The following is a 288,358-nucleotide window of genomic DNA, read 5'->3' on the forward strand; positions in this document are numbered from 1 at the left end:
AAATGTTCTGGAGCATTCCTTTGAACTGACCGAAGGATGGCAGGGAGCTCAGTTTTAAGTAATTTTGAAGTTCGTTCCACGAGGTTGGGCCATTGACAGAAAAATCTGTCTTGCCCAACTCTGTCTGAGCGTGAGGAACCTTGAGCCTTAAAAAATCACGTGATACGTGCTATTGTTCAATTCCAACATGGAACAGAGATACTGTAGTCAGGGAGCATCCCAGCAATGGCTTTATATAAAAATAGGTGCCAATGCTTATCTCGCCTCTCTGTCAGAGAGGATAAACCTGAGTTCTCATAAAGTGCACAGTGGTGGGTACCATAACTATCTCCAGTAGTCCACTGCAAGGCAGAGTGGTAGACAGTGTCTAGCCGCTTTAAAAGTGAAGGAGCAGCAGACCTATAAATAATGTCCCTGTAGTCCAGGACCGAGAGGAAAGTGGACTCAATAATAGCTTTTTTACTGGAATTTGGAAAATTATTACTATACAGAAAACCTAGTTTTTGTCTAAGTTTGGAGACAAGATCAACAATATGAAATTTAAAAGAAAGTTTATCGTCAAGCCAGATGCCAAGATATTTATATTCAGAGACCCTCTCAATCGTGGAGCCATCTGAAGAAGTTCTAATCCAAGTCAATATTCATAGCCCTAGAAAACAGCATACATTTTGTTTTACTCAGGGCATCCTGGAGAGTATTAATATTAATATAATGACACATGCAAGTATATGCAATATACAAAGTCACAATACCAACTTTGATGAGGCAGTATTGCTTTGTTTCAAATATAAGGTTTTCTTCAATTTCTGAAAAATGTAAAAATTGTTTTTCCATTTCCTGAAAAATGAAGATTTTGGAGTTAAGAGGTTTCCTCCCGACAGCAGAGATATATTCAAAGATTTTCCGCAACATTTTCAGGATTTTTCAAAAATAGCAGATCTACAAGCTCGTAGCGTAGCTTGTAGATCTGCTATTTTTCAACAGCAATCCGTACTAAATGGGTTAAAGAAATAACAACATTTGAAGTCTATGAGTTTATTGTCTTCAAATAGAAAACATAATTTATGAGCAGCAAAGTGAAAGCGTTACGTTATACTTGATGTGAATTGCCAGTTTGTCAGGGTTGAAATCCCTCAAAGTTCAAAAAGGGTGGAAGCTCAGGTGCAGAACTAATTAGTGAAACACAAAAATGCTAAAATCCAAAGACAAACAAAAACAAACCACCATTTTTTTCCTGTTTAAAAGTTTTAAAAGGGTTGAAGCTCAAACACTGATAAACACTAGTGAACCTTCATTCAGCATGAACTCAATGACTGAAAACAGTTTGTGCTGAAATGACCCTGAAACAAAACTCAGGTGTGGTGGTTATCAAGGGGGTGTGGTAGGTAGGTAACAAGGAGGTGGGGAACACAAAACACAAATGCAAAGCCAAAAACATTGTCCAAAATGGCCACCAGAAAGTTACCAAAAAGTCACCAAAATTATTGCAAAGTCCTCAAAACATCACACAGTTATCTGGATGACATCCTGAAGGTGTACAATAATGGCCATGTCACATAAACTTGATCAGTGCAGGGTCACATGTCTCTCCTCCCTGTGTATATATCGAGCTCCCTCTGACAAGGTACTGTATGAGTCAGGAGCAGAGGTGACATGAACTGAAGTGCTCTTCAAGCTGTTAACTGGGGTCTGAGTCGTGAAGGTGACATTTTCGTTGTGGTGCTGCAGCTGACCTGACACATGTCAACTTCACAGCTAGTCAGTCATTGGGGCGACTCAGTAGAGGGACAGAGAGAGAGAGAGAGAGAGAGAGAGAGAGAGGGCTTGGCAGATGACCAAAGCCTGGCCCTCTCAACAAAACAGTCGATACATGCCAGCTTTTAGCCAAAATAATGTGTTTGTTTACACTGTATGGGGAATGTCTCTTGGCACGCTCGTAACAACAGCCACGCTGTGAGTGAATATGAGATAACAACACATTATGCATTGCATTGTTTGTGAAAGTTGTTTGGTTGTCCACACAGGGTCTGCTGGTGGCCATCCTGTACTGTTTTGTCAACAAAGAGGTGAGTCTCCTCATCGATCTGTGTCAGTCACACCTCAATCTGTCTTTTTACATTCCTCTCAACTTCCTTCCACTTATTGGAATCTTCACTTTTTCCGCAACCTGTTATTATTCAACCTCTCTCTCTCTCTCTCTCTCTCTCTCTCTCTCAACCTCCACTCTCGTCTCCTTGTCGCCCTGCAGGTGCAGTCGGAGGTTCTGAAGAAGTGGAAGCGCTGGAAGCTGGGGAGGAACATCGAGGAGGAGTACCGCCACACGTACAGCCACCCCCCTGGCGGCAAGAGCGGCAGCCTGCTACACAACGCCCCCGGGCTGCCTCGCACCCCGGCCTCGGCTACCTGTCGCGACCTGCTCTGTAACCACCCGGAGGAGAAGCACACACTCATGGCCAGCTGCCGCAACTGCCGGAAGGGGGCGGTCAGCAGCTGCACGCTGGTCGAGGACATCTCTCTGACGGACAAGGTGCAGTGCTACGAGGCTCCTCCCAGGGAGAACACCAACAGGGAGAGCCACCTCTGAAAGTGCAACGAACAAGACATCTTTGAAGAAACCCCAAGGAGGGCCTTTTCCCCTCTTGTTTCGGCTCCAGTGAGGCGCTACAGGCCCACGCAGCGAGGCGAGGGGCTGGCAGTGATGAGCTGGGCTTGGTCCGGTCGTTTATTCGGGAACAGTCTTGGTGTTGGTGGGACAGTGCAGCGCTCAGCCACAGCCAGAGAATGGAGAATCGTGCGGCAAAAAGGCCATGTTGAACTGTGGGATGTGTGCTGACTGCTGAGAGCCATGTGGATGGATTTGTGTGGAGGCTCGTGAGACACACGAGACACACGCATGTTGCACGCAACATCAACACAAGCAACTCACAGCAACATGTGCCATGTAAAATAATAAGAAACAAAATAACTGAGACCTCAGCTACTTCAATAATGCATAAAAAACAGGGTCTTTGCTTTGGCTTCTGAATCGTGCTGTGGATCAAATGTGTGTGTTTTTTGTGTGGTACTGGAGACAAAAGAGTTATTGTTGAATACACACAAAACAAACACATAAACGATGGCTGGACTTGCTGGACCTAACTGAGGACAATTCAATCAAGACATTTGTATGTGTTTCCCTTACCATTAATTCCACATGAATGGAAACAGAAAGAGACTAACTTTAACTTTGGCATCCCTGTTCTGGGGCTAACATTCGATGAAAATAGCAACCGACCTCCAAGCTCACAACAACGTTGCATTGCGATACGTTGTTGTGAGCTTGTAGATCGGCTACTTTCAGCAAAGATATATAGGGTATAGAGTGACAACACGATACATAATACCCTAGTATAGAGCCCTTGGGAATCCGGTCAACTAGGGTATAGGGTTTAAGTGGCTATAAGCGTCTCTAAACATGTCTATATTTCGTATCATAAGGTGTTCTCATAGTTCACATCCCATGAGAACTTGGCAGCTGCCTCCTCACCAGGGCATTCCTGGCTTATCAAAAGGCTTATACCTACCTACAGACATTCAAGCATTTCATGAGGCTTATTATATACCTACCTACAGACATTCAATTTAATGAGGTTAGCACTTGAAAAATTATCCATAAGCTATTGTTATGACGCTAATCAGAAGATGTATCAGGAAACACTTTGGAGTGGTTTTGTTTTATGAAATTGGACAAAACCTTGAATATTGCTGTTACTGTCACAACAATGTGTAAACATGCAGTAAGTACAATTAGGTCAATGGTTCGCCAAGAGTGGGTCACCCATTTTGAATGTAGATATCCCTTTTTTTGTTCCATACAATTACGGCATTAAGATTTTCCAAAAAAAAAAAAAAATACAAAAAAATAAAAAGATTTTTTTTACAAAAGAATATCAATGAATTTCAACAAAATCTAAGTAATTTTAAAAAAAGCAGGGAAAAAAATCACTACTTTGGGTCCCAGCCCAGGGAGACATCACATTTATTTTTAGCTCTCAAGCAAAACGTTTGGAAGTATGTTCAGGTCAGGAGGACGTTGTGTGCCATCAGACATTATTTGACACATTCCAGGTGTTGTGTATGGTACATTGCATTCCTTTGCATACTGTACGGACATCACAGCATGCCATGGAAGTGACAAAACTGATACGTTGTAGCTTAGCTGTACACTCACATTGATTATCACAAACATGGGTGATAGAAAACTCTTGGCAGATAAACGTATACCCCAAGGGCATAATGTGCATAAAGTATGAATCAAACACTGTGACTCAAAAATATCAAGTCACTGCTTGCACAAGAGTATAGCTCTTTTATTCAAGGAAATGTGTTCTTCTTGTCACGTTGAAAATGGCCTTTCTGTCATGCATGCAGTTGTGCAGACTTAATACGCTTAAGTGGTGTGACTCACTGGCCTGCAATGCGAGCCCTAGAGAGCCATTATGTCACACATTATGTTCTGACATGCACTGTATACCGTTATGTATCCTCTCTGTGCCAAGTCCACAAGTGTGAGACTGACCCTGAACAGACTGCATGGGTCTTCAAGTCAGTGTTACGTCATTGAGCTGTATAGAGCAGCAAAGTCTGGCGTAATTTACGCATTCCTGTCCTGGGTTCACATTCTGAATTCCCATACGTGTTTAATATCCCGGATTCACGGCATATAAGAACTGTGTTAGGCAGTATGAATTAGGCAGGTTGACTCATACTGTGGATATGAAGTATCAACTGATGCCAATGTTACCGCCACCAAATTAATTAAATTCTCGCCAGAAACAGACTGCATTAAATATGAGTGACTGACTGACTATTGTAAACGATACAGAGCCACCCCTCACAATATCGCTGGGATAATTCTTATATTGAGACGATTCTAAGATGACTAATGTTATTTATTTTCCATAGAGAAAATACGTCCATGACCCAGGGGATGAGCGAGTGGCGTCAGGACTTCGGCACTCTGTTAGTCCTTTCACATCACTGAGGATGTGACTAACAATGAGATGATTTAATTTGGGTGTCACTGTCTCATCTGCACTCTGCACTCACCTTATGTTCATCCTGTGTGTGGAGGTCCAGAACCAAACCGTCAAACAAAATAGAATCTTTCCATTAAACATGGTAAACATGGTTCCATGTCAGCGTAATGCGTAAACATTAATAGTGGTACTTCTTTTACTACTGCTGAGTACAATTGATTAGATTAAAATATGATTTTGTAAAGAAGGGAACGCTCAAGCAGAACTTAAAATTATATTTTGTGTTGCTAAAAGACTTTTGTATGTAAGACTATTTGCACAATGCTAATTTATGATGGGTAAATACTGTATGTATACTGTATGTGCTTGTGATTCATTTGATTGCTTTAAATGTCTGCTTTTCAGGTTTGATTAAGTGGTGGCGTGTGTGTCCGCGTGTGTGTAAGTGTGTGTGTGTCCGTGTGTGTTTGTCCGTGTGTGTCCGTGTGTGTGTGTGTGCGTGCGTGGGTGCGTGCGTGCGTGCATGTGTGTGTGTGTGTGCATCTGTGTGTGCATCTGTGTGTACGTGCGCGCATGCGTGCGTGCGTGTGCGTGCGAATGCAGGTGTGTGTGGGTGTGTAGTGTACAAATGTATATATATCTTTTCTGTGTGTATGGGGGGATATAGCATGCACTGGCAGTATTGCAAACCATCCAGAAAATTGGAACTTTGGTATAAGTTGGTATATAATTTAGCAGGATGACACTTTTCTGCTGTGCGTCAAAGCGAGGCCCCGTTGAGCCGCCTCGGCACCGCAGCATCTCTCTCGATTAGTTCCAGCTGGACGAGCCGGCGGAGCTGATAGGAACCGGGGTTTCACTCAGAGCTCCGCAGGGGTCAAAGGTGCTTCCCAGTCAGTTGTCACCATGTAGTAATCATCACACCACGGGACATTCCAACAACACATACATACCCATATAAGGCAAGGGGAAAGGCAGCTGATCTGCACGTTAATTCTGCTGAAGTCTCATTCTCCGCACAAATACAAATCATACTGTACAGTTGAATGGGAGCAGGACGCCGGCCTCATTGAGAAAATGCAATGGGTCGCTTCTTTAACCAACTGAACCCTAGCGTCCCTGACCCTATCGTGAAAATGGAGGACCCTCACATTTCCGTGATATTTTCATGATATTTTTGTGATGTTTAGATATTTAGTGTAGAGCACAAACATGAGATGGGCCTAGTATACAGTAAACAAAATTCAGCTCGCAAGTAGGTCGGGAGTGGCTTATTGTCGGTATCAGCCAAGTCCCCGCTACAATGCGCTAGACCCCTGGGAGATGGATGCTGAGGTGGAGCGCCACACCTACCATCAGCTCCCAGTACTTATACCACACGACTGCACTCAAGCCGTGCTACTCATACGCTGAGTTGGCGGTGCCCACGATCAAACCTATGAACTTGTGGTCCAAAGGCGAGAGCTGTACCTACTGAGCTACCCAGACACAACAAGATAGGCTGGATGTGTGAGATTAGCCGAACACGCTAGGCCTCTCTTGTGCTGTTGTACAATAGAACTTGCTGGGCACAGTTCCTAACTTCCTATTCATGTATCTTAACTGTGAGATCGTACAAATGGAACCGAATGGACCCGTAAGCATACAGGTCCAGTTGGTTCCATTTGTTCACTCTCAGAGTTAACACTGTGTATTTTTAGGCTTAACGGTAGCGTGTTGGTGGATCACATCAGATAATGGCTGCTGTTTTCCTGTCCTCTTCAGATGTAACCATCAGGCAGGTGAGGTGCCATATTAAATCAGATTACTACTTCTTGTGAGCACAGCACACACCCCGAGGACTGAAATAGAGCAGGAGATGGGAATACATACGAGTTGAGATAGAACCCGAGGCACAGTTGTTGCTCTGTGGTGAATTTACTGTGTTTTTCTTGTTTTTCCACTGCAGGGGTGATGTTTTGATACCCATGAAAACAAAATAATCAAGGAATGTTGTGCACCTTGCCAGTAAGAGTATAGATATACACTTGGTGTCATTGAAATACAATTTATGTAAAGTACATTTCTAATATTGTTTAGTCCACTACATTTATTATCACAATTTCAGCCCAGCCAGACCCATTGCAGTGTATTTTTGTTAGGAGACAGCAATTTTGGCCACTCTCTTTTCTGGACCAAAGCGGTTCTGTCCGAATGTATTCTTTTCAAGTCCCAAATAAGAATATATCCTTTAACTTGCTCTTCAAGGTGCTCATTGTGTATTTGATGTGATCAACCGAAAAGTGGACAAAAACTGACCGTGTTCAACTGTATACAGTTCATAATTTCTTGTGTTCTTTTGCCAAGCAAATGGTGAATGATTAAATTACTATGTATGTGAAAGACGATTTATTTGTTCTCCGGCTTTTATTCCACAAGTGTCCAGAAATTGTTCACAATGAAAGAACAATCTCAAATATAGATTTCAGATGGTTGGTGCCATCCACTGTGACATTTACCCTACCGAGGGGCTGCAGTCTCAATGGCTTTTTATGCCTGATATATTGTTAACCGTGTGCTGTTGTTGTGCACCCAAATAGCAGGCACGTTGTGAACTTGTATATCGGCTATTTTCAGTGCACGAAAGCCTCGCTAGACTAAGTATAACTCGGGCTAAAGACTAAAGAGAGATGAGTATTGATCGTACCCTGGGGTCAGGTGCTGTTAAATAGAACATCGTGTTCCTGGTCATTAAGGTCAGCTCATCATACTGTATACTAGAAGAACTCAGTTACACGAAAACAGCTACTCTAGAGTGGCTATCTTTAGCAGGGAATTTGCAGTGGCAGAGTACATGTTAAGAGTACATCATGTACAGTAGTTAACCATTGAAAGCGGGAAAGCATCATTTTAGATTTTATGTTGGATATATAGCCTTCACAGCGCTCCACTTCGTGCCACCTGCGAGCTTGTGCCTTATACAGTTGGGTGCCACCGATATTGTCCCTTATCATTTGACCCATTTAGGCCTGACCTCAAAATTTTAAAAAATCCTTCTAAATCCTCCAGTTTTCTGAAATAAATATTTTCACGATTTTTCAAAAATAGCAGACCTACAAGCTCGTAGCGCGCCACTCGGTGGCGCGCTATGAGCTTGTAGATCTGCCATTTTTCAATAGCTAAATTATAACGATGTTTAAAACACCAAAAAGGGTTCCCGCCCAGAATGGGTTAACTGTCCTTTTGCGCAGATCACGCAAACCTCAGCAAAAAGAAAAGGACAATATCGATGGCCTCCAACTATACATCTGTTATTTAACATTTTTGAAACATCTTGAAAGTGTGAGAACTACTGATTTACTGCTGAAGGTATTTGTAGAATCAGCCTCAGGTGTTAACCACTTTCAGAATTCTTAGAACATTTCACACATTTTCAAAACGTTTAGCGAAGATATACAAGCTAATAACAATGTGAAGCATCTATTTTAGCAATTTTAGTGTGACACTACTAGTATGACAATTATATATTATTATAGTAAGTATAAAATAGGGCATAACCACTTAACCCCTGCATATTCCATCAGGGGTCAATGCTGATCTATAAGTTCACATTAGCTTGTAGATCGGCTATTTCGCCCAGAAATGTTCTACCCCCAGAATAGGGACTGTAGGATTCATATGGTGTTAAAGGGGCATTCCACTCATTTTCAACATTTTACTATGTCATTAATATACCTTAGAGCTGTGGAAATAATAAAAAGTCCCCCCGATTCTGTGTTTCTTAGAACTAGAGGTCTGAAAAAAATCATTAACATGGTGAAACACATCTTGATGATGTCATCAAGATGCGTTTCACCATGTTAATGATTTTTTTTAATACTTACAGTTCTAGGAAACACAGAATGGGGGGGACTTTTTTATTATTTCCACACAACAGCTCTAAGGTATATTAATGACATAGTAAAATGTTGAAAATGGGTGGTTTTCCCCTTTAAGTGGTTAAACTTTGTATAGGGGATGGGGTGAGAGAAGAAGGAAACTCAACAACTGTCGCCCTTTTGGCATCAAGCGTCCTTAAGGAGGATGTGAAGAGAAAACACAAACCAATATATCACTACTGTGCAGTCAAATGTATATATTCCACCAGGAGCAAATGTATTGGGAAAACTTAAAGATTCACAGACTGAGTGACTGTGTTTGCTCCCTTTTAAGGCCTCAGACTGGAGACAGGCTGGTGTCTTCTACATGTGGACAATGGGAATCTGTGCAATTGGACCATTAAGCAACAGAACCCCCCCCTCCCAGGCCTTGAGGGGCACTGCCTCCCATGCCCCTGCGTCCTCTCATGTTCCCAGGATCCATGTCACAGCTGCATGACGAGGCAAGGAGCACGGAAAACAGATGTGCAGATTTGCACCCTGCTACTGTGAATAAATATTCAACATTCACATAACTCCAGGCACCAGGCATCTTTAAATCAATGTGTCTAAATGCTTCCTGTAACTAGTCTCCACTAAATGACTTCACGCTGTGAGCGGGTTATGGGACAAGAAAAGGGCCCCTGAGCCATCTGTGGGTAATTAAACAAACAAAGTTTGTATCTCTATATTTCATCTTGTGTTTTTTCTCACATCAATTAATTTCCTATTATGACATGCAAAAGTACAGAAACTGATTGTTGTTAGTCCCACATAGCCTGGCCCAAGCACCATGAAGATACTGATTGTTGTTAGTCCCACATAGCCTGGCCCAAGCACCATGAAGATACTGATTGTTGTTAGTCCCACATAGCCTGGCCCAAGCACCATGAAGATACTGATTGTTGTTAGTCCCACATAGCCTGGCCCAAGCACCATGAAGAGTCCCACATAGCCTGGCCCAAGCACCATGAAGAGTCCCACATAGCCTGGCCCAAGCACCATGAAGATTGAGGAGTTTGGAGAGGAGGGGGCGGGACATGTAACAGAGGTCCTCTGTTACTTATGTTTGCACAGTCATGTATTTTGTAACCCTTATTTAATTGATTCATTTCACATCGTTTTATCACTTTAGCACAAAGCAATTTGGACAGTCATATCTTTGTATTGTCATAGGAGCTCATTGCTCCTATAGTGAGTATAGGATGGGTAAATGCAGAGGACAAATCTCACGTATGTGCATAAACACGAATGGGGACCAATATTATTATTATTATTATTATTATTATAAATGCTGGAGTTGCAGTTGACATCAGACTGAGCTACACATGAAGAGCTGGGCAGGCACCACCATGTCCTGGGGGTTGGAGCTCCAGTCATTTCTAACACGATCTAGCCTACAAGAAACAAATCGCTGCCTAATGTCGTGAGTGTCTGGATCTGTTCTTTATTTATTTTTTTTACATTTTGTAATATGCCCAAAATAGGGACGCAGAGTTGTAAGTTGTTGTCTGTGGGGTTTATAATTATTGAACCAATGAAAAGTATAAATAAGTATAAACACAGTTTTTGACTAATTGATAACTAGCCTACATATAATCCTGTGGAACATGTATTAACCCATTAAAACTGGGAAATCTGTATCATTTTAGATTTTATTTGTGAAAAAAATTTAGAATCGGCCTCAAGGTCTTAATGGGTTAACTGAAACGTTGTTTTTTGTTTGTTTTTGTTTTTCAGATTTCAGCCTGATAGTGACTTGTATGCGTCAGGGTCAGGGTAGTTTCCACAATCTCCAAATGCTATATACTGTAGATGGAAGCGTTTGAAGATTGCGAGAGGCAACAGTCTGGCAACGCGAGACTAGGTACAACACTACAGCTTTTATTCATCACCTAATCCTGGTGAGATTTGTGGTAAAACATCAATGTGTGACATGAAAGTGGTATGAGTTAGTGAATGTAATGTTAGGTCTGCCATATTTAATTTCCCTGAAATTAAAGGGTAAAAATATTGGCAAATTCTATTAATGAAAATAAGGGGACTGCCTGCTGGCATTTAATTAGTTCAAAGATGAGATTGGGTTACTTTGCAATTGCAATTATGACCATCAATGGAAAAAAAATATGTTAAATAGAAAAAGGATATGTTGCAACTACAAGCCCCAGGAAATTCAATTCAAGATTATACATAAATTACAAACTACACCATATCAAAGGAGCAAATATGATAAAGACTGCTCTGGTAAATGTCTAAAATGTAAGGAAAACGTGGGTACATATGTGCATCTAATGTGGCTCTGTCCAGCAATCCAAACATTTTGGGTGGAAGTTAAGAACCACATTTCTATTATAACAGGGCTAAGTATCGAACTAGATCCCTTACAATGTATCCTGGGTTTACACCCAACGACACCTGAATTAAATAGATTTAAGAGAATCCTGAGTGTGTGTACAGTATGGTACTGTGCTAGATTGTCAATACTACAATGTTGGATTGAGGATGTTGTTCCATCTGTATCAAGTTGGCTCCACAATGTTCTACAACTGCTCTGAACGGCTCACACATGTTCTTCATGGAGACATGGATGGATTTTTCTTAGTTTGGGGCCCAGTTGTGGAATACATGGGAGGAGAATACGCAGAAATATTATCAAGGGTTTTTGCAAATTAAGGAACCATTCCTGTTAAGTACAAAGGTTTTATGATTTCGAAGACTATATGTATACATATATAAGTAGTAAGAATAAGATGATGTATGGACGTATGCATGTATAATGTATGTAGGTATGTCTGTGTTAGTCTATCCATGTATATGTGAGTCATGTATCAGTTTGTGCAAAAATGAAGAAAAGAAATGATTGAAAGAAAGAGATTGTGTTACAGTGAATTAGTGCAGTAGCCTATACTACTGTATTCGGTCTGTGAAAATAATGAATGGTAGACTCTATAATGTAATGGCATTATGTGCCCTGGAGCATAAACGCACAAGAAAAAAGAAAATGTCTCAGGAAACTGAATGCCTGTGGCAACTTGAATCTTATGATAGGGTACTCTGCCAGTCTGCCTATACATTATGTGTAATTATCTCTCTCTCTCTCTCTCTCTCTCTCTCTCTCTCTCTCTCTCTCTCTCTCTCTCTCTCTGGGCCATGGGTAAATATCCCCCCTTATTTTAACTAGTTTGTGGGGCGGGCAAACATCTCATTTCTCTTTGGTGTCTTGAGCTAAAGGGTTTTGGAACCACGTGGTCTACATTATGTGTCACGCGGAGAGCACTGAATATTTTTTACATAACCTGAAATACTGTACCTCTGAGCTGGGGTTTGCTAGCTCAGTTTAATGCTGCTCATCAACAACATAAACACTAGTATGGGGTCATTGGACCGTTTATTGTCTAACTGCAGCCAGACATTCATCACACAAGAGCAGGGGTCAGTGCCAGCTGGGGCAGATTTATGCTCATACTTACAGTGGTAGTGAGGCCCCAGAACATATCTGGAGAAAATGTATAGATATTAAATAATGTTCCCATGGGCACTTAGTTGGAGGGGTCCACAGCTCTGTGCTGTGCTGTCTGAATGTGTGCGTGTGTGCGTGCGTGCGTGCGTGCGTGCATGTGTGTGGTGTGGATCCTTAACTATGCGATTGTAAAAGCTGCATACAAATCATTGGCTGTAGGGTGCAGACGTGCCCGCTTTGTGACGGAAGGTTGCGGGTTCGATCTCCTGAGCGGGAAGCTGAAATAATTAAAACAAATGAAAAATGGAAATTGCAAGAACATCTTCATCCTTTTTATGTTTCTGCAGTGGGAGGAATGGGCTTTAGGGTTAGGGTTAGGGTTATATGCATATTATTATGGTTATATGCATGTAACCTTATTTCCAGTAGATTATGCTGTTCATCTTATGTTATTGTCTCCACCAGGCCGAAGGCATGGGGAGAGAGTATGTTTTGCACTACGTCCGTCCGTCCGTGTGTCCGTCCGTCTGTCCGTGTGTCCGTGAACAGCTAATCTCTGGCACCGTTGGCTTGATCGCAGCCATACTCTGCACACACACTCCCTGAATGCCAGAGCTGAACCTCTGCCCCAAAGTTTTCACATTGGCATGTTATAGCGCCACTAGGAGGCCGCTTTGTGCAAAACAAAGGTTTTGACAGTACACCTACCATATTTTGTCCAAACATCACGCAAATTGGTACACAGTCTCTCTAGAGCCATTCAACGAAACATGTCTTTCAGATTTTTCAGACTCCATCCTGATTGGCTTCCAAAGTTTGCAGGAGTGCTCCCAAACAAAATGCTGCAAATCATGAACACATCGTGTGATTTCTGTGAGATTTTGCATGCACAATACCACTAGGCCGAGGAAGAAATGCCACTTGAATATTTTCAACTCAGTCTCATGGTGATGCTATAACTGGCCGATTTGTATTTTTACCTATAACTGCACGGATCTGTAAAACCTTGGTATGCACAAATTGCACACTCCCTAGAGGCCAAGGAAAAACCTTTTTTTCACATCTGCTCTTTATAGCGCCACCAGGAGGCCGACATATGTAAAACACATTTTCTAATATTACTCCTTCAGATTTTATCAAAATTTCACGCAAATCGGTACACATGCTCTCCATAGTCATGTGATCATGTGATTTGTTTGATTTCTCATAATTATCCATCCTGATTGGCTAAGACTGGCTTCTAAAGTTTTCAGGAGTAGCCTGTTTTGTACCCGTTTTGTACAAATCGCCACAACTACTCAATGCAGCGACCGATTGCGGTGAAACTGACGTGTTAGCGTGTTCCTTCCACACGCTACGTCCAACCAGGGAAACTCCCCCCTGTCAGGTGTAAAGGAGCAACTTGGACACTCAGGCATGAAGGAAGCATGAGTTCAAGTCCGTTGCTCTCCCCATGTCCCCCATATATGGGGACTAGGTTGGCGGAGGGTGTGTAGTGCCCAGGATCACATTAGATATTGACACGGGTGAAAAATGGGTTACAAAATCGTGGGATAAAAATTATATAAAAAGGAAAAAGAAAATCACTACTGATGATGTCACCAGTGGTAATTGTCAAGGTATTATTATACTGGCTCAGTTACAGACGTTGCAGCCAGCCAATAGTAATGTTCGCACAACCGGATGGGATGTCATTGAGGAGAGCCCGTATTGTCACTAGTCAAGTGTAATTGACAGCAGCACATCGGGCATGTTATGGTTAGTTCATTCATTCTGCTATCCTGTTCAGTGTTCCAATTATAAACCGGTACTCCTGTGGAGTTCTGATAAACGTGTCTATCGAGTTTATTTGATGGTAATTGGTATTGTAACTGTCCACAGCCCAGGCTCTGAGACACAGGGCGTAGACGGAAATGACACAGCACCATTTAATGAGCATTAGTGAGGACCAAATATATGACAAGGATGGTCATTAGCGCACACTGACTGAATTTACTGTAGCATTCTGTCCGCCACAAATTGTGTCCATTTTCCGAAGTGATGCTGGGGTAGAATGGTGAGAGCTGGCAAAGAGGTGGTTGGTTGGCAGGAGAAACCGGCAGTGTTTTTCAGAGAGACCAATATGTAAATCCCCTCAGATTGGCTCTCCAGTCCAGTAGCATAATTACAATTGGCCAAAGACATACTGGCAAGTAATTTGGACCTCTATAGAGCGTCGCAGTCCCGCCCCCTCGAGAGACCCGGAAAATAAATCCCTGTTCATTTTCCTCATAGACTTTTCAGAAAGTATTTATTTAAAGACGTTTACGCCGCGGACAAAGCCAACTCTTGTCGTGACAAATCATGACAATAAACACAATGTTTTGGGCCAAACAAAGAATTAGAAAGTAGAAAGATTATTTGTTTGGTCCAAAATATTGTGTTTGTTGTCATGATTTGTCACGACTCGAGTTGGCTTCGTATGACGCTTAAAAGGTCTTTAAATAAATAGGCTACTTTATGAAATGTCTATGGGAAAAATGCATTGGGATTCATTTCCTGGGCCTGGCATCGTCATGAAAGGGGGCGGGACTGCGACGCTCTATACAAAACAAATTTACAGAGAAAGGTGACCTTTGTTTCAAAGCCCACAATAAATCCCTGTGTTGTGTGCATCTACTATTTCTTAAACATTTTGTAACATTTTTGCCTGTAATGACATTGTATTGCAACTGTCCACAGCTCACCTCTGAGTCACAAAGTAGACGGAAATGGTATAGCACCACCATCTTATAATGAGCATTAGTGAGGACCACCTGATATATGACAAGGTTGAAAATGGGTGAAGTGAAGTCTTCCTTTAAGCTTGACCGTGGCCCAATTGATAGGCCTGTGTGGTTTACATTGAATTACACCATGTTTTGCAATTTGCACATAGAGGACAAATTAACATAATATTCCCTCACTTCTCAGTCAGTCTTCCTCCCAATGGACTCTAGTAAAGAGGATGTAAATGGCAAGTCATTTAGACTAATACAAAACCAATTTACAGAGACACAAGGTGACTTTTTGTTTCAAATTAAGTCTAGAATTCTCATATCGAATTTATGAAAAATAATGTTGGTATACATTTCAGAATTAAATAATAATAATTTGGGGGAGGGAGTGCAATAAGTAAATTGAAAATAATTGCATGCAAGCCCATGCTGTCAATTGGCGCAGCCCCATTCTATCCACTTTTTGCTTCAAAATTCCCCAGGCTTTCTTCAAACCATGCCTGCAGGTATCCAAGGTGAGGCAGAGCACACACAGCTAGGTTTTGGCCCATTGGTCTATGACTGCTTAATGCACGCAGAGTCATTATATCACTCATGGTTCTTGGAACTCATTAGCTTTGATTGAGAACCCACGTTATCGTCGCTCACAAGCCAAGTCCTTTGGTTACACACACGTATGCACGCACACCACCGGGTCAAACTAATCCAATTGAGTCTGTTCCAGTATTATCAGGGCTTCTCAGCTTACCCGCACACACACACACACACACACACACACACACACACACACACACACACACACACACACACACACACACACACACACACACACACACACACACACACACTGCGTCATAGTCTCCTCAGAGATCCCCCTCTCCTAATAGTCTGTCAACACCCTGCTGGGCTGGTTGCAAACATGGCAAATTAAATAAACCGAGCGCGTAATCAGATTGCAGCCAACAGTGTAAATTGAATAAATCCAATATTTCAGACAATGTGGCAATAACCGTATTCACAGACAGTGGAATCGTTGAAGTAGAGTTATTGAAATGATGTTGAGTAAAGTCAATGGACCGGATGGTAACCCAATACTCCCATTTTAGAGGGACATTGAGGAAGTAAGAACTTCCTGTCCAAGATGCCATGTCATTACGGTGGACTATGTTCAGACACTTGGCTCAGAACAGCCAACTGGAATAGTGTGTGGAACTCAGAGCTAAGCTGCAGCTTCTTTCATTGGAAGCATGTCTGGCCGCTACATTTGTTAACTTGAGGAATACTGAAAGCATTTTAATACCCATTTTAATAAATGCTTTGCCCACCCAGGCGGGTTTTTATTCACAAACACGGGGGGTGAAAGAGTGCAGGGATCCGTAGGCTGCTCCACAGAGCTATAGGGTCCCGGAAACACTGGAGAGGAGAAGAGAAGGTTGAGTCAATGGCAGGTTCACAGAGGAGAGAAAATAGCACAGTAACGGCGTGACGTTTAACTGTCTAACTCTAAACACTGAGGGCCTAAGTCTGGCTGTCTAACATTACCAACCGTAGACTGGAGAAGAACTGGCACAGAGCTCCGGGCGTTAAAAGTCGTTCAATGGTAGAGAATAAGACTGGCATTTTTCTAATAATGCCAGAGAAATATGCCTGCCTTGCCAGACGCAAGGCTTTGTTATAGGCGACTGTTGACTTTTTAAGAATCTCTAGGTGGATAGTGAGTTTGGTTTTTCTCCAAGCTCGCTCAGCTCTACGACTTCTTGCTTCAGTGAACGTGTATGCTCATTTATCCAGGGTGTTACTCTGGAGTTCTGTTTCTTTTTTGTTTTCATAGGAGCCACTATGTCAAGAGCTGACTCACTGAGGGAGTACATTCAGTGTTGTTTTTCTCTATTCATATTACAACACAGCAAATAGTGGTCTGATAGCTCAGGCCTTTCAATAGTCCTTTCCACAGTGATGTTCAGACCTCTAGAAATCACCAGGTACAGAGTGTGCCCATGTTTATGTGTATAGCCCAACAACATGTTGGATAAACTCAAAGGAGTATAATAACTCTAAGAAACCCATAGCCACAGCATCTGAAGCATCGTCCAAGTGAAGATTAAGATCACCTGAGATTGATTGATTGAGTGATTGATTGATTGATATGTTTATCGACAATGTTTACATGTACAGAAAAATGCACATAGTTATACATCACTATCAAAAGGATAAATGCAAGAAAGCCAAAGGCTTATTTCCATTTCAGTCCCTTAGTTGAAAAAGTGTTATTAGGAATGTGGTATATAATAATTATTATGTTATTATTATTATTATTTGTGTGTGTGTGTGTGTGTGTGTGTTTTTCGTGTGAGTGCGTATGTGTGCGTGTGCCTATATGTACAGTATGTGTACACAAGAGACAATGGGTACATAACACACATCAGGGGGATATGCAATAGTAAAAGGATACAGCATTCAATGTACAATAATTTCAAGTAATAGTAGAGATAAAACAAAAACAAAAAGACATTTACAAATTAGATGGACTGTGGCACCTGAAACCGAAGATAGGTTAGGATGTATCCTGCTTAGCCATGCACTGAAGTTTAGCTTAAGTTTAAGTTAGGTCCAGCTGTTAGTTGTCTCCACCAGGCCGAAGGCATGGGGAGAGAGTATGTTTTGCACTCCGTCCGTGTGTGTGTGTGTCCGTCCTTCCTTCCTTCCTTCCTTCCGTCTTTCCGTCCGTCCGTTATCAGCTAATCTCCGGCACCGTTGGCCCGATCCATGCCAAACTTTGCACACACACTCCCTGGATGCCAACAACGAACCTCTGCCCCAAATATTCTTCAATGGCCTGTTATAGCGCCACCATGAGGCCGATTTAGGCAAAACACATTTCTGTACATTACTCGTACACATTTTATCCATACATCACACAATTCGGTATACACTATCTTCATAGTCATGTGATCAACACGGATCTGCACCATTTCCCATCTTCCATCCTGATTGGCTAAGATTGGCTTCCAAACTCACATGATTGGTCCGTTTCGAACAAAATGTCGCAAATCACAAACACAGTGTGCAATTTCCGTGAAATTATACACGCACATTTCCACTAGGCCGAGGACGACATGCCACTCTTTCTTTTCCAAATCAGCCTCATGGTGGCGCTATAACAGGCCAATTCCTGTTTTTAGCTATAACTGCATCGATCTGTATACAACTTATGTATGCGCACTCCCTAGAGGCCATGGAAAAACATTGTCTCTGCATCCCTCCACATCTACCGGTTATAGCGCCACCATGAGGCCGATTTCTGCAAAACACATTGCTTATGTTAGTCGCACAGATTTCATCCAAATCTCACGCAAATCGGTACACATGATCTCTGTAGTCATGTGAACAAGACAGTCTGTTGGATTTCTCAGATTCTACACTGATTGGCTAACATTGCCTTCCAAAGTTTTCAGGAGTGGCCCGTTTTGTTCAAAATGCTGCACATGTCCTGCTCATCCAGAATTCTATCCTCAGAGATGCTATGAGTGATATGGCTCTGCATTTCCTCAACAAAAGAACATTGTTGCAAAAAACAAACAAACAAACAAACAAACAAACATGTTTATATTACTCCTAAACATTTTGCCAAACATCTCACACAGTCCTATCCTCCTGGTGGAGACCTGTGCCCAGAAGGGCACTTTTTCTAGTTAGCCATATCTTCAGGGAGGACTTAAAAGTGATAATGGAGCTGGTAGTTTTAAGCTTTTTGGGCATCTCATTCCACCTTACAGCTACCGAGTGTAAAATGAGTTTTTCCCCATACAGCTGCTGAAGTTTACAGTATAAGGTCTGTGGTACTATATGTCTTGTGAAATGATTGTGAACGTTACTAACCTTAGAAAAATAGTTATGAAGGTATGTCGGGGTGTCCTTGCTTTGTATCCTGTGGACCATACACAGTTTTATTAATGAAACTCTTTCGTCTACCCTGAGCCAATTGAGGCTATCAAAATGAGTAGGGAGAAGATGTGTTCTGGGATGGAGTTTTAGGATAACCCTAACTAATTTATTGTGTGAGGTTTGGAGTTTATTTTTCAAAGCTGCACATACCTATGTGTACCATGAAGAACTTGCATAATCAAAATGACATTGGACCAGAGCCCCTGCTAATATTTCCAGAGCATTTCTATTTAAGAATGAATTTCACTCTTTGGTTAACCAAATGGTAATGCCATACTCTCTCCAGATAGGTTGTTGTCCAATATACATCCAAGGTTCGCTTCCTTGGCCGAAACTGTAGTTTGCGCCTTTGCGGGACAGCGCTAGGAGAACAGCTCCATCCGAGCCAAGCCATGTCTCTGTTAAAAAGATTATATCTAGCTTCTCTTTACAGATTATATCATTTACAGAGGAGGACTTATTTGTTAGTGACCTGATGTTAAACAGGGCAAGGTTTAGCTTTTTATCTAATTTTTGGGGGCTGTGATGCCTGTGAGGTACAGTAACCAAACAGCATTCTCTCTTCAAAACACTCCTTGTCTTGGACACTCTATTTGAAATAACAGTAGAAATGTTGTGAACCTCAACCTGTACAGTGATTGAAACACCAGGCTTTCTAGAAGCATGGGGTCCATACTGTACATGTTTGTTGCTACGCATATTGGACCCTGTTCATATCAGTTATCAAATGTATTTTCTAGGCTATTTGGAGCTGGGCTTGACATATGGGAGGCCACCAGTCGATGGCGTCATGGGGGCACGATGGGTGGACTGCATAGCATTTTTGGGGGCTGTGGGGCTGGCCGTCTGGTAAGGGGGGTCAACTTGACTCCGACGTTTATACAAGTAGTTTCATATTATGGGATTGATTGCCCACATACAGCATATTAATCGTGGCCCCCATATAGCCAGAATCTGCCAGATTCAATCCAACAGCTTTAAAGTGGCAATGTTATAACCTGTTTCAGTCTGAAATTGGTATTATATAAATAGTGAATTTTTCTTTCTTTCTTTTCTTACTGAGAATCATGCAAAGTGTCTCTAGCAGTGATGGAAAGTAACTAAGTACATTTTCCAAGTACTGCACTATATTTTTTTAAACTTTAGTGGAGTATTTCCGGAGTATTTCCAATACTTTTATTTTTTACTTCATTACATCTCTGAGGAAAATATTGTGCTTTTATGCCACTTCAATTATTTGATTTTTTTTGTTAATTACGCTTTAGATTTAGATTGTAATTACTAAACATACACTAACCACTTAAGCTCTATATTTTGGATAAATGGCAGATCTACAAGCACCGCGTTGTGAGCTGGTAGATCTGCTTATTTTTGAGTGGTGCAACCACTCCTATACAGAGCTTTGTGAGTGGCTGTGTCCCTGTGTCCCTAACACACACACACGCACGCACGCACGCACGCACACGCACGCACATATTAACTGTATATTTGATGATTTTGGGTGTGGCAGTACAGTACAGTACAGTACAGTACAGTACAGTACAGTACAGTACAGTACAGTACAGTACAGTACAGTACAGTACAGTACAGTACAGTACAGTGACCCCCTGGGGACGCCCACACGGTAACTCGTCCGAACCGTTTCGGACGTGGGGTGGGGCTCCCCGGAACCGGGGCGGCACACTGGGCATGTTCCTGTGGGTGACAGTGGTTCTGGAAGTTCCGGGACCCCCACACGGAGTTGCACCACTCACTTCACACGGGTGTGATTTTAAATATAAAACTTATTTAAAGTTTGACCAAATCATTCTGCATAATGAGTAAGCTACTATTCATTTTGGTATATTTTGATGTCAATACCTTTGTACTTTTACTTTTACTAAGTAAATTCTGAATACCAGACTTTTACTTGTAACAGAGTATTTCTACATTGTGGTATTAGTACTTTTACTCAAATAAAAAATGTGGGTACTTCTTCCAATACTGGTCTCTAGTAGAGTCCACTGTCCAAGAATAATAATAATTAAACATAAATGCTGGAAATTAGCATAATAGCCCCCCTTTAATATCTGCAAAGACAAAGTGGCAAAAAGGACCTGTCAGTTTTCATACATGGAACTGTGAAATGCAATTTCCTGCATTACAGATTTCACCCATTTTGTAAGGGCTGTAACAAATGACCTAAAAATAACAGGTGAATAGAGAAAGGCAATTGTACATGATTGTGCAATAAATGTTCCCATCGCTATATGACTGAGTTAAAATGATCTCCATCACCCCTAGTGTGAAGGTGCTAAACCGGTGCACTTAAGACGACAGCTACAACACAGTGTTTTGTCAGGGACTCAGGGCAGTGCTGTGAGCTAAAACGGTCGCCGTGGCTGTGGCAGTCCTGGTGTGGGTGTGCAATGTTCCGCTGTCAATGTTTGAGTAATGACAGCCATTATCTAGCTAGCCAGCAAAAAAATGATGACATCCTTTTCCCCCTTTATTCTGAGAAGCACAGACTGGATTATAGATGCACGTACTGACCGGCAATGTGTTCCTGTGGTGGGCTAGCACTGCATGAGGCCACTTAGTTTGGGTAGCGCCAGCTGGGCTGCCTGGTACCACTGCTGTCTGTCAAACTTACAAACTCATCAATTGCACTGCTGATAAACATGAATGTTTCTGCCTCAAAATACCATTTCATGAACACTTTTATCACAATGTGTTGCAATGCCATGGCTTAGTGTGAGCTTCAAGATCTGCTATTATAGCAGAATGTTCACCTCGGAATAGGGATGCTAGTATTCAAAATAATGACCCACTTGTCCCAAAGCGAAACATGGCAGAAAACTGCTTGAGTGGAAATGGTGACATTCAACAACACAGACCAGTTATTCCATTTTAGCCACATTGGCTGGGGCCTGGTGGACACACGCACACATGCATGCACACCGTTTCTCCTCTTTGATATGGTGACTAGCGTTATGTTCGAACTGACCAAAACAACACCTGATGACAGTGAGGGTGTTAATTGCTGAAAAGCACACATCTATAAGGGTGCAGGCACACTTTCGCGTCAAGAAAACGCCTATCCCTACACTGGATGATTGGTACAAGGAGGTAATGACTGTGGTTCCTCTGGAGAAACTGACTTATCTCCTCCGTGATAACATGGAAGGGTTCACAAAGGTATGGGAACCAGTCTTAGATACAGTGGACCCTTCTAGACTGTGCTTCAATGTACCTTATTGAACGGTAGTGAATAACAAAGACTCTGGTGACCTGTAATGTAATCATGTCAAGACTGTGGTGTACTCGTTTTGTCTTTTTTTTTGTGTTTGTTTGTTTTTTGTCTGTGCATTGTAATGTCCGTATTGTGGTTCTTGTTGTTTTCCTATGTTATGTTGAAAAAAGAAAAATGTGTGGTTCTATATACATTGAATTGTGATTGAACAGTTGTGAAATCTCAGAGCCTCAATAAAAATACATAAAAAAAAAAAAACGCCTATCCTAGGTGTCTCTTCCGGGTTTTTAAACAGATGGTGGATGGAAATTACGCTAGTGCGCGGCTTCAACTTGTAGCGTGGGCAAAGCGTTTCCGGTTTTGTGCCCAAGTTAGAAGTACCGCCCCCGTTGAGAAACAATGGGCCCCAGACATTGTGCCCCCTTGTTGTGCGCACCCTAAATGGCATTTATTTCTTTGCAAATGAACCCTTTCACCTTTCCTTTCACCTCTATGTTGTTCCATCTGAAATTTGTTGCAGCGAAAAGAGAGCTTCATCCATGCTGAGCTGCTAATCTCCTAAAAGTGCTTTGATGGCAATGGAAGGGAAACTGACTTGAGTGTGGCTTAAAGTTTGGACCGTACATTTCCATATAATAATAATCCCATTATCCCGAACAGGATCAACACTAAACAGTACCACGATTGCCAGAAAATCCTCCTAGGCTCTCATTCATCAATTTACACACACTACAAATGTATATTTGCACGAAGAAACTTTGCTTCAAAACCTCATACTGCATGTTGTTGAGCGGTGTCCCTCAGGGCTCTATACTAATGTATTTTTTGTTTTAGCTCATTCGCTGACGTCTTGTGCTAACGTTTTCCCCTGAATACGGATGCTGTAGTGGTTAAATGCTGCAGGATTTGTTACTAATAATGACTTTATGCATGGCCCAATAACTGTGCAAGCAGCACAAGGATGCGCGAGCAAAGACCCCTTTGGCAGTGTCTGTGAGGTTTTGGTTAGGAACCTACAAGTAAGTACTGTATACGCACATTCCTCTGAAGTATGGTTCATGGCTAATTTCTGTTAGTATGAAAGGTTGATAAATGAGGGAGGGCCCTGGATATGCTCAGGGTCACCTTTTCCATCTTACGCTCAGTCGCTGTACATAATGTAGCAGCTGCACATCTGACATCATAAAATATGAAGACAGACCCTCAGGAAATCACATTTCCACTTAAGATTTCCTGATTAATCCTCCCCCTCACAACCTTCGAATGGAACGAAATAATTGGGGTGTTTTTTTTGTCACTGTATATGCGTGCATAATAGTGAAATTTCTCATCTGCATTTACCCATCCTATAATCACTAGGAGCAGTGAACATCCATTGTGCTGCACTCAGGGAGCAATTAGGGCTTAAGAGTCTTGCTCAGGGACACACATCGACATGTTGAATCGTACCAGACTCATTAACCACTCAGCTAAGTACCACTGGTACTTACTTTTTTGTACTTCACATACAAATTTTGGAAGAAAGGTTGAATTGCAGCTTTCCTCATATCTTGCTTTTTTGTTTATTATTATTATTATTGACAAATCTGTACTGGTCTTCTGCTAATTTCAAAACAACACAAATTCTCATGAGTGGAGGAAGTCAAAACTTTAGTCTTTATGCCACAGCAAGGATTGGGTCTCAGATGCATGTTCTCTATTTTGTAACGCTGAGATATGCTAAAAAAGATTATAATAATAGGCTGATGTCATATGCCCGAGTATAGCAAAAAGCAGGATGGGGTGTTAAGATATTTAGAGTGATTTACATGAAGAGTCATTTAAATTTCCCTGGGCTGGTGAGTTCAGCAGGCTTATGGTTAGACATTGTAGCACATTAATGAGTTCAGCAGGCTTATGGTTAGACATTGTAGCACATTAATGGACAACAGAAAATAAAAGGCCTCATTCTGCAGGCATGAAAACAGATGCACAATGATGGCATTCTGTTATCGACACATTTGTTTTCACTTCCCACAGGCCTGAAACATAAATGGCCATTCAAGCATGAAGTAGACCTTATTCATTCCTAGGATTGTGGTAATGCTGGGTCTACATTATGCGGCGATAGCCATTTATGGCATATTGTATTACACAATGTATTAGATCAGTGGTTCCTTGAGGTGGGTTCCAAATGGAACCATTACAGGTCTGTGTGTGTACAAATGGACCGTTATGGGTCAATTTGGTTCCATTTGTACACTCCGAGTTATGGGGGTCCTTGAAATTAAAGAGTTTGAGAACCATTCTATTAGATGCTCCATTTTATGTTGCTGTAGAGTTGTTGGTTCATGGCATGGCAGTTTCTGTACAATGTTCTAATCTATATAGTACATATATTGCAGGATAATTCTGAAGAGAAATTATTGTAACTCATGCATCTCCTTTTAATCTGTCTCCGGTCCAATTTTCTGCTTCTTCGGTAGATATTAATTATGCTGTTTAAAAAGGCAATTATATTGTCTTTTGGAGCTGCTCCTACAGTGCTGCATTAGTGGTTTAACAGCTACGTGGATATGACTGTTTGACAGAAGAGTCATTTCACAGCAGAGATTTCAGGCCCTAATGTCATACTTAATGACAAGAATGAATCGGGTGAGATATGTGGAACAGAACTACTAATTGAATTTTAATTCCCTCACCTACATTTTTGAACAAAGAAACGGCCATTACTGTAGCTTCCTGTAGCTACATTACTTGGTCAGTTTGCTATGGCCTCATGTCTTAAAGTGAAGAAATTGCTCTGCTTGCTTGTGTAGTAGGGCTATATTATGAAGAGAGCACTTCAATTCCATAACCACCTAAAAGCTGGTCCAGGGACTACATGCACAAACGCAAGCACAACCACCAGACAGAAAACCCATTGGACTTAACCAGATTATAAGAAAACAAGCTACTGCAGGACATACTGGAAAGAGAATACCCAAAACCAAAGCAAAATGGAATGCTATCTACAGTATCACTTAAAAGAGAACATTGGCTGACCTATAAGCACACAGTAAAGGACCCAAAACTTAGGAAAGCATTGACTATAGGTACAGACTCAGTGAACACAGCCTTGCAATAGAGAAAGGCCGTTTACAGTCAGACCCCGCTCCCAAGAGAAGACAGAATATGCACCCACTGCACACAAAATGTGGTGGAAACAGAGCTATACACTTCCTAACCACATGCCCACTATACCGAGACATCAGAGACACATACAATACTTCCCACAGATTACACACAAAAAGCTCCCATACCTACTGGGAGAAATACAACAATGTGCAAGATTTGTGAACTGTTGTGACGAAGGACGGTTAGCCAATGGAGTACAACCACCTTAAGGCTTAAGTATAGTCCTTAAGCCTTAAGGTGGTTGTACTCCATTGGCTAACCGTTTTGTAAACAGAGCTATGTCACATTGCATTGTTATAGTACAGATAGTAGTCTACTATCTGTACTATAACAATGCAATGTGACATAGCTCTGTTTACAAAATGATGTACTCCCTCCAACTGTATACAGTACTCCCCATTTTCAACAGTTTTAATTGTATTTTTTTATACTTGCTTTGGCAATGTAAACGTATGTTTTCTCATGCCAATAAAGCATTCCAGGAAAGGACCTGGAGGCTCTGGAAATACAGAGCCTAAATTAGGCTAACAGTTGACCAACATTGTCCCCATGTAAAAAATCCTTTCCCCTAGCCTTGGCCTTTACTGACTCCGGCAGCGTCCCAGCTCCAAAACATCACACCTGCCGAACTCTGTAAATGGAATATAAAATGTCACCAATTAAAATATATCCAGATTTAATCAAAATGTATTAACAAAGCATCAACATTTGTTTCAGGTTTTATTACTAGGCTGTACACCTCATGCCTCCAGGTCCCCAACTCCAAGCACACACACTCAAATCAGGCTTCTGGACAAACATGAGGCCTCTTCTTCATTCTTCTTCTTCATGTGATTTCCGGCAGACTATACATGCCTTTCCAGTAAACTAAAGCGTAAACTGAGGTGGTACGGACACATCACCAGATCCTCAGGCCTTGCAAAGACCATCCTGCAAGGCACCGTACGAGGGGGCAGGAGAAGAGGGACACAAAGATGGGAAGATAACATCGGAGAATGGACACACTTGAAACTCAGTGAGGCAATGAGAGCTGCCGAGGACAGAGAGGGATGGCGAGAGCTGGTCAACAGATCGTCTGTGGTGCCCCAACGACCCTCCGGGGTTACGGGATAGGTGAGGTGAGGATTATAGTTTTTTATTGGGGACAGTTAAGCAGCACATCTGACAAGAAAATCTTTGCACATAGTCACCAATTTTTTTTCATCACAAAGCATCACAGAGACACAAACATAAAAAAGACAACGCACCCCCCCCCCCCCCCCCCCCCCCCCCCCAACAAAACAAGGACAAACGGGACAAAAGTAAATAAAAATTAAAAATATATAAAAATAAAAGTAAAAGCACAGGTCACATCAGGGGTCACAGTCAGAGTATTGTACACTTGTGAGAGAGGCACTGTCTGTTAATTCTGAAATCCACCGTCCGCTATATTTGGGTCACACTGAACAGTCTAATCCAGGGAGGTACGAATATTGAAGTATTCTATAAAGGGTCTCCGCATGCCTTAGTGAAGCCTTCGGAGGTTCCTCTGAGAGAGAATTTTATTTTTTCTAAGCTTAAGAAGTACATCACATCGTTGAGCCAGATTGAGTGAGAGGGTGGATTTGGCGACTTCCAAGATAATATTCTTCTTCTAGCTAACAGTGTTGCAAATACCTGCATTTGTGTCCATTATTCCTTCCTACAGTATATTGGCAGTCCTGTATAGTTCCCATGAATTCACTGCTTTTACAGTCTTTGCCTGGTTTTCCGTGGGATTAAGGAGTAGGAGACTCTTGTGTAATATTGCTTGTGGGACGGGGTTCACTTGCCAGTGCCACTGCTGCGTATACATCCTCTCTTTGTTTCTTCTGAATACCAGAAGAGGGTGTCTTATGCCGAATAGGAATTCAGTCAGACCAGCAGATGTATTTATTTATTTTAATAGTAGAAATAGCAGATCTATCATGCGTTGTGAGCTTGTAAAGCTATTTCGCCATCTGTCATACAAAAAGGAATATAGGTGGTTATATAGTGGTTAACTTGATTACACCACTGGAAGACCTCATCAGAAATCGTCACACTGACTCCAATGGATTTCCTGCCTACAGTGATCTCATTCTCAGCATGCCTTCTACGTATGTGCACTGTGCAGGAAGGAGCTCAGTGGACAGCTTGACACACAGAGTGACCCTGTTAATGAACAACTGTGACCACACAGTGACCCTCCTCTTATTACATGTCACATCCATGGAAGCAGCTTTGCCTGAAGGACTGACTGTACCACTGTAACTCTCTATATACTGGTGTCCTGGTCACTTATGAAACTCTGGAGAGTGGGAGAAAGGGGGGGTGGGAGAGAGAGAGAGAGAGAGAGAGAGAGAGAGAGAGATGTTCCCCCCTCATAAAATGCCAACACTTTCTCATCTATTGGAATAATGGGATACACTCACTAAAACATGCCACCATATTGCCAAAATGTATTAGAAAAACATTAACATTGGTTCACATAATTATGTTTCCTTAACTCTGGCCACCCCTTTTATGCACTGCCCTTAAAGGGGTAGTGCTACAAACAACGAAGCATCATACCATTTAAAGAAATGTATTCACAGCTAAAAGTGGCACAGATAATTTAAAAGAATCACACTTGTGTGAAGTGAGGGGTGCTCTTATCATCATCTGTTATTTTCAAAATTGGACAATCATCACAGGTGTAACACCAACGAGACACATGAGGGGAGAGTGACATCTGCTGGACAGGTATGAGCAGAACAGCCATAGCTCAAATAAAGTAAAAAAGAACAACCTCAAACTTGTAGTTACTTGAGCTGCCACATGACATCATGTCTGAAAGCCAGACGTTGGAGGGGCGCTCAGCTCACTAATCTTACATTTCATGTGAAGAACCCCCAAATTGATACGTATCTGAAAATGATTTGTGCCCGCCTGCCAGGAACCACATGAAACAAAATAAAAATAAAAATAAAGATGTACAAGCTTGCAGCATGGCACCAAGTGACACACTGTGAGCCTGTAGATCTGCTTTTTGACAATGGATAAAGCGGTTAAAAAGATTGTGATGCTATATTAACTATACTTTTGCTGGGGACCCCCTGGAACCCCCACAAGGACCCCTGGGGTCCCCAGACGGTCCCCACTTTGAGAACCACAGTATGCTAAATGATGTAGGCCTATGCCATTACCCATTAGTCTGTTGTACCAGAGCAACAAGCATGAAAGAATTACCCTTCTTCTCGTCCGTCCGTCCGTCCGTCCGTCCGTCTGTTACCAGCTAATCTCCGGCACCGTTAGCCCGGTCTATGCCAAACTTTGCACACACACTCCCTGGATGCCAACGATGAACCTCTGCCCCAAATGTTCCAGTAAGGCCTGTTATAGCGCCACCATGAGGCAGCTTTTCACCTTTTTTACCTATAACTGTACAGATCTGCGTGAAACGTTGCATGCACACTCCCTAGAGGCCAAGGACAAACTTTTGACCTGCATTCTCTGCTTTTTGTAGTGCCACCAGGAGGCCGACTTTGGTAAAACACATTTTTTTATATTACTCCTCCAGATTCTGTCCAAAAATCCCGCAAATCTGTACACAGTATCTCTATAGTCATCTGCTCAATACGGATCTGTCCGATATTTCATATTCCATCCTAATTGGCTAACATTGGATTTCAATTAAAGTTTGCAGGATTGGCCCGTTTTGAACAAAAAGTCTCAAATCATGAACGCAGCGTGCAATTTATGTGAAATCTTTCACACACTTTCCTACTAAGCTGAGGAATATATCCCACCCTTTCACATTGGCCTGTTATAGTGCCACCAACAGGGGGATTTTAGCAAAACACATTTTTGGAAGAAAATGCCACAAATCATCCAATTGCCATCAAAGGCGTAAGAAGAAATGCCACCCTTTTCACATTGGCCTATTATAGCGCCACCAGGAGGCCACAACCTGACCTGGCCTGGTGGAGACCTTTCTTTTTTAAGCATGGCCATTATGGACCAGTAACAGACGACTATGAAGGCTAGTCCAATAGAGCTGAATTTTTTCTGTCCTGAATTTCCCCCAGGTGAGAGAATATATTTTCTTACAAAATCATATTAGGTTATTGGAGAAGAAGGGTAACAGTGTCGATTCACAATAAATCAAGAGACTGTCTCCAAATCAAATGTGACATACACTATGTTCAGCCAACTTGTAAACGGCCGGTCGTGGCTTGAGAGCACATGAAGAGGCCTTGCGTCCACTCCACACCTCCCACATATATAAGTACCTTGTTGATTACAACCATCCGTTTCAAGCTTCGGCCAATTGAATGCGTGCCCTTTATCTCGCTCTGCCGGAGCTTTCCGAGGAGCCATTGTGATGACTTTGTGAAAGAGGTCATCAATCTTTAGACAGGCAATCACAAAGCATTGTGGTGGTCGAAAGACTGGAGCACACTTTATCGCCACGCTGACACCGGCCCATTTGTCACTTCCCACCATACCATTAGAAGACCATACATCAGCAGACGTGCATTTACTGCAGCGTTACGCAGTACAATAGAGAACCTCAACTCCCACGGTATAAGCATTTCCACTGTTCTAATATAGTGGAAATATCTAATTTATCTGCAATTGTCTGTACATTTCTGTTTGACATTTCGAGGACTGATGGATCTTACATGACAGGCAACTATTTATTAAAAAGTATGTTATAGAGACACTATCCTACATGTGAAAAGGTGTATCAAATAAAGTGATTCACTGTCGAACCCATTTAGAAAAGAGTCCATTTGCCCACCACCACATCATTTTATAGGTTTGAATCCACCATGGTGCATCCGGCTTTGTCGGGCATCTATGCGAACACAATTGGCCCGTGTTCGGGGTAGGGACGCTGGTCGGAGAGGAGGGTGATATTGGTCATTGCACGTACTCCTATGGTTTTGGGCTGGGGTCGCAGGTACCTGTCATCAGGGATTGTTGGCCCTCACGATGGAGGCTCCGCACTGGAAGGTGAGTCAGTAGGATGCAACAGCAGTGACAACACAAAATGTGTGGCGAGGAATTGGCATAACGAATTTATTGGCTACTCTAACCCTATAAAATAAAAAAGAAAAGAAAGAAAAGAGTCCATTTAGCAAGTGACTATAGAATAGTGACATCCAATGCAGGGTCCTGTTGATGTGTGTGCATTACTGTATGATACTTTACTCTCTGGTAACTACATGTTTTGCTAGCTTGCACAAAATGTCACTTGTAGAGAGCGGCAAATAAAGTCGCAATTCATATATCTCAGAACTGTATGGGTTTTTTCCTCACACAATAGTGAGACAGTCAATTGACTTTGAAAGAGAAAATCACACCTGTGTGAAGTGAGCGGCACTCTTACTATCATACGCCATCATACATCATCTCATTCTGGCCAATGGCGCATCTCCCACCCAGTCACACCGGCCAATCACAATTTGCGTCCTCACTTTTGTCTTCAATGTTTGTGTGAGTGGGACATACAGTAGGAGGGGCCCCTCAAAATTGTGTGAAGTGAGGGGGCCCACTGTGGCTGCCACATGATGTCACGGGGGCATGCATGTCCTGATGAAGATCTAATAACTAAGATCTAAACATTGACGAGCCCCAATAAACTTCAGAGGAGCTTTTTCAGCATCACCATGAGAGTGCAGACTCTATTCTTCTTTCTGTCTCAAGAATACAGACATAATATGTTATAATAATAATAGAACTATAAAAAATCAAGATGCTACAAATAACCCAATCAACGTCAATCAGATGTAAAACATCTGATTGACGTTGATTGACTAATTAAATGTTCATTAACTGCTGTTGCTCTTAGTAAGTAGTAGTGCTCCTCGCTTTGCTACAGCCACAGGTTTACAACTATAGCCTACTGACAATCTAGAAGCCTTGGGAACCAGCGCTCTCCAATGGAAAGGCCTGGATAGGATCCACTCAGCCCACTTGACTGCATCAGACAGAATCTGGGCAAAGTTTATGTTGCGGTTCACATGGTTATCCTTGTGTAGGCTACGCTACATTCCCTCTAAAGGAGGCACGGCATTAATGCTTTGTGCTGGGGTTAAGTGTTTCCAACCTCCTCTGCTGCTTAAAGCCACACGGCTAGCAGGCACGCAGGCACGCAGGCACGCAGGCACGCAGGCACGCACGCACGCACGCACGCGCACATGAACAGAGAGGACCCAAGGGCGTGAATCCCCATATGGACTTGATGCTGATGTCATCAATATGGCATCATACACTGGCCTATAGACTCCATATGTGGGGCTTTTGGGCATGCCTGACATACAGTAGAACTCCATAAACGGGACACAGACCAACATGTACAGTGAGGTCAAATAGTACCTGCATTGTGTCTTTGGGGCTGTTGGGAGTTGGCATATAGTCATTTTCATGAATGTACCACTCTGGTCTGAGAAGGGGGTGTGGGACATTTCCAAATGTTCCTTTAACTTCTGTTTTCACAATCAGTAGGGTCAAGCTTTACTGTAGCTAGTGTTCTTTTTCGCTCTGTATCCTATGTTGAATCTCTGTACGGCAACATGGTTGGACAACTGAAAATATTAGAGATGAGAAGAGAAACAGAAGCTGAAGTTAGACAAAAGTAAGGGTTTTTCAACAAAGTGCTTCTAATTTGACTTTAAAATGGCATTGATATTAATCTGGCATTAATATACCCTGCATAATTACAATTATGGCTTAACATCCAAATACCACCATCCCAGCTGCTTAGTCAATGGAAACCATCACAAATCCCATTTTCTTTAATACCATTATTACATTTTAATTTGCTAGGAATGACTTAAACACCATTACAAAAAAGCCAAAGAAACGAAAGTCACAATTGCAATCCAAGAAAATGTCAAGCTAAATTAAGCAGCTGCAGCACTCAGACAAAATGATGAGATCAACGGTGTTCATAATCAAAATGAATGTTGCTTTGAATCTTACTTTGCCAGAACCTTCTCATACATGGAAGATTATTCTCAAAGTGTATTTGTTGAATCCAAAGGTTAAATAAATGCTAGCGCGTCGGCGTCACATCGTGCTATTATTATAGCTCATCATATCTATGGTTTCAGAAAGACTGAAAGCCTCTTTTCCGGAATTACCTCGACATCTGCCCTCGTTCGTCTGCTTTTGTTGCTCTTGGTCTCTGGCTTTATGTTTTATGGAGTCATTAACGTTTAACAAAGCGTATCAGTCTACTACTTAAAACAGATGATAGTCTTCCAGTTGTAGTTAGGAGTGTTATAGGCCCCTAGAGCAATTTATCTTTTGAATTTATTTAGCTTGTGATATCGCACACAAGAATATACAAATGTCAGATAACAGAGCTTAGGAGTGTTATCGTACTAAACCCGATTTATAGTTGCGTGCTGGTGTTCCTCACCCAAAAATAACGATCTGCTATTTTTGGTGTCTGTGTGCGACGTCACCACGTGCATTGAAGTAATCAAGCCCTTAAACAGAAGGGGAAAGAAACACATGCATGCTGCTTTGAATCTGGATTACTTTTTAGGGGGTGAGCAGTCATCACCCCTGATATTTCTGTGAACGCTCAGTAATGCTTACAGCTGGCTCAGGATTCAGTGCTCTGTTCTGCCCCCCCATTCTCTCACGTTTCTTTTCTTTTTTTCTTACTTGGATTTTTTATCATTTTCTCAAGTGCACTTGCATTTGGTCAACAAAAGAATTTGCAAGACTTGATGTAAACGTGTGTTGTAAGCATTAACTCATGGTTTCTATAAAGCAGGCCAATCCCCAGATCTCAGCTTTCATGAAAACAAGTTAAACATGTTTTAGCTCATGAGTGTATACAGTAAAGTTGTAGCCTATTATTGGCATGCGACTTCATTTGTATGTCATTTGTCATGATCTTTTCCATGAACTATATAGATCTTTTTAACCACTTCTAAACCCTAGTCATGCAGGAGTCTGCCAGGGCTCTATAGGCCCTCTCCTTTTTCCCTCTACACCACCTCTTAGCTCAAAATAGCTGATCTACAAGCTCAGCCGAAGCATTTTGATGCTATTTTCCACTTTCTGGTCATTTTGTTGCGAAGACTGATGACCCTTCCCATCATTCTCCTCCTGACTCTAGAGTCTCTGTTCTTTGTCTTCTAATCCTCTCTACTCTGACTCCAAATACAAATCTTGATAAAAGAGCTGTTAATCACCAAACTGTGCGGTTACACTGACTGAACCTCAAATTGACGTTGAAACGGTATCCAGTTTCCTGACTTCTTCAAATTCCAGCTTGGTGTGCAATTGTATACATGGGCCATGGGATTGCTGTGATGATATAAGAAGCAACGGCACAGATAAACTTTACAATTTAGGCATTTAGCAGATGCTCTTGTCTTAATCCAGAGCAATTTACAGTAAGCAAGAACAACACATGGTAATACATCAAATAGGCTACATAGAAATAGTAATCAAGGATCCTAAGCAAGTTAAGAACCTGACATCCATCTAACAGTAGAATATTTGTAAAATGAAACTATGGTACAGTGCTATGTCTACATAAAATGCTATCTAAATGACAGTTTAGCCTTTGCATACGCCTGTAAGATCGTCGAAACTAGTGCAAGTGCTGCAGGCTAAAATTAAGTCTGAAGTCTGAAGAGGTGAGTTTTCAGACTACGGCGGAAGATTTGGAGTGAGTCTGCAGTTTTGATTGCAATGGATATGGGAAGTTCATTCCATAGTTTTGGAGCCAGAAGGGAGAAGAGTCGTGTGTGGAGCATTATCCCAGCTGTTTTAGTGAAGGTTCTCCCAGCCCCCCTGTGTTGGCTGATCTGAGGTAGGATAGGGTTGCATCAGACTTTGAAGATATGGGTTTTCTTTGTAGGCCAGCATCAGTGTTTTGTACTCTGTGCGGGCAGCAACCGGGAACCAATGTTAGGAGCAGAGAAGGGGGGAGACATGTGAGAATTTTGGCTGGTTGAAGGCCAAGCGTGCTGCAGCATTTTGGATCAATTTTAATCCCCTTTAAGGGGAGAGAGTTATCTCTGGTTGAAATAAATCAGGACTCATAGAAAGTGAAACCGTGTGTTTCACACCTCATTGCAGACAGAAAGGAATTTCCATATAGAGTAGTGGAATGGAGAGCAGAATGTCTCAAACTGACTCAATCTGCTGCATTCACATTGTACTATACGCACTTATTGGTACTAACATAATGTGTGTGTGTGTGTGTGTGTGTGTGTGTGTGTGTGTGTGTGTGTGTGTGTGTGTGTGTGTGTGTGTGTGTGTGTGTGTGTGTGTGAGTGTGTCATTCGATCCAATGTTTACAAGACATGTAACATTGCAGCCTAAAAACATTTCTCCACTTTCAGCAAGAGCGCATGCAGTGAAGTGAGAGAAGAAAAAAATATTGAATGCAAACGGGTGGCATTGTCCCCTGCAAAATCTAGATTTGGTGGATTTTAGTTAAACAAGTTACATTAGCAGTCACTGTTAGAAATATACACCTTGCATGAGAAAAGGGTCTACGCTACGGTTTAGCTTTTTAACCATCACCATTTAAGCCTGAATTATACAGTACTTTGTCTTACAATCTACACGCTTACAATTATGAGCTTGTAGATCAGTTTTTTGTGACACTGGCCTATAATGGCATGCCCAAAATAGGGTTAATATTAAACCAGCACAGCTTACTGCCAGTTATTATAGAACTCTTCCTAATTCATTAGGGACAGAGATGCCTTGAGGCACAGCTCAGCACTTCTTCTCAATGCCACACAGCAGTGGATGGCTGGATGCCCATTTTTGGGCAAGGGTTCTGTAAGGGTTCTGTAAACACTTATTGAATGTTACTGGATGTTACAGTCAGGCATGTTGACTTGTTCCTATACGCTTAGGAGGTGAGATTTGCTCCCCTTTCTGTTTCTGACCAACAAGTGCCATGCATGAATTGTGCTGTGCACAGCATGTTCACATCTGCCAGGCTAGGCTACTGGCAGATGTGGGCTATGCTACATGTATGTACATGTCGAGAATCCCCAGGGCAAAACTGTCTAATTAAACTGTCCTGCTAAAAGACATTTGTGATTACAGTACATCCCGTTGCCCTTGTTGCCCTTTCATGGCGTGGAATAAACACACATTGCTAGAGGCGCATGCACAATCAAAACGCTAATACTTTAGCTAGGGCAATCATTGACGTGCATGCAGGCTCGCACTGGTGCCATGCCATTATGACCCACAGAAATCGGCTATTTTCGTCCTACACAAATATTAAATTCCCATTGACAATGAATGGAGAATTTACTTCAATATGTCTCTGAGCAAATCGGTATTTTTTGTTAACCCATTTTGACCTGAGATCAGATTCTAAAAATGTCTTCTACATCCTGAAAAAGCTATGTTTCTATGTCAATCGCTTTTTCAAAAATAGCAGACCTACAAGCTCGTAGCGCGCCACTCGGTGGCACGCTATGAGCTTGTAGATCTGCTATTTTTCAATAGCTAAAGCATAACATAATGCTAACACCAAAAGGGGTTCCCGCCCAAAATGGGTATTCCCATTGTCAATGAATGGAGAATTTACATCACATGTGTCTGAGCAAATCGACATGTTACGTCATGATGATGCACGATGATAAGAGCGCTCACACGGGTGTGATTTTTTAGATGTTATTTAGCACACCCAATAGTAACATAATCCATTGAAAGTTGTATTACTTGCGCGAGCAGAACGCAAGTACTGTTTTCGGCTGCGTATGTCGGTGACTCCCTCGGCCAATCATGGATTGTGTATTTTTGGTGGCCCCCTCGGCCAATCAGGAACCACCGTTTTTACATAAACATACATAGTTACGTCATCAGCCAATCCCTGATTTGCAGAGTGACGGCACCAACATACGGAGCCAGTCCAATTTTCCAAGAGGTCACCGTCGACATACGCAGTGCTCTGATTGGCCGAGCGACGCCACCAAAAATAAGCTACACAATCCCTGATTGGCCGAGCGACGCCACCAAAAATACACAGTCCCTGATGCTGATACTGTCTGTTTCTATTTACCCATTTGCCAAAGAAGCCTGCAATTTACAATGGGAAAGAGAATATACATGGGCAAGACATCGTTGGGTGGTCTAGAAATAGAATAGACCAGGGGTGTCAAACTGGTGGCAGAAGGGGGGAGGGACGGTAAGTTGACAAGAGTCAGAGGTAAGTTGCGCGCTCTGCTTGTGCACAACTTCACAAAAATCTAAAACTTGTCACCAAGTGCACGATTTTCACGAATTCACTCCGAGCTAAGAGCTACAGTCATTGGCTTCCTTGATCGGCAGTGTGGATTGGCCAAGCTATGTGTGACATTTGTGCCACTGAACCAATATAAGCAATAACACACATATTTCTTAGAGCGAGGATTTACAAGTCCTGTGTGAGTCATTTATGGTGTGAGAAATGTTTTGCTGGACGGTAAATCTGACTAGAGCACCAAAAGAATGTAATTGTGTTGTTGCCGTTGGAGATAAAGTGTACACCTTTGACCAGGTTGGTGGTGTGCACGTTTTCAACACAGTAACTTTACGCTGGAGGAAGTTGCCCACAGTAACACGAGAAAGAGGAGAATGTCACCTTGATGGTCCCTTGGGCCACACAGTTGTGCTGGTTGAAGATGTCATCTACCTCTGGGGAGGTCTGAGGAGTAACTCATTTGAGTCCTTCAATGTGCTTTGTGCATTTGATGTGGACAGCCACAGGTGGTTTAAACCCAGGGTTTCTGGGTCTGTTCCAGATAATAGGATGAAGCACTCAGCCTGTGTCTTGGGGAAGGTAATGTTTATCCACGGAGGATGGGTCCAGTGCAGGGTTGGCCCGACTAATGACACCTACAAGTTGGACACCACCACAATGGTATGGTCTGTAATTAACACTAGAGGAACTCAGCCACCTGCTTCAAAAGGTCATTCTGCCACCATCATTGGGACAAAGATATTTGTATTTGGAGGGGAAGGGGATCAGTACTACAACACCATCAGAGTGTTTGACACAGAGACCACCAGTTGGCTGAACACACCTTCTGCACAGCTTCTTCCAGAAGGACGCGAGTATCATTCAGCCTTTGCCTACAATGGAGAGCTGTACATAATTGGTGGTAGCAAATTTATCAATTACCTGACGTTCCAGATCTTCGATGATAATATATGGAAATTCAATCCAGAGACCTTGTCCTGGAAGAAGGTTCAACCAAAGAGGAATGGACCAGGTAAATTATTCCATGTGTGGAGTTGCATCATGGTGGGGGATTGTACTATCTTCCTCTGTGGGCTTGGAGGATACCATGATAGCCTGTATGTCCTGGACTTAAGTCCTAGCCTGAAGACATTAAGTAAGCTAGCGGTCATCCAGTACGGTCTGGTTCAGTCTGAACTCCCACACAACATCAGGCGGGAACTGGCTGCCATGACTACCAACACTAGGATAGGTGAGTCGATATATGGTTTTGTAACATCTGTGCCCAGAGTCACATTGTTTCTATGTATTTTTTGTTTACTATGCTCAATTTTGATGTACTTTATTATTTTCTACTATCTGCTACTCTGTGAGATTTTCCTGAAACTTAAACTTATTTACTGATTCTTTAGTTATTCTTACTATGAACTGACCCACCACCTCCCTCATTTTTGCTATAATTGGTTCTTTAATTGTCATTGTTGCAACCGTTATAGAATTGGAGCCTGAACAGGGACTGGTCAGTTCAATAGAATATTATCACTTTTCAGTAATTAAGCAAACATGTCTGATGAGGAGAACAGAGCTGAAGTAGCAGATGAGGAGCCACCAAACCTGTCTCACTACCCTAGGTCAGGAAATGTAGCTCCGGCTCCAGATTTCAGTGCAGCCTCTTTTGTGACTAGGAGAGATGTTGCTGCGTTGTCAGAGACCCTCAAATCACTTTATGTTGAGGGTGATACAGATCCCGAGGGCAGTGACGAGGGCGTAGAGGAGCCTCCTCCACCCAACCCAGTCAACCCAGTCCAAGAACCTGCAGAGGGGGCTAGTGGAGTGACTAACACTGACTTACAGGCAGAGCTACCTTCATCACAAGACAGAGTGGGGCCATTAATAACTCAACTATACAGTCATTATGGTGACATGGACACTAGAGTCACTGCTGTTGAGCGGAGCCTTAACCTCACCAAAGCCCTCGTTGAAGGTGAATTCAGCCAAAGGTTAGTGGCAGTGGAGGCATTGCTGCAGCAACAGGGCACAGATATTGGGGCTCTGTATTCGAACGCCAAGAAAAGTGAGAAAGGAGTTCATCACCGCATTGACAAGGAGTGCTCAGCTCTTAAAGATCTTGTCTCAACCTCCATTGAGAATCTTGACTCTGCAATGGTGAAATGCTTGAAGCGGAGAGATGCTCGGATGAATGACATGATGAATTCTCGTCTGCCAGTTAGCACCTCTACCCCCATTCCGGCAGATCATGCATCTGCCAAGTCTCACTCAAAGCAGAGTTCACCCATTCCTTTTGAGGCAAAGACAATGCCAGACGACAGCCAGAGGAGTGTCATTCACCCTGCCTATCACTTGAAACCTCCAGTCAAGGTGGAGTTTCCCTGTTTTGGTGACAGGGGAAGTGACTTGGATCCAATCTCCTTTCTGGAGAAGTGTGAAGAGTTCTTGGCTGTGCGCCCCTACCTGATCTTGAGATCCTTGCAGCACTTAATTCAGTCTTGAGAGGAACGGCCAAAGACTGGTGGAAGGCCGAACGGAGCCGGGTGCAGACCTGGAAAGAGTTTAAAGATGCCTTCTTGAGGTCCTTCCTGTCTGAGGACTATGAAGCGGAGGCCGAGATGCGGATCCGTGAGAGACGACAAGAACCACATGAGAGCATTAGAGACTTTGCTTTCCAGTTACGAGCTCTCTGTCTGAGGTGGCAAGCCGATCTGCCTGAGAGAACCATACTCCAGCACATCCTTCGCAATTGCAACCCTAGGCTAGCGAGTCTAGTCAGGGGATCCGTGCAATCAGTTGATGAGTTGGTACGTGTCGGGACCCTCATTGAGAAAGACCTGTTGGCCTCTAAGACATACTGGGCACAAGCTAACAAAGCAGAGCAGCAGAAGAAGACGACTGGAGCCTCAGCACCTCCCACAGGGGGAAAGAAAACCCCTGGGAACCTGTCTGTTGTTCAGTCGGCTGAGACGCAAGGCAAGCCTAGCGAGCCAATCATGCTGCCTATGCTCCTGAAGTCATACCACTGTTGGGGTCTTCTGGATACCGGCTGTACCTATACGCTGGTGCAGGAGTCTTTGTGGAGACGTCTTAAAGGTCCCAGTGAGGGACTGAAGACTTGCCACAATGGTGCTTTCATGTTGGCTGATGGCAAGATCAACAGTGCCATCGGTCATGCAATGATTGACTGTGTCTTTCATGGTCGACAGCACACAGTCGATGTCAAGATCATGAAAGACGAGCACCTGGCTTTCCCAGTTGTAACTGGTCTGGACTTCATGTTTCTTACGGGAATCATCCTTGATTTCAAGAACTCCCGCTATGCCATTTCCAGAGGAGACCAACTTGAGTACCATCCTTTCAACCACCAGAGCTCGACACTTGACCCGTTGCATGGTGCACATCTGTACCTTGCTGTCCCAGTACCTGCTGCTGAATGTATACGCAGTAGGCAACTGGAAGATGGAAGGGAGCAGGAAGGTGATCCAGGTCTGATAGACCACCTGCAAAGACTGGTTCAAGCAGCATCTGCCAGTGAACAGGTTCAGGGCCAGCTAGAACATCTTCTCAATGACTGGTCATCTGTCTGTACAGACTCTCTTGGCCACACATCAGTGGTTACCCACAGCATCCTAACCGACGATGAGGTTCCTATCCGTCGACGTGCATACAGGATGTCACTGGAGAAACAGGAGTATGTGGCAGGAGAGATTAAGGACATGTTGGACAAGCGAATCATCAGGCCATCTGCTTCACCATGGGCTGCACCTGTGGTCTTGGTGAAGAAGAAATGTGGAAAGCTTCGGTTCTGCGTGGACTACAGAGGTGTCAACGCTAAAACCCCTTTGGACGCCTACCCCATGCCTCATATTCATGAGATCTTAGAGTCCATGCATGCTGCCACAGTATTCAGCACCCTTGACTTGAAGAGTGGATACTGGCAAGTGGGAATGGATCCTCGGAGCATCCACAAGACAGCCTTTGCCACTCCACAGGGTCTATATGAGTTCCTTGTTCTTCCTTTCGGGCTCAAGAACGCAGCGGCAACCTTCCAACGCCTCATGGAAACGGTCCTGAGAGAGCTGATAGGGAAGTTCTGCTTTGTCTACATTGACGATATTGTGATTTACTCACAAAACGATCAGCAGCACATACAGCACCTGAGGGAGGTGTTTTCCAGGCTGCAGGGTGCAGGACTCACCCTGAACTTGGAGAAGTGTAACCTCTTCCAGCGATCACTGACCTTCCTGGGTCACGAGGTGTCTGCTGAAGGAATCCACACTGAGGCGAAGAAAATTGATTCTGTCTTGTCTTTCCCGACACCGTCCTCAGTGAAGGACATAGCATTCTTGGGAATTGCCGGCTGGTATCATCGGTTCATTCACCGATTTTCTGAACGGGCCGCACCCCTTAATGCGCTAAAAAAGAAGGGCACACCGTGGGTGTGGACTTCAGAGCGCCAAGCCGCTTTTGAAGATCTGAAGCAGGCTCTCACCACAGCTCCAGTGCTGATGGCACCAAACTTCAGTTTACCTTTCAAGGTTCAGACAGACGCAAGTGGCATCGGTTTGGGGGCCGTGCTTACCCAAGAGGTGGAAGGTGTTGAGCGAGTCATTGCGTACGCATCTCGTGTCCTCAACCCTGCTGAGAGAAATTACTCTGTCTCAGAGAGAGAATGCCTTGCCGTTGTATGGGCGGTAGAGAAATGGAGAGCCTTTCTTGAAGGGCGGAAGTTCGAGGTGATTACTGACTATTCTTCCTTGGCGTGGGTTTTCAACCACCCAAAACCGAGTTCCAGACTGGCACGTTGGACAATTAGGCTACAGGAGTTCGACTTCACTGTCATTTACAGGAAGGGATGATGTAATGTTGTTCCAGATGCCCTGTCTAGAGCACCTGTCGGGGTGGAAGACGTAGCCAGTGCTGTTCACAGTCACCGATGCACCCTCCCTGTAGACTGGGCCGATATTTCTGCGGCTCAGCAGTATGATCCTGAAGTACAAGAGTTGGTAAAAGAGGTGCAAGATGGAAAAGTCAAACACGGACGCATCCACTATGCCCTCGAAAATGGATTCCTGTACAGGATTGTACCCATCAAGCAGGAAGGACAGAAATGGCAGTTGTTCATCCCAAAAGGAATGAGGTCCCAATTCCTCAACTACTTCCATGACAGTCCACTTGGAGGACATCTAGGAAGGCTAAAAACCCTACTGAGACTGTTGGATGTGGCGTACTGGCCAGATGTGAGGAAGGATGTATGGGAGTACACCAAGAACTGCATAACCTGCCAGAAGTACAAGCCCCAACTGACTAAGCTCTCAGGCCACTTACAATCGACTGCCGTGAAGGTGTTGATCTCATGGGGCCTTTTCCGAGGAGCAGGAAAGGCAACCAATACCTTATGGTGGTAGTCGATTATTGCTCCAAATGGGTTGAGCTGTTCCCCATACGAGAAGCGAAGTCCCCCAAGATAGCTTCCTTGCTGATAGAGGAGATCTTCACGAGGTGGGGTACCCCCAAGTACCTCGTGTCTGACAGAGGGGCACAATTCACCTCTCAGCTGCTGGCACAGATATGTCAACAGTGGGGCGTGGTCCAGAAGCTAACAACAGCATACCACCCTCAGACTATATATACACACAGTGTATATATATATATATATATATATATATATATATATATACTATATATATATATAGAAAAATATATACAAATGATTTTTCACTTGATTCTGGTACCTTTAGACATGCATGAAAATACAAAAAAATCTAGGTAAATACTAAACCTGCTGGAAAGGCGTATATCTAATGTGCGGCTGAGCACATGGTAACGCCCCGCCTGCCTCTGATTGGCCTACCGACACTGCCCGTTTTGACTGTCGTCTGAGATGCGACTCCGTGGTGGGAAAATAATACAAGAGAATGACAGTTTGGCACGCGCGACAGAATGCAGCCTTTTAACACCTAGAACGCCCAGGACGAAGTATCTTCGTCTTTTCTATTAGTAACGCCCGACGCCCAGGACGAAGTATTGTCCAAAAGACGAAGTTTATTGATATGAAAACGGATCGCATGGCTCCACAGCCTGGGAGCGCCTGTTGGGCAATCCTCGATGTTGCGTAAGACGTCATCGAAAATCTCACACAGGGACGGAGTGCAAAACATACTCTCTCCCCATGCCTTCGGCCTGGTGGAGACAATGAAAGACCTTCAAGAGACTGTCTGAAGCAACATTCATTGTTGACATGAGTGGGACAAATCTATTGTCAAATCTATTGCAGCTAGACCCTGCTGGTAGCTACAGTAAGGTTCTTATCACAGAATTTACATTAAACACAGCTGGTAATGTATTTGATCTCTGCATGCCAACAATGAGCATGCATCACTCCCGATCTTCCGCCGTAGTCTGAAAACCCACCTTTTCAGACTCCATCATGGCCCATAGCACTTACCCTACCCCCTTAGACAGCACTTTTTAGACTTAGATAGCATTTGAAACAGACTTATAGCATGTCATGTAGACAGCACAATAATTGCATTGTATGTAGTCATAGCACTTCATAGTATATATGTACAGCATAGTATAGCATATATGTATAGTTTATATGTATAGTGTCATTATATAGATATGTTCTAGTTTCTTGATAAATGCATTTTACATATGTGATGTATTCCCATGTTTTTGTTCTTGCTTAATGTAAGTCGCTCTGGATTAAGAGCGTCTGCTAAATGCCTAAATTGTAAATTGTAATTGCATCGATCTGTGAAGAGATTTGGTGTAGAGGGAAAAAAATGAGGCGGCCAAGAGACTCCATGGGAGACCGTATAAAGGAGTTGTGAAGAAGGAGTTGTGACTTGTGTCGCAACACAAACACGTGCATCTTTTGACATTCCATTTGGCCAAATGCAACTGTCCTGTGTGAGAGTGCATCTCAATCAGGGTAATTGATCAATTAGAGAATAGAGAGGCATGTTGTGATGTTGTGTGTTCCTGAGTGGGATTAATGGGTTGATTAACGTTGTGATGGAGAGCTATATGGGCTCACCAGAGGAGCTCTGAGAGGCTGTAGATGGTGTCTGCACACATGAGGCATCCAGGTTGAAATGTACTCCTATTTTAAGCTCCACCCTGTTGTGCTCCGTGAGTCAGGAGGAGTAATCATGCCCCGTTGTCTATATTTAATAAGCACCGGCGGCATTCTTGCTCACGGTCTCTCGTATCACGGTGGGGTGTAATTTCCCTGCTGGCTCATTTACCTGTTCCATTACCTCCACCGGGGCTGTTTGAGCCTGAGCTGTGTGCATTAAATGCAAATCACCCGACATGATGGGAACTGGTTGATGCAGAGATGCGCTTCCATTCCCCCTCTTCGAATTACTGTCATCAAAGCTCCCAACCTTGTTTTGCTCTCTGTTTATTTAATTATTTTACTGATCAGAGTTCTTTGTTTTGTTTTTGGAATTATTGTTTTCATTTTTTTAATTAATTCATTTAATTAATTATTGTTTGTGTTTACCTCCTGTCACAACTGTTCATTTATTGAAAAACAAAAGAAATAAATAAAGAGATTTTTTAAAACAAATCAAAGCTCCCACATGGGAAAATGTGCAGGCCTGACATAAAACACCCACATTCCTTCACCATTTTTGGCCACATCACAGGGGCTAGACAAACCCAAAGAGCACCTCATGAATTATCCAAATCAACCTCAGCACTGGTGCACCATTAAACCAAACTTTGCCATAAATCAGCTCAATAGCCTCATAAATATGAGGAAGCGCATATACCTGTTTCTCTATGGCTTGAATTTACACACACGCTGTGCTATTACAAATAGACAATACACAGTAAAATCCTCAGTGTCAATTCATCCATACCCTCTCAGAGTTAAATGAACACTGAGGATTTACTGTGCCTGAAAGGGTTGACAATAACTCACAGTGGTTATTGTTGTCTCATATCAGTATCAGCAGCCAGCCGTAACCATACGTTCACAGATTGTCATTCAGCACACACAGCCAGTCACACACAGCCAGGACCTTTTGACCTGTTGCAAAGGTAGAAGGAGCTGTTCTCGCTCCGCTCATGAGGTCCCACAGACATGCCGGTCTCTGCTAATGAGTGACACCCACCTCCCTCAGGACTGTTCGTCATATCAGAGGCCAAAGTGTGAGAAAAACAATATACTGCTAAATGGCCTTTTCCGCTGCCAAATAGAGGAGCTACAGTATATTTGGTTTGTAACGTCAACAAGGTTAAAGATGTCACCAACATTGCAGCTCCAGCTTGTGTACAAATTTAAGCAACGTTTGAGCCATAAGCCCTTTTATCTGAAATGTGCATTCACACTGGTAAATGTACTTCTTGTTTGAAAAATCACATTAATTTACATGAACATTGGCAAGAGGAAAGTGTGCGTGCGTGCGTGCGTGCGTGCGTGCGCGCGCGTGCGTGCGCGCGCGTGCGTGCGTGCGTGCGTGCGCGCGCGTGCGTGCGTGTGTGTGTGTGTGTGTGTGTGTGTGTGTGTGTGTGTGTGTGCGCGTGCGTGTGTGTGAATAGGCTATGTGTAGCCTATGTTAAAGGACAAAGAACATGCCCTGGGGTTCTGGATATATGCAAAACTAAAATGGAGGCAGGAGAGCGGTGGGCTGTGTTCATTCAATAACCTCAACATTGTTTGGTCTAAATGTCAGCCAGGCTGGCAACAAATAAGAGGAAAGTGAAGGGGAGCACTATGCCGTGTTTATTTTAATATGGGCTTATTCTTAGTATGGATGTCACACAAGGATATGTTGGCTACACCGCAACTCCCTGTCCCTGCATAGTCAAATGAACACTTTAATGGGAAATGTATAGAGCCAAACTCAATGCACACTATATACTACTGTATATTGTTAATAAGAGTAGAGCAGGAATTAAGATTTATTCTCATCTATTAATCTGATGATTATGTTTCTGATTGTTCAATTAATCTATGCAATTTATAGACCACACTTTAAGAAAAATAAAATAAGAAACCAAATGGACATCTACTGTATAAATAGAATTCAACTGCTTACTGTTGCCAGCATCCTCTGGGATATTTGGTCTTAAATTGCCTTCATTGAAAATGTATGAAGATATTATTAACTCCGGCCCATTTCCTAAAGCCTCCATGCTGACTGAGATGTATCAGATCTGACTAAATATTTCATCTACTGTAGATCAGATCAGTTATCAAAAAATGTAATAAAAAAAGACTACTCCATCAAAATGAATCAACAAACTATATCTATCTATCTATAAATGCACCAAGTCTCTGTACGTACGTGTGTAATCCACGTAACTCGACAACCATTAGCCCCACCGACTTCAAATTCGACACACACGTTCCACACCACCTCCGGTGGGTACAGTGCCCGGTGTCAAGTCGGTTTGGACCCACGGTTGTCCAGAACCGCCACAAAAGGCCTTTGCCTGGGCTCTTGACAGGGCCCCTGCCCAGCATCCATATATGAAGCTGGCCTGTTCTGACATCCCATTGGGATCATCCCAACACTCCATATTTGGGCATGGCTGACACAGAACTCCATAAAGACATATCTGGGTGCGTTGTGGCATTCATTTCCAACTTGCATCATTCCAAGTAGGCCAGTGCCCAACGGGCACCGCCGTAGAGGCCCCACGGGCACCACTCTAGTACTATAAAAATGGGTCAAACATTGGCCAAACTGTCAAATAATATAAGAAAGAGAAACACATGTTGAAAATAGCTGATCTACAAGCTCACAACGCCTCGCAATATTCATCTGTGGAACAGAGAAAAACTAAATGTAATGCCTCAACTACTACAATTCTAAGTGTTTGTCAGTCTGGGGGGTCTCCAGTTCATATGATTATTGTGGGGGTTCCCCAGTTCATATGATTATTGTGGGGGGTCCCCAGTTCATATGATTATTGTGGGTGGTCCCCAGTTCATATGATTATTGTGGGGTTCCCCAGTTCATATGATTATTGTGGGGGGTCCCAGTTCATATGATTATTGTGGGGGGGTCCCCAGTTCATATGATTATTGTGGGGGTTCCCCCCCAGCAAGCACGGTCAGGACCTGGACGAATTAGTATCGTCTCTATTGGGGCCAAATCAAGTCAAACCAAGACTAGTCTGATCTGGCCCAGAATATCACCTGATTTCAACGAACATAGATTCTTCCCACTAAGACGGACGTCCATGGATAAATCAGAGAGAGTCCGATCGAGGCCAGACCAATTTAAGTCATATCATAACTAGTCAGATCTATCCCAGAATAAGCTTTATTTATTTTATTTTATTTTATTTTATTTTATTTATTTATTTATTTATTTATTTATTTATTTATTTATTTATTTATTTATTTATTTATTTATTTATTTATTTATTTATTTATTTATTTATTTCTTCCTTCATCATAGTTCCCCAGTTCATATGATTATTGTGGGGGTTCCCCATATGATTATAGTGGGGGTCCCCAGAGTTCATATGATTATAGTGGGGGGTCCCCAGTTCATATGATTATTGTGGGGGTTCCCCATATGATTATAGTGGGGGTCCCCAGAGTTCATATGATTATAGTGGGGCGTCCCAAGTTCATATGATTATTGTGGGAGGGTCCCCAGTTCATATGATTATTGTGGGGGTCGTGGCCTGAAAGGGTTGAGAACCACTGGTGTAGATAACACTTAAATCACCAAAATTACAATCTCCCAACGGATCATCTGACAGCCATTCATAATTAATTAACATTAATTATGAAATCTACTTCCAGGTAACTTAAGTAACCCATTCCACATGCAGAGTATAAAAACAAATCCTTTCCCATAGACCTTTTGAATCTGCATGCGGAACAAAGTTACAATTATTATTATTTAGGAATTTACTGTAGCAGACCCTTATCCAGAGACTTACAATAAACAAGGTAAATAATCACATAAATAGAATGCAGAGAGAACAGTGTGCCTCAGGAAAATAGGACCTATCCTACAGTATATCAGTTACATACAATGAACCTATAGCATCTGTTTAGTGTCTAAACAGCATGCTATCTAAAGATTCTAAACCAGTAAGACGCCCTGAGGGCGAGAAGCGACCATGGGCAAGGTCGCGTGCACGCATCTGGCTGGGTGACGGCAGAGCGCAGACTGCTAGGCGAGCGCTGGCGCTTTGGCATGGGGGGTCAGATCAACATATGAAATGAATTCTGTACTGGCCATATATGGAGCGTGTCTTGAGTGTACAGGGTTTGATGAGGTCAGATCAGCATATGGAATGTCAGAACAGGAAGGACGGGTGGGGAATGATGTAAGTTTTCATAGTAAATGCGACCTACGGGAGAAAAACAAACCTAACAAACTAAAAACATGAAGTTCTAGAGTGACCAACATATGTCTGGCTGCTGCATATAGGCCTAGTAGCTATCGTGGCCAGTCGCTGGCATCAACCCAATGAAAATGTACAAAAGTATTGGCATCACAATATACTTTAAGTACCTAAGAAAAAGTACTCACATTTTCCAAAGATTGTCAATTATTTTTCCAAAATAACAGATCTACAAGGTCACAACGCATCACATTGTAGATCGTCTTTTCTTATTTTTTCCCCAATGTATGACAGGGGGGGGGTATGTCATGTGGTGTGGGAGGTGGAGTGGCATTAATGGAGTATGTTTGGGTGGGGTGGGAGTTGTATATAAAATGTATACATCACACAGTTTAGGTCTTTGGATTAAATCGGAGAGCCCGTGCAAACTTGGTGATATAAAAAAGATATCCGTAGTGTAAAAATTGCAGCCGCAGTGACTTTACAAAAACATGGGTCATTCCCTGTGTCTCTCCCCAGTAGCAAACCCCATTGGAAATGCATTGGGTGTTTAAAGTTAGATATCTCAAAAACTACAAATAGTTTCAAATTAAAAATAAGTGTGCATTTCCACCAGTAAGGTAGCGTCACCAGACTTTCCACCTCGGAGGAAAGCCCGGTCTGTGTTACAAAATTACCGTGTGAACCGGTCTAGAGCGGATGATATCGTTACGTCATGTTGTAGTATTGTTTTGTAGTCATCAGGCAAGAAGAATCATCCGGAACTTCCTTTTCCCTCAAACCGGAAGAATAACAATAAAAGCTCTCGTAGCCTGCAGCTTTTATTGAGAAAAATCGGTTTGAGGAAAAAGGAAGTTCCGGAAGATTGATGACTACAAAACAATACTACAACATGACGTAGCGATATCATCCGCTCCCGACCGGATCATAAACCCGTAAAGGAATGCTGCCCAGGCTACCAGTAAGGTGGATTTGTTTGTTTGTGAATCGAGTTTCTATGTGAAAGCTATGAAGATTCCTTCATAGCTTTCATAGTATAGGGAGGTTCCTAAGTTTTATCGCTTAAGTTTTAAAAGTGAAATATTAAAAAGCTATGAAACATTTTAAAGTAAAAACTACAAGCATACGTGTCCACAGTAAGCTGGATTTTTTTTTTTACAGTTTGTAGGAGTAGTTAGGTTCCAAAGTACGTTTGAGGACAATATTGTATAGAAATAGGGTAGAATATCTTCTGTGTCCTCGCTGCTCCTGCAGCGAGCCCACAATAAACTCACAGTATTCAGATGCAAGCTAAATAGCATCATCTATAACTTTTAGGTTCAACCAATCCTACTCTAAAGGTGATTCATGAAACAGCTTTGTTGCAAAGCGTTTAATGGTGTGATGATTATGTAGAAGCCGTAATTCAAATCCACCAATTAAACTTTTGATTGTATAACCCAACTCCTTATACTCCCACATGGTGGATCTGGTGCCTGAATGACTCCAGGTTTTCTGTCGGATCCCCATCCTGTTCTCTTTGACTCCAGGCTTTCTGTCGGAGGCCTGGATCCCCATCCTGTTCTCATTAGATACAGTTTGTTCTCCCAGAGCAAACACATAGAAGATCATGATATTTCATCTGTCGTGGTCAAACGTCGGTATGAGAGAGAAGCTGATAAACAGCCAAAAGACACGCACATCCCTCCCATCCCAATTCCCACACCTAATGGGTGCTGGTCTGCTGGATCAAAAACAGTAACATTATATAAGAATAAATAAATCCGCACACCACTATTGCTGCTCCCAAATGCAAGTTTACTTATGTAACGTTTGTCTGCCATGCCATTTTATCAATCATCTCTTTTCCTGGCAAAGAAGACATGCCCAGAGACATGAGATTGTGAGAGATGCAAAATACTTATTTTGGTCTGGTCGTAGGTGGTGCGTGGTGGTGAATGCAATGTATTATTCCTGGAACGGAAAGTTGTCCTCACCACAGGTAGGCTGCTACACCACAGGAGCTGCCTGGGGAGGCCGAAGCACTGAATGCAGGTAGCAGATGTCTCTGCAAGCCTCAAAATCAACCAAACAGGGTACCTGGTGACTCAAGTTCTCAACATGTGGGTCGAGACCCCAATGGGGGTCCCCACATAATTGTGGGGGTCCTCGGATGACAGTGAAGTGGCAATTTAAGGACTTTTAAGACCGTATTAATGGCTAAGGAGGGAAAGAAAGAAATATCACACCCATGTGAAATTTATGTGATCGGTTAGCCGATTTGCTCGCCTACATATGACGTACATTTTCCCTTCATTGTCAATAGAATTTAATGTTTGTGTTGCCACGAATTTACGTCATATTTGAGGTATAGCCTATGACCTATAATTTCTCCTTTCATTGTCACTGGCAAATATGAGACGTGTGGGAACAAAAGCTGTAAAAAAAAAAGATTACAGCATTAAACTAGAACTGCACTCTGGCGAGTGCCTACTTGCTTGTTGCGCAAGCAGAGCGCCCAAGTACTGGTGAAGTATATGTCGATCAGTGTTGGGTGGAAATGCCTCTATGTATATGTATATGTAATTTGTAAGTTGATTAGCGGTATACTGTGGTTACTTTGCGTATGCGTATGTATCGTAGCAGCATATGACGTCAGGGTATAACTGGTATAACTAGCTCTCAATGATGACGTAATGGACGTGGATTAAAGGACCCAATGCCAGGGTGTAATTGGTTTTCGATGGTGACGTAATGACGATATGTTTTAGTGTCGGGAGGATTAAAGGTAATGCCCCTATGTATACATGTATGTAATCTGACACCACTGCCATATCAAGCACAAGTAGTCGTACGTCATACGCTGGCGCGGCGCATACGCATCAAACATCGCCCTGGACGAAAACTATTACTTGCGTGCTCTGCTTGCGCAAGTAATAACTGGTCAAACCTTGACCAAATTGTCGAATAATATAAGAAAGAGGCATTGTGAGCTTGTAGATCAGCTATTTTCACAATATTTATCTGTGGAACCGAGTCAAATTAAATTGAATGCCTCAACTCCCAGTCCCCAGTTCAAATATGATTATTTTGGGGGGTCACAGGCTGAAAAGGTTGAGAACCACTGAGATTAGTGCACAGACCATAATTATGCTCCTTGCAAGCAACTGAGTTTGAATCAGATACCTGTCTTGTCTTGCATGCATCTCCTCTCTCTGCCCTTCTACTCTCCTACCTGAAATAAAGCATGAATTGCCAGAAATACATACATGAAAACAAACTACCCATACCCAGCGGAACTAACTGAGCCAGCTTCATCACCTCAGATAATGAGGTCACGCTTCAATCCATTAATCATGTAAATGAATCAACACCATGATTCATTTTTAATAAGGGCTGATTAAAAAGACATGTTCAAATTCAAGTGATGTTAAGTGATGTCTGACATAATGTCCTCTGTGAGAGCACTTTGTCTAGCACTCTAGCTGGTCAATGTGCATGACGGCTTTATCTATGAGGTGAAGTATAAAGCATGTTTTTACAGATTTATGAAAATATAGACTACTAGCAGCACCCATTCTTGAAAATTGGGACATATGTCCTACCAAAACTATTCAAATTATTACTTATAAACACACAACAACAAAAACATGTTGGGTGAACATTAAACTTGGACGAAGGCTGCCTGATACATTCCTTTATATACATTTTTAGTCAGACCACCCACTGGCTGTAATATGACTTTATTCCAGCTTCTTGTGGGAACCTCTGTCATCACCCAACACCACAGTAATGATCTTAACTGCATTTTTAACTGTAAATCAAAAGTTGAATGTGTATGCAATAATGTGCAGCTTTCATACTAATTGTTCCCATTACGTGTTGTGCCAGTTGTATTTTAGTATAATATAAATGTCATGTTTTAATGTATCTGGCTGGTACCTCAGGGTAGCAAGAAGAGAACACAATAAAAACAAGCCAAATTCCAGACAGAATGAGGGAAACCCCTGGTGGATTACCTCCTCTCACAGTAGCTGGATATGTGCATGAGTGAGTTTATGGCTTTGCTCATTCACTCACTTAATCATAAGTCAAATTTAGAGCAAAACAAGAGTAATCCATGTGGTAATGCATCACAGCCCTGCGGCTTACCAACCCAGCCTGGCGGAGATATGCAGGCTCAGAGGAGTGCACTTTTCCAGTTAATATTTTGCCCCACTGTTGAGTGTGGGGCTCTTAACTGATTTTGTGGTATAAATATACTCATACCCCCCAGCTACGTACATGTTTGTACCTCCGCATAATGTATACAATGGTTGAGCCCCACGGCATGAAATTGATCCGATTGCTATGGCAACGCCCCGTCATATCCAGCTATGGGACGTAAAGTCTTACCACCATCTACCTCGGTTTTTCCCTCCATAAATCGGAATTTTGGAGAGCTGTCCTTGGTGGATCTTTTGCCATCCAAAGTTTTGATCTAATTTGTGACTTTGTACCGCGTCGCTCCCGACATGCAAACATTTCTGTCGACAGGTAGGCTATACAGTGTGTGCTTGCACTAATGATAGCAGAGTATGTGTGCTGAGTGGTGAGGGGGCTGGCAAAATCCTCCTCCTAAAGACAGTGGAAGCGGCGATGGTGGCACTGGGAACTAGGATTTATGCTAACAGCTAGCGGCACAGAAAGTGTCAGTCAGTCAGTTCAAAGTCAAGTAAACTTTTGTGTAAGCAAGAGCTGGCAGAGCTTTCAGTTTTGTCACAAGTACATGATATAGGCCTACTCAGCTCGAAACAAGGATAGGGAAGTGGGTATACAGAATCATTGACTCAGTGTCCCGGGCTCCGGCTATATCGGGCTATATGCTGATAAGCAATAGGATTACCTTGGTCTGTCTGTCGACTAATGGCTTCAGTATCATTCACTGATGTTATTAAGGTATCTACTCAAACCCAAAGCTTTCAGTTAATGATTATACAGTAGTTTCACTTCTTGCTGCATATGGGCCCAAATGGACTGAAATGAAAGCAAATGACCAAAATTATTCTGACAGGGAAAATTGGCATGGAAATTATGACACATGTCTCCATTACTTTTATTGTTGTTGTTCATGTTGTGTTTGATCCGAAAGGTCTTTGTAAGGAGTCTGGCTGACTTAAAGCGGAATACCACTCATTTTCAACATTGAATTATTTATGTCATTATTAATGTTCTTGTGTGGAAATAATAAACAAGAATGATCGACTCAGTCATAATTGCCAGCTGCAGCAAGCTCTCGTTCATGAACATCTATAATCAGTTTGTGTGCCGCAGCCTCTGCAGCCGCTCACAGCTTCACGTTGCAGCGTTCAGAGTATGCAGACAAAGGGCTTCCCATTGCGGCGTTCAGAGTACGGGTTTTATGCCTTCCAGGCTATGGGTTTTATGGGTAAGTCTCCCATTGACTTAGAGGCAGCCAATGATGAAGAAGTTTCCACTAGGTCGCTACTACGGTCGCTAGTAGAAGAAGGTGAATATGTTGTGTAAAGCGACTACATGAGAAAAAGACCTTAAAGTCGCTGAGAGGCGATGGGATGTGCCAGGTTGTCAGACGCGCTCCGCTCCACAAACAAAAGGAATTCGCTGGGTCCAAAACAATGCGTTTAAGGGGTTTTATTAAAGCAATGTAACTCAAAGGGTGCTCAAACATAAAGTAAAGTAACCACAGCGATCAACGTAAATAAAAGAAAGCAAAAATAAAGCGGTCAACAAAAGGTATGGCGTCCCACACACCCCCTCTCTCTCTGTGTCCACAGCAGGTGAACAGGTGATGTTAAAGGTAACCTTGGGTCCGCCCCTATGCCCGTCAATCATCCACAACAACACCAGTGACAGCCTACTCATTCCTTGACCAATGTATAATCAACATAACCAAACCAATTCATGGCTCTTACATGTTGTCCAGACGCTTTCAAGCAGCTGGCAAAAAGTCCCCCCCTTCTGTTTAGCCTATAGAACTGGAGGTCTCTAGAACTTGGAGTCATGCATGCGAGTACAACTTCACTATGTCCCTGATCATATGACCCCAAGTTCTAAACCTCCAGTTCTAGACTAAACAGAAGGGGGGGTACTTTTTCATTATTTCCACCTTCTAAGGTATAATCATTGTTGAAAATGAGTGGTATTCCCCTTTAGCACAGCATAAGCTTTGAACACAAGAAACACAAACATTCATTGTTGTTGACATTTTGCCAATAATTGCAAGAGAGCTCCTATCAGTTAATAATGAACAGCGGTTTGTCCCTCTCACTCGATTACTCTGGATGTGTGCTGCCTGTGACATACCAGTTTTATACAGTAGACCAATTATTAGACACGAGGGTCAAAATAATTGATAAAAGAAAACTGGGACAATATCAATTAGAATTAGCAGTTTATCAACGTTACAGTAAATTAGTGGTTCCCACTTTAGGGTTCCAGACAGCATGTCGTTGCTGTCCTGGCAGAAACATTGTTTATTTTTGTAAATTAATACCTTATTTTTGAATGTCGCACAAAAGCAGTGAAAATGGCAGATCTACAAGCTCACAATGTGCCACATCACGAGATGTTGAGAAATCGGCTATTTTCCCAATTTTAGAAACGTCTTTCAACTTTAAATGGAAGTGCTTATTTGAATGAATAAAATGTGATTTTGTCCAATCTGTATGGTAGTGTCTTGTGAGTAACTAATTCTCGTACCAGTTGCAGTGCGCTCCCCCCTCCCAGTGCTTGTTAATGTGTTTGTAAAGCACTGCATTTTACTTATAACACTCGCAAAGCTGCAGGCCCTGACTGCATCCCAGGGCGGGTCTTCAAAGCATGTGCCACTCAACTAGCTGGTGTTTTCAAGGACATCTTCAATCAATCACTCCGGGAGTGCAAAGTCCCAGCATGCTTCAAAACAGCAACCATTGTTGTCAGAGAACTCACCTAACCCCTGCTCATTGATGGCTCAGGGTAAAGGATTCTGTAAAATGTTTCCACCCCATGCAGAGGGATCTAGAAACAGAGCCTACACAGGTGGATGCTAGGGTGGCGGTGGGATTTGCAAAACCTTCATGAGCAGCAGGTTAGCAGCAAGCGAGGCAGGGAGACAGCAGCAGCGAGCAGGTAGGCAGAGAAGTTTAAATAGCCTCTCTGATCAGGTAAAGAGTGCATGAGACTAGGCACCTGATCAGGTAGGCACGCTCACGAGTTGTCTGCCTGAACTAGCTACACAGGCTGCGCATCATTAAAACAATACTATAAAACAATAACTCTGAGATGTCCAGCAACAGTAAAACAATTGTACTCTGCGTATGAATTTCCACATTTGTCTGTCTTATTATTTAAGCTCACAAACAGAAGAGTCCTATCAGCAACAGACTGTTTGTCTGGACTGGTTTCAGCCTACTGATGGAAATAATTAAATTGGAGAATGTGTATATAAAAGACAAAGCCGGAGAGGTATAGTGTGTGTATATGTGGACTTTGTTCACAGTTTATTGATTTTCTTTGTTGTTAGAAAGTGTTGCCAAAACATCATGCCATGTAAACACTACTGTATATAAAATAAATTGCATCAAGGCTGCATGTGATTCTGCAGGTTATTTGTTGTTGCTCCTCTGGCTGTTATCATGCACATGGATAAATTGATATAGAATCTCATTAAATCATATACTGTAGGCTTACTAGGCTACGGTATATAAGCGGGACAAAAAATAGGCCTGACTCCATGGCCAATAAAATAGTGATTTTATTTAGATGTAAAACATGCAGAACATACTGTACTGATTTAGCAGACACGTTTTCAAACATCTGACACATGCTGAGCACGTCCTCCGACCTAAACCAACCCGGGTGGTGTTTCACAACACCGCTCTCCACAGTGGTGGAAAGTAACTAAGTACATTTACTCAAGTATTGTACTTTAGTATCATTTTGAGGTGCTTTTTTTATTTCACATTTTCAGTGGCCTTGTGGTTAGAGTGTCCACCCTGGGACTGGGAGGTCAGGGTTCGATCCCGGGTAGGTAGGGGAAAAACTGCTCATGCAAACATACAAAGACATGATTATGTAGGTTGCACAGAGATACAGGTTTATGGCAACAGACAAATGGGGTGAAACAATGGAGTGACCCCCCCCCCGTATCAGTAAAGGACAAAGGACTGAAGCTATAGTGCAGTATGTACTGTGTGTACCAGTACTACACTACAGAGACCGGGTCAAGATCAACTATTGTGCCATGAAAAGCATTCGTACAGTTTGTGTTTCCAGGGGAGAACAATGCAGAATGGAGATGAAACCATATTGAGATCTCTACAGGATTTATGCAATGCACATGGGTGGATACTGCCATTACAAGTACATGAGTAGAAAAGGCTATTTCTTTTTTCTTCTTTCCTTTTTTGAGGGCCTCCTATGCCCAGCTTTGTGTGTTTGTGTGTACCCCATAGTGATGATTTGATTGGCTGAGCAATGTGTGTACCCCATAGCAATGATTTGAATGGCTGAGCAATGTGTGTACCCCATAGCAATGATTTGATTGGCTGAGCAATGTGTGTACCCCATAGCAATGATTTGATTGGCTGAGCAATGTGTGTACCCAATAGCAATGATTTGATTGGCTGAGCAATGTGTGTACCCCATAGCAATGGTTTGATATTGGCTGAGCACGGAATGTGATGTATGATGATAAGAGCACCCCTCACCTCACACAAGTGTGATTTGATTTTTGAGTGGTGCAACCATAGGGTGCAGCCGTGCAGCACTCCTATGCCCAGCTTTGTCCGTCCCTCCCTCTGTCTATCTGTCTGTCTGTCTGTCTAGGGTACCAACAGGTGGCGCTGTTGCACCACTCACTTCAGACAGGTCTGATTTTTCTTTTTACTGTGACTTGTCACATTCCTTTTAAAACTGTATGTTTCACTTTTTATTGAGTCATTTTGGGGGCAGCAATCTACTTTAAGTGTTATGGTGTTTGCATATAGGGCGCTTTTTTCGGGACGAATATCGGAGCGAATGTCAGAGTACGGAAAAAAAGTAATTGACCTTTATAGGTAGAGTTCTAGGTTTGAGACTGGTTCACAGGATATTGAACATCACCATGGTGGATCGTTAAGAATGCATGGATAAAGTTTGTTTATGTCTTTTATTGTTCCATTGCACACACAAGCATTTGGGATTTAAGTTGGTGAGGCTTCACAAAATTTGGTTTTCGCTATGAAAGATAACCAAGTACTTTATGCACATGGTGCATTACACATAAACCCATCTATAAGCTTCAAGGCATGGCAAGGCAATAAAGTACAACACATCATGAACATCTGAACTCACTTCAGTGACACATAACCATGGCCTGCTGACACTCCAAGACAGAGGGCTCCCCGAAGGGACAAACATACAGTAACTGAAGGGACAGGCACTCAGGCTGCAGTATACGTAGCAGTGGATGTGGATCCAATCCATGGAATAGGCCAGGGGAGGGTTGCTCACTAGGACTATATATATATATATATATATACACACACACACACACACACACACACACACACACACACACACACACACACACACACACACACACACACACACACACACACACACACACACACACACACACATACATTAACCACTTCAGCCCTATGTGTATTTCAGTCATTTGAAAATAGACGATCTAGAAGCTCACTGCGACGCGCTGTGAGCTGTAGCTCGGCAAATGTTGTTTGATGATGTTTGATGTTTCGAATGTTAAAACATTTGAAAACTTGAAATGGAACTTCTAAATAATGAATACTTTTACTTTTGGTACTTTAAGTACATTTTGATGAACTTTTAGGCCTCACTCAGACCTTTACAACAGATTGCTGTATGCTTGCTGTATACAAAGGGTGTGACACAGCTTGCCCCAATGCATTTCCAATGGGAGTCACATGGTCTGACACAACACTTGTGTTGTATGAGGGGGAGGGGCACAGTCGAAACACAGCCGAAAGCCATACAACAGCTTGTAGTCCAAAATGTAGTCCTCAAACCATGTGACTTCCATTGGAAATGCATTGGGGCGGCCATGACACATTCATACAACAAGCATGCAGCAATGCTGCAAAGGTCTGAGTGAGGCCTTACTCAAAACCATTTTGAATTCCGGACTTGCAAGTATTTCTACATTGCAGTAATATTAATACTTTTAAGTAAGCAATGTGAGTACTCACCACTGCTGATAACAATTCAAAGAAAAGGTCCATGTCTGTCCTGATGAAGATCTGACGACCGAAGCATCAACTTAATAAAAAGCAACCTTTTTCCAAGTTGCGGAACCTTTTCCTTTGATTTGTTATCAGAGATCCCCTTTTGGACATTTGCACCTTTTTGGTTGTCCTATGCACCGGTCACCAGCCTTTGAGGTGTGCATGGTTGTCCTATGCACCGGTCACCAGCCTTTGGTTGTCCTATGCACCGGTCACCAGCCTTTGGTTGTCCTATGCACCGGTCACCAGCCTTTGGTTGTCCTATGCACCGGTCACCAGCCTTTGGTTGTCCTATGCACCGGTCACCAGCCTTTGAGGTGTGCATGGTTGTCCTATGCACCGGTCACCAGCCTTTGAGGTGTGCATGGTTGTCCTATGCACCGGTCACCAGCCTTTGAGGTGTGCATCAGCCTTCTTCTTAAACCTTGTAGATTTGCCATTTATACCTTGGTAACAGTTTATGTACTGTAGGCTACTCCGCATGTGCCAGACAATGAGCTGGGCAGAAGCAAACTTTAGAATTTAGAAAATCTCAAATCCAATAACTATTAACATAACATTGCAATCTACTTTCTTTCTTGCTTAGATTAATAGAATAAATATAAGGATGTGAACGACAAATTGTATTTGTTTTAAATTCCTAGCTCACAGAAGCATACAGTGCAAAATGTACTTCCTTGGCCTGCATGGCAATGTGCACAAGAGATTTGGTAGTGATGGAACGAGTGGTTTATTTATTTTGAAATGTATTTGGAGGATAAGCCCCTACCTGAGATGCATTCTCGTTTTCGAGGTGGTCCTCAGGAAGATTCAATAGAGATTAGCCAGAGATGCACCCCAGACAGACATGCAGTCAGTCAGTCAGTCAGTCAGTCAGACAGACAGATGATGGAGTGTTAATTGTTTCTGGAACCAAGACACTAAACTATCTGCAATGTCGCATGGATGACTGTATTGCACATCCCTCGTCAAACAATGTTCTCTCTTTTTCTTGGTGCTTGCATGATAGGTTTTTCTGGAAAAGTCTTCACAGACCCTCTGTTTTAAAACCATCCTATGCCAGTGGCAAATATGACTACTATAAAGCATATTTATTTGTATACACAGCTGCTGAGCTAATGTGAATGTCAAGTACCACAGTACAAAATACCATTTGTGGTCTCAGCTTTTTGGTAATGTGATCACCACTGTCCTCCCGTTTCAGTTCCAGGACCACACACCATGAAGTCAAGATACGTTTCAAGACTAGATTGTCTGGCCCATAATTTAGAGGTGGGGAGAGAAGGATGTGTACGACTGTACATGCATGCAGATGTGTGTGTGTGTGTGTGTGTGTGTGCTGATTCTGAGACTGTGAGGGTCTCTGGGGACATAACCCCCTCACCTCTGAGCAACAGTGACCTACAGTGGACACACTCACCTGTTGACACCTACGGGTGCCCGGCGGAACCTGTTGGATATGTTCCAACATCGGCAACAACATTGGCCTGGACTTAAACTCGCTTGTCTTCCCCATGCTGACCACTCTGTTTCCCATTCATTTATAAGGAACACTGCTCTCAATGAGGACATTATCACCTTTACAGTAAAAGCCAGCTGGTTACAGATCCTTCCCACCAGACTCAACCTTTCCCTCTGGTTTCCCTCCACCCATGCTCCTCATTGTTTGCAACTTTGCATCACACCACAGGGTTTGTTACAGAAACCATGTCACACATTCTGAATGGCTGCTATGCCTATAAAGGGCTTTACATAGCACGCCACGACAGAATAGTTGATCTCATAACAAAGGACATAACTAAACATGTTACACTGTCTGTGAGAATGTACAAACATTCCTGTGACCTTTGTCAAACCTTCCATGCATGTTTCAACTCTTAGCACATCTCTCTGCTAATACACCAGATGTTGTCAATGAAGGAAACAGATCAGTTGCCAGTCTTGAAGTGACCTGCACCTTTGATTCTAGCTTAGAAGCCTTTATGACCAAAGTCATTACACTACTTGTGTTTATCTTTGGCAGCCTAGGACATGTACATAGGTAGGTTGTATGAGGCTCCCAACAACTTGGTATGCCAAAAAAGCAGCTAAACGGCTTGAAGAATTCTGTGCAATCTTTTCTACTATTGGTAGCTGCCAAATATGGCAAAGACGCCGTTGTACCCCTGAAGGGTGTGTGGACTGTGGGTATTTGTCCGGGATTTGCGGACTGCATTCTGTACAGCACCTTGTAAATATGTGTGTCCTTGTATTGTATCTCTTATGTGGACATAAACAAATGATTAAAACAAAATGTGTGTGTGTGTGTGTGAAATGTGCGTGTGTGTACACTGTACACGCACAAAGAATCTTTTCCAGACTCAATCAGTGATATTGTGCCTGATAGAAACAGCAAATAAACCTGCAGTCCAAGTTAAGGTGAGGATATCAAGAGAGCTCTGGTTTAAAGGGATTGTGACATAAAACATTTTTTTTGAACATTCAGTAAATTTTCTGTGGTCTGGCTCAAACAAGTGCTCTGATTTTCCTGCTGTTTGTGATGTCACAGCCTACAAATCCCATATATGTCAATGGGATTTGCCAGCAGATGTCACTGTGTTCACTGTTTTTCCTGTTTTCATTGCAGCTCAAAAGGGAACCCCAGAGAAAACTCCAGTCCAGACCAGAAAATCCACTGAATAGTGAGCAGATTGATTGTGGAAGTGTTCACAGGTTTGTATTGTGGGCATGGCCTTGCTGGGCTGGGGATGTAGTGGGAACAGGTGTGTGACAATGACTGAGAGAAATGGAGTGGGAGACAGGGAGACCATGACAGAAACTGGCGGGGGCGAGTTCCATAACCTGGTGTTATCAAATCTCAAGCCAAGATTAAATCAATTACTGTTCATGTCTACTTCACTGTACACATACCCTTGAAAATCTTCACAATAACTCGGCAACAATAATCATTCAACAGGTTGTAATGTAACTACTGTCATTTTTCAGAAACTGAAATGACACAATATGTGCATCAGAACCACCACAGGACAGCTGACAAGCAAGAGATGACATGACTGCATGATGCATATTAACCATCAACAGCTATCAAACAGACAGGCAATGCAGCAGCCAAGTTAAATGATACGTATTTGCGGAGTTAGTTCAGTCAGATATACTCCATTATGTGCTGTGCTCAAGGGGTTAATATGCTGCATTATGTGGGTGTATTCAGTGTGTGCAAGACCCACATGTCGCTGATGTGGCAGTCAGCTGACCAATTGGGCAGGGTATTTAAGCTCACCTAACTGCATGCTTCTTCCTGCCTTCCTTCTACACTACATATTGTTTCTGGTTGTTATGTGATGTTTGCTCCCACCGCTGCCGGTGGGCTCTGTTATTTCTGTTCCCCATGGGGGGGTTGTTATTCTATATCTATCTCTCTGCTCTTAATGTTTAATGATGGTGTTTAATTGTGCCGAGCAGGGAGAAAAATGTAGCAGAGCTGAACACCAAGATAAAATAAATATTATATGATACTTGTAATTCTCATTCTATAATAAATATTGGTTAAAGTGAGTTATCTGACTGAACTCTGGGGTTATCAGGATTCTTTGAAAGCTGAGCATGATGGATCGGGCATCACAGAGAAGAAAAGCACAGCTTGCAGTAGAAAAACCACATACAGTATACACAATTTCTCAGCAAGTTTTCCGAGACTCAAAAATAATAAAATAATCCCAAAATGTCAGTGAAATGAAATGAAATCTAAGCTTGCTTTACCATGTATGTCCTACAACTCTCAAGGTTCCAGCAACTCTTGAATGACATGATGAAAGAAAATCTGGAAAACCTATGTTTAGGCTATATCTGGCTGTTCATGTCAAGAACCCCCAAATGATATGTATTTGACCACAGATCCTCAAACTATTTTGTTCCAGGGACCCCCAGAAGCAAAGATTTGAGTTAAAAATGTTCGCTTTAAATATAAATGATATATATTAGGCTATATATTCAAATAGATCGGCACAAAGTGGCACGCTTGTATATCTGCTATTTTTGAATAACCAAAGTAGCCTATGAAATAATGGTTATTGGTTAAACTCTAAAATGACACTGTATACGGTTTCAATGGGTTCATAAGATATCAGGCCCATTAGGTAAAGAGCAGGAACAACACAGCCAAACAACATTTATAAGAATAATACTCGTTATGTATTGATCACTTTTGCCTCGAAGATGTTACACTACTGCTGATTTAGACTCAAGTGAATACTTTAACAAAATCCAACAAATCTGGAAATGTGAAAATATGCATATACAGTATATAAACCTGGACAGTATTTTATAAATAATTACAAAAGCTCTCTCTGATACTAATCACATTATTCTATATCTGCACTATTACACATAGAGAGACTATTACTTACAGGCATGTACGTGACACACACAGCTGTAATTGACTGGTGTAATACTGCCCTCTACAGGGCAAAAATGACTACACAAGTTAAATTAAGATTAGTCTGGAAAATTACAGACAGATTAAGACAGTTGAAAGTAAAACAAAAAAAACAAAAAAGCAATGAAATGAAAAAAGTATTTTAAACTTCTTCATCTGTGCATTGTACAATCACTCACAATGCAATTATACTAAAGTGCTCGGTCACTGATATTCCAGATTACTAGCTTTAATGAGACAATGTGGTCAATGAGTCCATTCACAGCAGAACCCATGGACATTGAAATAGTGTACTGGGGCTTTCCAGTCGGGTCTAGTTAGATTGGGTTTTTGGGAGTGGAACGTGTCCCCTCTTTGCTGCCACTGTACACAGTAAATGTTAGTGTCGAGTCAACTCTGAAAGAGTCAAAATTGACCCTGGGTCAATTTCTGAATGAAAACTTCTGGAATTTCAATGTGTGTACTAGTTTGTCGAATGGCTAACAAAGTAATGGCCTTGGCTTGGAGTCTGACATCCGTCAAAGTGCCACAAATCCCTCTCAGGCTACAACCACGGTACCAAAGTGCCGCCTGAGCTGTTCCAGAAACATGAAGGTCAGAACTGTGTGAGGGATGAGGCGGATAGCAGCTGGAACGAGACCCTTCGTGGACACACAAATAGTGAAGTTAGAGCTTTACATTTTTCAGAGGAATATTGAAAGCAAGTAAAATGAGAACAGAACATGTGTTTAAGAATGAAAGGGATTATTTGGAACATTATAATCATCTCATTAATAGAGCACCAAAGTCTGAGATAATTTATGCATCCTACATGGGTTACGTTTTCCCCCATTCTGAATTCTCATCGTCATATAAGAACTGTGTTCCAAAAATAATTACATGAGCCTGGCGGTTTACGACGGCAAAAACATTAACCGCTGCCAAATTAATACACCTTTCACCAGAAACAAGACAGTATCAAATATGAGTGACTGACTATTGTAAACTATACAGAGCCCCCTCCTCGACAATAGTGGCAGGACAATTTGTTTATTTTTGAACCACAATTCATATATGAGACGATTCTAAGATGACCCATACTCCATAGAGAAATTACTTCCGTGACCCAGGGGATGAGTAAGTGACATCAGGACTTTGGTCTACCTTATAGAATGCCCTGGGACCCAGCTTTGCCGTTTCTGTCAGGCAGTGAAAAACACCCTGAAACCAAAATAAAGAAATAAGCAGAAGCTGGGGAATGTTCTCTAGTTAGTGCCAGCAATTAAACATTTATGCCTGAGCAAAGACGAGCTGAAACCACAGTGATCTCCTAAGAAGGAACCCAATAAATCATAAAACATGGAAGCAGATGCAGTAGACATGATAAGCTTGTTGTAACATTTCGGTAACACTTCCTATGAAGCCCATGTCTATAATGCATTATAAATGTACTTATACGACATTACAATGCATTATAACTTATCTGCTTATATTAACACAGTATAATTATAATACTTAAAGACAGGTCAGAAAACAGACTCACCCTGTATTCTTCTGCTGAATTCATCATTCTAGTTTTAACAACATCCAGTGGTTGGCACAGAATGGTTGTACAGCCCCCCTGTATAGAAAAAGGGGATAAGAAAGCTTTTGACATTGATTCTTACTGTTGAAGTGTACTGTATCAAGACCATGATGGTGGGAAGTCATTTACTCACCGCAAAGACACTGGCCAAGAAGTGTGTGAGGATGTTGTCCTCCATGTAGCCAGTGGCCAGAACCAGCTGTTTGGACTGGTCATAACAAGCCAGCTGCAAGGACACAACAATAGAACCACTGCCTTAGATCTAGAGCCTGTAGATCTAAGGAAAGTGGTTCACAACCCCCCCAAAATAAATAAAATAAATAAATAATCATATTTGGGGAATAGCAGAGCTACAAGCTCACAACACCTCGCCTTGAGAGCCGTTGTTTTGTGCCTCTTTCTTATTATTATTTGACAATTTGGCCAGTGTTTGACCAGTTTTTATAGCAGGCTTATAGTTTGTTGATTACTTTTCATGCAGTAATGGTCTTTTTCTGTCTTTCTTTTTTGGAGCGGTGCCTTCGCTCCATTACGGAGCTGAAGCTATGTACTGCATGTATTATGTACTGTATGTATGTATGTATGTATGTATGTATGTCTACGCGTCCCAGCACAGATGAGCACGGAAAGCTGCAACACGATAACTGTCATTTCTCGACCGTTTCGGATGCGGGAAGGCTCGCCGGAACAGGCTCGCTCCCCTGGCCGTGTTCCTGGGGGTCCGGATGTTCCGGGGAACCTCCGGGGACACCCACACGGTAACTGTCATTTCTCGACCATGTCCTCACCTGTCCCACAGTGACGAGAGCACCTCTACTAGAAGCCATCGTGGCTCCAGAGAACAGTTTCTTCAATCCCTCTGGAATAAAATGGTCCAGTGGTTAATGGTTATGCTATATTGTCAGAAGATCAAAATCTAAATGCCTTCTAAATCCTAATCTAAGTTTTCTGGAAAAACCTCATCTGTTCTCCTCTGTTACTTTTCAGGATTCAAATTCAAAAGCATCAAAAGTAGCAGCTATAAGTCTAGAGGCTAAATCATTGTTTTTATAGAATAATCTTTATATCAGTGTATTCATAGAACCAAAGACATACTGAGCCACTTACAACCTGGCATCCCTACTTTGTCCATGTAAAATTGCATTAGTGAAAATAGCAGATCTACAAACTCACAATAGCATCTACAATGCATCATGTTGTGAGCTTGTAGATGGTCCTGGACTATTTTTAACTGTGAATGTGAAGATACAAAGCTTCTGCCTGACAGCAACGATATTCTGTTGTTTTATGGTGACATTAGGTTAGGTGTCCTTAAATGAATCTTACCTTTGCTCCAAACTCGAAACAGTCCGTCTAGTGCATGCGCATAACTGGTGGGACAAAACTCACAATGTGCTGATTTGCATACAAATATACATTCCTTTCATGAATGGGACTGTAAAATATTTCAAACTATGCGTAATACTGTGGACTAATGTTTCCAAATACTCACTTTCTCCTGAGCTCTACTGGCAACTTGACGTCATTCTGCATGCTGGACAGAAGTCAAATGAAAAGCATTTGATGTAAAGTGTTAAATGTAGCCTAACTGTCACTGAACAAACTAATGCAAATACACTAATACTAATACACTAATTAGTGAAAGTCACAAATGAGTGACTTTCACTAAACTGTGTGATTTTGAGTGCATTTTTTTAGCATGAATTAGAAATACTTTACTAGCAGGGCTATAATACAATACAGGTAGTTTTATTGCAATCTGTTGCTGCAACAGCAGTATAAAATCATAGCCCAGTCAGACAATATTATAATACTGACAAAAAAGAAGAAGAAATCCACAAAACACTTGGACCAAATGATTCATAGTAAGGGCATTTTATCAGGTATTTGACCAATCTGGGAACTAAATCGTTACCAAGAAATTTCTTCACCAATGTGTTTCTAAAGGTGTCTAATAACATGTACTAAAAGTTTGAAATTCAACTCCCGTGGGAAAATTGAGTTATTAGCATAATATGTGACCATACCCATAACATCCTATATAAGGCAAAAAAGTCCAAATTTCATCATTCTTTAAGTAGCATGTGACATATGAAACTAGGGTGATTTCATGATTCTGAATCCATTCCAAGCATTAGTTTTGCACAAAAAACACTCCTTGGGCTAAATTAGGCCATATCCAGTTGACCAAATGAGCTGACCTCATCACGTTTGTGTGGCCTTTTTCCTCCCAAGGAGTGTTTTTTGTGCAAAACTAATGCTTGGAATGGATTCAGAATCATGAAATCACCCTAGTTTCATATGTCACATGCTACTTAAAGAATGATGAAATTTGGACTTTTTTGCCTTATATAGGATGTTATGGGTATGGTCACATATTATGCTAATAACTCAATTTTCCCACGGGAGTTGAATTTCAAACTTTTAGTACATGTTATTAGACACCTTTAGAAACACATTGGTGAAGAAATTTCTTGGTAACGATTTAGTTCCCGGATTTTCATAGATTTCTCTTACTATCATTCTATTATGCTTTTTAAATTTAGCCTTTTAATACCATTTTATGACTATGTAAAGCACTTTGAAATGCCATTGTGTATGAAATTTGCTATTACAAATTAAATTGCCATGGCCAGTTGATCATCAATCACTGATCTGTTCAATACTTCCACAGATAAGAAGAGGTTATGTACAATTTATCTCAAATCACGGTGTTACCACATCACTCACCGGACATTTATCATGTCAGCTGGCGTCCCAATGAAACCTCCGGCGAAACCTGCAGGACAAGATTACACGAATTGTCAACACAGCCATCAGACATGACAAGACCTAAAAGAACTGAAGAAGGTACCTGTAGCCTATGTAGCGTCACATACCTGCAAAGGCCCCTAGCAGGACCTTCTGATAAAAAGGCATATCACCTTTGTTCTGGCAGCTCTGCATATCCCTCACGGTCTCATAAATGGCAAACCGAGACAGAGAATATGTCATCTATCGGAAAGGAGAAGCAGCCATTTTAAACAAATTGTTGTTTCCAAGGGATAAACATTGATTGATTTATGCAACTGAAATAATATGTTTGCTAAATTGCCCATGTGCACGTGCATGTCCATTCACCTGCCGACAAAGGGACGCACTCAGACCGTTATAGAGGGCCAGGTATCCCTCTCTCCTCAAAACGCTAACCATCATCCCACTCATCCTCATCCTCACCTCCTGCTGTGTCTGTAAGTGTACCTAAAAATAACAAACCACATACAAGTGAATCCAAGCAATGATACAGAAGATAGGCCTACTCCGCAGAACGGCGGTGGCTCAAGGGTAGAGTGGCTGGATGGTAACCGCAAGGTTGCCTTTTTGATTAATTGATTGAAAAATGTATTAACAGTTTGCAGAATTACAGTACATTTCAAGCACAAACTCAATACAAAGGCTGTTAACTGTGAGTGGACGACCCAATTAAGCATTACACTTGTTTCCAATAGGGTCCACCATGTTCAAATCATCAAAAACATTTAGAGACGTACAAATAGACACTTCTATATAGACAAAGGACAGAACAGGAATTCATCATAAAGGAGGTAAAAAGGGAAAAGAAACATATACAGTGAGGGGAAAAAAGGGGTGGGCGGTGGGGGGGATTCACGTTCAGCTCCGTTAATTTGTTTGTTTTCCTTGGAGGAGCTGCGTTGGGTCCCCAAGTCGGCTCCGGCCAGTTCGAACCCGGGCTCCCCCAGAGTTAGTGTCGAAGTGTCCTTGAGCAAGACTCTGAAGTCTGAACCCCTAATTGCTCCTGATGTGCTGGTTGGTGCCTTGCATGGTTTCCGCTGCCATCGGTGTTTGAATGTGCATGTGAATGTAATTCTTTTTGGTTCTTGTTTTATTACATTTTCTCATTTTATTATTGTTGTAATGTTATCGTGTGTATGATATAGTTTGCTTTTGTTTTTTGTTGTTTGTCATTGTTCTTATTCAATTTAACACAAAGTTCTACACAAGGTCAAATAAGGACTCTCCAAACACACCTGGCCTGGGCATAACTCATAAGGCATAGGAGGACCCATGATTTGTGTAGTCATCAACACATTAGCCTACACGGATAAATATTGTAGAAATCTCAGGTAGCAATAAACTAAAACAAAACTAAAATATAGCCTATGTAAAGATTTCAAATGAGTAGCCTAATCCGCGAGGAACAGCTGGAATATGAAATTACGTAATTTATTTATTGCATAAATATAGGCCCCAGAAGGTCTTAAGAAGGTCATTGAAGTCAAAGATTAGGCAGCTAGATTGAAACATTGGAAATGGAAAACTGTTGGCGACTCCGTGGCTTCATAATCTGAAAGGTTTTGTTACTCAGTGGTAGGTGGCCTACTTTAACATTCGTTAGTTTTTACCTTGATCAAATCCAATGGGTGTGTTAGACAGGCGGCTGCGCTGGAGGCAACTCCGCCAAAATACCAGCGAGAGATGCGCTTCTCTTGCATTATGATGGAAGTTGAACTTGAAATGAACGTTCATTGAAGTTGAACAGATCCGAAGAACACGTCGCGACTCCTACTGTGTCTGTGTCCGTCCACTTCCGGCCTCGCATAGCGTTGTTGTGGTTCCACTCCAATGCTGTTGATTGCTGGCCATGTTCATCATTATATCACATACATGAATCATGATGGACAAAATGATTGAAAATAAGGGTAGCCTTAGCCTATTACTTATTGTAAAAGTGAATTTTGTTTTCTCAAGTAGCCTTCCAATGCCACATGCGTGCTGCTCCAGTGGTGGTGTGTGTGTCAGATCAACTCCAGTCTCCATGGTGCCAAGAAAGGGGTGCAGCTGGTTAGGCCCCAAGTGTACGTGACAGATACAAAAATAGTCAAGCCAGCCTTAACCCTTAAGTAGGCTATACTGCTGTAGTTTTGTGAATGTGGTATGCCACGCCAGCTGCCAAAGTCAGTAGGCTGAAACACCGTAGGCATCTCAGTAGTAGTATCATACTTCAGAATGCCTAAGTTACTGCACTATAGCCTACTCACCTCAACTGCAGGTCATAGGTCAGAGAGTTTGGGAAAATACAGAGAGAAGACAAATTTTGTGTAAGCACTGCCAATGTCCCACTCAGGATTACTATTCCAAAGTTGCTCATAACCACTTAAGCTCTATAGTGCATTGTAAACAGATTCTTGAAAATAGCATTGTTGAGCTTGCAGATCGGCTATTTTCACTGTATTTTGGACAATTTTGATAATAACATGCCCAGAATAGACAGCAAGTTGAAAGTGGTTCAGGCGTGACATCATGACTTTAAATAGGCAGTCATGTGTGAATGGGGGAGTTTGGCACAAATATGTGTGTTGACATCATAGGGTCTTGAAGCAGGGAACTGCACGACATGATAGAAACATATGATACATATAGTAACTGGATACTCACTCTGAGCAATGCCATCTGAAGGGTTGACAGTAGCTACACCGTCCAACCAGGGGTCATCAATGTGTCCATACACGGACAAATGTGTCCTTGTACGTGGCAAATTTTAGATTGTTTTTACGTAACATTATGTTCTTATTTTTATCACAAGACCCAATTATTGAATGTCAGTCTCCAGGATTTCTTCAGAATATACATTATACATGACACTGATTTACTAGGATATAACACTGTATGGCACATTAGGAGTCCACCAGTACATTGGTTCTCACCCTCATAAGTTCATAACTCTAATATACATAATGGTTCCATTTGTACACTCAGAGTTACAGACCTCTAATGGTCCATTCGGACGACCTTCAAACAATCCTCAACCCACTTTGAGCTTTGAGAACCACATGAGCACTGTCTAGTAGTATTATACATTTAGAGCTAGCTCTGTTTCTGGTCCTATTTGTATGTCCATGGCAAAAAGGTCCACCACAAGCCGGCATGGCGATGAACCCTACATCCAACACCAACACACAACACAAACATATAACACTAAACTCCTTTCTAAGCGTTTGCAACAGGTCCCCATCAATCAAGATAATTCTAAGTATGACCGTAATTGCACTTGTATTCCTAACATCAGCCTGATCAATAGTGTAAAATGTTAGGTTAATGTTATTCTTCAAAATAGGTTAATTAAATTCCTGCATTTACAATTTTATACAGTAGTTAACACACTTGACAATCTTACTGTGTACAGTAGATGCAAACCAGCGAATGTACCTACATTAGGCCAAAAACATTTTAAAGTACATGGTGAATAATATTCTACCCCATAAGTGACTGGTAGTAATGTATGTCTTTGCCTAAAAACAACCTGTGGATTATTCCTATAGTTTGCATTTGTCAATACATTTTCATTTAATCAGGGTCTTGTTTGTAGACCTGTCCAACATGTTTTTGATGACATCTAGTGGTTATCAGCAGCAGAACAGTATCCACATATGCACTGGGTAACAGTGACTTGATATTGTAAGTTTAGAAGATTGACAAAGGATCATGACTAGGGTTGTCCCGATCCAATCAAGTGATCGGAAATCAGGGCAGATCACGTCATTTTCAAATTATCGGAATAGGATCGGGAGCAACAAACGTGATCGGGACATCCCTAGTATCAATATTATATCCATATATCATGATATTAGACTGGATATTGTCTGTGATTTGGGATATTGAACTATTTTGATATGGCAGTGTTCTATGAAAATATAAATATCGCATCGGGAAAAATCTGTATTGTCATTTAGCAGATACTCAAAATCAAATGATAGGAATCGGATCAGGAACAAAAAAACGTGATCGGGACATCCATAATCTAAAAAACATACTGGTGGTGTGGCATCTTTTCAAAGCATACTGTAGTTCATCTAATTTCCGAGCATATCATTGGATTCCATTAAACTGAAAATCAACTTGAAGGAACAACAAATATCATTGCACGGTTATTTTCTGCCAAAGTTCATTTATTCTCGCATTTTAAAGTGCGGTTCAATTTGAAAAGCCTAGAAACTATTCCCTGGAAAAGAGATTGGTCTCCCCAACTAATTTCAAATGTCCATGTCAAATTCTTATCTACACAATGATGTTTAGAATAATTGATGCAGAACCATTTCAATGACTAACATTTCTAAACATTAAACAAACAAAACAATGTAACCGTTAACAGGGAAATTGACAATTTATTTACAACAGTCAAAGATGTGAACAGACTGACATGTAGGGACGGCAGTATGTTCCTTTAAGTCAACACACTTAACATTTTTTTCAATAAACTTAGATTTCTAGTTTGCATATCCAGGACTCGAAATTTAACAGATTTTATTACTTGGTAGCAGTGGCGCAATGTAAATATAGTAGTGATAATTTGATGACAACACATTACACCTGTAGGCAATGGTAGAATAAAGGACGCACTTGTGCAAACGAAGCATAGAATAACAGCCTGCCTCTGTAGAAACATTGTAAGAGAATGATGGGAGAATGAATGTCAAGCTGTCTGATGAAGATCACACAAAGCATTGGAATGTCTGTGCAGCAGCATTCTGTGACATGTGCCAATGAGCAAACCATCTCCACGCTACAGTACATGCCCCTCAGTAGGGTCGGTCGGTGTTCCAGGGGTAGAGTTGCTGGATGACGCAATGTCGCCAGTTCGAACCCAGGCTCCCCCAGAGTTAGTGTCGAAGTGTCCTTGAGCAAGACACTGAACACCTAATTGCTTCTGATGTGCTGGTTGGTGCCTTGCATTGGTTGACTTGCATGGTTTCCGCCACCATCAGTGTGTGAATGGGTGAATTGATGCACAATGTAAAGCACCTTGGATAAAGGCGCTATATAAATGCACCATTTACATGCACCATTGCACCTCCTTTCCTACATACTAGAGCCTACGGGACTACCTTTTACGCAGAGCCTCGGTTTCGATGGGCGCTGATGGGACGCTTGTTTTACAGCGCCGGCTACTAGTAGCGTACTAGTATTTTATATGGGTGCATGCTTTCCGACATACCATTGGTCCGAACGACAACGTACCTCAAACCCTAACCTAACCATAACCGCAAGCACGGAGCAGTGCATCACCAACCTTAATCCTGTCGTTTTAACGGACACCTCACCAACCATAATCCGGTCATTTTAACAGACCCTTCACAAACCTTAATCCGGTCACCTGTAAAACAAGCGCCCCCTCAGTGACCATCGACTACCAGGCTCTGCGTAAAAGGTCATCCCTAGAGCCTATTGTCAGCTGAACTCAGTTCACACGGCACATACTGAGGGAACTAGCAAATATACAGCAAAAGATGTATATGCATAGGTGACAAAACGGTTGCAATTTCGAGCCCGGATTTTTACCACTAGACCAAGTTCTAGATGAAACAACCGTAAATGAACCATGTAAGAATACATGAAGGAAAATTAATGGGTTTACTTTAATCACATAAATAATTCCCTTGAAAAACACCTGAGGTTATTTACCCTATCAGCCACAGAAAGACACAGCTCTATCTTCTCGTGTACTCATTGTTTATTTTCTCCACAGGTAATAGTACGAGTGTCCCTATAGGCAGATGTTCATAACGAGCCTCATGGCGAGTTAGATACACACAGACAAAATGACCAACGACTTACTTGGCAACCCAGGGCCAGCATTTCTGTAGCTCACAGGCTACAAACAGTATGAGACAAATAGACGAGTTGACACATGGACAAGCAGACAGCGGGCGGTCACTGTGCTCAGGCTAGCAGCCTGCAAAGTTCAGTCCGAGTTCTGTACCGCCGCACCTCTGATAAAGCAAGTGGGGAAACGTCAAAAGGCATTTGCTTCATCCCCCCCAGGTGCCTTTCTTCTTCAATGTATAAAAAAAGGACAAACTGAAATAAGGAATAAAGTGGAGAGACAGGCGGATGTGCAGATCTACTCCAGCACCACGGTGCCACCTGCCGCCTCCAGGGCTGCTTTCAGTTTCTCTGCCTCCTCTTTGTTCACATTGGCCCGGATCTCCTGCGGAAGGGCCTCCACCAGCTTCTTAGCCTGAGTGAGGAGAGACAGAACACAGAAAAATAGTGAGATCTACAACCTCAACACGTTGCACAGCTCAAAATAAAGCGTAACTTGTCCACTCTAATTTTTTTTTAAAATGTGATTTTACCATCTTCCATTCTGGAGATATGCACCTTTATGTAACACTTGCTTTTGTAGTAACGTACTCTTCTTGAACAGAAAGCCTAATTAGAAGCGGTTTTATGTCAGACGCTGTGTATCGTTCCAACTCAGATAGCCATGTTCGCCTGCTGTTTTTCCCTCCGAGGTGGAACGACTGTTGTGAGGCGGTTAGTATTACTGCCAAGCCTTTCCAATTCTCGTAACACAGCACATGTGCAATGTTCTATCTGACCGGCGTTGATCATCATGATAAAGAAATAACCGCTCGCCGAGGGACGATACAATCCGTGAGTTTTTTTTGTTTGAATATGAAGAAAAAAAGAGACAGAAATCTGACGGACAGACACTGCAGTCACACTCTGGTCAGATTACACACACAACCACTCCGTTGAAACAGAGGAGAGAGCCCTCCCCTCCCTGAAAAAAAGAGAGAAACAAGAAGAGGTGCACCCAGGGTCGGCTTGGTATGAAGTCATTCTTTTGCCCGGAGTTGCCTGAGAGTCTCCGAGCAGCCGTTACGTGACAATACGGGGGGTGCCTCCAATCCTGTTTTCAGGAAGGGAGGGGGAGAGGCACTTTTTTTCTTGGGATCACGTGATCGGAGTGTTGTGCTATCATCCAATGCTAGTTGGTAAAGTGCCCGGGTGTGTAGAAAGACGATTGAAAGTAATCAATAAAAACATGCGGTAAACGTAGAAATCCCTTTCTCGCATCGGACTGTTGGGATTTGAACCACGTAGAAATCCTTCTCCCGCACGCGGTGTTAAAGGTGAATTGGATATTTGTTATGTTGACTTGTATGTATTATGTTTTTAACTGTGCAAGCAACCTCAGTGACCTCGTATGTGATTGTGTAAAATGACGTGCAGCAGCAGCAGTACTAGAAATAACAACCTGCACAGAACACACACATGCAGAACTATACGTTTAAAGTTCAATTCCGCCCTCTGAGACTCTTGCATCAATAACTCATTAGTATCAATCCATGATGTTTAAAGGGGGTGTAAGTGATGTATTTTACGAATGAGTGTTGAATAGCTCTGTATTACGATAATAAGTGCTATAGTGTTTGTTCAGTAACAGGTCTCCCAAACTCTCCAGCTCTTTAGCAAATGGAAAGTACATTTTCAGGTCGGCCAGGGATACAGACTTTATCCAATCAGGAGGGAAAACTCATACAGGATAAACTGGTGAAATTGCAAGTTATGATAAAAAAGTAGACAAAATTGGAACACTAAAATTAAAGGTGCTAAATTATATTTATGGAGGTCTGTCTCCTGTGATCTTATATTAAAGCTGGTATGGGTAGATGGAGGTCGAACATCACAAACGTAACGTTATCTGGGGCACACATGTCACAACAGTGAGATCGTGACATCCGTGATGTAGTGCTTATGTCAGGAACGTAACATGATTGCAATCAGAGCTTCAACCTTACAAAACCTTATCACCTACCCCCTTTAATGTATTCCAGCAGTCATTTTGTGATTAAGCACTGCAATTAACTTTTTTTGGTGTAAGCATTTCCCCTCAATTACAATTACACCCTCTACATCCATTCAGTTAATTCGGTATTCGGTAAGCGCCTCCTCCAGAGCCACTTCCGGGTCCTTCAGAGCGGTGTTTGAACCGATCTGAGACTAGAACAACCACTAAAGTCTCATTTTACCGCTTTCCTTGCAACAACAAAGCTACTGTTCTCCCAAATCTGGCTGTGACAGGCTGTCTGCCCCACACTGAATACTACTATGCCATTTTATTGCATTGTGTCAACTAAATCCTCCATTAGAGATCTATTAATGCAGTACTGCACACATTCTAATATGCCCCCGAAATATTGTACTGAGCAAATGTACTGTTACCACCTTCAAAGATAATGATAATTATAGTCTATATTGTCTCCACATCATATATTTTGTCATGGACACTTGTACAGAACAAAGATTCACGGGTTTAGATATTGTATTTACAATGATAAGCGGACAGGAGCTGGTGCCACTTGGACCCGGACGTAACGTAGGACTAAACAATTACGTCAGATTTATCTACCGAATGGTTTCAAACTTTTCCCAGAATGCAGTACAACAACCTGTTCAACTATGTTGATTGATTGATGAACAGAGGTACTGTACAGTTAAAACACTTGGGCAAAAAGGATAACACCATTGTGGTCCCATGTATTGAAGAAACATTTGTGATAGACTAATATATAGCCTGGGAGAGTTAATACATTAAAAACAAACTATTCCTAATAAACTGAAATAAAAACACCTACCTGCACTAGATTCAAGCCTTGGATGCAGTTCTTCACTTCTTTTATAAGTTTGACTTTATCAACTGCTTTCAGTTCTGTCAATTTTACAGTAAAAACAGTCTTCTCTTTCTTGACTGGGACGTCGTCCTCTTCTGGGGCCTGGGAACACACAGGATAAAATGCAGTGGGATTATACATTTTATTTGGATTCCCCATTTGCTTCTGCTTGCTTAAATGAACACCTTGTGAAATACTGACCACTTGGCATGAGAGTAATTATTTAGCCATGAAATGTAAATCCAGTCTGATTTATACTTTGTCATGCAAGCGGACTGTGTTGCTCCGCTCGCCAAATATAGCTGATCTTTAAACTCAGATTATTGATGGCTATCAAGCTCAGGTTATTTCCAGCAAGCACCACAGTCACAGTTCAATGGAGTACAAATTAAGTATAATGGATGATACCCAGAACGCTCGCCCCATTTTGTTCTGCAGACAACTCACCTCTGGCGTTACTTATTCTTGTATTGATTTGACTGAGGTTAGGAATAAGTCTAGGCCGCCGTTAGGCATAGTTTAACGAGGTTACATTTAGGAATAAGGTTAGGTTTAGGCATAGTTTTACTGAGGTTAAGTTTAGGAATAAGGTTACATTTCACACATAGTCAACTGAGGGTTATGTTCAGGAATACCTGTGACCGAGGTCACAGGATTTGACCTGGGGGGAACATTCTGGTATTCTAATGAATGGGTTAAAGAATATAATTAAGTACTCCATGGTGCGATGATCATTTAACTCACCTGAGCCGCTGGTGCTGCTGCAGTCATAGCTCCCATCGGCATCATTCCAACATCTTGAATATTGAGGGTTTTCTGTGACAAAACGTATGTCAGAGCGGTGTTTATAATATCATCCATGGTGCCAATAATTATCACCGTACTTAACATGGTTTCAGGTTCAGTCCGGATATTTCACATACCTTGAGGAGCTCATTGAGGTCTGACACCTCTAATAAAGTGAGGTTGGCTATGTCATTGACCAGCTGTTGAATTTTGGCCGGGTATTGTTTGGGAGCTCCATCTAGTGGAGGGGTGGCGAGGGCAGCATCACAATAAACTGCTGGACTGGTCTTCAGTAACCTAAAAGCACACAGTGCTGGTGTCTGCCTCTGAAGGTCTTGCCTGTGGAATGAATGTATGACCCAAATGATTACATGATGATGCACGAATATGTCATCTAAGGATCTCCTCTTTTTTTGGCTTGCATCCAGCATTTACGTCCATAGAACAAAACACATTTTGAATAACGTTTGTACCAGTGTGGTCAAGAAGTAAAGAACTGATTGATTTGATTTATTCAAGTGTAAATTAAGATCAGTTTGCAAAACAGGTACATCAGTACAGAACTACAGATGTATACAAATTACAAAAGTATGCCAATTGCTATAAAGCCCCCAAAACCCAGAGCTTATTTCCATTGAGGTCGTGTCTGTGTATTCAATTAATCGAGACATTAACTTTTCAGTTCATGCAAAACTGAAGCCTTTGGTGAAGTCAGCTATAACGGTTATGCATTTAAAATCACACAACACTATAACACTACTAAGTCAAATGAGCATGACCTTGGCTGCACATCTAGATACAGGGATCGGACATGGAGAGGGAGGGAGGGATAATTTACAGTCATTTAAATCAAGTAAAAATACAAGTGCAGTTCCAACATAACTTGGCTCAGGGAACTAGTCTTAAAATAATACTTTACAGTTAGAAAAGCATCACTAATGGTTGACAGTTGAGTTAGCCACCGGACAGGCTAACTGTCAAACTGCCGGGGATTTCTTCAGTGCAGATGGTCTGCTCTGCTCGGGCACTTCAAGTTCTCTACCTATGTAAACTCAGACTATAGTGTTTATTCTACAGTGAAATGAGCTGGCGGTCTTCTGTCCTTGAACAACACAGATGTCTGAGTAGCAATGACTGGGGTCTTTTCATAGCAACAAGACCCCATACAACCCCATGCTTCTCCAGCACTGACACTGACACCTGTTTATCTTAACGTTACATACCGGTGTAGATTAGCTGAGATCCGCAGCGCGGTCCGTATACAGCGTCTCGTGCAATACATCCTAATTTATTTAGTAAAAATCCCCCAAAACCACTCTGATCGGCGCTGTTCTACGTTCAGATCCTTCTCTTCAATCTCTTCTCTCCTCAGTCAAAAGCACATGGCGTCCTCCGCTCTATTCCTGACCTACCCACAATGCAGTGCATGACGCAAACCAATCTGGCTGCGGCTCACAACTTTATTAACAGCCTAGGACATGGACAACAGTGTTAGGGCACTGGGCAACATAGATGCCATGGGGCAATGGGCATGTAATTACGGTGGTCCATACTATACTGTTATATACATTTTATAAGGTATTAAAGGTCTAGGTCAGTGCTTCTCAACCTGTGGGTCGGTCCCCACATGATTTTTTTTCCTTTCATTTTTTGTCCAATAATATAAAAACAGGCAAAAATAGAACTACAAGCTCACAATGCCATTATGCCTCAAGTTGCGAGGCGTTGTGAGCTTGTTGATCTGCTTTTTTTATAACAATATTTATCTGTGGAACCGACGAGTCAGACTATTAATGCCTCAATTCCTACAATTCCAAGTGTTTGGCAGGGTGCAGGGGGGGGGGGGGGCGTCGGCGGTCCCCAGTTCAGATATGTTCATTTTGGGGGTCACGGTCTGAAAAGTTTGAGAGCCACAGGTCTTCTATAATCTAGGTAACCATTTGTGCCATAATTATAAATATATGGGCACAGGTCTCCACCAGGAGGATAGGACTGTGTGAGATGTTTGGCAAAATGTTTAGGATTAATATAAACATGTTTTTGAAGCATTTTGTTCCAAAAATGTGTTTTGCAAAAATCAACCTGTTGGTGGCGCTATAACAGGCCAATGTGAAAAGGGTGGGATATATTCCTCAGCCTAGTAAGAAAATGTGTGAAAGATTTCACGTAAATTGCATGCTGCGTTCATGATTTGAGGCTTTTGTTCAAAACGGGGCAATCTTGCAAACTGTGAAAGCCAATTATAGCCAATTAGGATGGAATATGAAATATATCGGACAGATCCGACTTGAGCACATGACCATAGAGATACTGTGTAACGATTTGTGAGATTTTTGGACAGAATCTGGAGGAGTAATATAAAAAAACGACACACACACACACACACGGACGGACGGAGTGCAAAACATACTCTCTCCACCAGGCCGAATACTCTCTCCCCATGCCTTCGGCCTGGTGGAGACAATAACCAACCAAAAATATACTTGGTATATTAATGTATGTATTTTGTGCATGCGTGTTTTCCAGGGGGATGTGTGTGTGAAGAACTTTAGGGGTGAAGGGGCACATCATGGAGAATCAATCCTCTTAAGCATGGGTAATCTCTGGACCCATCTGCTCATGCCTCAGCCTCCACCAAGAAGTCATTTCCTCGACTTGTGGTGGTACAGCAGAGTAAGTTTTTGTCTCTCTGAGAGAGAAACAGAACACTCAATGTTTCTAATTGTTTTGCCTTTATGCTATGTAGACAGATGCCAGGTTTTGTAGAGCTGGCATCCTAGTTTGTATAGTTTCAATGTACATTATTATTTTAGCATTTTATTTTATATAGGCCTACTGTTTAGATGATTTCTTCTTGGTTTACATATGATCCTAGATTACCATTTCTATGCATTTTATGTATTACCTCGTGTTTTCCTTGCTCTGGGTTAAGAGTGTCTGCTAAATTCCTTGATTAAAAAATGTAAATTGTTTTTATGTGGTAACACAAGACATGACTATAAGTATCTTATAGTTGCATTCTTCTCCCTCATCCAGACAGCATGCTGTTGTCTCCTCTAGCGGAGAGGAACTGGGAGGATGTCTGTTCGGTGCTGGAGGAGGTCCTGGAGAACCAGTCTCACAGAGAGCTGTTTGCCTTAGAGCTGGGTTCTGGAACGGGCCAGCACGTCACACGCTTTGCACAGAAGATTCCCTTTGATGTCAAGTGGCAGCCGTCAGATATCAAAGACGAATGTCATGAGAGGTGCGTACTACTGTGTGTGTGTGTGTGTGTGTGTGTGTGTGTGTGTGTGTGTGTGTGTGTACAGTGTACACTGTAAATCTGCTCTGAGCAAAACCATTAAGACCTCATGAGGTCTATTCTACAATGTCTTCTAAATCCTAAAATGTTTCTGAAAAACCTATGTTGCTATATCAATGGTGCACAAACTTTTACATGTGAAAGACCCCCCAATTACCACGGACCCCCATCTCAAAAATATTGTTGACCCCAGAAGCACATACTATACACACAAACACACACACACACACACACACACACACACACACACACACACACACACACACACACACACACACACGCAGTACTGACCACCCCATGGCATTTCACAGATACGGTCCCGATATTTAATATTAAAGCAGTAAAGCACCATTCATTGATAGAATATAGATAACTGCTACTTTCACTCCTGTTCTGTAATATTTTACCACAAAATAACATACATTTCATGTTTTTGAGAACTTACTGTGTAAATCTTTTTTTTGTCGCTATTCACTGTAATCCTCAGACAAATTTCTTTTTTCTATGTGGAAAGCCGCACGTGGCGTGTTTACAAAGGATACCTTTTATAATGTATTATTATTTTAAAGATGACCAACGTCATCTTCTTCGGGGTTCTTCTACCCTGAAGGCATTTTGTTGAAACGTTGGTCATCTTTAAAATAAAAAGTTTGCATCGTGACTACGAGCTGTGTGACCTCTCATTCCTTTTTTCAAGTTTATCTCCCGTGGTCAGCACCTCCCCACTATTGGTGTGCGCTCCTAACTTTGTTTTTTATCATGTATTAATATGAAAATTCACATTGCTTGTTTTTAACAGCATCAAGGCGTATATTGCAGCAACCAAAGCAAAGACTGTGATGCAGCCTGTTCACCTGGACGCAAGTGAATCATGGGAGAAATGGGCAGGCATTGCCCGTAACTCCTGTGACATTATTATAGCCATCAATTTGCTGCAGTATAGCTCCTTCAAAACAGCCGAGGTATGTACAGTCATTTTAAAAAACACAGCTACATCGCTTGATTAATTAATCCTCAAACTGAATGTGGACCCGTAAAACCGCATCAATGGATTGGATATGTCAAAGTCCACGTCCTGTAAATAATTAGCCTGTGTTGTTTAATCTCATTCCCTATAGGGTGTATTCAGTGGAGCTGGTCAGATCCTCAGACAAAATGGCCTTTTGATGCTATATGGGGCATGTATCTAATAATTTCATGTGTACTGATGAGCCATACAAATCGATGCACAGTGCATATCCTCCATTAACTTTCCAATACACTTCCCAGGCATATGCTATTAATGGCATCATTACACCAAGCTCTAATGAAGATCTGGATGCAGAGCTACAAAATATGTGAGTGTGGCATATGCAGAATAAGACATGATCACTTGGTTTTTGCTGTGTGATGTATAATGTACATTTCACCCCTACAGGAATGCAGAGTGGGGCCTCCCTGATATCGATGTGCTGAGACAACTGGCCTATGGGAATGGGATGCGTATGGAGAGGATGGTGAGTAGCCGAACAGTTTGCATATTTGCTCCTAACATAGTTGACACAATATGCCTCATTTAACTTGCAACGTTCTTCCAGATCGAGATGGAAGAATACAACAAATGCCTCATCTTCAGGAAATTCTAACATGAGAAGGCAATTGGGAAGAATGGAAAATGTATGTGACGACCTCATACTGAAGTACTGCACTAATCAAGCAAACTGAACTGGTGTATTGTCTTGCCAAGGACTGCACATGGCAATAATAGTGGTACAAATGGACCCAAAAGGGTCCATCAAGATTTTACAATATGTACACAAATCAACTGTTACTGACCTTTGAGTGAGATGTAAAATATCTTTCCCTGCCTGTACCAATAACTTTCATATTTCTGCCTTTTCATTTATAACACTAGGCTAATGTCGTGTTAGTTCAAAGTCAATTTTCAACCTGTGGTATACGAAAACATTGTATTGATGAGAATTTAAAAAAAGTAACTAAACCAATATATATGCACCATTTACACATTAGAGAACAAACTGGATGAAACATGTGGACAATAAGAACAAGATATTTATTAAATATAATCTTAAAATTACTTTGAAGTCAGACAGATCAGTATAATGGAAGAAAGAACTTCACATAGATGGCATTTAAGGGTTACAGAAGTCACTGACTGGGTGTATGTTACATTACACATGCAACACATCATGTCCATCCCACCACACATGGTTTTCATATTGTTTAAGAGACCCCCAATGCACTTGAGAAAGCAGCCCCTCCGGCTGTGTTTACACTGCAGACCTCGTCCATAAACACAAGCAACAGCAGTGTTAACCAATGACAAGTGGACAGGACACCTGCAGTTTAATTTGCAATTAATTAATTGGCAATGGAAATGAACCTACACTAACAATCAGATCGAAAACATTAGCCATTGATAAAGGGATGCAGGGTCCACGGTGCCATAAGAGTTGCAGGAAGGGGAGTGGATCATGACTTTAGTACTATCTACATTGTTGCTAGTTGCCTCGTTGATCATAGTTAGTGACGATTAAAGTACCAACTGTCCGCCTTTACTCGCAGAATCTATTGCCTCGTTGATCATAGTTAGTGACGATTAAAGTACCAACTGTCCGCCTTTGTAACAAGTTAACAACCCTTCCAATATGTAATCTCCACCCTCTGTTCCGTTACAGGTCTAAAATAAAACATGTGACAAACAATATATCACGCAGGCAACTACAAATAAGTGGCAGAAATGGGTGCTCTTGCCGTGTGTGTAGGGGGAATCGAACGACTTTGGATTGTCCATTTGTGAAGCCGATGGAGGTGTAGGTTAATTCCGTTCTAGCTGTGGCGTTTGACTGTGCCGTCTGTCCTCGAACATCTCTCTTCAGTGCATGACATGTATCCACTGGTCTCAAACTGCACACACAGATGTCACGCCATTGACTATATTCACACAGCAGCCATTGCTTTTACGGGTGGGGAAGAAATTAACCCAGAGTGGCGTTATTTCGTTAACTTAATAGAAAACTGGCAGGTGAATTGCCACTAAAAGTCACAACGCTCACTCCCATTTCAGAAAAGAATGACAATTTAACACATGCACATTTTCTTTAGAAAAATATGAGACAGGATGGTTATGTCTTGTCTTTTTTCTTCTTGAATTTTTAACATTCTTTTTTTTTTTAAACTTTATATACCACTTGACAATTTTTTGAGCTTCTGCAATTTGTTTAATACGGAAATACTACATACATATTGGAGGGACCAAGATGGAAATAATTTAAGAGCGTCTGGTCTGCTCCCCCACACCCCTACCTCCCCACCATCTAAAGCCACATTCCTGTCCTGTGGTGGGGTGTGTGTGTGTGGGGGAGACCGGGCCAGAAGAACAGTTCTGTAACATCATTACAATATTTTCACATTGCCACAACATCACAGCGAGTTGAAACCATGTGTGTGTATGTGTGTGTGTGTTTCCAGAGGGGAGGGAAGATGGGGGGGGGGGGGGACAAGAGAAAGATAAGGACAGCTAGCAGGTGTAGTGTGAGTGTGCACCCTGCAGGTCGAGGCTAGAGTACTTGAGCAACGGAGGTCAGTCAAAGGAGATGAGCTGTGCCTCTGCACTGCCGGGGATGGCCTGGGGAGGGTGTTGTTGCTGTTGGTGTTGGTGTTGCTGCGGCTGCTGCTGTTGCTGTGGCTGCTGCGGTGGGCCACCAGGGGGAGCCATCTGACACAGAAATGCACAGGTTAAGAATCAACTGATTCAAGGTCATTCATTACTCATGCAAGTACACAATAGTAAAATCTTTGGTTTAGCTTCCTCAAAATAACAAGAGAAATAAAGAATAACTAAAGTAGTATGATAAAGAAACGACAAAAGTGTACAGTAATCAGCAGACTTTGACACATACGTAGAGGGGGGCAGACAGAAAGGCAACGTAGAGGATAAAGTCAGACGTACATTTGTCAGCTCAGTAAAATTGAGAGAGAATGTGACATCAAGTTCCAGTTCACAACACAGCCGTCACAATGGTGTGAGACCACTGGTATTGCATACCATCGGCCATGCAGGGACAATGTTGTTTGTTCACCATTGGTGAAGCGCTTGCTCAACAATTGCATCTACATGAACCATAGCATTAAATGTGAATGCACAATAGCTTTGAGTGGTTCAGGAGTGAATTATATTGTTTTGAAAACAGACAGTCCCTAGTCCTATAATGCGGTCATTGAGGGTATAAACACAGTGCATGGTGCTGACTTTCTCTCAGAGGCTCTTCCTATGATTACTACAAGTAAGACCATTCCAAAATAACCTCCAAAAGTGTTTCCCATTTTAACCCATTAAAACCGGAAAAGCATCTACTGTGTCTACTGGAAGCCCCCATAGGTCCCATGTTAGACACAGAAATGTTGGTTGCTGAAAGTTGCACGTTGAGCAATTTGCATAATATGTGACCATACCACATATTATGTATGACCATACCACAAACAAGGCTTTTTCCGTGTTTGGCAGTGAATGTGTTTAACAACCTATACAAGGCAAAATTAATGTGTTTTCATGATTCTGAATCCATTCTAAGCATTAGTTTTGCGCAAAAAACACTCCTGGAGCTAACAAACGGCCAAAGCCATCATGAGGTCAGCACATTTGGGCAAATGGCCACTGTTTTTATACAGTACATTCTCAGGTCTTAATAGTTAAACGGCGTTACTCTCTGCTTGCAGAAGACCACAGGCAAGGAAGTAGAAGGAAGGGTGAACAGGAGACTCACCTGCTGGTACATGGGCTGCTGGCCTGGCATGTAGGGCTGCTGCGGGGGCATGTTGGGGTCCTGTCCTGGCATCATGTTCTGCATGCCGTACGGCTGGTAGCTCATGTAGCCCATGCCATTGACAGGGGCTGCTTGGGACATGGGAGGCATACTCTGGGCTTGGGAAACCGCATTCTAAAGGACGGAACACAGGCAACAGGAATCAATCAGCAGCAGCAGTCCGTTTATCAGACGCCAAGAGGTGAGAGGAGTGTGACAGTGGGCCGCATGGCTAGCGGGTGGTCATCCTACCTGATAGCCTTGTGTCGGGGTGGGCTGGTAGTTGGAGTAGGCAGGACTGGTGGTGGGTGGAGGGGCCTGGCCCGGAGGAGCAGGCTGCCCATTGGTGCCCGCAGTCTGGTACATGTAGGCCATGTTGGGATCTGCAGGAGGAGATCCCCCATATTAAGCATCTCAAATGCATGGTGCTTTGTTTTACTCCATGTAACAGTCGTATTATCAATGGGCGCTATGCACACACGTCATTTTGGAAAGAACTTGGGCCCCTTCCCTACTTCCTTCACAGGTGGTATCGATGATACTAATAGAGCACCGAAGTCTGCCGTCAATATCGGTAGAGGGCGCGAATCCACGGGCTCATGTACTTTTTACTTGCATTGTAATCCCCATAGGGGGATTTTAAATCGCTGTTGAAAAATAAACATGTCATCCCGGCCGTTTCACTCATATGGATATGAAGAATCAACTGACAGAGAAAACACTATTGTTACTGCTACTGAATTAGATATATTTTCGCTATAAACAGACTATCATATATGAGTGTCGCAAATGATACAGCGACACCTCCCTAACAATAACGAGGAGACAGCTTGTTTATTTTTGGACCACAACGCTTATATGAAACAATTTTAAGATGACCCCATAGAGAAATTACTACCGTGAACCAGGCAGAACCAGGGGATGAGAGAGTGACGTCAGGACGTCGGCGCTCTATGAAGGCTCTGTTCCATTCTGGTCCAACAGAGTCAGGGTTGGCTCACTGGAAACACTGCTACACCAGGCTGAATACCAACCCTAACCCAAAATCTCAGCCACTCGCTCACTCACTCACACTTGATCACTCCAGCATGGTGATTTATTGCGGTTGGCTTAATAGCAGAGTTTAACCTAGTGATATTTAGGCCACGTATTTAAAGACCTCCGTGCAAGTTATGTGAAGTCCACAAGATGGTCGCATATTTCGGCAGGTCACCAATTTCACCGTAACACCACCATGCTGGAGTGACCAAGTATAAGTGAGCGAGTGGCCAAGATTTGGGGTATTGGAATATGGCTTAAGTGTCCTTGAGTGGGTTCCGTATGGGTTTGTAACTGAGAGTTATGGGGGTCCTTAAAATTAAAAGGTTTGAGAACCATTGTAATGGAACAGAGCCTTATCATCGGTAACACCTGTGGCTGTGAAGGAAGAACGGAAGCGGCCCGGAAGTATGAAGAGTTATTCTGTGTGCAAATAGAGCATTGCAGTCCTGCTCCCAACGAAGGCACCGGAACAGAATTTCAAACACGGCTCCTGACAAATCAAGACAACAAACAAAAAATATTGGGCCGAACAAATAAGAAGAAAAATAAATCAGACCCGTCTGAAGTGAGTGGTGCTGATGCCCTCATCCCTGGCCTGTGTGTGTGTGTGTGTGTGTGTGTGTGTGTGTGTGTGTCTGTTAGGCTGTGCAACAGTGACACTTGGTGATGAACAAACGCTATAACGCTATTTTCGTGCTCGGACAGACCCAGCCAGGGACAGACCCAGGGACCCACATAGCCGTCTATAGGAGTGGTTGCACCACTCAAAAAAGGGCAGGGTACAACACTTTTTTTTTTAGAGTTGTGAACAGAGTGTGAACAGATTGTTGTCCCGTGGTTGAGCTCCTGACCTGTAGGTGGCATGGCCTGGTACTGTGGGGGTGCATTCTCCTGACCTGTAGGTGGCATGGCCTGGTACTGTGGGGGTGCATTCTCCTGACCTGTAGGTGGCATGGCCTGGTACTGTGGGGGTGCATTCTCCTGACCTGTAGGTGGCATGGCCTGGTACTGCGGGGGTGCATTCTGCCCAGGCTGGTTCATGTAGACGTTGTGCATGGGGGAGCCCTCCACAGAGCCAGCAGGACTGAAGGTGCCAGGGTAGCTCGGTGGGGCACCGGGCTGGTACACCACCCCGCCCGCCACATTGGGCGGTAAAGACTGCATCTGGGCCGTGGAACAAATTGACAGCCAATGAATAATCCAGCACTGAGGACAGGACTGTTTTGTCATTCTGTGCAAGATCTCTAAAGTTACTCAAGCTCCAATAAAGTCAAAATCTCAAGGCTACACTTGTATTTATATCATGCAAAATAGTCTCTATAATGGATGTCATCACTCTGTGAACGTTTATTTTATATACCAATTATTTTATATACCAATATAACAAATAAGTTTAACCATCAATGCCCAATTTCATACTTTCACAAATAGCGAAAATAGCCCATCTCTGTGCTGTGAGTGCATGAGACAATTAAAAAGAAATAATTTCAAATATGAGGGTGTAGAATTTGCCTCTGCATTGGGAAATGAGTGCGCAAGTACTGATATAGCAAATTAAAAGATCATGCCTAAACTGTAGTGTATACTTTGATTCCAGAGGTACTATAGATGATTTTTTACATGAGTGCACGTCATGAAGCAAAACCTTATAATAATGATACTTAATGCGGCTACCTGGGCGTAGGGCAGAGAGAAGGCGGGCATCTGTGCTCTCATCTGGATGGTGTGTTTCTGCGCTTCCAGGCGCATCTGCCTCTCCTTCTCCTGTTCCTGCAGACGCTGAATAGCCAGCTGTCTTTGCATCTCCAGGTACTCCTGAAACTCAAAACATTCTCCTTGTCAAGGCACTCAGACGACACACATATACAGGTAGGTGCGGTGCAGAGATTGAGGTTGTGTGGAGTCTTCATTGTCGCTTGCCTGCTTCTTTTGCCTCATGATCTCCAGCTTCTGTGCCAGCTGGATCTGTCTCTGTCGCTCGGCCTCCTCTGCAGCGCGGCGAAGCTTTTCTCGGTGTTCGTCCCGAAGGGCGTTGAGGGCGGCCCGCGCGTCACGCACCTGAGCCAGCTTGTCCTGCAAGCCCTCGTAATACACTGCAGCACCCATGATGATGACACACAGGGGTGTAATAGGTTATACATTTTTTTTCAACTAATTTAAGGCCTAAATACATTGTTGTACAATGAATAGCGATCCACGCTATTGACATGCCCAAAATAGGGATACCAGGCTAAAAGTGCTTAACATTTACCCTGTTGAGCCGTGTCCACAAGGCCTTTTTTCCAGTGCAGCGTATGTTTTGAGTATTTTCAATGGGAGCGCCGTATATTCACGCCATGCCGGAAACACCAGCAGCGCTGAGTGTCTATTCTGCCTCTGTCTTTCAACATTTGGAAGCGTTTTCGGTGCATGCCTTGCTTTTTCAGCTGGGGAAAAATGCTTTGGTGGACACAGAACTCTAATGTAAGTATGTAACCCAAGCCTCTAGAAAAGTGAAGACCAGCTAAATGTCCTCACTTTCAGCAATTTGTCGGACAGGGGCAATGTTGTTTGTTCACCATTGGTGAAGCTCTTGCTCAATAATTGCATCTACATGAACCATAGCATTAAATGTGAATGCACAATCGCTTTGAGTGGTTCAGGAGTGAATTTGTCGTCCCACGGTCTAGCACACTCACGTCTCTTCTCGTCCAGCTGATTGAGGATGTCCAGCAGCTGTGGGTGCATGTTGTTGATGGACTGGAAGAGTGACAGCACAGCGCTGTCGTTGGTGATGCTGCGTCCGCGCATGTGGTTGCTCTTCATGCGGTTCAGGAAGGTGGTGACGGAGTTCTGCAGGGCCTTCAGGAACTGCTCGTGGTTCTCCTCTGACTCCCCATTCTGGTACTGCTGCTGGAATGGGTCGAGATTCAGGGAGGGAGCGTCATTTGCAGCATTCGATTGAGCTTGGTTTGGTGTAAACCATTAAGACCTGAGATCTACAAATGTACAAACTCGTTTTCTTTCTTTTTTAGAATTATTTTGGGCTTATTGCTAAAACAGTAGGTTGACAGGAAATGGGATGAGAGAGATGGGGAGTGACACGCAGCAAAGATCGGGAATCGAACCTGTGACGTCGAGATTGGGATTCGAACCCGCAACGTGCTGTCAGGCTACATTGAGCCTAGGTGCCCAGAACACTAGGCCAGGGGTCCAGCCCAGTTTTCTGAAAAACCTATCTTGCTATTGGAGTGGTTCTCACACATTTTCATGTCAAGGACACAAATAATTATATGTATTTCAGGGACCACCAGAAGCAAGGACTGTTTGATTTTGAAAATATATATATATTATTATTTTATTCTTCCAAAAATAGCAGATCTACAAGCTAATACTGTATATCTGCTATTTTTTAACAGCCAACCAATGTGCTATAGCTATAATCTAATACAACACAGATGCTTAACCTTTCCCGGTCTTAATGGGTCAAATAAAACACCTAAAATCTAGACAGGTTTGCCATACTTTGCATAAAAGATTCAAAATACCTCTACTATGTTGGCGGGCTGAACGGGGACGTGAGCGGGGACGTGAGCGGGGACGTGAGTGGGGACGTGAGAGGGGACGTGAGTGGCAACGTGAGTCTCCACTGGCTGTGGCTGGCTGACTGGCGCCGGTGGTGGTGGCGGTGGTGGTGGGGGCAGGGGCTCGGCTATGGGCACAGGAGCAGGGGCAGAGGGGGTGGGACTCTTGCGAGCCTCTTCTTGTTTCTTCTCCCAGTACGTTCTGTTCAGGTAGCGAGCCAGCTGGAATGTGATCACAAGCTTACATCAATATCAGTGGGTTTTATTAGAATATGTGGCTTGTAGTTAATGAATGAACTGAAGCACCCGTACCTCTGGGTCCACGTCTTCAGCTGACGGAGCAGAGGAGTTCTGGAGAGAACATGACAGTATTAAAGACAAGACACAGTCTCTATCCAACTGTGTTAACACGTAAGAGGCTAATTAATTCATACTTTGGCAGTGTCAACGCAAAGAAAATACAGAATTGATCTTAGGCAATCTTACGATAGGAGAGGAATAGAGGGTGCTGACTGGCGGGGCTGAGGAAGTTACTGGGGTCGGCTCGGCTTTAGGATACACCGAGTAGGAGTTCTTCTGCCTCTGAAAAAACAAATGCAGCCACGTGTCAGCTTCCTGATGTACACTTGACTTGCACAGTAACATGGTTGTTGTGGTTGTAGCAGTGTTGATTTCGTCGACTGAAACTATGACAAAACATTCGTCGACTACCTTTTTCCATCTACGAAAACTAAATAAAAATGAAATAAATACTAATGAAGACGAAAACTAAGACTAAATATATTGACAATTTCATCAACAAATTAAAAGCCGATATACACCAGCTTGTAGATCGGCTATTTAAAGCATGCAACCAAGTATAAATAACGCCATCAAGGGCAGCCAAAATACATAAAACGTATTTAGTTTTATGAATTTTCATTCAAAAGACTATGACAAAAACTAAATAGAAAAATGTCTGTCAAAATCAACACTGGGTGGTAGTTTATGCGAGTAACCCACCATCCTCTCCTTCTCCTCAGCCTCGCTCTGGGACAGAGCGATGGCCAGCTGGAGCTCCTCCTCCTCCTGCAGCGCCGCCTCGTCTCTCTTCGGGGGCATCTGTTGAAACACGGGGGAAGAAGGTGAGACCCGAGAGTAACAGCGAGTGGGAAAGCTTTCAAGGGACTAGCAGAGGGACAAAACATTACCATGCATGGGGTTTGCCAGGGACGGGTGAATTATGGATACAGTAGAAATACACATAAAAAAAACACACCAATCCAAATTGCACAGTATAATACCAAAAGGCTTTTTTGGTACATCTCAAGAAGATTCTGACAACATGAGGAACAAATCACAATTGTCTAACATCAAATGGAAGTTATTTAACACACCGAGCTGCATCCAAGCAAGCCTCAACCCTCAAGATCTCCATTTGAGCCACAGAATATTATAATTTTCTTTTTGACGAGGCATAATTTTGAACTTTGACGCCTCATAAAAGCTGGGCAGTAAGTTGCTACAGCTCCACTTACTGTTTCTGAGACCTCTACCTGAGACTGCTGAGAGAGCGGGCTAGTCAGGTACTCCGGGGGCAGCTCGGCAGGGCTCGAGGGCGGGGCTTTGCCCTCTGCTTTCCTAAGCGGGGGAGAGAGGGAGGGGTGGCTGGTGAGGAAAGGGGATCAGGGGGGACAAACAACCTTGTGAATCAGCTGAGGGTCAAACGCTGTTTGAAATATCAACAACCCAAAACAGCAATGCCTCTATATAATGTACTTCACTATACAATGAAAAGCTAAAATAGCCCATCTACAACGCATGGCGACGAACCACCACGATTGTGTCGCAAGCTTGTAGATAAGATATTTTAGCCATTTAAAAAAAACAAAATAAGGAGACATAAGGTGTTGTAAGCTTTAACGAAACAATACATGCAATCATTAGATATTATAGAGAAAGTACTAATAAATGCCTCAAGGTATCATGAAAATTAGAGTACAGAATGAAATCAAAGCAACCTTAGGTTCTACAATTCCAAATATATTGCTTGAACTACTGAAGAAATTAATATTTCCTTTCAGGGAACAGCTGCATTCAACATGTTGTATGCAACAAACTTTACACTCATAGAATGGAATTCTAGTTATTTCCACAAGTTCCACCCTTGGTTCTTCTAGCCACTCACTTGTTCAAAAGCTCATAGCAGGGCTCACACACACGCACTTCTTTCTCGATGCCAAACTTTGGAATGGTGGAGTATTTAGAGGAGCACTTCCCACAGAAGATCTGACCACAAGCACGGCAGTGGTGCTGGCAAAGTGAGGGACAGGAAACTAGGTCAAAAGCACGTCGTCAACATGCGCCAACGTTAAACAATGACTCCATACAAGACTGCTACTCATAAAGGAAACCATAAACAGTCCCCCTGGTGGCCTGGTTCCAGGTCGGCATACCTTTCTTGTCATAACACCAAACTGAACTCTGCACCGGTGGCACTCTTCAGCATCAACCCAGTCTGGGGCCTAGAGAGGACACAGAGCACAGTACACACGTTTGTGAAATGTCACCCGATTAATGCAGTTAAACCACAGGTGGGAAATATGAGAAAATAACTCACCCTCTCAGCTGCAAACATGGCATCGCTCTCCTTAAACTCAGGAAACACGTGGCCTGTGTAAAAAGGAAAAACATTTGGTTTTGTACAGTATATTTGTATGGTTTTGTAATAGTGTATGCCATTATTACATGTATTTCAATGTGGTTTAGAGGTATAACAGTGTACAATGATATACATGGGTATACGTTTTTTAATGTATGCTTTTAGTGAAATGTATTATACATTTCGGTAAAGGCTGTGAATTAAAAACGGTTGGTCACAAAAACAAATCGCTACACTATTATAGCAACATTTGTTTTTATGACCCAACTTTGTTACTGTTGCTAGTATTGGAATATTCAAGTCTCTTGAATTTATTGAATTTATGGAGTGAACTGAAATCTGTCTGGTGCTCAGGTTATCTCTGTGGTGGTCTTGTATCTCTGTTTTTATATGGAGTGTGAAGTGAGGGGCCCTCTTATCTTTGCTCAGTCAGACACATATGACGTGAATTCTCCATTCATTGTCAATGAGAATTTAATGTTTGTGTAAGACGAAAATAGCCGATTTGCTCGTCCACATATGACGTAAATTCTCCATTCATTGTCAATGGTAATTTAATGTTTGTGTAAGACAAAAGTCTACACTTATAGCTGCATACAGGAGGGGCTAGTGCCCCTCAAAAATCTAAAATAATTGCATCAATATGATATCACTTTAAGAACACCTTCAGAGGTTCAGGGTGGTCTAGCTTAGCGGTGCTTAACACTAGAACATTTTTTACCGTTTTGGAGGGCCCACTTTTGCCCTCTCAAATTAAATTAACATTCAGGATTTTGTAGTGTGGAGGTAAAGAATTCCACCTACCCTCCACCTTCATGATCTGGTAAGTGTCTTGGACCACTTTGTACTTGGGCTCGTTGCGGAAGGCGTGTGCCCACGCCTGGATAAGGTAAAGGATCTTATTCTTGACGTTGGGTTCAGTCTGTTTCTGCGAGAAAATGATCACAGCTCAATTTTTTGAATACCAAAAGCTTCTTATTTCTGGTTAACTATGCAAGTATTACAATATAATACAAGCTAAAGATACAATATACCTCCTCTTTGTTTAAATCTCTAACAACTAACAAGCATATCACATTTCAGAGTGAGGTTTTAGAATTGTTGTCTTGCTCTACTCTTTCCCACAGGGAAGTCCCTTGCTTTGGTATGACTCAAAACAACATGTGACCAGACGATGACATCACCAGGAAGTAAAACCAGCTGTGTGAGTCTGTGTCACATGATGAAGTCAGCATCCAATCAAATATTGCTAACTCAGCCAGCTCTGAGTGCAGGAGTAAGTAGTTATGGAGCCAAGTGCCTTAGTTAGCTATAATATAAATTCACAATAATCACCAAGACACAAACACAGTGATAAATAAATAACATATAATGGTGACCGGTATATGCAAAAGATACAAATAATTCCCAAAAATCTTGTCCACCAGTCGACTTTGAGGCTTAATCAGGAGTTGTAGTAGCCATGGGGTAATCCAAGCGGTGGACATTGCCATTGTCTTCATGTCTTTATGTATGTAATATTGTTTTGTTTTTTGTGCTACAGTATGTCAAATGTGTGTTCTGCATACATGGCTGCTGGGTCGCAAGACAAACTTCAGTGTGAACTGACAATAAAGTACTATATCATAATAATCATATATCATAGTTTGGGGGCAGTGGGGGGGATTGGATTGTTTTCAGCAGGCTGATGACAGTATGGTCCAAATGTTTTGACAAACGTGCTTCACATTCTACAACTATTGCAAGTTAACAGTGAAAGTAGACTGGTAGTAGACAGGTTTAAACAAATGTAAAAGCTAATGCAAATGTGTGGGTGGGTCTATGTAAGAACTGGACAGTGGTAGATTTGTTACAGGTAAACATTGGGTTGAGTGATGTGAATAGGTTGAGGGGATTAGGTCCAAAGTATAATGAGGGAACCTATTAACGGGACAAAGGTCACCTTGAGTAGATCCTTTAGTTCCTCCATGGTCAGTTTGCTGGCCACCTCATCATGGATGGTCTGACCACAGTTCTTCACCACAGACTCCAGGACCTAGCGGAATACAACATTAACACATAATTAAAACCGGGAAAGCATTATCTTAAGCTCTATATATAGCAACACACGTTTATTTCCCCGTAATTTAACACCCTACTTGATACAGCATCACACAAAAGCATAAAAAAGCATCAAAAGTGGCAGATCTACAAGGTCTAAACGAGGCACAAAGCGATCCGTTTTGACCCTATAGATCTGCTACTTTTGCTATTTTTTTATTTGAATCCTGAAAAGTTTGAAAAGTTGAAAAAGAGGTTTCCACCCGACAGATGATTTGTCGAATCAGCCTCAGTTCTTGGTTAAAAGATGAACAAACGACCACAAGATCCTAAATGCAGCCTCAGTGATAAGGCTGTTAGTCTAACAAGGCTCTTTTCAGAATAGAAATAAAATTATAGAACTATAAACTGATAATGAATAACAATCAGATATATCCAGTTACTAAAAGTGTCAGACAGCTGTCTTTTCCAAAGGCTGTGCAAAATGAATCACTTCAAAATACACTATGTACCCCACCTACCTCAAGGGCATAGAGGGCAACATGTGGATTTTTGTCATTCAGTTTCTTCTTGATGGCGCCGATTGCATATTTAGCTCTGTAGTAAAAAAAAAAGCACTGTTAGTTTTTAAGAGACGGGTGATGAGGCATTATTCAACATTATTAATATTTGTCTTAAAAACTCAAAAGACAAAAAGTCCTTATGCACATATACGGCGACAGGTGTGTCAGATAAATGAACTGGAAGAGTAGGAAAAAACTGGAATCCTGCACACTGTCTTCACTTACAGAATTGTATTTAAGCAGCAACGTTTCGGTCGGTCAGACCTTCATCGGTTAAGCCTTCATCTATAGCCGATGGAGGTCTGACCGACCAAAACGTTGCTGCTTAACCGTGTCAGCTGCATAATGTCTAGGGAAGTGAAACAATAACATTATCACTCACTGTGTGTCTCCTTGTCGAATTAAATCACAGATCTGCAGGATGGACTCCCAGTCTGTCTCCAGCAGAAGTTGACTGGTGGCTTTATCTGAAGCAGCATGGCAAAAACACCAAGGGGTCAACTAAAGTCTGCCAAAGATCAAATAAATACTATACCTGGCATGACAAAAACCCTCCATCTTGTGATGTTATAATAGTTGTGTACTTCGTGTGTGAACATCTTTTTTTGTTACAAGATTTCGGCAATGTATTACAGCTGTGGTTTTCAACCCTTTTCATATCATGGTCCATATGTGGAATATTTTGTTATCCAGCAATGATGTGGTACTATAGGAGAGATAATAGGCAAATATTGATCAAAATAACACATTTTCTTCATTCTCTAATTGTGTAGACTGTAAATTAAGTAATGTGGACATTTAACAATAATTTTACGCTCTCACGAGTTAAAGAACACCGAAAATATTCATGTTCTTTCACTTCTTTACAAAGAGATACATTGTGCGCCTGGCCTGTGTTCATTAGTAATACGAAATAGTATGTCATTAACTAGTTTGACAGCTAAACTACGAAGCCAAGCATTGTTTTAATGTTGACCAACAATGTTCTGGACAGTCAGTGACACATCTCTCTAAGCCACGTGAACACTAGCAATGCATTCTCTTATGCAATCGATTATCAAACAATCAAACAATATTCATAAAAGCAACTAAGGCCTCGTTGGGCGTTGGCATGGGTAATTACTAATTCATCAGGTTAATTAAACAGCAGTTACATAAAAAGCTTTTTTCATTAGCCATTTGTTACACAAACTAAAACTGACAAACACCAATTGAACCTGTGTTTGAAACCATTAATAAGCCCTTGTTTGTTAAATGTTCACAGCGCTGCTACATGGATGGCATCAGTCTCTATTAATGACTGTTATGGCATCTTCATCTGCTTGATATGAGCTGGTTCAACCATTAACCGTTTAGTTATATCACAGTAGTTGACACAATGAGCAACGTCTTGATCCATGACTAGCCTTGGATCAAGAATATCAATCATAGCTGCATTTGATCGATTGTGATATTTGCATATCACCGATTCATAGATGTATGCAAATATCAAAATCGATAGACTTGATCCGAGGCTTCGACAGTACAAAGATTGCAACGACTCGTTTTTATGTCATGTAACACAACAAGGGTGGAAACTACATCGACGATCGCTATCCAGACAATTACTTTAAATATAAATGTCGGCTACGAATAAGTTTGCAGATGAATTTTATCCAATTCGGGCCTCCAACCCTAAACAATAGCTGTGTTCGCTAGCCAGTAGCAGCTAGTATGTGGCCTGGCTGACAGTGGGAGCCCCAGCCCACTGAGCCCAGCGCCTTAGCTGCCCTGTCATAACAATACAGAGCTGAAACATCGCACTTTTTCCTCGTTCATCACCAAACTAAACAAGATACAAAGCATGTCCATAATTATATTTTACCCAGCAGTCGATCGAACGTGCCGCCGCCTTTCCCCATGATATGATCCAAGTCGCAGACAACCGCAGACGGTGGAGTGACTTTAGTCTTCAGCCAAGACTGTTGTTTTTTCACCGATAGATTAGCTTGATAGCTGTTAGCCTCCTAGCACAGCTGTAAAGTTATCCTACTTCCTGTTTCCGGCGTTGTTAGCCAATCAGTGTTTACTGAATGTGATGGGAATTTTGCTCCCTCTAGCGTTTGACGACTGTACTGATTACTTGACTAAAAAATCTCTCTTCTCTAAAAAAAAAAAAACAGTTCACGACTTCACGTACTACTTTATATTATATATATATATATATATATATATATATATATATATATATATATATATATATATATAATCTTGTATCAGTTGTATGTATTGTGAATGTATTGTGAATTTTGAGGTTTTAGGATATTTTTTAATCCCCATACCATCTTCCATCCATCCATCTTCATCCGCTTATCAGTAGTCGGGTCACGGGGGAAACAGCTCCATCAGAGAGCTCCAGACTTCCCTCTACAGAGCAACATTAGTAACTTAATTCTGTGGGATCGCAGAACATTTTGGAGTTATAATCTCTCCATCTCATCCTTGGTCTGCCCGGGGGTCTCCTTCCAGTGGGACGTGCATCGAGGACCTCCCTATAGAGCGTCGCAGTCCCGCCCCCTCGAGAGACCCGGAAAATAATTCTCCGTTCATTTTCCTCATAGACTTTTCAAAAAGTATTTATTTAAAGACGTTTACGCCGCGGACAAAGCCAACTCTCGTCGTGACAAATCATGACAATAAATACAATGTTTTGGGTCGAACAAATAATTAGAAAGAATTAAAAAACGGCAGGTTACAACACACTTTTTGTTGTTTTTCTTCTTTGTAATTATTTGTTTGGTCCAAAATATTGTGTTTGTTGTCATGATTTGTCACGACTCGAGTTGGTTTCGTACGACGCTTAAAAGGTCTTTAAATAAATACTTTTTGAAATGTCTATGGGGAAAATGCATTGGGAATTATTTCCTGGGCCTGGTGTCGTCATGAAAGGGGGCGGGACTGCGACGTTAAAATGGTAAATGGTGCATTTATATAGCGCCTTTATCCAAGGCGCTTTACATAGATTGTGCATTACATTCATCCATTCACACACACATTCATACACCGATTGCGGCGGAAGCCATGCAACCAGCACATCGGGAGCAATTTGGGGTTCAGTGTCTTGCCAGGACACTTCGACATGTAGCCAGGAGGAGCCGGGATTCGAACCGCCGACCCATGGATCATTGGACGACCTGCTCTACCTCTTTGATTGATTGATTGAAAATTTTATTAACAGTTTGCAGAATTACAGTACATTTTAAGCACAAACTCAATACAAAGGCTGTTAACTGTGAGTGGACGACCCAATTAAGCATTACACTTGTTTACAACAGGGTCCACCATGTTCAAATCATCAAAACATTTAGAGACGTACAAATAGACACTTCTATATAGACAAAGAACAGTACAGGAATTCATCATAATGGAGGTAAAAAGGGAAAAGAAACATATACAGTGAGGGAAAAAGGGGGGGGGGGGGGCGGTGGGGGGGGATTCAGATTTTACGGGGGCCAGTTTCGAATTGCAGCCATCCGTAAGTGCCCTTTGAGAGCGGTTTTGAAGGAGTCAAGGGATTCGCATGTCTTAATGACTGTTGGTAGGGCGTTCCACATTTTGGTGGCATAGGAGCGAAAATAAGTCCCTTGTTTGTGCCGAATCTGGGTTGAACATGATTCGTTGCACTCCCTCTGGTGTTGTGGGTGTGGACTTCGTTAACATTAAGGAAGTATCTACACAGGTACATGGGTATCTTGGTGGAGTATCGAATCTTGTGGACCAGACCCATTGCAAGATGCTGTACTCTGTCGCCGACCCTAAGCCATGCCAGTCTGTCAAAGTGGGCAGGGGTGAGGTGGGTTCGGGGGGTGAGGCCAAGTAGGAGCCTGACCAGTTTGTTTTGGGAGGTCTGGAGCCTAGTTTTAAGGGCCTTTGAGGTGCTGTGGTACCAGGAGGTGCATGCATAGTCAAAGAAGCCTTGTACAAGGGCTCCTGTTAAGGTCTTCAAGGTGTTTTTGTCGACCAGTGAGGAGATCCTGTAAAGGAATCTTGTTCTTTGGTTGACTTTTTTGATTGCGTTGGTGGCCATTTTATCACCGGAAAGATTAGCCTCCAGGATGGAACCTAGGTAGGTAATTTCATCTTTACGTGTGATAACATTGTCACCCACTCTAACCAAGAAGCCATTTGCCTTGCTGAGATTACTATTAGATCTTGAGCCACAGTCGCCCCAACGTTCTATAGGAAGACGCTTGAGAGGCATTTTTACCAGATGCCCGAACTATGCTGGCTCCTTTCCAAGCGAAGAAGCAGCGATTCTACTACTCTGAGTCTCTCATGTGTGACTGAACTTCTCACCCTATCTCTACGGGAGATGCCAGCCACCCGTCTGAGAAAACTAATTTCGGCCGCCCATACCATCTTGATGAACTGAATACACAGGACCAAATTGGAAACAAGCCCCTATGGCTTTTTGTGTTATCCTTAACAATCATTGTCAAATTTACCTCTGTACTTATGCAAACTCTTAATAAAGTATTCAATCAATCAATCAATCAATCAATCAATCAATCAATCAATCAACATTGTTCAGTAAATGTAATCTTGTCACTGCAACTCAAAGGATGCTGCCCTATTTCTCTTATATCTACGGGCTACGGCTACCTCTATATTTGTGTATATTCCCAACAGGAAAGTTTAGTTTAATACATTAAATTCTCCACTGGCATGTTCCTCTAGTTATAACAAATGAAAGAAATGCTAATTGTATTAAAGAAATTCACGAGAAAATCATTTGAGACATTTTGACATACCGGCATAGGCTGCTACATTTGTGTTGTGTCATGCCATGTGTCACCACCAACAATGACTAGTATAGTACTACCAATTAAGGCTCTGTTCTAATTTCTAGTGTAGCAGTTTATGTTTATTTATTTGACATGGACATCACAATCACATTGGATGAACCAGATGCATTGCTTACACTTACAGTGTATTAACACCTGTCCACAGGAGGTTGTTCTATTTCTAAAATAGAATAACACTCCTATACATTTAAGGGGTATAGGCTAAATTGTGTATAAATAATATATTTTATTGAAGAATAGAAAACATGCTGAAAACATGGCATTATATGTCCTGGAATGACTCAATGTTTAATTCAAAATTATAAGATGTTTAGAATTGTGGCTCAATCAATTTAATAATAGGTATACAATACATTAATATGTTTTCATTCAAAACAAGGTTATCGGAGGACATGCAGATTTCCCCTAAAACATTGCCTGTTTTGTGTAGTCTACTGCTATTGGTACAGAATGTACACTGACTCCATTGGAAGCTCCTGCAAGATGTTGCTCTGCTTGTTTATTGCCCATAGTGCAGTTTTCATGCTCTATCTGCACACAATGACACAAACTGCCTTACTGTATTCACAGCATTACTTTATTTCCAACATTGGTATATAGGCCTACTTAGGTCATACATGAGTCACTACCTGGTACTTGGAACACTAGTGTCCATTGTCATCGTGGTGTTGTAATGCTCAGTACAGTGACATTGTCAGTGCTCTGCCCTCAGCCGTTACAAAAGGACGGTGGCAGAAAATGAACGGGAGCCAAGTATGCTGTCACCATTATGGGCTAGCTTATTAGAGTTGATAAATCTACAGTAATACGGTAACATTTCTGATCTTGTACTTGTACAATATCATGAACCATCCAGACCTCTCAGGTCATCTGGGAAAAGCCTGCTTCCTGTCCCTGTAACCAAGAATAAGCGAAGCAGCATTTAGTTTTTATGCATTATGTTATGTACCATGTATCTGGAACAAACAAACTCCCAGAAAACTGCAGGACTGCTGACACTCTTATTTCTTTTAAAACACAAGTAAAGATCTTTCTGTCTGCCACTTTGAGTTATTGTTGTAATTGTTGTATGTTTTGCACTCCGTCCGTCCGTCCGTGTGCCCGTCCGTCCGTCCGTCCGTCCGTGTGTGTGTGTGTGTGTAAATGGTGCATTTATATAGCGCCTTTATCCAAGGCGCTTTACATAGATTGTGCATTACATTCACCCATTCACACACACATTCATACACCGATGGTGGCGGAAGCCATGCAAGGTACCAACCAGCACATCGGGAGCAATTTGGGGTTCAGTGTCTTGCCCAAGGACACTTCGACATGTAGCCAGGAGGAGCCGGGATTCGAACCGCCGACCCATGGATCATTGGACGACCTGCTCTACCTCTTGAGCCACAGTCGCCCCCTGTGTGTGTGTGTCCGTCCGTTACCAGCTAATCTCGGCACCGTTCCATGCAAAACTGCACACACATTCCCTAGATGCCAATGATGAACCTCTGCCCCAAATTTTCCAGAACAGCCTGTTATAGCACCACCAGGAGGCCGACTTTTGTAAAACACATTTTTTGCTATTACTCCTCCAGATTTTGTCCAAAAATCCCGCAAATCGTTACACAGTATCTCTATAGTCATGTGCTCAAGGCAGATCTGTCCGATATTTCATATTCCATCCTAATTGGCTAACATTGGCTTTCAAAGTTTGCAGGACTGGCCAGTTTTGAACAAAAATCCTCAAATCATGAACGCAGCGTGCAATTTACGTGAAATCTTTCACGCACTTTCCTACTAGGCTGAGGAATATATACCCACCCTTATCACATTGGCCTGTTATAGCGCCACCAACAGATGGATTTTTGCAAGACACTTTTTTGTTACAAAATGCCTCAAATCATCCAATTGCCTTCAAAGGCAAGAACAAATGGCACCCTTTTCACATTGGCCTATTATAGCGCCACCAGGCAGGAGGCTACAACCTGACCTGCCCTGGTGGAGACCTGTGCCCCGAGGGGCACTTTTTCTAGTTTTTCTTTTTTCTCTATCTGCACTGTGACTCTATCTACATTTTTACTTGTTTTATGCATCCAAATGTAATTTCATAATTTTTCAATTGTGTTTCCTTTGCTTGATGTTCTGTGTAAAACACATTGAATTGCCTTTTTTAAGATTTGTTTTTGACCTTTCTGCCTTTATTGATAATTACAAGACGGACAGGAAAGAGGGAGGGAGAGGGGAGACACCAGACATGCAGCAAAGGCCGTCATGAACACATGACTCAAACGCATGACACGCCGTCATGGGCCAGAGTGCCTATATATGTGGCATGTGCCTGGACCACTAGTATAGGCCAGCGTGCGCGCCTGGACCACTGGGCCATGGGGTGCCCCTTGAATTGCCTTGTTGTTGAAATGTGCTATACAAATAAAACTGCCGTGCTCCTTGCCTTGTCAACTAGAAAAGTACAAACCATTGAAATTTTGAAATCCAATAACCATTATATATTGCTGATGATATGTGTTAATAATGTCCTCATAATCAATAGAACAAAGTTATACGTGGTTAATATGAATTAGCTGGATTTTTTTAAATAAATAGGGATCATGAACAAATCAAAGAAATGTAGCACAAGACGCTGAGAGATCTCAACAATGTCTCATGAATAAAGATATGCTCCATAGTGAGCTAAGATCATCCCACATCACATGCTTACACAAAGACACACAGACTCACACTTTGTATTTCATTCGGTTACATTTTTCTGCATTTCAAAGGATCTTATATATATATATATATATATATATATATATATATATTATGTATATATATATATAGTATGATATTGTCTTCCATTGTCAGAAGAGTGTCATGATTGTGTGTTTGGTTTATTGGTCTGGCTCCGTCTGTAAGTCTTTGTAATCTTGGGACAACGATTAACATTATTATTTTATTATTATTATTGCTATTTCTTCATTACTGGATGTCTGGATCGTGGAGAATAATCGGGCTAAAGACAATTTACGCACATAATTTCTCTCTTTCTCTCACACGCTTTCTCTCTCTTGCCAGCACGCACACCCGCCCGCACGCCCGCACGCACGTAGGCACGCACGCAGGCACGCACGAGCACACACACACACACACACACACACACACACACACACACACACACACACACACACACACAGACACTTGTCAACAGTATGGCACCACAGACAAACGTAAACACATCCCTATTGTTCTATTGTTCTGCCCCAATCAACACAGCACTACTCATTATTGTTCACATGAATGAGAAACACATGCAATGCAACAAGCCATTCAATAAAACATGTGCTGTAGAAACTGCTTTTAAAAGAAGACCTACTGTTTATAAGACACACATAATACACACAATTTTCTCCTTCGGAGGAATTGGAAGACTGAAGACTTTATTGTATTTTACACTGACAAACAGAGCAAACAAGGTTATCGGAGGACATGCGTATGAAATAATAAAACGAGTTCAGATTTCCCCAAATAGCCTCCTGCAGCTTTCCATGGAAAATGGCAAAATGGCAACATTAAATATCAAATAATTAAAAAGAGGAATATTGAGAGAGGGAGAGAAAGGTTTTTCATTTTTCACTGGTCAGAGTGGATTTGTGGGTCTGGGGTATTCAAAAAAAATGTGCGCACTCAGACGTAACCTTTGACCTGTGAGGCAGCCCTACGTGGACTGCTGTCTCCACTGCTGAAGGTGGGAGAGCCAGGCATGCCAGGAGGACTGGATCCAGCGTAGAGCAGGGACCCCCCTATAAGGATCAAGGCAGAGGCCACCCAGCCGACGTAAAGGGCCGGGCCCAGCTCACGCTTATGTGGCGCTGCTACGTGTGGGTCATAGAAGTCCCTGATGATGGCATGGGCAGTCCAGCAAATGGGCACAAGGTACAGGAAGCCTGCGATGGCGAAGATGGCACCAGAGATGCGAGCGACACGGGCCTTTAGGCTGTTCACACCAATGCACTTGGTGCACTTGACTCCTACGACACCCAGAGCCAAAGACAGGGCACACATCAACATGGAGAGCACCGTTAGACCCCGGGCAGCTTGCATGTCACTGGGCAAGGCCAGCATGCTGTCGTACACCTTACACTGGATCTGACCTGTGCTCTGCACAATGCAAGTCATCCAAAGGCCCTCCCAGATGATCTGAGCCACCACTATGTTGTTACCAATGAAGGCAGTGACTCGCCACATGGGCATGGCACACACTAGTGCCCCACCAACCCAGCCTATGATGCACAGGATAAGGCCCATCAACTGCATGCCTGTGGTTGCCATGGCAACAGGTGTAGTCTGGATCAATTAGCTTCGTCTTGGCTATATGAAATCTGTCTCTCTCCTTGCCGCACCAAGGCCCGACTATAGTCCAGAGAAGAGTCGTGATTAGGTCAGGGCACTCTATACGGCTGGAAATGTGTGGTAGACTCTGGTCCACTGGACCCCCTGTGATAGGGTCAGAGAGCTGCTGAGGTCAGTTTGGGGCAGACGAGGGCGGGTACCTGAAACAGAAAAACGGAAAGCTGGTTAGACTCCAGCTCTTGAGTACATTTTGTCCACTACACAAGTAGTGCTGCACAGCAGTGCACACCATAGTAATAGCAACAAATATGAATGACTCTTAACAGGATTACTACTTGATACAATTAGCATAACACGAGTAAGATTTTAAAAGATCATGGAGCATATATTTATCATAAATATTTGGAAAACAAGCTGGGAGGGCCATGGTGAGTGGATTCCAGTGAAGAGCAAAGAGAATGGCTTCCTTTGACACACAGCTGTGGGTGTCAAGCTACGCCTGGCCGGGTGAGTGGATAATCTCAGAAAAACATGAGGAGATTCTGAACACAAGCAGCTTTCATGGAGACTCGTAGAGTGGGCCAGGACGACCTGTCACAGTCTTTTACCAATACTGTGAATCAACTCATCTCTTTATAGCACATCAATTCATATACTTAATTTCTGCTTGTATAGCACATTTAGCATTGGGTTAAAACTGTAAGCATATAGATTCAATGCTGGAAGAGGGAATACATATTTACATATGATGACACATTTGTGCTTTGAAATAACTAAAACAAAGTTCTACTCTGTCATTTCCCCCCCAAAGTTGACTACTAGATGTTGGTACGGTATGAGACAGCTTGAGATTTACCTCAAATTAAGCGTTCTGGAGTCAAACGCCTTCCCTTGGTGATGGTCCAGAGTTTGGTTTTAGTCTTCCAGTCCTATGGTCCAGTAAGTTCGTTGTGAGTGCCTGGAGCAGGTTGATGGTGATGGCCCTGAGAGGATCTTCGCTCAAGAGGGTCAGGTGAACTGAAGCAGAGAGGTGCTGATCGGCTTCGACACACCAGGACTGGACTGAGAGAGGGGGCTGTCCTCCGAGATGCCAGCACAAGACTGTGTGGTGCGGTGGGCAGAAGCACGCGCTTCTGTGCGCGCCCGAGTCAGTGTGTGAATGCGTGAATGTGTCCGAGTGTGTCTTCCAGTGCCTGGTGTGCGAGCACAATGCCCCGCTGTTCTGCTGTGCCCTCCATCCCCGCTCCTCTGCAACCTCTGTCCCACCCATACCCTGCACCCCACCATCCATCCAACCCAACAACCCATTCTCTCCTCTTTTTCATCTCGGGCCCTCTTGTTCCATGATGTGAGCCTTTTCTCTCTCTCTGTTTCATCTCGCCTTCTCTCTCCTGTACTGCCATTTTGTGGGTTCCACTGAAGCTTCACGTTGAAGAAAGTACATGTGCTTTATGTTGCTCCTTACCTTTGTGCTCATGTTCATGAAAGAGAGGTTGAAAATAGTTATGTAATGTTCTGGAGTGGAATGGGTCAGCGGTGGGCCATTCTTCATTGTTATTATCTTAATAAATAGCATGATTGAAGCTGAATAAAATAAAAAAATTATAAATTAATATATAAATATAATATGTAGAGTCTGAAGATTTCCTAAAAGTTCAGATGCTGCAGCAACTGGAGATAATCTTTAAGGGGGCAGTATTTTTGCCACTGTACAGGCGCCCAGGACTGAAGAAAGGATGGAGTCTGTCACTAAAGGTATCCGTGAAGGTGTGGATGTGGACCCCAGTGTCTACGCAGTAGAAGGACACGTGGCCCGCTCTGTAATCCAAAAACACGCCAATCTTCGTGGGCTTCTGTCCCAAAGCCAGCAGGGTGACGGGCAACGTGTTGGCCACGTACTGGCCTCCAGGCTTCAGGCTCACTGTCCAGTAGCCGTTGGCCGGACAAACGGTGAACTTGCCCTTCCTGTTCACAGACTGTCTGACCACGCCGAGACTCCACTCTATCTTCTCCCCCACCTCCACCTCCCAGTAATATCTCCCGCCGCTGAAGCTCTCCTTGCCCAGGGTGTTAGCCACGCGGTCGAACCTCTTGGGATTTTCGGGCACCTCCTGGAGCTTGTCTGTGTGTCTCACCTCTTTTCTGTCATCTGAGACACACAGGGCAGGGTGGGCCGTCTTAGGACTCAGGTTAATGTCCACTGAGACAGAATGAAGGACAGAAAGACATGCAGAGGGAAGTCAAGCAACTGTTATCAGGTAATACAACATAACAAAACTTTGGTTCGTGTCCCTGCACCCAATGCTTACCTGAGTATTTTTCGATTCGCTTTAGTTCTGCAAACGAAATAATTGAAATCTTAGTGAGATATAGGAACAATACAGTAGAATCTGGGTTACACAGCCAATGAGAAGCACAATAATTTATGTTAAAAGACATGAGTTGAGTGAGATATCATATATGGGCCATGCAAAAAATGTCACTAACCTGATTTGCAGAGCCTGTTCACCTCCCCCCTTATCTTATCCATTTCCTCCGAAAGGGCTCGTCTTGTGAGCCCAAGACAAGGATCAGCTTCTATTGTAACCTTGGACCAATCCTTCATATTATAGGGGCATATGTTGGAACTTGAAGTGATGCCCTGTGTTGTGTAATATACAAGCAGGATATTACTTTGAGTGTAGCAATTTACAGTGGTGGAAAAAGTACTCGCATTTTTGAGGTGTGCTAGCCCCTCCTATACACAGGTTTAATGTTTGTCTTTAGTTCAATGTTTGTTTTGTAAACGCCATTGACAATGAAGGGAAAAATGTAACTCATTACGTCATATTGTCTCTTTATTGTTAATGGCGTTTAATGTTTGTGTTGGCACCGTTTGTTTTACATCTTACATCACCTAATCAACATGAGTTAGACTTTAATATATTTTCGCCCCTCACTTCACACGGGTGTGATTTTTTACTTAAGTAAAGTATCAATACTGAAATGTAGAAGTAACTCTGTTACAAGTAAAAGTCTGGAATTCAAAATGTATTTGAGTAAAGGTATTGGTAAGGTATATACATTTACTTAAAGTATCAAAAGTAGAAAGAATTATACAGAAGGTCCAATTTCACGAGTTTTCAAATGCATAAAAAATGTGAAATGTATATGTAACTACGGTTTTCAAATAATTGTAGTGTAGAAAAAGTACAATATTTGCCTCTGAGATGTATTGAAAATTGGAAATACTAGTCCAGTAAAAGTACCTCAAAATTGAACTTAAGTACAGTACTACAGTACAGTACTACACTTTTTGTCTATCACAACCATGACTCCCCGAATGCTACTGCACAGTGCTCAACCTTTTTCTCGTCGTCTCCTTCATCGTCGTGTAGCTCAGACACAGATTCGTTGTTCTCGCTCCTCATCAGTTCCATGATCTCCTTTTCGAGCTCCTTCACAAACTTTTCTACTCTCTTCTCTTCCTCTCTCTGCCTGTCCTCGATTGCCACCACGACCGCTTTGTGGCTCTTCTCCATGGCATTCACCAGGGCAGAAAACACTCTCTGGCTCTCACGCACCTCTCGGTGACAAGAGGTCTGATTGGACAACATGGTCATCATCATTATATCATAATATTATCAATATGAAATTTAAAAAATGTAGTTGTGTTTTCATAACGTAGTTTTGAACGCACCTTTACGAGCTGTAGAGAGCATTTGATCCTTTCTATTTTCTGTAGTCTCTCTTGAATCAGTTGCTCAACATATACCTGCGTGCGTGTGTGCGTGTTTGTGTGAAGGAATAAAGCAAGACACAAATGAGCAATGACAGACATATCAGGTTAATGTATGTTATACTATTTTGATAGCTTTATGGAGGAGAAGAAATGGCAGCAAGATTCTAGTTACCATCTCCTCGACAGGTGTTTTCTCTGGTCGAGACTTCCTGAAATTGTCTGATACATCTGCCAGGATGTGGTTGACACTGAGGCCAGGCCTCTGAGTAAATACTCTCTTGCACTCGGGGCAGTAAGACTGGTGACGGGTCCAATACTGGCAGAGACAAGTCTTGCAAAAGCTGTGTCCACATGGTATGGTCACTGGGCTGATGAAAATGTCCATACACAGATGACACAAGAAGTGCTTCTCTGGGAGGAGGCCTATCGTAGACGCCATACCCTGGAAAGGACAGACAATGCCTTTTACAAACCAGCATTGACAAATAGGACAGAATGTGGCAGCGCTACATGTCTCTGCTCAGCTCCCATATCATGAGTAATTAATTATGCAATGTATTGGGAAATAATTGTATAAAAGTGAAAAGGACTATTGTGAATTATAAATACTAATATTAAACAACGTATAATAATGTAGTATGCTGTTCAAGATGACTCATCAGTGACATCTCTCTGCTCCTTCAGACAGGAAGGCACATAGAGGTTTCCCAGTTTGTTACAGAAAGTTATGAATGTCCAATAGAAATATGTCTCGCATACAGTAGCCAGATCTTTCTTCACACTTTGATTAAGCACTGATTAAAAAGATCCCACATAGTTGAAAATGTGTTATGAAGCTCAAACCAATATAAATATAGACTTGAGATGAATACACATTTAACTTGGCTTCAAAGAAAACAATCAAGCTCAAATGTATCTTGTTGAAAGCAAACCTACTGTGAATGAATGTATTTGAATACCATGTAGGAATGTATATATTAAGAAACAATAATAGTACGGTAAGTATACATTCTTGTAACAGTTTTTGAACAAATATTTGTGAAAGATTTTCTTTCAGTTTAGAATAACTGTTTATTTTTGCACTCATAAGCATTTACAGTAGAGCACTAGAGCAAAATCAATCAGATCAACAGTTTTCAGTTCAGCACAGTTGAACTTATGCCCTGGGCTGTATAGGGCAGCATTCCACCTCCTGTTACATAATGGTATTACACAAAAGGAATGACATGTACTCTATGTTCATTTTAATGGCCGTGAAGGGCACGTTTGTAAAATGTTAACCCTCTAACAATGTAGTTGCACTATGCACTATACCACAGTTCAGTGCTGTTTTATTTATCAAATATCGAAATGGATAGAATTATTTTGGTTCGTAAGAGGAAGTTGGAGAGAAAGATGACGCTGAGTGACTGACTGTTCAGGATTTAAAGTATGCGGCAGAACAGGTAGTCACAACACAAAGGATCTTTCAGGTTACTGCTAATGAATTCTTTTGAATAATTCTCACAAGACATGATACCTTTTTCTTTACTTCAAATACAATGAAAATGTGTAAATTTCAACAATAATGTGGTGAACATAAAGATTCTAAAAATATTTCTAAACAACAGTTTAATCGTTTTTTAGTTTCAGTTTCTTCATGGTTTAATCATTATCAAGACAGAACACAAGTATAGTTTTAAAAAAGAGAATTACAAACTACTGATAAAATAAGCTTGTAAGAGGATGACAAAGTTTACCTTACCTATACCAGCTGTCCACATATAGTCTCTGTTTCTGGATAATTCAGACAGTACAATGGACTATGGCAGGTGTATACTTACATGTAGGTGTGTGTTGTTTGGGAAAGGGGCAGTACTTTAAACAATGGCATCTAGGTTAAGACTCCACCCCGCAAAGCATTATGTACACAGCTAGTGACCACTGTCGGGGGAGGTCAACCAGTGCAATACAAAACTAAAGAGAGATTGAGAGATTTACAGAACTAGTAACCATTGCTAAACAATCTAGTTAAAATCTGCATGTAAACTTGAAATGATCTAAGGCTAATTAAAGTTACACATTTTCTAAATCCAGTTTTGAATCTGACCAGAACATGTAAGAAACCACAGCAACGTACCAAAAGTGCATGATATAAATTAACATGTTTTAACACTTTGTTAAAAACAGGCAGGTTGTGCAGTTTGCGCACATCCAGTCCCTTGCTGGTGCTGGACAATAGGTAATGTAAAAGAGAGAAGTCCGCACACAGCTCTGCTCCACAGTTAAATTTAATTTAAAACAAGGGCATTGATTTAACAAACACAATTTCACAAACACGGACAAGAAAACAGGGCAGTTCTCGTCGGCCACGTGACGTGACCCACGACCATATAGGGGAGGCTGTCATTGTCATTGATCTTGTCACCTGATGAAGGCCAACCATGGCCGAAACTACACCTGTGTTTTTTAAATCAATGCCAGTGTTTTAAAATAAATTAAACACTGTGGAGCAGAGCTGTGTGCGGACTTAACACTTTGTTCCCACATAAGAGATCACATGAAATGCAACACTGTTCATTGTAATCACGTTTGTTTATCCCTCTCCTGGACGAGGAGATGCAGAGAAGAAGCGATTAATGAAGATGGAGTTGAAGTTGAGCCTGGCAGGAGGTGCAACTCTGTCATCCATGTGTTTTATGGCCACCTGGGCTGCACCTCCCGCTGCACCCCCCACAGCACCACCTATTATCCCATACAGAACCATCATCCCTGCGCCGGCCACAGCCCCCACTAGGACGCCCATGCCAACCCCAGCACAAAAGCCCATTCCCAGCCCTCTGGCCCGGGAGACTCTGAGCCAGTCGTTGTCCACTTCTGCCCGGGCTCTGATCTCTTCCCCAACAGCAATGTTGTAGGCTTCTTTCTGCCTGTTCAAGCCCTCCCTGTTGTACTGTTTCTCCAGTTCGGTCCACACCTTCTCTGTCTCTAGCTCCTTCTCTTGTCTAAGTTTCTTCTCCTCTTTCTTCACACTGTCTTCCGCCGTACGGAAGCTCCTATTGGAGAAGTGGTCGCCCCCCAAAGACTTCACCATCTGCTCGAGCTTCTGCAGAAGCTCCCGGCTCCGGCTGCGATCCCTGCAGTTCTTGTTGAAGACATGGTAGCGTCCCCCAAACATCTCTATTAGTTCCATCACCTTGTCATTCAGTTTTACTTTATCCGGGTTTCCTCCGTAAGCCAAGAGGACCATGCAATGACAGATACATTTATCTCCAAAGCGTCTCATCACAAGCTTTGGGGTCCACATGTCATTTGGGGAGATCTTCTCCAGGTCAAATGCAATGAGCAGGGCGTGAGGACCAGGGATGCTCAAACACATGGACCTCTTCAATTCCATTGTCTTCTTGGCTTGGCATATGTCTTTTTCATAGATGTTCAGTCCATTGATCACAGCCACTCGTCGCCCAGCCAACTCTCCAGTGAACTTTGTTGCACATGGAATGCTGGTGGTGTCTTTAGAAAACAGATGCCTACCAAGTATTGCATTGGTACATAGAAACGGAGATGATCCAATGCTGCCGATCACCATAAGCCTCAGTTCAGGTTCTGTGAAAACTAACAAAAACAGGTGAATACATAAATAATTAATGAAATTAAAATAGTGTGTATGTCAAAATTATTCATAACTGGTACAAAGGAAACTCACCTTTCTTTCTTTTATCCATTTGGCAGGTTTGCACTGACGCTTTCATTCACTTGTTGCAAAGCTGTTGCATGCAAATGTTCAATCAATGGCTTTAAATACCTACCCTCGCCCCTCTCTTTCAACCCCTCTCTCTCTCTCTCTCTCTCTCTCCATCTCTCTCTTTCTCTGATTGGGCACCAGATTTCAAATTTGGTGGAAAATATCCTGAGGGCATGAGGCTGGCAGAGAGCACATGCTCATTTATTGATTAGTTCTTTATACAAAAGAAAAAAGATAATCAAGCACTCATTATGCAATACATGATTATATAATGTATGGAAGGTGCTATAAAATGTTAGAATTATTATACAACCAAATGTGATTGATAAAATTAGCAACTCAGCAATGGCTCTTTAGAGAGTAAATAAAAGAACATAAAGGTTTTTTTTTATTACAGTAATCATATGATTTATATAGGATAACTTCGTGCAACTATTACTAATCTAGATCTAGACAATGTTGTGCCTGTAATCAGGGAAGTCAATATCTAATTATCCTAGTCAGTTTGATCTTTGGACATATGATAATATTTTAGCTGTGTCCCCCAGTGAACTCCAGCCAGTAGTGCTCTTATAGACAATATATAGGCAACCGTCAAACAAGGTTTAGAGAGATTAGATAGCCTATAGCTCTTTGGATTTTGTCTCATCTTTATGTCTTTGTATCATGTGATTGTCTTTCCTTCATTATGATAACACAGTGATAGGGTTGGTGGAAAGCCATTGGACCTTCTCTTTACAAAAAAGTTGAATAGCTCCTGCCTTACTATGCTATTGTTTACTGTGCTTCCCTGGTATCCGAATGTACAGTTATTTGTGAGTGGTGCAACCACTCCCTTACGGAGCTATGTGTGTGGCTGGCTGGGTAGCTGGCTGGGTGCGTCTGAGCACGAAAATAGCATGGTTGTTTTTCACCCCCTGTGCGCAACCTAACACACACACAAACACACACGCACATATTAACTGTATATATGATGCTTTCGGGTGTGCCAGTACAGTACAGTACAGTACAGTACAGTACAGTACAGTACAGTACAGTACAGTACAGTACAGTACAGTACAGTACAGTACAGTACAGTACAGTACAGTACAGTACAGTACAGTACAGGATACAGTAGAGGGACACTCACACCGTAACTCAACTCAATTTCTCAACCGTTTCGGACGTGGGGCGGCGGCGCGCCGGAATCGACCTGCCCCCCTGGGCACGTTCCTGGGGGTCTGGATGTTCCCCACATGGTAACTCTCTCATTTCTCTACCGTTTCGGACGTGGGACAGCTCGCCGGAACCGGGCCGGCACCCTGGCTGTGGTCCTGTGGGTCTGGAACCTCCGGAGACCCCACGGGGACCCCCACACGGAGTTGCACCACTCCACCACTGATTTTTGTTTCTTTGTTGATTTTTTTTCCTTTTCTGTGCTGTCGTTAAAAAAAGTATGGTATTTTTGAGATGTTCATCCTCTACCAATGTTTTGTATAATGTTTCTTATTTAAAGGTAGTGTAAGTGATTTTCTTTGGTTAAAATAAGTGTTAAAAAGCTCTATATTGTAATTTGTGATAGTAGGCCTACATTGCTATAGGCTATAGAGTGTTTGTTCAGTCAGCAGTCAGGATACAGATTAAACAAGTGGAATTTTAAGTGATTAGTGACACTGATGACACAAAGAAATGACTTGAGCTGAGCAGACAAAATTGGAACTGGAAGAGTATAAAAATCACACCCGTGTGAAGTGAAGTGAGGGGCACACACTCTTATCATACATCATCATACATCACATTCTGTGACAATGCAACGACTCAAACTTAATACATGAGGTATGTTTTACGTGTAACCTCTATTAATCTAACTCTAATATATTAAAGTCTAACTCGATCATGTTGCAATGATTTAATAGCCGGTGATGTAATGGTCGTTCCCAAGTAGGCCGTGGCCCACGGCACGTACAAGTCTAGTTGAACTAAAAAACATTAAACCTGTACATAGGAGAGGCCCTCAAAAATAGCTACTCTCTCCTGTTTCGCTGTCATTTTGTCGCTTCCTGAAAATGTATTATTCTAAAGGTCCAGTATTCTATTAGAGCTGGAGAGACAGGGAAACCTCTGTTACTGAACAAACACTATAGCAATGATTATTACTATCAGAATAGTAATTTAACCTTTTAGCAAAAAAACAGAAAGTATCACTTACACTAAAGTGAACCTTTAAGGTAAAACTATGTGGTAGCATGTAAGTCCAAGAGGTCTGTAGCCTACTATAGCGTTCAACTCAAGCATGCATACATTTCAGTACTGTTACCGTACAAGAGTCGGAGAAGATAATTACTTACATCGAACAGCACCACCGCGTGGTCAAAGTGGGTAACGAACAAGCTCAAACTGGAAGACTGTTATTGTTTTCTTCCTGGTTCGCCATGTGAACGGTTCCGGGGTCCTATCCTAGGGTCCTACGAGGGCAATACTGGAAATACATTATAGAAAATAATTAAAATATGACCAAAATGGTTACACGTGCATTGCTTACAGCAGCATTTGCTCCCTCCTTACATGTAAGACGGTGCTCATCCGTGATAGAAAGAAGCGACTTAATTCAAACAGTGACAGAAGAATTCTCAGGCTCGAAATCTGTCCTGAACGAGGCTTCGCTTTATCTGCATGTGAGTTGAGTTGGCACAGTGACATTACCGCACATATCACTGTAAAAAATGGCACAACTAAACTAATATAATTTAAATGTACAATAATGTATGCGACCTCTCTCAAGCTGTCAAACTCCTAACCCTGTTCCAGTGTGCGTTAGCAGGAAAGCTGTAACAACGGGTAAAAAATTCCACTGCCATTCTGTTTTGTGCTGGTGAAAGTTTATTCTCCAGACCGGCTTCTCTGTATAATATACTTTTTTTGGGGCATAGAATAAAAATATTGTATTCAGAGCGCCCTCTACAGATCTGGTCTGTACTTGACTACTGGATCAAACTCTCTGTCACTTTCTCCTCTCTCTTGCAGTGGCCCTACTGTCTGAGAAGGTGTTCCTACTGCAATTTCAACAAGTATATTCCTAAATCTGACAATAATGCCGTAATGACGGCGTGCCTTCAGCGAGAGACTGAAACATTACTGCGACTGAGTCAGGTGTCCAGGTAGGTCTATATGGATATTTATTCAACTAGTAGTCACTACTCACTAGTCTGTCTCAAAATCATCTTATCTTACATTTCATCTTTAATGCCAATGTCAAGTCTTCTTTGATCTACTCACACCGTCACACGTCATTGATTATGATGTTTCTTTTAGCATCACATCTGTCTTCTTCGGTGGTGGGACTCCAAGTCTCGCCCATCCGTCTACCATCGCCGCTGTCCTGGAGACAGTTTCCAGACATGCTGCTCTCTCAGACGAGGCTGAGGTCACACTCGAGGTCAACCCTACGCCTGTAGGGAAGTCTAAGTTAGAGGACTATTGCCAAGCAGGCGTGAACCGTTTCTCCATTGGTGTGCAGGTGAATAATCAGTAATAATAAACTACTACTGGCTTAATTCAGGATCAAATTGCGTGATTCATCGTTTTTTTTCTTCTTTTCTTTCTTTTTTCATCACTCTAATCCTACAGTCTTTACAGGATGAGGACTTGAGAATTCTGGGGAGAGACCATAATTCCCAGCAGGCTTTACAGACCATTGCGGAGGCTCAGCGGCTGTGCCCAGGGAGGGTGTCTGTGGACGTCATGTTCGGACGGCCGGGACAGAGTCTTGACCGCTGGGAGAGCGAGCTGTCCGAGCTGCTGGTGCTGTGTGACGATCATGTGTCTCTGTACCAGCTGACCCTGGAGAGAGGTACCCAGCTGTTCAAACAGGTGCAGTGGCGTAACGTAACTGCGTACATTTACTCTGGTGCTGTACAATTTTGAGGTAGTTTTATTTATTTACTGAGTATTTCGACTTTAACTTTCTACTCCAGTACATCTCAGGGGCAGATATTGTACTTTTAATCCACTACAATTATTAGAACTTTAGTTACTAGTTACTTTGTAGATTTTGACCACTTCAACCCATACATTTTGGCCATTTGAAAATAGACGATCTAGCGGTGCCCGCTGGCCTACTGGTCCAGCCGCATATCACACATACATGTAGGCAAGTGCAATGTGCTGTGATGCGACACATTGTGACCTTGTAGATCTGCTATTTTCAAAAGATTTGTATACATTTTATACATTTGAAACATTCTGCATACTTTCTTTTTTTTCTTTCTCTTTTCTACTATTTACGTGAATACTTTTTCCACCACTGAACAGGTGCAACACGGGGAACTGACCCTTCCCAGTGACGATGTCACAGCGGCCATGTATGCATCCGCCCGGAGGATTCTTCACAAGCATGGCTTTCGGCAGTATGAGGTGTCAAACTTTGCGAGACGCGTAAGTACTCCTGTTATGCACCTTCGTCTAGGGTGAAGGAACATAACATAATTTCAGAGGAGACAGGGTTAAAAAAGAACTTTAGTTTATTGTTGTAGCTCTTTTTTTTCGTTAGCAGAGACGGAGTTTACATTTTCTTGTTCTTTGGTTCACAACTGTATAGTATTGGCTTCAAGGTGCAGGTTCTATGCTAAGAAAACGGCTCTAACTAGAAATCAAAAGTTTACCCCTAACTAGGCCCTAACAGAGAGTTAAACAAAAATACAATTCTAAATCCCTAACTAACCTAACTAACCAAAAATACAATAAATCAGGGAAAAGAAAAATACCTGGCACCCCTACATGGTGGAGTAGGAACCGGGCTTCACATATGAAGAATAGTAATTTACAGACTTAATAAGAATAACAATTATATATATATGAATGAACTAAGGCTTTTAACTTAAATAACTGGGCAACAAACCAAAACAAAAATATATCTAAGGCATAACTTACGGCAGAACAGAACAACTAATTTATAAAGAACAAAACTAAACCAACTGAACAAAAGGAAGAGAGGGGCAGGTCCAATCAGGGACCTGTCACTCACAGCCATGTCTATTCATTCACATGAGTACTGTAGCCAACAGTCTCATATTTTCATCAACTCATTCATAATCAGGGAACAAAAGAAACACAACTTGTGATATGCCATATAACACAATAGATTTCCAACTTATAATTATTATCCCAGTTTGTCAGTATAAATAATAATTATACTAAAACAAATATAATCAAATAACCAACAGGACCGTGGTCCGTAACAACTCCGCAAATGGAGTAATGGACATTGATCAATCAGTAATAGTATAGATCATGTACCGATAGTTTTCCTTCCCGATAGCGATTCCGATAACTTGCTTATTGGTCGATACTGAGTACTGATCCGATACCAGTAAGCCTATGTAATTTTAAAAAATCACACCTGTGTGAAGTGAGGGGCGCTCTTATTGATTAGATGATGTAATGATGATGCAAAACAAACATTAAATTCTCTTTATTGTTAATGGCGTTTTTAAAACAAACATTAATTTCTGTCCATTGTCAATGGCATTTTTAAAACAAACATTGAACTAAAAACAAACCTATAAACCTGTATATAGGCGCCCCTCAAATATGTGGTCCAGGGACCCTCATGGTTCCTTGAGATGGTTCCAAATGGACCCTTACTGCAACTTTGAGGATGTACAAATCAAATCAGTATACTCAGAGTTATGGGAGGTCCTTGAAATTAAAAGGTTTGAGAACCTTTTAATAAATACTGTAAATACAAACCCATTAATAATAGTTAAAGTGTAAAAGAATTTACAACAGAAATCTACATTCTCAAGAAGACCTTGTGTCTTGACTGGGAGCTTTGTGCAAAGAAAATCATCTCATCACGTGATAAATGACATGGTATCGGAATGGCATAGATTGGCATACTCGCCGATACTGATACTTGCATTTTAGGCAGTATCGGCAGCTTGTCCGATACAGGTATTGGTCAGAACAATTCTATCAGTTAATCAGTGGGGGTTTGTCTGTTGATGTGAGTAGTGGAGGCTTTAGTCAATGCAACTATTGCAACAATGAGGCTGTCGTGTGTATGTACGATGGTATGTCACTCTGTTTGCATTGACTAAATACACTGTTATTACAATTAACCTAGCCCAGGGATACCCAAAAGGTAAATCGTGATCTACCAGTAGATCACAAAGACTGTGCAGGTAGATCACACACATGCCCCTAAAATTATATATAATTAAAAAAAGTATATATATATATATATTGGTGTCTGCCACTTAAATTAAGGTGACTTGATTGATTAACATCAAAAAGGGCCTGTCAGTTCAAACCCATAATGCAATACTTTGCTTTGAGCACCGACATCAGTCGCATTATAAATATATAAACAACCCTACCAAATCCATTTCCTCCCCTCTTATTTCCCATCCCAATAAGTGCGCCACTACGTACATTTTTAAACAATTTTCAACAATGGGATAATACTTTTTTTTTGTGGGTAGATCTTGTTGAGCTGGTCATTTTTAAATTAGCTCGCAAGTAAAAAAGAATGCTTTTACCTAAAATGATATGCCCAAAATGTGTGACGAATTACATTTCTAACTCAATATCTGATGGTCAAAGTTGATCCACACTAGCCTGACACTTTCATTTTACTTCATTATTCGCCAGGAGTTTTTTTTTAATCGTAGCGATTCAGGGCTGGAGCCAGGCTAGAGCCACACAGCACAACTATGCACAACTATGCACTTGTTGAAGTGCTCTTTCAGTAATCTTCGATCAGTGATGAAGATGCCTGTGTGGTCTATTTTTATTTATTTATTTTTGCAGAATGCCATCAGTCTTCACAACATGAGATACTGGAAAGGGGGGCAGTACCTTGGTGTTGGGCCAGGTAAGTTATCAATGATTTAATCAAGACATAAGACATAATTCGTATTATCGAAATTTGATTAGATTTGAGGAGGTGTTAAGCCCTTAGTATGATGCCATTGTCTTTTCAGGAGCGCATGGACGTTTTGTTCCCCTGGGGGAGGGAGGTGTTGTTAGGGAGGCTCGTACCCAGACCCTGGAGCCTGACATCTGGATCCTAGAGGTCCAGCAGAGGGGACATGGAACACGGAGGAGGATCCCCCTCAGCCATCTTGGACTGTAAGCTGATTGCTTGTAACCGGTATTGTGCTTTTTAACTGGGGAGGCGAACATGCACAGCTCATAACATGTTGCGTCCGGGGCATGTAGATCAACTATTTTCAGCAAAGATATTTGGTGTAGATGGAAATAAGGATGCAAGCCAGTATAGAGCGTCGCAGTCCCGCCCCCTCGAGAGACCCGGAAAAGAAATCCCCGTTCATTTTCCTCATAGACTTTTCAGAAAGTATTTATTTAAAGACGTTTACGCCGTGGACAAAGCCAACTCTTGTCGTGACAAATCATGACAATAAACACAATGTTTTGGGCCAAACAAAGAATTTTGTTTGTTGTTTTTCTTCTTTGTAATTATTTGTTTGGTCCAAAATATTGTGTTTGTTGGCTTCGTACGACGCTTAAAAGGTCTTTAAATAAATACTTTTTGAAATGTCTATGGGAAAAATGCATTGGGATTCATTTCCTGGGCCTGGCGTCGTCATGAAAGGGGGCGGGACTGAGCTCTATAGACCTCCTTATATAAAGTTCTATATACAAATCTGTTTAAACTTTAAGTGGCTAATAAGTATATTTAGTAATAAAACATGGGGCAGGGGAAGTTGCCATTTTCATTTAGTTCATCACAAAAAAGAAAATACTTTATATAATATAAAATAAATAAATGTGAAATGTCAGTATGACTGTCATGGCACAGTATGAGCAGCGTGATAATGGTTGCTATTCCTCGTCCATTCATTCAGTTGTATTCTATTCTATTTTTGTCCTTTTTGAATAAATTCTTTATTGATAGATTACAGTAGTCTGACAGGAAATGGGGAGAGAGATGGGGGGTGACACGCAGCCTATTGTTGTTCTGGAGCTCTCAGTCATTCTGTCTTGTCAGTTATGTCATAGCCAGTCCACTTATTGTGATGTTCACTTATGAAGATTCTGTGTTTGGCAGATTGGAGGAAGTGTTGGTGATGGGACTTCGAATGACTGAGGGCATTACTCACCAGGTGATCCACAGTGAATGCACACAATTATCCATCCATTCATTCACATAGTGTATTCTACAGCAGTGGTTCTCATAGTAAGTAAGTAATAGTGGGGCACAGGGTGTCCTCAGCAAAATGAGGAACACTTTAATTGTCTCCATCAGGCCGAAGGCATGGGGAGAGAGTATGTTTTGCACTCCGTCCGTCCGTCCGTTTGTGTGTTTGTGTGTGTGTCCGTCCGTCCGTCTGTGGACAGCTAATCTCCGGCACCGTTGGCTTGATCGCAGCCATACTCTGCACACACACTCCCTGAATGCCACAGCTGAACCTCTGCCCCAAGGTTTTCACATTGGCCTCTTATAGCGCCACCAGGAGGCCGCTTTGTGCAAAACACTTTTTTGGACAGTACACCTACAGATTTTGTGCAAACATCACGCAAATTGGTACACAGTCTCTCTAGAGCCATTCAACGAAACTGGTCTTTCAGATTTTTCAGACTTCATCCTGATTGGCTAAGATTGGCTTCCAAAGTTCGCAGGAGTGCTCAGTTTCAAACAAAATGCCGCAAATCACGAACACATTGTGTGATTTCCGTGAAATTGTGCACGCACATTCCCACTAGGCAGAGGAAGAAATGCCACTTGAACATTTTCAACTCAGCCTCATGGTATAACTATAGCCTCTCGCTATAACTGGCCGATTGGTGTTTTTACCTCTAACTGCACGGATCTGTGTAAAACTGCTCTATATAGCGCCACCAGGAGGCCGACATATGTAAAACACATTTTCTAATATTACTCCTTCAGATTTTATCAAACTTTCACGCAAATCGGTACACATGCTCTCCATAGTCACGTGATCAAGACGGGGTTGTTTGATTTTTCATAATCCATCCTGATTGGCTACGATTCAGTATTTAAGTCCGACGTCATTTTGTAGTGCTACGTTACGTCCGGGTCCAAGTGGCACCAGCTCCCGTCCGCATCTCATTGTAAATAGAATATCTAAACGCGTGAATCTTTTTTCAGTTATTTTTCAGAAAGGAAGCCATTGAGGGTTAAAATGGGTCTTAATGCTTCCAACTCGAGTAGAATTAATGAATTATTAATGTTTTGTACAAGTGTCCATGACAAAAAAAATATATGATGTGGAGACAATAAAGACTATTATTATCATTATTATTGAAGGTGGTAACAGTCCATTTGCTCAGTAAAATATTTCAGGGGCATATTTAGAATGTTTGCAGGCTTGAGTATTTTGAATCTAGTTTGCATTAATGAGGATTTAGTTGACACAATGAAATAAAATGGCGATAGTATTCAGTGTGGGGCAGACGGCCTGTCACAGCCAGATTTGGGAGAGCAGCGCAGCTTTGTTGTTTGCGAGGAAAGAGCGTCACAGTATAACTCTATGGGGACACAAAAGCGACACAAAAGTAGGACCCGGAAGTATCTCAGGAGGAGGCGCTCACGTCACAGCTCAAATACTGAAATGGCTCCTAAACTTTTCAGGAGTAGCCCGCTTTGTACCCGTTTTGTACAAATCGCCACAACTCCTCAACACGGCGTCCGATTGCGGTGAAACTGTGCATTGCCACATTTGTAATTTTGACAACAGCATTGGTCGCCGTATACAGTTAAAGAAATATATCTGAATGCATGGCTTATCTGTTTATGAATGCAATATATCTGCTTTGCACTGGCATATTGATTGCAGCATTGGCAGCTATTCAGCTCTGACCTGGATCTTCATGAAATCTTTGGTACGTCCATGGATGTGCAAGAACTGCTCGCAAGCAGACAACTAGTTCTTGATGACAGGTACTTTATATTATATGAGCAGCATTTTATAATGGGTCATATTTGTATTGTCGATTTTCATCACAGAAGGAGAATAGTGCTGATTTCTGTTTTGAGTCTCTGACCTTTTGCTTTCTAGGGGCCTGCGCTGCTCCTGGAAGGGACTGGCCTTACTGGACAGTATGTTACCAACCCTACTGCTGGACCTGGAAACCCAGGTCACCCAGAGACAACAGAGAAACCATGTGGCCAATAGACAGAGAGGCAAAACTGCCTCGCCCAGTTGACAGATCCCTTAGGCGCAGTGTCCACAGAAAACTTGTGCCGGAGCACTACCTTTTGCCCACAAGCAGTTGCCTCACTCAGTACATGTGTAATGCTCTCTGGATATATCCAAAGCTGTCTGTGGCTCAAAAAACCCTTTATGTGGACACAGCACAGCCCTTTATGGAACTGCCTTAGGTTAGGTCCACTGTGCACAGTGGGCAGGGAAGGATAGTAATGCCCAGCAACAGGGAAGTTGCTGGAAACAGGCTGCTCTGTGACACTACTTTCTACTCTGTTTGAAATCATTGGTTGCTGGCTGCTCGTAGTATGTCATGTGTAGCTGTGCTTTTTGTAACCAAAATCAATATCCACCTTTACTGTAAGTTGTGTGCCACGATCTGTCTGATGACTGATATTGTCCTCCTAATGCGTGAGGGCCACTGAGGGGCTGTTTTATTTTATTAATATTATTTACGGGGGTAGACTTCCGTGTTCTGGCTGATACGACAATAAGCATTTCAATACATTTTGATCTTTGTTGGGTCAAAATCATTGTAAAATACTATAATGAAATGATACTACTGGAAAATGTGCAGGTCGGAAATAATGCAGGTCCCACAACATTGCTCTATGCAGACTCTGTATGTGGTGCTGGTTTCATTCATGCCCTTTCCAGGCCTATGATTTATTAATTTCCTTGTGGATTTAATTTGCTTGTTTCATCTGACATATCAGGAAGATGCATGACTGTGGAGCCTTACTGATAAAAGTGCTGTACGTTAGGTGTTATTTTCAAGTGTGTTGGCACTTTAAATTCCATCATTTCCACACATAGCTGCCTTGGCAGCCTGGGCTCCTACCCACATCTTCACCCACCACATCCAGTCTGACCATAAATGGTTATTTATTATTGGCCCTTTGAAAAACGGAACACATAGCCTACATTTGGCCTAGAAGAGACCTATTTGAAAAACCCAGCAGTACAACATGGATAAGGGCATTGTTTTATTTGTTTTAAAGCAAAACAGCAATACAATAAATACACAAATGTCTAATGCATTTGTTAGTGCAACTACAGAGTATAACTCCTTACATAATGATATATTGTAGCATACTACTACAATGGGTTTTTTATTGAGAAGCAACACAGTTCATTGAATTTGACACTTCTCGTGTTTGTTTTGTCCACCAAGGAGTTTGACCTGCTCCAGGTCGCTTTGGAAGCTCGGGCGGCGTGCCAGCGGGTACATAGTGGCCAGAGGACCGTTGAGCTGGCTCGGTCTCCATTCTCGCAGGCTACCTGCTATCAACAGTTGATACGTGTGGATGGAGATGTTTTGGTGTTCTGTCGGGCTGGTCTCGTTAGGAAGCCGTCCCTGTTTGGCGAGGGCACTAAATGCACATGGTAGTCCGGTGCCCTCCTTGGCAGAAGTTTCAAAGTATGCAACCCCTTCACCGCCGAGGATTGAGTCAATTTCGAAGCGGCTGACAACTCTCGCCATGGGGTCCAAGTCCATTTTGTTCCCACAGACCACGACTGGAACTTTTGCAGTGTTCTTCAGCTTCATCAACTTTGACTTGGCTGCATTGATCTCCTTAATCAACTCACAGACCTCCCTGAACGACTCCCTGTTGTCCACACTGAACACCAGCAGAAAGACGTCACCTGAAGAAAATACAGATTTGTTACATTGTATTCATTTCACTTCATATGCCTAACACAGTGGTTTTCAAAGTGGGACCTCTCTCTAGGCCAGGGGTCATTTGAAGCCTATAGTAATTTAATTTCACTATACCTCAATTAGTTTAAATGTAATCAATTAAAATGGTGTGAGAAACCTATTCAATAACAATATGTTTCAACATCACCACTATAAATCTATTTCGCATACAATGTATAATATTTTTGAGCTATAGGTCAGAATCATTTGAAATGGGCATGGCTTAATGAAAGTCTGAAAGTTCGAAAAGAGCTAAATCAAAAGCATAATGTGCAGTCCTTGACTCCAGTCCTTACCTGTCAATATTGACAGCCTCCGTTTAGCGGGGTAGTGTCTCTCTCCCGCAGCGTCCAGAATATCAATCTGATATTCCTGTCCTCGTATGTGGTACAGCTTGGTGTGGAAATCCTCCGTCGTTGCTTCGTAGTTTTCTTTGAACTCCTCGCCCAAGAAGCGCCGGAGGATGTTTGTTTTGCCCACTCTCGGTGCGCCAAGCGCAACTATGCGCCGACAGTTCCGTGGTTTAACCAGAGTCTGATTAAACGCCGTTTTGATAACGGTGTCTGTCAGGTGCTGGGCGCGGGCTTTGCACTGGAGACGCCGGATCGGACTGAGAGTCATTCTACGGTGGAAACGGCTGTGTTTGTTCGCCGATGGCGATGCCATGCGCGCTTGGTGATGCCCGGTAGAGCCGAAGGTTTTTTCGGGGATGTCATCAACGGACAGGTAAATATTTTCAGTTGTGTTCATCTCCTCCATGATGTTTTCAATATGTCCAGGAGGCAGGGTACGGGAACGTAATGTCTCCGCTCGGTTCCCTGAGCGACATGTCAATGTGTGTAGAGGCATTATTGTCTGTCTGCACAGAAGGAGCGCGTCGGCCGTCGAGCTATATAGGAGTACAACGTCAAGCGCAGCGTCATACACTGAACTGATTCCCCTCAGACAGAACACGCTCCTTTTATAGCACTGGCCTTCAGTGGCCTATGAAAGGCAGTATCCACTCAAAACACATCACGACACGACATCAATGATGGGTTTCAATAGCCCCATTTACACCTCATCAACGATTCCCCATCTATCTCTGGTGATGGGGCCCCATTATGGGGCCATTGAAACTATCACAGATGGGTCTTCTATGCCTAGGTTTCACTAGCCATGCAAGGTTTCACTTGCCTTCAATGTAAATGAGTCAGATATAGCCTACACAATGCCTACACAATACATCCTAAGTGCTTTTGGCCATAGCTGGATGTGCTATTTATTGTATTCTATTTTTGTGTCCTGCCCTGTGAAGCACTTTGAGCTGCATTTATGTATGAAAGGTGCTATACAAATAAAGTTTATTATTATTATTATTATTATTATTATTATTAGGCCTATGGGCTAGGGGCTATGAGACGAGACGGTGAAAACCAAGCAGAGATAGCATATTAAGAAACAAATGCCATAGGCCTATATGAACAGAATTAAATTAGCTATAGATTGTTAAAATCCACAACCAAAGCCCAAAACCTTGGTGTGGCCTGCATGTTGAATTTCAAGAACCACCTTAAGAATCATTGATTATAAAGGATTTATTTTTCAGCGGGATTTATAATAATAATAATAATGATGAGAATAATCTTTCCATGGTGGATTAACGTGTCCCAAAACCAAAATCCGCATGACTCCAATTGATTCAGAATGCTGCAGCTCCTTATACTAACAAAAAAACTAGACGGACCCCTAGAAAGCAAAAGGAAATTCATCAGCAGTGCACTAGTCTCCTTCTGCATGTGGTGAAAATCCACAATACATGATCATCCATAACGCTGCCCATATTAAGTAGGCTACCTGTCACCTATCAATGTAGAAATACCATGTTACAAGTAAAAGTCATTTATTCCACATTTACATCAAAATGTACTCAAAGTACCAAAAGCAAAAGTAGGCCTATACTCAATATGCAAAATGTCCCATATTTCAAGTTTTCTAAATGAATGAAAATCTTTTGAAAATAGATCTACAAGCTCAAGGCGTTGCCTTGCGGTGCATTGTGAGCTTGTAGATCAGCTATTTTCAAATAGCTGAATTAGATTTGGCTCAAAGTGGTTAATGTATGTTTTGTAATAATCAATCATCTACAAAGTCGCTGTGGTTCAGTCTCTATCCTTTTAATACTCTATGGGTTTCACCTGACAAAAATACTTCAAGTAGCTCAAGTACTTGACCGCATATTACTTTACATCATTGCTAGTAGTAAGCAGTTATATTTACTGGCTGCCTGTATGTCATAGCATGCATTTATTTAAAAAATATTACTGTTGGTTTAGAAAGCACTGAATGGTTTGGGTTTAGGGACGAAATCTTGTCCGATGTCATGAACCATCCAGGCCTCTCAGGTCATCTGACTGCATGGGACAGATCTGCTTTATGTCCCTAGAATCAAAACTAAACATGGAGAGGAAACTCCTGGAAAACTGCAGGTGTGCTACAACTCAATTATTTTAAATCACAGCTAAAATAACTTTTCTGTTTGTTGCTGCCTTTTATTGAGATTTTCTTTTACTTTGTTTATTGGATTTTCCACAGAAGCATCCAATATCAATTGGTACTATATGCAGACTATAGCTTCCTCCAGTCACAGTGCAATCTGTACTCTCTTATTTTTCTGTTATATTTCCCCTTTTTGTCTCCACCAGGCCGAAGGCATGGGGAGAGAGTATGTTTTGCACTCCGTCCGTCCGTCCGTCCGTCCGTCCGTGTGTCCGTCCGTGTGTCCGTCTGTGAACAGCTAATCTCCGCCACCGTTAACCCGGTCGATGCCAAATTTTGCACACACACTCCCTGGATGCCAACAATGAACCTCTGCTCCAAAATGTCCAGAACGGCCTGTTATAGCGCCACCAGGAGGCCGCTTTGTGCAAAACAAGTTTTTGGACAGTACACCTACAGATTTTGTCCAAACATCACGCAAATTGGTACACAGTCTCTCTAGAGCCATTCAACAAAACGGGTCTTTCAGATTTCTCAGACTCCATCCTGATTGGCTAAGATTGGCTTCCAAAGTTCGCAGGAGTGCTCAGTTTCAAACAAAATGCTGCAAATCATGAACACATTGTGTGATTTCCGTGAAATTGCGCACGCACATTCCCAATAGGCTGAGGAAGAAATGCCACGTGAACATTTTCAACTCAGCCTCATGGTGGCGCTATAACTGGCCGAAAAGTGCACGGATTTGTGGATAACTTTGTATGCCAACTCCCTAGAGGCCAAGGAAAAACCTTTGCCTGGAATTTTTCACATCTGCTCTTTATAGCGCCACCAGGAGGCCGACATATGTAAAACACATTTTCTAATATTACTCCTTCAGATTTTATCCAAATTTCACGCAAATCGGTACACATGCTCTCCATAGTCATGTGATCAAGACGGGTTTGTTTGATTTCTCATAATCCACCTTCATTGCCTACGATTGGCTTCTAAACTTTTCAGGAGTAGCCCGCTTTGTACCCGTTTTGTACAAATCGCCACAACTACTCAACGCAGCGTCCGATTGTGGTGAAACTGTGCATGCATATTCCCACTAGGCTTTGGAAGAAATGCCACTTGACAGTTTTCAAATCAGCCTCATGGTGGCGCTACAACAGGCCAAGCCGCGTCACACACACACACACACACACACACACACACAAACACACGTTTATATTGCTTCTAAACATTTTGCCAAACATCACACACACACTCCTATCCTCCTGGTGGAGACCTGTGCCCAGAAGGGCACTTTTTCTAGTTTCCCTTTTTATTGTATTCAAATGTCCTCCTTTTATATTGTGTGTGTGTGTGTGTGCTTTTTTTTTAGTGGTGCAACGTGTGTGGGTGGGTGGCTGGGTCTGAGCATGAAAACAGCATGGTTGTTTTTCACCACCTGTGTGCAACCTAACACACACACAAACACAAACGCACATATTAACTGTATATATGATGATTTTGGGTGTGTGGGTATAGCTCTGTGTCCTGAATAGGTAATTGCCTGTAATTGCCTTGTTGAAATAATCGTGCAAATATTTTTGCCTAGATGTTTTTGAACAAAACCTTGCTGCAGAGCCTTTGCTATTTTTGTTAAGTGTGTGGGCATGTGGGAACACCGTGTTTTCCCCTTTGGATGATTAGATGGATTGCACGTGACCTGATACTGATAATGTTCACTCTGTTGTCATGGACACTCAGGATGTGAGGTATGTGCATGATGTTCTCTTACAAGGCTGTCATTGAGACAATAGTGTGTAGCCTACTTTACATTTATTGTCTCCACCAGGCCAAAGGCATGGGGAGAGCGTATGTTTTTTTAAATGTATTATGCTGATTATGCATTCATTCAAGACCTGTCATTTATATACATCAAGTCCCAATGGCATGTTTGCCATCATTGCATTTTAGACATATTTTGTCATTCAATATTTTTAACAGTTTATAAGCCACAGTATCCACTGACATAACTGTTCACTTGGTGTTTTGTTTACATAAAGCAGGCATTACAATAAGTTATTGTTGCATGACAAACCTCTGTGTGCTCTACAGCGATCACGACTTCTTCCACACTGTTACGTGTTGCATGTGTAAAACCTGAAGAAACGCCTCATGCTCTGATTCACCAGGACATACTGATGACTCCATTTTGCACCAGGTACAATGATGACATTTACAATTTTAATGTACATCCAGAGCATAAAATCCTCTTATTGGGAGTCTTTGGGACATACCTTTTTGTGTGAAAATGTAATAGCTGGACGTTTAGAAGTCATGCAATATAAACCCAAATGCCCACTCTAAACTTAGTTGTAGTGATGGAAGTACTGACATTGTGTACTTAAGTAAAAGTATCAAATAGTCTATTAACAAGTACATGTTTGGTATTCAAAATCTACTTCAGTAAAAGTGCAAAAGTATTGACATCAAAAATTGAGTAAGTAAAAGTACTAATTATGCAGAAGGTCCCATTTCACAAGTTTTCAAATGTAGAAAAATCCTTCGGAGTAAGCTGAAACACACATCCTCTGTCATTGGTTCTGAGCCAAACCGTTAAAACAGACAAAGTAAAACAATGTGGGGGCTCGCAACTCACTTTAGGATGCTCCAAAAAATATAGATATATTATTCAGCAACATGGCAGGCAAAAATAACCGTGTGGTCTTTGTCAAGTATGTGATACAGTTGACAAAGACCACCTGGTCGAAACATATTATTTTTGCCTGCTGTGTCACTGATTCTTATTTTTAGGCTATTATTATTATTGTCTCCACCAGGCCGAAGGCATGGGGAGAGAGTATGTTTTGCACTCCGTCCGTCCGTCCGTCCGTCCGTGTGTGTGTCCGTCCGTCCTTCCGTCTGTGAACAGCTAATCTCCGGCACCGTTAACCCGGTCGATGCCAAATTTTGCACACACACTCCCTGGATGCCAACGATGAACCTCTGCCCCAATTTCCAGAACGGCCTGTTATAGCGCCACCAGGAGGCCGCTTTGTGCAAAACAAGTTTTTGGACAGTACACCTACAGATTTTGTCCAAACATCACGCAAATTGGTACACAGTCTCTCTAGAGCCATTCAACGAAACGGGTCTTTCACATTTCTCAAACTCCATCCTGATTGGCTAAGATTGGCTTCCAAAGTTCGCAGGAGTGCTCAGTTTCAAACAAAATGCTGCAAATCATGAACACATCGTGTGATTTCCGTGAAATTGTGCACGCACATTCCCACTAGGCCGAGGAAGAAATGCCACATGAACATTTTCAACTCGGCCTCATGGTGGCGCTATAACTGGCCGAAAAGTGTTTTTACCTCTAACTGCACGGATCTGTGGATAACTTTGTATGCCAACTCCCTAGAGGCCAAGGAAAAACCTTTGCCTGGAATATTTCACATCTGCTCTTTATAGCACCACCTGGAGGCAGACATATGTAAAACACATTTTCTAATATTACTCCTTCAGATTTTATCCAAATTTCACGCAAATCGGTACACATGCTCTCCATAGTCATGTGATCAAGACGGGTTTGTTTGATTTCTCATAATCCACCCTCATTGGCTACGATTGGCTTCTAAACCTTTCAGGCGGAGCCCGCTGAAGTGTTATTGGTACCCGTTTTGTACAAATCGCCACAACTACTCAACGCAGCGTCTGATTGTGGTGAAACTGTGCATCAGTGCATGCATATTCCCACTAGGCTTTGGAAGAAATGCCACTTGACAGTTTTCAAATCAGCCTCATGGTGGCGCTACAACAGGCCAAGCCGTGTCTCTCACACACACACACACACACACACACACACACACGTTTATATTGCTCCTAAACAGTTTGCCAAACATCACACACACACTCCTATCCTCCTGGTGGAGACCTGTGCCCAGAAGGGCACTTTTTCTAGTTATTATTATTATTTGGGTTTTTTTGGAGCGAGTGAGTTGCGAACCCCTGCATTGTTCTAAAATCCTTTAGAACATAGCAGATCTTTTGATGCGTTGTGAGCTTGTAGGCTATTTTCAAATAGCCAAATATACTGTATATAGGGCTGAAGTGGTTAATGTATGTTTTGTAATAATAATCCAAATCTACAAAGTAACTAGTAACTAAAGTTGTCAAATAATCGTAGTGGAGTAAAAGTATAATATTTGCCTCCGTAGTGCGGTAGAAGTAAAATTATTGAAAATGGGAAATACTCCAGTAAAATACATTTTTAAAACATCCTCAAAAGGAGAATTGTACTTAAGAACAGTTCTTGAGTAAATACACTATCCACCACTGATTAGTTGTATACAAGCCTTTCTACATATATGTAGGCCTACAGAAAACGGATCCCGGTGAAACCTGACAGAATTTTCTCACTGCTATGGAATTTGGCCTTCTTTCAAGACATGCGTGAAGCATGTGAAATGGAAGAACATTATATCCCCCATGATAGAAAATGATTAAGCCAGTCTGCTTTCTCTTGAATACCACTAGGAATTCAAGTCAACATTGGAGATATCTCCTTACTTTACAATATGTTTCAAGGTTTTTAACCGCTTGAATTCTAGCATCCCGTTATTCTAGGCATTTTCATAATAAGCATAAGAGAGAGAAAAACATGGCAAGTTACATAATGGTTGCTTACAATGCTGAATTTCAATTCAATGCCCTTTCTCTATCCAAGGACACTCACAAATAAATAGCATTGTGCTATTGGAAAGGGAAAAAACATATTGCCATGGAGACACTATTCTTGTTAGCATTGACAACTTTGACTAAGGATAGAAGCTGCACAGCTCGTAGTCACGATGCTAGAAACTTGACAACTTAAAGCTGTTGAGGATATATTTGTCATCATGTTTCATTACTCTTAATCTAGCATTTCAAGCGAGACAGGGATTTTTTCAAATAGTAGATCTACAAGCTCATAGCATGAAGTGACGCACTGTCTATGACGGGGATATTCAACTAGATTAGGCAGGGGGCCACAATTGTAAACATTACTTGACGTCGGGGGCCACCAGACAGACCGTAAATAAATGTGTAACTGGTTGGTTAATTGTGACCGAAGGTGCAAAGGTCATTTGTAGGTACGTTTATTAAAAAAAAATTACCTATTTTTGAGTTTTGAGTGTACTCCAATCACCCATAATAGCGTCCCGGCTGAATATCATGATGCCCCAACTCTATACTAATGTTCATGAAATGCATCATGAGAGCTTACAAGTGCTCTCTCTCTCTCTGTCTCTCTCTCTCTCTCTCTGTCTCTCCCCCCTTCTAAGATGAAAGAAATGGTGCAATCTTATAATGCGCATATAGTGAGGACTGAATTCCAATTATATGAAGATAGACTGAAAATTGGTGAATCTGTAGCTGCCTATTTTTGAGTTTTCACTCCAATCATTCAGCTGAATGTCATGATGCCCTAACTCTGCTTCTGCCTAACCGCGCGTCACCAGACTTTCCACCTTGGAGGTGATCCGGTCTAGACAAGATGGTAAAATCTATACAAAAAAACGATATTCCCGTTTGTGGTTTCCGGCTTTTTCTTTGTTTTTGGTCCCCCCCCGTTTGTTTTTAATCCTGCCACGAGTTGGAATAAAATATGGATATACCAAATGAACAATTTCAATACGAAGAAACGTGTCGTATTCATATGCCGCATCAAGGCTTTTAATGGGTAGGCCATACATTTACGATGCCCTTGATCATGGGGAATTTTGGATACTTAAATAAACCCGAAAAGGAATGCTTGAGACCAAGTAAAAAAATGGAATACACTGAATATCAATACGAAGCAACTGAAAAACACGTTATTTCGATGGTAGTGGATGGAGAGAAAGGATTTTTGTCCAACCAAGAAACAGCAACCAATGGAGGCAAAGAGGGGCACAACCACAGGCGGGACCTGACAAAGACACACCCGAAGAAGCCGGGTGGCCGGAGTATTCAAACTCACAATCACAACCTCTGTGGTGGTGGGCAAGGACTTTACCACCGAGCGCCATAAATTTCATTTTAATGTAGGGGCTTAGAGCTCATTATCTCACAATCACCATTACGGACAGTGTTCTATTATTCATTGTCTATGGAAGCAGCGCTGTATGACATCATTCCAGTCCTGTCTCTGCTGTTGTGTTTAGCTTAAGGATAGACTTGTTCAAATTCACAAATTAAAACTATAGCAGTACAATATTATAGAAATAACATGCTGTACAGTATGTCCAAAATGTTCCTTTTTAAATTAAAATGTCGGAAATAGCAGATTTACAACACCAATGTGACAAGTTTTGAGCTTGTAGTCACCCCATTGATCATTATTGCTTTAAGAAATTGGAACATTTTGTGTCCAGGGAACATTTTATTGAAAGAATAATGAATGTATTGTTTCTGGGTCACTTCGTTGCCTCTGGGTTGGATCATTGTTGCCCAAAATACTTTCTACTTTCTATTGTTATCTCAAGACACTGCAATACACTGACAAAGGGTAGTGCACTATTTGGAACTTTTTCTGTTTGTCTGGGGCTAATCTTGCAAAATGCTAGACAGATGAACTCCAAACTTCTTATGGATGCTGCCAGTAGTCTAAAGACACTTTTCACACATTTCATGTTTTGTATATTTTTTTATTTCATAGTGGAAGTCGATTCAATTTAATTCAAATGAGCTTTATTGGCATGAGAAAACATATGTTTACATTGCCAAAGCACGTGCCAAAATCTATCTATCTACAGTATAAATGCACCACGTCTCTGTCTATGTGTACGGTTGTAATGCACGTAACTCGAGAACCGTTCACCCCACCGACTTCAAATTCGACACATGCGTTCCACACCCCCACAGGGAGTGCAGTGCCCGGTGTTGAGTCGGTCGGACCCACGGTTGTCCAGAACCGCCACAAAAGGCCTCTACCCAGGCTCTGGACAGGGCCACTGCCCGACGTCCATATATGGAGCTGACATCATTCTGACATCTGCATAGACTTCATATTTGGGCATGCCTGGCAAAGAACTCCATATATGGGCATAAATGGGACACAGACACAATATCTAGGTGGGGCATGCATTTCCAAATTGCATCGTTCCACAGCAGTGCCCAACGGGCACCATGTAGAGGTTCCAATGGGCACCGCTCTAGTATAATAAAACAGTTGGAGTATGGAGTACAGTATACAGTTTATACAGTACAGGCAGTATACAGTTGGAGGGGGTACAGCATTGTGTAAACACTGAGCTATGTCACATTGCATTGTTATATACATGTTATATGTACAGGGTCAGGGTATGAAACGAATAGCAGCAATCTTTTGAAGTCATTTTGGGACAAAAAGCAGCATTTTTCCTCAAAACTTTAAATATTAGGCTATACAAAAGGGGGAAAACTCAAATTTAAGTGTGTGTAAAAGTAGCAGCTCTGTTTACATACAAGGACTAGAGGTCTACTCGATACAGGCAGTAGTCCTTGGGGACTCCATTCCATTGGCTAACCTTCTTTTATCGCAACAGTTCACAAATCTTGCTGCTCACACATTGCTCACACATTGTTGTATTTCTCCCAATAGGAGTTTTATGTCGTTGGTCATGTTTTCAAACTCATTTTGGATGTGTGTAATCTGTGGGAAGTATGTGTATCTGATATCTTCGTATAGTGGGCAGGTGGTTAGAAAGTGTAGCTCTGTTTCCACCACATTTTGTGTGCAGTGGGGCACAGTCTGTCTTCCCTTGGGAGTTGGGCTGAAACCTTGCCCAAGTTAAAAGGAGTCAAATGTCATACAAAAGCTGTCACGGGCCAGCCAGTGCCCTATACATTCATGTTATCATTGGTACTTCTGTGCACTGTTGAACATTGAAGAACTGCAAATATTTTGAAACATGTTCATTTATATATTGAAACTGTGAAATGTTACAGTACATTGATTGTAGGTCACCTGTGCCACCTCTGCAGCAGTGCTGTTAATTGGGAGGGGCCAATACTGTAAGGAGGAGGGGTGTTTGGTTTCATGTGTTATTTAAGGTAAATGTTGGTTTTGATTGAAGATTTGAACTGAACAACATATTGTCTCTGGCAGGATGAACTGACCAAACAAAAACACTTGAGGGCAGCAGAAACATACACTTTCAAGTATGAGAGAAGGCTTTGTTATGTGGGCAGACTGGGCGCAAACTGACATTTGACAACTCACTAAGCAAGATCCAGATCTTACACTGCTATGTATTCCAGCAACACTGAGCCAGCGTTGATTCCAGCAGGAATCACCTCCCGTCCCGTGACGTTACAGCCATGCAGTAGGCTGGTATTATTATCAGTTTTCCCCCACCCCCTTCTTTTATTTTCCTTCCAAGACCATGCCAGCATGTCCCCCTGCAATGACATCACCCAGCCTTTGTTTGGAAACAAAGAATGTCCAGGAGTCTGTTTTCAGAAGAAATAAGAGAGGAGGCGGCCCGAATGATGAGATATAAATTGATCGTTTGAATACAACTGAACCAACCTTTTAGTTTTGACCGAGAGTTTTATTAAAGATGAATAGCAGTTGCAAGTTGCAACAAGTGTACAGGCGAAACATAACGCGAACTTATTTGAACTATCCAACTAACCGTTTCTGAAATGCTGACCCCTGCTCTTTTGTATAGTGTCACCTCCGCCTCCTCCCCTTGTTGCCAGATAATGTTATGTGGTTTCTTTACTCTGCTCCATTGTCGTGTCTTTGTGGCTTCAAGGTGGAGCTGGTATTTCCGGAAATTCCTGCTTATTGAACCTGTCACAAGATCCACTGTTCCCTTTAGTCAACAAGGAATGCTTTTTCACTATGACTTACCTGTTTTATAGCCTGTTTGTATACAATCATATGTAAATTAAATGAAATGATTACTATATTTACCCAGGGTATCTGGGCTAAGCTCAGTTTCCAGCCAGGCCCTGCTCATAGAACACATTTCATCGTAGTGGTTCAATGCCTTGTTCAAGGGCACTTCAGCGGTGGTAATTTTAACGTGTCGGACAGCTGATTCGAACTGGCGACCTTCCGGTATCAAGACCGCTCCGCTATCCGTTCGGCCACCGCTGCCAGGTATGTGCACAAGATTATTCAAAATTATTGAATAAGATGTTTACATTTTATCAGTAGATTCAGTAGGCTATACACAAGAGTAAATCCACCTTGGTTTTAGTTTCTCAAAATCTTAGCAGCAATAACAAAAAGGAAAAAAAGTAACGTACAGCGCACTTTGAGTTTGAGGGGCTTGAAGGTGTTGTGCGCATGGGACCTACTTCTAAATAGTATACATTAAAGGCTACTATATTATATTAATATATTTATGTGTTAATCACATGTATACGCACATGTACATTAGGCCTATGTGTACAGTTTGCAATCTTCATTTGTAAAGTGTCAGGGAGGGGGTGGAATAAAATGCGGACCCCACAACCGATACTCTTTAGTTAGTATGTGGGCTTAAATCCTTCCCAGCGACATACAAAGTATCCAGGGCTTTGTATAATGTATAAGAATGTGACATCACAAAGTGTGCCATTAGTGTCCATGAATAAGTAAAGGGCAACACTGTAGCAGAGATTGAACAAATTGAGGCTGCTAAAATGGAAAAGAGGGAAAAGAGTGCTTTGAGGAATCCCTCTGGAATGTTTTTTCTATTCTTTTCTTTTGCTGTGGGATTTTGCGTATCTCATTTCATTTGCTATCATTATAGCAAGAGCTAACAACTCCATTGAGTTAAAAGCATCTCGTTGCACAAAATGTGAACGCACATTCATAAAATGTATAGCCTACAGAAGGCCTCCTACTGTAACCTAAACCATGCCATCTGAAGAAACACCTGATACCATATTATGCATTGTATTTTGTGTGTAAGCCTACTATCCATCTATCCACTTTCTCCAGCCAAGCCAGTCAATCAATACACAATCAAATGCTGAATCCGATCCGTATTAATTTATCCATTATCATTTGTAAGTCCGAGACTGTAAAAACGGAACCAAAATAACGGACCCGCCGTATAATGTACAGTACTGTAAATAATGAAAGCCCAACAACTGTGTACAGGCATTTACTTCAGCAATGAATGGGTTAAATCTGACTCTGCAGGCACCGAGCTGCACCCCTCCCTCTCTGACTCCCTCCTGTCGTTCCCGTTCCATTCCATTCTACTGGCTTTTTAGGGGGTTGTGCCAATGATCTGCAAGCCTGCCGGGCCGTGCTATGTTTTTGTCATATGCACACAAGCAACAAAGTTTCACGTCGGACGCCCGGTAGCAGAAAAAAGACGTCACCACGCAAAACATTTTCGGTTCATGTAGCTCTCGGACGGTAGATGCTTGTGTTTCTATGATTCGAATATTATTTTATATTAGTTTCTTTCCCCCCCTTTTCCACTCGAAACCCTCGGATTCGGAAGATGTCGACGGGCGACGTTGCTTCTTTTACCGAAACTGATCCCAAGTTGGGACCTTTTTGACGCGTAGATCAATGCCAGAGAGGTAAGGGAACGTGTAACCATACGTGGTTTATTTTTACAGTTTGTTTTAATTCAGAATTCTGATTGTTTGTAGGGTCAACTGTCTTATAAACTTAAAACATAGAAGCTATCTATAGCTGAGTCACGGCTGTGCTCTGTTTTGCCTGGGCTCACCTCAGCCGATCAGCCCATTTGACGCAATGTGAGGGATGGGGGCTCATATGCGTCCTAGTTAAAGTCATATCTCCAAAAATAAAGTTGAAAAAGGTGCCATCAGTGGCTCAGCATTATAACGCAATTAATATCGGAAAGGTCTCAATACAAATTAATGTACAAGTCTAGCAACTAGACCAATGAGTGGAACCTCACCTTATTAGCTACATGCATTTTATAAGTGGTCACAACTAAATGACAATGACAATCAGCTTATAACCAGAGGATAATGTTAATGAAAATATATATCCACAAACTGTCAAGTTAGCACTTTTACCATTCAGCCCCATATATGTCATGTCAAGGTCATGGCTCCCATTCTTTCCCAACATATTCTAATCTAAGGTGTGTAACAGTTACACAACACCAGAAGAGAGCTAATGGAGAATGCTGAAATACTGTTTAAAATGTCTGTGTGAGGTTCTTGTTGGTTTTTGAGTGGTGCAAACCACTCCAACAACCAGCTTTGTCTGTATCTATGTATGTGTGTACCTGTACGTGTGTGTACCTGTACGTGGGACCCAAAAAAAATGAGCATGGTTACTATGGTCACTGACATTACGTCAGGCCACAGCTGATCAGGCTATATAAGACCTTGCACCACTCAGTTCACACAGGTGTGATTTTTTAATATCTGAATGAAACACTGCACTCAATTAAAACTATTTAAATTAGCTTTATTGGCATGAGAAAACATACATTGTAATACAAGCCAAAGCATATTATAGTCCATGTCAAGGTGATATTTGTATCACAAAGCTGCATGTGAATCTAAACATATGTCAGTGGAAGCATCCAAGTTGGACCAGAAATCTGCCCTGAGGCAGAGATTTGTCCCACTCTTCCATCGTCCCATCATGTCAGTTTCATCATTAATAAGTAGCCTATGAATTCAACCCTGTACCTCCCCAATGAATGAACAGTAGGCTACCAGCCAGGTACAGATTATTTTTTTATAAACAATGTTTTTTATTTTTATATATATATTTATTTCCTACTTCGGCCTGAGTGGGAATTCCAGGAATCCAGGGTTTTGCTGGACTGTCTGTCTGCCACAAGGAGATACTGGGTGCTGAGTGCTGGGCAGAACTTGTTTGGTGACCACTTGAGATAGAAGCCTGCAAGTTGTCAGCCGAACCACAACACTGTCTGCCCCTTCCACTTGTCTATTTACAGTTACAGTTTGCTATCTATTATGATATCATAAGACGTATTAGCTGCCCAAGTCAATGTGGTCACCTTTTTACTGTATGTGTGGTGTGTATTATAGTGTGGTAAACTTATATATTGTGTTGAGACAATTAGGCCTACAATTGGTTGCTTTTTGACCACACTTTTGTAATATACTATGTTTAAAAACAATGTTTAAAAACTATAAGAAAGATGTTTGGTCATTTGGTTACTTAATGATCACTAGCAAACCATTTTAATGCTAATCTTTTCCCACCATTTTGGAAACACTAACTTGGGGCAACACTTTCTCCTGAACAAAGGGATTGATCCCGCATGTTCATGCATATAAATTATTTGTTAAATAGGTACCGTTGACTTGAGTGGAAAGTTTCCTGCGTTCCTGATTCCCTGGCTTGATAGGTAACAGAAAGCATTTCAAAGTCCAGGTTAATGCCCACTGCTGCATAGAATGCAACGTGGAAAGTGTAATTTAATATGATGTCAACTGGTAGTAATTTAATTATTGTTTGTGTATGCATTGCAGATATGCAATAGGTAACCACTTAAACCATGTATACTTCATTAACTGGAGTCCCCCATTGATCTATCCTTGTCCCCCTAATTTTCACCCTCCACCGAATCTCTTTGCCAAAAATAGCTGATCTACAAGGCAAGCTCACAATGCGTCGCAATGTATGTCTGCTATTTTTACCAAAGCGAGGGTTCATGTGATTAAACTGATTAGTCAAGTGGAGTTTTGCTGGTCGTCTAATGGTCTGAGGTCATACTTGATTGATACTTCTGCTCTGGTGTTGCAGTTAGGTCACTAAAGATGAGAAGGGGCTCCTCCCTTTTTGTAATATCTCTCAAAGGAAAAGTGTTGGACAGATTTTTACTCAGGGAATTTGGCTTGTAGTTATAATTTCTGCGATCACACCCATTCTCAAACTAGTAATATTTGTGTTGCCATGAAACAAGACCTGCTGTTCTGATATGGCATGGAGGAAAAAGGCCAGTGATTATTGCTTACTTTGGGAGGATTCCACCATGATCAACTCCAATAGATTTCACTGTGCCACTGCCAAGTTCACTTATGTTAAAAAAAAAAGTCCAGGTGTACTGTTTCACATTAGTGGGGAGGTGCTGAGTCGTTCCCTCCATGATCTACTCCTGAATGGACAGAATGGTGACAGTTGAGTTGTATTTACCCAAGCATGTGTTACAGATAACATGCCAAAGGTCTCCGTGGTACCTAGGAAGAGGCCCTGTAGTGTTTGTTTAGCAGGGTAACAGTTCACTTACTGTAGACCCTGGAAGGTACCTGTGTGTGTGTGTGTGTGTGTGTGTGTGTGTGTGTGTGTGTGTGTGTGTGTGTGTGTGTGTGTGTGTGTGTGTGTGTGTGTGTGTGTGTGTGTGTGTGTGTGTGTGTGTGTGTGTGTGTGTGTGTGTGTGTGTGTGTGTGTGTGTGTGTGTGTGTGTGTGTGTGTGTGTGTGTGTGTGTATACGGTCTGTGTGTACTGTGCACTGACCGGCTAAGCCACAATTCACTCTGATATCACAATATGTCTTTAGACCATATATCTTGATGTGTCATTATTGTGCTGATGACTGTTGGTGCTTTCATATTTATACAATGATATAACAAAACATCCTCAGTAGTGCCTATATAATAACTAATGTAAAAGCAAATAATAGAACAGTTAGGTACAGAAGATTACCTTACTGTAACGCAGCCTTTAAACACAGGAGAAGACAACACTAGTGCCATTATGATATTATGATATCCAAAAACCCAGATTATATCTAGCCTCAGATCATGATATCAATATAATATCGATATATTGCTCAGCCCTAGTTAATAATGATACTTCCTGTGCATCTAACTGATATGATGTTATTTTTCAGTAGCTCATGGACGTCACCGAAGTTCTCTAGAGGAGGACGACGTTGCTACTTGAATCTAGCCTGGCTAATAAGCCAGACTAATATCACACAACACTGTCGCGGTATATCAGTCTGGGCTGGCTCCACTTGGATTTCATTTCCCGGGGGGCGGGTTCAAACATTTTCTCTTTGACGCAATTGGTCAGAGCTACTGTCAGTCAAAAGTCTCAAGCATTGAACGTCACTGTACCAAAGCCCGCCCATATTGCATACTGTGTCCCGATTGGTCCGACCTGTTCTCGATTGTAGGAAAGAGGCGTGCTACTGAGCCTCGCCAGACCGAAATCCGCTGGTAGGCAACTTTTTTTTGCCAACGGCTGATTCGGTCTGGTTTATTAACCAGGCTAACTTGAATCCACTGAACTGATCGTCAAGCCTCTTCCCTTTCCAGGACAATACAGTAGGCTGGCCTGCTGTTCCAAGAACTTCTGTTAGCGGTCCTGCTCCCACTGCCACCATGCAGACCTCATCGCTACGACGGCAGGTGAAGAACATGGTCAACAACTATACGGAGGCCGAGGTCAAGGTCCGCGAGGCCACGTCCAATGACCCCTGGGGTCCGCCCAGCTCGCTCATGTCGGAGATCGCCGACCTGACTTTCAACGTGGTGGCCTTCACTGAGGTCATGGGCATGATCTGGAAGCGGCTGAACGACCACGGAAAGAACTGGCGCCACGTCTACAAGGCGCTGACCCTGTTGGACTACCTGATCAAGACGGGGTCCGAGCGTGTGGCCCAGCAGTGTCGGGAGAACATCTACACCGTCCAGACGCTGAGGGACTTCCAGTACACGGACCGGGACGGGCGTGACCAGGGCGTCAACGTGCGGGAGAAAGCGAAGCAGCTGGTGACTTTGATAAGGGACGAGGAGAGGTTGAAACAGGAGAGGACCCAGGCACTGAAGACCAAGGAGCGCATGTCGGGAGCTGGGTCAACCATGCCGCCCCCGTACCCAGGGCGTCGCACGAGCCAGCCCACAATGGCAGCCCTCTATGGGGATGAGTTCAGCCGGTCTAGAGGGTCCCCCCCATCCTCCTTCCAATGTGAGTATATATTACAACACCCGTTAAGCCTTATTTATACTTTGTTTGTTGATGCTTTACTTGGGAACATTCATACAGTACTGTATGTATGCGCTTATTGCGCATACATACATAAAAGTTATAAATCTGGCATTTCATTTCTGAGTGTCAAGTTAACTTGCAGAGTGTACAAATAAACCCATAAAGGGTCCTACTTCTAGAGTCTTGAACGTTACATTGACAGTATTGTACAGTGTAGACGGAAACTCAACACTTACCCATTGAAGGAATGACAGAAATGACCAAACACATGTCCCAAGCTTCTGTACAGTAGATACTGCAAGTGGTTAAAAAACATAAAATACCGGTTTACAAGATTAAAACATTGCCTCCCTAGCCTTCTTCAGGGAGGCTCACTTACCCATTCTTGAACATTATTGGACAAATCGTGTTTCCATTCCTCATGTGGTTCATAGAGTATCATAGACCTACCCGCTCAAAGTAAGAATGTCTATTTCAGTACACAGCCTCATCACCTGAGCGGAATGTACTTTAATCAGATTTAACAGCATTCAGGCTTTGAATTCATCACTTGTTCTTTTGGTATTTGAGAAGGTTTTATGGTGAAGACACAACATGAACTCTTTGTGATGTTCTTTTCTGACACTCGCCTCTCAAGAGCTTATGCAACCAGCAGGAATTTACTCTCATATCTGTGTGGCGTGGGCCCTGTTTGAACAACAAAGTTTACTTTTTGCCCATGTGATTTTCATAATGAAATAGAAAGTGTTTACCATGCAGCAGTAAAAAATCACACCCGTGTGAACTGAGTGGTGTAAGGTCTTATATAGACTGATCAGCTGTGGTCTGACGTAATGTCTGACGTAATGAAATCACACCCGTGTGAACTGGGTGACCATAGCAACCATTCTCATTTTTTGGTACGAACAGACAGACAGACAAACAGACAGACACGTAAACTAACAAAGCCAGTTGTAGGAGTGGTTTACACCACTCAAAAATAGCTGTATATTTCCGCTCTCCAGCATTCTGTGTGGTTTTGCGTACAGGCCGCTGCAGCTGCAGCAGCAGCAGCAGCAGAAAGTGACAAACGTCAGCCCCAGTTCCCCATTGAAGCAGGTGCTATTGTCCTTTCAGCAGCTGGACACCAGGACCTCGATAAAGTCCCCAATGATTCGTTCCTCCGTATTGTCCTTCCGGTGGTTCACACACAGAAAGTGTTTGTTAGTTGCTGTCCTGGTGGTGGTGGGACACGGAGGGCATTCCACTCATTCAAAGTGTTTGTTAGTTGCTGTCCTGGTGGTGGGAGGGACACGGAGGGCATTCCACTCATTCCCCTGCTTATCGTCCCGTCAGCTAAACTGGAATGACAATGGTGGGGAGGCCCTTTTTTCTGTCTCACACACTGCTCACATGAAAACCATGAGTGGCCATCCACCCACCACGGTCACAAGGTCACAAGTACCGTTGTGCTGCCTGCAGCTGTGGCACATAGTTCATAGGCCAGATTTATATTTACGTTTGTATATGATAATTTATACTGTACTCTGGTTGACAACAATTGTCATATAAATAATTGTCTGGCGGTTGTCAATGCTAGTTGGAAGACGTGGAACTTTTTTTTGCATGCTGTGGGAAAATGTTAAATTGTTTTATATCTCTTGGTGGTTAATTAAATAGGATTAGTTTTTCTCCTATCATCTGACAACAGCAAAGCATGGAAGTGCTTTGGGAATATAGTGGGGAAGCTGTCAGAAGCATGTTTTAAAAGTAGTGAGATCAGCGTGTATTGCGGTGCTAATGTACCATGATGCCATGATCATTTTGAATTTATGTTGGTCTGTGCAGAGGATGTAGTGTGTGTGCTCTGTTTTTAACCACTTTAACCATGGCATCCCAATGTTGGGGGAAAAATCATAAATTAACAAAGAAGAAGAAAAAAAAACATTAAAAAAATGTTTCCAAAATAGCTACAAGGTTATATTCAAAATAAATTTGAAAATGTTTGTGGTTAAATGGTTATGGTAAGTGCAAGTGGTTAAGTATTTGGGCTGTGGTTTCAGAAAAGTATCAGACAGTCACTTGTGTCACCCACATGTCATAGGCCTACGTCTGGTCTCTGTGGCCAGCTTGAGCTTCCCAGAGTTTCACGGTGGGCAGAGTTAGACGTCACGTGCGTGCCCATAGATAATATCAGACTCTCTTTCACCACTGACTCTTTTAAAATCCAATCCCAGTTCCTGTTTCGCTCCAGAGAATTTTCCACTTGATTTAAGTTCCGCACATAGCTTCCCCCTTTCCCCTAGTTCTCTGGTTCAGTGTTGCCGGTACAGCTTCACGAAAAGAGCATCTCGGAGAAACCGAAAGGAAATCTGATAGGTCCACCTGACTGGAATGCATTATAGCAAATGTTTTATGCTCACTTTGGGAGTTTGTTTTCACCAGACCAAAACATATGTGTCAAAGTCGTGTTCAGAGACTTTTCGTTTCGATGCCGGATGATAAACATTATGATTCCACTCTCTAGAATTTCAACTTGTAATTAAAATCACTTGGTCTAAATGCCAGGTTGGCAGGCTTCCAAGCAGGCTGCACAAGATGCTGTGGTTGTCCCATTGAAACAGTTGAGTCTGTGTTTGTTCCCACAAACACTCTAGTCTACCGCACCTCAATATTGACTTTTATCACAAATGTAATGTACTGTAGGTTTCAAATTACTTGAAAATTGGCATCTGTGCATTATGTGCTGTTTTGTCTGCGTGTGCGAAGTACAATAAGTTATGCTTAATATATCTAGGCACAGGGCTGTGTGTAAGTATTACATTATGCTTTAGTGCAATTTGCCAAATAACAAAAATAGCAGATCTACACAACATGTTGCAACATAGTGTATGGAACGCTGTGAGCTTCATACTTAGTTTAGACAGTACTTGGTTTAGACTAGTCATTGGTTAGACCAGTCATTAGTCGTTAATCACTTCTGACTCAAAAAGGAGAGTGGAGACAGAGTGCTACTGTGTCCATTAGAGACCTGCGGATGAGCTTTTTTGACACCCGCATCCGTGTGTGCATATTAATAATGTGCCCGTTATCCGACCGCATTAATTCATTAATCCAATTTATAAATCCGCAACCACCCGCCATCCGTTCTCTGATGAATTGAAAATGGTGGACCATCTTGAAACAAGTGTAGTGTAATGCTTTATCACTGTGTCGTCCACAGTAATAGTCTTTGTATTGAGTTGTGCTTTCATGTGAAATGAACCCATTTTGCAAACTGTTAATAAACACTTCAATCAATCAATTCAATCACGCAGGGAAGCACAGTCAGTATAATTCAGCCATTAATCAACGCGGATCGGTTATACAATATGTCACTCACCACTTTCGAGAGTCACCAATGTTATGTAGTGGTTGTATTTCCATGGTAACAAGCCGTCCACGTTCTGACGTTCACGTTCTCATATCGTGACGTATCGTCGGCAGGGTTAAGAACTTCAATCCCATGATGTCTCACGCCAAACTTATATTCCTCTCTTCTTTTTGAGTGGTGCAGCCACTCCAAGGAACAGCAATGTCCCTATGTCCATCCCTATGTCCGTCCATTCCTATGTCCGTCCATCCCTATGTCCGTCCATCCCTATGTCCCTATGTTTAGAGTACCAATAGGGGCAAAAGTGGCGCTGTTGTGCTAGAGAGAGAGATAGTGTTGCACTGTTCCCTGCTAATTACAATGTGGAGCGTGTGAGAGAGAGAGAGAGAGAGAGTGTTACAGTAACTCTCGACCATTTCGGACGTGGGGCGGCTCGCCGGAACCGCAACTCTGTCATTTCTCGACCATTTCGGACACAGGGTGGCTCGCCGGAACCGGGCCGGCACCCTGAGCGCGTTCCTGTGGGTCTGGAAGTTCCGGGGACCCACCGGGGACCCTCATACGGAGTTGCACCACTCAGTTCAGTGTGATTTATATTTAACTTTCTCTCAGACTCACTATAGCTGCCTGTAGCCTGTACCCACTGTGTTTTGGGTCCTTCCCAATGCAATGTGTATATTGGTTTTAAAAGCTATAATAAGCCTATAGATAGATGCCATTAATTTATTTCCGTTTTAAAAGCTACAATAAGCCTATAGGTATATGCCATACATTTATTTCTGGCATTATTTCACCCGCGGTTTATCCAATATTAATTTATAATATGTTTTAACGACCCATATCCACCCTAAACTGCGGTTAACTGCGGCAACCACGGCTAAATCCGCCACCCGCTGGTCTCTAGAATGCATACTGCTGGTGGCCTTGTGCGGGTTCCAGCCAGTCAGCCTGTGGCTGAAGGTTTGATGGGCTGCTGATGGACAGAGTGGGTGGAGGTCAGGAGGTTGGCAGCATCTAATCACCAGCGAGCATTCCAGTCCAGGCGGGGGACATTGAGGGGCAACGCAGTGGAAGTGATTGGGTTCAGAGACCCGGCTGTGCCAACGTGTGGCCCGCTGCACTTTTTTTTTAGCCCCATTAGCCCTGACCCACAGCCTGGCACCCAGACTGGTACCCCACCAGTTTACCCTCCCAACACAATCTAGACGTTACTTTAGTCCTCCTGGAACCCACCCAAAGGATGTGGGGGTAATAATACGGGCCCCACTCCAACCCCCTTCCCCTTTCCCTCTCTCTCTCCCTTCACCACCCCAATTCCTCACACAGGCACGCCATTGTTCAAGTTGGAGGCACAGTCAGACAGGCCGTGGTAAGCGATGCCAGCACAGGCCCTGAGACAACAGAATTAACATGCAAAACCAGTGGCAGCTCTTTCTTATGCCCTGATCTAAAAGAAACAAGTCCAAAGCAAACTGTTTACCTCCCCCCAACTTCCATCTGTCAGTGCTTCTCTCAATACGCCGCTTGAACACCGCTTTCCTGTCCTGTTCCTCTGTCATTGAGCCTCGTCTTCTTCCCCTCGTACAGCTCCGGACTTGGAGCAGGCTCGGCCCCAGACCAGCGGCGAGGAGGAACTACAACTACAGCTGGCGCTGGCCATGAGCCGTGAAGAAACCGAAAAGGTACATTTCCTCATCATAACACACATGGAGGCACGCACGCACACACATCACACACAGGCAAACACAGTGACCAGACACTAAGCACAGCAAACCTCAGTGCAAGGACCTTACAGTTTGTAAGAAGCCCTTTTAGTCCTGCTGACTGTGCAGGAATGCTGTAAACACGACCACCCGGCCCCAACCCCTCCACCCCTCCACTCAAATGCTCGGAGCCTCGGACAGTATCCCCTATGGAGGAGGTGGAGCATCCATCTGCGCTCCTCTCTCCTGTAAAAGGGGCCTCCACTTCCCAGAACCCTAAACAGAAAAGAGCACCATCATCTCCTGTCTCTCCAATGTGGTCAGTAATGGAGCTTTGGCCAATCGGTGCGAGTGATGCTGCAGGAATGAATGAGAGGCCAGGGCACATTGATCCACTGCCAGCCCTGGTGTCTGATCTAGCAAGGGCAGTCACTGTCCTCTGTGCAGCTTATTTATGTTAAAGGGAATATTGTGCATGAGAAACTTCCCGCTTTTCCATTGTAATCAAAGCAAATCATGAAGATTTATCTTTTGTCATGAAATTGAGTTTATTACTACTATAAATATAATTATAATAGATTCTCTGTTCTAATCACTTTGAACCGGCGAATGAATACATTGATTAACTGTGTTGTATGTCTTTCAAGTTATAAGATCATCTAATCAGGCGTTTAAACCCATTAAAACCGGGAAAGCATCTGTGTCATTTTAGATTTTAGCATTGGCTACCGGTATTCAAAAATAGCAGACATACAAGCTCACAGCATGTCACTTCGTGCCGCGCTGCGAGCTTGTACATCTGTTATTTTTGAATATTTTCGGAAAAACCTTGCAAGTGTGAGAACTACTGATTCAGGAGGGATTTGTATAGAATGGTCCTCAGGTCTTAATGGGTTTAGTCAAAGATGATTTTACCTTTTACCCTACTTGAACCTAGCCGCCGCCGCCTCCCCCGGTGGATATCGATGAGCAGACCCAGCTCCAGATCGCTATGAGCCTCAGCAAGGAGGAGGCCAAGAAGGTACACAGAGAGATGCCTGAGCCAGGGATGTCCCCCCTGCCTTGCACCCAGCCACTGACCTGTAGCACATTAATTTCCCTTCAGAAAAAAACTGCTGCATGTACTAAGTACTCACTCTCTCTCCCAGCAGAGTTGATCTGATCTGTGGCCTCCCCTCACCCCTGAACAGCTGAAAGTGGCACGTGTCTTTCTCGCTCTAATAATTAGAGACTAACCAATAGCACTCTCTTTACTGTATCCTGTCTTTAGACCAATCATTTGCCAAGCCTAACAACCTTAGCCTCTCTGACCTCTTCTGGTGTGATGGCCGAACCGTTCTGCCAGGGAAGGGCAAAGGGACACCCCCCCTTTGCTCTTATTGGTTGGGTGGAGAAATCTAGTGTGGCTTGCATGGAATATATATTGTATGGTTATAGCAATGCACTTTTCTTTTAAAGGGGATGTAACTTATGTGATATGTTTTTGTTACAATTTCTGTTTGTTAAAAAGTTATCTCTATATACTATATACCGGTAGTAATCATTGCCTATAGAATGTATTATTATTATTTGTATTATTACAGTATAGGGGTCCCCCCATCTCTAGCTCTTTAGCAAATAGAAAAAAGAAAAAATATCGGAAATATAGAGGAATTTAAAACGTATTTTAACACAGATATATCAATTACACCCCCTTAAGTCTAATGTTGATGGTTTGCAATGTCCTTCACTGATCAATGTCCTCACAGCCGGTGCAACGCCCCCCTGACATGGATGAGGACGTTCAGCTCCAGATGGCCCTGAGCCTCAGCAAGGAAGAACACCATCAGGTAATGTCGCCCCTGGGGTCAATGAGGCCTGATTTATACTTGATTGTGCACTTAATCCATTTAGGCCGATAAAAAAAAACACTTATAAATCCTAGCAGTTTTCTGAAAAACCTATGTTTCTGTGTCAGTGGTGCTCAACCATTTTCATGTCTAGGACCCCCAGAATTATCTATATTTGCTTGCGGACCCCCATCTGGTAAATATGTAGTTCCAGGGACCCCCCCCCCCCCAGAAGCAAAGATTTGAGTTAAAAACGTTACATAATGCTTAGAACACCAAAAGGCCAGGGCACGGTGGCACAGTCGGTAGTGCTGTCGCCTCACAGCTAGAAGGTCCTGGGTTCGATTCCCGCTCGGGACGCTGTGGATGCTGGGTGGCGTGTTCTCTCCTCCGCGTCATCAGTGCCCATACCTGAGGCGGGGTTGGCGAAAGGGCCTTTCTGTGTGGGGTTTGCATGTTCTCCCCGTGTCCCCTAGGGTAGGTACCCTCACAAAAAACATGCAGTAATCCTGGTCTCTAAACTGCCTCCCCCTGGCCAGCCGGGGCGCCTGATGGAGGCACCTGACAGGAGGGAGTTTCCCTGGTTGGACGTAGCACGTGGAAGGAACACGTTATTCCAACCAGGGAAACTCCCTCCTGTCAGGTGTAAAGGAGCGACTTGGACACTCATGCATGAAGGAAGCATGAGTTCAAGTCCGTTGCTCTCCCCAGGTTGGCGGAGGGTGTGTAGAGCCCAGGATCACATTAGATAATTGACACAGGGGTGAAAAATGGGTTACAAAATCGTGGGATAAAATATTAAAAAAGAACACCAAAACAAGGGGTTCCCGTCCAGAATGGGTTAAAATAGCTGATCATCAAGCTCACAACGTATTGCAGCGTGATGTGTTATGACCTTGTAGATCTGCTCTTTTTTGGCACTCAGCACACATTACAACTGAGTATAAATAAGCCATAAAGGTAGCTCTACAGTACCACTACAGACTACTGATTACTGCAGACTGGTAGTCGAGTGAAGTCGGGAGATCAGTCGGTTGGAAGGTGTAAAAAAAAGTTGCTGAATGCACCTGAGAGCCGATACTGACAGGCGGCTACTATGGTGCTAAAATCGCAGTTATAGTGCAGTATAAATAGTGAAGGCCTTAAATAACAAATCAAAATAAGACTTTACCAAAATATCACAAAGAAACTAATACTTGACAGCAAACTAAACTAATGAAAACAACCTAGGAACTTAAGATACGGTTTAACAGGCGACAACCTTACAAGACAAGGGCCCTGGCAGCTCTCCCCTAGGTGCTTACAGCTTGTTGCTCCAAGCCCAATTAACGGAATGCCCCTGCAGTCTCCCTCTTATAGGGAGTGGATCCTACCACATGGCATGCAATCAATTAACAGTCATTAACCCAGCTATACATTCTCATAGCCTATGATGACTAACCTCACCTTTAAAGGATGATGTACACCATAATATAAGTTACATTTCTCACTCAACATTATATTCAACAGACTACTACAGACTCTGTAGTGTGCATTCAATCTCTTGGTCTGGTGTTGGGTGGGACCAGCTTTTATGTGTGTGCCCTCTCCCTGACTCATAAATATAATGTTTATGACAACCTGCCCAAAATACTGTCATGCCCACTGGCGTCCATGTGTCTGTGTCCATTGCCAGGAGCAACAGAGTCGCCAGGGAGACGAGTCTTTGCTCCAAAAAGCTCTTGAAGAGAGCAGACGAGAGATGGAGACCAAAGGCATTGGGGTATGTTCTTTTTACTGTACCAGCAGACTCTTTCACACATTCTCTTCAGCATTTTATGGGAAATATAAACTTAAAAAAAAAACATATTCTTGTTCCTGTGGTCAGACTGCCTTCATGGACCTGGTGGATGTTTTCGCAGTACCCGCAGAAGCTCCCCGCAGTGACAACCCCTGGGACATGTCAGGGAGTGACGTCCATGTCCGGCCTCAGGCTTCTGCTCACTTGGCTGGCTCAGACCCCTGGGATTCGCTTGGTGAGCCATGAGCTAGCGTACTACAGTATGCCTGGTCCACAGCATACATATTAACCTCGCTGTACTGAATCATTGATGAAAGGCCCATATGGGGTCTCCATATGGACCTGTGATCACCAGTCATACTGTATGTCAATACATATGAATCGAGTGCACAACGCATTTTGTATTGGTTATTCATTAACACAAGTCCTACTACACACATGCATTGCAAAAGTTTGTTCATTGTTGCAATCCATACATTTGCATGCAACAACCGCCCATCTCTAGCACTGACACATACAAGGATAATGTTACAGTGCAGTACAAGATAAAACCTCAAATTAAACACCTCAACAAAAGGCAGCGGTAAAAAGATTTCTGCACCCATATTTTAGAACGGTCTTGTGGTCAAGTTCATCCTGAACTGGCCTTCTTCCATGCATTTAATAACATAACTGCAGGAGTATTGTTGTATATTCTGATAAAACTGTTGTGCATGTCACTCAGAAACAGTTTTTATCATGTGAAGTAGGCCGAAACAGCACAGCTTATCTGATCATTTTTGTTTGCTGCTTACCGTATCTAAATTAATCGTCATTCTGATTTATTTAATTAAAAATGGATGAAATTGGCTCAGGTAACTGCAGCTGACAAGACACACATTGGATTCAGACAAAGCTTTGGGTTACAGTGTTGATAATGTAAATGACTTTAATTACATAAGATCCTATTTTTTATTATAATGTTTTACTATTTTTTGGGGCTTTTCTGCCTGTATTTTGGATAGTGCCGTGTAGAATGACAGGAAACAGGGAGAGAGATGAGGAGTGACACGAAACACAGGTCGCACTCGGGAATTAAACCTGCAGCTCGCTATCAGGCTGCATTAGAGCCTATATAAGATACACACCTTAACCACTAGGGCTAGGCCATCGGCGTCTGCATTACGCGATAAATGTAAACTTTCAGATTGAATGGCCATCTAGTCTAGTTATCGATGGCCCACTCAACTTGACTCAAGTGTGTATTTATATATATTCACAACTGTTCACATTGTTGCTTTTTAACCCATGTAGACCGGGAACCCCTATACGTATACATTTAAATATGGTTGCTGCTATGTATAGTATATAGCAACATACTGTATATTGTTTGTAAGTATTGAATAAATATTTGACGTTTTTCAGAAAACTAAGCTAAATAAAAATGAAATCACTTGAAGCATGTTCATAATTAATGGCCGTCAACAAAGGCGAACTCAGTGTGGACATATATTTCCTGTGTACACTAAGGCACTCACTGGTCTTTCCCGCAGCAGACACGCTGTCAGCGTGAACAGCAGACGCATGCGAGAGTCGATACACCACGTCGATGTGATGCTTCCAGTGTGTTTCGGGTCTAAGCACGTACTCTGGTTTCGAATATGTTGATGAGATAATAACACAGCATTGTGTCTTGGCATGTCTCTGCAGCTGCTTCGGGGGTCGATCCATTCTCTGCCCCAAGAGAAAGAGCTGCACCTGTGGGTGCTGCTAGGGCACCTTCTCCCCGAGCCGGGAGCCCCTCAGGTGAATACATGTTAAACCCTGTTGTCCCTATTTTGTCATCATTATTAGACTTGCCAATATTATGACATAATCGTCGAATCGCAATTATTTGCATAATTGTTTCCATGTTGAAAAATGTTCATATATTTTTGAACGTTTTCCAAAAATAGCAGATCTACAAGCTTACAACGTGTTGTGTTACTGCTATTTTAATGGCCATCAATAGCAGAAAATCAGATGAATCGCAATTATTTCTGTGACAATTAATCGTCAACTTCAATTTGTAATCGTGACAGCACTAGTCATTATAGGTGAATATTTTCAAAAGTTTTCAAAAAACATTATTTTCCTTTCTTCCCAAAATGGGCAGAAATAGCGAAAATATCTGAACTACATGATCGTATTCTAGTTTTGCTATTAGTCGTGTGACAGAGTATACCGGGATTTTGTGGCTAATGAGGTTCGATGACTCCCACATACGTTGGACTTCTGACCTCTCTTCTCCACCTGTTAGATGGGGATCTGTTCGATGAAGCCATGGATGGAGGCCACATGAATGGGAACTGGAGGGGTGGTGGCAGCCCTGAGCTCTTCGACCTGTCACGTCTCGGGGAGAGCCTGGCCGCCCCCAGCCCTCGTTCCTGTCGGACCCCCGAGGCCTTCCTGGGGCCCACAGCAGCCAACCTCGTCAATCTGGACACACTGATCCCTGCCAACTCTCCGGCCAAGAACATGAACCCTTTTCTATCATCAGGTAGGCCCCATACGTCAAATCCCAAAACATGGTGTGGCAGCCTAAATTGGGAAAGCATCTGTGTTTGATTTTTGGCTATTATAATGGAAAATATGAATATCCAGTCAGGGTGAAGTGTTGAGAATTTATTCTGAAGCTTCAGGCAGAAGAACAGTATACAGATCATAAGGAACAGGCCTGTTCCAGCAGCCCCTCAGGACACAAGCCTTCCTCAGCCCCAAATTTAGACCATTCTTATAGTAACAGATGCTATTCTAAATGTTTATATAAGGATCTGCACTAAAGATAAGGGCAGCACACAAATAGTTACACAAATACACATTCGCTGACAGAGTGATAGTTAGTATGGAGAAGTCAGGTCAGCTGTTAGATCGACAGCTGTAGTCTAGTCTAGTCGAGTTAGTCGAGAATTAGCACATTGATGCTGTGAAAAGTGGCTCACTAGCATGAGATTGACAAATACAGAATAATACATATATTTGGCAATATATTTGGCATTCTAAAATATCTATTACACTATTCAAAAATAGCAGATATACAAGCTCACAGCACGTCATCTTGTACGTCTTCTATTGTTGAACATTTTTGAAACATGTTGAAAGTGTGAGAACTACTAATTTAGAAGGCATTGGTAGAATCGGCCTCAGGCCTTAATTAAAACTGACCTGATAATCTCTGTTTCCTTCTTCAGGCCTGAGTGCTGCTCCTTCAGCCTCAAATCCGTTCCAGACTGAACAGCCCAAACTGACTCTGAATCAGATGTCGATCGGCTCTGGTTCTCCCGTGCCGTCTCTCCCATACAGTGCGTCCCTGCCCCTGCCAGTGAGCACCCACCAGCCCGCCAGTCTCCCAATGTCCCTCACCCACCCGACGCAGCCTGGTCTGGACATGCCAGGGGCCCTCCCCCACCCGCTGCTGCCCCTCTCCTCTGCCAGCACTCTGGGATCACAGGTTGATCAGCACAGTCAAAACCCTTTCCTATGAGGAACAGGAAAACAAAACTGGAACTGGACCTTAACTCATCGCAGTGTGTATAGAGGGAGAGGGGAGGGGTGGGAGGGGGCAACAGGTTATACATACCGTACTCTTGATTTATCAGTCTAGCCTCAGACAGAACTGGAAAGTCCCAGGACTCAAAATGAAAAACCTTGTTTTTATATATTCTCTAATACTGTAACCCTTAGAGTGCTGCAAGTTGCCTCTGCTCTGTAACAGCCTGCCTGGTTCCTCATTTTTGATGGAGGTTGTGCTTTTTGTATCCTGACAAGGTTAGTGTCACGTATATGGGAACTCCTCAAGGCCCTAGCCTGATGTCAAGTGAATCTAGACATGAACCTATATGCCCGCAGTCTGATATTTTGATGCCGTACCGTACTTTGCCATAATTACCGGACACAGGTTACTGCTTTTTGACTTCACGCCACTTGCCCTACTCCGCTGCTTTATATGGCTGCCTTAGCACTGTTGCTGTTGATCTAGCAGCACTGATCATTGAATGCCAGATATGCCCGCTGCCTCAGTTAGTCCACAATGCTCTGGAGATAGGCTGTTCTCTGCTGCTTGCACCGGTCCTAGGCTCTCACACAATATGGCCCCAGGGAGGAGAGGGCTTCTGAAGATCTAACAACCAGCCCATCCACTTAAGTTTGCTTAAGTTCACTTGAAGTGAGCTACTATTGGATTGGTACGGATTGAGAAAAAGTGTATGGCTTAATTATATTGTAGTGGAATGATTTACTGGGGTTAACTGAATGAAATATTACATGTTCTTATGTGATGAATGCATCAGAATTCACTAGTGAGCAGGGTAACAGTTGAAAATGTAGTTAATAATGATTTTTCATTGCTCGTTGCTTGTGAAACACTGATTCTTATGAAATACAAGGTTAGACTTAAACACAACTGTATTTGCTATTCTTCAGTTCATTCTTTTCTTGTTTTCATTTCTTGAATTTCATGAACTGCATTCACTGAATCATTCATCAAAGAAGCACAAATTTGAAGGCGTTAAGCACCTTTCAGGTCATTTTTATGGATCTAATGCCCCCTGGTGGTCATTACTCATCAATTCATTGCAGCCACCGTTCCACACTCATCTTAGTGCCCCACTAGTGAATAAAATAAAACAGCCATTTGTATTTTAGGTAAGACTTTCTATGAGTCCCAAAGCCCCCATAAATAAGTAATGACACCATGATGTCTTGCACAGTCAGTTTAACTATAATACTTTAAAGTCACTTCATAATGTTTAATGCAAACACATTGGTTATAATTATGAGCAAATGTGATGCCTGAAGTCTTATTACAATAATTGGAAGTGGTTCAACGTAAGTTGAGTAAGACATTGAGGCATTTATGAAGGCTTATAAAAACCCTTATAATGCATTATGCATGTGTTATAATGCACGATAGATAAATGCTTAAACGTGTTAGCATATTGGTAGATGATCGCTCCATTATACCGGTACAATTGTACATTTTAATGACTTTCTAGTGAGATACTAACACTTTTCCAATACTTAAATTTCACTCTTCAGATTTCTATTTTTTTACATCTAGCTATTTATAAACTTGTAATTTGTGCAAATGACTACTGTTGTAGGAGCAATTTTAATATACGTTATACAACTGTTACTACTACTATATTCCTGCAAATCAAACATACCTTTATTGAATCTTATAATCAACTGTGATCTTTTAATCCTATTATAATCTTGACTTGTTGTTACTATTCCAATGACCAAGTTGTGACAAGCGATATTGAAATACAAAGTTACAGTGCATATTTTCACATGACTTTGTAGTGTTTAATTAAGGACAGTCTTTAACATAAATGAAACTATAATTTGATTAGCCAACAATTTTTTTTATTTTATTTCAAACTGACCGTCAAACTGACAGTATTGGTGAAATAGTATTGGTTTATATTCAGCTGGTAACAATGGAAAACAAAAAATAATAATAAAATAAAAAACTACAATAAACCTAGTGAGAGCTAATCAGGGAACTAGTAATTCAACATTGCTAGTTTCTGTTAATAAATGGTCAGTAGGATTGTACTATTTATACAAGTTCAAGATAAAATTTGCTTTGCAGTACTGGGATTCAATGTCAAACGCTCAATTCTTTAAAACTGAACATTTACTAGGAATGCAGATAGTCGATTATTACAATGGCCTGTAATGTCGTCATTCCAGTTTCCTATGATAATAAGTTACACATTAATTCATGACTTGACATTCATGACATTAATTCATCTTCAACAGTTCCAAATAAATGTTGTGCCACAAGATTATTAATTTATTTACTTTCAAGTCCATTAAGTTTTCTTTCTTTCTTCTCTACCAGAGCTCTTATACAAACATATAAAGCATGTATAATAGAAAATGGTGTGAAAATACTCTTTGTTTATATTACGATGACATCTCCTGCCAACTCGGTTTGTACAGTACATCACATCACTCAAAGTCTTGAAGTTGTGACGGACGGTGGTGTCATGCGTTGTGTGCAAGAGGAGGAGGATGGCGTGCAAGTTCACTTGGTCACGGCTGCATCAAGCCAGGCCAGTACCTCCTGAAGTCCCTGACCAGAACGCGCACTGAGTTCCAGCGTTGTGATTGGCTGCGTAGCGGATGCAACAATGTCGTCCATTCTGAACAATGACTTCACCTCTACTAAACTCATTGTGCAAGGCAGATCCCTGGGAAAAGGTGGGAAGAAAAGAAAAGGGTGTTTCCAGCTGAGAATGATAGGATGAATGCACTGTTCTCTCTGAGAGTGGGGTCCAGGGACCCTCAGGGTTCTAAATGGACGCTTAGAGGTCTGTAACTCTGAGAGTGTACAAATGGAACCAATTTGTTACCCTCTCAGGGTTATGGGGGTTCTGATCCTTGAAATTAAAAGGTTTGAGAACCACTGCTATATATTATTTCCTGTCTCTGAGATCTAAGTAAGTATACAGAGTGCATTAAATGTGTTGTGTGTTATGTCAATGTTATGTGTTATGGCAGCTTCACCTTTTGTTGAATACAACAAGAACGGAGGCAGTCTGCAGAGGCTTGGCGGCGAGAACAGACAGCAGCTGGATGCAGGAGGAAGATACCTGTGATATGTTGGCTGAGTCCACCATGAACTATGTAAAAACATACAGTACATATATTTATCGGTTAATCAGTCAAGCATCATGTCAGCACTGAAAATAACACGACTGATACCTCCTTAAACAGGCTTTCAGTTCACATGTTGATGTTATCGTGTATTTTAGGCTTAGAGTTAGCCTAAAATAATACAGAAACAGAGAGTATGCCAGTCCTGAATGCTTCAAATGATGTTGCAAGACTGTTTTATACACTTAAAGTGGTTGCACACTGGACACGTTTTTCGGAAAACCGACGGAAAAACGCAGCTAAAAATCCGAAAAACGCAGCAGTGTGCAGGGACCTTTACTGTAATATTTAAAATTATTTTTACTAACTTGTAGCTGCACTTTAACAAATTATTAATGGAATTGTGATTTATTCCTAGATCAGTGGCTCTCAAACCTTTTAATTTCAAGGACACCCATAACTCTGAGAGTGGAACCATTAAGGGTTCACACTCAGAGTTACAGACCTGTAAGGGTCCATTTGGAGCCCCTTCAAGGAACCCAGTTGGCCCCTGGGCCCCACTTTGAGAGCCATTGTCCTAGATGTTTAAATGACACACTGGTATCGGATTGGTTTCTGGTGTGGCTTAGTGTTAATTCAGAAGTGTGATTCTGAAAGAAAAACGTATGCTATAAGAAGAACGTACAATGACACAGGAGCAGTCGTTGAAGTAACTCGGCCAGATGGGGCCCATACAGCCTCCTAGCTCCCTGACGGTCACCCTCTTCTTCTTCAGTGTCACGTCTGTTAGGTTGGTGCCAACCTATTTTAGAAGAGAGATATTATCCGTTAGGTTGGTGCCAACCTATTTTAGAAGAGAGATATTATCCGTTAGGTTGGTGCCAACCTATGTTAGAAGAAAGATATTATCCATCAGGTTGGTGCCCACCTATGTTAGAAGAAAAAATAAAATGTATATGACAATCCAATCCATTTTATTTATATAGCACATTTCACAACTCAGGGTTTACAAAGTGCTGTACAGAAAGTTAAAAGCTAAATACACTGTAAAGCTGTAAACATAGAGACACCAGCAAAACCACACAGTAAAAAGAACACATAACAACAAAGCCAAACAGAAACTCAAACAGAATTAAAAGCCAAGGTGTAAAGGTGGGTCTTAAAACGAGATTTTAAAGTCTTGATGGTGGGGGCCATGGGAGGGGAGCTCATTCCACAGTTTGGGGGCTATATGACAGAAAAGGCTTGGTCACTTCTGGTCTTTAAACGTGCCTTTTTTGTAACCTTGAGATTCAACTGGCCTGCAGACCGCAATGGCCTTGAGGGAGTATAAACCTTTATAAGATCAGAGAGGTACTATGTGGTGCCAGACTATTCAGTGATTTAAAGACAAACAATAAAATCGTAAAATCAACAAGCATTGCAGTAGTCCAAACTTTTGAGTGTAAATAAAAGCATGAATAACACGTTCAAAATCGTTAAAAGAAAGCTCAGACTTGATTTTGGCAAGCAGCCTCAGGTGATAAAAGCTGAAACTGACCACAGCATTTACCTGTTTGTCTAGTTTGAGTGCATTGTCAAATTTGACGCCAATGTTGGAGACAACGGGTTTGGCATATGGCTGCAGGGGACCAAGGTTGATGGGTACAACACCAGGGCCACTATAGGCCCAACACTATGACTTCCGTTTTGCTTTCATTTACACTAAGGAAGTGTAGTATGCGCCGAGCCAGCGACGCCCAATCCAGCCTAATCCAGGCCTGGCCTAAATTAAGATGAAAATAAGAAAAGTTGAAAACAAGAAAAGTTCCTTCCATGATTCTTTCGCTGCCTGCAACACCACTTCTCTTTATTACTCACTGTAGGCAGAGTAACAGGCGGTTCTCCCAGTTCAGCTGACCCATCACCTGTGAGCTGTACATACGACCCGTGTTAAAGAAGAATGTTTATATACTTATCTTCATTCACAATTTCAGTTTAGGGTTGTACTCCCCCAACCCTACACCCACCTCCAGTTATATTACCCTGTGTTGTCGTTGTCGCATTTATGTACAAAAACCTAAGGTGTACTGTAGCCTAAATATTTACTATTGTAGGGAAATACAAGAGTTTAAACTGTGTACACTGTATCCTGTATAGCCTACCAGCATTACTAAATATATGCTAATCACCTAAATAAAAAAATAATGTATAAAAAACAATGACACACACTGTGCGGTCAATAACCGTGTAACCAGACATAATGTAGTAAATCAATAAGTTGACCACCTTGAGCTTACTGGCCCTAGAATGGCAGATCATACAGTATACACATCATACACATGTATTACACACTACAATCTTTGTAGACCACCGACACAAAGGATATTATGTAGACGCTTCAATAATAGAGTTTTCCCAACACCAGTCGCTCCAAGCAACAGACACATTTCATTGCTTTTCCAAAACATGTGCTATTATCAAACAGGAGTAGATCACACAGCTAGCAAGGACCACTAGCCAGACAGCCTGTCTGGTACCATAGAAACGGACGCTCATGTGACAGTCCACCAGAACTGTGATAGGACAAAAATAAACCAATCATCCAGTTGCTGATTGTTGATTGGTTAATACCTTGATGACACACAAAACCCGGAACCAAAACACAAGTCGCCACAATAACAAGCAGCTACTCCCATCCTCCCATGCTCGGACACAAACGGAATTCACGCCCCATCCTCATGTAAATCAATTAACTCGACTCGAGAGTCCTACTGTCAACAGTAGGAGTACAGTGTCGTGAACATTCTACACCGGTTCCTCGAGAATTTGTATCACACCATATGGATTATGGAAGCTAAGATCAAGAAGGAGCTGGGCACCTCCACGCTGAAGGCAACTGGATATTCTGGGAGTGGATGCATCAGCGAAGGGCACAGCTATAGCACTGACAATGGGACTGTGTTTGTGAAGATAAACCACAAGAGTCAGGTTGATTTAACCGTTTATGTCTTCTGATTTAATATCAGTTCGTTTGCCATTTACTTTAGTGTCCCCCTGGACTCCCCCATATGATTCTCATCACACCTACTCATTTAAATGGACACAGGATAGGTGCATGGGCACCTCGATGTAAATATTGTATTTTCTAATATTTTGGAAAGAATAGCCAATTTAACACAGAGGTGCCCACTCTTCCTTGGTGCACACCTATCCTGTTACCATTTAAATTAGTTGGCTCGATGGAATTACTGTTACACGTATTATAATATTTAAATATATATATATATTATAAACTATTCATAGATATGGAAAATCTAAATGTTGAGAGCCGACACTAATCTTTTAATGGTGCACGCACGCACACACACATACGCACACACGCACACGCACACACAACACACACCTAAACATAGGGTATATATACACTTTAATATCTTAATTGTTAACAGGTGTATCATGTTACTTCATCATGTATGTTACTAAATCTCTAATTTTACCGCTTTCTTTTACCGTATTCAGGCCAAGGAGATGTTTGATGGGGAAATGGCTAGCTTGGAGGCCATCATAAAGACAGAAACCATAAAGGTTCCTAAGCCTGTGAAGGTGATTGAGCTTGACACAGGAGGCTCTGTGTTTGTGATGGAACATGTGAACATGAAAGGCCTGACCAAGTAAGATCTCTTTCATACTATAATTGGTATAATACTGTATATATTGACATTTGTTATTAACCTGATATTACCGTACACAGGATGCAGGTACTCACTATTTCTCCTACACGTGCGTACATTTACTATGTCCTCATACAGTATTAACCAGTGAGCTTCATATGTGTCTACTGCAGTTTGTACATGTATTCTTACGTTAAGTTAACTTGTAGTATCATGTGGGGTGGATTGTTGGGAGTACTGAGGGGAATATATTTGATTTTTGTTTACCATCTTCAAACACTTCCTCAAATACAGGTATTCAAAGGTGCTTGGAGAGCAGATGGCAAATCTACATCTTCACAACAAGAGACAGATTGACAAACTAATTGAAGAGCAGCAGACCGTAGGTAATTCAACTCATATCAATAATAACTCACTTAATACCAGCCACTGTAGGTAACTGCAAAATGTAAGAGATCTTTGCCGGATACCTTACTGTACATGTTATCGTGGTTAGTCTATGTCTCCTTTACGTATAATATATAAATAAAATAATAATAACGCCTCAGATTTATGTACCGGTAGTACTAAAAATCGAAATGAGAAAGTTCCACCAGGAGGTTAGTGGCATCACTGGACTGGACCTGAGTGGACATGAGGATGTAGGAAGTCAGAGAGGTATGGAGCAGTATTTTGTAGTGGATTCTTTGTTTGATGGGTATCCAGTCGAGGTCACGGAAGAGGACTGGTGTAATGTGGTCTCGGGAGTGGGCACTGGTGAGTAGGCGGGCAGCTGAGTTCATGCTTAATTTATGCTTAATATGCACGCAGGAAAAGAAGCTGGGCAGTCTGAGGTGGCCACCATTGAAAAGTATGGCTTCCATGTACCTACATGCTGTGGATCAATACCACAGGTAAATGATGGTATCACTGAAAAGTCTGTGTACAGATCATGATGTCTGTCTATTAATACTGGTTTGTTTGTCTCCTGACAACGAATGATGGAGCTTGTACTAAAACGAAGTTCACCCTCTTCTTTAGACCTGTAAACATGTGATGAAATTAACTCTGATTCTCTGATGATTTTAAACTGATTGCTCAAGTGGAATATTGCTGGTCTTCTAATAATAAGACGTACTATTTTTACAGAATGTTTGCCTGTTATTACATGCCCTGAATAGCGACGCTAGGGTTTTAACTAAGTGATTACATTTTTTATGCTTTTCATATCTTCCCAGGAAAATGAGTGGCAGGATGACTGGGTGACATTTTACTCCAGAAATAGACTGGAGCATCAGCTTAATCTAGTGGAGAAGTCTTATGGGGACAGAGAAGCCCGGGAGTTATGGACTCTGCTCCAGGTAACCCCCTCCCTCAGTCAGAACATTTTGAATCATGTATACTGTAAGTCTTAAGTAGCAATATCGGAGTGTAAAAAATACATTTGTTACAAGTAAACGTCCTGCATTCAAAACCTACCATTAAAACCGGGAAAGCATCTGTGATTTTAGATTTTAGCATTGGCTATTCAAAATAGCATAAGCTCATAGCACGTCGCTTAGAAGGCATTTTGTCTGCCTCAGGACTTCATGTCATAGTACATTATTACAGTACCATCGACATGAAGTAGAAAAAGTAAAAGTAGACATTATGCAGAATTTCCATTTCAGAATCATAATCATGTAATTGCACTATCATTATTGTCAATAATGTATTGATCATTAATGGATTAATCACTTTTAATGTTGTCCCTAGTAGGGACAAGGTGGAGCTCATTTTAACGACTTATATACTGCTGGGTAGCGTAATCTATACAAATTTATCACCATTTATAATTTAAAAATCACACCTGTGTGAAGTAAGGGGTGCTCTTATCATCATACATCATCTCATTCCGGCCAATTACAATTTGCGTCCTCACCTTCGTCTTCAATGTTTGTGTTTACACAAACACTCAAAGCTAGCTATTCATTGTCAATGGCATTTAATGTTTGTGTTTACACAAACCGTCAAAGCTGGACATAGGAGGGCGTCCCTCAAAAAAGTACAATATTTCCCTCTGAAGTGTAGTCGAGTAGAAATATAAAGTAGCATGAAATGGTAGTATCAAGTTAAGAACCAAGCACCTCTACAAGATCTGATATTTTCACCAGTTCTAGAGCTACATTTTTTGGGAACGACTGCTGTAAAGTACATCTTATTAGTAATGGACATATAAACGTTTCTCTTCATATACTCTCCTGTCTCTTGTGTTGACCTGCTGTTTACAGCCCAAGATCCCTCAGATGTTTGCGGATGTGGAGGTGGTTCCTGCCCTTCTTCACGGAGACCTGTGGGGAGGCAACGTGGCAGAATGCTCCGAGGGCCCCGTCATCTTTGACCCGGCTTCATTCTATGGCCATTCAGAGTACGAGCTTGCCATCGCGGGGATGTTCGGCGGTTTCAACAGCTCCTTTTACTCTGCCTACCACGACAAGATTCCCAAGGCGCCGGGATTTGAGCAGAGAAATCAGCTCTACCAGCTCTTCCACTATCTGAATCACTGGAATCACTTCGGTGGAGGCTACAGAGGCTCCTCGATAAGGATTATGAAGGACCTTGTGAAATGAGTGCACACTTAACCCATTCAAAGAGGTCTAGTTTGACCTCTAATATCCAAAAGCTTTCATGACAAATTGTAACAGAAACCACTTTCTTCTACGAATATAAACATCACTGCTAAATACTTAGAGGTTGAGCATATTCTGATTTCTGTTGTGTTTTGGAGATATTCCAGCACTGAAAAAAGGTAGTCCGAAATCATTCCATTTCTCAGCACACAGACATGGCATTCCCTCTCCTAAATTCTAAAATGTATTATTTATAATTATTCATTGAAGTTAAATATTATTCTATAGGTTTATTTATTTTAGTACGATGATTGATTATGTATGTACGAAACTGAACAAGTTTATTACCTTTTAACTTGGTTATGATGTCTATAACATAGACAGCTTGCACACTATGTTTTTATTGATCTGTATTGAACAATACATTAATGAACTGTTAATTATTACCTTTGATTCCAAATAAAACGAATATCCCATGTTTCAGATCTCTCTTGGAGCATGGGATGGGGAACTAAGCTTAATATATTGCCAGGTTTATTCTGTACAAAATAACAGTGAAGATATGTATTACAATGTGAGAATGAGAAGCGCACGGATGAATTAGGTAAAACGCCATGAATACTTGGCAAATACTAGTTCATTTGCATACTATAGAGACCCGTGTGAAGTGAGGGGCACTCTTATCATCATACATCATCTCATTCCGGCTAATCGCAATTTGCGTCTTCACTTTTCTGCCCTCACTTTTTAATAAAAAGTTTATATCCTCAATACGTACTTTACTCAGCCAATCAAATCATCTCAATTCGTGCTCAGCCAATCAAATTATCGTTGTGATTCACACAAACGCACAAAACTGGGCATAGGAGGGACTAGCGCCCCTCAAAAAAAGGTGATTTCCAGGCAACGAGACTATGCCTGACTTTATTCTAGTGAAAACATTGTGTAAAGTTTTCATGACGTCATGTGGGTCAATTCATCATCATCAGGCCCGGATTAGCAATGGAACCATCAGGCCCGGATTAGCAATGGAACCATCAGGCCCGGATTAGCAATGGAATTTACTAGAGCTTACTCCCCAGGGCCTGCAGCCTGCAGGGCCCTATTTCAAATAGGTACAGTTGTTGCTTCCGTCTAAACCGTATTCATAGGTCACCGATTTCAATGTAACGCAACACAGGAACCCCAGCTAGTGTTTTTTGTCATCCAACAGTTTCTAAACCACTCAGTAGGAGGGAGGAGACTAAAAAACAGAACTGGGCACGTGAACGCAAAAACGGTTGTACTTGATTGTGTTACGCGCACATGAATCACATGCACGCATGCGAAGATGGAGCCTTTTGATTTTGTGTAGGGCTAGGGCCCTCGGAGATTCATCATACATCAGCAACCACACTTTATGTCTATCTTTCTGGTTTTGATTTAGTTTTAGTTTTTTTTTCCTTCTATTTCCGTTGTTTTCATTCCATTTTAAGTTGGGTTTATTTTGGTTTGGTTACTTAAAATGTTATTGATATTTGTTAACATATATATATTTTTATCTTTCGCCTTTATTTTATATTTTTTATAGAGGGATAGACAGTAGGCTGACAGGAAATGGGGAGAGAGATGGGGGGGTGACATGCAGTGAGGGCCATCGGGATCGGGAGTCGAACCCGCTGCCAGACTGAGCTACCAGCCAGGGTGCCTGGACCACTGAGCCATGGCCCAGGCCCATATATTGTAATAAAGTCAGGGGCAAAATTCAACAAGGTCAGAGCAACAGCAAAAATAGCAACTAACTCTTTGTGTTTATCACCACAAGGACCCGAGGAAGTGCGTTTATCACCACATGGACCCAAGGGAGTGCGACGCCCACCGTGAACTCTGTCAGAGCGGCCCAGAACCGCCGATCAGACCGATATGCCCATAGGCATAATGGAGTTGTGGTTCAGGCCCTGCGCCACGGGGGTTCCCCTCAGTTTTACGGGTTTTTTTAACATGTTTTAATGTTTTACTATACAGGTGTGCCCCCTCGCCACTTTCAACTGGCCCCGGCCCCTTGTTCATTTCATCCTGGAGCCGAGCCTGTTTGTCCAGAAACTTTTAAAACCTTTGACCTGCTTGTCATACAGACAACAGATGAGTCGCCTCACTGGACTCTGTTCAGAGTCCTTGTCCTTCATTTGTGTGATTGACAGGAGAGATGATCAGAGGAGCAGCCAATGTGAAGTGAGGGGCGATCTTATCATCATACATCATCTCACTCGGGTTTTAACAATTTGTGTCCTCACCTTCGTCATCAATGTTTGTGTTTACACAAACACTCAAAATTGTCCATGCATTGTCAATAGGAATGTAATGTTTGTGTAGGATAAAGTTTGTGCACACCAAAAGCTGGACATATGAGGCCCTCAAAAAAGCAAGAAAGAAAAAAGAAAGAAATGTATTTACTTTATAAAATAAGTAATTTGGCCTACTGTATCGTGCAGGAAAGGAAGGAGCCTAGTCCTCTCATTTGCGCTAGCCCCTCCTATATACAGGTTTAATGTTTGTTTTTAGTTCAATGTTTGTTTTAAAAATGCCATTGACAATGAAGGGAAAATGTACGTCATCTTGTCCCTAACACAAACATTAAATGCCATTAACAATAAAGAGAATTTAATGTTTGTTTTGACACCGTTTGTTTGTTTTACATCACCATTACATCACCTAATCAACATGAGTTAGACTTTAATATATTAGCGCCCCTCACTTCACACAGGTCACGTGTGATTTAAATTAAGAACTCAAAAGCAGTACAGTACATAGAAAAGTATTTAATTATAATATCAATCTGAATTTCCTCATTAGTTTGCACTGTACAGCTGTCATAATCCAATAGATCTAAATCTAATGGTATATCTGACTGCATTATAAAGCCGCAGCATAAGAAATCAAATGAGTTGACAACTCAAGCTGAACTGAACCTTCTCGCTCACTGTAGCGGGGCGGTAACCAGCGTGATGTTGTCGTGAACAGTGAGCACAGAAAACAAGTCGATACATTGTTACAACTTACATTACTGTTGTATTTTTTTGTGCGCGTACGTCTTTTTTTGTATTATTAAAGATAACTATTTTATAAATGTATGTAACTGACGACGCAGACTAAAACCTTATCCGCCTGCACCCCAGTTCGTTTTGGTATGTCGCAGTTCCTCCGCGTTAGCTATCTGTCATAGCAACAGTACCATTAGCTAGCGAGTCAGCTGGAACTGACTGGACAGTGGTCAGTGGACAGTCTACGTTCAGTCTCCTCTCCAGGTTCTCTGTGTGCGCGCTACTACACGATTTAACTAACTGAAATTAGACGTCCTTTCTTTGTTGTTAAAAACTCAAGCTACAAGCATGGCTCTGACAGAGACGGAGGAGAATGACTGCAGCGGCGAAGGTGGAGGTGAAGCGGAGGTGGTGGCCAAAGCCTGCCTCCTGGGGGAGTTCAGGGAGAGCGCCGAGGCCCGGGCTCTGCTCTGCAGCCTCCCGGAGGTGCACGGCAACACCACCACCAGAGATGTTGCAACAGAGAAGTTCCTGGGTGAGATGATGATATAAATATAAGCACTCACTGTGTCAATCCAGTAGAGTAGTTCACCAAAAATATCACTTATTACACACCCCGTGTTTGTGTTCATGGAGATTTGTATATCCCCATTATCACCAAAAACGGGTTCAATATTAGGCAGGAAAAAAGAACCGACACGGTTCAACCACGGGTGGAAAAGGGGCCAAATAGTCTCCTACTAAAATAAAGAGTCTCTTACTAGTACTGACCGACCGATGACCCGGTCATCAATTTAATAGTGTAGGATTAGGATTTAGGAATGTTACAAAAACAAAATAAACTCCATAAATTCAAGGTTTAATGGGGTTTCTGCCTTTATTGATAGTATAGTTGATTGACAGGAGTTGGGGAGTGACCGCAAAGGTTGTCAGGATTGGGATTTGAACCTGTGACACGCTGTCAGACTCACATTTAGCAGCTTAGGTGCCCGGACCGCCATGCCAGCCGTCCAGGCAGTGGCGTTTCCAGGAATTAGAAACCTTTCAGGTTTGGTGTTTGAACTCCTTTGGTCTGCCTTTACAGTAATACGCCGCTCTGCGTCCGGGCCTAAAGAGTTATTTTTGATTGATTGAATACTTTATTAACAGTTTGCAATTAGTGCAGAGGTACATTTACAATGCTGATTGTTAAAAGGATAACACAATCCCCCTAGGGGCTTGTTTCCATTGTATCAATTCATTAACTTGTTAGCTAGATACCTCACTCTAAAATGGTGCTTCTTTTGTACAGTCATCATGGATCGATACCAGGAGCAGCCGCATCTTCTGGACCCACATCTAGGTAAAACACACACTTGCACACACACGCGCGCACACGGCCACACACACACACACACACACACACACACACACACACACACACACACACACACACACACACAATTCAAAGGGCTTTATTGGCATGAGAAAACATATGTTTACATTGCCAAAGCACAATACAATCAAAACAAAAAATAATCTTCAATAAATCAATTTCTATGTACCAAGATCACTCGATGCAGATAGTGCAGGAATACACACAATGATTTGTCTTTAGGGTGGATATGTTCCATTTGATATCCTTCTCCTGTCACAGCAGCTCACAAATGCTGTGTTTGCACATTGTTGTATTTCGCCCAGCAGATATGAGTTTTTTTTGTCATTAGTCATGTTTTCAAAATCTCTGTGGGTAATTGTAATCTGTGGGAAGTATGTGTCTCTGATGTCTTGGCACGCACACACACACACACACACACACACACACACACACACACACACACACACACACACACACACACACACACACACACACATCCATCCAGTGTGGTAGGATGGTGTCTCTGTCTCTTGTCCCATGTGATTTGAGCCTATGTAAATTGTGCAGCCAATAACCAACATGTTGGTTATCATCCAGATAGGGTTAGAATAGATAGTGCAGAGTGGATGGGATTATGGGATTTGTGGTATTGTAAACCGTTCAACCGTGCCTCGCATGCAAATGGAACTTATTCTATTCACCATTCTAGACAGTCTTGGCTCCTTGGCAACGAATGTGACTCCCATTGCGAGAAACCTTGGTGTCCAATTTGACACTGAAGCAGGTAGTACAGACCTGCTTCATGCATTTAAGAAACTACAACATTAAATATTTTCTCTCTAGTCTACAGGTAATCTTAAGACTTTTGTGAATGCTCTGGTCTGGTGTATTCTCACTTAGATTACTGTAATGCTTTGTACTCTGGTTTTAGCCAAAGCCTAATACATCGCCTACAACTGGTTAAAAATGCGGGAGCTAGGCTCATCACAGGTACTAGGCGATATAAGCACATACAGCACCAGTCTTAACGTCTAGCCGCACCTAGCTATCTATGCAATATGGTTGCACTATTATGTGCCGGCACGTATCTGGTCGGCGTCTATTTGAATTTAAGGTGACTCATAAGGCTAAGTTGGTCACCAAAGGAGATCAAGCCTTTGTTGTAAAGGCCCCTATGCTCTGGAACAGCTTACCAGAGGAAGTCAGGTTAACTCAATCCTTAACAAGTGTTGTTATTGAAAGGTGCCAGATGTACAGGGAGGAGACAGGAATACAGACGGAATGAACCAGGCAAACTCCAACTGAATTAGCTTAGTAGGGTTTATAACTTTATTCGCAAGAAAGTTAAGTACAGACAGACAGACAGGATACGCTGTCAATATCGTAGAAGCAACCAGCTCATCCTAACATCTGCTCCTTTTATACTCTTATGTATCTGTTCCAATAATTCATAGACCCCTGGATTCCAATATGCCATTGTTATTGTGCAATCTTCATTTTGGCGTTATAGTGGCCTGGTGTTGGCAATAAACCCCTTGTTTGTTCCGAAGTTCTCTTCTCTGTTCTCTCCTTCGCATTATCTCAGCCAAAAGGATAGACTCTCCTCCAAGCATCTGGTAAAATGTTCACAGAGGCCAAGGCCTTGGTTTAGTGCTGAGTTTGTTATTTATTTTTCTGTTGTTATTGCATTATTGCATTATTGTTGTTTATTGCTGTTTTGATTGTTTGTAACTTTGTTTTAAAAAAGTGCTATATATAAAGTATTATTATAATGGTAGAAGAATTCAAGAAAGCCAACAGACCCACAAGATGGAAACTTATCTGGGATGGTCCATCTGCAACATTCTGTGCTGTTGTCCGCTTGGAATGGCAGGAAACGGGACTTACAAATTGCAATTAATGACCATCAATGGAAAAACATTATGCTAAATAGTAAAAAGATATGTTGCAACTACAAGCCCAAGGGAAATTCAATTCAAGATTATACATAAATTACAAACTACACCATATCAAAGGAGCAAATATGATAAAGACTGCTCTGGTACATGTCTAAAATGTAAGGAAAACATGGGCACATATGTGCATCTAATGTGGCTCTGGTACTGTGCTACGTTGTCAATACTACAATGTTGGATTGAGGATGTTGTTCCATCTGTATCAAGTTGGCTCCATAATGTTCTACAACTGCTCCCACTAGAACGGCTCACACATGGATGGATTTTTCTTAGTTTGGGGCCCAGTTGTGGAATACATGGGAGGAGAATATGCAGAAATATTATCAAGGGGTTTTGCAAATTAAGGAACCATTCCTGTTAAGTACAAAGGTTTTATGATTTCGAAGACTATGAATACATATATAAGTAGTAAGAAGAAGATGATCTATGGACGTATGTACTGTATAATGTATGTAGGTATGTCTGTGTTAGTCTGTCTATGTATATGTGAGTCATGTATCAGTTTGTGCAAAAATGAAAAATAAAATGATTGAAAGAAAGGAATCACAGCCATGACGATTATCAAAACATTTCGTCTCTGCTATCATCGCCTTCATCGCCCTTTTCGCCCATGTGGCCCAGGCCTTTTAATAGAACTTGAATGGGCCTTTTCGCCCATGTGGCCCAGGCCTTTTAATAGAACTTGAATGGGCCTTTTCGCCCATGTGGCCCAGGCCTTTAAATAGAACTTGAATGGGCTAATTATGTTTTCCGCACTGGTATATTCGTCTGGTTTCCAGGCTAGGCCAGCATAACTGCTTCTGTGCAACTCAAGAGATCCTTTTATGTTTCTGCTCGCCACCATTTGTTGGAATATCTAGCCTTTGGTCCACATGAGTTCTTCTCCTCTGCCATTGACCTCGGAATGGCAAATTGAAACCAGCTGTGTGTCACTCACACTCACTCTCTCTCTCTCTCAGCTAAGTCAAAGTGTAAACAGTCTCCAGATACTGAACACTACAGTGTGTCATTGTTGTTGTTTTGTTTTGTTTATTTAGTTTTTTCTCTGTATGTGTGATTGCCTTGTAATGTTCATTGTTGTTTTTGAGTGGTGTAAACCACTCCTACAACTGGCTTTGTTAGTGCGCAAAAAATGAGCATGGTTGTTATGTTCAGGGGTTTTTTTCTGTGCAGAAAAAATGAGCATGGTTGCTATGTTCACCCTGTTCACCCGGGTGTGATTTCATTACGTCAGACATGATTTCATTACGTCAGACAGGCTATATAAGACCTTACACCACTCAGTTCACACGGGAGTGATTTTTTGTATACTTGGATGAAAAAGGAAAAATCATCAATCATCATGTGATAAATGACGTGGCAAAAAATGTAGGCACTACAGTATCGGTAGCTTTGCCGATACTGGTTTCGAAACGAATGTGAAGTATCTGACAATTCCTTCTTACATAGCCTTTGGTTGAAGCTCTTTGTTTTTTCCCCAAATTTTCCAACAGAGTGGATGTTGAACATGTTGTTGGACTTGGTGAGAAGCGAGAAGTCTCCACCTATGCTGGTTCATCTGAGCTTCAAATGTCTCTACATTATCTCGAAGGTCAGCCAAAAGCCGTACTCTTCGACTGCCCAGGTTGCGCTCTGTGTAATATGGTTGTTGTTACAGTGGATGAAGGAATGAACCCCTCTCTAAATTAAGTCTGTTACTTTTTTTTGTTTTCTGAGCAGGTGAGGGGTTATAAAATCTTCATGCAGCTCTTACCTCATGAGGTTGCTGATGTGCAGCCAGTTCTGGACCTACTGTCCAGACAGGATCCTAAAGAAACTGAGGTAAGCTTACAATGAAAAAGCCTGATTCCTGTATATGTCTGAATAGAATAGAATACTTTAGTGTACAATGTACTGTAGGGGTGCAATAGTTAAACTAATGATAATAAATCTAGAATTTGACACGTTGTGAACTTAGATTGGCGATATATGCCTGATACTGACTGTTGTATTGTAAAGTGCATTGCGCCGTTTTCAGGCCATGTGTTACTTTTCTCATATGCAGAATATTATAACAAATCAAGCAAGTGTGGAAGTGGCTAATGGCCTGGTTCAGGTGGATGAGTGACGGTTCCGTCTGGGGGAAGATACTGTTTCTCAGTCTGGATGAATGGGGGCATGAATAGTTTTATAACACCTTGTGTATGGGCAAACAAGGGGTGGCATGGGTGAGTTTGGGCCCTTGGTGATGTTGATTGAACCCACTGAGCTGCTCTTCTTCCCAGCTGAGTCCATGCAGGAGCTAACTATTTCCATAGACAACGCCTTGGTAACTTTGGTTCCAACAGCCAAGAACCTTGGTGTTGTCCTGGACAGTCAGCTCTCATTCAAAGCACACATTACAGTGGTCACTCGATCCTGTAGGTTTACAATCTATAACTTTGGACGAATTAGACCCTTCCTCAGAGTCAGCACAGCTCCTTATCCAGACATCAGTCAGCACTTGCCCTAGCCTCGAGTCCTCGACGACCTTACAAGCGTATGCAAAGGCTCAAATTATGTAACTTAGATAGCATTTTATGTAGACATAGCACTCTATAGTGTATACGCATTACGCAATGCATAGTTTCATTATATAGATGTTCCACTGTTAGGTTTTTAGCTTACGCATGATTCTTGATTACTTGATTTTTATGCATTTGATTTATTACCATGTTTTGTTCTTGCTTACTGTAAATCGCTCTGGATGAAGTGCCAATTGCCTAAATTGTAAAGGAGCAGTTAAGTCCACACTAATTATCCATAATGTATAAATTATGGATATAGGGTCAGGACAGCTAGGCCTTTTCGGGGAGGGGTCAGAATAAATTATAGACTTAGACTGTTATTCGTCTCAACTGCTCAAGACTCTTGAAGAAGTTTCTGGTGGACCCCTTGTGGACATGTGGTCTCACGATGATATGATTTTTACTGCATACTCAAACACTCATACATACACTTACTTTGACTCAGGATTTTGCAATTATGTAATGTATCTCTCACCCCTGCCGGTTCTTCCCAGATCTGGGAAACCCGCTACATGCTGCTGCTGTGGCTCTCTATGACCTGTCTCATACCCTTTGACCTTTCCCGTCTGGACGGCCACCTCGGCTCAGAGGCTGGCCAGACCAGAGAGCCCACCATGGATCGCATCCTTTCTATTGCCAAGGTAACCTCACAATTATATGTTTTCTTTAACCCAGACCTGAGGACCCGATTCTACAAATGTCTTCTTAAATCCTATCCTATAGATAATCTAGTATGGTTCTATATCAGTGCTGCTCAAACTATGCTCAAGAACCCCTAGAATTATATGTAGGCTATTTGGCCACCGAAAATATGTTGTTCCAGGGACCCCCCAGAAGCAAAGATTTGAGAGGTGATAAAATGGTTACCAATGTAATCAAAAAAGTCAACCAAAGAACAAGATTCCTTTACAGGATCTCCTCACTGGTCAACAAAAACACCTTGAAGACCCTAACAGGAGCCCTTGTACAAGGTTTCTTCGACTATGCATGCACCTCTTGGAACCACAGCACCTCAAAGGCCCTTAAAACAAGGCTCCAGACTTCCCAAAACAAACTGGTCAGGCTCCTACTTGGCCTCACCCCCCGAACCCACCTCACCACCAAGATACCCATGTACCTGTCTAAATACTTCCTTAATGTTAACGAAGTCCACACCCACAACACCAGAGGGAGAGCAACAAATCATGTGCAACCCAGATTCGGCACAAACAAGGGACTAAATTATTTTCGCTCCTATGCCACCAAAATGTGGAACGCCCTACCAACAGTCATTAAGACATGTGAATCCCTTGATTCCTTCAAAACCGCTCTCAAAGGTTTCCTACGGATGGCTGCAATTCTAAACTGGCCCCCGTAAAATCCGCCCCCCCCACCCCTTTTTCCCCTCACTGTATATGTTTCTTTTCCCCTTTTACCTCCTTTATGATGAATTCCTGTTCTGTTCTTTGGCTATATAGAAGTGTCTATTTGTACGTCTCTAATTGTTTTGATGAATTGAACAAGGTGGACCCTCTTGTAAACAAGTGTAATGCTGTATTGGGTCGTCCACTCACAGTTAACAGTCCTTGTATTGAGTTGTGCTTGAAATGTACTGTAATTTTGCAAACTGTTAATAAATATTTCAATCAATCAATCAAAAGATAAAATCGTTCGTTGGGAAAGAATAAATATTCAACATTTTCAGGATGTTTAAAAAATAGCAGATCTACAAGCTCGTAGCGCGGCACTCGGTTCCGCGCTACGAGCTTGTAGGTCAGCTATTTTCGGCAATTAGATTTGGTGTAGAGGGCAAAAAAGAGGGAGCCAAGTATAGCCGGTCAATGAAGTATAGGGTTAAAGTGGTTTGGATATAGCTTTAATGCCTGTGGTGTGTTGTGTTGCCTGCGGCTGTGTCTTGGGAATATTTTCATTTGTGTTTGTTTTTCTAAAGAGCATGTCTGCTAATGACTGCATTTACCATGTCTTATCAATGAATAATTTATTCCACATTCACTTAAAACATCATCATCATAATGAATCTGTTGAGCACTTATCGTAGCCCAGTGCAGGCAGCATACGTCTTGGTTGGAAATTAACTTTAGATTGTTAATGTTTAACAATAATATGTGATTGCAGAGTAACATAATTTGTACCTCCAAGATTTTCTAACTAGTCGAATTCACATCAGATGACCACAATGCAAACATTGTGTGTGATTTGTCAGCAATTCATATTCATATTAATGTTGAATGTGTGTGCTGTTAACTGTTAACTAATAGAACTATGGACAAAAAAAGAATTCACCCACTTTTACTTGTAAATCTGTGATGTGACGATAAAGCTTATTCTGATTCTTATTCTAAACATTAAGCTCTCAAAGTGAAATGCTATTTCAAAACAATTTTGTCCGCAGATGCAAAGAACTTATATAGTTTCAACCAAAGTTATTTTGACTTTCTTAAAAAAAAGATAACAAAACGTATGTTGCCTGTTTTAGTCGAATTGAAGGCCTGCATCTTGACAGGAGTATTTTGGAGAAGATCATTGTTCATGACACAATTAGATGTGGCCCAGAGCCACCACATGTAATGACCTGTGATATGATGATTGTATAAAAGGGCTGGCTGATATGGACAAAATTATTAATTTCAATCAACATGTTTGACCAAATACCTGATAATATTGCAAAAATACTTTTGCCATTTTGGAAAAAACTTGAAAATATTTAAAGTATAAAATGAGACACAAGCAATTAAACCCAATAAAAGACAACACTTATGTATTATTACTACATTACCATATATCCAAAATCGAACATGACATCTAGTCTCATGATAATGATGTCAGTGTAATACCAATATACTGTATTGCCCAGCCCTATTGTACAACTACATTATGATGGTGGATTAACATGCATTTTGTTGGTTTACAGTCCTATCTAACTGTCAGTGATAAATCCAGAGATGCTGCATCTGTATTGGTATCAAAGTAAGTACACACTGGAACTGATCGTAAAGCACTTGAGGCTGAATTTATACTCCATCACACAACAGTGTCGCTTGTCCTTTGGGGGAATCCCTGTTGCCATCTTCAAGGCTTTTCCAATTCATGTAAGGGGAAGTTCATGATGTCAGCTCCTGTCAGACATTTGTTTATTTATTAGAAAGTGGGTGACATCGAGTCTGTTCCATTTCCAGACCACAACCATTTCAGGAAGTGTCCACTTGCGTGATATAGCCAAAGACAATACAATAGGAAGCAAAGACAACCATCCTCCATTTCCTGTATACATAATGTGTATCGTGGTTATGGGTTTAGGAAACCTGTGCGAGTCTCTTAATTCCAATGAAGAAGTGCAGCGACCACGCCCATTTAGGAGCCCCAGTGTGTGTACCATTACCTAGTGATGGCGTATGTTGGCAAATCTTTGACATATTTAGGTGTGCTGTGACCTGACCTCAACGATTTGCCATTGGTGCAAACAAAGGGGGGGCTATTGATGAGGGGAAAAATCGTCAGGCGACACTGGCGTACTACGGAGGTTATATACATTAGTTTTTTGGCATAGGTCCACTACTTTTAGTCCACCACTGTGACGACGTAGGGGCTACGACGTGGTCGACGACACGGTGGGGAGTTAACTGTGATTGGTCAGCTTGGGTCCCGTGACCGTCGCTAATCTCTGTGGATTTAGACTAGCAGATGCAAGTGATGCATTATTAAATAAGCAAGTGATGTATTTTTTTTTTTTTTGATTAGATTCAATTTATTGTCACTGTACAGAGTATACAAATACTTAGACAATGAAATGGAAGGTGTACAAAGAGTGCACTGAGCCGCTGCAACATGAGTCGCGCCGCCACTAACTTCTCTTTACATCAGAAAAAATAAAGAAGAGAGAAAAAGAAGGATAGTGGACAGAGAGGGAGGGGGGGGAGGAAGTGGACAGAGAGGGAGGGATGGGGGAGGGAGAATACTCTCCTTCTCTCTCTCCTTCTCCGGAACAGCAGCAGGTGGGGCTTGGGGGGGGGGGGGGGGGTGGGCGAAGTGTTCGTTAAGTTCATTGTTTATGTTTGTGTGTCCTGAGTAGCCCTCTCCGATGTGGATCTCAGGGTCGCGTTGTCTCAAAAGTCCAGATAGTGAGAGGAATAACACAGCAAGCTGTACAGACTGCGTGGCCTTGGTTCCCAGACGAGAGCACTTTCAGATGCTGTGTGTGGGGGGGAGGTGGGGGGGGTGCGCGTGATCTTCTCCACTGCATTCGCCATGAGCCGATTTTTCCAGATTATGGCGAGAAAGGGATTTTTATTTAATCATCCTCTTTCTCGAATTTTGCCCGTAGTAAAATCCCCTGTATCGCAGTTTGGCGCTCCAAGCTGATTTCCAATCTCCTCTCGAGGCCAATGAGTCTCTCAGAAAGTTTGTCAAAGTTGGAATCCTGCTTCCGATTGAGCTCAGCTATAGCCACAGAGAGGTTTCCCGTCACTCTGCACAGTTCAGTTACCACGGTGAGCAGCTTGGGCCCACTTTCGACGTTGTCGACTGCTCCCCTCGAAATTTTCCGGTAGATCAGACTGCCGCCTAGGCCTGATAGCACCCAGCCTGCCACCATGAGTCCAATTATCCATATGTCTTCTTGTCGAAAGCACTTAATGACCAGCATTTTTAGTCAGAGATTTAGACGAGAGGCAGTGTAGAGAGACACGTAGAAGCAGGGAGAGAGGTGAGAATAGACAGGGAGGGAGAGAGAAAAGTAATGCGACCGCCCACTTCAAGAGTCAAGATTCATAAATAATCTACAATCATTCACATTTAGCAAACAAGCACTGCACATTCCCACCTTTCAGTGCTTTAACAGACCATGTTCAAAAGTCTCACTGCTATTGTTGTCTTGTCTCTTCCACCGTGCTGCTTTGTGTCAGTAAATGTATGAGAGAGAATGTAAACATGATTATATGGAGGTTTTCCAGAATGAATGCATGACACTGCATTCTAGTTTTGCGATATGACGGTTAACAGATGCAAGCAGCCGCAGAACTATAAATCACTCTGCATGAGATGTCTCAACATAGAAGTATAATTCAGCCTTTAGCCTTTCAAAAAAATTAAACCATGCATGAGGAACAATGCTGTACTACGCTGCTTTTTGTCATTAGTTTTGATGTGTATAATATTTATCAAATAGCCTTTGTATGATCTAACTCTCGTCTGGTATTGTTATTATCTTTGACAATCGAACACTTCATTCACATCCAACGTCCCAGAGGAACTCACAAAGCTTGTTGCTGCTCGTCAACACTAATTAACTAAACCGGTGGTTCTCAAACCTTTTCATGTCAAGGACCTCCAAATTGATACGTATTAGGCAGCAGAGTCTCATCTGAAAGGGTTTTGTGTCAGCGACCCCCAAAAGATAAGATTTGTGTAAAGGGTTTTCAAAATTATAATCTTTTGTACCGGTAGTTTTTTTTCAAAATAGCAGATGTATACAGAGTAGGGTTAAAGCTTTTAGACTGATTTTGATGCTATATTAAGTATTTCTGCTGGAACCCCCTCAAGGACCCCTGGGGGTCCCTGGGTCCCACTTTGAGAACCACTGAACTAAACTAATTAGTGCCTTTCCATTGCATGTGTATCAATCATCTAAACAAGCTATGTTAATCACTCATAATGAACCACATGAACACTAAAACGTATTGACTCCAGCACGGGTAAATATATAGGACTCCAACAAAATCTAGGGTTTAAATGGTTAATACTATATTTATAATTACTTTAGTTATAAACCAGAAAAAGTTGCAATTCATTTACAAACCAGTGGAGGGCAACCACGTGTCTTTAAGATGACTCCCCTGATGATGTCACAGGATTGTATGACATTTCTTTACACTGATGTGTCATTATTAATGCTTGCCCGTGCAGGTTCATGACACGCCCAGATGTCAAACTGAAGCGCCTGGGAGACTTCTTGGACTGGTGTCTCACCACTATATCCCAGACAAATGACCAGTCAGTGGCTGGCATAATGGTGCTGGATGGTGCCCTCAAGTCTCTGGTAATCACCTGAGCTCACTCACTCAGCTGTGTGTGTGTGTGTGTGTGTGTGTGTGTGTGTGTGTGTGTGTGTGTGTGTGTGTGTGTGTGTGTGTGTGTGTGTGTGTGTGTGTGTGTGTGTGTGTGTGTGTGTGTGTGTGTGTGTGTGTGTGTGTGTGTGTGTGTGTGTGTGTGTGTGTGTGTGTGTGTGTGTGTGTGTGTGTGTGTGTGTGTGTGTAAACGTGGATTTTGGTTGTTTCTGTGTGCGCTGTAATTTGCAGAGGGTAGTTTACAAGAACTAACATGACTGCCTGGTATGTAATTACGGTAGCTAATGTGGTTTTGGCAGGTGTATGATGCACCTGCTGCATGCATTTTAAACCAGGTGACTTATTTTTCAACTCTAAACTGCTCCTTAGGCCTGATTTATACTTGGGCGTTTGCCACATGAATTGCGTATGAAATGGCTGATTTACTAGGTCGCAATGCCTGATGCTTTGTGAGCTTGTAGATCAGCTATCAGCTGATTACCCCTTTTCCCCCATATTTGTATGTATTTCTACAACATTATTATTGCATTACTCTGCAAATCATTCTAGTGATGAAGCCCCTTTAAATCACTTACTGCATCAATTATTTTAATTTAATTCATCCCCGAAGCAATCGCCAGCAGACATTATTGGCATTGAAAGTGGCAATGCATGTTTTGAAACCGTCCGTTTGTGCGTCACGCCTGTGAAGTCAAACTGGTGCTTGGGGCGTTCAAAACTGGCTCTGTTTGCTCACACAGCAAGCCTGCAGGGGTTATACTTGCAAACTCTGTTCTTAGGAGTTTCAAAAATGATTGAAAGGCACAAGAAAACATTGGTCTACTATAGGCGGTGAGGGTGGCCTAACATGAAGTGTGATGTTTAATTTCAACAAAGTGCTTGTTTATTCACCTCCCACAGTGTGGATGTTGGGTATTTGGGTTGTACATGGTGTCCTCCAGTGATCTGGTGTCTGTTTGTTTTCCCTAGGCTCAGCTTTTCAAACATGGAAAACGGGACGACTTCCTACAGTATGGTAAATAATCCATCAGACCTTTTTTCTGAATCAAATAAACACATGATAATAGCATAAGAGAATTGGAATATCAGTCCATTTCACTCCCAAGATGAATGAAATTAAATTCATTTATTCATTTAAGATTTCTCTGTATATAACGGTATGAATTCCTGATTCATTTAATGAAATGAACATGAAAAACCGGGAAAGCATCTGTGGCATTTTAGATTTTATCATTGGCCTGCGAGTTTGTACGTCTGCTATGACTATATTTGTGTTTATGTAGACTTATGTAGACTTTCTTTCACATTGTGTATTTTACACATGACTACATGAGTAACCCTGGGTAGGATAATTGTTGCAGTTGCAGCCTGTGTGTGTGTGTGTGTACATGCTTGGACCCGTTGTTGATATGATGTTGTTATTGTTATCATCTATCAGTGTTGTTTTTGTCGACTAAAACTAAGACGAAATTTTTTCGTTGACCACCTTTTTTCACGGACGAAAACTAAATGGAAACTAAGCTATGATGACTAAGACAATTTCGTTAACAGCTAAAAACTAGACTAAAATGCTAGGAAGGGACTAGTGGGCAAGAGATCCAGTAGTCATTTTACACTTGTTTGCATGCTGAAAATAGCAGATCTACAAGCTCACAACACACCGCGCTGCGACGCGTTGTGAGCTTGTAGATCGGCTATTTTCAGCAAGTGTAAAATCAGTCATTACGACGGCACCAAGGCCCGCCAAAATACATTTTAGTCGACTAAATCAACTGCAGATTTAGTCGACTAAAATCTTAGGACATTTAGTCGACTAAAACTAGACTAACACTAAAACCTTCCAGGTGACTAAAATGTGACTAAAACTAAATTAAAACTATTCAAGAGACTATGACTAAAATTAAAATAAAAATTTGCTGGCAAAAACAACACTGTCATCTATCTACACATTGTTGTATTTGTTCCGCAGCACCTACAGTCCTACAATGTCTGGAACGCAAGCGTCTGTCAGAGAGCAGCCAGGCCATGCTGAGGAAGTTTGGGGTTAAACTGATCCAAAGACTGGGCCTCACCTTCCTCAAGCCACGGCTGGCCAAGTGGAGGTCAGTCTTGGGGATGGGACTGGTTGAAATAATGCATACATATGAAGTCGTGTCGTGTTTTACTCCTGTCCATTATTTCTTGGGGGATTACCCAACAAACACTAATGTTAGATCACGTCAGCTGATTGGGTTAAAGTATGTCTTTCATACGGATCATTCAGTAACATATAAAGATGAATCCCTTGCTTGTCCTGTCACATCAAGACCACATAAAATCCACAAATAACCACAAAATCAAGTTAAAGAAATTCCAGTTTATAATGAAGATGTCCCGTTTCTTTCTTTTGGTCTCTGAAAAAAAGAAGTGAGTAGAAGTTTTTAACTGAGACAAAGGTTTAGTTGTAGCATGTTCCAGCATGCTGAAAGTAGACGAGTGATGGATTACTGACGTACTGTATGTTTGGCTAAGTGACATTTTGACTTTGATTTCTTCATTATAGACTCCGTCTTGTAGTGAAAATGTCAAATAAGCTGCAACACTATTTTACTGGTCCTTTTCATCAAGCCGCTCTTAATGCATTCTGAATCTGATCAGCAGCTACAGAAACCAGCCTGAAACGGCACTGTTACTATGGTATCATTGGGCATATCGCTCGGATATATATATATATATATATATATATATATATATATATATATTGCTGTATATATATTGCTGTTGGAGTGTCCGCCCTGAAACCGGGAAGTCGGGGTTCGATCCCCGGCCGGGTCATACCAAAGACTGTAAAAAATGGGACCCCATGCCTCCCTGCTTGACACTCAGCATCAATGGGTTGGATTCGGGGGTCAAATCAACTAATCAAATGATTCCCGAGCGGGGCACGGCTGCGGCTCACCACTCCAAGAGATGGGTCAAATGCGGAGAACAAATTTCACTGCGGTAACGTGTGTGACAAATCGTACGACTTTGACTTTTAAGGTACCAGAGAGGAAGTCGCTCACTTGCAGCCAACCTGGCCGTGTCCCAAGCTACTACGACTGTTGAAGCCGTGACTCCAGATGTGGAGATGCGGGATCAGGACGAGGACTATGACATTCCGGAGGAAGTGGAGAACGTCATTGGTCAGTCTCTCTGCCTCTGCTCCGCTTGCTTCATCATATAATGCAGCTTCATCACCATTTCCGATTAATTGAAAATGGAGGACCTCAATGTAAACACGTCTTAGTGCTTTTCTGGGTTTGTCCTCTTATAGCAGACATTGTATTGAACTGTGCTTACTCTACAAACTGTTAATACAACTTCCAATCAATCAACATCTCAGTTCAGACACTCACATTTTTGTGTGCATGCTATTTTCACAGAGCAACTGCTGGTGGGACTGAAAGACAAGGAAACCATTGTCCGCTGGTCTGCAGCGAAGGGGTAACATCAGTACACTGTTCACACACTACACACCATTCAGTTGTAGAATATTACAATGAATGAATGATAATTTAATTCGAAACGTTTGGTATCATCATGACATCATGTCTCGGTGGAACATGCTTTGAGAGTTGAGTTGTTCCGTTTTTTTCAACAACACCAGTTTTGTAAGACTACATGTGTGGTCTCTGTGTGTCTTCTGGTCCCCAGCGTTGGCAGGGTAACGGGCCGGCTTCCCAAGGAGCTGGCAGATGAGGTGGTTGGGTCAGTGCTGGACTGCTTCAGGTAAATAATACGTAAAACATGACAGGGAAATATCTCTTCTCTGTCCAGTGGTGGGAAAAGTAATGTCTCAAATGTTTTACTTAAGTAAAAGTATAAATACTGCAATGTAGAAGTACAAGTAAAAGTGTGGAATTCAACATTTACTTGAGTAAAAGTACAAAAGTATTGACATCAAAATGTACCTAAAGTAGCAAAAGTAAAAGTACTCATTATGCAAAATGTCCCATTTTAAGTTTTCAAATGTTTAAAAATCTTTTGTAAATAGCAGTTCTAATTGGGTTAAATCACAGTTTACTCCTGGCACACAATTGTTTAGTGTGGCACAAACTTGGACATGGTTTATACCAATCCAATTTGGCAAAACATAGAAACAAGAAAAACTGGGGGCGCCTGCTGGCCTAGTGGTCCAAGCGCATGCCACATAGGCTCTGGCCTTGACAGCGTGTCGCGTGTTCGAGTCCCGTTCATGACGACCTTTGCTGTATGTCTCTCCCCGTCTCTCGCTCCCTCTTTCCTGTCAAGCTTCACTTTAAACTATCAACAAAGGCAGAAAACATAATTATATATATACCGTATATATATATCTCTTAAAAAAAAAAAAAAAAGGTTCAGACATGTCATCACATGCTGTATGTTCTCAGCTTCCAGGAAACGGACAATGCTTGGCATGGTGGTTGCCTGGCACTGGCAGAGCTGGGTAGAAGAGGCCTGCTGCTGCCCTCCAGACTCAGAGATGGTGAGTGTCAGCATAATTGACAGTGAAGTAGCCATCATAAGACGGGCACATGTTTTCTTTATGTTTTTCTTCAGTTCCGTACGGGTGGGGATGTTTACATGTCACCACAACCCCCATAGATATACATATAGGTATACATTATCAAATAAATCATGTACATTATTTTATTCCAATATTTACATAAAATGCCTATCACCTTATCTAACCAAACAAGAGATTGAATTTGCATACAGTCAGTGCATTTAGGATTTTGTCTTGTGAGTCACCTTGTCATGACTGTACCACAGAGTAGTGAAAATGTTCAGTGCATAGAAAACATTTGATCATTGTTGTCTCATAAGTTCATATTTTTACATTGAGGCTTACACTAGCGAAGGTTAAAGTTAGTCGAGTCCACATAACCAATCATTCAAAGAGTTCAGAGTTTTTGTTCCTGTCAATATTGTTCAGGAACAGCGAGGCCTCCTCCGTAGGACCCGGCCTGAGTCTTTCACCTTAGCTTTCTTAGCTGGTGGTTTCTGGCAGTTGGGCAAAGCCTGGCCACTGCTTTCTCTTTTCACCCCCCTCGCTTTAGTGCTTTGCCCAGCCTTGGCTCTCTCTTTGTGGTACAAACTTGGAGCACAGGGATAACCTGCTGGGCTCTCGGCCTCCGTGGAGTTGCCTGAAGTACTGTCTACTGTGCTGAGGCTGCAGGGGCTACTGGCAGAGCTGGCTCTGGCCAGCTGGCACAGCGCCAGGGCTGCGGTCTGTCTCTGGTGGTCACATGGCTCCTCGTCTGACTGGCTGTGTAGTCTTTGTTGAAGACCTCCGGGTGGGCTGTGGGTAGAGTGGTGCTCTGCGTTGCTGTGATGGTCCCTGAGGCTGAGGTTCATAGGCAGATCCACCTCTGTATGTTTCCCTGTGTCGGATGAACTCATTTCCTTCTCCTGGTCCCTTGTAGAGAGGTTGAGCGGAGCTAATTCTTCTGTGGTCTCTCCATCGTCTCGCTCCGACGAAGACTCGTGGCGTTCTGCTCGGGCAGAACTAGAAACTTGGCTGCTTTTCTCTGTTGACCTGAGAAAGTGGAAATGAGGATGGTCAGCTACTGTCAATTTGTTGTACCGTCATAACTCATTTAAGTTGTTAATTATCAACATTCATCAGTAATCAATAAGTTAATGTACTCACCCTCTGTCTACATGTCTTAACTGCAGCAGGCCTTGTGCAGAGTCCTCTCTGCTTAAGTCTGCTGGGCTTTCCCTGACTGTAGCTTTGTTTCCTGGTTGGGTGATGGATTGTGTTTCACCCAGGGTGGTGTAGTGCAGACTAGCGTCCGTGTCCCTCTGAATGATGTTTGACTGGCTCGGTCTGTCAGGAGACCCTGAAGCTGAACAACCCGCCATAGGACTCTGCCTAGTGGCTTTGCCTCCAGTCTGCACCTTGTTGCTCTCCTGCTCAGTAGGTCTGCTATGGGGGTCATTGTGCGGCGGACGCAGGTGCGTATACAAGTCATATTCTTTTGTGCCGAGTGCCGGGCCATACAAATCAAAAGTAAGGTACCTGGATCCTGGCATCGGCAGGGAGAGCTCAGGTGGTCGATACAGGCCATAATGCAGAGGGGGCCCAGGGTGCAGGGAGGGACAGTATCTGTATGGATACTGGGGGAAAAGGGAGTTGTGAGCTGGGCCGATGGGCTGTGGCACTACTGGCCTCTGGAGCTCTAGAAGCTCTGGGCGGAAGGAAGGAGGGGTCAGTCCATTCACATGGTGGTTTCCTGGGAGGTAGTACGGTGCATAGAGAGGGTGGAGGCCGCGCTCTGGCAGGAGATACGGAGAGTACTCTGGAACCATGGGAGTGGGGAAAGGTTTTAGTGGCATGGATGGTGACAGTGGCCCCCATGGGAAGGTGGGGTTGTTGAATAGTGGTGGAACAATGGCTGGTGGATCCTTGGATGGCTGCGGAGGTGACGGGAGCACCTCAGAGCCCTCTCGGTTGGGTGTGACAGGTGAGAAGGCGGATGGGCGTGGCAGCGACTTGGTTTCTTTTGATTCCCCTTTCTCCCTCTCTGGACTTGGTTTTGTCACACTCTGCCCGTCCTTCCTGACAGGGCTGTCGCAACCGACGTCTACGTCCTCTGTCTCATCCCCATGCTTCTCTTCGTCGGTTTCACTCTCCCCCACACCTCCCGCTTTGTCAGTACTAACGTTCTGAACTGCTGGGCTGCCCTTTGCTGCGAACGGTGAAGGGACAGCCTTTGATGATGGCTTGGCTGGCCTGACCGCTTGCCCTCCCTTTTGTGACACCAGGGAGATGGAGTTTTTACACAAGTTGTATTTCATGTGGTTGAAAAGATGGGACTTCTCATTACAGGTGAAGGGACACTGGAAGCACTGGTACTTGTAGGGTTTGCCTGGTGGTCGGGGAATATAGTGGGGCCTTTTGGGCTTGCGTTCCTGAATGGTGTCCATCTTGCCCTTTGCACACTTTCACTGTAAAGACACAAAGGAAATGGCAAATAAAACATCGGATGTTGTGTATCGGCATTTTTCCCCCAGCTCTTTTCAGGTGCTGGGAGAATATCAGCTGGATTATGACTAAGAGAGCAACCCATTGTGAGTGCTTAACTCCGCTGTCTCACTTGGCCTAACAGAGTTGCTGGACTGGTTCAGATGGAGAGTGACTTGTATAGGCAGTTTCCTTTTTTCCATGTGTGTCCTCAGTTGCTCAGGCAGAAAAAAAAATCCCTAGCCGTATAAAACACTGCACCCTCAGGCTAACCTATTCTACCAACTGTTACTTCAACCTGTGTTGGGCAGCAAACATAGAGAAATATACAAATTAGAAAATTGATATACTACTCTATGCAAAGCACTACATGTTTGCATGGGCCTTGTGTCCTAGTGTTGTGTGTCAAGGTTCATTTGTGACAACCTACATTATACCAGCATCTCCGCTTGCCAGCTCTCTTCGGTTGGTCGAGACTGTCTGTCATCATATTCCACTCATCGATACTAATTTAATATGGATTACAGCGAGATAAACTTGAGATTGGCAGAAGCTGGTAGAGAAGGCACCCTGCAGGGCATGTAGAAACTCGCTCCCTCTCCGTACTCTACTAAACTCTGCGCTCTCAGCGTGGGAACCAGCAGCCACCTGCTTCCCATGACTACACCTGCGGGATGCACTCAGCTCCCATTCATCACCTGATGAGCTCACCCATGTTGGAGAGAGTGTGGCGCAGGCCCTCTTTACAGGGAAGCCATACATGTTGCAATGACCAGCGATGAGTGACAACAGATGCCAGACTTTTTTTTTAAATGAAATGCTGTTTAACATGCTGTTGGCATGCGAAACCCCTCAGGTTCGTCTTTCAAATGAAGCGTCTAACCTGAGGCTGTGAGTTAGGCGTTGTTGGGTTGCTGTCTGGAGGAACCTGCTTGTGATAGCGCTGTCGCAAGAAGTTGCCACTCAAGTTTCTGTCCAGGTGTATAGTAGTAGCATGCAGGACCACACCCTTCTTAAGAAAATAAATTAATTTGGGGAAGCCTTTAGCTTTAGACTTTAATGTCTGCTTAGTGCTTACTGTAAAAGTATTACATCAGCTTAGACTTTTGAATGATAGGTATATATGTGGTATAAACAAAATGAGATGGTACCTTGGCAAGTTGGCTAAATATTGAACTTTTCCCTAAGTACAGTAGGAGAAAAAAGAAAGAAAGAAAAGAAAAGTATTTTCTTGAATCTCAACAAGTGCACTCAGCAGCACTGCTTAAGCGTCTGTCTGTATCCACAGCACACCAAGTAGATCATTTCAACCCACACAGGTGACAGGTGCATGGCTTGATCCCAGCCTACACCTGTACAAAAATAACTCATGAACCAGTGACAGCCAGGCCACAGCTTTGACACAAGACCAAAAATAACTAATAACCAACCAGTCTCTTGTTTCTGTAAAGTCCGAGATTGCTCTCGGAAATTCAAATTAATTACACTTCCTCTTAACGATGGATAGAGAGTAAGGGCCGTTTAAATATGAATGCACAATAACTCTTACCTGCTCTTGTGTGTGTGAAAGTCTCGAGCGATCGGCGAACGATCTCCTCCTCACGCCTCGCCAGGCTCAACGGCGGTGTCTTAGATAGAACGCTCTGTACGACGTGCGCTACGGGTCCCGAGTGTGTGCTCGCTCCACCGGGTTGACGTTTAGTTGTGTGGTGAGTTGACTTGCTCTCTGGGAGGTGTTGGCTCTCTGGTAGGCGGGGCCTCAGCCCAACCAGCAGAGCCCTCAGGCAACATCGATGCACCTGATATTAGTCAAGCCCCAAGCCACGATTTACATGATGGGCAAAGAGCTCCCCCCCCCCCCCCCCCCCCCCCCCCCACTCCCTTGCTTTCATGTTCCATCTCTCATTGCTTTCGTGGAAATGCCCACATGCATTGTAAAATGCAGTGTTCATTTAACTCGGGAGAGTGTACAAATGTAACCAATTGCACCCTTAAGGGTCCATTTTGGTTTCATTTAATTTGGACATAAATAATACCTGATATTACTGTGTGGAAATCGGGGGGGCTGGGGTAATTTCCTTTTTGCTTTTTACTGGAAATAAGCTGTTGATTGAAAACAAATATCGTGTCACTTTTGAACAAACATTCAAACAATCTTGTGTTTCCCCCTGTTGAATGTGTTGTTGTTGAACGAGCACATTGCTGTGTGAAAATAACTTCCCTCTGTTTATGTAATGTTATACACACATTAAATGTGGATGAAATGATATGAAAAGATCATGTCATAAATTCTCATAATTATTGTGACCAAAATAATTGTTATTAATGATATCATCGCAATATTCAACCATCATTCAAGCCAAAAATAGACGATCTACACGTGTGACACGCTGTGAGCGTGTAGATCTGCTATTTTTGCTGAAGAGATAAGAGATTTGGAGTAGATGGTGGGGGAAAAAGCTGTACAGAGCCAACTTGGTACCAGTACTTGTTTTTGCCAATGGTATTCAATTCCAGCTTTCTTTTCACTTATTTTGTCAGTACCACAAAGAATTTTGGTCATTCCCTAAGTTCTTGTGATAACAATATACACCACCATAATCAAATGGATGACATAATTATGGCTTCCCATTTGTCTCTCTCTAGTGTTGACTACATCCTGTATCTTGAGACTAAACTGCTCATCCCTTTCTTCTTGTTTTCAGTCGTTCCACTCGTACTGAAGGCCCTGACCTACGATGAGAAGAGGGGTGCGTGTAGTGTTGGCTCCAATGTGCGTGACGCCGCCTGCTATGTGTGCTGGGCCTTCGCCAGGGCCTATGAACCTCCAGAGCTCATACCCTTTGTCAACCAGATTGCCAGGTAAAGTCACTGTAAAGGTCCCTGCATACAGAGCACATTTTTCGGATATTTAGCTGCGTTTCTCCATCGGTTTTCTGAAAAACGCGCCCAGTGTGCAAACACCTTTACTCACTGCTATGTGGATTGAAGTTTGCAGTCGCCACAACTTATTTCTGTCATTTGGATTCCATAGAAGCCAGCATGTCTTCAATGGAAGCATGCTGCACAGTGAAAACATTTTCAGTCATGGACTGAATACCTCTTTGTTGACAAATGTTATTAACAGCTTGCAATTGTGCATCACAAAGTCTCACTGGAGTATCAGGATACTGTGATTACTAGCGTTATTTATTTATTTTTCTTTTATTGTCATAACACCACCAGAAGCTCACTCGTATTTCACTTTAAAACACTTTTGGGTCTACTTAGTTTTTGTGCACCCAGTCCCAGACAGTTTTTAAGTTGCTTGTTTCAACATTTAGGTATTGGGTATTCTTTTTATCAGACATGAAGACACTCATTATTTGTTCTGGTGACTGATATTGTCCTTTTTTTAGGAAAAAGGTTTAATAAAATAAATGAAAAAAGTAATTGAAAAGAACCTGGCATGTGTGTTTTCTGTGAATCTAACATGGTTAAAATGGAGTTTGATGTTACAATGGGTTTGTATAGGAAGGGGGCGTGTCTGATAAAAATCAATTTCAAACATCTAAATATTGAATCAAGCAACTTAACAATACTTTATCTCTATGACTAGATGGGTCGTTAATATGTCCTCTCAGTGATTTGCATACAAGCTGTAGAGCTTGATGTATAAAGCAGTTATGTACATGTACAGCCTGAAACCAGTTTTTCTGTGCAGCGCTACATGTCCTTGCTTTACCCATATTAGCAGCAGACATGATTTATTAGTACCTACCATTGAAAGCAAGGGTTCTTAGTGCTAGTCTATGGTTTAACCACTTTAAACCTGGCATTTTCAAAAAGACCCATTGTCTCAGCTGATTTCACCGTTTTCTCTTCTGCCTCTTTCCTGTCAACATGGTTTTTAGACACCAGTGTCTTTTGCTTCTTATTAGTCCCTGGCCTATCCCATCTTCAAATGAAATCCTAGGCCTACTGCCTAGTTAAAAGCAGAACATGCCTATCTGCCCTACAGCTATTGGATCCATTTATTCTTCTCAAAACCCTGTCAAGTAACAGGCTCTATAGGATAGCTGATCATGGTAGAAATAAGTTGTATCAGCAGTTTTGTAATAAATAAATTGATTCGAATTTTAAGGTCCAAATGAAATTCACTAACTTTCATAAACTTAGCATCCTTTTTCTAGGCATGTCATAATAATAATAAAAAGGCATAAATTGGCAAGATACCGGTATACATACAAACTGAGATTTCGGTTTGTGATGCATTGTGAGCTTGGAGATCCGCTCATTTCGTCAGAGATTTGGGGCCCTATTTTCATCAGTGCCCTTATCCTCAAACGTCTTTGCCATATCCTCAAACGTCTTTGCCATATCCTCAAACGTCTTTGCCATATCCTCAAACGTCTTTGCCATATCCTCAAACGTCTTTGCCATATCCTCAAACTTCTTTGCTGCCCCCTTTCATGACGACGAGCACCCCGGAAGACGATTTCCAATTCATTACCCTGCCCTTTTTTTATTCTTTCTAATTATTTGTTCGGCCCAACAAATGTGTTGCCATGCGTTGTCACGATCCCAATTGGCTTTGGCCGAGGCTTACAGGTCTTTAAATAAATCCTTTATGAAACGTCTATGGGAAAAATGAATTGGAAATTGTCTTCCGGGCTGCTCGTCGGGGGCGGGACTGCAACGCTCTATAGACCCCTGGGGGACCCAGTCAACAAAGTATATAAGTGGTACTGAGTGTACAGCACTTTGGTTCAACACTGTTGTTTTAAATGTGCTTTATAAATAAAGTGGATTGGATTGAATTGAGTTTAAGTGGTAATGGTGCAACTGAAAGTCACCCAATGTAATTAAACATTGCTATAAAAGGATTCTTTAATTCTTCAGATATCCCATGGTACCATTTTGCAACTTTGACTTGTAGTCGAGTAATATTTGACTAGGAGTTTTGGTGTTCCTGACTGATCGGACACATGTCGGTTCCAATGTCAGTTGCTGAATGGGTGTAATCGTTTTCTTAAGAAACCTATATATATTGCCATCTCGTCTATAGGTTCTGACAACTGCTGACAGGTATTAGGTAATGGTAGGAAGAGCGCATTACTTCGGGGGGAGGGGGTACGTCAATGAGTAATTGTTTCACTTCAAGATATGTCTTGGAACATTCATTTCGGTTAGAACACAAGTTTGAAAATTACTTTGTAGAAGAATGAGAGAAAGGAGCTCATCTAGTTAGCAAAGTAAAAATTCCCAACAAGGTGCTCTTTGGTACAAATGGGTCCCAAAATTGAATTGCAAAAATGGAAGCACCAAGGCACTCCTGTGGCAAAATATAAAGCCTTTAATTGTATGGCTGATGCATGGCAAGAAATGCAACAAAAGTTCGAAATTAACTTTGTATTTGACATTTAAACTGATAAAATAATTGTATACGGGATATATAATTTGATATTGATATTGGTAAATTTCAAATATTATCAAAGTATTCTGCGTCACCCAGTTTGAAAAACCCTGCTGTAGATGTCTACTCTAAAATATTTTAAAATACAATATGAAAGATACTAGTCTAGCGATTCTGGTGTTCTGAACTTCCGATAGGGGCCTGAACAGAAACGTCCAGGGCCTTAGTGTTTAGCAGCTAGGATGTAGCAGCCAAGCCTTCAATGTAATCGGTGAAATCTTAAAATCAGTTCAAAAAGCGACAGTCAAAGAGTAGAGCGGCTACAGAATAGGGGTAACATCACAAGTACCGTGCACTGTCAAAAGCAACGGTAAACCTCCATGCTACCTTTCCCCCCCATCTGCATGTGTGGACCTGCGGCCTCTGACTGTGCAGACCAGCTCTGCAGTGTCAGTTTGAACCCCCCCCACCCCCCAGCTCCCACTCCCATTATCATTATCATCAGCCGTCCCAAATGCACCCTCCCATTCCCTTGCCTACAGCACTGCCAGGTTTCGCCTGTTGCTGTAGGTTTCGGTCGCCGTTTGCCAGTGAAGCTCAAGACAAGCTGAGTCCTGCTGCGTATCCCTCACAGCGTGATGACATCCACACCAACATTTGTAATGTGGCATTTCAAATAAAGTGCAACTTTTGTGACAGACTTTTGTGACACATTCTGACGCACGTTCTACTTGTTATTTGCTGTAGCATCCCCACGCTGGGTTCAGGATGTCCTCAGGGCGTTGTCCACAGTACAATCAAGTCTATTTTATTTATTTCCACACCTCCAGGCCTCAGACACTAAGAAATGCTCCTGTGTCCACCTCCAGGCCTAGGTTTTAATATTTGCAGACAAGGCACTCCAGGGAACAGAGCTGATAGCAAACATCTTGCAGCAGTTTGTCTCATACTATATTTAAATCGTTTGCTGGGTGTTTCTTCAACAACTAACGTTCACAGACCCATGATCGCTCCATGAAAGACTGAGAAGCAATACATTAAATAAGGCTTTTGGGCCATGGCATAATCAACTGCCCACTTTCAGTGCCGCCGGTGGATTCATACTTAATCATCAAGTGCCTGTGTCAGCTTATTACTGGCAGTCGACCAACTTGACATGCTGTTCTGGGAACGTGGCACACAAGGCCAGTTCCAATGATTCAGTCCTGAAATATGAGCAAATTATATATGCTTAGTGTGTACTGTGTCAGCTACACATTAACTGTCATAGTCAGTCACAGTCGAGTGTACTATGAATCACAGACTGAGACGTGAACTTAACCAGAACCCCAACATCCCTGTTCTGGGGGGAACGTTCACCAAAAATAGCAGATCTAGACCAGTAGTTCTCAACCTTTTCATGCCGTGAGTCCGTGACCTCACCTTGACCTTTTGACAAGCACTTGAAATGAAGGAGTTGAGGCATTCAATTTTGTTCGACTCGTTTCCACAGATAAATATTGTGAAAAGAGCCGATCTACAAGTGAGGCGCTGTGAGCTTGTAGATCAGCTCTTTCTTACAGTATATCATTTGACAATTTGGCCAATGTTGAGAACCACTGATCTAAACGTATAAAACTACAGTTGCAGCTACTCGAGTAGTGGGTTTAAGTGGCATTTAATAATCAGGGGCAATGCTAGACAGACGTTTACCACACCAATTATGGACAGTATATTCCATTGTGTCCTGGTCTGTGTTTTCTTTCTGCAGTGCTCTGCTCATCACAGCCGTGTTTGATCGAAATGTCAACTGCAGGCGAGCCGCATCGGTAAGTGCCTACGTGTGTTATCGTTGACTTCCAAAATCTGCACTGTACAGCTAAGAGATATGGCAGAACCTGACTTTATTAAATCTGCACTGTACAGCTAAGAGATATGACAGAACTGTACAGCTAAGAGATATGACAGAACTGTAGCTAAGAGATATGACAGAACCTGACTTTATTCGTCTGTTTCTGTCCCGCCAGGCTGCTTTCCAGGAGAATGTCGGAAGACAGGTTTGTGACCACAGTGACAAAGTATTGAGTTATCGTTTTTAACAACTCACAGAATTACTGTGATTTCAGGCTATGAAACATCCAGATCTTGTTGGAACTTGTTTTAGCGGTGGTGAAAGTCTTAACGGCCTTCAAAGTGGGCCAATCCACCTGCAATTGGCTACAGGGCACTGTAGTCAAACAGTTCAATCTGGCAGACATTAGTGGAGCCACACATGTAAACCTCTGTAAATCCTTTGATCTGAGCTTTATCTTAAGTTGCACTGAATCACTCATTTCCCCATCATGTCATCCTCTGCTCGCCACCAGTGATTAGGGCTATTCACACACTTTGCACACTGGTCTGTTTGGTTCAACGTCTTCTCCTCCCACAGGGCACGTTTCCTCATGGTATTGACATTTTAACTGCTGCAGATTACTATGCTGTTGGAAACCTTAACAACTGCTACCTGACCATTAGGTAAGTCTGGAGGCCTTTCCCTCACAGCCTTCATTTGGTATAGTCTCTCCATTTTGGGCATATAGACATATATTTAGGTCAAAAAGTAAAAGCATATCTACAACCCAGAGGTCACGTTAGTTGCTGGTTTTTACCTTTTTGTTTGTTTTGTAACTTTTTTATGTTCAAGAGTCCAGACCGAACATTTTAATTCCCTCTGGACATCCTGACCGATTTAAAAAAAACACAGTAATTTATTGTTATCACTGTCTACAAATCAGTCACATTTCTCACTCTCAATCTCTCTCTCCCAGAGCCGCTCTGTTACACAAGAATACTGAAAAAAAATGTAATAAATACACAAAGTTGTCTTGCCACAAATCAAAAACAATGCACACACAGTTGAAGATGAAGCATCAGAGACAGTGGGAAGATGGACTGCACGCACCGTAAACAAACATTACACACACGTGTTCCACACCACCACAATGATGCGCGACCTGGCCCTTTAATAGCCAATTGATCACACCTGATCACCCCCCAACGGGCAATGTTCTAGTTTGAAAGACATCTCGGAATGGGTCGGAATCGGACCAAAATAATTGTCACAGTTCCATCCGGGTGTGTTTTTCAAAATGTTTTTGGAACGGGTCGGAATCGAATCAAATTTCACAGATCCATTTGGGGTTCGGGACGTTTATTTGGGACCTGTGAAGAGCTCTAAATTGTTGAAAGGTGTTAACAAATCCATTTCTTTTATGAAATGTCAACCATTAAACTTCAAAATGTGGTCAGTGAAGCATCAACCATTAACGCAACCATTCCATTTTGAACTGTAAAATTTGGTCTGCCAAACATACAGCTAGAATTTAATACTGTCTGGGATATAGACAATTAGACATATATGTTGTGTATAGTTAATGTAATGTATAAAGCAAGAACATCAATGGGTAATCTTGACAGCCCCAATATTTTGAGACAAAATAACTAAACAAATGTCCAGTGCTGATTCCCTAAAGCATCATTGACACGTCTATATTATGTACAGTACGTATAAAGTCCTACTATTTGTCACATACATTGCTGAATGCGGGATTTGTTCTCCGCATTTGACCCATCTCTTGATGGTGAGCTGCAGCCGTGCCGCGCTCGGAAATCATTTGTAGTTTATCTAACTCCCCAATCCAACCCTACAGCCTTCTTTTGTACTCAAGACATATATGCCTGTCAGCGTGTGAGTTTGCCATTTAAGATATGAACTGTGTGCAGTGAATGTCACCATGCAACAGAGCCACACCCTTCTTCAGAATTGTCACCTCCGCAGCCATCTGAGCAAACATTTCTGAGCTAAAAAATGGAGAAAGATGCTAGCCCCAGGGCATGAGTGGTCATAGAGCTATACTTTATATAAACAAACTCAAACCAAGACATATCATAAGTCTTAACCGCATTATTTTTAATAATGGTGACTAACTACTTTCAGATACATCATTAAAAGAGAAGGAGCATGAGGACTTGCCACCTACATTTTTGTCACCTGTTCGCTGTGAATGTTAGCTTAGTTTTTTACACATTAGGGAACAGCTGATGTTCATCTCCTGTCAGCTAGTGCTATTGACAAACACTGCAATTGGAAATCATTTTTGAGTCTTAAAAATACGTTTTTTTGTAAGTGTGAAAAGGTGTGTAACTAAAGATGTCTTTGGTCCAACAGTGTCTACGTAGCTAGTTTCCCAGAGTACACCAAGCCAATGATAGAACACCTGGTAGCCATGAAGATCAACCATTGGGACGCGTAAGGACTCATTTTATATCCCTGTCCTGACAAAAAAAATGAATAAAATGAAGCATTGTCACAGCATTACTTCACAACATTGTTTTGGTTTTCAGGGTGATCAGGGAGCTTGCGACCAAAGCTCTCCACAACCTGACGCCTCAAGCGCCCGATTATATGGCAGCGACAGGTAAACAATGTCACTGTACCTGTTCCCCAGGCAATAAGAGAATGCCTAAGGAAAAGAAAGAACACATTTTACCGATGGACTTTAAGACCTGCAATTATTTGAGTTATGTCTGTTTCAGTTCTTCCCCAGTTGTTGCCGGTGGCGATGGGTATTGACCTCCATAGTCGTCATGGAGCTATCCTGGCCTGTGCTGAGATCACCCACGCTCTGCACAAGCTGGGCACACACAACAACAGGTAACCTCAGCACGTCGTAAAACTGCAGAGCTAGCCTTGGGTGCATAGATTTTACACCAGTGGTTCTCAACCTGTGCGTCCTCACATGAATTTTGGGGGGTTGCCAGATGACGGTGAAGTGACAATTTATGGACCTTTTTAATACCTTAACCCATTTTGACCTGAGATCAGATTCTAAAAATGTCTTCTACATCCTGACAGTTTTCTGAAAAAGCTATGTTTCTATGTCAGTGGTTCTTCGATTTAAAAAAAATAGCAGACCTACAAGCTCGTAGCGCGCCACTCGGTGGCGCGCTATGAGCTTGTAGATCTGCTATTTTTCAATAGCTAAAGCATAACATAATGCTAACACAAAAAGGGGTTCCCGCCCAGAATGGGTTCAAAGAAAAAAAGGCTTGTAGGTCTGCTATTTTCCACAATATTTATTTGTGGAACCGAGTCAAACTAAATGTAACGCCTCAGCTCCTACAATTCCAAGCTTATCAGGGTGGAGGGTCCTCAGTTCAAATATAATTATTTTGGGGGGTCACAGCCTGAAAGGTTGAGAACCACTGACCCCAAACCGTAACTAATAGAACGTGGTCTTGATCTGTAGATCCGTGATGGACTACATCTCTTCAGAATGTGTGGACGGCTTAAAGAGCATTCACCAGAAGGTCGGTGTCCTTTGAGAAAACCTACTGTATTTTCAGAAGACAGGAGATTTTCATGTTGAAAGTCTTATCATCTCTGACAACGTTTGTCTTTTCCTCCCCCGCCAGATTTTTGACCGCAAGCAATACAGGTAATCCAAATGCATACCGGTATTTTTTAAATCTTCTTTGGCGTTAAAGAATCTATATACACAATAGAGGCGTTTGACTGTACTTATTGGCTTCATAATAACGTTGTTTCTCTGCTGTAGGGGATTGTATGGTGAGCTGATGAGGCCAGCAGGTGTGTGTACCGTATATCTACAAATCAAACATTAGACACTGTTAATGGGGAAAAGAATGAAGATGTTATGTCAGCACTGGCCTTTAATAATACATAGGGTAACTATAGACTCTTGTTTCTCCCAACAGTGTGTACTCTCATAGAAAAGATGTCCCTCTCCCAAATGCCTTTCAAGGATGACCCTATCATCAGTAAGTTATTAGTTATTATTACTTTCCCGTTTAATTAGGGGTGTTTGTGGCACTGGTTCCCAAAGTGGGCTCCCAGAAACCCCCATGGGTCGTTGAGAGGGTTCCTGGGCTTTGCTTTCCCAGCAAAATGAGGAACAGTTTAAAACACTTAAAACAATTGTATATTGCTCACAACGCATTGCCATGTGATCTGGGTAGGCGTGTAATACTTGTGACTGTGGCTTTCAGCCGACTGGCAGTGGCTGGTTGACGACACCCTGAAGAGCCTCCACCTGGTGTCCACTGGATCGAGGGATGCCATCACGGTATGTGAATAACCCCGTCCCTGCATGACCACTGTGATGTTTCTGTTAACCCCATCCCTGCATGACCACTGTGATGTTTCTGTTAACCCCGTCCCTGCATGTCCACTGTGATGTTTCTGTTAACCCCATCCCTGCATGTCCACTGTGATGTTTCTGTTAACCCCGTCCCTGCATGTCCACTGTGATGTTTCTGTTAACCCCGTCCCTGCATGTCCACTGTGATGTTTCTGTTAACCCCGTCCCTGCATGTCCACTGTGATGTTTCTGTTAACCCCATCCCTGCATGTCCACTGTGATGTTTCTGTTAACCCCATCCCTGCATGTCCACTGTGATGTTTCTGTTAACCCCGTCCCTGCATGTCCACTGTGATGTTTCTGTTAACCCCATCCCTGCATGTCCACTGTGATGTTTCTGTTAACCCCGTCCCTGCATGTCCACTGTGATGTTTCTGTTAACCCCATCCCTGCATGTCCACTGTGATGTTTAAAGGGTTTGTCTTCCTGTCTCTGTTAGGATGCAGCGGTGTCGGCCCTGGCCGCTCTGTGTGTCCAGTACTACCAGACAGAGACGGGCCCAGCTGACCCTAAAATGCAGGGTGAGTAGGAATACGGAAGACCATATTACATTTATATACTTGTAAAAATGGATAAATGAACACTGAGGATGTAGTTACATAGCGTGTGTGTGTGTGTGTGTGTGTGTGTGTGTGTGTGTGTGTGCGTGTGCGTGTGCGTGTGCGTGTGCGCGCGTGCGCTCGCGCAGAAGTCCTGGTGTCCCAGTACGTTGAAGGGCTGCGGAGTCCAGTGGTGCTGTCTCGTTGCGGCTCGGCCCTGGCTCTGGGCTGTTTGCCAAGGTTCATGATCGTTGGCAAACTGCAGCAGGTGTGTTTACTGTTGTTTCTTCAAGTCAAACTTATACCCGTCTTCATTGCACAGTATATAGGTATAAGATAGGTGTGTGTGTTCATGTTTGTTTTTTAGATCCTGGAGGGCCTTCAACAGGCGTGTAAAGCTAGCAAGAAGGAAGTGAGCTTCACAGAGGCCAGGAGAGATGCCATCAGAGCCATGGCTCAGTGAGTGCCACATTTTGCGTGTGTCTCTAGTAGGAATGAAAATGACATGTCACAATAATTGTGGCAAAAAATAATTTCGAATAATGATATTAACGCGATAATCCAAATATGCATAAAACCTAGAATGTCTGTGTGTGAATGGGTGAATGTAATGCACAATCTATGTAAAGCGCTTTGGATAAATGCACTATATAAATGCACCATTTTCCATTTTACTTAATTTCTACAGTACAAGATCTACAAGCTCACTGCGCGTTGCATTGCAACACGTTGTGAGCTTTTAACAGATATGCTATTTTTGGCTAATCGGTGTGTGCAGTGTGAAATAATAGTGCATCAAATGCGCTCTTTCCAGGTCCGTTTGATCAAGTATAGAGGGTTTAAGTGGTACTGAATTTGCAGCTATGTTGTCCACTTTTGGCCTGTCTCACACTTAATATATCGCACACAGTCCTCTGCAGTTCCCATGCCTCTGCCCACCCACATCTTGTGTGTCTGGTGGCTTATGCGCTCAATTCAGGTGCTGTTCGTAAGGCTAAAATAAACAGCCACCTGCCCATACCTGCAGGACCTGAATGACACGTCTGTCCACCACACTTTCCGTCACTCTCTTTGTCCACGCTTCTTTAAAGGGATAGTTCAGATTTTTTGAACTTAAGTTGTATTAAATACTTGCCATTAATATAGTGGTTGCAACTGTATTAATTGATTGCCCGAGTCCTGTGGTGGGAGTTCTGCTCTGGTTTTGGTCAATATTAAGTAGTTCCGGTCATTTTGTGGGGGGCACTGGGGCCACGCAGTAAAAGTAAATGAATCCACAAAACGAACGTAATTTGTATTGTTGACCTATTTCTAAAATATTAGCGCGACTTTCGTTCAACTTTGACCCCTCTATCACATGGAACTATTTTTTGGGCGTAGTGATATGGACACAAAAAACATAGTTCTGTGTGATAGAGGGGTAAAAAAAGAACGGAAGTTGCACTAATATTTTAGAAATAGGTCAACAATACAAGTTAGTTTTGTGGATTAATTTACTTTTACTGCGTGGCCCCCAGTGCCCCCCACAAAATGACCGGAACTACTTGATATTTCACCAAAACCAGAGCAGAACTCCCACCACAGGACTCGGGCAATCAATTAATACAGTTGCAACCACTATATTAATGGCAAGTATTTCATACAACTTAAGTTCAAAAAATCTGAACTCATAGAAATCCTCATTTTGCCAGCATGCGCATGCCATCAGACATTGTTATGTCTTCTTGTGCACCTTTTCCGTGTTCTTTCAGGAGGCTTGGCTTATTAACATGATTGCTACTGTGTATTCCCAAAATATTGTTTTATATGATGTTATAATGGACATATGATACTGCGGACAGGTTGAGATTTTATGGAATATTAGCCAAAGTCTTAGTTAATTTCTCCCTTATTTTCTGTCTGTCTCTGTCTCTCTCTCTCTCTCTGTGTCTCAGAGTGTGCTTGACAGCAGGTGTGCAGGCCAATGGGTCCGCAGACTCCGCAGTCTGTGTGGAGAATGTAGCGGGTGTGTACGGAGCCCTGCTCAACGGCATGGACGACTACACCATAGACAGCAGAGGGGATGTGGGGGCCTGGTGAGACACCTCTGACCGTCGTCAATGCACACACACACCCACACACACACCAATAAACAAATCACTCACCATCATAAAGTTGAACCTTGAAAAGGAATGTCCCGCCAGAAAGAATCCTGTGTGTGTGTGTGTGTGTGTGTGTGTGTGTGTGTGTGTGTGTGTGTGTGTGTGTGTGTGTGTGTGTGTGTGTGTGTGTGTGTGTGTGTGTGGGTGTGTGTGTGTGTGCGTGTGCGTGTGTGTGTGTGTCCGTGTGTGTGTGTGTGTGTCCGCATCCATCCATCCATCCACCCTGCAGGGCCATGGGGAGTTGGGGACATGGCATCACACCTGCCCCGGGGCCATGCTTACCTGCTCATAGGAATGTCACCTGGCTTGTCACTTGTCTCTCCATTGTGGGATGGGCTGCTTTTCCCTTCTGTCTTTAATAATCACTTCTTCACCTCCTGTTTGTCTACACAGTCCGTCAGGCTCTCCCTTCTTTTCTCTCTCTCTCTCATGCCAAACATCACACCCGTGTGAACTGAGCTGCTTCTCAACAACACTCCAGACAGACAGACAGACATACACACACACACACGGGGCCAGTCATTGGAACGGTTTGGCACCGCTCAAAAACAGCACATCTACAAGCTCACAGCGTGTTGCATCTGCTATTTCTTTGCTGTGCGACACCCGTCGTTGGACAAAGTATAAGTCAGACGTTTGCTTCCCAGGTTGAATCCATACACACATCATGCTGTGAGGGCACATACCACACACGTCCCCCTAGGCGCTCTCTGTTGCCGTTCACCTTAAAACATGTTCTTCCACCAAGCCAATAAAGCACTGTTCCATTGATCGTGCAGCACATGCACCTGTTTCCACCTGTTCGGTTGGGAGTGAGCGTTGCTCAACAGTTTTGAACGAGTGCCCTGATTAGCATTTCACACAAACAAATTGTGCCCCGCAGCCACCACACAGCATATTTGACTATTTGAATCCCTGCGTTATCCAAATCGCTGTGTTTAGACGGTGTCGCACTGTCGGGGGGGGATGATGGCGAAGTTAGGGGTGTATATTAAACCAGGGACGTTGCTGCTTACTGTATATGGTTAATGTATAACCTATAGCACTGTTTCCCAAACAGTGGGTCGGGACCCATTTGCGGGTCGTGGACACATTTTTATGGGTCCCTTTATTTTTAGTTTCCTACATGTTGTTTTGAATTATCTAATTATTCTAAAAAGAAAAAAAGCGCAACATTTTAATTCAATGATTGTTTTCAGTAATTTCATGAGGAAATCAAAGAAAGTCCATAAATTAGGAAACAAATGTTTAAGTAGTGAAACTAGCTGATCTGTAAGAAGCTCGCAACGTTATGAGCTTGTAAAGCTGCTATTTTCACTAGTTTGGATCCCGGGGAGACATCAAATTTCTCTATTTGGGTCACAGGCTAAAATGTTTGGGAACCACTGACCTATGGTATGGATGCATGTTGATGATGGATTGTGTCTCAGTCTGCCGAGTCTGCAGACACACCAGGATGATGATGGATTGTGTCTCAGTCTGCAGACCCCCAGGATGCAACCCACTCATGTCTCTGTCTGTCTGCCCGCAGGGTGAGAGAGGCCGCCATGTCCAGTGTGTTGGACGTCACCCTGTTGGTGGTCAACAACGCTCCAGAGCTGCTCTCTCCAGACCTGTGAGTAAGAGGCGCTGAACTCTGAACTTCAATCTAAAATTAGCTGGCTCTTTTTCAACCAAGTGTCACGCCTTAAAAAAAAAGAAGCTTTGTTAATAATCAAAGCACCAGCGGTGGAGCACAGTAAATCTAGAGTTGAGCAATCTCTGACTTGTTCTTTGTTCATTGCCTCGGGGAGTCTTGATGTAACGGTGCGAGATACAAGCACGTGCAACTGGGCTCTTCTCATTGCTCCTTGTACCTTAAAATTAGGGATGTCCGATATTGACTTTTTTACCGATATTGTCCAACTCCTAATTTTCGATACCGATAACAACCGATATCAACCGATACCGATATATGCAGGTGGGCTTTTTCCAGTGGTGGAAAAAGTACTCAAAATATTTACATAAGTAAAAGTATAGATACTGCAGTATAGAAATACTCGTTACAAGTAAATTCAACATGTACAAAAGTATTGGTATCCAAATGTACTTAAAATACCAAAAGTAAAATTACTTATTATGCTGAATGTCTCATTTCAAGTTTTCAAATGTATAAAGATTATTTGAAAATAGCAGATCTACAAGCTCACAATGTGTCGCATTGCAACACATTGTGAGCTTGTAGATCTGCTATTTTCAAAAAATATAGGGCTGAAGTATAATGTATGATTTGTATTTTGTAATAATAATAAGTCACGTGTAAAATACAATAGTTGCCTCTGAGATGTAGTGGAGTAGAGTATTGGAAATACTCAATTAAAGTAAATGTACTTAGTTACTAAGTACATCACATAGATGTTGAGGCCTATTTGCCAGTGCAGAATAACGAGCACCAATGAGGAGCAGGTGCACACACACACTCTGCAGTGCTCTAATGTGAAGCTTCAATCCCATTTCTCTCCACCAAAAGCCCATATGGAATATAATATTAAGGATTACTGTGATTATGGTAGGCTCACATTTCACATACCATACAGTAAGAACTCCTGTAACTTTAAAAAAAAAAGAATACATAAATAAATATATATATATATTTTTTCCGATATTTCTTTTCCGATACCGATATTTTCCGATATTAATTTTCATGCCTATATCGGCCCGATATTATCGGGAGGCCGATAATATTGGACATCCCTACTTCTAATATAATGATAATGAATTTATGTATACACCTCTTAACTCCATTGGACCCTCAAACTGTCTTTGTTATTTGGGTTCCAAAGCAATAAATTATGGACTTTTAATTTTCTGAAAATGAACATTTTGGAGTTGGGTGATTTCTTCCCGACAGCAATATCTACAGGTTAAAAAGCTGAAGGAGGCAGAACGACTAAGAAAAGGCCTTAACATAAGGTTCGGTTTTTAGAAGTGATTTAAAGGAAAACACTGATTTTGCTCGCCTCAGCTCCACAGGCAGGTCATTCCAAAGCGTGTATACACACAGTATCATATGTATTCATCCCATACTGTCCTGTTTGCAGTGTGCAATGCATGATGCGCTGCCTGGCCCAGCAGGCGGCCGAAAAGATCGACCGCTACAGAGCGCACGCTGGCACCGTCTTTCTGCAGCTCCTCCACAGCACGGAGCCTGCAGTGCCTCACATCCCCCACCGGGAGGAGCTGCTGGACATCTTCCCTGTGTGAGTTAGACTCTCTCTCTCTCTGCCACTCCTTTTGGTGTGTGTGACCGTGTGGTATTATCGGCAGTCTGCCATTATTCACATGTCAGTGGTTAAGCCTTCTTTATACATCCGTGGGCTCGGCGCCACCTGGCTCACTGGTCAGGTTTTTGTTTTAACCAAGTTTGTCTTTTAAACGCTGTACCTTCAAAACGGCCATTTAAGTCATCAGTGTTGGCAGAGGGCTGTGAAAAGGGGCCTGCGGGTGGAACACAAATAAGCTTTAAATTTGTCGGTTACTTGAAACAACCACGTTGACTCACTGTGTTTATTTACTATTTTTGTGCAGACTTTTTCCTTCCGCCACATTTTTTAAAGTTCCCACATATAAACGGTAGAGACCATTATTGATTGTTGTGCACATTACTTGCACAACAAATTACAATGTATAAGTAAGCTACGAACCTAACATCCGTCTTACAGTAGAATATCTGTACAATGAAACTATGAGTATACACTAGAGTGCTATGTCTACATAAAATGCTATCTAAGTTACATAAATTTGGCCTTTGCATACAGTACGCCTTGCCTGTAAGGTAGTCGAGACTAGTGCATAGTCTTTGCACTTTATACTTAAAATGTTTTTGAAATTGAAGAGTAGGGGGTGAAGGTGATCTCTCTGATTATCATGAAATATCTTTGTTATCTTCAATTAAGGTGTAAGAAAGTCACATCTTTCAACTTATAAACTTTGATTTTCTTTTCTTTTTTCTTTTTTCTTCAAGTGAGACGTCCGTCAGTCTGAACTGGAACGCCCCGTCTCAGGCCTTCCCCCACATCACCCAGCTGCTGAGACTGCCTCGTTACCAGTACCACGCCCTGCTGGGCCTCACCGTGTCGGTGGGAGGCATCACAGAGTCCACGGTACGACTGCACACACACACACACTCCCTGCTGGGCCTCACCGTGTCGGTGGGAGGCATGACAGAGTCAACGGTACGACCGCTGCAAATTCGAATGTAGTTTTTTGAATAAATGTTTAATTTCCTTTTGTTTAGTCATAGTCGTTTTGGTTTTAGTCTAGTTTATAAGATTTTAGTCGCCTAAATCTACGGTTGAATTTATCGACAGAAATATATTTTGGCGTGCCTGAAGGTGTCGCAATGGCTGGTTTTACACTTGGGTGCGTGCTGAAAATAATTTCGTTTTCGTCATTGAAAAAAGGTAGTCGACGGACATTTTTCTTCATAGTTTTCGTCAACGAAATGACCACTGTGGACTGCCGGTATAATGCCAACCCAAACAGGATCTATGGTGGGCCTGATAGAACGGATATTATAATAATGAGCTTTCCTTTCTCCTGTGATATTGACACTGAATAATGTCTTTGTTATTTGGGTTCCAAAGCAATAAATTATGGACTGCAAAATGTTTTTGTCGAAATACAATCTTAAATGAGGCTGAAATGGTCAGATTTCATGTACGGCAGTGATTTATTTATCCTAGGTTTAATTGATGTTCATAGTTTATTGCCTTGGATAACATTTCTTTCTTTTTTTTCTTTTACCCAAAAATGTGATACTAGAACAAGTGCAATAATGCTAACAATTATCCAGGCTTACTGTTGTTTTGGGGTTTGAACCAATAGGTGGAGCCAGAGTTTATCATGTGTAGTCTATTCCAAGCTCTACACATAAATATACTTTTTGTCCCAAGAAAGCTTCACTTTCTCAGAATTATTGAAAGCACGCGCTCATATCAGGTTGTATAATCACGACTCTGACCCTATCTCCACTCCCCCTTGTGAACAATATGGTGTCCGTGGGTTAAACTTCAAAAGACTGAGGGGCTTATCCATAACCAATGGATCTGAAGCCAGCGTTTCCCCATCTGAAACGGTGACTTGCATTGATGATGAATGGCCACTTCTAAAGAGCATGTCAGCAGCTTCCCACTCCTGACCCCGCTGTGCTCCCGTCACTCTACATTAAAGAACGCAGCCTGGAGGAGGCCCCAGAACAGGGGGGACAACCAGTGGTCTCTCCTCCTTCTTAGTCAGTGGTGGGGAAAAGGTACTCACATTCTGTACCAAAGTATCAATACTGCAATATAGAAATAAGTCTGGAATTCAAAATTTGCTTTAGGAGAAAACGTACTAAAGTATTGGTATGGAATTGTACTTAAAGTACCAGAAGTGGAAAGTAACCAGAATGTTCCGTTTCACAAGTTCTCAAATATGTAAAATGTCTAAAGGTCTTTTGAAAATAGCAGTTCTACAAGCTCACAATGCGTCGCATCACGACACATTGTGATCTTGTAGATCGGCTATTTTCAAATCACCGAAATGTATAGGGCTAAAGTGGTTAATGTATGTTTTGTAATGATAAACAAAATCTACAAAGTAACTAGTTTTTTTAACCTCTGAGATGTGGAGTAGAAGTAAGTATTGAAAATTGGAAATAATTTAAGAAAGTAAAAGTACCTCAAATTTGTACTTAAAAAAAATGTACTTAGTTACTTTACACCACACTGGTCTCTCCTCCTTTAGTGAGACTCAAACCTGTGAAAGCATATCCCATATCCTTGCCCACGCACGATTTGTGGCCGATTAACTTTTTTTAAACTTTAGCTTTTGTGGATATAATAAAGAAAAATAAGGTAAAAGCCTCTAATGGTTGCAAAAAGCTGAGCTCATCTGCCAACAGGCTATAAATATATTCCCCAGGAGGCAATCTGGCTCTATTCTAGTTTTCACCTCATTCTCCCCCAGCCTTTCCCAGATAGACCATCAGAGACTGAGTTGACTCATAAGTTAGGACAGGGCGTTGAAAGGGAAAACTGTGCCAAAACAATGCATCCCTGGTGTGAAATGACCAGTTCTTTACACATTCGGGGGGGGGGGGGGGGGGTGTATTACCCAAATTCTTCATTCATGCAGGTTGATGCCTTTAGTTGCAGTGCAAAATCAACCTCATTCCAAATAAAAATAGCGTTGCTTGAATCTACACATGACATAAACAACAATTGGTGTCACACCGGTCCTAGTGTGTATGGGCCGCGTGCGCACCCCCCCCCCCCCCCCCCCACACACACACACACGCACGCACATTCTAATATGAGAATGCAACCTGTGTCGTGTGTACACAAAATGTGAGAAATGAATTAACCTGTACACCTGCAAATCAACCTGCACAACTCCCAAGAGATGCAAATACGTAAATCAAATATCGGAGATGTATTATCACTGATGATTTTACTGTGTGTTGAGTCCTGCTTCGCACCCTCAACTCCCACCTTCAACAGCAGTCATGAGTTTGTCTTCTTCCCACCGCGTTACGACATCTCACTGACTGATCACTCTGATGTTCAAGTGCAAATGTGCAATATTGCTGGTTGTATTTCTCAGAACTGCATAGTGTCTTCTTACCGTGCTTAGGTTGTCGAGGCGGAATCTGTGTCTGACTCGTGTTGTGTGTTACTATCACTGAATGTGTGTGTCAGTGTCCCAGTGTGCTTTTCTATGAAACCAATGGGGGTTCCAGTCCGTAGATCTGTTTCCCTAACCTCTAGGTTGCTCCCGCTGCTATTGAACTGTTTGGAAATGGCAGATCTACAAGCTCACAACGTGTCACGGCATGCTGTGAGCTTTTCAAAATGATGTTGAAATCAAGTGGTTATAACTTTCCTGCTCTGCTTTCTTCAGGTGCGATTTTCCTCCCAGTCACTGTTTGACCATCTGAAAGGCATCCAGCAGGACCCCACTGCTCTGGGACAGTTTGGAGACACACTGCTGAGCATCTTCAGAGACAACATCCGCAATGACAGGTACACGCACGCACGCACGCACGCACGCACGCACGCACGCACGCACGCACGTACACACACACACACACACACACACACACACACACACACACACACATATACACACACATATACACACACACACACACACACACACACGATACACTACATCAGGGGTTTTTCAGGCCAAGGACCCCTTAGCTGAAGCAGGGACCCCCACTACATATTGGATTCATGTTAAATGTGTGTTTTCAGACATATAAACACTTAAACCCTCAATACTTTTTAAACTTGACCTATGGCTTGCTCTGCTCTTTTTTCCCTGTACACCAAACCCCTTCACCAAAAAATAGCTGATCTACAAGCTCACAACGCCTGCTTAATGTATTCATTTTTTAAATAAAGTCCCTATGACACAAAGATTTGGCGGCCCCCCTGCAGTATCCCTGAGGACCCCCTAGGGATCCCTTGTGAAGAACTGCAATATCTGCTAATGGCAAGAAGTCAAAATTAGACTGGTATGGTAATTTTAAATGCCTGCAACTGTGATACAGTATTTTACAAGATGTATTTATACAATATGTCACGGCCCGGGTCCTCAGCGATTAGCAGTAAGATTCACTGACAGTTTTAACCAAAACCATTTTGTTGCCTATACCAAAACCAAGAATAGCAGTGGGTTACGGTTTATTCTACTTGAACTTCAGTGTGTTCTAGAGGGAACCGTGTTTTCATATAGAATATCTACCACACACTCTCGAGAATTAGTCATGGATTGTCATTTACACGACATGACTGGTAGCGTATCTGACCTCACCAGGCCTCTGGATGACTGGTAGCGTCTCTGACCTCACCAGGCCTCTGGATGACCGGTAGCGTCTCTGACCTCACCAGGCCTCTGGATGACTGGTAGCGTCTCTGACCTCACCAGGCCTCTGGATGACTGGTAGCGTCTCTGACCTCACCAGGCCTCTGGAATTGTGTCTTTGCAGCGGTATTCTGAGGTGCCTGTCTGTCATATCCGCTCACGTTGCCTTTGTGAACATGCAGATAAACATAGCAGACATCTTACTCCATGACCAGTGTGTTGCCATGTGTGCTCATTATAAGCCACTTTGTTTTTTTCCTGTAAAGTCGCTTAGTTGTTTATTTGGGTGCTTATTTGGGGCTTGCTACCAAGTCTGTTTTTAATTATGGTTTAAACCAGTGTTTCTCAGCCATTTTCATGTCAAGGACCCCCAAATGAATATTGTTGCTGTCGGGAGGAAACCACCTAACTCCATTTTTGATTTTCTTTTCATAAATCAATGCTATTGAACACATTTACGGCTGTGTGTTGGTTAAAAAATATTGAACCAATGAAAAGTATTAAAAAGCGCTTCTGACAAAACCTCTTAACTCCATTGCACCCTCAAACTGTCTGCTAAAGCAGCTAACTCCACCACCTCTCCCCCTCTCATGCAAGTAATTGACAATATATAAAGTCACAATACCAACTTTGATGAGGCAGTATTGCATTGTTTAACAAATATAAGGGTTTCTTTATTTTTTAATTTCCTGAAAAATTAACAATTTGGAGTTAGGTGGTTTCTTCCCGACAGCAGATGTATTTCATTTTGTCTGCGGACCTCCATCTGAAAGTATTTTGTTCCATGGAGCCCATACCAGATTTTTCATAAATATTCCACATTTTGCCCTTTTTTCAAGTTTCTTCAAAAATAGCAGATCTACAAGCTCACAGTGCCTCGCACCACTACACATTGTGAGCTTGTATATCGGCTATTTTCAAAAAGCTGATGCATAGGTTGAAAGTGTGACCCAGTCGCATCTTTTTCGCTTGTTGTCATAGACCTGGTTGCTTGTTTCTCTCGCAAAATCTGGCCACACTGTCCATGACCTGTCCATGAACTTTCCACGAAAGGACCCCAATGGAAATAAGCCAATATGCTTTCTTGGGCTTAAATCGTCTTAGCAGACCCTGTATTGAACTGTACTTTCCTGTGCCCTTTTTTGCACACTGTTAATAAAGTATTCAATCAATCAAAACCTAAGTGAGGCAATGCAGTGTTTATTTATTTTCTCCCCTCTCCCATAGAGTGTCCATTCCTCTGCTGAAGATGTTGGATCAGATGCTGGCTAATAGCTGCTTTGAGATCTTCACAACCCAGGACGAGTGAGTATTGTTCAGACTGGCAGCCCAAATCCCAATTTTGTGCGATTGGAACCAAATTGTTTTTTGAGCGGTGCACACCGTTCCAATGGCTGGCCGCGTGTGTCCCTACACTTATGTCCCTATGTATGTCTGTTTGAAGTATGAACAGCTACAATACCGCTGGGTGACCTACCTTCAAGTGGTGCTGTTGAACTTTACAATAGTACTGTACAGAACAGTACAGTGAGTACAGTACAGAGTAAAGTACTCTGAGTACAGTACACATTATAATACACCATACGGTACAGTACAGACGACAGTACAGTAACTATCATAATTCAAGTATAGTTTCAACACTCAGTTCACACAAGTGTGATTTTTATATTTAAGTCTGAACAGCACAATAAAAACACCTGGAAACTGATTTTTGCCAGTCAGATTTGAACCACAGGCAAATCAAAGTTCTAACAACGTCTCAGTCTGGACACTCGAACGCAACGCTTGTCGTACGACAGTGTTGCTTGATGAAGATAGCTGATCTGCAAGCCCAAAACATGTCAGATCGGCTATTTTTGGCAAGTGACATCATCTTACAAACACAGTATAATTTAAGCATTGCTTACTTACACCTATGTCATAATGTCGTTGCCATAGCAAATGCGAGCGATCTTCTTGCAAATAGCAGTGTGGAGTTGTGGACAGTCGAGACAGTTGAGAAACCAATCTGATTTGCGAAGCCTTAGATCAGGGGTCTTCAACAGCATCCTTCTACCGATACTCGCTAATATGTACCCATACTCACTATCCCTCCTCTGTACATGTCCAAACCATCTCAGTCTGGCCTCTCTGACTTGGCTTTATCGCCAAAACATCTGACATGCGCTGTCCCTCGGGTGTACTCATTCCTGATCCCTATCCATCTCTGTTACCCTCAGAGAGAACCTCAACATTTGAGTCTCTGCTAACTCCAGCTCTTGATATTGACTGTAATTATCCACAAAAAAATCACATTAGCATGCATCCAACTATCTATGAAATCTATGAAAACGTTTGATCTGCAACACAATTTTATACAATATGTAGTGGAGGGCCGGGTTCCCTGCTTCATCTGCATGTTAGCTAAGACTCTTACTTCAGAGAGAATGTGCATTATGTATACCAGTTTCACCATGCATGAAAGCTCAACGCTCGCCATAGAACCCAACGTTTGTCTTATTCCTGTCTCCTCAAAGTCACCCGTTCTGTGTGGAGCTGCTGGCGCTCTGCAAGGAGTTCAAGAAGTCCAAGGACTTCGCGAAGCTACGCTGCTGCATAGACGTGTGAGTGTCTCTGCTCTGCCTTCATCATATAAACACACTAGTACTAGTCCAGGGCTGTCACCATTATGACATCCTACTTGTCCATTAATTGTCTTTTAGGCTCCGTAAACAAAAGGTGTGTAGGCAGATATAACAAATTACTTACACAATTATACGAATAGTGGAAATAGCAGATCTACAAGTTTAAAACGTAGGTCTTCTATTTCCGATTTGCGATTATCTCAAATTATTGCGATTAGGCGATTTTGTAATAATTTTGACAGGCCTAAAATACACCTAAAGTACACTAGTGTATTTTTGTTAGTTTGGGTCTCAGGAGGGCACCATATTTCCTCTTTTGGGTCATCATGAGCTGGGAACACCTGTTCTAGGATGTTCTGGGGTGCTGCCGTTGATTCTGCTGCCGTCTCTCTCTCATGTTGTCTCAGTTTCTGCGGGTTGGTCCAGTTCCCGGGCGAGGTGAGGAAGAAGGTTCTGCTTCAGCTGCTGATGATGCTGTGCCATCCCTTCCCCGTGGTACGTCTTCTTGCCATCTTGGGCTGGAAACAGTGTGGTCCACACACAGTACAATACGACTCCACAGTTCTCGTGTTGAACCCGTTGTGTCGACATGTTCGGGTAGATTGTCTGAATCTAGTTTATTTTATGCGTGACTTGTTTGACAGCTCTGTGGCGGCTGTATAAAGAAACAGAGGATTTATTGTTCTGATGCAAAACAGAAAAATTGCCTTTTCAAAAAGAACAGTGAAAACTTATAAACCTTTAAGATGTGCCCATTGGGGTATTTAGCATAGTATGGGAGACATCAAAGGCTCTTCAGAATGCTTCAATGCTGGGAAGGTCCATGTTGTCTCAGAACATCTCATTATGCTCTTCTTTCAACATGGAACTCTTTTCGTCACAGTAACATTTGCAGTAGGGCTGCAACTATTGATTAGCGTCTTAACGATGATTCTATCCATTACAATTGAATCGAATAATCAAGAAGCGCATTCTGTTTTTTTAAATTATTATTATGAATTAGTCTCATTGCGTGAGGTGGTAGATCTGCTATTTTCTTCCAAGAATAATTGATTGAATTGATTAGATTGATTAGCTAACTCCAAAGAGGGTACAGATGGACCCTAAATAACACACAACGCAAATCACACATTACACCAGTTCTTACCGTCTTACACTGGCTTCCGACTGACCGAACCGAACACATGCTGGCTCCAACTTACGTATCTGAATTACTGTACTATCAGGACACTGTGAGAGCTGAAAAAATGAAAATGAAAACAATTTATGCCATTTATTTCAAGTATATCCAAAGTGTTTCTTCATGGGTACCACTCAAGTCTTTTGATCATGGCCTTTTAACTGTCCCAAAACTAAGTTTGACCGACTCTTTGCAGTTGTACCCCCTGCTCTTTGGAATTGCCTTACCCTGGTGAAGGGGGGAAATCGCAGTCAGTTGATTCTTTAAAAAAAAGTTATTTGCAAGCGATTTATCTTGTAACTTAAGGTCAATTGTTTTAGTCTGTATTAAACATACTAATTTCCTGTTCTTTTATTTTTTATATAATGATTTATTATTATTATTATTATTGTTGTTACAAGTACCCTTGTAACTGTTGTTTTGAAAGGCACTTTGTGAATGCAATTGACCTTATCTTGCCATTTTGGTTCCATTTGTACCCTCTTCAGAGTTGGGGTCTGTTTGATTCCATGTTTATCCTGTTGGGGGTTAAATGGCTGTATTTCTCAGTGTGTGTAGATCAGAAAGACCATCCTGTTGGGGGGTTAACAAATGTGTAGATCAGGTTAAATGACTGTGTGTTTCTCTGTATGTGTAGATCAGAAAGACCATCCTGTTGGGGGGTTAACAAATGTGTAGATCAGGTTAAATGACTGTGTGTTTCTCTGTATGTGTAGATCAGGTTAAATGACTGTGTGTTTCTCTGTATGTGTAGATCAGGTTAAATGACTGTGTGTTTCTCTGTATGTGTAGATCAGGTTAAATGACTGTGTGTTTCTCTGTATGTGTAGATCAGGTTAAATGACTGTGTGTTTCTCTGTATGTGTAGATCAGGTTAAATGACTGTGTGTTTCTCTGTATGTGTAGATCAGGTTAAATGACTGTGTGTTTCTCTGTATGTGTAGATCAGGTTAAATGACTGTGTGTTTCTCTGTATGTGTAGATCAGGAAGACCGCAGCCAGCCAGATGTATGAGATGCTGCTCACTTATGATGATGTCATCGACCCAGAGGTGTTGGATGATGCCATGACACTGCTGAGTGACACTAATTGGTCAGTGGGCACAGTTTAGTGGAGTGCTTTGTCTGACTAAATGTTGTTGTTAAATATAGATGTATGCAGTGGTGGAAAGTAACTAAGTACAGGTATCTTTACTGGAGTATTTCCAATTTTCAATACTTCTCAGAGGCAAATATTGTACTTTTATTGTTTATGATTAAAAAACATACATTCACCACTGTAGCCTTATTTATACTTTGGCTATTTGAAAATAGCAGATCTACAAGCTCACAATGTATCGCAATGCAACACATTGTGAGCTGGTGGATCTGCTATTTTCAAAAGATCTGTACACATATTGAACTTGTGAAATGGGACATTCTGCATAATGAGTACTTTTATCTCTTTGTACTTTTTAAGTATATTTTGAATGATGCCCAAACTTTTGAATACCAGACTTGAGTATTTCTATGTTGTGGCATTGATTCCTTTACTTAAGTTAAATAAAAATAAAATAAAAAAAAGTATTCCACCACTGGACTACCGGTGTACTATGGACAGTACAGTAAGGTTGTCCTGTTTGGTGTGTCCTCCAGGGAGAGTGACATCGCGACGGTACGGACACACAGGAATCAGCTCTGCGATTGGCTGGGAGTGACCAGGCCCCAAGTAATTGCCAAGGTGACTGTTTAACCGATTTTATTTTTATTTGATTTATTTATTTTCATGTTTTACGGTTAATGACACAAGTGTATTGAATTTCTGTGGAACCTTGAGCTAACTATTGTACACACAAGTGAACTTCTGTGTTTTGTCCAATATTTCTTATTGGACACATGCGCTTGCCTCCCTTACTGAACTCTTGAGCCCTGATTCACTTTTCTAGACAATTAGCGCTTAACGAGGGAGTTAAGTTAGTGCAGTTAACTAAAGGAGTTTCTTTCAATAAGCTATTTTGGAGAGTAAAGGGCTTGATTGCATTTCTGTCTGTAATTATACATAGCAAATGTAACGTACTTTTATTTCCTCGCCACGTTCAGATAACCTTAATCACTTCTCTTCTATCAGTAGAGCCCCGTCGACTAGGACTCTTTGGTTCTAAACACGGCGTCATCTCATCTAGGAGGAAGAGCGACGGTGAAGCACAGGACTGGAAGGTGACTGCAGCCCTCCCCGAGGCCCTCTTGGTCTGCCTAATTGCTGTTACTACACAACATGGAACATGATTAAACTGGGGATGAATGAATCAAACTACAATCTGTCAATTTAACATAATTCTTTTTCATGGCCTGACAATAAATCAGTTCAGTTAAGTAAGTTCAACTTTATTGTCATCTGTACTATAGTACATTGGAATACAGTACTTGTGTAAAGGACACACTATCTCCAACCCACATAAAATACTAAAGACCTACATATAATAGACTCTGTATGTATACAATGCGTTGTATGTACAGTACATACAGTACATGATATACACTATAGAGACAGTACAGGATAACATTTCATACCGGTATTCTCGCTGTTGGGCAGAAACATTGTATTTTTCATAAACTAGACCTGTGCCTGCCGGGCACTGGCCTACATAGGAACTAGGCAAATCAATGTAGCAAGATGTTCTGACCTTGTATAGTAGATCTGCTCTTTATAATTAAATGTTCACCTACAATGACATGCCCAAAATAGGGACACCCTTTTGAAAGTCATGTCTGGTTTTGGTGGGTCCATTGGAACACAGGCGCTTTTAGTTTTTCTCCTTTCCTGAAAGTCTTTTGACAAGGTTTGGATGACTTTGGACAAACCTGTACATTGTACAAGGTTTCTGCAACCTGACCTAAAATGCACATTACCGCAAGTTAATCCCTCAGTTTTATTATTGCAACCCAAAATCCTTCCTTCCTACTCAAAACTCTTAAATTACCTTATTTTACTACAGTATGTGAGGCGGTCTTTAAATTAATGCCAGCTTGCAGTCTTATGAAATGTTTCTCTCTGGGGGAAGAGGGGGTATTTGCAGAGATTGCTACCTTTTTTTTTGGTCGCGGCTGTTGTAACCAGCACCGAGAACAACACAGATCGTTGAAACCGAAACTATAGCCCAAGTGTTCTCCAGGGAAGTGGTTGCCATTTAGGAGATTTGGCATAACCACCAAACATAGTCACTGGGGCCCTGGGGTCCCACGCAGACCTACTTTGTTTGGTGTTATTGGAGGTGCCAAAGGCTGGAGGATTCCCATGGCTGATAGTGGAGACTGTGGAATAGAGGACAGTGGCCATTGTGTCACCATTTGGGCCAGAACATCATATTATCCCATAAAGACCTGATTCTACAAATTACTTCTAAAAATCATTTTTTCTGGAAAAATATATGTTTCTAATTCTATATCAGTGGTTTCAATGTTTTTCATGTCAAGGAACTCCCAACATTATGTATTTGGCTGCAGACTCCCAACATGAAAGTATTTTGTTATAGGGACGAAAGCAAAGATTTGAGTTAGAAATGTTCGCTTTAAAACATATATTCAAAGACATGCACACATTTTCACGATTTTTCTAAAAATAGCAGATCTACATTGAATAGCCAACCAATGTGCTATTAGCTCAAATGTAAAATGACACGGATGCTTTCCCGGTTTTAATAGCTTAGATACCAATGAGGTCCACATTATTTTCTCGGTTCCGACTCGGATTCCTCACTCCAACAACGGTCCAATTGTTACATGGTTTTGACCTAGGTGGGGTTTGGTGGTTAACCATGTTATTGCAGAAACCCCTGAGGCAAGTAGTCATTGTTCTGTTGCATTACATTTTTTATTATGATTAATTCTATGAGGTTTTGCTTTTTCCTGTGGAAATGAAATTTTAGGGGACTTTCACTTCCAAGGGGACTTTCCGTTGTAAACTTCCCAAACTCTTGCCTTAAATGTAACCTCGCAAAAAATAAATAAGGGCGTGGAAAATAATCTGTTATTTTTGTCTTGTGGGCTTTGCATTTGTATATTTGATCAGATTGTGTAATTGAATGTGCGGTCGAAGCTTTGATATCATCTGGCCACTATGTCCGCATGGTTTATTTTTGCCCAAAATTCTGCAAAGAATCCATTATGTCATTCCAGGGTTTAGTTGTTTTTTATTGGGGTACTCTGCATTTAACCCATCCTATTGAGAGCACTCGGCTCTTTTAACCCGTTAAAACCAGAGAAAGCCTCTGTGTCATTTAGATTTGAGCTACCTGTATAATATCATCATTTTTCGACCGCAGTCGAGATCATGGATTTCACAATGCCATGCCAGACTTCCCGGTCCTTCATTGCCATCCCCAGTTCCTGCTTACTGATGCATGTGTCCCTAGCGATGTCAGGGAACGACAGTTTTCTACCTCTGGTCTGCTTTGAGGCAGGACTCCAGAGAAGAAGGGAAGATAGAACCTCATTGTCAGCTCTGTAGCAGCAGTGGCCGGCAAACTGTGTTCTTCTGGATCAGACTAGTGAAGAAACACGGGGAAGGTTGCCGTATATTAGATTAGTCGATGGGTGGCTCTTCCAAGACATATTTTGCGCTCTCATTAGAAGGCGGGTGTAAGTGCCATCCAACCGTTTCTCTATATAGAGTATAGAGCTATATAGAGAAGCTATATAGAGTATATAGCTATAATACGATAAAACATATGCTTTTACTCTTCAGAACAGTGATTCTTAAAAATAGCAGATATACAAGCTCGCAGCTCGTCACTTTAGTGCAGCACTGAGAGCTTGTACATCTGCTATTTTTTTAACATAATTTGAAAAATCTTTTAACACAAATCTTCTCTTCTGGGGGTCCCTGGCACAAAGCATTGACAAATGATGGGCAGTGGCCATATACAGCCCTGAGCAATGCAACAGGGCTACTGCTACTTTGTCGATTTACCTTTTTAAAAAGAAAAGAGGATCATTTATAACCTGTCTCTCCTTATGATAAAATGTGCATACCGGTACATGGATCCCAGACTTCCCAGCCATGGGAACGTTGAAGTGAAGGGGGCCGCTCCGCTGTGTGGCTCGCCCAGGTCTGCACATAGTGTCCACATTAAACTACTACTCAGCAGTGGTGGGAAAAAGTGTTTTCAAATGTATAACATTTTCAAAAGTATAAAATGTATAGAAACCTTGTGAAAATAGCAGATCTCCAAGCTCAGTTGTGAGAGCGAGTGTCCGCCGCAGTCCGCCCCGTTAAGAGTGTTATGGAGTGTCCACCACTGAGATTGGGAGGTCGGGGTTCAATCCCCGTCCGGGTCATACCAAATACTCTAAACATAGGACCCAAACCCAATGCCTCCCTCCTTGCAGCTCAGCATCAAGGGTTGGAATGGGGGTACAGTAAGTCCTGTGACATACTAGCGTCATGTCCAGGGGGTGTACTTGTACATCACGCTACAGAAACAGGAGATATCAGCCTCATGGCTCGGCAAGGTGAACTGCTCGCACATTCTATCCACTGTTTCAAATGAGAGACCTCCATTTGGAGTGGAGTGAGGTTAAAGGGCCAGCCATGCAAGACTTCATATTGAGTAATGGTAATAATGTACTGTACCTACCATCAGCAGAAAGAACAGTTTCGCCACCCTGTTCGGCACCAGCCTTTAATTTAATGTAAAACCAGCATAGTGGCCATGGTATCCTTTGCATACTCTGGTACTGCTCAATGGTCTCTGTAGGTACCGTACCCATCTCACAAATGCAGAACCAAAATGCTCAAGAGACCCCTTGTGTTACAAAGATAAATCCAAAGCGCGAATCTTTTCCACTTTTAATCGTTACTGTGTGTGTAACTATTCTATTATTATAAAGTTGTTTTGGAATTCTACGTATGTTATTTGGCTATGTCATTAGCCCATGACCTCTGTGGAGAATTTTACGATGATGCTTACAATGTGGGATAGACCCTTGAAAAGCAAGGATTCATTGAAAGCAAGATGAATGGACATGTCAGTGATCGCATTGTCCATTGTCGAGACGTTGGTCATGTCCCCTATCCTGCCTAGTAACTGCTGAGTTAGCAGCGCCTCTGTCGACACTCGGAAGAAGTGATGTGGAATCACCACAGCCCCCTCTCCTCGCACGGGAGTTATTGAGTTTGGTCTGTGCTGTTTCAATACTGGCCTCGGTCTGTAATTCGACTTTAATTAATTCCCAGCTAGATGGAAATTCCTGTTTTTGTTATTGAAAGAAATGGTGTGTTTCTCCCAAGGCGGATTGATGGTAAAGCGAGCCGCTTTGCAACAGTACACAGCATAGCCAGGAATGCTAATAATTCTAAAAGGCTTACAGTTCGCCGGCAGTAGCCATGGCAATGCCTCACATACAATGGTGGCCTTTTAGAAGACTGTGGAGGGGAGGGGGCCGTTGCTCATGAACTTCAGTTTTGGTGCAATATTAGGAAAGACCTCCTTGCACCTTCCACTCTTATAGTTATTATAGGATTAAGTGATGCCAATAACAATTTGCTCAGCCTAATAATTATAGAGTGGACAGAGTAATGGTGTTTTGAAGAACTCAAAGCTGTTGTAATGTACTGTATGGAATATGGAATCCATAATGCTAAGGCGGTCCAAATGCCAAAGGTCCTGTAGTGTTTATTACAATATTACAATTATTTTGTGTATCATATAGAAAGTAGGCCTGTAAGATGCATATCTGATTAACTTAAAGGACCATTTCACTCATTTTCAGATTTCTGTCTACTTTGTGTCTGCAGAGGAGGGCTGTGGACAATTCGGAAGCCTGCCTACTAGTGACATCATCACTAGGCAGGTTTTGTCATTTCAACTAAGATTTCAAACTTTTAATTATTTTAATATTTGTATCCATGAGCAATGGCTTCTATTGCATGCTAACTTTCAAGAAGAGGCCTTATTGCCTTGGGAAGGAAGGTGTTCTGAACTGTCCACAGCCCACCAATGAGACACTGAGTGAGTTGATGGACATTGTGCCATGTTATAATGAGCATTAGTTAGGACCAATTATATGACGATAAAGTTGAAAATGGATGAAGTGCTCCTTTAAGAAATATGGAACAAGATGTATTTATTTACCAATTACTGACAGGAAGACGTTTTAGTGACTTTGACACACAGACATCCTGGCAATTTAAAGAGAGATACACACACACACACACACTCAAGCACACACACACACACGCGCGCAGTACAGAGCACGTACGCATTGGGCACACTGACTGCAGCACTTCAGGGTACTTCCAAAGCTCGTGATCTGGATTATGGTTCATTCTTATTCTCCCCTTGCATCATCTCATTATTACTGAAAGAGACAGATTGTGGTTCTTGAGTCCCTCATGATCCGCAGATCATTCCCAGGGTAACAGAACCATGGATTGTCATTTTGCTTGCCCTCGCAATCAATGACTCGACTGTGGCAAACAAACAAGTAGGGAAACATTTGTTTAATACACCCCATTACCCCATACAAGCTCGAGTAAGCCTCTCTGTTACGGTTGTGATCCTAGACTGTAAATAATGTGGTTATGAGGTATCGTCTCGAGTATGGAGCCTGATGGGGAAAAAGACAAAAAGGTCCATTTTAGCGAATTACGTTTTCTTTTTAAACGTCAAACAATTACATGCTACTGTATATTGAGGTAACGCTGAAGTATTGAGAAGGGAGAATCATCCATGTTTAACCCGTTCAATCCGGGAAAGCATCTGTTCCATTTTAGTTTAAAAAAAAGTAGTTGATATAGCATCACAATCATTTTAACCACTGCATTGTTTTTTTTAGCAAAAGGCAGATGCACACCCCAGAAGGCTAGTGACAGGTGCGTAGGGCAATAGAGCATACATTAAAAAGGGTATCTTTGAAAAACACACACTGTCCCGCACACTGTCAGACACTAATAAAGAGCAAAATGTTGCTCTTTATTAGGTCGACGTTTCGGTCGATTAGACCTTCATCAGGACAGACAATACCACTGCATTGTTGCCACTATGCATTATTTTATACTTAGAGATAGCAGATATACTGTACAAGCTTGTAGATCTGCTATTTTAGAAAAATCCACATTGAACATTTTCAACTCAAATCTTTGCTTCTGAGGGGGTCCCAGGAAGTGTGTGTGTGTGTGTGTGTGTGTGTGTGTGTGTGTGTGTGTGTGTGTGTGGGGGGGGGGGGGGGGGGGGGGGGGGGATATATCAAGATATTTTGAGATATAATACTTGACAAAGTTTGAGCACCACTGATATAGCAACATAGGGCCTACATGTTTTCTGAAAACCGTTCGCATTTAAAAATGGCAAATGGTGCATTTATATAGCGCCTTTATCCAAGGCGCTTTACATAGATTGTGCATTACATTCACCCATTCACACACACATTCATACACCGATTGCGGCGGAAGCCATGCAAGGTACCAACCAGCACATCGGGAGCAATTTGGGGTTCAGTGTCTTGCCCAAGGACACTTCGACAGACAGGAGGAGCCGGGATTCGAACCGCCGACCCATGGATCATTGGACGACCTGCTCTACCTCTTGAGCCACAGTCGCATTTAGAAGACATTTGTAGAATCTGCCTCAGGTCTTAATGGGTAGAAAAATAAACCTGCATTCTCTGCCCCATTTTCTAAAAGTGGACCCACCTTGAACTGGAGCCGCTGACGGCCCAGAGAGCTAATTATTCCCAGGTGTTTCCCCCGCTGGGACATCCTGTGTATGCCCTCCCTCCCACACACACCTGGTGCAGAAGTGGCACCTCCAACTCATTAGGCACATTTGACAGTGCATGGAGCTCGGGCGCTAATTAACCACAATTTATGAAGTAGGGGTCCTTGGGGCAAGCAAATACCTTGGCCTTGACTATAGGACTCTGGTACCTTTTTATTTTTAAAGATTTTTTGGGTGGATTTTTTATGCCTTTATTAATAGTACAGTAGGTAGACAGGAAATGGGGAGAGAGAGAGATGGGGAGTGACACACAGCAAAGGCCGTCGGGATCGGGACTCGAACCCGTAACACGCTGTCAGGCTACATTGGAGCCTAGGCGATCGGTCCGGCCAAAGGACATGAATTCTAATGCCCTTTTTAACCCATCAAGACCTGAGGCTGATTCAACAAAGGCCTTCTAAATCATTAGTTCTCACACTTTCAAGATAAAAAATAGCAGATATACAAAGTGACGCGCTGTGAGCTTGTAGATCTACTTTTGAATAGCCATAGGTAAAATCTAAAATGGGACTGATGCTAATGAACTGTTGTGCAGTATACGTATCTTAGCGTGCGTCGGTATCGTACCCATAAATAATATAGCCTACTTATTTACAAGCTCACAAAGGGGATTTGCATCAGCGTCGTAGATCGGCTATTTCCGCCACGTGAAACCGCCGGTACGATGAAGTATAATTTGGGCTGCTTCAGTCTGCTCACTCTGGGTCAACGATGTCACCAAGCACTCAAAGCAAGTCTCGTGCTCAAAATAATTCTCTGAAGAAGAAGAAGAAAAAAAAACAGCGTGGAAAAAGTAGCCTACTCGCATTTTACTTAAGTCAAAGTATCAGTACTGCAATGTTACAATTAAAAGTCTGGGATTCAAAATTTACTTGAGTAAAAGTACAAAAGTATTGGTATTGTAATGTACTTAGAGTAGCAAAAGTTAGAAAGCAGTCGTTATGAAAAGGTTTGTATTTCATGAGATTTCAAATGTATAATTTTTTTTTTAAATAGTTTGAAAGTAGATCTACAAGCTCACAATGCATCTCATCGTGACACATTGTGGGCTTGTAGATCGTCTATTTTCAAATGGCCGAAAAGTATATGAGGCTGAAGTGGTTAATGTGAGTTTTATAATAATAATCAAAATCTACAAAGTAACTACGATAGTTACTAAAGTTTTCAGTGGAGTAAAAGTATAATATTTGCCTCTGAAATGTAGTGGAGTAGGAGTAAAAGTACTGAAAAGTGGACATACTTGAGCAAATACCACAACATTGTACTTAAGTAGAAATGTACTTTGTTAGTTTCCACCACTGCCAGCATTCGATATATAAGAGGAGGAAATTGCAAAAGCAAAGGTTTACCGGTAGGTAGAAATGACTGAATATGGTAATTACTGATAGAAATAGCAGAGATACAATAATTACACGACTGATAGAAATAGCAGAGATGCTATAATTATGAATATGACAGCTGATGCGGTCTCCTCTCCAGGAAACCACAGTCTTTATACGTTTCCAGCAAAGCCATAATCAGCACAGTGCACGAGGCATGCGTTCTCTGCCGAGGAAATTACCACGTTGTTGTTTGGAATTATAGTCATTTGGAAATGGAGGCAGCTGGACGGCGATTTGGGGGGGTGGGGGGGATCTGGGTTAATTGCTAAGTTGTGTGCTCTTTTTTTTTTTACCAACCACAGGTTAATGTGTGTTTTTATATATCGTGGGCACTCTTTGAGATGCTTATAGATTATTTTACTAATTGAGTTGAAGAGGCCGGATTCTGGTCTGGACTGTTGACCTCTGGCAGTGTTGATTTTGACAGCAACTGAAAAGTTTTAGTCTAGTTTTAGTCGACTAAATCGGCCTATACGATTTTAGTCTAAATCTATAGTTTACTTTTTCAAGAAAGAAATATTTCTGCGGACCTCGATGGCATCATACTCATAATGCCTGATCTCCACTAGTCCCTCCCTAACATTTTAGTCCACGAAATTGTCAATATATTTATATATTTAGTTTTAGTCATCATATAGCTTAGTTTTTATTTAGTTTTTGTCTGTGAAAAAACCTAGTCGGTGAACATTTTTCGTCATAGTTTTAGTTTACGAAATCAACACTGAGCGGTCCTTGGGGGGGTTCCAGATACCTGTGCCACATTAGAGCTGGAATCAACACAGAGCGGTCCTTGGGGGGGTTCCAGATACCTGTGCCACATTAGAGCTGGAATGCCAGGATGAGACTCAGTGGATGCCCTACATACTGTAGTAATACAGTAAAGCCCCTAGCAGCGATGCCCCTAAGTCTAGAAATACATGGAAATATGTTTGTTATTGCTTAATTTTTACTTACTTTACTTACCGTTGTGGAACATAATATGCTCTATAGTTGTTCCCCAGCAAAATGAGGAGCAATTTAACCACTTTAAACCTATATTATATTTCAGCTATTCTCACAATGTGTCACATTGCAAGCTTGTAGATAAGCTATATTTGAAAGGTTAAATATTCTTTGAACACCTCTAACAACACACATTTTTGGGGGACCCTGGAACAAAATGTTTTCAAATGGGGTTGTGCAGAGTACGTCTTTGACATGAAAATGTTTGTGAAGAGAATCACTAGGCCTGTAGTGTCACAGAAGCACCACTGTAAGATGAGAGACGATGATTGATTCTCAAGGAGTTTGGGGGTGAGGTGGGGGGCTGTCTATTAAAAGATTTTCATGACTTCTTGTGTTCTGTGGCTTGCCTTGTAAGGCGAGATGGCCTCCAATTAGGTTCTGGTCCTTATCACTGCTGTCCTGGAGGAGTCTGACCGCCACTATCAGCCCCAGCAGCACCTCCCAGACTCCACTCACATGACGGAAGGGCCTCACATTTGTGTATATATGTCTGTATACTGTATATTATGTGTGTGTTTTGGGAGATTATTTACTTGTACTGTATAGCACAGTGGTTCCCAAACCCTTTAGCTCAAGACCCAAAAGAGAAATCAGATGTTTGCCCAGTACCCAAACTACAAGCTCACAACGTGTCGCTTCACGCCGTGTTGCGAGCTTGTAGATCGGCTGTTTTCACTGCCTCTTTAGCGTGTATTTATGAAATTCTTTTGAAAAATGTTTACATTTGTTTTTAATTCATGCACACATTGCAAGGTTTTTTTTTTCAAACCTTTTGAAATAAGGATTAAAACCAAAATCTAATGAAACATAAATGAAAGGGATATTTACGTGCGTCTCATGTTTGTGAAACACTGTTGCATATATTGAGATGCTCATGGTTTCATGCATAGATGTCTGCCCTACCTTACGTACCGGTATATATTCTCATGTTCACCATGTGAAAGCCCCCAAAGGGGGAGGTAGCCCATGTGAGAGAGAGAGAGAGAAAAGGACAAGACTGTGACTGTATCTTTATCCCTCACAGCACAGGAATGTGGAGGAGGGAGGTTGAAGGACTCAGGAAAAGTATCAAGGTTATGCCCCTTATCGCTGTAATAAGGAGCGCTTAATTGCTGCATGGGCCAGAAAACTGAATCTGTCTGATGTCAGGGTTTGCTTCTCCGCGTCATGAAATGGAAAAAGCCTTAAAGGCACTATGTAACGTTTTTAATTAATACATTTTAATTTTGTCATCTGTATGGTAGAGTACATTAATTTCCTCGGCTTATACAATTGGGGTGGTTGTGGTTTTGTGTCCCTGCTATTCCCTTCTATTGTCAAAGGTCACGTCTCATCCAGACACAGGATCTGACCCAAATGTTGACCTGATGGTCAAGATTCAGTTTATCCCTTGAGCAAGCAGACAGGCTCTATTAGCTCAATTGTATAAAAAAAATGTCAGCACTTGCTCAGGTCGATATCCAGGCTAGAAGAGCAAAGTTACATAGTGCAGCAGTCACAAGATGGAAAACTCTACGCCAGTGCAGTGCGTGATCGATGGTATGGTGTGCCTGTGTATGCGTGTGATCCATGCATGTGCCCAGCGTGTTGACAGATAGACGGAGGCTTGTCTTATCGCAGCGCTGAACCTAATTCATTCCTCGTCGTCACGCAACAGCTCGCCGTGTAATAACTGATTTTCGACACAATTTGACGAAAATACTTTTTCGGTAGAGAATTATTTATAGTCCCTATAGTTATTTTGTGACACGTCGTGAGACTCATAACAACAAAGCATAAATTAGGCTTTAGACCAGGTTGTTGGCCAGCTGGTCTGTTTGTGTTAAAATGATATCATGAGGCCTGCTGAGGAGCCCTGAAGGGCGTCTGGGAAATGTCCCCTGTGGTATCTGCCTGATGAAAGTGCAGGAGAGGCCTATTTAGAATAACACACTACTTAGCGTCACTCAGAGTTGTCAGAGTCTTGCAGCGAGATATATTATGTTTTATGGTAAGTCTGGTCATGAATGTGATAAAACTAAAATTAGTCGTAGAGATCTGCTGGTTCCCCCTTACCGCCCTCCTATTCCTTATAGTCAGATATTTATTTTCATCTATAGGGCTCCCAACTGTTGATGAGCTTCTTAGCATGTTTTTTTTGCTTTCCCCACAATACTGATACTGGGGTTTAAGTGGTTAAATTGTCACTTCACTGTCATCTGTTTGGCAGATGACAGTGGTTGAGTCCTAGGACTTAAGGGACAGTCCTTAACCACTTTTCAATAGTCGTTCCCCAGATTAGTTAGAGATTTATCTAATTGTCTGTCTGGCTACTGCGAGACTATACTGCTGATCTGATCGACAAAGACTAGAGCTCAAGTCATTGGCTAAGAGTAGCTTCCAGTTAGTGTGGAAAACTCTGTGGCACTAGAATCTTAGACGGCTGCTATTGTAGCATTCGGCCAACTGTAGAAAAAGGCCATTGGAAAGAGAAACTCTATAAGGCCAAGAGAGAGAGGAAAGAAGAGGGTAAGAGGAGAAAGAAAGTGTGAGAGTATACAGATCATTAACTATTCATCTGGGCTTAGGCTCTCAACAATAATAGCATCAGTCATGCACTTATGCCAAAGGTCATCAAACTCTCACTGTAAATGCCAAAACATGATATCAATAAGCAATCCATCTCTATTACACAATCGCCATCTCTTTGGGTAGGCTGGCTAAGTGCGTCTGCATAGTTCAATTCCAAACATATAATTTTCAAATAAGCTGTATTGTGTTTTTGTGTGTGTGTGTGTGTGTGTGCTTGTGCGTGTGCGTGCGTGCGTGTGTGTGTGCGTGTGTGTGTGTGTGTGTGTGTGTGTGTGTGTGTGCGTGTGTGTGTGTGTGTGTGCTGTATATATTCTTCCATTATTTAGTAGTAAACCTTAGGCAGTATGCTGTGTACAGTATGTGATTGGCAGGGTCAGTAGTACATAAAGCAGCTCCGCTGAGGGCCCTGGCTCTAAACCTTAGGCAGTATGCTGTGTACAGTATGTCATTGGCAGGGTCAGTAGTACATAAAGCAGTATGCTGTGTACAGTATGTGATTGGCAGGGTCAGTAGTACATAAAGCAGCTCCGCTGAGGGCAGTATGCTGTGTACAGTATGTGATTGGCAGGGTCAGTAGTACATAAAGCCCTGGCTGGCAGCACTGTACTATTACAGTACGAATTATTCTGCAGGATATGGAACTCTAACCTGCTTTTTATATTTCCTCTAAAAATATGCCGCTGGCATTTCCAAGAGCCTGTGTAAGAGGAACTCTTCCAATGTCAAATTAGCATGTATGCTTGTGTGTGTGTGTGTGTGTGTGTGTGTGTGTGTGTGTGTGTGTGTGTGTGTGTGTGTGTGTGTGTGTGTGTGTGTGTGTGTGTGTGTGTGTGTGTGTGTGTGTGTGTGTGTGTGTGTGTGTGTGTGTGTGCGTGCACGCACGCACACACGTGAACTATGTTTGAGTATGACTGCATTAAGCCTCACCTCTGCACAGAGCCACAGACCCTGAGTGTTGAATGAAAACGGAGGATTTGACTACTATGTGGCCAGCCTACTTTTACACCTACTGCACAATACACTTGCCCGTTCGTCTTAAAGGTTTACACCGACGCCATGGTGTGTGAATAATATACCATCACTGAACACACCCCAAGAATGACCTCAGCATGCAGCAATGCAGCATGTCCTATCCTCTACATCTGGTTCACTTTAGCTTTAGCATCACAGAGCTTCCACCTCCACATTTCTTGGGCACCATTGCTCTCTCACTCTCATATATAAACACACACACACACACACACACACACACACACACCAGACATGAATAACGGTGAGCGGTGTGTGTTGTGAGCTCGTTGTATGCTATGCTGAAAAGCACGCCACCCCAATGTATATTTCATGAGGCATTAGTTTCTCTATTATTCATGCGTCTATCCTCAACGTTGTTTTGGTTTGGGACACGGAGAGAACCGTACAATGCATTCACGCCACAGCGGTGGGGGGATTAAAATGTCTGGAAGGTAACAAAGCCCACAAGCATTCTTTGTCCACTGGACTGGTCCATCTATAATTGTATTAGGTGATTCTCCACGGAAGAATTTATGCTAATCATCCCGAGGCATTAGTCTATATAAAACCACCTCGTGATTTGAGGAGGAAGAAGACAGTCAAGAGGCGGGGAAAGGGGAGGAGGGAGCGGGGGGGGGGGGGGGGTGAGTGGAAAGAAAAGCGGGCGTAGTTGTGTGGACTCTGGACGATACCGTAATAGAAATGATAAAACTTATTGTGGCAGCATGACCACAAGGTGGAAAAAAATCCTAAAACCCCTCCAGAGACCACGATGTGCGAGTTGGATAACCCCCGATGATCCGACATGAAAAAGAAGAAACGATTCTGGAACTGCACTGCGGCTGCTCTTAACCAATCCCAGGTTTTATATTAAAAAAAACTACGTTTACTGAACCACCTTTACATTGACCTATAAGCCCACCTATTAAACCTGCAGGCCTCCTCACTACCACTGGCTCCTTGTCATGAACACAGAGGTCTCTTTGTTCCTTTTAGAAAGAAAGTTGGGGCGGGGGGAGCGTGGACCCTGTGCTGTAAATCATTTGAAACAGACGGGTCACAGTTTTGGTTTGTAGTTTATAACCGCTGCGCTTACGGAGTATCGGCCCCATGAGCAATCCCCTTTAAGGCCAGCTGGTCCTCTATACTCCACTCTGGACCTAGTGTGCCGAGGAGGATGGCAGTTTGGCAGTGAGCAGGCTGTTGCTCCTGTGCCTTGTCAAAAGGTATTTATGTGACCGTACAAAACGATGGCCTATTGAGACTGTACAGCAGGCGGCCTTTGCTACGTCAACATCACTCAATGCAAAGCGACAGAGGATGAGTGGTTGATGACAAGTTATGCTCAGGGCAGATTCTTTTGGAATGTTTACACTGCCACGTACAAATAGTTCCTCCGATGTTCCTCTACATGTAAACTTAAACGCCACCATAACTCTACTACTAAATACGGTATTTCATGTGTACGCATATACACTATATATTTAAATATATATTCTGTATACATATACACTGTTCAGGGCTATATATAGCCTTTTATAAAATGATGTATAGTCGAGAGCTCAGAATGGTAATGGTATGAAAAAAGATAGACCAATACATTAAAAAGGTGGAAAGGGCCGAGTGGAAAAAGTTGATATACAGCAGAGAAAGAGGGAGACAGGGATAGGGAGAAGAAAAAATAATAAATGGAAGAGAGGGGAGGGGTCGGTGGACAGAGAGTGCGCAAACTCAATTTAGCCATATGCAATCCAATATCTCCACGGCAACGCCTTGTGTTTGCAGGGAACAGTTTGTGAGCTTTGGCACTCGCTGAAGTCCTCTCCCTGCACCTCTGGCCCGTCCTTAGCTACCACCCTGAAGTCCTCTCCCTGCACCTCTGGCCTGTCCTTAGCTACCACCCTGAAGTCCTCTCCCTGCACCTCTGCAGGCCCGTCCTTAGCTACCACCCTGAAGTCCTCTCCCTGCACCTCTGGCCAGTCCTTAGCTACCACTCTGAAGTCCTCTCCCTGCACCTCTGCAGGCCCGTCCTTAGCTACCACCCTGAAGTCCTCTCCCTGCCCCTCTGGCCAGTCCTTAGCTACCACTCTGAAGTCCTCTCCCTGCACCTCTGCAGGCCCGTCCTTAGCTACCACCCTGAAGTCCTCTCCCTGCACCTCTGCAGGCCCGTCCTTAGCTACCACCCTGAAGTCCTCTCCCTGCACCTCTGGCCCGTCCTTAGCTACCACGCTGAAGTCCTCTCCCTGCCCCTCTGGCCAGTCCTTAGCTACCACTCTGAAGTCCTCTCCCTGCACCTCTGCAGGCCCGTCCTTAGCTACCACCCTGAAGTCCTCTCCCTGCACCTCTGCAGGCCCGTCCTTAGCTACCACCCTGGAGTCCTCTCCCTGCACCTCTGCAGGCCCGTCCTTAGCTACCACCCTGAAGTCCTCTCCCTGCACCTCTGGCCCGTCCTTAGCTACCACCCCGCGAAACGACGAGGAGACGGAGAGGTTGGAGAGAGAGCGGACGGAACGGAGATAAAAGCGAGGGCAAGCTGCCGGAGGGATGCGCGGACAGAGTATAAGAATGAACGCCGTGAGGGGATGAGAGGGAAAGAGTGAGCGATATAGGGAGGTGATGAAGTGAGCAGAGACCTGAGAGCGGGAGCCAGCGGGACATTCCTGGGCCAGCTGTGGGTTGGAGGGGGAATTCTGACTGAATCCCTGACAAATAAAACAAGACACAGGCTATTTCAGTATTCCAGCGAAAAACCCACTGGCACACTTGCGTTTGGAATGGAAAGGGGGGAGAGGCAAGGCTAATGAGAGAACCAGCAGGCGTGCGGCGTCCAGTAAAGGCAGGCCCCGAAAACCCACAGCCGTCCAGTGGTTAACCTTTAACTGCCGCTCCCTCGCCGGTCTCCTACACCGATGGAGTCACAAAGTTAGAGCGTATGGCGGCGGTTCACCGGGCCGACGCGCACACATTCCTCACACCGTCTCTTCTCTCTGGTCGGAGAGAGAGACAGGTGGTGAGATGTTTAATAAATACAGGATTTGACGGAGGGAGCCGACCAGGGAGGGGGGGAGTCAAAGGCCGTCGCTGACTGTAAACAGCAGCGAGAAGAGCAGCCATAACATGGCTACCGCTCCACGGGCGGGGTGGTGGGTTGGGGGTGCAGGAGGAGGGGGTGGCGGGCGGGGTGGGGGTGGACCCCTGACTCCACTCATAACTCCCTGTTAATGACTCACTCATTCAGCTGAGCTGCTTGCTGAATATCTGTAAACACTGTTGGTCCTGGTAGACAGAGTGACTACAGATGGCTCAACCCCTAATAAGCCCTGCTTAACCATTACAGCGATGGGGTTCAGTGGTCAACGGTGCAAAAGGCTGCGTTTCAGCGTTCATCACGCCACGGCCACGCTGGGTGGTGTTCATTGTCTCTGCTGTGACAAGAGGCTGTCAGCCTGTATACATGGCTGTATACAATATACATACCGTATGTTTATATGTATAAAAAAGGCCTGGTCAGAAAGCTTGTGAGCTCAAGGCAAAGTTTGATGTCGTGAAGGTCGTGAACCTCATGAAGTTTAGTGAGAGAGTGGAGGACCAGTTCATAAACCTGTGAGACTTTTCTAGTCTTACTTTACTTTATGTTTTGTGCAGGACTTGTAGGATATGAAAGCATTGCATTGCCAGTGATTGCTGCCCTGCTGCATTGCCATTTGCCTCTATGCATTTGACTAGCAATAAACAATCCGTACAACTGTCATTGAGAATTAAGCCCGACTTATACTTCGTCGTACGATGGTGTCGCCCACCGAAAATAGCACTGCAATGTGTTTTCGAGTTTGATTGTAGATCGTGCCGAGCATTTCACTCACACTCAAACACACAGAGGTTGACGAAACGGCCATTTTAGGGGAGCCACGGGGAGGAGCAGCAGTGTGTCTATATAGTGTTGCAAGGCTATTATGTTAGTGTTTACCTCTGTGGATTTCTGCCCACCACAACACAAACTGTGGTGTGGAAGAAGTGTGTCCGTGGGGCGGGAGGGACACACACACACACCCTCCACACCACAGTACCCACAAGGGAGTGTGTTAGTGTGTGTGCGCACAGGTAGGCGGGGTTGAACTGGCTGCTACCGATGAGGCAAGAAGAGTGATCCATTTGGATTAACATCAAGACCCGAGGCCGATTCTACTGAAACAGTTTTGTGCTCAAACCTTTTCATGTCAAGGACCCCCAAAATGATGTATTTGGCCGCCGACCCCCCATCTCAAAATGGTTTGTTCCATGGATACCTAGAAACAAAGATTAGAGTTAAAAGCGTTCGCTTTAAAATAATATATTCCAAGATTTGCACAAATTGTCACCTTTCAAATAAATATATAGCAGATCTACAAGCCCAAATTGTGGCACAAAGTGACACGCTGTGGGCTCGTATATCTGCTATCTTTGAATAGCTAACATATAGAGAGATGACTTCCGCACACCCGGTAGATAATTTGGAGCAGGTGCGATGGTGACGAGGCATACAATGTAGGAGAAAGGAGGGACACCCACACACCGCCACTTGCTAGGTTCAGAGCATTTATTGTAAAGTAGCAACGTTTCGGTCTTGTGACCTTCCTCAGGCTTGATTGAGAATGGGCTGACATTGTTTTAAAACAACGTGAGGCATACTGGATACACACTCTACAAACCTTACACCCCAAAGGGCTTAATGATGACATACTATTAAATGTTATGCTATAAAGTCTGTTGATCTGAACTTCTTGACCAGCCGGTATTATAGGCACTTCAGGTGCAATGTTTTTATTTATTTTTTATTTCTATTTTCCACTCTTTTTAACAGAGTAGGATCCTACATTTGACATTTACTTGCTTATTTAACTGTATGTTTTCCTTGTATGTTATATGGCATGACATTTATATATAATTCTCTTTTTCCCTGTATTATTGTAATCTGCTATTTTCAATAGTATATGAGGAATGTTCACAGAAACACTGTGACAAGGTTTTTCACAGCTGTTTAGATTATTACATGCATTGTGATTGGTTGTTTAGACTTTTTCAAATGTATTTAGTGACAATGTCAGCCCATTCTCAATCAAGCCTGAGGAAGGTTGCAAGACCGAAACGTTGCTTCTTTACAATAAATGCTCTGAACCTAGCAAGTGGCGGTGTGCGGGTGTCCCTCCTTTCTGACCTACATAATAGCCAACATATAAAATAATGCTTTTTAGCTCAATCTTGGGCGGCGGTGGCTCAGGGGTAGAGTGGCCGGATGGTAACCGCAAGGTCGCCAGTTCGAACCCGGGCTCCCCCAGAGTTAGTGTCGAAGTGTCCTTGAGCAAGACACTGAACCACTAATTGCTCCTGATGTGCTGGTTGGTGCCTTGCATGGTTTCTGCCGCCATCGGTGTATGAATGTGTGTGTGAATGGGTGAATGTAATTAATGCACAATCTATGTAAAGCGCCTTGGATAAAGGCCGAAGGCGCTATATAAATGCACCATTTACCATTTAATCTAAAATGTTGATGCTTTCCCTGTTTTCATTTGTTGATGTCAGTAGGTTGCAACACGGGTAATTATTATTATTATTGATGTGCAATAACAATAGAGAACATTGTGGAGACTCTAGGGCTTTGAATCCTCCGTGGTGCGTTCAGCTTGGCCGTGTTTGCGCGAGCTTAAGCTGGACAGTTCTAGTCCCGCCGCACTAGCGAGGGGCCTGTCAGCCTGGCGTGTTGAACTGTGAGGAAATAGGTCGTGCCTCCATATGCACGTGTTTAAAAAGCTTTGCAGGAGTGAGTGGTTGAGGTTATGTACGCCTCGGTTGTCGGAGCAGCTATGCCGGCTCATACTGGATTCATGTCACGACCGAGGGCCCTGCAGCCAGGCAGTGGTGACTCTGAAGGGGGGGCGAGAGAAGAAGGCACATCCACCGCAGGCTTCAAAGTCCTTTCTGTGGTGTGTGCTGCGGCAGAGGGACGGGGAGTTTCCGGCGAGCGGCGCTCCTCTGGGGCCGCCCGCCCGGGGACGGAGGATGGTGGCCATGTGTGGCAGCGGGCCACCACATCACAGCCCACCTACGTCTTCCACCAAAACCTGGTGTGATGTGTATCTACGATGGCTTGCGAACTCAGAAACACCACTGCGGCCATCTTTCCATACCCCCCGTCCCCCCTGTCCACACAACACACACACACTCCCCAAACCGCATAAAATGGGAGGGGGACAGTAGAGAAATTATCATTTGACATGGGGAATCCCACATCCTGAAGTTTATGTGCTCTGTGGGGGACTGTGTCAAGTCATCTCGGTAAAAATATAATAACACTATGATGGGTAAGAGTGAATGACAAGAGTTACTGTACTGTCTGGTTCACAGTATGAGCAATCTTCCATATGCAGGATACAGAGGAATAAGCTTTTAAACATGCAACCAGTCCAGCATGGTGTTGTATGTGGACCATAAGTACTTGAAGGCAGGGCTCAGACTTGTGTACCTTATCTAGAATGACAGTTTCTGGTAGACCAGTACGACCGCATCCACTGTTCTCTGTTCGCCTGTCCGTTCATCACTTCTCTGCTGCACTAGAATTTGTCTGCACACTCTGGTCTGATGTTGCACAGTCACAGCACGAGTGACGCAAATCATTTAAAATTTCAAAGGATCTTTTTTTTTTTTTTTTTTTTTTTAATTGGCAGTCGTGCGGTGATCTCCGCTAAACCATTTCGGAACATTATGTGGATCTTGAACACGCCGCGTGGAAACAGCCTTTGAAAGAGTTTTTCAACCTCCGCTTCCACAGCCCACATCACCGATGGAAATGATTAAGTATATCAGAGTGTAATTCCACCCCCCTCGGCCTGGCTCTTAAAATAGAGAATCGGAGTGGAGGAGGCCGGCTGGCCCGGGCGGATGTCTGAATTCCTCTGATTGGAGCAGAACAGCAGCTTGTTATTAGGGCTGATGCTGGCCTGTGACCGCACTGCAGCTCTGCCATGTGGGGGAGAGCACCATGGCATCAGTCACACAGAGCAGAGGCCCCTCTCCTTCCCTCTCCCCCACCCACCTCTCAATCTCTCCTTCTCCCTACTCCGGAGCACTGCCAGGCTGTGGGCTGAACATTATATTGATTTCAAAGGCATTCCTTTAGAACTGGAAATGTAAACAAACAGGGCACATTATGCACGCACGCAGACACACAAAACATACTGGGCTTCCAACATGGCAAATCAATTTTCTTACAACAGAGCTTGCCTTGACATAGAGAGTCAATGTCCACGCACACATCTTGCAGAAATCCATTTTATAGTGCTGGCTTATATGAAACATGTGCCCCGAGCTCTGTAGCCATAACTGGAAGTGACTAGCAGCACTGTAGCTTGTGTGATATTTATCATGTTAATAACCCACACACGTCTGGCACGGCACAAAGTCCTCCGTCGTTGTTGTGTTCAGTGCAACAGGCTGGTAGGAAATGAGGCATTGGACATCTGTAGCATTTCAAAGGAAGTAGAGGTTAAGCCGAGGACGTATAATTCAACCACCTGAAAGTCACAGCTTTTCTAGCCCTGTAATTTGAACTTCTGCTAAAAGACGAGGCAGACGTCTAGAATAACAACAGCACAGAATGGTAAAAACATTTTTCAAAATGAAATCTGAAGGGACTGGTACTCGTCCGTTCAGATTTTGAATAGAGATTCGGTTGGCGTAATGGACAGACAAGCGACTTTCAAACAGAAACGTCGAGCTGTCTCGCTGAGGTTAACCAGACAAGTCTAAACACTGACCACAACCACAATTCAGACTTTAAAAACTCTGTTACACGCAGACCAACAAAACGTAGATTATTGAACATGAAGAAAGTGTCGAAAACGTACGAGGATCTCAAGGAGCACCGAGGAGTCAATTTGACACGGCATCTTGTCCAGGGAGGTCAGTGGTTGAGTCTACGTTTTGGATGCCAACTCAAAATGCATGGTCAAAACGGCGCTGCAGTACTGTAGGAGACGAGGCTCTGTAATCATAAAAGCACATTTTTTGTGAAGTGGTTTGAATCCTCAGATCTTTTGAAGGGTCATAAAGATAAGTAACATCAACACTCTGCAACCGTGCCCTCACTAACAATAGATCACTGATGCTGGGGTAGATTCTCCCCGTGACCCCTGTTGAATAAATAAAATATATGGGCCCCCTAAAACCCAAACAAGTCAAAACAAGACTCTGCTGATATTATGGTCAAGGGATTTAAAAGGGAGCGGAATAGAGAACATTTTGAGAATCTACATTGGCTAATGCAGAGGTTCTCAACCTGTGGGTCGGTCCCCACATGATTTTATTTATTTGTTGACAATTTAAGACCTGAAAAAAGAAAAATACAACCATTACTGCATCAAAAGTAATCAACAAACTTTACTACGTATAATAAAACTGGTCAAACATTGGCCAAATTGTCAAATAATATAAGAAAGTGACAAAATAGTGTGAAAATAGACCATCTTCAAGCTCACACCTTGCAACGTGAGCCGTTGTGAGCTTGTAGATCTGCTATCTTCACAATATCTATCTATCGAACCGAGTCAAATATGATAATGTTGGGGGGGTTGTTGTCTGAAAAGGTTGAGAACCACTGGGCTAATGGGTGCTATGAAGGCAGCCTCTCGCATCGCATCATGAGAAACTCTATACGGTTTGTGCAAGGACGCGCTGTGATTGGCCAGTGCACTTGTGCATGGACGTGCTGTCATTGGCCAGTGCACTTGTGCAAGGACGCGCTGTGATTGGCCAGTAGACACTTTGAGTGGCAGTCGGGGAAAACGATCTCACCGGAACTATTAATTTACTATTCTCTGCCTATCGGGTCGCAACTCAAACGGCCCGGAGTCGGCTAAGCAAACTTTGCAACGTTCGGCTCGCCGACTTGCTCGCTTTAGCTCGCTCGGTGGTATCTTACTTCTCCATACATGTACAAATTAAAAATGCAAAGTGCTTAAAGGACCACTTCACCACATTTCAACCTATCTTCAGACAGTAGCCTTGTGGTTAGAGTGTCTGCCCTGAAACTGGGAGGTCGGGGTACGATCCCTGGCCGGGTCATACCAAAGACAAAATGGGACCCAATGCCTCCCTGCTTGGCACTCAGCATCAAAAAGGTTGGATTGGGGGGTCAAATCTACTAATCAAATGATTCCCGAGTGGGGCACGGCTGCAGCTCACCGCTCCAAGAGATGGGTCAAATGCGGAGAACAAATTTCACTGCGGTAACGTGTGTGACAAATCGTTTGACTTTGATATAATAGGTCCTAATACTCATGATAAATGGCACCATTTTTTCTGCTCAGTCTGTGTCTCATAGGAGGGCTGTGGGCAGTTCAGAAACCCGTCCACCAGTGACATCATTGTTAAATGTTTAGATTTCTATTATGGTGAGAACGATGGCTTCCATTTTTGAATTGCAACTTTTCAGTACTAGAAAGCCTGCAGTTTCTATTAGCTTGGATTCCCCATCGATGATGTCACTGGTGGACGGGTTTCTGAACTGCCCATATGAGACACAGACAATTGACACACAAAACAATTGTGCCATTTTATCATGATTATTAGTGAGGACCTATTATATGAAGATAGATTGAAAAGTGGTGAAGTGGTCCTTTAACGTCAGAGTTCAGGCTGCAGATATTACCTTGAATCTGAAATGTTCAATTGTCGGATAAAGATCATCTTCCATCCAACCTGTCCCATCATCTCTCACTGTATTTCTAAAGATGGCCTTTCATCCAACCTGTCCCATCATCTTTCACTGTATTTCTAAAGATGGTCTTTCATCCAACCTGTCCCATCACCTCTCACTGTATTTCTAAAGATGGACTCTTTCATCCAACCTGCCCCATCATCTCTCACTGTATTTCTAAAGATGGACTCTTTCATCCAACCTGTCCCATCATCTCTCACTGTATTTCTAAAGATCATCTTTCATCCAACCTGCCCCATCATCTCTCACTGTATTTCTTAATGTGAGTAGTGGTGCTGTTGCAGCAGTCAAAAGTCTTTATTACACTTGAGCATAAATTAATCATTACTGTGGAGAAATGTCCAATGCGCCGCAGACACAAGAAGACTCAATAGACCAGCGGACGTGTCATCTGATTTGGGAGTCGTGTGATATCTGGAGGACCCTGGGGGGTTGTGCGGAGGCTCCGTAACCGCACATCACAAGTTCAAGGCCAGCCATTGTGAGTAAGACATTGGCCCCGGAGGCCGTCTTTGGCTGTGCTCCTCTGACCTGACAGAGCTGCACCGATCACATGCTTAAACCACATTCTAGTAATTGCTCAGGGAGACGGTCCACTTCAAACTGCAAATTGGTCTCCTTCAGTTTGTCCAAGAAAAGATCTTACAATAAGGTGCAGGAGCCTAGTCGAGTGGAAAAAAAGCAAAGAGTCCTTTGAGGAGCAGATAGGTGACTCCTGCGGACGAGCACAACAGATAAGAGGAATGCATCGGTGGGAGAAACAATATTCATATCATGTGCAACTTAATCAGTTTAACCCTGGCATCTCTGTTTTGGGAATGCCATTGTAGGTGAAAATAAAAACTAAACCAAACTACTAAGCTCACGACTCGCCACATTGCGGCACGCTGTGATCTTGCAGATCGCCTTTTTTGTTATTTGTGAAATGGGGCTAAAGTGGTTAAAGTCATCATTCAAGAAGTGTCACCTCTCTCTCTGGATAACAAGATATCAGTGATAGGATTTTAATAGTGCCTGCTAGTACTTATCTCTTAGGTTACCTCACGTTGTTTTCATGCCAGTAAAACCTTTCCAATGCAGATTTAATTTGGCATGATTTATGGATACATTTAAATGGATAACTGTATTTGGACAGACGGTTCATGTTCATTCTGGCCATCATTAAAACCGTTGCTTTATATTTCTCATGTAATAGGGTGGATGCCATTGGATGACGGGGTAATGAAACGCTAACCCAGCAACTGGGAAAAGGGGAAACGGAACGTAAATACCTGCCGTAGCCAAGAACTAATAATAAAAAAGTCAACACTGTCAAAAGTAATTCCAGAGATGTGGATTGAACTCCGGCTGACCACGTTCTGTACACTCCTGGTGGAGTGGTTTGATGATATTACAGCCATGATCCCCCAATCACAGTGTGTATCTGACCTCCTTGTTAGACATCCAAGCCCCCCTCCCCCACGCCAAGCCGAGCACCGCTAGCAGATTCAGCAGGGCCAAGGGTTGGCCCGCAAGGCCCAGAATATGCCTGCAGTATGTGGCAGCTGCTTTCTATAGCCTTTCCAAGCCACAGTCCTGGCCTAGCCCCAGCTTGTACCCCAGAGCACCACGTACGTGTCCCACGTGAGCCCCTCAAAAGACCCTTCCCGACCCTCCAGCTCCTAACAGCCCATGGTACATCAACCCCGAGACACCTTTACCCCAACTGTTGGACTTGGCTTAGCAGCACCATCACACCTAGCCCCCACCAGAGAGCCCGGGGGCCCCAGAGGCTCTTCTAGAACACTGTTCTTCTCTCCCTGCCCCCGCCCTCGCGTGTTTGGCTCCCCTCCGCACCCACCCGGTTCCAGGGAACAGCCGTTAATCTGAGCACGAACGCCATAGAGCGTCTCCTTTTAATTATCAGAGAACTCTTGACTGACTGGCTTTCATAATGGATTCCAAATGCTGGAGCTCGGGGTGGGAGTAGTGGGTACAGGGTGGAGGAGGTGGCTGTGGATGGAGGGAGCAGAGGAGAAGAGGGGGAAGGACGAGGGAGTAAAGAGATATGGCTCCATCTCAGGTTCTGACCCTTGGCTGCCCTCGTGCACGTGTGCCTGCCACAGATTGAGTCCAGATTGACTTGGCTCGGCTTCTAGAAGATGACTGAGTGACAGAGTTATCTGACAAACAAAAATCACAACAGAGCCACAGTGGAGTTATCTTTTCCCCCCACAGGGTCTGCCTGTCTGTCTCTCTGGGCTGCTGATACCTTATATGCCTCCAGAGATCTTTAACTCTTTGCTCATATTATTGATAGAGCAGCACCGCTTTAGCCCTTTAGAGTGGGAATGCGCCAGGGACCAGTGTGGGGGGGTATGGGGATATCATTGACTTGAATTTCACTGTCCTATAGCTAACACAAACACAAGCGTCCACTGACCATACCCCAGCACAAGAACCCCCCCAGCATTTATCTTTATAGAAATAGTTGGTATGAATTAGAAGTGTAATCCTTCATGTTCTGTCCTCCTCAGTATTCCCAGGATGTAGCAGAGGTCCTTGACAGAGATAGAGATCTTACAGCAAACAGGCTTTAGGAGCCAGGCGAAAAAATAATACAATCACACAAAACATAACAACAGCTAATCATTAGGACTCCAAACAGATCACACTCATGCACACGCACGCGCACACACACACACACAAGGACCATACAAGGACCACCCCTGAGAGCTGACCCGGCCCTGCCCCCTATAACACTCGGCGCTGGCACGCGTCCAGAGCAAACCGGGCCTCCTCGTAGGGGAACAGCAGAAGGCTGCGGCGGCTCCACGCTGCTCCTCGAGGCGCCGTGGGGGCGGCAGGCTGCCAGTGGTCAAAGCCACAACTAGTGGTCACGCTGGCCCCGGGTTGCTGGGAAGGGTGTCGCGCTGACCCTGTCCTCGCGCTGGCCAACGGCCGGGTTCAGGGGCCTGGGGACCGGAGGTCGAGTGAAACGACACCCCACCACCACCCCCGCAGCCGCGAGTGAGAAGCAGCTGGCTGAGTTATCGCTGAGATGAGCTCATTTTGGCCAGGATCCAGACAAAGAGGCGAAGCCAGAATCCTGAAGTCTGAGCTGTCCCCATGAAGTCATTCTCCAGAGCGCGGATCACCACAGAGCAGCCATAGGCCCGGCAGCCACAACAGCAGCAGAGCACAGACAGACTCCACAGACAGACAGACAGACAGACGGAGACACACAAAGCCCGTCTTTTAGATTACAGGCCCAGACAAGAGAGGGCTGAGGTCCAACGCTGGGCCACAGAGAGGCTAGGAAGAGCAAAGAGGAAAGTACTGCAGTAACTTTGTTAAAACATTAAGGTGAGGTCATTACACCCTGAACTCAACTGGCACTGTGTGACACACTGGCTGCCTACTTCTAAGAAGTCCTATTAGTGGTGTTCAACCGGATACCATCAAGTCCAGGGAAGTACCAGCCAGGACGTACGGCTTGTTGGTTTCATGTCTGAGAGGTACGCTGGTGCTAAACTGTTTGTGGGCTTGAACCGGAAGAGGGAAAACAGGGGTGCAACAGTTAATCGAACTAATACATTTTTATAAAATAATAATATATAAAACATTTTAATTAAATAATTTAAAAAACACACAAAAAAGTGCATCTACAATCTCACAACGCATCACGATGCACAATGGGAGCTTATAGGTATAGGCTATTTTCTGTATTTTCACATTAGACTGAGGAGGTCCCCCATGGTCTATATTTGGCCCCCTCCTTGTTTTCCTCTAAATAGCCATATAGATCTGAACGTTCGCCTGTTTTCGACATGCTAGGGTTCACATGCTTAAAGGTGTAGTGAAATGAAAAATACGTTTTTCACACTTTTAGACCATCTCCGTGGTCATCATATGAGCATACCTAACAATGGATGCCAAAAAAATGGGAAAATTCTCATTTTTGTGTGTTTTTATATCAAAATAATAATAATAATAATAATAAACTTTATTTATATAGCACCTTTTTTGACAGTGTCACAAAGTGCTTAACAATATACAATATACAAACAACAGTGTTACATAGCAATCAAACAGCAATAAAATGACATTATGAAGGGAATTAAAAGCAAACATTGGTTATCGGTTTAAAAAGGCTTTCCTATAAAAGTGGGTCTTTAATTTAGTTTTAAAAATAGTCAAGGAGCTAATAGACCTCATGTCAGATGGCAGGCTGTTCCAGAGCCTGGGAGCCCTGCTTGAAAAGGCCCTATCCCCCTTTGTCACCATTTTCATTCTCGGCACCTCTAGTAGGGCTAAGGTAGAGGACCTTAATTGGCGGACAGGCTGGTGGGGTTTGATAAGATCCGCTAGGTATTGCGGTGCCAGGCCATTCTGAGCTTTAAAAGTCAGTATTAAAATCTTAAAATCAATTCTAAAATTTACAGGGAGCCAGTGTAGTGAGGCCAGTACCGGGGTGATGTGTTCAGATTTCCTTGTTCCAGTGATGAGTCTTGCAGCTGCGTTCTGTATTAACTGTAGGCGGTGTATGGATCCTTTGCTAAGTGATGAATAGAGGGCGTTACAGTAGTCCAAACGGGATGAAATGAGTGCATTGACAACTTTGTGAAGGTTAGGGGTGGAAAGGACTGGTCGGATTCTGTAGATGTTGCGTAAGTGAAAAAAACAAGTGCGAACAACGGATTTAACCTGGGCCTCAAGACAGAGGTCAGAGTCCAGCAGTACACCCAGATTTTTGGCTACTGGTGTGACATTTGCTGACAAGGAGTCGAGACAGTTTTGTAGGTGGGTTCTGGAGGTGAGAGGGCCAAATAGGAGAATTTCAGATTTGTTTGTGTTCAGTTGTAGGAAGTTTGAAGACATCCAGCTTTGAAGCTCAGCTAGGCAGGCATTGAGGGATGATAGACAGTTGGGGTTGGAGGTGTTGAGTGGCATGTAAATTTGGGTATCATCTGCGTAGCAGTGGAAATTTATGTTGTGCTTACGGATTATTTGGCCTAGGGGGAGCATATATATGGAAAAGAGTAAAAACATTTTTGTATTACTTCCTGAAAACGAAAACGTGCTGCGTGATGACGTGTCGAGGCCCACATCGATAAAAGCCAATAAAAATTAAGCTCACCCGTATCCTCTCCATATGTGCGCATCCGTGCAGCACAGCTGCTATTGATTACAGAAATCCTCCATTTTTATTCCCATTCCAGATAACATCCAGACAGTGTATTACTCGGTTTCAACTTAATCATCACGCTAAAATATGTATCTGAAAACATTATAGGGTAGAAATAAGCCACATAACAGTAAACTGGTACAGCTGGCCGTCTATTTGATTTGTAAACAAACACACACACACACACACCATGCTGCTGCGTATAGCATAGCAACAGTCCCTAGCTACCGTCCCATCGCCTGAAGGGATGCGACGCTCTGATTGGTTCAGAAACTTCATAGCGGCGTTTCAACTTGAGACCGTCTGAAACCTCAAAATAAAATGTCCACCATTTCCGTTTCACTACGCCTTTAAAATGAGCAACCTACATAGGACATGCAGGTCTTCAACAGGGGATCCGGGACCCCTAGGGGGTCCTCAGAGTTACTATGGGCGTTGGGCCAAATCTTTGTCAGTTTGTGACAAAGACTCTTGTAAGATTGGCTATTTTCTGAGAGTTGTTGTGGAGAGGGAAAAAGAGCGGAGCAGACAGAGCCGACGGTCAAGTTGCCTAAATTAAAGGTCTGAAAATATACATATTAGAATGAATCCCACATATTAACAGAAAATAAATCTAAGTTTCATCTGCAACACAATTTTATTCAATATGTAGCGGCCTAGTGGGGGGGTCCCTGCTTCATCTCTCTCGCAGCTAGGGGGTCCTGGGCCTGAAAAAGATTCTAGAAAAGAGAGCCATGGCTATGACTTCAGCCAGAGATTGGAATACAAACATACGAGACATACTGTACGCTAGTTCAGGCAGTGGTGGAAAAAGTACTCAAATTGTTTACTTAAGTAAAAGTATCAATACTGCAATGTAGATGTACTATTACAAGTAAAAGTCCGGTAATCAAAAAATAAAATCAAAAAGTACAAAAGTATTGGTATCATAAAAGTTTTCAAATAATACAAAATTATTTAAAAAAAAACCGTTTGAAAATATAGGCCAATTTCAAATGGCTGAAATGTACTGTATATAGGGCTGAAGTGGGTAATGTATGTTTTGTAATAATAATCCGAAAAAGTAAATAGTAACTACAGTTTTCCAATTTATTGTAGTGGAGTACAAGTACAATATTGTCCTATGTAGTGAAGTAGCCTAGCAGTAAAAGTACAGAACATTGCCAATACTCCAAAAAAGTTTAAAAAAAAAGAAACTCTAAATTGTACAGTACTAGTATTGAGTAAATGTACTTAGTTAATTTCCACCACTGGACTTCAGCCAGATTAGAATACAAACGCAGAACAACAACAACAGCAACCCATAGAGAGGCACGGTAGCTACAGGTCTGAGCTGTTGCAGCTTGCCTGTGTTCTCATGCATACATATCATTCGGCACGCGTAAACACACCGCCACCTGCCAAGGACACAAAGGACATGCCTGTCTTCCAAGGCCATGTTATGCCCCTCGCTATGCAAATATGAGCTTTGCATATTCTAACGTTTAGCGTGAGGACAGAGATTTAGGGATACGGGGCGGATATGGGAGGCTTGTGTAAAGTAAACTACTAGGAAAGGATTAGAATGGCCACCTATGCACCGATTCCTTTCTGCCAACTAACTAATGATTGATAGGAGTACTGCTTATTCATACAAACGTGTTCTCATTCGATGAAACTGAAACTCAGAACCGCACCGGTAAGCTGATTTGCGATACACGCGTGCAATTTAGCTTTAATCATAATATAACTTAATTTGCTAATTCTAACATAATTACATACTGTCGCCACACTATTTTGAGACACAAAGCGGAGGGAAGGTAGACGAAATAGAAAATCCTGGTAGTGAGCAGGGAAAAAACAGACTTTTACCTCTGTATGTCAGTAGATTTTGGAGTGTGTGCTTAGGCTTACAAGCACCAGTCATGATTTGAGTGTTTACCATAGAAAAAAACGAATTAATTTGTCACCTTTACTGTGTCTATTACTGTACCTCATCCCCAAATGTGCAGCCCACGGCCACCCGTCTATCCTTGTCCCCTGTGCTCGGTGTCATCGTGACTCAGATAACAAAGACGTCAGACGTCAACGTGGGGTCCTTTTATACAGGACCCCCCCGCCCCCGTCCTCATCCATTCTGTACTAAACCACATCCTTGCTCACTACGGGCTCTGAGACTGATTAGAACCAGAGTTGTGGCAGTGCTAGAACAGGAAATTGAGACACCATATATTTCAGGAGGCCTACAGCTGAACCGGTTACTATTTTGAGGTAAGAGACACAGAGAGAGGCCTAGGAGAGGTCCTTCGACAACACATAGGCACTTATAAGGGATGGACTCACATTATCTGACAGATCTAGGTTTACAGCAACTGAGGAACACGTGTAGAGTTGAACTGCATGCAAAAACAAGCCCTGGTTATTGACCATTTGGACCACGAACAGCCTCTCCTGTCTGCCCAGATCTTTCACTTGTCCAGTTTCTCCACAAACAGCAGGCAGCTCCTCTCCTAGGTACACACCGCCGGGAGTACAGGGGGGCCCCTGGTCCCCCCCTGCTCCTGGCAGGCCATTGTCAGGGGCCGCGGGGCTGCTTTGCGTGCATCAGCTGAGGATCAGGTTGCTTGTGTTGGTCCAGTTCCAGGCCCACGGTGCTTTGCCGTCCGACTTCAAAGGGCCGTGTCAGCGTGCGTTAGGGGAGATGAGAGGGCGGCAGCAGGACGACTCAGCGGAGTGTGATGGGCAGGGGCCACCGCACGCCCTCCGGACCACACCGTGTTATCTTAGCAGGAGACGCAGTCATGCAGCGCTGAGACAACACCCATGCGCGGGAGGTGAGAGGCACAAGGGGAGCCAGGCAAGCGCCAAAGAGCTAGCCTCTGGCAGCGGCCCGATTAAGTAGGTCGGGAGAGGCTTATTGTCGGTATCAGCCGATAACACGGGAGTCTGTCCCCATTACAATGCGCTAGACCCCTGAGTCTGTCCCCATTACAATGTGCTAGACCCCTGGGGGATGGGTTAGGGTTAGGGTTAGAGTCTGTCCCCATTACAATGCGCTAGACCCCTGGGGGATGGGTTAGGGTTAGGGTTAGAGTCTGTCCCCATTACAATGCGCTAGACCCCTGGGGGATGGGTTAGGGTTAGGGTTAGAGTCTGTCCCCATTACAATGCGCTAGACCCCTGGGGGATGGGTTAGGGTTAGGGTTAGAGTCTGTCCCCATTACAATGCACTAGACCCCTGGGGGATGGAGTCTGTCCCCATTACAATGCGCTAGACCCCTGGTGGATGGAGTCTGTCCCCATTACAATGCGCTAGACCCCTGGTGGATGGAGTCTGTCCCCATTACAATGCGCTAGACCCCTGGGGGATGGAGTCTGTCCCCATTACAATGCGCTAGACCCCTGGTGGATGGAGTCTGTCCCCATTACAATGCGCTAGACCCCTGGTGGATGGAGTCTGTCCCCATTACAATGCGCTTGACCCCTGGTGGATGGAGTATGTCCCCATTACAATGCGCTAGACCCCTGGTGGATGGAGTCTGTCCCCATTACAATGCGCTAGACCCCTGGAGTCTGTCCCCATTACAATGTGCTAGACCCCTGGGGGATGGATTACTGAGGTGGAGGGCCACTCCTATCATCAGCTCCTAGTACGTACCACACGACTTTCCACACCCAAACTGTCCTACTCATACGCTGAGTTGGCGATGCTCGGGATCTAAACCATGACCTTGTGCTCCAAAGGCGAGAGCTCTACCGACTGAGCTACCTGGACATTTGGCCTATTAAAAACAAAAAAATAGCCAATCTACAAGCTGTTATGCGGTGTGTGTGTGTGTGTGTGTGTGTGTGTGCGCACGCGTGTGCGTGTGTTTGTATATGTGTGCGCACAATTTCCCTCCCTGGCGCCTCCAGGCGGCCCCCACTTTGAAAAGCACTGTGACAAGCGATGGGTTGATGGAAATGGGTGGTGGCAGCCTGGCAGGGGGAATACTGCACTGAGCTGTGCAAATATACACAGACTTCATACAGTAGGTGCTGCAGCCATTTGGGGTCCAAATGGTCAGATCCCACTACACAGAGAACAGAAGCAGACTGCTACAGTATGATACTTCTACAAGCTGACAGGGCATTGTGAGCCCGCATAGATCGGCTAATTTCACTATTTGAAAGGTTGAGGTTTCCAGCCGACAGAGGTGATGTGCATGTGCAATGTGTGGCTGTTTGATAAGCACCAACCGTTGGAGAGATGGTACCGCAGTGGTCAGGCCAGGTCGTGTAGAGGATGGTGGAGGTCAGCCGGTCACCATACAGGAGGCAAAACATCCTCCCCCCCAGACGGCCGAAAATCACATCCCTTAGTGCCGGGGCCAGAACATCCTCTCTCATAGCAAGGTCCAAACACAGCAACGAGCCACAGCAACAAGAGCTTGTGACTAATTAATCACAACATTGGATCCATTGGAACACAGGTTCTTTTCCCACTGTCTGCAAATGAAAAAGCAACAGTTTTGGACATACAAGACTTCCAACCCATAGTGATGATGATGGTTGATCATTTTACACTCTCAAGAGTTAAAGATATATAAGGGTCAATTGGGTTACCAGCTCTCCATTTAGCTGGGGACTACCTGGAACCTCACTGGTTGAGAACCACTGCTTTTAAGGGGAAAATCGTTAAGTCTGTAGAAAAGGAGGGAATTTTGTTTTCCATGATGTTTCTGCACTTGCGACCTTCTGTACTTTGTTGTATACGTACATCGCCTGATCAACCTGTCAAGGCTGTCATATTAGACAATAAATGATGAGCTAAATTAATGGCTGGTGGCTGAATGCAGGCCACAGGTGCAGATGCTTTGTTTTATTCCCCAAGTGTTGACAGGAACCACGGCAGGTGCTGCAGTGAGTGAGCCAGGTGCGTGCGACATGTGTGCATGCGCATTTACTATATAGAGCGTCGCAGTCCCGCCCCCTACCAGGGCCCAGGAAATGATTCTCCGTTCATTTTCCTCATAGACTTTTCAGAAATTATTTATTTAAAGACGTTTACGCCGCGGACAAAGCCAACTCTTGTCGTGACAAATCATGACAACAAACACAATTTTTCGGGCCAAATTAGAAAGTAGAAAAAAACGGCAGGTTACAACACTTTTTTTGTTGTTTTTCTTCTATGTAATTATTTGTGTGTTGTCATGATTTGTCACGACTCGAGTTGGCTTCGTACGACGCTTAAAAGGTCTTTAAATAAATACTTTTTGAAATGTCTATGGGAAAAATGCATTGTGATTCATTTCCTGGGCCTGGCGTCGTCATGAAAGGGGGCGGGACTGCGACGCTCTATAGGCCTACGTACTTGTAGCCAAATGCGTGAATTTGAGAAATAGACAATTTAATTATTCAACAAAGTATTTAAAGGTTAGATTTAGGTCTAGAATTATGCTTGATTTATATACTTAGTTGAACCGGAATTACTGAATATGCAAGCGCACAACACGTCACAGCGCTACCCGCTGGGGGGCTTGTAGATCTGCTATTTTCGACTTTAGGGTTGGTCCTGGTTACAAATGGCGACGTTGTTACAATGGTATTCCTAAAATTGCCGTCCTTAAATGTCGATGCCCTGTGTGTGTGTGTGTGTGTGTGTGTGTGTGTGTGTGGGTGTGCGTGCGTGCGTGCATTTGTGTGTACAAACTGTACATACTGTATATATTTGTCTGTCTGTACATGCATGGATGGATGCATTTGCACCGTTGAGGTGAGGCTGCCTCGTGCGCAGCGGGGGGGGGCTTCATCAGCAGGTGTGACCCCTGACCCCTGGCTCTCTCTGCGTCTGTCAACACCCCCCGTGCAGCGCTGGTGTCTGGGCTCAGGCATGGAGGTACATGCCGCGCCGCTCACCTGCTCGCATGGATACAATAACCACTCTATTGAGCTATAATACACTGGCAGACGGTGTCTTTTCTTTTCAAAATAACACCATCCTTTCTCTCGTCTATTCAGACCTCGGTAAGTGTGTCAACATGCATTCTTTATTAACAACTTAAGCCCCTGTTTATAGGCCTAGTCCGTCCATCTGTGTACGACGGTGTCAACAGTGACGTGCCCAAAATAGGGACGCCAGGGGTAGAAAGTGGGTTAAGAAAAGAATCAAACACAGTACAAAGAGCTTGGCTCGTGCTCTGTGTGTGTGCGTGCGTGCGTGCGTGCGTGCGTGCGTGCGTGCTTGCGCTGGCACGGCCTCTATGTGGATTGTGTTAGGTTTCTCAACCTCGGGTCCGAGGCCCACCCGGGGTCCACATGGATCCGTTCCATTTGAACACTCTCCGAGTCAAATAAGCACTGTGGATTGGTATTCCAGTTTAGTTTATAGTTCAAGTGATTCTCCACCTTTTTAATTTCGAGGACCCCGTGTGATATGCGTCAGGCCACAGACCCCCATTTGATACAATGGGGGAGGGGGGTATCTCTGGGACCCCAATCTAACACCCTCGAATGTTAATTTAAAGGAGTAGTTCACCCAAAAACGTACACGTTTCCTATCAATTACACACCCCATAAGGGTCCATTTTGGTTCCAAACTATAATTTAGCTGGGGACCCCCTGGAACTCCCTCAAGGACCCCTGGGGGTCCCCGAACCCCACTTTGGGAACCACTGAACTGGAGTGTACAAATGGAAACGAATGGATTCGCAACGGAAAAGACCGATAAGAGTACATTATTGGACGACTGGTGGTCGCCTCCCCGAACCATGCACCAGAAACATTGGGTATTCCCCTATGTAAGCAGATGCAGAAGTATAGGTATGTCCAGTAGTGGACCACCCCATAGTGAGTCATTTGGAGGGTTCGGATCGCAGGCAGCTTGTTGGCTTTGAGCAGGAATGTGTTCACTGAGAGATGATGTCAAACCCCAAATATTTAGCCTACTGGCCATCAACCAGTGAGCTTCCCTAATTTATTTTTTTGGACGCGTGACTAATATACCACTCAATGATAATAACATTCCCGGCAAACCTCCTGAAAGACAAAAGACAAGCGAGTGTGCACACACACACACACACACACACACACACACACACACACACACACACGAACGCACGTGCACTTTTTATTCAACCGGACAGATGATTCCAGATGTTTCCTTTATGGATGAAAGGTGGGGGGAAGCTCCTCGCCAGACCCAGTGTTTTGCTCGATTTATGTTTCATCGCATTGCTGTGTTGCGTGCCGGAAATAGCAGATCTTTAAACTCAAAACACGTAGCGGATGCGATGCGCGGCGAGGTTGTAGATCTGCTTTTTTCTTTTTTCTGGGCGGGGTGACACGGTCTTATGGGTAAAGTATAAATCAGCCCCTGGACTGGGCTAATCACTGGAAGCCCACCAGGAACTGTCTGGGCTTCCGTAGCATTTCCTCCAGTCCACATGGCTCTCCTCCTCCTCGTCAGGAGCATTTCCTCCAGTCCACATCGCTCTCCTCCTCCCCGTCAGGAGCTTATATTAGTGATTTATCTCCCCAGGATATGTAGGGAGCACAGGGAGGATGAGGGAGCTGACATCCATATCGCTAAATACAAAGCCCCCGTGATAAGAGACAGGCGAGGGGAAAAGAAATAGATTAAGGAAAAAAACGAAACAAAAGCAAAACATTCTCTGCCATACACTACAGTATATAGACACTGTAAAAACCCAAGTGTTACTTTAACGTATACGGTAACCAAATGGAACCGTACATTTGCCTACATTTGTGCTCTCTGCATGGTTACATTTAAAGACAGGGTGACATATCATTTGAAACCCTGGAAATGTAACTATATGTGAAGGGGAAAAAACCAGTATACTTGACAGTTGGCATGCTCATAAACAATAAATAGGCTATTTTATGTACATTTTGGAATGTTAAACCGCTAAATCCACCCCAACCCCGCATGCATCATTCCTGATCTCAAGGACATATACACGGGCATTTAGACAGTTAATATAATCAATGCTAGCAGGCTTCTAGAGCATTGCAAATATATTTGGTTTTGTTCGATATTAGCCCAATATTGTACCAAGTATAGCCTACGACATTCCAGTCAATACATGCCATTGTACCTGTACACAAGTGTACAGTCGACTATTCAGAACTATTCTCATTTTAAGCCTTGTCCAATGATGTACAAAGAAGCAAAGGAGATAACTCATTATTACATTACTATTTATTATTATTATGTGTAATGTAAGTTGTTCCTTATCTGTTGGCCTATCTTTAACACCGAGGCCTTTCCTATGTATGGCTTTGAAGAAGGCATTTTCTGTGTTCTCATTTCATGATGTATGGCAGCATATTAGTAGATCGGCCTGTTTTCTTTGACACTGTTTTTCCAAGTGGAGTGTTTTGTGTGGTTAAGGCTTCTGGATTGGCACAGTGAAATGAAAGCGCTCCAACTGGCCACTCTGTTGGTCACAGATCAGTGGTTCGGTTCCCCTTGAGGAAAATGTCAGGAAGTTATTAGATCTGTCACTCAAACTGTGCTGGACTTACAGTACGTATAGTCGCTGTCGGGCAGAAACCTTATCGCCAAATTAATTAACGCCCTACTTGATCACCGTACAGCATCACACAAAAGCTTCAAACGTAGCAGATCTACAAGCTCGAAGCGTGGCCGTTATGCTACCTTTTGCTACTTTTGAATTTGAATACTGAAAAGAAACAGTGTTGGACATATCAGGTTTCCACCCGACATGCAGAGACTAGGCCTAGTACAGTATACACATTCAAAAGGGCTTCTTGTTTACGTTCCAGCCACGGCCTCAGGTGTGCACAGAGCCACCCGTGTTTTCCTTCATTACACCTAGATTAATCAAACATCACTCAAAACCACAAACCTCTCAAAGTATCACTGAGAGGTGAAAGACGCAGGGGCGGGGAGGGGAGGAGGAGGGGTATTTTTCACCTGAAAGAGAAGAGTGTAACAATTATGGCATTACCTTAGTGCACCTACAAAGACTCCATTGTGTGCGGCAGGCATCTCTCCCCAGGCCGCCGCTGGTGGATCTGAGGTTTGGCGAGGAGGAGAGCGAAACGGGGCTGAGGTGCAGACCAGCGGTCGGGCCCGCGCCACACTGAATCGCTGGCTTTGTTTGCAGACGTGTCCTGGGATCTTGATCATACGGTTGAAATGGCGCGGGCCGGGGACGCAAAGCCGCTTAGCTCCGCTTCCTTGCTGCGTGGTCTGCACGTGATCTTTAGAAACATGTGAAATCAGCTGTCCTGATACAGGTTTAACCACTTTCAACCTGGCATCCCTACGTCGGTCATGTCATTATTATAGGCAAAAAAAACATACCAGATCTGCAAGCTCACAATGTGTTTAATGTGACATGTAGTTAGCTAGGCTGTTTTACTATTTGTCATAATGATGAAGTACATCAGGCTTAAAGGGGTAGATTTCAGATTTAAATTTATATTGAAGGGATAGCCCCTTGAGTTGCAGCATCTCATTTTAGAGGGGGACCCGTAACATACAAACAAGACATACAGTACACAGATAAAGCAACAGAGGAATGAAAGTGCAAATACATCGGTGAATGTGCTATAACTGGTACTTTAAAAGCATAAACAAGTATTTCACTTTCAAGCAATCAACTGGTTAATCTTGCTGTGAAAGGGCGCCCGCTAGGCTAGCGGTCCAGGCACATACCAACATATATGGCTCTAATGCAGCCTGACAGCGTTTGTGGGTTTAAGTCCTCGATCCAGTATTCCAGTCGACCTTTGCTGCGTGTCATTCCCCTTCTCTCTCTCCCTGTTTCTTGTCTCGCTCTGCTATATAGGGTACTGTCAATAAAAGCCAAAAGGCCCAAAAAATTTCTTGCTGTGAATATAGTGGATTGGTTTTCTAGTTTACATTGCCTTTACTATTTTGTTTTAGAACTCATAATAGTTGCAAAGCAAAAATGCTCAGTGTTAAGTTGAACTGAAGAGACCTGAGTGATCCTTTCATCTTTATTTTGGGTTCATTCTGTGTGAAATGCTGTGTGTGTGTGTGTGTGTGTGTGTGTGTGTGTGTGTGTGTGTGTGTGTGTGTGTGTGCGTGCGTGCGTGCGTGGGTGCGCGCTGTGCTCGCGGATGTGCCACCTGTCTGTCTGTGACAGCTCTTCCTCGCTGGTCATGATTCACCTGCAGCGCACATACAGTACGTGTCTCGTCACAACACGGTCTGATATGATTCATGTCTTGCAACAGGTGTCAGCCAGCATAAATCACTATAATAAGAACTGCTTAGCATGAGGGCACATTCAGCATCCAGGGTACATTACTTAAAGTAAGTACCCTGGATGTTGAATGCACCCTCATGTATACTAATCATGCTAACCTGCATTATGAGCTCTTTCTGTGAGCCAACAGGCCCAGCTGTTATATATGCTGGATTGAACTTTAACATACATAGCCTACTGTAGAAATGGAATACTAATAAGTTAGCTAGATTGACTCAGCTTGAAGAAAGGCTGTGTTGGCCACTATACACGTGGGTTATCCCAGTTTTTAATTTCTATTATGAATCACCAGAAGAGTGACTTGGTTTCTTTTTCCTTTATTGCAATCTTCAGCCCCCCCCCACTTCGCTGCACTTTGTATGAACTTCCGAGCACCCAGAAGTGGAACTTTTCCTTTTTCTATTGATCTCATAACTGTTTGCTTGACTGACGCCACTATATTTCCAACTACAAGTGAAATCACATTGGTGTAACTTCAACCATGCGCATGACACAAGCTGTCCATGTCTCATTGCAAGCTATCTGTTACAGTTTCCTCATGCAGCTCCTTGTGACACTCAGAGCCACCGGAGCGTGGCTACGTGTGCCTGTGTGTGTGTGTGTCTGCATGCGACAGCAGCACACGGCCCTGGGACGCGTGCAGAGAGTGTGAGTCATTGCATGTCCTCCTAGGATATCAGTGCCTGGGTGCGTTCTTTTATGAATTGCACAAGTGTGTGTTGTGCGTGTGTATCATGTGTGTGTGACAGATACAAACCGGACTGACAACTTCACTGATTCAACCCCACGGCATTGAAGGTGTGTGTTTTCGTCAGAAACCGAGCCTGCTTTTAGTATGGGCTACAGCTGGGCGGGATAAGAGTGGAGTGGAATGGAGTGGAGAGAGGAATAGAATGGAGTGGAGTGCCGGGTGGGTCGCACAAAGCACAATAATGAGATCACAGAGCACAGCCTCCACACTCAGCCCCCATGATCCCTCAGCTGATCCTTCAGCTGATCCCACAGCCACAGACAGCCTCCATGTTCCACACACTCAGCACTTCAGCTGCTTTCAACTCTTTCCAGGTTACTAAAAAGTAAAACCCTTTTCTGAAAACACAATGTCACACGCTAAGACGCAACAGTTATCCACTAATTTGGGATGAAGATTCCCCAGTGCAGACTTGATAGCATCTTAGCCCTGTATGACCCTTATAATTTCTTCCAGAAGCTGATTTTCAGTTCTGACTCACTTACTGGGAAGCACAGTTAAGCTTATATTGAGAGATCATTTTGTGTACTAGGTGTGTCTGTGTATGACTATGTAAATTGATACTGATAGAGTGGTTAGATTTCTGTCTTCCTGCGGCTAAAACTGTGAGTGGTCTACACAGGGAAGCCATTTTCCTTTTTCGTGTTCCCTGGATACCTTGAGCTCAAAATGGCTCTTGGTTTCACCACAGGCTGACGCTGACGGACTTCCCAGCATGCCCTCAGGATGGATCCAGTAAGATACAGACCCAACAGGTTATTTGTTTGTCACTCTTTAGTTGCGGCTTTGCTCAAACGTCATGCTTCAGGTCTTGGCATGTTCTGTGTTGGGTTTTTTTTCCTCATGTGGGACTGCAAAACCAGAGGAGAGGATTAAGTATTTTGCAAGGCCTTGGCACTGAGTGCAGCTAAGCTCTGCAGTGCTTTTTTTCCTTCCCCGTTCCTCATCAGAAAGATGATCCCTCCACAGCATGCCAAGGAAGAAAATGATAATGAAATGTGGCCATTTTATGTCCTGAGACGGCCAGCTTGCTCTCTTCTTCTAAAACTGCACTAAGGCCTGTAAAGCTAAAAGGAATGTTCCCCTTAATACAATTGCTGAGTTTGCCTTACTAAAGTTTCCGCCTTTGCTCCGTTTATTTTAGTGAGGGGCATTTCCTTGGAAAATAATGTGCTTGTCTGTTTCAATTTTGCCATGGGTGGTGTGGTTGTGCTAAAACATCAGAGCCCCGCCAGTACTGAGGGGATCAAAATCAAATTATAATTAGATAGTCTGTGCTCTGACAAGTCAAAACACTATTAATCAAGTAGTGATACAGTCAATATATAGCCTACAGTAATTACTTTATATCACAGCTTGAGTAGAGGAAGCAGCTTTTGGGATGCCATTAGGTTTTATGAGGAAGTTTTACTACATAATAACTTAATTTCACAACTCGATAGCTGAAGCTAGCATTGTAGCTAAACCATAATTACTGTTTGTAACAAACTTTCCTAGAATTCCTACTATCTGGGTGGCAGTACCCTTAAGGGGAGCAATTTCACTTCATTACTTGCAATAATATCTGTATTAATTCGGCTCATATTTCATCAGCCTACTTTATCTCGCTTATAGCTGTCATTGTCTGCTTTCTGTGAGTGAGGCGAATGAGACAGGTGGCCAACCACCTGCAGCATCCCGGCGGACCATTAAAGCCCTGGCGATGTTGTTGCTGTAGTGCAGAGCATGTAAAACTAGAGATGAGAGGTTCCAGCTTGTCCCAAGTAGAGGCATCAAGCTCAATGGACCATGCTAACCTCCTGCTCTCGCTTGAGCATTCAGGTCATGTGTGGATTGACATGTCAGTGCATGAGGCAAAGAGAGAGATAAATGTGTGTGTGCGTGCATGCGTGCTCGCTTCTCTGTACATAGCTGTAGGGACGTGTGTAACCAGTGACCTCACATTTAGCCATAATAAGCCATCTAATGACCCCTACCTTTCCCATGACCCCTACCTTTCCCACGAACCTTGCCACCTCCTGTCACATGCGAACCAGGGCTGTCACCAGCTAGCCAATCAGAAGACTATATCACCTTCAGAGTGGACCGCGCCACCGAACGGAATGGAACTCTGGTTTCCGAAATATATCTCCTGTTACGGGCAGAATGAGATCCATTCAAAGGGTTGCCAGAGAATCTTAAATACCCCCTCTGTGTCACTCTGCTCCATACACCATACTACCACTCACTGCAGAATTTCCATGGAGAGTGTTTGGCATTAGGGTTTGACGCCAAGATTGGGCTGTTTGTTGTGTACGAAAATAGTTTGTTGATTGTCTCTCCAGGGTGAACCATGTGCTTATATAAAACTTGCAAAATGTGGATGGACACAATAGACTAACTGTTCTCCTCTCCTGCCCTCATCTTCCCCTCGTTCCCTCTCTCTCTGCCTGTGTAAACACATGGTCTAGTTAATGACAGTTAAACTAAAAGAGCCTTGCCTGTTGGATGTGTTTCGATGGTGCATCTGGTGAAAATGTGTTTATATCGTTTATTGCGTTTTGAGCAGGCCCTCGTAAGGCAGGGCGGTAAATGGTGTAAAAATGTTTGTTTCTTTATTTACTTTAAACACTCCGAACCACATGGAGTCGGCGAGCAGGTATCTCCTTGGAGAACTTAAGAGAGTGAAGAAACCTAAATCAAAAACATAGCCTTAGTTGACCAATAAAAGGCTCTCTTTATAGCAGCCACAAGGAGTCTGGCAAGCATTCTTCATGACTGGCAGATAACCGCTTCTCTGATCGAATGCAGACAACGTTCTCCTGCGATGTTACAACTCCATAAAAATCTATGTTGCTTCTTTTTATTATTTTTTTTCTTGGAATTCCAAACTTATGAAAGATTGAACACAGGATCTGGCATGCATGGTCAATGTGAAATAGATTTTTTTTTTCTAAAACATTTATGGATTGCCAATTGTTAAAATGTTGTCACAGACATTTAAACACAATGTAAAACAGTTTGGGAGAGCTATAGAACCGTAGTGCTGCAAAGGAAGCATGCCAAAGCCTGTGGGCAGATAGAGAGGGAGTTGATCTAATGTGTGAGCCAGAGAGAGAGAACTTAAGGCTGAACAAAAAGAAAGCGCTGTGTCTCTCCCCCCCCCCCCCCCCCCCCCCACCCCCCTCCCCTTTCAGTCTCTACAACTACCATGGCTGTCCCCCAGCATCAGCAGGGCTAATGGCTGATGCTTTTTGTGCCCAGGCATCCCAGGCTGATCCAGCGTATCGGGGAATGAGTGTACCCATCAAGGAAACTCTGGTCCCAGGGGGGCCGCGGAGAAGAGAGGGATGTGGGCCAGAGCGCCGTCTCCACAGGAAGCCATGAGAAGCAGATCACAGCGGCTAATCTGGAGGGAGGAAGTCACCCTAGCTGCCTACAGCAGTGGTGCTCAAACTTTTTCAAGCCAAGGAAGGACCCCCGAATTAATATGTATTTGGCCACAGACCCCATCTGAAAATATTTTGTGCCAGGGACTCCATTCAAGATTTGTGTTCAAAAATAGTTTTGGAAAATAGCAGATCTACAAGCTCACATGAGCCTGTACTGTAGATCGCAATTTTCAAATAGCTTTAAGTGGTAAAGGTGATATTGATGCAGCATTCTGCTGGGCACCCCTGGGGGTCCCCGGACCACTGGCCTACAGTATAAACTCTAGCATCCCTATTTTGGGCATGCTATAATAGGCAAACATTTGGCAAAAATACAAGCTCACAACATCTCACAACGCAATATTTGTGAGCTTGTAGATTGTCTATATTACACTTCCATTTGTGGAGTTACCACCATTACTTTACCACCTTTACTGCTACAGTAACTTGACTGCAATATTTCCTCTTCTCTTGTAGCCCTGCTTTTTTATTAGCCATTCCTTCATGCACGGTCATACTGTTGCTAGGCTATGCTCTTCACGAGGGGTAGCTAATCGGCTAATTCTGCAAGCCTCAGACCCACCTGGATCCGCAGGCCCTAAGCCATTTCTGATCCCTGTGAAATCTGAAGGCAGGGAGAACAGTTGAGTTCCCCTTTATTGCGCTGCATGCTTTCATGAGAGTCCCCCACCTGCCAGGGTGAGCGCCCTGTCAGAAAGGGCTTTGACCCAAATTCCTCCTGTGAGCCCACAGAGCTGTAGTCCTCAGATTTATATGAGCCGCTGAGAGCAGGATAAGAAGGCAGAGAAGTGGATACAGCTTGAATGCATCAAGGCCTAATGCAAGCATGTACTGTACTCCTGCAAGTCACTGCATTGAGGCCTAAGTAACTGCATACAAGGCCGCAGTGACCTCTGCGCAGACTGCGCTTATCTATCTTCTCTATGTAGTCTTGGTTCAATACAACTCAAGACACAAATTCAGTGTCACTGCATTGGCATTAACAGAAATTCTATGAAAATTACACTTGGTCTTTCTTTGTCATATAAACGCACATATTATCATCATCATCATCGAGTACAAAACAAAAAGGCAAGCTTTGTCTTCCTCGGATTGCAAAGACCTCTGAGAATTTTGACGGAGACGCAACAGTTGCTGCATTCTTCAAATATGCTGCTTTCCTCCCACATATTTTCACACTGACTGGTTGTATGGATGCTTTACGTACTGGATGTATGAATGCCTTACTAGCAGCGATAACCAGCGAAGAGCACGGCTGATGATTGAAGGAGGTCAGCAGTGGTGGAATGCAGAGCACGGTTATTACTGTCCTGTCCCAGAAGTTCTCCCTTGTTTGCAGCTTTATCAGAAATACGGCTGAGCTGAATAAGGTGTTGGAATGAAAGCAAACACCCCTGTCTTCAGATAATGGTCTGACACTTAAAATGACAGGGTTTCTTCATGTTTACTGAGAGGAATGTGAACAATGATGGACACGGCTTTGAGCACCGCTGCATTTGTGACAGCCTGGAAGGGAGCCAGACGGGGGATGTTGACAGGCAGGCCGCCTCTCTCGATAATATCAGCACCTTCCAATCTGCCAACGCATACCACCACTCCACCAGATATTGCTACATGCTTGCAATGCTTAAGTGCACTGTTTATATGTATTTAGCATAAGCAAACAGGTACAGTAAGTAGGCTAGCAGTCTGACTATTAGTGAAACTAACACTTGTTAACTTATCAGACATGTTGAAAATTAACTCTTTCACAAACAGTAACGATCCCTAACGGCATGGTTCAACACGTATTATAATCGTGTCGTGTGCACCAGGAAGAGATAATGCCGCTCCGAACAATGGGTTAATTCTTTTATGAGCCCAGATTCCATTCCGCAGGTGTTTTGTATAATACATACCTGGTTTTGCATTTGCCCACATAGGAACAATTTGTAAGGAACCACAAGAGCTGCTCAGTGTTCAAACTAATGAAGGGATTTGAGGACAAGGCGATGACAAGGCTCCGTGCAGTACACACGAAAACACATAACGCACACATGCACGCACACACAAAGAATCACATCCTGCCAGAGGTGCAATCTACGTTATGTCTGCTTTTCCACCTGGGGCCTAGTGGGGGCACGGTGAGTCACGCTCAGCAAGGGATCTGCACAACATGGCCTGACAAAAAAACAACTTTACCCTCCCCCAAAACTTTCTCCACTCTCCCGTCCATACCCCCAACCCCTGGGGAGCACCCCACCACACCACCTATCTGCATTCTACTCCCCATTCTTCTCTCTGACCCACGTGTTCCAGGCTTCATGGAGTTCATGCTTCATGTTTTTACCATTATATTTCTAATCAATTCATAGCCAACACCTCCATTTGAGTGTGTTGTTGTACTGCCAAGTTTCAGTCTACTACAACCAACAACAGTTACGCAACGTGTGATTAACTGACATTCTTCTCCCCTCCTCCCGCTATCTGTCAGGGATTTGGTTTTCTCTGTTGCCCCAACACCCCCTGCCTCCACTGAAATGGATGACAGGTGGAGATTGAGAGGAAAAACTCTTGAGTTGACACGGTGGAGCCAATGATGAAGCAACTGCAATAACAACAAGACGAGCGGAGGAAGGGAGACTGGGGAGCAGTGGGAAAGAGTATAGGGCTGGCTTTAAGGGTGTAGGGACACAGTCTGGACTACTTTGACATTGTTTTCATTGTCTGTGTATAGCTGTGCCATGATGCGCACACACACAGACACACAGACACACAGACACACACACACACACACACACACACACACACACACACACACACACACACACACACACACCCCACACGCGTGCACACATTGTTGAAAAACACATACAGGTGTAGCCCTGGACGGTGTAAGTGTACAGGTGTCATTGGTGATGCGTCTCCAGACACCGTGTCGAGGCATGTCCCGTGGTTCCATTACAACACAAAGTAACAGCATGCAGTCAGTGTGTGTGTGGGGCAATGACAAAACAGCAACACACTTGTGCATGTGTGAACATGTGCACAGCCGAAACCAGTCACAACCAATTCCATGTCCAAAAGAAATCAGAGGAGAAGTAGCAGTTACAAACATCTCTGGTTTTCCTCGTCTAACGGGTTCTCTTCCCATGATGCCACACACAGCTTTTTACGCGCTAAATTTCACGTTTCGAGGGAAGAACATGTCGCCCAGGAGCTTGACTAGTTCATGTTGACTCATCAAATGGGAGTAGTATGTACAAGTTGTGTTCCATTTGGAAAACAAGTTGATCGATGAAGGGATTACATTTATTTGAATAAACTAAAAACATGTACAGCTCTACAGACAGAAATTAAAGAGAAGGTAACAATAAAGTTTGGGAGCTAATTGAAATAGGTTTGATACAAGTTAGACGATTATGGCAAATTATTAACTATGCTGGAGGCTATAGGGCAGGCTAATACAAAAGCAAAGCTGGTGGTTAGTATAAACTTATGAAAGAAAATTAAACAGGATCTTAAAACCGAGTGGACATAAATCCAATTTTATAATTGGCTGCAAAGGGGTTCCAGGGGGTCCCGGGCAATACTAGCATAATACTAGCATCACAACACCATTAACTACTTTATCCATATTTTATGACTACCGGTATGTCTATTACAAAAATCTGCTTTATATATTGAAAATGCTTTAAAGTTTTGAATAATTTCTTGGGGGTCCCTGGCAGAAAAAACTTTTCACACATGGGGGTCCGCTGCCAAATAGGCTTACATATCAATATGGGGGGAGGCTAATTGGCACGAAAAAGTTTGAGAACCACAACAACACTGCCTTTATGGGTCCAATTGGTTCCATTCTGTAGTTCTGTAGAGTTTATGGGTATTTTAAACTGTGATCACGCAGTGCGCAAGCGTGATAACCCGCTGTGAGGGCAGGGTGTGACGTAGGGCAGAGTAATCACCGCCAGACAGTCAAGGAATAGAAAGGAACTCACAACACATTGGGACTGGACTAGGGCTGTCAGCTGTGCGCACTGGACTGGAGGGGCTGAATGCGCGCCTGTGTTTGCTGTAGTTTTACTACAGTCAGTGTAGTTAGTTATTACGCTACTACTATACCACAGAAGAATCTATCCGAAGATTCAGATTGTTGTATTCAAGATTCAACAGACCTCCATAGTCTGGACACATGGAGACATCGCGTAGACGGAGCCCCGCCGGTGGATTGTACTGTTTTACGACTTGAGGAGAGGAGAAAGTTATAGTTGCGATCAGAGCAACAAGAAGCGGCGGTGAGTGGGAGATAAACATGCTCACCCCGATACTGGCGTATGTGCTCTCTCATCTCCTGCGGATTGTATCCTGCCAATATTCAAGCGACGAGTGCAGTTGGAAGGGCAGGTAAGATACATATAAAGAATGAAAGAGTCATTTCTTCCACTTCTTAGTCTTCTTTTAGGGCGGGCGTGAAAGTAAAGTAAAATTGGATGAAAGTGGCCTTCTTGATTATCAGTGACTGATTGTGACAGTTGAGTTACCAGCTTTACGAGTCTCTCGATCGTAGATATGCCTACATTGTATTTCACGTAGGCTGCCAAGCAACATAATAGCCTACCTAAGCTGTTCATTTATTTTGTAGCATCCATAGTTCTATGGTAGCCAATTTTTTCATCCGTTTCAGCACTTATGATGAAATCGGTGCCTGATCACATCAAATGTTGAGCAAAACAAGCTTATTATGACCATGATAGGCTACAATGTATTTATAGCTAGTAGAGGAGGAGAAATCAGTTGTTTATTTAATTTCGACTTGTTTATAATAACTAAGGATATGCCATCAACGTATAGGCTATGGCATGCTCAGAAGTTGCTTATTCTTGCACTGCTCCAAAGCCTTAATGTGATTTTTCCTTTTCTGCTTTCTATCATTCTTGGGGGGGGGGGGGGGGGGGCTGGATATAAGAATGATTGTCAATGCAGACTCAATACCACATGGTGGAAAGTTTCACCTCTTTGAAAATCCCATCCAACATCTGCAGAAATCTGTTTTGCACTTTTAAATGCATGTGCCTCAAAACGTGTGGTTTAGTTTTTCATCCCCCAGTCAGAAGGAGTAGGCAAAATGCAGCACTTCGAGCCCATAACCAATAATCTGTTGTTCATTAGACTTACTCTTGACTAATCTCCTCTAATTGCATGCAGAGATGATGAAGTTAAAAAAGTCTTAATTAGAGGCATGCTGAGGAGAAGCTGGTTATGGGGCTTTCAGCTGCATATGCTCAACATGTGCCATGGTGGGTTGCTTTATGGCACATTTGAATTTCAGCATCTCATTTTCAAGAAACTGGGTGTTTCTCCCTAGAGTCCAACCACTGGCTTGGCATCCGCAACGCTGGTATAGAACGCTGCTGGTTTCCTGACTCTGGCGTTGCCACAGGATGACTGACAGGCTGGCAGTTTTGTTTTATTTTTTTGAATCCTGACCAGGCATTAAGTTCTGGAGGGAGTCATTTGGTCATGTTGGCGCCAGAGTCCAGAGGGCTGCCTGGACAAGTCTCTTCCACTCTCTTTGGTGGCATGAAAGCAAAGGGGAGGTTCGGTGGCGTGACCTTCATTTGCACTTGCATGCAGCAGAGCCCAGGCTACTGTTGCTGCCGTTGTCTGTTCAGAAGGCCCCCGTGTCACCTTCCCTGCTTCATCCCAATGCTGCTGCAAGCTCTTCCCAAAGGCAGGCAGCCAGTGGGCCACATTTTTGCCAAAGCTCTGGAGGGGAACAATGGTTCTATAAGGGAGTACTTTGTATCGGGAGCTGGGGTCATTTTAGCTGCAGTGGCTCGTGACCGGTCATGCCGCCGGTCTTGTGCACTGCTGGGCTTTAGCCTTAACGCTTTAGGAGGAATGTTGGTGTAATGTCCATACTCACACAGGCAAGCCTGGGGCCTTCACCTTGACGTCCCCTTTGGCTCACACTAGTCAGCTCAGGCTAAAATCTGACCACTCTCGGTGCCGCGAGAGGAACTTGGCTCTTAACAAAAAATTAACCTCTGCAAGGAAAGGGTACAGGACAGGTTATTGACAGGATATGCACAATATTTAAAAATACTTAAATAGCCGTTCTATGCTATAGCCGTGCTATATTCGGCAAAAAGGTTTGGTAGACTATGTACAGAGTGAAAGGTCAGGTTTACTATAAGTATTGAGGGTTTAAGTGGTTAAATGTCTGAAAATACACATTAGCATGAATCCAACATGCAGTGCTGTCAAACACTGAACAAAGTTTAATCTGCAATTTTTATACAATATGTAGTTGGGGTCCCTGCTTCATCTCTCTTAGCTAAAGGGGTCCCTGGTTCATCTCTTAGCTAAGGGGTCCCTGGTTCATCTCTCTCTTAGCTGTCAATGGGAATTTAATGTTTGTGTAAGACGAAAATCTACACTAATAGCTGAATATAAATTGTACTTGAGTACAGTATATGTAGTACATGTATGTGTGTTACTATCCACCCCTGACCATCCTGTCTGCCCTCTCCTTCCAGTATACTGTATGTAGTACATGTACGTGGTTACTATCCACCCCTGACCATCCTGTCTGCCCTCTCCTTCCAGTATATGTAGTACATGTATGTGGTTACTATCCACCCCTGACCATCCTGTCTGCCCTCTCCTTCCAGCGGTCTGACTCACGAGGGCCATGCCCGGGACGTGGAGCAGGTGTACCTGCGCTGCTCCCAGGGCTCTCTGGAGTGGCTGTACCCCACGGGGGCCATCATCGTCAACCTGCGGCCCAACACGGCCTCCCCGGCCGCCGCCCTCCTCTCCGTGTGCATCAAGCCGTCGGCGGAGTCCAACGGCACCAACATCTACCTGGACCGCGTCGGCAAGCTGCGGCTGCTGCTGCGCGAGCAGGACCTGGCCCACGGCAAAGTGCACTGCTTCGGCATCCAGGAGGGGGCGCTCTTCATCGAGGCCATCCCGCACATGGACATCAGCCGGCGGATCACGGCCTTCCAGTATGAGCTGGTCAGCAGCAGGCCGGCGGGGGCGAGTGTCCACTCATTTTCTGGTGAGATTGTTTGTCTCTTATTTACTTATTATGATGTTGCACTACAGCAGAATCTTAAGGCCTACTCATACTCCACTATTAGGTGATAAGGTGACCACCAAAAACTACAACATGACGTCACGCCACGGTGGTAAGCGACTCAGCGCTCACCCAAACACATCGCTCTGTTTCTCTGTTATCACCTAAAACTGGAGTATGAATAGACCTTTATACTTTGCATACTTATTATACACTTTATCATTGTTGTTTTCCTTTTTTTAGTTGTCCACTTAAACCCGTTCTTGACCTGGGTCCCCCAGTCTGTACTACTACTGCATTGTCCCTTCCTTTTTCAACCAAATCTCTTCAAAGAGAAATTGGTGATCTACAAGCTCACAGTCGTTGCAATGCTTTGTTGTGAGCTTTTAGATCTGCTAGATCCGCCAAATGTTTAACTGTTATGACATGCCTGGAATAGGGACCCTAGGGGTTCATGTAGTTTATTAAGCTATAAAATATGTCTGCAGAGTCAGTGCAGACCACCTTTGATTGAGTCCCTGTAGAATCTGGTTTGCTTTGGTTTGTCTCTGTGTCCTGCTGTAGGCTACACTAAATACAGCCATCTACTGGTGAAAAGGTTTATGAGTAGTTGGAAATCGTAGGCTTGGTTCAACAGATTGCTCCTCCTCTCTCAAATCTGTTTATTTGTCTGTTTAATTCCCAATTGTTGTTTTTGAAACTGTGTATTCTTTTGCAATATTAAAGCTTCACTCTCGGTAACAACATATAATCCCCCATGGATCTGCAGTCTTTATGAAACTTGACGTCTTCTTGGATCAAATGTCGGTGTTTTGCACAGTTAATTTCCACACGCACGCATTAGATGGCTCTTAATAACTAGTTATGCAACCGAGCCAAAGTTGACTCGAGAGTTTTGCTGCTGAGCTCCACGTTGTCCTAGATGGTTTCTGTGTGAAGAGGGGGGCGCAGTCAAACAGAGGGCCTCCCTTTTAAAAACAGCCTTCTATTTTCACGCTGTGTACCTGCCAAACCTACCCAGCTTCAAGCTGCGCAAATGTGCAGCGACTGTGTTTTTTTCCCTTCTTTCCCCCACACAAAGCAAAATATAAGCTGTGCTATCGGGCCCACGGCTGTTTTCACCGCTTCTCTGGGTTCACATCTTTACGACTACATTATTAGCTACGTTATTATTATTATTGAAGACAGTGTGATAGTCTTCTTAAGCAGATTTTCAACAATTGATTTTCAAGCGACTCAGACGCTTTCTCCCAGCCACACCGCGGTGCGACGACGTACACACCAGTCTATAAAACAGAGGTGGGGAGGGTTTGAGGACTTGTTTTGAGCAGATTACTTTCTTCTGCTCAGCGGCTCTGCTGTATGAGCCAGTGTTGTGGTGTGGCTGGCCAGGGCTGACATAGCGCCGAGATGACTCACGGAGACAGCAGTCTTGTGTCATGTGCATTCTGGCGCAGGGTCCCTGGACGGGTGGATGGATGCGTGCTTCTCTCACTCCCTCTCTCTCTCTTTGCACTATTTCTTTTTTTCCCCCCCTCTTTCCCTTCCTCTTCTCTCTGACCCACTGTGCCGGGTTTGAGTTCCGCTCCGTAAGCTTGGAATTCTTCTCTCTCACCAGATGTTGAGAGGATCTTTTTATTTTCGAGCTCACGGAGCCCGTTTCTCTACATCTTCTGCAACTTTCACCCCGTTACCTCCTTTCGCCTGTTTTCTCCGTCCTCTCCGCTCGTCCTTTCCTATTCCGTTTTTCTCCTTAACCCCTTCCTGTATCATCCCTCTACCCCTTCCTGTATCATCCCTCTACCCCTTCCTGTATCATCCCTCTACCCCTTCCTGTATCATCCCTCTCCTCCCCGTTGTTTGAAGTGGTTTCTCTTCTGTGCTGCTGAGTGGTATTACTGAGTCGTGCTCCATTAGGTCGGAATTCATCTGGGCCCAGATGTTGCAGGGACGCTGTCGATCCCCCCTCCACCCCTCCCTCTCCGCCCTCCTCCCTCTTTCGGGTCCTGTGAAGTGGTTCCGATCAGAGTGGTGCAGCGTGCGTTTTGGGCCAAGGGAGAGATGCTGACTCGGCTGCCAGCCCATTCCTGCGGTTCTTTTTCATGTCTTGACATGTGAGCTCCGCTCTGCTTTGGGTTTGGGCCTATACCCTTATGCCTAATTATACACTCTGTCGTGCGGCGGTGTCGCGCATCCAAAACAGCCGATCCACAAGCTCACAACTCATCGCGGGACTACGGCGCATCGTTGGATTTGTAGATTGTAGATCGTAGGATAAATCATAACATCAGGCCTCCCCGCTTTGGCTCTTCTTATGCCGAGGCAGCAGGCGAACCTCACATCAAAGAGCCCCGGTCTGGGCTGAAGGCTCCAGGGCGAGGTCGGTCGGTTGGCCATTTTGAACTCTCTCCTACTCTCCAGCTGTTCCCAAGCCCTGTGGTTGTGTGACCTCTGAACTCGCCGGTGATGCGCCGGCGCCTTGGGTTGCAACACAAATTGACCTAAGACATGCTCTCCCCTCAGCCCTCATGCCCCCTGACTTCAGACAGGCCAGCTAAAAATAAGACCCCCCCCCCTCCCCCCCACTCGCCCCCAAGATATGACAGAGGTCGCATGCCCCTTCCATATAGCAAGACGTGTTTTCAGGATCTGTGTCTTAATTTAGTCTCAGCGGGCATATATCTGCACCAAATGTCTCGCAGACACCTGCGTTTATGAATTTTGATGAGTCTGATAGATAGACATTGTGTGCTAAAGTCTTATCAGTTGTCTCCATCTATCTGAACTGTTAATTGGTCTCCCTCACAGGCAGTGGATTAGTATCAGTGTTGATTTTGACAGCAATTTCTTTTATTTAGTTTTAGTCATAGTCTTTTGAATACAATTTCATTTTGTTTTCGTCATATTTTAGTCATCTGAAAGTTTTAGTTTTAGTCTAGTTGTAGTCGACTAAATACCATAAGGTTTTAGTCGACTAAATCTACAGTGGTGTTGACCAAAATGTATTTTGGTAAAAAGGTAGTCGCCGAACATTTTTCGTCCTAGTTTTAGTAGATGAAATTAACACAAATGATTAGTATGGACTGTCACCACTCCCTCAGCAGCCCACTGCTGGCTGGCTTGGCCACCCTTCACTTATGGTCCCCAGACTCCCCACCTGCCCCTGTGGGCCACTTGGACGCTAAAAACGCACCATGTCCAGGACTAATAAAGGCATCCCCCCTACAGGCCCGGCCACAGGGCCACCTGAGTCAACTAATCATTGACTTGACTGCTCTCATTTAGGGGCCCTTTCTCCTGTTGTAAAACACTCAAAGCCTCCTGGAGCCTAGGCAGACCCAGCTGACATGCTGCTACCGCTGCAGTCAAAGGTGAACTCTGGCCTATAGGGCAGACGTTTTCAAAGGTCTGGTCACAGTGGAGGCTATTTCAGTTAATTCGGTTTTTTTTTCTCTCTCCTACGCCCAATTATTTGCCCTCTGGCAGAGGTTCTTGTTTTGGTTCAAACCAAGCGGTGCTGGAGAGGAGAGGTGCTGATGTCGAATGTGGGCCATTCGTTGTTTTGACTGTTAAGCGTCCATCTGTAATGGTCTCTTATTTCCTGGCTATCTTCACTGTTGACCCATATGGGCCCATTTCTATGTTTCTATTTCTGTTGACCCATATGGGCCCATTTCTATGTTCACTGTTGACCCATATGGGCCCATTTCTATGACCCATATGGGCCCATTTCTATGCCATCAGAGTCAAACTAATACCCTGGATTTTTCAACTGGAGGTTGCACTTGACGGGTGCGCTTGCTGTTTGGAATGGTTTAGTGACTTGTGTCAATGGACCCAGCAGGCAACAAACCTGCTGGAGCGCACCAGCACTGCTCAAAGCAGAGACGTAGCCCTCCTTCTCTCTGCTCTCTGCTCTCCTCATGCCATCCCATTCATCTGGTTCTCATTTGTTGTGTCAAAGGGTTCCTATTCTGGTGGGGACAGGGGGTGAACAAGGTGATCCCACGCGCAAATGCGCGCGCTCACATACACACTCATCTGCATTTTGTTTAATGACCAGTGAGTAGCTATTTCACTGCCAGCAGGCTCTGCATCCAGCTCTGTTTGGTGTAAAACCCAGAGCTCATGACAGCCGACTCCCGTTCTGCTGTCCACATAAATAAATAAACCGTCTACGGGGCGGAAATTAATTACCATGAACGTGGTGCATACGCGAAGGCCACGAGCCCCACATGCCTGGCTGGCCGCAGGCAGCACACACAGCTGTGTTACCAAAATGTGGAAAACTGTGAGCAGTTTGATTATTTTTTTTATAGTTCTACATGGGGTAGGGATTGCAGGAATCAAAGTTTTCCTCTGTTGTTTTCTGTAGTCGTCGTAGAATGGTGTGCAAAAATGTAACCCACTCTCAATCTTTCTCTCTACGCAGCTCCCTGCCAGCCGTGCACAGATGCTGAGACGCTCCTAGCGGTCTGCACCAGTGACTTCGGTAAGTTGTTGTTATGCTGTTGTTATGCCACTGTTGCCAGAAATACTTGGTTTAAGTAAAAGTCTGGTGTTTACTTGAGTATTGAGTACAAAAGTATTGGCATCAAAATATACTTAAAGTACCATTATGCAGTACAGTATGTCCCATTTAACAAGTTTGTCATGTATAAATGTATATTATATTATTATTATATGTAATAAAATCTACGATCTTGTAAATTGACTATTTTCAAATAGCCAAAGTAGGGTTGAGGTAGTTACTTATTAATGTATGTTTTGTAATGATAATGCAATCTACAAAGTATCTAGTAACTAAAGTATTCAAATAATTGTAGTGGAGTAAAAGTATTACAAATAGGAAATACTGTAAAATAATGCCTCCAAATGACTTGAGTCCATTGACTTGATCACTTCACACCACTGAGCACTGGTCATAATGGAACCTGTCCTAGTGGAACCAGTATGCTAACGCAGTCCTCCTGTTCCGGTTCACAGTGGCACGGGGCAGCATCAAGAAGGTCCAGCGCGAGGAGGAGCAGTCATCCGTCACCGTGGACATCAGCCGCCTGTACAGACAGAAGACACGGGTGTTTGTGTCCGGAGGTGTGAGGGCGAGGAGATCATGGACCGGCCAGGTGAAGATGCCCCTCCAGTGCGGAGTCAAGTCCGGGGAGGGCGACTTCCTCTTCACGGGGACAGTGAGGTTCGGAGAGGCCTGGATGGGCTGCGCACCGCGGTATAAAGACTTCCTCAGGCTATACCTGGAGGCACAGCGCCAGGGGACCAACCCCTGCCACGTGGACACTGACTGACTTCCCTGGCGTACCTGCCGACGCTTGGAAAAACGGGACAAGTCCTCCCAGGACGGGGAGGAGAAGCTAAACACAGTGTAGAGATCCTGAGGAGAGAGAGAGAGGACGATACGGTCTGCTAGACTGACAGACTGGCCGCAGAGTCCCAGACCCCCAGACCCCCCTCTCCTCTCCTGCTGTCTCATGAATTGTTCTGAGACAGAGAACGGAGCTCTTGAATGTTGCCAAGCAGCATGGTGGTTGGACTCTGCACTCACAGCCAACCGTGAGCCAATGTGGAATGTGTTAGGACTGCCATAGTTCGCAGAAGAGGAACTCTGGAGGGTTTTAAATGTAGCAGAAGACACCCGTTTGGTTTTATGCGTGTATAAAATGTGAATGAACATTGTAAATTGGAAGCTCCACGTGCTTTTGTAAAAAGCTTGATGTACAGTTTTGGAAGTTATTTCTTATGACAGAAATGTAAAGTGAAAGCCTGTTTTTATTTTTATTTTGTATTATAAAAATGATGTGCAATTTAACGCCTGAATGTAAATGTGCTGTTCAGGCAGTATAATTGTACAAAAATACTTTTTTCCCCTTGAGAATAAAATGTTATTCCTTGGAACAGTGTTTTTTGGGGTTGTGTTATTTCCGTGTGAAATAAACAGCTGTCTAAATACATAGAGGCTAAATACAGTACATACAGTTGGGTGCCACCGATATTGTCCCTTATCATTTGACCCATTTAGGCCTAACCTCAAAATTTAAAAAAATCCTTCTAAATCCTCCAGTTTTCTGAAATAAATATTTTCACGATTTTTCAAAAATAGCAGACCTACAAGCTCGTAGCGCGCCACTCGGTGGCGCGCTATGAGCTTGTAGATCTGCTATTTTTCAATAGCTAAATTATAACAATGTTTAAAACACCAAAAGGGGTTCCCACCCAAAATGTGTTAACTGTCCTTTTGCGCAGATCACGCAAACCTCAGCAAAAAGAAAAGGACAATATCGATGGCCTCCAACTGTAGAGGGCCTGGGCAAAGTCAAAGACTGGCTTATCAAGTTTTCCATTGAGAATAATGGATTGACTATTGCTAGCAGTATTTGTTTTTAACACAAACATTAATGACCCCGACCCCTGTCGGAGGTTTTAACTTCAGCCATCGTATTTCTCAGAGCTACAAACATGTAGTGAGTGAGAGCCGATCAGAGGCAATCTTCATTATGGTACTAACAAGTTATTTCTATATTCCTTTTTTTCCCCCCCTGGAAGCACTCTTGACTCTTCTATGAGTGTGTTATCCCTCCCTCTATGGTTCACCTCAGTCTTGGTCTTGTACCGTCTGCCAGGGAGGGGAGGGAGATTGATATCAGAGAGCTGGGGTGGATTCCTCCACATTGGTTCCTGTGGTGATGGGGGTGGCCGTGTGTCAAGGTCACTGTGAAAGAGCTCTTTGTTCCAGTGCAGCCGCCCGGTAGGAGAGAGAGTGAGAGGACAGGAGATGGAGCTGAATACAGCACTGTGATCGGGCACAGGCCAGAGAGAAGCACTCTCACAACCGCAGTCCAGGTTTTGATTGGCATGGAGAGTCGCTACGGTACAGCTCCTCTTTAAAAAAATGAAGGTCTTTAATTTTGTCCACCTCAAACCCTCGGAATGACTCAAGGATTGAGGTTCTATAGACCTTGCCGCTGCAGCAGATGATGCTGCCTTTAAGCCAGGCCTGCTAAGATAACATCCAATGTGTAGCCAGGCTCTTTTTGCCAGCCTTTTTCCACTTAAACGGAAATGCGCCCTAGAATGCCTTTCAATAACTTGGCCCAATACAGACAATTGCTATTCCAGACAGCCCTGTGCGCTGAATTGAACGTCTGAATTCCAGCTGAAAGCCAGCGACCCCGGCCCGGGAATCGCTCACTGGGAAATGCAAACAGAGTTCCTATAGTAACGGTGCCGTGCGGTGAACCTTCTCACACTGGCTCTCGTGCTAGGAGCCTTGGAAGGGGAGGAGGACGAGGCCCTCCCCTTGGCTGCTGGCTCGGCCGCTGACAGCGTCTTCATCTGCCCAGCTGTCCCGTTGGGTCAGAACACTCTCTCCCTAAATCCACCCAGCCCACCTTGCTCAATCTTCTGTCACAGAGTGGTCTGCGGCAGCTGCCGATGATGACAGATGGCCAAAGTCTTCAGGTGGCAGCAAAGATCCTTATGGAAGGATTGTGCCCCCTGTGTGTGCACACAAATCCTGAGATTTGATTCAACAATGACTTAATGATTCTTTGCTGTCATACAGTTTAACAGAAACAAATTAGGGGGGGGGACTTGGCCATAATTCTGCTGTGTGATAATGAATATGGACTTGAGGGTGAAAACATGACTTACTGCTGTCAGAGATCAGTATGCAGTTCATGTAGATAAAGCCACTAATCCTGATACCAACCAGTGTTTCCCAACTGGTGGGCATGCGGATAGACACCGACTGTTTTCTGTGGGATGTTTCTGGCAGGGATGCAGCCATACTCATACATAATCATTAGTAATAGCTTCTTAAGTTATTATCTTGAATTTTAGCCAATTTCGGCAATGAACGCAAGGGTTTCTTAGTCTTTGGTCAAGTCAAGTCTTTGCCACGGACACATTTGTTGATAAAGATGTCTTCACTGTGCCTCCCTTTCTTTTCTTTTTTTCTCTGTTTCCTTCAACACAATGAGATGTGATTTCATGGAAAAGGTCAAATGTGGGTCCAGTGGAGAGTGACCAGTTCAGTCTAGTTGGGGATGACTGGTCCAGACCTCACATGAATATGTGCACTGTCTCTGCCGTCCGTGTAATGCAGCCAGGAGGCAGGCAACGGTCATCATCTCGTGGGTGGAATTACAAGAGAGAAAGAAAAAGCTGGTAGTGTTGAAAAGTGCCATGGCAGAAAACTGCACAGTCACTTGGCAGCAATAAAGGCAATGGAGCGAAAGGAGTAAAAGACGACCCCTGGAGAGACGAGGCCAGAGCAACCATAGTGAGATCAGTGTTGTAGTGGCTAGCATTTCTCTCTCTTCTTTGGGAAGTTCTGGAATGTCAAGAATGTGTTGACTTCACACACACGCGTGTGCAGCTTCCCCGCAGATACACCGCCTTGATTAGACGGAATCAATAGGCTCTCTGTGGTTTGTGTGTGTGTGTGTGTGTGTGTGTGTGTGTGTGTGTGTGTGTGTGTGTGCGCTGTGCACGTGGCCCTACCCCCAGCACACATAAACACACCGCCCAAGCAGCGAGATAGCCGCCACCCACACTGAGCTACAACTCTGTGCAGCTGCACAGTCCTAACACCTTCCGTCTGACACAATAACCCCCTGTCAGTACCGACTGTAGCTTTCACCTTGACAAGTTCAAACACAAATAAGATGTTATAGCCTGTTGTCAGGACCTGGTGGATATGAGTGGCGGAAGCTAGAAGTACTTGTTTTGTTTTTTTTACTCAAGAAAAAGTATCAATAATACCACAATCTGGAAACACTCAGTTACAAGTAAAAGCATGGTATTAAAAAACATTTAAAAGTACAAACATTTTGCCATCAAAATATAATTAAAGTTCCAAAAATAAAAGTACTCATTAAGCAGAGTGTACATTTCACAAGTTCAATATGTATACTGTACAAATCTTTTGAAAATAAGCGATCTGCTCACAATTCGTTGCGTCGCAATGTGTTGTGCATTTGTCGTATAAATAAGGATAAAGTGGTTAATATTTTATTATTTTAATAATAGTAACTAGTAACTAAAGCTTTCAACTAATTATAGTGGATAAAAGTACAATATTTGCCAAAGTATTGGAAATTGGAAATAACTCCAAGAAAGTAAAAATACCTCAAATCTGTACAATACTTGAGTATATTACTTAAATTTACATCTGATGTTGGTGAAAGGTGAGCTATTCATATAGAGGGTGTGACATCATCATCATACCCGGAAGTTATGCGGTAACGCCTATTGAGTGGCAAAAAACTACTTTCTGGCCCTGAGAGCCCATACATCCAAACTTCCTATCTGATTGCATTAAACGGTGTTAAACTGACTTTACCACTCAATTTACCACTCAATTTGCCACTCACTGTATGCATGTGCATACCCTCTATATGTAATCGTGTTGAACTGTGTTAATGAAACCTCACACGTGAATTGAGGATGATATAATTCTACACTGAATTCAGTTCGAGCCACATCTGATAACCATGAAGCCTCCACCTAGCATGCGGTGCCACATCATTTACAGTGGTTAACCAATAACCATTCCACATATTTAAACCACATCCATAAAAAAGAATTAAAAATAAAGTCAATTTATCATACTAACCAATAATTTAATTTATTTTAGCCACCTGTGAAAATAGTCAAATACATTTTGGATTATCATTTCTGAATTCTGACAAACATCAGTGGTGCTCAAACTATTTCATGTCAAGGACCCCCAAAAATGCATTTGGCTGCCGACCCCTATCTGAAAATATTATGTTTCAGGGACCCCCAGAATCAAAGATTGGAGTTAAAAATGTTTGCTTTAATTAATATATTCAAAGATTTGCACACATTTTCACGATTTATATCACGGCACAAAGTGCTGCACTATGAGCTTCTATTTTTTATATAAAATAATGCTTTTTAGCTCAAATCTAAAATAGCGCAGATGCTTTCCAGTTATCTCAGAGCTAAACTGAATGCATATCAAGTTTGATGTAATCCCTAAATTTGTTTGCAATGGAAAAACAGATAGCGATGAGCACATCATATGTACGATGAGATTGGAGAAAGAAGCCAATATGGCGCCTCCTTGAGTACCCCCTAATCCCCCAGAGGGCCATGACTCTCCAGTGATGAAATGCCTCGCAGCCGCCTCCTTCACCCTGCCTCACTCTCTACTGAGCTATGGTAGGCTTAAGGACTGAGGTGTTAGGTGTCTCTTGCAGAAAGTGATGTTTGGGTCACGGCATGGGCCTGCATATCTACATATCAGATATCAAAGGGATCAGGGAATCGCATGTGCCTTAACCGAGGAATGGGCCAGAATACATTAAGTAGAACAGGCATTTTTTTTCTCCATCTCAAAATATTAGATGCTTTGAAGATCACAGTTACTTAGGTTTGGGTGACTGAAGCCTGCGCTATAGCTTAAAGATAATAGGTAGCACTAGGTTCACAAGTGTCACACTGACTAATGTCCATATGCAGTTGGACAATTCAGTGCCAAAATGTGTCCATTAGCAATGACAGATTTGTCTTGATAGAAAGGTACACTTCATTTTTCATGTCGATTTCGCCATCTTGGTTGACTTCTATTGTAATTTTCCTTTGTGATTTTGTCTTGCCATCTTTTGTGAATGGTGATTCGGTCACATGGTCCGGTCGGGTCCTACACGGTTGTCCTTCTTTCCTTTGTTCTCATTCCTTCGCTCTTCTCAATTAACTAGTTCTGAATGAGTGTGGCTGCTGTCAGCTCACGTAGCTCCCCAAAGGGCACATGGGGGGGAAAGTCTGTCTGTTCAGCAAACATGCCAATACAGAAATGCCCTCCAGAGTTTGGGGTTGGAGGGCAATGCACTGGGGGGTGCACCCAACTGCACCAGGCTCATGGGAGCTCCCCATCCTCAGTAACGCATTAACAGAGCCGGGTTAGCTTCCAAGGCAATGAGAGAAAGTCTTCAGACAAACACACCGCAAATGGCACTTTTATTTACTTGCCCTGATCACTTCCCCCTCCCCCCAAAACCTTCATTTACTGGGATAGGCAGTGCCATTTTAAGCAGCCCCATGGCAACAATAGGCTTGTCAACGGGGAAGTACTTTCTCATGATGTCACCGTGCCTTGGTGATTGCTGGGCTGCAGGGCCTCTCTGATATATCTTCTGGATCCTGGTGGAACCGAACCGCACTGTGATATTGTGAGAGGTGTGAAATTATAACAAAACTGAACGCTTTTTAATGGTCTGTGAGTGTTCTTGGAAGGATATGATTCTTATAAATACTTTCCATAAATGAATAAAAATGAAAATGAAAAAAAGATAACCACTTGAACACTAGCCTCTATTATGGGGTGGAGATTCACAGAAAATAGCAGATCTACAAGCTCATAATTAACGATAACGTGCTGCGATGCATTGTGAGCTTGAGGATCTGCTATGCTATTTTCGCATAATATTTTGTGTAGAAGAGTGAAAAGGGGCCTAGTAATATCCCTTGAGGACTGGTCAAATAAGGGGGTTTAAGTGGTTCAATATCTTCGCTAACCCCGTTTACACAGCAAAATCCTGAGTGATAATTTATCTCTGACAAATCACTTTCAGATTCAAATTCACACAAAGGATAGCAAATCATAATGACAAAAGAACACTGTCACTTACTCTGGGTTTTGAATGGCTGTGTAGTTCCATGCTCTGTCCAGCCCATCTTTCATGAACACTTCTTGTGGTCTGATTGGCTGTGCTTTGGAAACGTACATTCTCCCAGACTCCTCTGCTCTCAGGCTTGTCAGACCCGGGGGTCAGGCATGGCGATCTGCTGTTTACACAGTCCAATGAGCATCGGTTGCTCTGCTTTGCTGGGTGGAAACCTCCATGGCAACAAAACCAAGCCCCCATGACCCCTGATGAGGGTCGCAGCCTCATAGGAAGAGAAGAGCGGCGAAAATCATTCCTATCTAAATTCAAGTAATTAGAATATGGAGGAGACGGGGCCATGCCCTCTAGCCTCCAAGGGAAACACACATCTTTGGTCATTGTGGGGTGACAATGATCGTTGGCCATGGCGGGGCAAGTGCAGAGCATGATGGATTGCTTGTGACGCCTGATGGACGTCTAAATGAGAAGTATAATGGACGCCGTGATGGATAGATAGGAAGTGGAGGACGGCGAACACTTAGATTTTCACACAGGAGCGGATGTGAGCTGTTTGCTTTCAGTCAGAGAATGATTGATCGATTTTTGAGGAATGACGAAAAAGATGGAAATCGTTGTCGTCTGTTTTTAAAGATATCATTTTTTGCCTTCACAATTTCAGGGTTACCAATTTTCTGAGAGAAAAAATCATAATAATAACTTCTGGTATTCTTTATGTTTTTAAAATAATTTGTAACACAGTCAATTCTGTTTTGAATGTCATACATTGTTGACTCAATGTTGATCTCCCTTTCCTGTGTTTTTAAACATGCTGTTACGGTTTCGAACCCTTCACCTCCAACTTCTGGTAGCCGGGGTGCCAGTCACCCAAAATTGGCCAGGACCTGTGATGTCATGCCGTACTTTTTATTTGTGTTTTTAACTTTTTTCTATTAATTTGGTCATTAATGTCCACAGAATGAGGCCTGCTCTGCCAGAAACATCGCGAAAAAAAGTTATGGCCATTTTTATATACCACACCATAGACAACCAATATAAGGGAACATTTCCCAAATGTCTTCCTTGAGTTTGCTTTAAGTAGCATGTGACAATTGTGACATGTCAGGGGGTTTTCATGATTCTGAATCCATTCCAAGCATTTGTTTTGCACGAAAAACACTCCTTGGCCTAAAAACTGCCATAGCCATCATCACAAATGTGATGAGGTCAGCACAAATGTGATGAGGTCAGCACATTTGGGCACATTTCGGCAAGTGGCTATGGCAGAATTTAGGCCAAGGAGTGTTTTTCGTGCAAAACTAATGCTTGGAATGGATTCAGAATCATGAAAACCCCCTAGTTTGACATGTCACAATTGTCACATGCTACTTAAAGCATGATGACATTTGGAAAATGTTGCCTTATATTGGTTGTCTATGGTGGGGGTCCCCAGAATATCCAGACGCCCAGGAACGCGCCCAGGGGGCCGGGCCGGTTCCGGCGAGCCGCCCTGCGTCCAAAACGGTTGAGAAATGACAGAGTTACCGTGTGGGGGACCCCAGGGGGTCCCTCTACTTTACTGTACTGTACTGTCGCTGTACTGTACTGTCACACCCGCAATCATATATACAGTTAATAGTGTGATAATTAGTGTGTGTGTGTGTGTGTGTGTGTGTGTGTGTGTGTGTGTGTGTGTGTGTGTGTGTGTGTGTGTGTGTGTGTGTGTGTGTGTGTGTGTGTGTGTGTGTGTTAGGCTGCGCAACAGTGACACTTGGTTGTGAAAACCAACCAAACACAATTTTCGTGCTTGGACAGACCCAGCCAGGGACGGACACAGCCAGCCAGCCAGCCACCCACGGACACACATAGCTCCGTAAGGACACTCAAAAACACAAATAAAAAGTGTGGCATGACATCACAGGTTAAACCCTATTCCTTGAGCTTTTGGGCCTGTGGCCCCCCAGCTATGGAGTTCCTGTGCAGAATCGTCCTCACTCTTCCACCCTCAGGCTCAACTCAGTGTTTTCCTCCCCAGCCCGAGCTGCTTTGGTGCCACTGCATGCCCAACTGTTCCCATTCTCCAATCAACACCAGTCTTCAAGAACCCCCCCGCCCACATCATTGAAAAAAGCCTGCTAATTTAAATGTCCATATATTTCCAATGAACTGTGTCAATTATTCCACTCTGTCACCCTGGCAGTGTAGAAATCTTGGCATTTTGTTCTTGGGGTAGCAACCTCAGCTTGGATAAACATGTCAAAAACATTGCACAATCATGATTCTTTCAATTTAGGAAAATCTCAAAGATTAAATCATTACGCTCCACAAACAATCTGGAAACTCTCATACGTAACATAATACATGCATTCATTTAATTCTGCCTAGATTACTGCAATTATTGGGGCTCATGTTGTTAGTAAAAGTCTCAGTTTGTCCAGAATGCAGCTGCAATGGTTTTAACTGACACTACAAAAAGAGAATATTTAATCAATTCTTGCATCGTTACGTATTTGAGATATTTTATCTCCGTATGGTTCACTGTCAGTGGTGGAAAGTAACTCCACCACTAAAGTCCAGGACAGTGCGTCGCCACTTGCGAGTCGCGACACATTGTGAGCTTGTACAGTAGATTGGCTATTTTCAAGACTTTTATACATTGTGTGTACATTTAAAAAACCTGTGAAACGAGCCATTCTGCATGCATACTTTCTACTTTTGGCACTTTAAGTACATTTTGATACCAATACTTTTGTACTTTCTTTCACTTAAGTAAATGTTTAATTCCGGACTTTTTTTTTGTTCTACAGTACATTGCAATATTGATACTTTTACTTAAGTAAAAAATGTTTAGTACTTTGTCAGGATACATAATCCATTTTAAATTATGTAAAATGTTTATATGACATACATAAACTGGAGATGGTTAAATAGATGGGAATGCAAATATCATATATTGATAAGATTTTGAAGGTCAAATCCGGCCAAAAATGCTATAATTCCAGGAACTAGAACTGTCCTCAAATGCCATTTTAAAACAAACATGTTCTTTTGTGTGTGTGTTTTTATGGGTGACTCTTGCCAAAGAATGTATATAATGGCTAACAGCAGTTTGGAAAGCCATGTAGCCTACTTGAGCACACATCTTAAACATTGTGACCACATCTTAAATGGAAACCCAACCCGACAACAGGGCAGTCTAATTCAGGATAGTATTAGAGGAATTTAAGGGCTCTCGCACACTATCTCATGCTTGGCCCTGAACACACCCCAAGGTAATATAAACACATGTAACACCCTTTAAGCTAAAGCTAAAGCATGCATGGTGCAGTCCGAAACCACTTGTTTGTTTACTCGCCCTAAATAACCCTGAAAATATGGGAACATGTCGATCAATATTGAATATAAATAGTGTTTTATATAATGCATGGACGTCTCTGCATTATAAAAACCATTACTGGTTGTAGACCAGTGTGCAGAGGTCAGGGAAATGACAACAGTTAGCAAGTGGACAAGTGTTTGTGACAGCTGGATGGTCAGCTGGGCAAAGAATGGCTGAGCCCAGGGAAAGTAGAGCTCCAGGGGGTCACACACACACACACACACACACACACACACACACACACACGCACGCACACACACACACACACACACACACACACACACACACACACACACACACACACACACACACACACACACACACACACACACACACACACACACATGCATGCATGCAAGCAAGCATGTAGGGGTGCTGCGTTTTACTAATAACATGGCACAGTTGACAGTGAGTGACCCCCAGTGAGATTTCAGGATCCACTTATGTTACAAACTCTCTGCCAGAGCTTTGAGTAGTCAAACATGTCACCACTACCCACCTCTGACATCCCCCATCGAGCTAGAGCAGTGGTTCCCAAACCTTTTCTTGCCAAGGACCCCCAAATTGACACTTATTAGCCCGCGGACCCCCATTTGAAGAGATATGCCAGGGACCCACATGCAAAAGAGAAGATTTTTATGACTCTATAGAAGTGATTCTCATCCATTTTAAGGACCCCCAGTTTGGCATACATTAGTCTACGGACCCCCATTTAATGGCATTTCTATCTCTGGGACTCTTTATTATTTATTTATTTATCTTTATTTATTTATTTATATAGTAAAATCAATGTTAATTTAACTTAAAAATGGAACCAAATGGACCTGTCCATTTGGTTCCATTTGTACACTCTCAGAGTTACAGAACCATAAGGGCCCATTTGGTTCCAAACTATAATTTAGCTGGGGACCCCCTGGAACTCCCTCAAGGACCCCTGGGGGTCCCCGGACCCCACTTTGGGAACCACTGAGCTAGAGGATGCCGATGTGCCGACTAACGTTATTTATTACTGTCTGACATTATATACATTTTATTATACAACAAATTGTCTGTTTGTGGATCTCTGCGAATCACAATTGTTTATGACAAGGCAAATTATAATAGCCTACAACCTACAAGTGCACTGCCCATTGTCAGAGTTCTCAGTGCAGTATTGCTGCTTGCATATTCAGACTCTGAGCACTTAGTGCAGTGGTTCCCAAACTGCGGGTCAGGATCCCCAGGTCAGGAGTCCCCAAATTATTTTGCGTGGTCCCCAGACGATTAGCTTAACGTGCAACATTGTTTTCTCACTCAACGGTAAACAAAATACAAGGTTCACTCCCCCTCCGCTCCACAAGGAGACACCAAAATGGTTCAGGGGTACCTGTGGTAGTGCCTCCCTCTCACCTTCTCCCACTACAAAGAGATTCCCATTCCAAGCACATGCACAGCAGGCCTGTGCGTGTGGCCTGTGTGTTTGCTGTGTGTTGCTGATGTTTGCCATGTGTCTGTTGAACTTGGTTTAATGTAAGTTCAAGTGTTTTACATCATGTGGATGTTTAAGAATAGATTAATTTGATTTGAATGGATATTTGGATATTATTTGACTTATTTAATATTAGGAAATTACTAAATATGTGGCTAATTATTATTTGAATTATATGCAATACTTTACAATGGGAAGAACGTATAGGCGCTGTCTAACAGCCTGGGCAGCACGAAAGGTTAGTGTTGAGCTTCGGCTGCATGGTATTGATATAACCCTTACTACACGCCATTTGACGGGTATGGCGACCTCCGGGGTTAAATCTTAACCCGTCATCTGACGTGGGTTGCGAGGCGTTTTGGCTTGCATCGTGTTAAAGGCCATATTTATAATTTGATAAACTGGAAAGATATTATAACTTGTTTATTTTTTTTCTTTGTTTACTTTGTAGAACCATGGCAATTATCATGTGAAACCAAATCACTATTTATTATCCAGCTAAATAAAGTGGATAATTGATTCCAAATCCTTGTTTCCTGGTAGTTTGCGGCTCCAGTTTAGAACTTTAAAACATAAACCATATAAACCGTACCCCTTTATACAATTTAAGGACTTTTAAGACCTTTTTAATACCAACTTGGCTATTTTCACAATATTTCTCTGTGGAACCGTGTCAAACTTCCTTGTAGGCATTACGTTAGTGAAGTATGATGCACCAACTTGGGAGTGTTCAGGGATCTCCATCTCCAAATTACAACTCAAAATATAGCTGTGATAAGAAAGGAATGCAGCAAAAAGAAAAAGATGCAATATGCACAATAAGCAGGTCTGTTTGGGGTCTGTTTGGGAGAGAGACCACAACCACTGTAGTTGCTATGTAGCGTCTCTACCAGATTGGTGAAAATAACCATTAATAATATTCTTTTCACAGAAACAAGTTATGGTTTGCAGCTTTAACTTGGACAACAAGTCACAAGTGTCAAACGTTGTATTGTCAGTGTCACTAGTTGGATTATTACTGTTTTACTAAGGAATGCATAGCATGGCTGACTTGGGGAGAGGATCGGATGAAGTGGAACAGGCATTGGACACAGGAGCTTTGCAATGTGCTGACAGCGAACATTCCTCGCATCCTGATATCTTAAAAATGTGAAGCTGCAGAAAAACTGCTTCGACTCCTAAATCTCACTTCTGCCCCATTCCTGAATTCCAAGAAATGATGACAAATAAAATATACAATCCCAACTCATTTTTGTAAATTATGTTCTCAATAAAATGGATTCAGCCTTTCTAGTTCTTGGACTGAAACTCCAGGTACTATGAGTGAACAAAATGTGCAGTGCAAAACGTTACAATATCATGGACAGATATGTACTGTACCATAACTGACTTTGATTATGAACTTTAACTTTGATTATCTCAGATAAAGGAAGAGAGCAGGAAGGTCGGCCTCAAGCTCAATGCCAAGAAAACAAAGGTAGCTACTGACAGTTAACAGAGGACAAAACCATTGCACTGCGGTGCTCCAAATATCTCTGGGCCTGGACTGCTTCAACGGAACAAGACCTGAAGGTCCGGAGTGCAATAACTTGCATGGAATGCCTTGCATGGGATGAGGAGGCATGTCATCAGACATGGGAGAAGACCTCAAGCGGCTGTTTGCAGCTGCAGTGGAGTCAGTACCGCTGGGACCCTCACAGCACAACATTCAAAGGGCCCTGGATGGAGTCTACACAAGAATGCTACAAGTGGCATGAGGTGTCACATGGACAACCACATCACAAAAGTGGTCCTCTATAATGGGGACCCACCACGGGTCAGACAAAGCCAGAGAGAGAAGGATGAGGCTGCCAGGGCACTGCATCAGGCAGCCAGAACTAGAGTCAAGCAAACTGCCATGCAGCAAAAAGGAGTCCCAGGGTTCATCGCCATGTTGGCTAGTGGTGGACATTTTTATCAAAAATATTTTTTGGACATACACATATTACCAGTCCTCAACCTTGCTTGAAGGTGGTCCAAATGGACCATATAGGTCTGTAACTCTGTATACTGTACATGGAACCAAATGGACCCTATATGGGATCCTTGAAAATAAAAAAAAGGTTGGAGAACCATTGTACTGGTGGACTCCTAATGTGTCATAGTAAATCAGCGTCATACATATTTTGAAGAAAACCTCAAGATTGACATTCAGTAATTGGGTCTTGTGATCAAAATAAGAACATTTTTGCCGTGGACAAGGAAGTCAGACTTGCCTGTCCGTGTACAGAGACGCCTGACTGTGTGCGAGGCTGACGAGTCTGTGGTGCTCCTCATCTCCTCTAGCTAAATGGGGAAGGGTTGATCAGGATAGCTTTGCAGCTTCCGTCTCGGCATCCCCTCCACAACTACTTCCAGATATTAACTCTCATAGATCGCATTAATGTATTTTTAGAATTACTGTTCCACTTTAAAAGAACTGTGCTTTGTGTGCACAGAGAAAAAAAGTACTTTAACTACATGTGTGGAGGTTTTATTCCAGTAATCATTTGCATCACTCTTCAATAGTACCCAGAGGCAAAAAGGAATACAGTTCATGTTTGGTAGGCTAAGGCTGCCACCCACTGGAAGAAAAGCAAATTACGTTGACTTAATCTCTATTGCTCTCAGTTAAAATGGGTGCACTCACTGCAGAGTCAAGCAGCTTTAGATAAAACAAATCACACCCGTGTGAAGTGAGGGGCGCTCTTATCATTATACATCATCATACATCATCTCATGAATAACTGAATTCATGTGATTGGTTAGCCGATTTGCTCGTCTACATATGACGTACATTTTCCCTTCATTGTCAATGGCATTTAATGTTTGTGTTGCCACTAATTTACGTCATATTTGAGGCACATATGACTTAATTTCTCCTTTCATTGAACTGAATGTATGTGATTGGTTAGCCGAATTGCTCGTCTACATATGACCTAAAATTTCCCTTCATTGTCAATGGCACATTTTGGGGTATCCAGTGTGGATACGCTGATGGGACTTCAAGTGACCTAACTCTGTTTATAGCAGTAAGGTCTTTCTCCAGTATGGATACGCTGGTACCTAACCTAACTTTACATTAGGGCTCTTGATATCATATATGATTAATAGATCTTTTAGGAATGTTTTACAAAGCATATGTTAAACATGAACAAACATGGAGGCCACGTTAACAGACAGTCATAAATAATGAATTCCTACCCATTAAATTACATTATTGACTTTTTTTAGTTAAGACTGAGGCAATGACTTTAATAAAGACCTTCTGAGTTTTTAGTTTCCATTCATTGCATATTTTGTCCATTGTCTTGCGTGCTCTTCAGAGAAAGATTAGAGTACCCCTGTTTCGTTTCTACATAACATTAATTTCACTGGTCAAGCCCTTATCACTATAATATCTGCGCTGATAGACAAAGTTACATTCCGTCAAATCAAATTGCCATTTATAAGAGAGGAGAGAAAGGACACAGAACACTGGTTTCATCTATAAAGGACCCTGGAGACTGCTCATATTTCCAACCATGGTGAAATGAACACAGTCATAACAAAGGCTGAACACACCAACATATCATCAGGGAGGCTCAGCAGGCCATGATCATTTGTAGTGCAGGCGTTCTGTCCAGACCTCTGATGGATGACTTCAACAATCTAACACAGTCTGTGTATTGAGGTATCTGAAAGGAGCAAGACAGAGATACTACCTGCAGATGCAAGAAAATAATACAATGGGAAGAAATGAACTCGTAAATGACAACATGTAATTTTGAATTTCTTAAGATAACACTGAGGGCCACGAGGGAAGGCAACTGTTCTCAAATGTCTGGTGAGAGTGATTTGGTGCACTGTGTACTACTTAAAGACGCATCAGTGTATCCACACGGGAGTAGGCTTTCAGTGAGTGTCAGAGGCTATAGGCCTATTCCAGACCAAACTTAGAAAGAAAACACTGCTCAACAGATCAAGTTCATTTCTTCATGTCTGGGAAGGAAACCACAAATAAAGAAGGTTTATGCCAAGGAGGTTTATATCAAAAGGTTGTGAGACTGTGGACATTTGTATTGCTAAAAGCAACAGCAAAACACAATATTTGATGGTATTAACATTTTTCTCGACGCAGACGAATGACTGCCAGCAAAGGTGCAGAAAAATGTATATGAAACTCCACACAAGAATATGTCCCTTTATCTGGGTTAAGCTAAAGGTGAGATCAGTTTGTGGAGAGGGCACGAATATGCACTGATCTCACCAGGAGCAATGGTAGCATCATTTTATGTTGTATTATTATTTAATCTGCCTTGTAAGAATCTTGGGTGTAAGTTTAGTATTCACTTAATCATTGTTTTCAAACTGTCATGTCGGTTTATTCATTATTGTCATTTATTGTCATTGTTTATGTAAACTGTAAAAAGTGTCCTGTAAGTCCATATGGGCTGGGCTTCTTCGGAAGCATGACACCTAAATAATCAATCAATCAATCAATCAATCAATCAATCAATCAATCAATCAATCAATCAATCAATCAATCAATCAATCAATCAGGTAGTCAACCCGGAGCTCTGTAGTTAGAAAGAATTTTGTTTGTATATATATTTTCTTTGTTTAAGTTGCGGTTTGGTTTAAGCACTGTTAAAGTTGAAAGTATACTGGAAAATAAACAGGCCTAGATATAGACTTAGATAGTAGGGAGATATAATGTCTACAACATACAGTGCAACGTTTCCCATTCGCCCCTTATGTGCAGAAGTGCACACCCAAAATAACTTTACAAGGTACTGTACGCTCTATAGCAGGCGTAAGAAACCATTCACTAGTTGGAATGAACACACATTGTGGAAGGTTTAAAGATTTTATTGAATGAAAGAATGGAAATGATGAGGAGGAGAGTGGGGGGAGCGGGGCGTGGGTTCCGGGGGGGTCGCCGACCCTGGAGTCTTTGGGGAGGGGGTCGTGTGGCGGTCAGCCCGCGGCACACATGGAGGCGTGATCCCCCCGTGGGAACTCTGAGGAAGGGCGGAGGTGAGGAGAGAGGGAGGAGGAGATGGAGCAGTGGAGGTGCTGCTGGTCCTGAGGTGGTGATGGGGATGGAGGTGGGATACGAAAGCATAGAGGATGCTGGGTTGTATTGGGCGGGTATAAGTAGGCTCAGGTAGATTGGCGTGGAGGGCGGAGATTGGCGTGAAGGTGTGGTCAAGGTGTGTTCCTCCGCCTCCTGAACATCTGTTGTTCCAACTCCATTTTATTTTCCTCCAAAGGTCCATAATACCGACTTTGATCAAATTAGTGAAGGGCCAAAACGTGAAACATACAGTACTTACACCTAGAAACCCCATTCAAACCTATTTAGGTTCATCTTACGGTGGCCATGTTTGCCTGAAAAGGAATCTTTGAAATGTTTCATAGTTTTAGAAATATAGTGCTTTCAAATTTGAGAAATTTACAATGGGGCTCAATGGCAGATATTGGCACGTCAAAAAAGCACTTTCACCTAGAAACTCCATTCACACTTTTTATGAGTCAGCTTACTGTGGAGACACATGCTGGAACTTTTTATTTTGAAATGTTTTGGAGTTTTGGAGTTATTTAACTTAAATGCCCAATGCATTCTCAATGGCAATAGCACAAACTTTGGCATGCTACTAGTACTACATACTTACACCTAGAAACCCCATTCAAACCTATTTAGGTTAACCTTACGGTGGCCATGTTTGCCTGAAAAGGAATCTTTGAAATGTTTCATAGTTTTAGAAATATAGTGCATGCTTTCAAATTTGAGAAATTTACAATTGGGCTCAATGGCAGATATTGGCACGTCAAAAAAGCACTTTCACCTAGAAACTATTATACGGCATGCTATTGTATGCCTGTTCGAGACCGCATGGGCTATAACCCATGGTCTCGAGTGATTTTCGTCTTTTTTCAAATCCTCAAAAATGATGAAAAAACGGCATGCCTCAACATGATGAAAAATGGCGTGCTATAGGCCTAGTATGCCGTCTGAGACCATGGGCTATAGCCCATGGTCAAAAATGATGAAAAACGAGGATTTGAAGAAAAAGAAATACAAAAATCACTCCAAGACCATGGGCTATAGTACATGGTCTCGGAGTGATTTTCATCTTTTTTCAAATCCTCAAAAATGATGAAAAACGGCATGCTATAGTCTGCCGTCCGAGGCCATGGGAACTTGAACCCACGACGTGTGGCTCACATAGACAGCAGCTTATCACAAAGAGCCACCATGCTCTCTGAGAATCTCCTCAGCTTTCCATCTCTTTCCAGTGTTCTTATGGATGTTATTCTCCAAAACACACTGCAGAGTGAAAGTAGGAGGAACTCAGCTGGATTTGAACTCACAACCTGTGGCTCACATGGATGGATGTCGTCTTAACAAGGGTGCCACTGAGCTCTCTTTGATTTTAAGTTTTAAGTTGTTCTTCTTGGTGTCACTTTTAAAATGGGGCATTGGGATCATGTACAGAGCATTTTAATGGTGTTTGCTGTGCATCAAAGGTGTCTTTAGTGCTTTCAAGTGCTATCGTGGATGTTAATCAGATAATACAGAGGAGAAACCATGACAGAACATGACAGAACAGAGAGAACCTGGTATAGCTCAGTGTGTTAAGTGGCTCTCCACATGATCCAGACGTTGTGGGTTCAAATCCCACTCTGGTCTTTACTCTGAAACTTTACTTTGAAGAAAGAAGAAGATAAAAGCACCCGGAAATCTCACTCAGTCAGGCTAAGGTAGTGATGGTGCAGGTGGTAAAGAAAAGGACCTCAAAGTTTGTGCATTGTGTTGTGGTGAACCACTTGCAGGTTCAAGCCTAATGCCACTAACTAACATGTCCTGATCCTACTGGTTGACCACGATCCTTGTGCAGTAGTAAGGATATAGAGGTGGGCAGTGGTGCCCACTGGTTGTTTCGGGCAATAAAACGAGGTTCTTATGAAAATAAAATCCAGATCTGCTGAAATCTTAATTCAAGGAGATAGGAAGGGGTGTCAACTCCATTCACACTTTTTATAAGTCAGCTTACTGTTGAGACACATTCTGGAACTTCTGGAACTTTTGACTTTGAAATGTTTAGTATTTTCGGAGTTATTTAACTTAAACGTCCAATGCATTCTCAATGGCAATAGCACAAACTTTGGCATGCTACTAGTCCTACATACCTACACCTAGAAACCCCATTCAAACCTATTTAGGTTCATCTTACGGTGGCCATGTTTGCCTGAAAGGGAATCTTTGAAATGTTTCATAGTTTTAGAAATATAGTGCTTTCAAATTTGAGAAATCTACAATGGGGCTCAATGGCAGATATTGGCACGTCAAAAAAGCACTTTCACCTAGAAACTCCATTCACACTTTGTATAAGTCAGCTTACTGTGGAGACACAGTCAGGGGACCATAAGGTGGCCTTACACTAGCCGATAATCGGGCATTTTTGACGCTCGGGGGGTGCCCGACTCAATCGGGCACCCCCCGCGCACGATCGGGATCGGCCCGATCAACATCAAGAATGTTTGATATTTGCTCTGCCCCGCTCCGATTATCCTGTAGTGTGTGGTGCTGTCAGATTTCAAATGCCCGATTATCGGCTAGTGTAAGGCCACCTTTAGTATAATTGCCTTATTTGAATCTGAATCCAACATATAAAAAACATATTTGTGTTTTTTTTTCGTTTAATTTGATTCCAGCAAACAGAAATGTGCTAGTTTTTCCTTTTTTTGTTCAGAATTGAAAAATGGGAAAACGTAACCGAAAAATCACAAAAATGGTGGTGCCTTAGTATAATTCTGTTTGAGTCCAGCAAATAGAAATTTTCTATTTTTTCCTTTTTTTGTTCAGAATTGAAAAATGGGAAAACGCTAAACGAAAAATTACAAAAACTGGTCAAGGGAACTTAGTATGTTTGTTCAATTTAATCCAGCAAAAAGAAATTTGCTATTTTTTTCCTTTTTTTTGTTCAGAATTGAAAAATGTGAAAACTCGAAGCCAAAACCCAGCTTTTAAAAGCTGCGTCAAAGTTGAGGTTTCAGGAGAAAAAAAAGCTGTTCATTCCAAGCTTCAAAACGAAAAAGCTGGTATACATAGAGATAACATGGTAGCACGAAGCAAGAAGCTGCTTCTAGCTTCCTTGGTGTTAATGCGGCTTAAGTCTGATTATGCCTTTGGGTTTTTTGCACTACTAATTGTTACCCGTTTCCTTTCTTGTCAGTTAAAATCATCATTCATCATCACTTCCATCTTGTCCATCACCTAACCCTAACCCTAACCCTAACCCTAACCCTAATCCTAGTTGTCTGGTACCAGATTGGTTACCATATGGTACCAGAACAAAACAAACAAAAAAGCAGTGTGAATTGTCTGGAACCAGTGGCGCAGTGTGTTAGAACGCTGCCACATGATCGGGAGATGGTGAGTTCAAACCCCACTCAAGTCTTTACTTTCAAGACCGATTTCAGAAGAAGAAAACCAACAAAAAAGCAGTTGAATTTTCTGGAACCAGTGGCGCAGTGTGTTAGGACGCTGACACATGATCGGGAGATGGTGAGTTCAAACCCCACTCAAGTCTTTACTTTCAAGACCGATTTCAGAAGAAGTAAACCGACAAAAAAGCAGTTGAATTGTCTGGAACCAGTGGCGCAGTGTGTTAGGGCGCTGCCAAATGATCGGGAGATGGTGAGTTCAAACCCCACTCAAGTCTTTACTTTCAAGACCGATTTCAGAAGAAGTAAACCAACAAAAAAGCAGTTGAATTGTCTGGAACCAGTGGCGCAGTGTGTTAGGACACTGCCACATGATCGGGAGATGGTCAGTTCAAACCCCACTCAAGTCTTTACTTTCAAGACCGATTTCAGAAGAAGAAAACCAACGACCTATCAACCAACACATTCAAAGGCATATCAATCCCATTAATCCGTTTTCTTATCAAGTTGAAGGCATCCCGGATTTTGTTGAGGGTGGGTTGGGTGTTTCACGGTTTCTCATCAACTCCATGTTAAATCACCCAATTACCCCCCAACGGACACTAGCCATAACCCTAATCCTAACCCTAACCCTAACCCTAACCCTAGTTGTCTGGTACCAGATTGGTTACCATATAGTACCAGAACAAAACAAACAAGAAAGCAGTGTGAATATTTGGAACCAGTGGCGCAGTGTGTTAGAATGCTGCCACATGATCGGGAGATGGTGAGTTCAAACACCACTCAAGTCTTTACTTTCAAGACCGATTTCAGAAGAAGAAAACCAACAAAAAAGCAGTTGAATTTTCTGGAACCAGTGGCGCAGTGTGTTAGGACGCTGACACATGATCGGGAGATGGTGAGTTCAAACCCCACTCAAGTCTTTACTTTCAAGACCGATTTCAGAAGAAGTAAACCAACAAAAAAGCAGTTGAATTGTCTGGAACCAGTGGCGCAGTGTGTTAGGGCGCTGCCAAATGATCGGGAGATGGTGAGTTCAAACCCCACTCAAGTCTTTACTTTCAAGACCGATTTCAGAAGAAGTAAACCAACAAAAAAGCAGTTGAATTGTCTGGAACCAGTGGCACAGTGTTTTAGGACGCTGCCAAATGATCGGGAGATGGTCAGTTCAAACCCCACTCAGTCTTTACTTTCAAGACCGATTTCAGAAGAATAAAACCAACAAAAAAGAAGTTGAATTGTCTGGAACCAGTGGCGCAGTGTGTTAGGACGCTGCCAAATGATCAGGAGATGGTGAGTTCAAACCCCACTCAAGTCTTTACTTTCAAGACCGATTTCAGAAGAATCAAACCAACAAAAAAGAAGTTGAATTGTCTGGAACCAGTGGCGCAGTGTGTTAGGACACTGCCACATGATCGGGAGATGGTGAGTTCAAACCCCACTCAAGTCTTTACTTTCAAGACCGATTTCAGAAGAAGAAAACCAACGACCTATCAACCAACACATTCAAAGGCATATCAATCCCATTAATCCGTTTTCTTATCAAGTTGAAGGCATCCCGGATTTTGTTGAGGGTGGGTTGGGTGTTTCACGGTTTCTCATCAACTCCATGTTAAATCACCCAATTACCCCCCAACGGACACTAGCCATAACCCTAACCCTAACCCTAACCCTAACCCTAACCCTAACCCTAACCCTAGTTGTCTGGTACCAGATTGGTTACCATATAGTACCAGAACAAAACAAACAAGAAAGCAGTGTGAATATTTGGAACCAGTGGCGCAGTGTGTTAGAATGCTGCCACATGATCGGGAGATGGTGAGTTCAAACACCACTCGTCTTTACTTTCAAGACCGATTTCAGAAGAAGAAAACCATCAAAAAATCAGTGTGAATTGTCTGGAACCAGTGGCGCAGTGTGTTAGAACGCTCCCACATGATCGGGAGATGATGAGTTCAAACCCCACTCAAGTCTTTACTTTCAAGACCGATTTCAGAAGAAGAAAACCAACAAAAAAGCAGTGTGAATTCTCTGGAACCAGTGGCGCAGTGTGTTAGAATGCTGCCACATGATAGGGAGATGGTGAGTTCAAACCCCACTCAAGTCTTTACTTTCAAGACCGATTTCAGAAGAAGAAAAGCAAAACAAAAGCAGTGTGAATTGTCTGGAACCAGTGGCGCAGTGTGTTAGAACGCTCCCACATGATCGGGAGATGATGAGTTCAAACCTCACTCAAGTCTTTACTTTCAAGACCGATTTCAGAAGAAGAAAACCAATAAAAAAGCAGTGTGAATTGTCTGGAACCAGTGGCGCAGTGTGTTAGAATGCTGCCACATGATAGGGAGATGGTGAGTTCAAACCCCACTCAAGTCTTTACTTTCAAGACCGATTTCAGAAGAAGAAAAGCAAAACAAAAGCAGTGTGAATTGTCTGGAACCAGTGGCGCAGTGTGTTAGAACGCTGCCACATGATCGGGAGATGGTGAGTTCAAACCCCACTCAAGTCTTTACTTTCAAGACCGATTTCAGAAGAAGAAAACCAACAAAAAAGCAGTTGAATTTTCTGGAACCAGTGGCGCAGTGTGTTAGGACGCTGACACATGATCGGGAG

The 288,358-nt window shown here is 42.9% G+C and overlaps 16 protein-coding genes across 25 annotated transcripts in view; 7 read left to right on the top strand and 9 right to left on the bottom strand.

Annotated features, from left to right (window-relative positions):
• gcgra (glucagon receptor a) overlaps nt 1-2,610 on the top strand; it is a gene marked incomplete at its 5' end in the record, with an annotated part of 18,441 nt that extends 15,831 nt beyond the window's left edge. Inside the window, 2 exons of the mRNA XM_079521565.1 lie at nt 2,025-2,066; nt 2,249-2,610. Of these exons, the coding sequence (XP_079377691.1) occupies nt 2,025-2,066; nt 2,249-2,584 (378 nt within the window). The 3' untranslated portion in view covers nt 2,585-2,610. The remainder of the gene's footprint in view (nt 1-2,024; nt 2,067-2,248) is intronic.
• A 59,935-nt stretch (nt 2,611-62,545) lies between these two features.
• Nucleotides 62,546-69,034, bottom strand: slc25a10a (solute carrier family 25 member 10a). 3 transcript variants are annotated; one of them, XM_079520548.1, is made up of 11 exons: nt 68,644-69,034; nt 67,361-67,480; nt 67,165-67,234; nt 66,971-67,019; nt 65,733-65,774; nt 65,567-65,610; nt 65,029-65,099; nt 64,374-64,466; nt 64,199-64,276; nt 63,820-63,876; nt 62,546-63,317 (listed from the first exon to the last, which is right to left on the bottom strand). In XM_079520548.1, exons 1-11 carry the CDS (start codon nt 68,731-68,733, stop codon nt 63,216-63,218), a joined length of 816 nt encoding a protein of 271 aa, XP_079376674.1. In that variant the 5' UTR covers nt 68,734-69,034; the 3' UTR covers nt 62,546-63,215. The 3 variants fall into 3 exon arrangements, with proteins under 3 accessions (XP_079376674.1, XP_079376673.1, XP_079376675.1); XM_079520547.1 differs by having other exon boundaries at nt 67,120-67,234; nt 68,644-69,026; XM_079520549.1 differs by lacking the exon at nt 63,820-63,876 and having other exon boundaries at nt 67,120-67,234; nt 68,644-69,032.
• A 2,343-nt stretch (nt 69,035-71,377) lies between these two features.
• On the bottom strand, nt 71,378-77,928 carry mrpl12 (mitochondrial ribosomal protein L12). Of its 2 annotated transcripts, XR_013791474.1 has the most exons (6): nt 77,709-77,928; nt 76,623-76,824; nt 76,444-76,515; nt 75,664-75,801; nt 72,344-73,256; nt 71,378-72,308 (listed from the first exon to the last, which is right to left on the bottom strand). XR_013791474.1 is itself a non-coding variant. In XM_079519656.1 (5 exons), exons 1-5 carry the CDS (start codon nt 77,765-77,767, stop codon nt 73,140-73,142), a joined length of 588 nt encoding a protein of 195 aa, XP_079375782.1. In that variant the 5' UTR covers nt 77,768-77,928; the 3' UTR covers nt 71,378-73,139. The 2 variants fall into 2 exon arrangements, 1 of the variants encoding a protein (XP_079375782.1); XM_079519656.1 differs by having other exon boundaries at nt 71,378-73,256.
• Nucleotides 77,929-79,094: 1,166 nt separating this feature from the next.
• Nucleotides 79,095-81,411, top strand: LOC306936883 (methyltransferase-like 26 B; the record flags this gene model as incomplete). The annotated part of the gene is made up of 7 exons (XM_079520535.1): nt 79,095-79,158; nt 79,522-79,729; nt 80,586-80,748; nt 80,905-80,964; nt 81,056-81,123; nt 81,204-81,282; nt 81,364-81,411. The coding sequence occupies exons 2-7, from the start codon at nt 79,527-79,529 to the stop codon at nt 81,409-81,411; spliced, it is 621 nt and encodes a 206-aa protein (XP_079376661.1). The 5' UTR covers nt 79,095-79,158; nt 79,522-79,526.
• A 409-nt stretch (nt 81,412-81,820) lies between these two features.
• Nucleotides 81,821-96,483, bottom strand: hgs (hepatocyte growth factor-regulated tyrosine kinase substrate). Of its 5 annotated transcripts, XR_013791609.1 has the most exons (21): nt 96,304-96,483; nt 94,822-94,906; nt 94,398-94,473; nt 93,779-93,871; nt 92,641-92,764; nt 91,795-91,847; nt 91,631-91,699; nt 91,363-91,487; nt 90,713-90,842; nt 90,198-90,296; nt 89,682-89,777; nt 89,508-89,546; nt 89,160-89,417; nt 88,311-88,524; nt 87,553-87,725; nt 87,307-87,447; nt 86,619-86,796; nt 84,844-84,974; nt 84,553-84,726; nt 82,362-83,504; nt 81,821-82,295 (listed from the first exon to the last, which is right to left on the bottom strand). XR_013791609.1 is itself a non-coding variant. In XM_079521249.1 (20 exons), exons 1-20 carry the CDS (start codon nt 96,338-96,340, stop codon nt 83,370-83,372), a joined length of 2,397 nt encoding a protein of 798 aa, XP_079377375.1. In that variant the 5' UTR covers nt 96,341-96,483; the 3' UTR covers nt 81,821-83,369. The 5 variants fall into 5 exon arrangements, 4 of the variants coding, with proteins under 4 accessions (XP_079377375.1, XP_079377373.1, XP_079377374.1 ...); XM_079521249.1 differs by having other exon boundaries at nt 81,821-83,504; nt 90,713-90,815; nt 92,641-92,758; XM_079521247.1 differs by having other exon boundaries at nt 81,821-83,504; nt 92,641-92,758.
• Nucleotides 96,484-102,949: 6,466 nt separating this feature from the next.
• On the bottom strand, nt 102,950-103,594 carry cldnk (claudin k; the record flags this gene model as incomplete). Its single annotated transcript, XM_079520794.1, has 1 exon — nt 102,950-103,594. The coding sequence occupies one exon, from the start codon at nt 103,592-103,594 to the stop codon at nt 102,950-102,952; it is 645 nt and encodes a 214-aa protein (XP_079376920.1).
• btr02 (bloodthirsty-related gene family, member 2) lies at nt 103,590-109,442 on the bottom strand. Its single transcript, XM_079520968.1, has 8 exons — nt 109,081-109,442; nt 107,509-107,778; nt 107,295-107,369; nt 106,960-107,196; nt 106,103-106,256; nt 105,925-105,951; nt 104,472-105,815; nt 103,590-103,815 (listed from the first exon to the last, which is right to left on the bottom strand). The coding sequence occupies exons 2-7, from the start codon at nt 107,773-107,775 to the stop codon at nt 105,271-105,273; spliced, it is 1,305 nt and encodes a 434-aa protein (XP_079377094.1). The 5' UTR covers nt 107,776-107,778; nt 109,081-109,442; the 3' UTR covers nt 103,590-103,815; nt 104,472-105,270.
• A 281-nt stretch (nt 109,443-109,723) lies between these two features.
• LOC306937299 (GTPase IMAP family member 6) lies at nt 109,724-111,085 on the bottom strand. Its single transcript, XM_079520970.1, has 2 exons — nt 111,022-111,085; nt 109,724-110,930 (listed from the first exon to the last, which is right to left on the bottom strand). The coding sequence occupies exons 1-2, from the start codon at nt 111,065-111,067 to the stop codon at nt 109,912-109,914; spliced, it is 1,065 nt and encodes a 354-aa protein (XP_079377096.1). The 5' UTR covers nt 111,068-111,085; the 3' UTR covers nt 109,724-109,911.
• A 2,342-nt stretch (nt 111,086-113,427) lies between these two features.
• On the top strand, nt 113,428-121,992 carry rsad1 (radical S-adenosyl methionine domain containing 1). The gene is made up of 10 exons (XM_079520967.1): nt 113,428-113,714; nt 114,064-114,197; nt 114,352-114,556; nt 114,667-114,909; nt 115,351-115,473; nt 117,850-117,913; nt 118,023-118,170; nt 119,111-119,165; nt 120,861-120,964; nt 121,083-121,992. The coding sequence occupies exons 1-10, from the start codon at nt 113,550-113,552 to the stop codon at nt 121,228-121,230; spliced, it is 1,389 nt and encodes a 462-aa protein (XP_079377093.1). The 5' UTR covers nt 113,428-113,549; the 3' UTR covers nt 121,231-121,992.
• A 135-nt stretch (nt 121,993-122,127) lies between these two features.
• Nucleotides 122,128-123,850, bottom strand: rasd2a (RASD family member 2a). The gene is made up of 2 exons (XM_079520969.1): nt 123,228-123,850; nt 122,128-122,876 (listed from the first exon to the last, which is right to left on the bottom strand). Exons 1-2 carry the CDS (start codon nt 123,778-123,780, stop codon nt 122,362-122,364), a joined length of 1,068 nt encoding a protein of 355 aa, XP_079377095.1. The 5' UTR covers nt 123,781-123,850; the 3' UTR covers nt 122,128-122,361.
• An 11,751-nt stretch (nt 123,851-135,601) lies between these two features.
• Nucleotides 135,602-153,390, top strand: epn3a (epsin 3a). Its single transcript, XM_079520306.1, has 10 exons — nt 135,602-135,915; nt 139,615-140,266; nt 145,227-145,321; nt 146,280-146,363; nt 147,091-147,171; nt 148,847-148,933; nt 149,039-149,186; nt 150,641-150,736; nt 151,230-151,469; nt 152,161-153,390. Exons 2-10 carry the CDS (start codon nt 139,681-139,683, stop codon nt 152,451-152,453), a joined length of 1,710 nt encoding a protein of 569 aa, XP_079376432.1. The 5' UTR covers nt 135,602-135,915; nt 139,615-139,680; the 3' UTR covers nt 152,454-153,390.
• A 1,356-nt stretch (nt 153,391-154,746) lies between these two features.
• Nucleotides 154,747-158,078, bottom strand: arl16 (ADP-ribosylation factor-like 16). 2 transcript variants are annotated; one of them, XM_079520307.1, is made up of 5 exons: nt 157,943-158,078; nt 157,436-157,490; nt 156,261-156,377; nt 155,486-155,601; nt 154,747-155,169 (listed from the first exon to the last, which is right to left on the bottom strand). In XM_079520307.1, the coding sequence occupies exons 1-5, from the start codon at nt 158,023-158,025 to the stop codon at nt 155,004-155,006; spliced, it is 537 nt and encodes a 178-aa protein (XP_079376433.1). In that variant the 5' UTR covers nt 158,026-158,078; the 3' UTR covers nt 154,747-155,003. The 2 variants fall into 2 exon arrangements, with proteins under 2 accessions (XP_079376433.1, XP_079376434.1); XM_079520308.1 differs by having other exon boundaries at nt 157,436-157,482; nt 157,935-158,070.
• Nucleotides 158,079-158,229: 151 nt separating this feature from the next.
• Nucleotides 158,230-162,337, top strand: LOC306937367 (ketosamine-3-kinase-like). The gene is made up of 6 exons (XM_079521083.1): nt 158,230-158,545; nt 159,077-159,228; nt 159,523-159,614; nt 160,039-160,121; nt 160,446-160,568; nt 161,478-162,337. Exons 1-6 carry the CDS (start codon nt 158,405-158,407, stop codon nt 161,814-161,816), a joined length of 930 nt encoding a protein of 309 aa, XP_079377209.1. The 5' UTR covers nt 158,230-158,404; the 3' UTR covers nt 161,817-162,337.
• A 2,435-nt stretch (nt 162,338-164,772) lies between these two features.
• On the top strand, nt 164,773-212,032 carry tbcd (tubulin folding cofactor D). Of its 2 annotated transcripts, none has more exons than XM_079521035.1 (39): nt 164,773-165,371; nt 166,128-166,178; nt 169,642-169,739; nt 169,868-169,969; nt 171,189-171,335; nt 173,606-173,661; nt 176,596-176,728; nt 177,726-177,771; nt 178,726-178,858; nt 179,778-179,920; nt 180,161-180,221; nt 180,432-180,506; nt 181,148-181,242; nt 186,432-186,588; nt 190,872-190,929; nt 191,128-191,157; nt 191,532-191,617; nt 193,311-193,391; nt 193,487-193,560; nt 193,679-193,796; nt 194,392-194,452; nt 194,558-194,580; nt 194,701-194,732; nt 194,861-194,923; nt 195,152-195,228; nt 195,743-195,824; nt 195,992-196,110; nt 196,210-196,301; nt 197,777-197,917; nt 199,515-199,598; nt 201,064-201,222; nt 201,987-202,125; nt 204,905-205,026; nt 207,101-207,178; nt 208,390-208,476; nt 208,905-208,992; nt 210,660-210,769; nt 211,312-211,396; nt 211,784-212,032. In XM_079521035.1, the coding sequence occupies exons 1-39, from the start codon at nt 165,185-165,187 to the stop codon at nt 211,784-211,786; spliced, it is 3,576 nt and encodes a 1,191-aa protein (XP_079377161.1). In that variant the 5' UTR covers nt 164,773-165,184; the 3' UTR covers nt 211,787-212,032. The 2 variants fall into 2 exon arrangements, with proteins under 2 accessions (XP_079377161.1, XP_079377160.1); XM_079521034.1 differs by having other exon boundaries at nt 211,787-212,032.
• znf750 (zinc finger protein 750) lies at nt 181,249-185,410 on the bottom strand. The gene is made up of 3 exons (XM_079521036.1): nt 185,276-185,410; nt 182,410-183,710; nt 181,249-182,295 (listed from the first exon to the last, which is right to left on the bottom strand). Exons 2-3 carry the CDS (start codon nt 183,687-183,689, stop codon nt 181,689-181,691), a joined length of 1,887 nt encoding a protein of 628 aa, XP_079377162.1. The 5' UTR covers nt 183,690-183,710; nt 185,276-185,410; the 3' UTR covers nt 181,249-181,688.
• A 45,628-nt stretch (nt 212,033-257,660) lies between the features above and the next one.
• Nucleotides 257,661-266,715, top strand: metrnla (meteorin like, glial cell differentiation regulator a). The gene is made up of 4 exons (XM_079520596.1): nt 257,661-258,125; nt 260,396-260,787; nt 265,238-265,297; nt 265,792-266,715. Exons 1-4 carry the CDS (start codon nt 258,034-258,036, stop codon nt 266,106-266,108), a joined length of 861 nt encoding a protein of 286 aa, XP_079376722.1. The 5' UTR covers nt 257,661-258,033; the 3' UTR covers nt 266,109-266,715.
• Nucleotides 266,716-288,358: the final 21,643 nt, after the last annotated feature.

Source organism: Electrona antarctica (genome assembly GCF_951216825.1).
Source record: "Electrona antarctica genome assembly, chromosome: 14".
Taxonomy (NCBI): Eukaryota; Metazoa; Chordata; class Actinopteri; order Myctophiformes; family Myctophidae; genus Electrona; species Electrona antarctica.

Bases quoted from the DNA above. Each gene is read 5' to 3' on its own strand.
- znf750 (XM_079521036.1), bottom strand. From the start codon at position 183,689: ATGGACACCATTCAGGAACGCAAGCCCAAAAGGCCCCACTATATTCCC. The intron at 182,296-182,409 runs GTGAGTACATTA...CCACTTTCTCAG, and splicing joins TTAAGACATGTAGACAGAGG to GTCAACAGAGAAAAGCAGCC.
- LOC306937367 (XM_079521083.1), top strand. From the start codon at position 158,405: ATGGAAGCTAAGATCAAGAAGGAGCTGGGCACCTCCACGCTGAAGGCA. The intron at 158,546-159,076 runs GTTGATTTAACC...TACCGTATTCAG, and splicing joins AGATAAACCACAAGAGTCAG to GCCAAGGAGATGTTTGATGG. The intron at 159,615-160,038 runs GTAATTCAACTC...ATATGCACGCAG, and splicing joins TGAAGAGCAGCAGACCGTAG to GAAAAGAAGCTGGGCAGTCT.
- arl16 (XM_079520307.1), bottom strand. From the start codon at position 158,025: ATGTTTTGGAAAAGCAATGAAATGTGTCTGTTGCTTGGAGCGACTGGT. The intron at 157,491-157,942 runs TATCCTTTGTGT...GTCGTATGTACA, and splicing joins TTATTGAAGCGTCTACATAA to GCTCACAGGTGATGGGTCAG. The intron at 156,378-157,435 runs GTGAGTAATAAA...CTTCTAAAATAG, and splicing joins CGCCTGTTACTCTGCCTACA to GTTGGCACCAACCTAACAGA.
- rsad1 (XM_079520967.1), top strand. From the start codon at position 113,550: ATGACCAAAATGGTTACACGTGCATTGCTTACAGCAGCATTTGCTCCC. The intron at 114,198-114,351 runs GTAGGTCTATAT...TGTTTCTTTTAG, and splicing joins CGACTGAGTCAGGTGTCCAG to CATCACATCTGTCTTCTTCG. The intron at 114,557-114,666 runs GTGAATAATCAG...CTAATCCTACAG, and splicing joins GTTTCTCCATTGGTGTGCAG to TCTTTACAGGATGAGGACTT.
- hgs (XM_079521246.1), bottom strand. From the start codon at position 96,340: ATGGGGAAAGGCGGCGGCACGTTCGATCGACTGCTGG. The intron at 91,488-91,630 runs GTATGCCGACCT...TCACTTTGCCAG, and splicing joins TTGGTGTTATGACAAGAAAG to CACCACTGCCGTGCTTGTGG. The intron at 90,843-91,362 runs GTGAGTGGCTAG...TTTCCTCACCAG, and splicing joins TGCTATGAGCTTTTGAACAA to CCACCCCTCCCTCTCTCCCC.
- mrpl12 (XM_079519656.1), bottom strand. From the start codon at position 77,767: ATGTATTGCACGAGACGCTGTATACGGACCGCGCTGCGGATCTCAGCT. The intron at 76,516-76,622 runs GTATGTGAAATA...GTTTTGTCACAG, and splicing joins ACCTCAATGAGCTCCTCAAG to AAAACCCTCAATATTCAAGA. The intron at 73,257-75,663 runs GTAGGTGTTTTT...CTCCTCACTCAG, and splicing joins AAGGCTTGAATCTAGTGCAG to GCTAAGAAGCTGGTGGAGGC.
- slc25a10a (XM_079520547.1), bottom strand. From the start codon at position 68,733: ATGCAAGAGAAGCGCATCTCTCGCTGGTATTTTGGCGGAGTTGCCTCC. The intron at 64,467-65,028 runs GTGAGGACATGG...GTGTCCTTGCAG, and splicing joins CTCTCGTCACTGTGGGACAG to CTGGCTTGTTATGACCAGTC. The intron at 63,318-63,819 runs GTAGACCAAAGT...GTGTCCACGAAG, and splicing joins GTCCCAGGGCATTCTATAAG to GGTCTCGTTCCAGCTGCTAT.
- tbcd (XM_079521034.1), top strand. From the start codon at position 165,185: ATGGCTCTGACAGAGACGGAGGAGAATGACTGCAGCGGCGAAGGTGGA. The intron at 173,662-176,595 runs GTAAGTACACAC...TTGCCCGTGCAG, and splicing joins GCATCTGTATTGGTATCAAA to GTTCATGACACGCCCAGATG. The intron at 176,729-177,725 runs GTAATCACCTGA...TGTTTTCCCTAG, and splicing joins ATGGTGCCCTCAAGTCTCTG to GCTCAGCTTTTCAAACATGG.
- rasd2a (XM_079520969.1), bottom strand. From the start codon at position 123,780: ATGCCTCTACACACATTGACATGTCGCTCAGGGAACCGAGCGGAGACA. The intron at 122,877-123,227 runs GTAAGGACTGGA...TATTTTCTTCAG, and splicing joins GAGGCTGTCAATATTGACAG to GTGACGTCTTTCTGCTGGTG.
- LOC306937299 (XM_079520970.1), bottom strand. From the start codon at position 111,067: ATGAAAGCGTCAGTGCAAACCTGCCAAATGGATAAAAGAAAGAAAG. The intron at 110,931-111,021 runs GTGAGTTTCCTT...TGTTTTTGTTAG, and splicing joins AATGGATAAAAGAAAGAAAG to TTTTCACAGAACCTGAACTG.
- epn3a (XM_079520306.1), top strand. From the start codon at position 139,681: ATGCAGACCTCATCGCTACGACGGCAGGTGAAGAACATGGTCAACAAC. The intron at 145,322-146,279 runs GTACATTTCCTC...ACTTGAACCTAG, and splicing joins GCCGTGAAGAAACCGAAAAG to CCGCCGCCGCCTCCCCCGGT. The intron at 147,172-148,846 runs GTAATGTCGCCC...GTCCATTGCCAG, and splicing joins GCAAGGAAGAACACCATCAG to GAGCAACAGAGTCGCCAGGG.
- metrnla (XM_079520596.1), top strand. From the start codon at position 258,034: ATGCTCACCCCGATACTGGCGTATGTGCTCTCTCATCTCCTGCGGATT. The intron at 260,788-265,237 runs GTGAGATTGTTT...CTCTCTACGCAG, and splicing joins GAGTGTCCACTCATTTTCTG to CTCCCTGCCAGCCGTGCACA. The intron at 265,298-265,791 runs GTAAGTTGTTGT...TCCGGTTCACAG, and splicing joins GGTCTGCACCAGTGACTTCG to TGGCACGGGGCAGCATCAAG.
- btr02 (XM_079520968.1), bottom strand. From the start codon at position 107,775: ATGGCGTCTACGATAGGCCTCCTCCCAGAGAAGCACTTCTTGTGTCAT. The intron at 107,197-107,294 runs GTGCGTTCAAAA...TTGTCCAATCAG, and splicing joins GCTCTCTACAGCTCGTAAAG to ACCTCTTGTCACCGAGAGGT. The intron at 105,816-105,924 runs GTAAGCATTGGG...ATTCTGTCTCAG, and splicing joins GCGAATCGAAAAATACTCAG to TGGACATTAACCTGAGTCCT.